At 42.7% G+C, this 288,358-nt stretch overlaps 1 protein-coding gene and 1 pseudogene across 1 annotated transcript; both read right to left on the reverse strand.

Annotated features, from left to right (window-relative positions):
* Positions 1-24,055: 24,055 nt before the first annotated feature.
* On the reverse strand, positions 24,056-213,711 carry LOC126456186 (sperm flagellar protein 2-like). The gene is made up of 5 exons (XM_050091940.1): positions 213,505-213,711; positions 158,089-162,672; positions 157,586-157,890; positions 48,691-48,800; positions 24,056-24,210 (listed from the first exon to the last, which is right to left on the reverse strand). The coding sequence occupies exons 1-5, from the start codon at positions 213,709-213,711 to the stop codon at positions 24,056-24,058; spliced, it is 5,361 nt and encodes a 1,786-aa protein (XP_049947897.1).
* LOC126459430 (5S ribosomal RNA) lies at positions 174,062-174,179 on the reverse strand (annotated as a pseudogene).
* Positions 213,712-288,358: the final 74,647 nt, after the last annotated feature.

Consider the following 288,358-nt stretch of genomic DNA (forward strand, 5'->3'; position numbering starts at 1 on the left):
AAATACAGTGCTGACAAGACTTTCTCTATTGCAATCCTTTTAAATTTCAATAGATTTTTTTTCCTAGGTACATGACCATGGAACATTTTTTCACATTTTGAAAGATGTTAATTTCCCACAGTAATTTTTGTAATTTCAAAAAAAGACTGCAGGACATAAAAGGTGCATGTCATGAAAGTGAATGGAATAAGAAAATATATTAACCTTCTGTTACAGAACTGGCTAGAGGCGAAAGTCTGAAAATTCTCGCAAGCACAACACTCTCCCCTGCTTAGGGTGTGCATAGGAAATTCCTTCGCTACACACGTAGTACTAGTATAGCGTACCTAACGGGCAGTCAGATCGCAAAAGACGAATAGGGGAATTGACTTACTGCCCAAGAAATAGTTGTTCAGTCATAAAGCATTATCAAACATAGACGAGTTTTATCATTAGTAACTGCTGTGAAAGACTAATTTCTAGGATAATGTTCATAATTATCGAATAACGAAATGACTACAATTCCTCAAAATCAGGATAAAAATGTGTATCAGCTTTACTTTCTGTTAATCGTGGAGTCCTCTTTACGCACCCTGAAAATTAGGAGGGCTCTATAACAACTGTACGCTGACCGAACTAAGGTGGGCCGGCCGCCTGCAGTCTCACTCGGGACGTCCTCTGTTGTCTGAAGGCGGCGAAGAATTCCACCGCGACGGCGCAGAACGGAAACCAACATCCGTTTCCGACAGGAATCCAAGACGTTTCCTCGAGTCTCATCAGGTTTAAGTAACAACCAATGCTTGGTCTGTATTCTTCACCAGCACCTGAAATGTCTGCTTCCATTCGTATTATGCGTGACTAGCAATTTTTCCCAAACATAGAATTCTTAAAGTCACGCTCTCAGGTCCTTATTCTGGTTGAAACCAAAAGAAAGTTTCAGAAATAAAAATCTAGTCGCAGAAATGAAATGGATTTTCAGAATTTACTTAATCCTCTGGCGAAATTTCTATATGTAACGGAAGGAACCTTCTGGATAAACGATAACGGGACATAAAACGCGAAACGACTTGTCTTTACCAAGAGAACACGAAAGAGGATGTTTGTACAAAATCTAGTTATATTTCGCATTTTTTCCGTTCTAGTGTAAAAATATTGTGAATTTTAAGACAAAAGTTAAATAAATTTGGTAAGTGATAATTATTCAGTGTTGAAATTGGATCTTGATTTTTTTGGTGAAAACTGAGGTGCATGCATAACCGTAAAATGCCGTTCATTTCCCACGGTAAGAACTGATGCCTAGATTTGGCGTCACCTGGTAGCACTTTTATGTGCAGACGTCGTAATCCCCACACTTTTGTCCAACGAATCATAGCAAAAAACCTTATTTTGGAGAGATCTTCATTGTGGTGCATCAACTGAAGTGCATATTTCGTAGCACGCAAGTGTGAATATCAACATGGCGCAAGTGAGATACGAATTTCTTGTGCAAAAATGTCGGGAAATGTGACGTCGGCGGATAAAACTATTACCCCTAGCCGAAATTAAAACGGCTTGGGAGGTAGATTCATTATTATGGGAGAAGGAATTATTTTTAATAATGAAATTGCTCACTTTTGAAAATACTTCAGGCAGAGGTGAAGGTAACACTAAGGCACTGGGATACTCTTTCAAACTCCGCTGCCTAATGTTACGACACAGACCCATGCAAGTGTGTTTCCACACTTCTAGGTTCACGTTTCAACCCTACAATGATGATAACGAAGTCTGTCAGTGATGCCGCAGCAAAGATTATGTTAAATATATATCGAATGACAGGTATCTGCCGCGCGGAGTCGCCGCGCTGTTTAAGGCGCCATGTCACAGATTGCGCGGTCCCTCCCGCCGAAGGTTCGAGTCCTCCTTCGAGCATGGGCGTTTGTGTTGTTCTTAATGTAAGTTAGTTTATGTAGTGTGTAAGTCTAGGGACCGATGACCTCAGCTGTTTGGTCCCTTAGGAATTCACACACATATTCTGAAGGGATGCAATTCCCTTCAGAATTCAGTGTGAAAGCATCTTTCTGAGCCAGCGGAAAATACTGACACTGCTAAATATGAAACTTCCTGGTAGATTAAAACTGTTTTCGGGACCGAGACTCGAATTCGCGACCTTTGCCTTTCGCGTGCAAGTGCTCTACAACTGGACTATCCAAGCACGGCTGCGGACCCCTCACCACAGCCTTAATTCCGTCAATACCTCGTCTCCTACTTTCCAAACTTCACAGGAACTCTCCTGTGAACCTTCCAAGACTGGCGCTTCTGGAAGAAAGGATATTGCGGAGACATGGCTTAGCCACGGCCTGGAGGATGTTTCCAAAATGAAATTTTCACTCTGCAGCGGAGTGTGCGTTGATACCAAACTTCCTGACTGTGAGGACGGGTCGTGAGTCGCGCTTCGGTAGCTCTGTTGGTAGAGCATTTGCCCGCAAAAGGCATATGTCCCGAGTTCGAGTCTGTGTCCAGCAAACAGTTTTAATCTAACCGGAAGTTTCATATCAGCGCACACTCCGCTGCAGAGCGAAAATTTCACACTGCTAAATACCCAGTGCGGTGCTGTAGTTAGTTTGTCTCCCACGTTCAGATGTAGACTCTGACCGGCAGAAGTGTTGATTCTTCAGTAGTATAGTCTCTCATAAGAGAAGAATTTATGGTAATTCTTTAAAAAAATAACAAAATTGTTTAGCTGCAAAGTTATTTGTTCTTTAATTGATTAGATTTAATACACTCCCGGAAATTGAAATAAGAACACCGTGAATTCATTGTCCCAGGAAGGGGAAACTTTATTGACACATTCCTGGGGTCAGATACATCACATGATCACACTGACAGAACCACAGGCACATAGACACAGGCAACAGAGCATGCACAATGTCGGCACTAGTACAGTGTATATCCACCTTTCGCAGCAATGCAGGCTGCTATTCTCCCATGGAGACGATCGTAGAGATGCTGGATGTAGTCCTGTGGAACGGCTTGCCATGCCATTTCCACCTGGCGCCTCAGTTGGACCAGCGTTCGTGCAGGACGTGCAGACCGCGTGAGACGACGCTTCATCCAGTCCCAAACATGCTCAATGGGGGACAGATCCGGAGATCTTGCTAGCCAGGGTAGTTGACTTACACCTTCTAGAGCACGTTGGGTGGCACGGGATACATGCGGACGTGCATTGTCCTGTTGGAACAGCAAGTTCCCTTGCCAGTCTAGGAATGGTAGAACGATGGGTTCGATGACGGTTTGGATGTACCGTGCACTATTCAGTGTACCCTCGACGATCACCAGTGGTGTACGGCCAATGTAGGAGATCGCTCCCCACACCATGATGCTGGGTGTTGGCCCTGTGTGCCTCGGTCGTATGCAGTCCTGATTGTGGCGCTCACCTGCACGGCGCCAAACACGCATACGACCATCATTGGCACCAAGGCAGAAGCGACTCTCATCGCTGAAGACGACACGTCTCCATTCGTCCCTCCATTCACGCCTGTCGCGACACCACTGGAGGCGGGCTGCACGATGTTGGGGCGTGAGCGGAAGACGGCCTAACGGTGTGCGGGACCATAGCCCAGCTTCATGGAGACGGTTGCGAATGTTCCTCGCCGATACCCCAGGAGCAACAGTGTCCCTAATTTGCTGGGAAGTGGCGGTGCGGTCCCCTACGGCACTGCGTAGGATCCTACGGTCTTGGCGTGCATCCGTGCGTCGCTGCGGTCCGGTCCCAGGTCGACGGGCACGTGCACCTTCCGCCGACCACTGGCGACAACATCGATGTACTGTGGAGACCTCACGCCCCACGTGTTGAGCAATTCGGCGGTACGTCCACCCGGCCTCCCGCATGACCACTATACGCCCTCGCTCAAAGTCCGTCAACTGCACATACGGTTCACGTCCACGCTGTCGCGGCATGCTACCAGTGTTAAAGACTGCGATGGAGCTCCGTATGCCACGGCAAACTGGCTGACACTGACGGCGGCGGTGCACAAATGCTGCGCAGCTAGCGCCATTCGACGGCCAACATCGCGGTTCCTGGTGTGTCCGCTGTGCCGTGCGTGTGATCATTGCTTGTACAGCCCTCTCGCAGTGTCCGGAGCAAGTATGGTGGGTCTGACACACCGGTGTCAATGTGTTCTTTTTTCCATTTCCAGGAGTGTAGATTGAATGTAAAGATATCACTTTTACAGTAATGTAGATAAATGATGTCAGAATAATAGATATATTTTCTTTTTCGACATCATACTGAAAAACGGAGCAATATGACAAAATAAATAAAATGCTTGAAAAATAAGTCTTCAGACAACAACACCAAAACACACGAGAATATCAAATTTACGACGAAAGTGGAAAAGGGCGGCTGTCTGCCTTTCCTGGATGTCTCGGTCAGAGGGAAAGTGGATGGGTCATTGGGGCATTCCGTTTACCGTAAACTCACACGTACAAACCCGTATTTGCAGGCGTCTACCTGCGACCAACCATCAGAAACTATGGGCGTGCTTCGAACGTTGGTGCGCCGGGCACATGTTTTGTCTGATACAGTCAGCCCAGCAAAGGAAGCTAAACACCTACAATCTGTGTTCAAAGATAATGGATATTCTCCGTATCAATCAGCTAATATTTACACACTTGACCAGAGATCAGGAGGAGAAGTGCGTTCCTATTACATGCCGCCAATATTTCGTCTACGTTAGGCAGAATCCTAAGGAAACATCAAGTGGAAGAAATCTTGAGCCCATCTACAAAGACTTGCGTTGTTCTCGGTTCGGCAAAGGACGATCTGAGGTTGCAGAGGGCTGGAATTTATAGAATACCTTGCCACTGCGGCAAAGCCTACACGGAAATCTTGGCCTCGACGTGATCCTTCTGGGATTCAGTTATTAAGGAATCAGTGGAAATATTAGGCTGGTGCACAACTTCGTAGCGTTTTTGTTTTGCATGTTGATCTTCCGGTTGCTATGTGTTTATTTATCGATTGTTATAGCTTTTTGTAGTTCAATGTTGCTATTTACATATTGTCACTTTGTCATTAGAGATAGTGAGTGGAGCTGTGGATGCCAGAAAATTTAGTGCTAAGTGGAGAAATCAGAACATTTCAGTTATATTCTTCTGTTCGTATTCAGTAGAGGGATGACAGCAGCGGAGGCAGCCAGAAAAATTTGCGCCATGTATAGAGATAATGCTATTGGACACATCAAGGCTAGAAAATGGTTTTCTTCTTTTAAGGAGGACCGTTTCGACATTAGTGTCTCGCCACGTACAGATAGACCTTCGTCGTTTGATGCTCTTTTAAACGCATTAATCCACAATGATCCACGTCAGTGTACTCGAGAACTGACAAATGCGATGTGAAAGGTTCAAAAATCTGGTGTATGGGTACTGCATTATCTATGCCAAAGTCACAGAAATCAGTGGGTAGCTGTATGTGCATCTCTGCTTGCTCGTCATCAACTGGCACGTGAACAACACTGATCATTCTTATCCTGTATCGTTACTGGTAATGAGAAATGCTGTCTTTATGCTAACATGAGGAAAAGAAAGGAATAGTTGAGTCCAAACGAAGCAACAACTCCGAGTACAAAGACCTGCACTAATCCACAAAAAAGATAATGTTACGCATCTGATGGAACAGCACAGTGTGGTGTACAATGAATTGCTTTCTCGATTGTATGGTGGATCTATCATATGAGTAGTCAAGTAATAATACTTCTTTCTCTATCAATACCATATTACTGATATTTTAACCATATAATTATTCCTGTTGATTTATGGTAATTCACTCTTTAAGTCATTGTGATTGGGCCTGAGGTTCAAGGGATGTTGTTTTCTGTTTGTAAATAAGAGCAAGGATACAGAATAATATTTTTTTTTTATTTCATAACAGATACCAAAGCTGCTTTATGCTCAGTCTGTATTAAAATCCAGTCCACATTAATAATTAACAGTTAAAAGCTGACAATTAACAATTACAGTCATTACAGGTAGAAACTTTCTCTAGATGCATACAGTCTCTTTCTGTTATTCACATTTGAGGTGAGATGCAATTAAAACTAACTGGCTTATTCTCAAGGCCAGCAGCAGGAAAAAACTTAACATGCAATGTATGTATTACAAATTAAGATAAACCTATTCCACTATAATATCTATCATGGCAAGGCATGAACTTTCAACATTTCTCTTCTACACAATCCCTAAATCTGTACATCATGCCGCCATATATTTCACTTTCTTAAGCTGGCACTGTGCGCTCGTAGAGTTCATTTATAGCCATCCAGCCATTGTCTGTATTATCCAATAATGTGCACATGCGTCACTGGAACATTTTCATATGCTAACCTTTATTCACCCACCACTACAAAAGAGGAGAATACATGCACATTTAGAGTACCACAAAAGTATATAAACTTTAACACAATGATAAACGAGACATACTATTCCACATACATTACACACACTTTTTATACACTCCTGGAAATTGAAATAAGAACACCGTGAATTCATTGTCCCAGGAAGGGGAAACTTTATTGACACATTCCTGGGGTCAGATACATCACATGATCACACTGACAGAACCACAGGCACATAGACATAGGCAACAGAGCATGCACAATGTTGGCACTAGTACAGTGTATATCCACCTTTCGCAGCAATGCAGGCTGCTATTCTCCCATGGAGACGATCGTAGAGATGCTGGATGTAGACCTGTGGAACGGCTTGCCATGCCATTTCCACCTGGCGCCTCAGTTGGACCAGCGTTCGTGCTGGACGTGCAGACCGCGTGAGACGACGCTTCATCCAGTCCCAAACATGCTCAATGGGGGACAGATCCGGAGATCTTGCTGGCCAGGGTAGTTGACTTACACCTTCTAGAGCACGTTGGGTGGCACGGGATACATGCGGACGTGCATTGTCCTGTTGGAACAGCAAGTTCCCTTGCCGGTCTAGGAATGGTAGAACGATGGGTTCGATGACGGTTTGGATGTACCATGCACTATTCAGTGTCCCCTCGACGATCACCAGTGGTGTACGGCCAGTGTAGGAGATCGCTCCCCACACCATGATGCCGGGTGTTGGCCCTGTGTGCCTCGGTCGTATGCAGTCCTGATTGTGGCGCTCACCTGCACGGCGCCAAACACGCATACGACCATCATTGGCACCAAGGCAGAAGCGACTCTCATCGCTGAAGACGACACGTCTCCATTCGTCCCTCCATTCACGCCTGTCGCGACACCACTGGAGGCGGGCTGCACGATGTTGGGGCGTGAGCGGAAGACGGCCTAACGGTGTGCGGGACCGTAGCCCAGCTTCATGGAGACGGTTGCGAATGGTCCTCGCCGATACCCCAGGAGCAACAGTGTCCCTAATTTGCTGGGAAGTGGCGGTGCGGTCCCCTACGGCACTGCGTAGGATCCTACGGTCTTGGCGTGCATCCGTGCGTCGCTGCGGTCCGGTCCCAGGTCGACGGGCACGTGCACCTTCCGCCGACCACTGGCGACAACATCGATGTACTGTGGAGACCTCACGCCCCACGTGTTGAGCAATTCGGCGGTACGTCCACCCGGCCTCCCGCATGCCCACTATATGCCCTCGCTCAAAGTCCGTCAACTGCACATACGGTTCACGTCCACGCTGTCGCGGCATGCTATCAGTGTTAAAGACTGCGATGGAGCTCCGTATGCCACGGCAAACTGGCTGACACTGACGGCGGCGGTGCACAAATGCTGCACAGCTAGCGCCATTCGACGGCCAACACTGCGGTTCCTGGTGTGTCCGCTGTGCTGTGCGTGTGATCATTGCTTGTACAGCCCTCTCGCAGTGTCCGGAGCAAGTATGGTGGGTCTGACACACCAGTGTCAATGTGTTCTTTTTTCCATTTCCAGGAGTGTATAGTGCATACATTCACTTTTTCTCTCTCGCTCTACTGAATAGCGTGAGCTTGACGAGGTTTCAATTCCATCATTGCAAATGACCAGCTAATCATCTTAATGAGATAGACCGATTTTCATTTGCATTACAGTATGGTCACATGTCCATTAGACTGAAAATTAATCTGGCACACCACATGCGGATCCTCATCATCTGCACCGCCATGCAGGCATACCAGATAATCATTAACCTTAAACGTCCATGCGGTGGCACATCACACTCCTTTAGCCTGCCTTAAAGTGGCACCTAATTCCATGCCACATATATACGTTTTGGATCCTACACATACTGACTCCACCGTCTGTGTCCCATACACCTCGTCTTTTATCAAACTGAACACCTTATTATTGGCTGGCTTTATACACTACGAACTGGGTTATCGACTTTATATCCAGACATGTTTTTGCACATTGGGTTGACACATTATAACCTCATAAGGATCACAGTCCTTCACCCAGTAAATGACGCTGTCTTTACCCATATAAAACAACTTTGCTTCTTCAGAATGAGTTCTCGCAAACTCAGAATGAAAATGGTATATGTACATCTACATCTACATCTACATGGATACTCTGCAAATCACATTCAAGTGCCTGGCAGAGGGTTCATCGAACCACCTCCACAATTCTCTATTATTCCAATCTCGTACAGCGCGCGGAAAGAATGGACACCTATATCTTTCCGTACAAGCTCTGATTTCCCTCATTTTATTGTGGTGATAGTTCCTCCCTAAGTAGGTCGGTGTCAATAAAATATTTTCGCATTCGGAGGAGAAAGTTGGTGTTTGGAATTTCGTGAGAAGATTCCGTCGCGACGAAAAGCGCCTCTCTTTTAATGAAGTCAGCCCAAATCTTGTATCATTTCTGTGACAGTCTGTCCCATATGTCGCGATAATACAAAACGTGCTGCCTTTCTCTGAACTTTTTCGATGTACTCCGTCAGTCCTATCTGGTAATGATCCCACACCGCGCAGCAGTATTCTAATAGAGGAGCTTTGATAGATGCAATACACGCATACCAACATACACATATTATATGAACTGTACCACAACCTTCGCCATAACAAGAGACAAATTCTTCGTGGAAGACGGTAGTACATTCAAAATTTAGCATGGCAATTAATTGTCTCATCTCTCAATACCTATCCTCGTAACCGTCGTGGTGTTTGCCAGCATTCTCCATTGTCATGCCAAAAATTGTGTTGTTTCTTAAATGAATGTGACATGGCTAATCAGCTTGCGGTGGGAACCATGTCGTGGAACTTGATGCTCTGGCCACAGTGGCAAACCACTGGGCTCATTATGCAAACCATTCGAATACTCCAAGACTACCTCCAAGACATATCCTACAAGAGAGTCATCTGTCACAGTCCAAAAATCCATTCCATCGCTTTCAGCATGAATTGGCCACCAAAACCCTCCAATAGGTAGAAATTGTTGCATGGTGAACCTGTAAAATTTTTTAAAGTCCAAGTATAAGATGTAACGTGAACCGATGGTGTTGTTGTACAGTTCACTCAAACATGGGTTATTTGTACTGGCACGCCTGTAAATACATTGGAAAACTCCTCCTTGAATCCTATGCTCAAAGAACAACATGTCGACGTCGGTTAAAAACTCGAATACGACATGTGTGGCAGAGTCCCTTATGAATTCCGCACTCAAAGAACAATAACATGCTGACATTGATTACAAGATCGAATTAAAAAAACTGGTACAATGGGACGTACCCTTTGCCATGCACTTCCAATGTTTGGAGAGTACAGATGTAGATGGAGATGTAGATGTAGTTTGCAGGACCAGACTGTATTTCTCCATGCATAACCTTCAGAACTGCTCAAATACATCTGCAAGGAAGCATACATCTGCGCTCCTGAGAAGCCTTCCTAAGTTACAGAGATTAAACTTCTGCCAAATACGCCATGTACTCATATTCTGCTCCTATTATGCCATCACCTGTAAGTTTAGTGCAGGCTGCAGTTATATGAGGTACCACATTCTCATTGAGTCTCTCCACCAAATCGAAATGTTCGTATGGGAAAATCCTCTCCTTCGTAACAAGCTGGGACATAGCGTCAAAGGGATGTGCGACATGTGAAAGGTGCATATCTTCATAACATAGAGTTTCAGCAAGTTGTTGAGACTTTGCCTACATAAATTTTAATGAAACCAATAACCCTCTTAGAAAATAAAAACATATTTCTCCCTCCTCTCTGGTAGGAGACCAAAAAGAATCAAGTGGTCAATAATGAAGTGAGCACTGTATCTGCACAAACTTTGGAGAAACGTTGGTATGTGATGGAGGAGTTTGTTATTCAAGATACACTCATTATGTGCTGCACCACTACATTTACCAGTTAGATGATAGTAACCCATACAAAACCGCTGATATTTGGTAATGGAAGCTCACATGTAACACAGTTTCTATATTTCAACTGAACTCCCTACACAATAGCTAGAGGTATGATGGTACTGTAGATCTGATCGACTTCCTCTGCAAGCGCTTGGTTCTCAGAGAAAAACTATTTTGCAAAATTTTCACCATCATAGGATTAAAAACATTACAGTTTGAGTAATATGAACGTACAACCTTATACGATGCAGCAAATGCTGTGTTATTCTCCTCTGTTTCATGTGAGGCAGTGAAGTCATCCTTACATTCACCACAGGAATCAGAAGATATTCAAAGTCTGCATACACTACAGATGGTATTTGTTCCTTGTGCGAAAAATACTTAAACCTTAAGAACTTTTGTGCCTCAGTAAGGCATCTCTAAACACACTGGCTCCTGGGTAGAGCACTATCTCTTGTGCTTTGTCAGTCGACAAATTTTTTATAAAAGAAATTCAGACACTGAGAACAAATATATCGTGAATTGTTATTTAAGGTGAAACGTGAGGAAGTAAGGGGAGACAAGTTTTTGATCCAGCTTAGCACCATCAAATTTGAAACGTCCTGAAATCTGACAGTGAATTCAATTACATTATGTTTATAATGTCTGAGACTAACATACCTGTACATGTGGTACTTACTTGTACACTTTACATATTTGTCAAACTTTTCCTCACAACCCAGAAGAAAGACTCCTGTTTTAGATTTTTCAAACCACTCTGCAAGTGAAGTGGCAAAGCAAAACATAAACTGATTGGCGTTGTACAGCGCAGCCAGCTGGGCGCGGTATAACAACAGCTGGCGTTGCAATACGCTGCCACCACTGAAGCGTTTAGAGTACGTGCCTTAAGCCATAAACGAACTTAATCTGGAGCATATAAGTACTCAGCCATTCGTGTGGTAAATCATTCCTCGTCTCAAAATCATAGCCTACACCACAAGCCTTTGACACCCGGATGGCATCGCAGAAAGCATATAGGGTCCACTGTTCGAGCATGAGACAGGGTAGTCTTCCCTGAGTCACGAGGGAGCCCCCCGCTCGCTGGAGAAAGTTCACAGCCATCTTTAGCTGCACCACTGCGCTGTCATCACGGTCGCAAATGGAAACGTTGCTGAAAGTGACATTTGAGTGACGTCATGTTCGGCCTCATGTTTGCACTGTCACATTGCCGGACAACTATTGTTTATTATGAGAAGCAACTGGACGCGCTCCACAAAGCTGTTACGCTGTTCCTGATGTAATACGGCCGAGGGCCAGAATAAAGAAATTAGCTGAACAAATCCACTGTCTATATAAGAATATACAGCCTACAGTTGCAGGTTAACTTTATCGTTTACCTAGGTTTCAACGTTAGTAATAACGTCTTCTTCAGAACCTGCAAAAAGTTAATATTATAATGTGCTAGTAAATTATATTAGATATGCTCATCCTACAGGATGCAACGTGTAGTACTTACATAAAATATTATTTAAATGTTTGCCTAAACCAAGCCATTTCCTAAGTCAACTTTATAAAACTTGATGCATAACCATAAGGTTTTGTCACTTCTATTAAACAAGCTGTAGCATATTCACTTTAAGCCCGTTGCATGGGCCTCGTCGTGTGACTAGAAACTGTGGACCGGAGGGTTTCGCGGGCTGCCTCACGGAGGGCGGCGCGCATTCGCGAGACGTATAGAATCAAACTCTTATTACGCAGATAAAATTTTTGCTATGAATTAATTTTATACTTTACTATTGTAAGTTAATTACAGTATCCAGCATGACTACGTTTTACATTCTACTACAGAGCCTTATAAACTGACCAACAAATCTCGTATGAACATCTGTAGGAAAGGTTCTCTAATTACAGAAACTGCGATGGTCACTTGCATTATGAATTATTGTAAACCTAATACAGACTGGAAGCGTTTTTCTATTCTAGTATGTAAGTAGGCTGTTTCTGTTTTCTTATTGGTAACGCCACGTAGCGCTCTGTATGAAAATCACTGGCTGTGCTGTGTGCAGTCTGTGGCTAGTTTGCATTGTTGTCTGCCATTGTAGTGTTGGGCAGCTGGATGTTAACAGCGCGTAGCGTTGCGCAGTTGGAGGTGAGCCGCCAGCAGTGGTGGATGTGGGGAGAGAAATGGCGGAGTTTTGAAATTTGTAAGACTGGATGTCATGAACTGCTATGTATATTATGATTTTTCAACACTATTAAGGTAAATACATTGTTTGTTCTCTATTAAAATCTTTCATTTGCTAACTATGCCTATCAGTAGTTAGTGCCTTCAGTAGTTTGAATCTTTTATTTAGCTGACAGTAGTGGCGCTCGCTATATTGCAGTAGCTTGAGTAACGAAGATTTTTGTGAGGTAAGTGATTTGTGAAAAGTATAGGTTAATGTTAGTCAGGGCCATTCTTTTGTAGGGATTTCTGAAAGTAAGATTGCGTTGCGCTAAAAAAATATTGTGTGTCAGTTTAAGCACAGACATGTATAATTTTTCTAAGGGGACGTTTCATATGTCGACCCTTAGTCGAGGATACCTCAATGGAATCTTCTGATTTTTTTCTTGTAGTTTGTGTAATTAGTGTAGCTTTTGTTTATTGCTAGCGCGTAATTATAGAGAGAATTTCCTTTGTAGTTTTGGTTTTTCATTGTTGTACAGTAAAACAGTTGTGGCATGCATGTAGATTTGCAGCAAGTATTTCGCAGCTGCACTTGCAATTAACGAGATATTATTTTCAGTGCTACGTTAATGTGTTCTCTTATTTTTGCTCTTCAAAGTGTGCTTTTCTGTGTTGTCGTGTGAAATATTGTGACAATAATGGCGTGTGAAAAACGTAATACTAGGCTCCAAAGTAAGCTGAGAAATAATAGTGACGATGAGCGTAGCTTATCAGCGCCGCCGAGTAATGAATTAACTAATGTTCAAAGTAGTAATTTGGTAATTGTGCATAGGGAAATGGAGCGGGTTGCAAATAATGCTGCAGGCAGTGAAACAATTAGTGAACAGGGAAGCATTATAGATCGATTGGTCGGAAGAGCTCGCCGCAGGAATCCGAAATGACAGGACACAATCTTGCAAATACTGTAGATTCAGGTTTTGCGTCCTCACCGTTTTCTCAAATAAGTCAAGACACATTTTCTGCTTGTCAAAATGTGAATGTTGCCGGTGCAAATTCTCTGCCGAAAAGCATAGAGGAACAGATTCCAGACACTAATACATTATTATTGCAATTAATGCAACAAATGGAACAAAATCAGAGACAAACACAGCAAAAGCTTCAAAAGTTAGACGCAATGGAACAAAATCTTCAAAAGTTAGACACAATGGAACAAAATCTTCGGAAGTTAGACACCACACTTGAACAAACACGTGAAGATTTAACTACTGAGTTACATAACATTGAATCGAAATGTCAAAAAGTCTGTAATGACGTAAAAACACAAATTTGTGAGCATTTTCAACCTATTTTTTCGCGGCATGAAAATGCATTACAGAATCACGAAGCAGCCATAAAAGAACTGCAAACCATTGTTCATGAAAATCATGAAACCTTGTGGGCTAAAATCGACTCAGTTGCATCTACCGATTCGGTTACGCAACTTGCAAAAACTCAGGAAAACTTAAAGGACACAGTAGATTCGATTTCAACACTCTGAAACTTGGTTCAGAAAAACACACTGAGGAAATGCGTTCACTATCGGAGAAAGTAGCCGAACTTTCGGATCAGTTCACTAACTTATCTACAAAGGTAGATGATGATCTGAATGACACAAGACCCGTAGCCTTCACTGACACAGAAGAGTATGAACAAATTAGAAAATTCAAACAAAATCAAATCAATACACAGTACAAAAGAGAAATCCGGGAAGTACAAGATCAGTTGATGCAGGTAATACAAGAATTACATATTTCAGAGGACACTCGCGCTCCAGTACGGGAAGAGGGACATAGAAATGCAGAACAACCACAAAATAATAACACAGGACACTTCGGAAATTATGAAAGAAATTGGCAAGGTACACCGAATTTTGAGATGGAACCGCCGAAACTACGTAACAATGACCGACATGCGACTCGCCGACATGATGATATTGACTATAAGCTGTTCATTACTACACGTAAATTCAAAACATTTAAGAATTCTGGCAACGACATTCATCCACAAGCATGGCTCCATCAATTCTCTCATTGTTTTCCTCCCAACTGGTCGTTAGAGCACAGATTAGAATTTATGTGTGGCTACTTAGAGAATGTATGTGATCGGTCATTCACGATTGTCACAGTGAAGGAGAATTTTACCATGCCTTCCTCTCAGCATATTGGTCTCGAGCTACACAAGACCGAATAAAACATAGCATCATGATGATGAAACACTTTGAACAATCTGAATTTTCCAGTCTTGTCAAATATTTTGAGGACATGTTGCATAAGAATCAATATCTTTCAAACCCATACAGCCCTTCAGAACTCATCCGCATTTGCTTAATGAAATTGCCTGAACATTTAAGAAATATTATTTTGGCAGGACGTTGCAAAGACGACATTGAAGCTTTCCAGGGACTCTTACAAGAATTAGAAATTGACACAGACAGTCGCGGGGTGCGAAAACAGGAAAACAATCATTACAGGTCACATGCGTCACAATTCCGTGACGACAGAAATAATAACTGGACACGACAAGGCTATTCTCACAACACAAATCGTGACCAAAACAGACATCACCCGTATGACAACCACTGGCAGAGCAATAGTTACAGAGAAAGATCGCATTTCCATAGTAATGAATATGACAGAGACAATCATAGAAACAGACAATATGGCAACCAGAACAATTATTATCAAGGGAGACAGAATAACTTCAGACGCAATGGTCCACCGCGCAGTTACGATTCCGGGAGAAATTCTCCACCACATGACCGACAAAAAAGAAACTATTTAAACTACCGACAAAACGACAGACCTGAATTCCATCAGAACTGGCGAGCTTCAAACAGGGCAGGGCCTTCTCGTCAAGGTGAATTTGTATAAGTTAGGTCTCCTAATCCCAATAACGACGCGCGCCAACAAAGAGACAGACAATGACCCGCATCGCAGGCAGCCACGTGTGCCGGCTGGCTCAGAGAAAAATAACATAGGCGCTAACCTTGAGAAAAATTCCAGTTTTCTTTACCGACGTATACCACATGATAATTGCGTTCAAGTTGAAACACTGAGTACTATGAAGAGTAAAGGATTGCACCACATTTCACATGTAAAACCGTTTATTGAGAGATAATCTGCATTTTAACTTAGTCTTTGCTATAAAATTTTTCACTTCACGTTACTAGTATGCTTTGTCACATGTAGAAACTGTTGACATGCAACAATGATTTAAAGTTAACTATCCAGTCAAGAAACTGGGCAACTTATTTGGACGAGTATTACAAATGCATTATTATAGGGAACAGACGACACAGTGTTGTTATTTGTACATTCCTGCTTGTTAGTTGCACGATCACGTAACGACTATAAGGCTCACATACTTAGAACATATACCGGCACTGCTAATGAGATTTTCATGCAACATTTTGGTTTACTTGAAAAGACATTCTTTATTTGAAGTACTTTCTGTGGGATTAAAGATGAGTTAGCACTTGGTTTCTTTGACAGCTACACAATTATATCACGATGCTACTAATCTGTGACACAATTTACATTGTTGCTTTTGTGCTGTATCTGCTTTATATCTGCACAGTTTTTCTGAATTCTTCTGGAAAGTAAAACATGTTTAATAGTAACTTTGTGGTATAGCTACAATAAGACAGCCTTTTTTTTTATTAGCACAACAATACGTTACAGTGTAGTACTTTCTTGATCACGGTACTGTACGTAATAACTAAGATATCTATACGCAAAGCATTTCACTTTTGTGTATCATGAGGCAAGTACATTGACTTCTGCAGAACTTAGCTTTGGGAGGACGATACCTACGACACTTCCATAGAGATTATCTTACAACAAGACGCACAGTTTAGCGCTACAGTACACATATTTGAGTGATTAATTTTGTACTTAAAACATTTATTTTTAAAGATATTTGAAGTACAATGATACAAAGGTTTTCCGTGATACATTTCATTCCGTTGCTGTAATCTGTAACACCTGAGGGTATAATTACATTAATCCTCAAGGGGGTACACGCCTACTTTGTGTACCATGTGTTTGGCAAGCACAAGAAGCTCTAGCTAATATGGTATTTGCTTATACAACTTTACACATCGGTACCATATTTCTCTAACACATAAATTACACAGCTATCTGATCATTTAACAGAGAAATAAACATCTTTTTACTACGTCAGTGACACATGTTTACGCAATTACACAGTTGGATAACTTCACACTTATGAAATTGTATTTTGTCTGCACTATCTGAACTGTTCATACTTTTTCGGAACCATTGTGATACTATGAGAGCTTTGAATGATATATTTGGTATGGGATCACGATTTTTAAAGTACGTTTGAGGCAGATGACACTTTTTGACATGAGCAGAGAATTTTTTTAGGTTTTGACATTATTGCAGAAACCTACGACGTTTTTGAGATTTGACTGAGGTGTTATGATGTTATTTTTACGACGACGATGTGTATTATGCTGTTGAGGTATGTTTATGATCAATAAGATGATGCTACAGTAAATGCTACGTATTTATTTTGATGAAATATTGAAGAAGTGTCGACGAATACGTATATGAATAGTGAGTAGTGGTTAGGGACTCTGATTTGTGGAAAAGGATGTTGGAAACCAAGAATCGTACTTTAAGAGTTATGAAATGTGTGTAAATGTGCGAATGTATCACAATGCCATTGAAAACTTTTTGAACACTGTTATATTCATAGGACTTTGTTTCTACACATTTGCAACGCAAATTCTCGACCTGTGAAATTTTTTATATGAGACTGTCACTGTAATGCAAACTGGTGTCGTAAATATTTCAGTAAGAAAGTTAAGTGACCACCTTCATGTAATGAGTCATGGGCACCCAGCTGCGCGACAGTCACCTGAAAAAAAGCCATTAGTGTGTGCCTTTCAGAGGCACAGGTGAAAAAAAAAGGGAGGCCATTATCCTCGCTATTTACATTCCTTTGTAGAAAGCATCGCAAATACAACGCGCTCAAACTTGAAAACATATGATTATACTGTGGAGCTCTTAATTTATGATATTTACTAAAATGCCTAATGAAACGATGAGAAACATTTGACGGCTATTGTCTTGCTAGTTGAGAGAAATGCCATATGGCTTGCTTATGTATTTATTTTCTCATTTTTTTTAATATCTAGTTTCTAGCTGCACTGCGGCATTGGTTAAAATAAAATTTAATAGATGTACTAATATAGTTATTTTATGCCTACGATCCAGTCAATAAGAAATTTATGATCTAAATCCAAGAAAACGAGGGCACATAAATAGACATTTCCCTTCACAGGAATTGCATAAATAATTTTTTTTACGATTTGGTAACTTATCTGCTAGTGTCAGTTCTTGTGATGCATCACTCTAGTGTTAAGATGTCACATAGGTATTAAACATGGCCATTTTTAGTGTAATATTTTTTCTGCTTGAGCTTTCTCATGTTTAGATATAAGTTATTGCATTTGCTGCGGCTTTTTGCCAGGCATAGTACTACTAAATTTCACTTTGTATTACCCTGTTATGCTAGTTTTACTACTGATTTATTTTTCTTGTTGCTGCACATTGGCTCATATTAGTTGTAATGTTGCATTGCTTGGTAATTTAGATTTACTGCAGCTTGCTTTGACAATTTCCATTTTTTTCATTGCAGTTTGTATTAATTGTTTTATGCTGCTGCATTGCCTCATCCCATAGTTTAGCATCTGAGCTCAGTAGATTTAAGTTAGCTTAAGAGGGGGTAGACTATATTAGAGAATGAGTTGCGATGAATTGGAAGAAATGCATTGAGAAGCTATAAGAAAACGGTTTGGCAAAAAAAAAAGTACTGTACAGTGGAGAAAAACTATTTTTTAAAGAGGATGTGAACAAAATACACAAAGCATGTTTATTTATTTATTTATTGTTCCATGGGACCACATTTAGGAGAAGTCTCCATGGTCATGGAACGAGTCAATACATGAAATTATAACACGATTGTAGAAACAGATAAAATGAAATATAAGAAACATATTCAGGCGACAAGTCGTTAGTTTAAATAAAGAAAATCAAGAATGTAACACTGGAATTTGCTTAATTTTTTAGCTCTTCCAGGAGCTCCTCGACAGAATAGAAGGAGTGAGCCATGAGGAAACTCTTCAGTTTAGACTTAAAAGTGTTTGGGCTACTGCTAAGATTTTTGAGTTCTTGTGGTAGCTTATTGAAAATGGATGCAGCAGAATACTGCACTCCTTTCTGCACAAGAGTCAAGGAAGTGCATTCCACATGCAGATTTGATTTCTGCCTAGTATTAATTGAGTGAAAGCTGCTAACTCTTGGGAATAAGCTAATATTGCTAACAACAAACGACATTAAAGAAAATACATACTGTGAGGGCAATGTCAAAATTCCCAGACTATTGAATAGGGGTCGACAAGAGGTTTTCGAACTTACACCATACATAGCTCGAACAGCCCGTTTTTGAGCCAAAAATACCCTTTTTGAATCAGAAGAATTACCCCAAAAAATAATACCATATGACATAAGCGTATGCAAATATGCGAAGTATACTACTTTTCGTGTTGAAATGTCACTTATTTCAGATACTGTTCTAATGGTAAATAAAGCGGCATTTAGTTTCTGAACAAGATCCTGAACATGGGCTTTCCACAACAGCTTACTATCTAGGACTTTTTGGAAATAATGAAGAACAAAGGGAGATCTCCAAGAAGTAAAGAAAGTTTTGTTTGCAAAATACTGCAGTAAAACATACCCTGTCCTTTCCTTGTGTTATCCCACTATGTGTTTGTGTGCCCTTGGGTACTTGTGTTCTTCCTGTCTGTATGTGTTTATCTGATGAGAGTTATGTTGTATAATTTTTCTGATAATATGTTATTTACTTTGTAAAGATGTTTAGACATTATTTATTCTGTTTTGTTTTAATGCTCATGTGTGAAGTTGATGTTTCAAAAGTTATTCTGATCTTTATGTATTTACTTATGACATATTTCCTGTAACACTGATGTATATGTCATTTCGATTCTTCAGCAAAGCCTGCATTACCACAAATGTTATCTGTATTGTTATGTTCTTTAATGATGTATTTTGTACCTTTGTAATTGTATTCTTATGTTATAAAATTGTAATTGACACCAGTTCATCAGATTAAGTACCTTGTAAGTTACATTTCACTGCACACGTTTCTGTTGGTCATAGTATATGGACAATATGTGAGAAGTAGGGACTGTTAGTGTTTGCACGTGTGTTGATAATTCAGCAAGGGACTGGATAACAGTATTGCTGGTTCTGAGGACAGTTCCAAAAACTTTGTGAGTGCACAAGTGGTGGTTATGGACTTGCTGTATTGTCCGCAAGACTCTTTGATGGTGATTGTGCACCTGCACAGTCGCAGCAGATGGCTGCTGGCCATCTCTACAAGGACTACAGTGGTTCTGCATCTTTGATGACCCACTAATACCATTATTTCTACAAGGACAGCAGTGGGTCTGCACCTCTGGTGGCCCACCAATACCGTAATCTCTACCAGGACTACAGTGGGTCTGTTATGTGATGACCTACCTACCAATATTCTTCAAAACGTCGAATGACTCTGCTGTGGGTTTGCTCTGTTGTGACCCATTACCTGTCTGCATGTCAAGAGTCAGCATTGTCTTTCTGTTGGAAGGACGACACTACTTCTTCAAGACTGCATGGAAATCCACTACTTCCGTGTGCATTGTCTTTTACTGCTCAGACTTTGAGAAAAGAAACGGCAGTTTTACTGTGATGAATGATCAGGACTGTCTTTATGGACTGTGAGAAAATTTTAGCTTTTGACCAACATTGTATTAATAAGTGAGTGATTTGATATCTTTCTTATTGTAATTATGAAAAAATTTTTCAAATCAGTATTGGCCACTGCCCAAAACAATTTGTAAAATTTTTAGTGGGGAGCATGGGGGCTATGTAAGTAGGCTGTTTCTGTTTTCTTATTGGTAACGCCACGTAGCGCTCTGTATGAAAATCACTGGCTGTGCTGTGTGCAGTCTGTGGCTAGTTTGCATTGTTGTCTGCCATTGTAGTGTTGGGCAGCTGGATGTTAACAGCGCGTAGCGTTGCGCAGTTCGAGATGAGCCGCCAGCAGTGGTGGATGTGGGGAGAGAAATGGCGGAGTTTTGAAATTTGTAAGACTGGATGTCATGAACTGCTATGTATATTATGATTTTTCAACACTATTAAGGTAAATACATTGTTTGTTCTCTATTAAAATCTTTCATTTGCTAACTATGCCTATCAGTAGTTAGTGCCTTCAGTAGTTTGAATCTTTTATTTAGCTGACAGTAGTGGCGCTCGCTGTATTGCAGTAGCTTGAGTAACGAAGATTTTTGTGAGGTAAGTGGTTTGTGAAAGGTATAGGTTAATGTTAGTCAGGGCCATTCTTTTGTAGGGATTTCTGAAAGTCAGATTGCGTTGCGCTAAAAAAATATTGTGTGTCAGTTTAAGTACAGTCATGTATAATTTTTCTAAGGGGACGTTTCAAGTATCCATGGGGCGATTTCTATTCCGTTGTCAGATGTCAACCTCGAAAAAGAATTACAAATTCTCGAGGGTATTGCACAGAATAATGGCAACGATCCAAAGATAGTGAGGAAGTTATATCATAAGGAAACGCGAAAAAGGACAACGACTTTAGTAAACACAAATACTCAAACCCAAGATCAGAACAAGAAATGGTTGTCGGTTCCTTATATAGGTAATGTCTCCTACAAGATAGGGCGCCTGTTGAAAAATTCAGGTTTTAAAATTTCCTTCCCGACGAGTAACAGTTTAAAGCAAAAATTGGTTCATTCCCTTGAGAAAGACTGTGATAAGTCAGCGAAATCAGGCGTATATAAGATTATGTGTGATTATTGCCCACGTTATTACATAGGTCAAACAGGCAGAGCTATAGCAGTAAGGTTTAAAGAACATCTTCCAATAAAGGGCGTAGGAACACGGAGGTCAGCCTTTGTGGAACATCTGGTGCAAATGGCTCATACACCTAAACCTTTACGTGACATAGAGCTACTACATCATGAAGTTAAGGGATATAGACTCGACACGCTTGAGGAACTACAAATTTATGCACACCCAATTACAGATATAGGTAATTTACTGAATGATCAACTGTATCTAAAACATAGGGCATACTTCGAAGGCTTCCAGTCTGTATTAGGTTTACAATAATTCATAATGCACGTGACCATCGCAGTTTCTGTAATTAGAGAACCTTTCCTACAGATGTTCATACGAGATTTGTTGGTCAGTTTATAAGGCTCTGTAGTAGAATGTAAAACGTAGTCATGCTGGATACTGTAATTAACTTACAATAGTAAAGTATAAAATTAATTCATAGCAAAAATTTTATCTGCGTAATAAGAGTTTGATTCTATACGTCTCGCGAATGCGCGCCGCCCTCCGTGAGGCAGCCCGCGAAACCCTCCGGTCCACAGTTTCTAGTCACACGACGAGGCCCATGCAACGGGCTTAAAGTGAATATGCTACAGCTTGTTTAATAGAAGTGACAAAACCTTATGGTTATGCATCAAGTTTTATAACGTTGACTTAGGACACGGCTTGTTTTAGGCAAACATTTAAATAATATTTTATGTAAGTACTACACGTTGCATCCTGTAGGATGACCAAATTTAATATAATTTACTAGCACATTATAATATTAACTTTTTGCAGGTTCTGAAGAACACGTTATTACTAATGTTGAAACCCAGGTAAACGATAAAGTTAACCTGCAACTGTAGGCTGTATATTCTTATATAAACAATACCAGTTGCTGTCGCTGCATAAAAATGTTAAAAATTATGAAATCCACTGTCGTCCTGATGTCTCATTTCACTCTCCACGGGCGACAATCCAAAGCACATTTAACACTTTGTGATGACGAAGTTGCGATATAATATGGAATTGCACTTTATGGTGGGATATCACAGACCATCAAAGATCTTGGGAATTTCTCCATTTCTAAATTTGGCATGCATTAAGAAACGTTACTGGATCTCAATACCGAGACTAATTACTAATACGGACATATACACTACTGGCCATTAAAATTGCTACACCAAGAAGAAATGCAGATGATAAATGGGTATTAATTGGACAAATATATTATACTAGAACTGACATGTGATTACATTATCACGCAATTTGGGTGCATAGATCCTGAGAAATCAGTACCCAGAACAACAACCTCTGGCCGTAATAATGGCCTTGATACGCCTGGGCATTGAGTCAAACAGAGCTTGGATGGCGTGTACAGGTACAGCTGCCCATGCAGCTTCAACACGATACCACAGTTCATCAAGAGTAGTGACTGGCTTATTGTGAGGAACCAGTTGCTCGGCCACCATTGACCACACGTTTTCAATTGGTGAGCGATCTGGAGAATGTGCTGGCTAGGGCAGCAGTCGTACATTCTCTGTATCCAGAAAGGCCCGTACAGGACCTGCAACATGCGGTCGTGCATTCTCGTGCTGAAATGTAGGGTTTCGCAGGGATCGAATGAAGGGTAGAGACACGGGTGGTAACACATCTGAAATGTAACGTCCACTGTTCAAAGTGCCGTCATGCGAACAAGAGGTGACCGAGACGTTGAACCAATGGCACCCCATACCATCACGCCGGGTGATACGCCAGTATGGCAATGTGCGTTCACCGCGATGTCGCCAGACACCGGTGATGCTGTAAACAGAACCTGGATTCATCCGAAAAAATGACGTTTTGCCATTCGTGCGCCCAGGTTCGTCGTTGAGTACACCATCGCAGGCGTTCCTTTCTGTGATGCAGCGTCAAGGGTAACCGCAGCCATGGCCTCCGAGCTGATAGTTCATGCTGCTGCAAACGTCGTAGAACTGTTCGCGCAGATGGTTGTTGTCTTGCAAACGTCCCCATCTGTTGACTCAGGGATCGAGACGTGGCTGCACGATCCGTTACAGCCATGTGGATAAGATGCCTGTCATCTCGACTGCTAGTGATATGAGGCCGTTGGGATCCAGCACGGCGTTCCGTATTACCCTCCTGAACCCACCGATTCCATATTCTGCTAACAGTCAGTGGATCTCGACCAACGCGAGGAGCAATGTCGCGATACGATAAACCGCAATCGCGATAGGCTACAATCCGACCTTTATCAAAGTCGGAAACGTGATGGTACGCATTTCTCCTCTTTATACGAGGCATCACAACAGCGTTTCACCAGGCAACGCCGGTCAGCTGATGTTTGTGTATGAGAAATCGGTTGGAAACTTTCCTCATGTCAGCACGTTGTAGGTGTCGCCACCGGCGCCAACCTTGTGTGAATGCTCTGAAAAGCTAATCATTTGCATATCACAGCATCTTCTTCCTGTTGGTTAAATTTCGCGTCTGTAGCACGTCATCTTCGTGGTGTAGGAATTTTAATGGCCAGTAGTGTAAAATCGTATGTCTAGTTGCATTCCAAATAACTGTAATACATAATTCTGTGCTCTCACATGCTTTTTGCACTCGACTGGCGCTGTTAGGATGGGCTGAGGAGCTGTTACTGGCCAATAATGATGCATTACACTCCTCAAGAGGTGGTGGACGTCAGTTCTGCCAGGCTCTGGCATTCTTGTTGAGCTGCTGGGTGAGACTTACGAAGCAAACGATGGTCCAGGTATGGGCTCTGGTGTCCGTGATGAGCTGGTTCTGGAGCCCACAGCAACAACTTATCATTCACAGTTCCTGAAAAGAAAAAAAAAGGATAACCATTGTGTAAATAAGGCGCTACTGCAACGGCTGCAGCTATTGATCCCACAGAGGTCTTGCAGCGAGCGTTGGGATCGACGAGGAGCCCTTTGACCAACGGCTAAGTGAAGAGTGCGCTGTCAGCAGAGGCCCAACAAGGAAGCAACACTGTGGAGGGAAATGACAAACAGTTATCGCGTGCCTGCTATACGGTACTCTCTCTCTCTCTCTCTCTTTCTCTCTCGCTCTCTTTCTGTCTCTGCCGCTGGTCTTTGTACCACAGACAGAATGCTGACATGAGCTATGTCGGTCACTTTCAGTAACGTTACATGTGGAAGTGACAGTTACGCGTCAGTTGGAATGGCAGTGGGTTGAAGGGGACATAGCCAGTAGCAGAGGTCGAAGTGAGCTTTCTTGTGAATGAACGGCTGTGCGGACTCCAAAGCTTGGTACAAGCCATTTTACACGATTTCCTTTTTGCTGTGGTGAGGCACAGGAGTGCGTTGAAACAGTGTTTGAATGGCGTTGTTCTGCAAATATTTTGGTTTGGTCATAATGGTGAGTTTCTTAGTTGCAGTTTCGGCCCAAATTCCTTGTTGATTCATGTGGTAATAGGTTACGATCTGGAATAGAATATTGTCTTCCCACAAATTCACATCATTAAGTTTGAGTTTAGTGTAAGTTGACAGACTCTCTGGTTTCTAAAGAGTAACAGGTTTTGCCCTATTCTGATTGCTGGTTTTACAGCATTAAGACTTAATTAATTGGTTATGTATATTCATACCGTACAAATTTTAGTGTAATATTTAATTCAGTGCATAGTATTATTTAACGCAGCGACATAAAACTAAGAACATTAGGCATGTAACTGAAGAATGTGTTACTCAGGCTTAACCTCTGTGTATTGAACCCATCTTACACATGTGGAAACGCCTCTAGTTTTTTGAGCAGGATTAGGTGAACTGTCATTTCTGTGCTTAATTACTCCAGTTTGTTATCTTGTAGTATCTTGGTTATTGTAAAGTGGCTCTTCGAGCGAGGTGTAAAACTCTAGAACTGGTTGATATTAATAATAAAATTAAAGTGTTGCTTGTCCATGCTAACTCCAGCACGTTCGACATTCCATCCATATGTTCATTACTATTTTAGTAAGTATAATTTTCGGCTTTCCGGGCGGGAAGAAGCGCCTGGTCCCCGGCACGAATCCGCCCGGCGTTTTGTGTCGAGGTCCGGCGAACCGGCCAGTCTGTGGATGGTTTTAATGCGGTTTTCCATCTGCCTCGGCGAATGCGGGCTGGTTCCCCGTATTCCGCCTCAGTTACACTATGTCGGCGATCGGCGATTGCTGCGCAAGCAACTTCTCCACGTACGCGTTTTTTCCTCCACGAATTCCTTTCCTGTGCTAACCTCTTCATCTCAGAGTAGCACTTGCAACCTACGTCCTCAATTATTTGCTTGACGTATTCCAATCTCTGTCTTCCTCTACAGTTTTTGCCCTCTACAGCTCCGTCTAGTACCATGGAAGTCATTCCCTCATGTCTTAGCAGATGTCCTATCATCCTGTCCCTTCTCCTTATCAGTGTTTTCCACATATTCCTTTCCTCTCCGATTCTGCGTAGAACCTCCTCATTCCTTACCTTATCAGTCCACCTAATTTTCAACATTCGTCTATAGCACCACATCTCAAATGCTTCGATTCTCTTCTGTTCCGGTTTTCCCACAGTCCATGTTTCACTACCATACAATGCTGTACTCAAGACGTACATCCTCAGAAATTTCTTGCTCAAATTAAGGCCGGTATTTGATATTAGTAGACTTCTCTTGGCCAGAAATGCCTTTTTTGCCATACCGAGTCTGCTTTTGATGTCCTCCTTGCTCCGTCCGTCATTGGTTATTTTACTGCCTAGGTAGCAGAATTCCTTAACTTCATTGGCTTCGTGACCATCAATCCTGATGTTAAGTTTCTCGCTGTTCTCATTTCTACTACTTCTCATTACCTTCGTCTTTCTCCGATTTACTCTCAAACCATACTGTGTACTCATTAGACTGTTCATTCCGTCTAGCAGATCATTTAATTCTTCTTCACTTTCACTCAGGATAGCAATGGCATCAGCGAATCGTGTCATTGATATCCTTTTACCTTGTATTTTAATTCCACTCCTGAACCTTTCTTTTATTTCCATCATTGCTTCCTCGATGTACAGATTGAAGAGTAGGGGCGAAAGGCTACAGCCTTGTCTTACACCCTTCTTAATACGAGCACTTCGTTCTTGATCGTCCACTCTTATTATTCCCTCTTGGTTGTTGTACATATTGTATATGACCCGTCTCTCCCTTTAGCTTACCCCTACTTTTTTCAGAATCTCGAACGGCTTGCACCATTTTATATCGTCGAACGCTTTTTCCAGGTCGACAAATCCTATGAAAGTGTCTTGATTGTTCTTTAGCCTTGCTTCCATTATTAGCCGTAACGTCAGAATTGCCTCTCTCGTCCCTTTACTTTTCCTAAAGCCAAACTGATCGTCACCTAGCGCATTCTCAATTTTCTTTTCCATTCTTCTGTATATTATTCTTGTAAGCAGCTTCGATGCATGAGCTGTTAAGTTGATTGTGCGATAATTCTCGCACTTGTCAGCTCTTGCCGTCTTCGGAATTGTGTGGATGATGCTTTTCCGAAAGTCAGATGGTATATCGCCAGACTCATATATTCTACACACCAACGTGAATAGTCGTTTTGTTGCCACTTCCCCCAATGATTTTAGAAATTCTGATGGAATGTTATCTATCCCTTCTGCCTTATTTGACCGTAAGTCCTCCAAAGCTCTTTTAAATTCCGATTCTAATACTGGATCCCCTATCTCTTCTAAATCGACTCCTGTTTCTTCTTCTATCACATCAGACAAATCTTCACCCTCATGGAGGCTTTCAATGTATTCTTTCCACCTATCTGCTCTCTCCTCTGCATTTAACAGTGGAATTCCCGTTGCACTCTTAATGTTACCACCGTTGCTTTTAATGTCACCAAAGGTTGTTTTGACTTTCCTGTATGCTGAGTCTGTCCTTGCGACAATCATATCTTTTTCGATATCTTCACATTTTTCCTGCAGCCATTTCGTCTTAGCTTCCCTGCACTTCCTATTTATTTCATTCCTCAGCGACTTGTATTTCTGTATTCCTGATTTTCCCGGAACATGTTTGTACTTCCTCCTTTCATCAATCAACTGAAGTATTTCTTCTGTTACCCATGGTTTCTTCGCAGCTACCTTCTTTGTACCTATGTTTTCCTTTCCAACTTCTGTGATGGCCCTTTTTAGAGATGTCCATTCCTCTTCAACTGTACTGCCTACTGCGCTATTCCTTATTGCCGTATCTATAGCGTTAGAGAACTTCAAACGTATCTCGTCATTCCTTAGTACTTTCGTATCCCACTTCTTTGCGTATTGATTCTTCCTGACTAATGTCTTGAACTTCAGCCTACTCTTCATCACTACTATATTGTGATCTGAGTCTATATCTGCTCCTGGGTACGCGTTACAATCCAGTATCTGATTTCGGAATCTCTGTCTGACCATGATGTAATCTAATTGAAATCTTCCCGTATCTCCCGGCCTTTTCCAAGTATACCTCCTCCTCTTGTGATTCTTGAACAGGGTATTCGCTATTACTAGCTGAAACTTGTTACAGAACTCAATTAGTCTTTCTCCTCTTTCATTCCTTGTCCCAAGCCCATATTCTCCTGTAACCTTTTCTTCTACTTCCCTGGGGGGGGGGGGGGGGGGGGTCCACCGGGGGCCGAACCGCACAATAACCCTGGGTTCGGTGTGGGGCGGCGGAGGGGTGAAGTGGACTGCGGTAATCGTCGTGGGGTTGTGGACCACTGCGGCTGCGGCGGGGACGGAGCCTCTCCGTCGTTTCTAGATCCCCGGTTAACATACAATACAATTCATACAAGTATAATTTTATGACATAGCAACAACAGCACTTGTATAAAATATGGACTCATACTTACGGAGACATTCTTCAGCACCAGTGATGTTGATCCTAAGCCCTCATTCACTCTCCTGCTGTTATCGGGTGTGGCAAATCTCCATCATTTAATTATGTGTCAGCTCAAAGCCTCTGACTGCAGCTCTAGTTTTATGTATGGTGACAGGTGCACACTGACTGCTGCTGCTGCCAGCTTCGTTCTCATCATTGCTGCGGTTCTTTTGCTTCGTTTTAGGTCACTGTGAGAGAACTGTGAAACCCACACCTTCGATAGGTTCAACAGCTAGGGAGTGTGGTGGGGGATACGCACTCTGCAGTCGCACGGAAACTCCCTCTGGGGAGTCAGCCAGATTAACAGTAGTATTCAGTAGCAACAGCACACTTAAAGTTTGAATCAGAATTACTATAATTCTTCTTCTTAAGCTGGAGAGAAAGACATCCATACTCCTCCGAATTTAATACTGCTTCACATGTGTAAATATCATATTTCCAGGAAGCTGTCTCACAACCTTTTACTTAAGCAGTTATCGTCGAAGATACTGAACATTGTCATAATAACCATATTGCTCGTGCTCACACGTAGTGGGTCAGGTTAATTTTCAGTCTATGAGACTTGCGAGTCATACTGCAGCCCAAGTTAAAATCCGTCTATCTCGACTTGACGATGGTGACTAATTTGCTATTCTGGTATTGAAAACCTGCTGCACTTGCACTTGAGTGAGAGTTAATGAATGTAATATATGAAATGTATTTAATGTATGTGGAATAGTGTGGCTCTCATTTATCATATTGAAAAGTGTATATACATATACTATGAGTTAACACAAAGTATTCCATATTTTGAGATGCGGCAGTACGGAACAAAACAAGAAAAAAATGTCCAGTAAACATGGGCTCTAAAATGCATACCTAAGGCGCTATGAGCACATGTACAGCTTCGCTATTCTGAAACATACCTTCGGTATTCTGAAACGAATCTCTTCTAATGAACAAGTGCTCATAGCTCTTAAGGTATGCATTTTAGAGCCCATGTTTACTGGACCTTCTTTGTTGTTTTGATCCATATTACACCTTTCAAAATACGGAATACTTTTTTTCAGTACCCTCTATATATACTGGGTATCCCTCCTAAGAATCATCGGGCGCATTTTGTGTGATGTTTCGGCCAATGTCTGCAATTTCGTTTTTGCAATGTGTAACTGGAGTCAGCCCAAACAAATACCGCGCATCACGTCTTTCATGTGACGTCCACGTCGACGCAAAGTGTCAGTATGTTTCCCGTTATAAACAAAACGATTTTAAAAGGGCAATTTTACGTGCACATTTAATAGGCTTGTCCCAGATTAGTCAAGTGCAGTATTCGTTTCATCGATATCTATTAATATGGACATCTCAACCTACACAAAACTGTACAACGTATAAAACTTAACAATATTTGGATATCCAACAATATTGTATCTAAATATATTAATATATAAATTACGAACAGTTTTGCCAGTTCACAAAAAGCGAAATAAATAGCTCTAATCAATTAACAGCTAAATGTAGGAACGTATTATGCACAGTGTACTTACAGAATGACCACTGATGATGCTTTATAAATAAAAGCGAAGAGCGTCGGGTGAACAAGAGTCCTGAATTTCAGTAATCTTAAGACGAAAAAATAACAGGCACAACTGACATGATGGCTCCTTCTGTGACCGCAAATAAAACATGTCTCTAAAATTCGTTGATGGCGAGTAAAACACCCATATACGACTGATATAATCTTTCAAGCGACTAAAAATCGTTCTCAGCCAGATTTTTCCTTAAATGTGGAAATAGGTGGAGCTTAGAGGACACCAATACGAAAAATAGGGGATAATTTACACTTCATACTGTTTTCCGTTGTTCAAAGCACGTTGTCCCTGTGAAAGCCTTTTTATGTGTTGTGTTTCATGCCTCTTGTCTCGTATTTTTCGTTCATTTGATAATTTGATGGCGTATTCGCTAGTTATATCATTCCCCAAATGTTCAAATGTGTGTGAATTCCTAAGGATCCAAACCGCTTAGGTCATCGGTTCCTAGACTTACACACTACTTAAACTAACTTAAGTTAAGAACAACACACATACTCATGTCCGAAGGAGGACTCGAACCTCCGGCGGGAGGGGCCGCGCAATCCGTGACATGGCGCCTCAAACCGCGGGCTAATCCGCGCACTAACATTCCCCTTCTAAGAAGATATGAAGCTTTTTATTTCAGTCACAGCCGTGACGTAATTATGTGGTAGCATTCCAGTGTTTCTGATCTTGCATATTAAAATGCAGGGTGTTTGTTTTAACTTGAGACAACTAAATATTCGAAAACGACACATCGTCCGAAAAATGTTCTCGGTGAAAAATTAATATTTATAAAAGGGATATCTGTCTTTGCTTCAACTGGCCACATCCTGTTTTCAAAAGGGAAATGCAGAATCAAATTCGTCTGGTCTTAATTGCAAAAACAGGCACTTGAGATCTGTGGACCAAAACGCCATCTAATACGAATGGGAAACAATGGTTTGAGTAAATCGTGCGTATTTTTTGGCCCAGAATCGGAATATGCAAGGAAAATGGGGCAGGGGGTGTTCCTGTTTGAAAATACAAAACTGACGCTGCCCACACAGCAAGGGTGGGTAGAAGGTAGCCAGTTGTAGCACAGACATACGTCCTCTTTACTGATATTAGCTTTTCATCTAGAACATTTTTTTGAACGATGCGTCGTTTTGGTTGTCTCACCCTATCTGTATATTTGGCGTCAACGAAAGCTGGACTAGTACGTTACCCGAATAATTACATCTATAACATATCTGTCTGCTTCTATTGGTTACCGCCGTCTCACATAGTAGTCAATAAAGCTGTAAACCCATTACTAAATAATCGGTGTGATGAAGATTCAAATGAACCTGACACAGAGAGATGAGAGAGCGTTATCATACTTGTGACAACAACAGTCATTCGGGTAGAAGTGTGCGTACTTACACGGTCATAGAAAATTGCTTACAAAACACTCATGCGATCCATAGAATACTGCTCACGCGTGGAACCAGTACCAAATGGGGCTAATGGAAGATACTGAACCTGTCCTTTTAGTCACAGAGTTGTTTGATCTTTGGCAAAGTAGGACAGAAATACTGAGAAGCCCGAAATGGCAGACGCTTGAAGAGAGATGGCAATAGTCCGGCAAAGCCTACTTACATGGCATCAGGGATCAATTTTGGCGGAAGCATCTAGGGATGTGGTACAGGTGCATAGGTATACCTCTCGTAGGGACCGCAGAGACGGAAATTAGGCTAATTGCAGCACGCAAAGTCATTCCTCCCGCGCTCCTTACGCGAATGAAATGGGAAGAAGCCGTAATAAATGGTACATTCGGAAGCATCTTCTGACATTGGCTTCACTGTGGTTTGCAGCGTATAGAAATTGATGTAGATGTAGGTGTTGAACAAGTAGAGAGAGAGCGAGCGAGAGAAAAGACGTGTGTGTGTGTGTGTGTGTGTGTGTGTGTGTGTGTGTGTGTGTGTGTGTGTGTGTGTGTCTGAGACAGAGAGAGAAAATACAGGATTGTAAGCTGAGTGCTTGCCAATATGAAACGTGTTGTTCCGGGAAGGCTGACGTAATTCGCTGCACTGCGATTTTTCGCTGGCGAGTCTTCCACGAACATTAACTACGTTGACAGCGATTCATGTGCAAATACTTACAGGGCCTGATTATGATCGCTTCTTTGTGTGTTAGTTACATATTCCATAGAGCATTTGAGCGGTCCTTTTACTGAAATGATGTGGAACGATCCAGTTTACAGGATATGTATACATGATTACTGTTAACATTAATGAACACGTTATGATTTTATTTCTTCTCATGCAAGTACACTTGCAAACACTTCTTTTTGTCTTTTTTTTACTGGCTACCAGTTTTTAAGCAGAAATTCGGCAATGCAGTAGAAGAAGTTGTCCAGGAGAAATGATTTTACATTAGATTTAAAACTTGCTTCGCTACCTGTCAGACATTTAATGTTTTTGGGCAACTGATCGAAAAATTTTACTGCTGCATATTAAACTCCTCCCTGAGCCAGTGACAGCTTCAACAATGGGTATTTTTCTCTCTAGTGTTGTAGGTGTGTACATCACTGTTCTCAAATTGTGATGGATTATTTACGACGAATTTCATTAGCGGAAATATGTATTGTGACGGCGTAGTAAAATGCCCAGTTCCTTGAGGAGATACGTGAATGACGTCTGTGGGCTAACACCACGCTTTTTCTTACTGCTCACTTTTGTGCAGTCAATATTTTCTTTTGACGAGTTACTCCATAAAATTATTCCGTACGACGTTATTGTGGGGAAATATGCAAAATATGTCAGGAGTTGATACTTTTGTTTCCAAGATTAGCAAATGTGTAGTATTAAGCGAGTCATAACAATATTTGAATATCTAAAAACGTTTTATTTTATTCCCTTGTATCTCCAGTTTAGGAATACTCCGTCTGTAAAGACTGACACTAAGACACCTGGAGATAATGATTTTCTGCGAAATTTCGAAGTTACTGATATCATTACAGCGTTCCCGCCGTATCCAGTAACCCTATTAGCAGAATTATGGTGCAGTGTTCCCAAGATTGTTTTTCTCAAAATATGTTATTTGCTAACCGTGGCTACATATTTCCAATCCTTTCTGACATCATACATGGAGCTAAGCAGCTCAACGACTGAAGTGCAACAACGAGATCTCTGCTTATGCTGTTGCACTGCTTCGCTGTTTCTGAGTATGGACCTTTGCTGCAGTTATTGTGCATAGACGAAGAGATTTACTTGGGCTGGACTGGTCTGGACACCTGATACCTGTGTGGAGGTACTGCTAGACGGGGCCACCTGGCTGACTGTCTCAGCAGTGCATGCAACAATGCTACCGAAATATGCAATAAATATTCAGTCACAGTACTATCAGTACTAAACATATTTGACTGAATGCAAACAGTGGTATACCTGAGACTGATACAACATAAAAGATACTGGAATTGTAATAATCTTCATGGTAGCTATACAGGTGGTGTACAAAAACACGGAAACACTAAAAACACACAAAACATTAACATGTCTGATACCGTGTAGGGAGCCATTGGCATTCAGACCAGCTTCTAGTCGTCTCGGAATCCATGAATGGAGGTCCTGTACGATTTTCAAGGGAATCTTATACCACTCTTTCTGCAAAATATTGGCAAGTTCAGGTAATGATAAAGGAGGTGGATGGTGATCACGCACTCTTCTCTCCAAAGTAGGCCACAAGAGCTCAATAATATAGACATTTGGTGGCCAGTGGATAAGAGACAAAGCCTCGGCCTTGTCGTCTTGCAACAGAGCATTCCCATTGGGTAACAAACATTGTAGCATGGGCTGGACACGATCAGACAAAACCCTTACATAATTCTTGGCGGAAATGCGACGTTACAGAATAATCATGGGGCCCGTTGACTACCAGCATATGGCTGCCTAAACCATCACCGAACCCCTGCCATACTTCACTCTTAGCCAGAAGTTGGAAACAATGGGTAGTAAGACTCATCCGACGATATGACCTTTTCCCATTGTCCATAGTCTAGGTTTTATGCCTTCGGTACCACGTTTTCTTGATACGGGCATTTGAATCTTGATGAGTGGTTTTTGTATTTCAGCTCGCCCTGCAGTTCCGGAGGTCCCTTCATGTTATTTCGGTGCTGACACAGTTCGCGAGTGCTACATTCAGTTCCGCAATGACTTTTTCAGCTTTCGTCCTCTTATTTTTCGTCATAATCCTTTACAATGACCGACCGTCATGATCACTCCACTCACGCTTTCGTCCACGTTGTGACTTAGCATATGTTGTTTTTCCACTTTCTCTACATGCGATATAAATCTCCACATGGCGCCTTTTGAATCACCAGAACTTTGGCTACCTTTACGCACTGATGCTCCTAGTAATTTCTGATTCATCACTGAATGCACTTTAATCTTTGCGTCATGTTTCTTAATTTCCAATGAATTGTATGACATCAGCAGCGTCAGCGATTCTATGAAAACTACTCAGTTTATTCAAGTACACATTCCGTCATCAGCGAATAACGCTCGTGATTCTATCGTTAATTACAATATGTCATTACGACCTATATGGCGGAAAAGTAAGATTAGGGCCTGGCCTTTCGTTGACAACGAGTTCGGTAGAGATAGAGCATAACCTCGAATGGGGAATGATGCCGAACGGAATCGATCTTGTCCCTTTTATAGCAACCGTCCTTTCAGTGACCTTAATCGATCTATTGAAATCAATAAAGTCCAAGTCAGGATGGTCGGACGGGGATTTGAATCCTGCTACTTTCAAATGCGAGTCCCCAGCCCTAAGCACTGAGCCCCTTCCCTAGCTTCATCTATCTGGAGCAGTTACCTGCTTACCGAGGATTCTCCGATACCCAAAGTGATCTTCTCTCGGGACGATTTTTACCTACTTTCCCATTCTTCTTTAAATAATTCGTGTCAGTGTTTTGGCAGACATGATTTATGAAACTGATAGTTCGGCAATATTCACAGCTCTCAACACGTATCCTCTTTGGCAATGAGATTATTACATTGATTTTCTGAGGGTATTTCGCCTGTGTCATATATCTTGAACATGAAGTGGAACAGATTCGTCGTGGCTGGCTCTCCCATGGAACTTAATAATTCTGAGGGAGTGTCGTCTACTTCAGGAACTTGTTCCCACTTACGTCTTTCAGTGGTCAGTCAAATTTTTTTCATACTGTCGTATTTCCCATCTCATCTCATCTGCCTCCTCTTCCCTTTTCATAACACTGTCTGCAAGTTAGCGTCTTTTGCATAGTCTTTCTATGTATTCCTTCCAACATTCAGCTTCCCCTTCTTTGCTTATACCGCTTGCCATCTGAACTCTTAATCATACTCGAGTTTCGAGTTCAAATTCCCGTGCTTGCAGAAAATAATAATGTATTGAGGACGGATTCGCATATTTGCAGGTACACAAATTATTGTTTTGCTTTAACATGCAAGCATGTTTCACCACAGTTGTGGCATCCTCAGTGGCTTTTTTCTTTCTTTTATTTTTCTGATACAACTACACTCTAAGCATAGCTACATGTCGTCGCCGAAGGTTGACTCCAAAATTTCGACTACTTATGACTTATGCGTTACCCGCAGTTCCTATACGACTTCTGAAGATGCCTCAAAAAGGCGAAACGCTGTTCCTGCAACTTAGACTGTTTTTTCCTGCTGAAAATCTATCACCTTTATTTACCATGACCATAGAATGGGAGGATTTAAATAACAAACGGAACACCTTTGGGATGAGTTGAGGACGTCGACTTCGCACCGGACTCCAGCGTCACACTTCACTATTTTCTCTGGTTTCTGCTCTTGAGGAAGAATGAGCTGCATTTCCTCCGCAGACATTCAGTCACCTCATAGAAATTGTACCCAGTACAGATCAAGCCGCCATAAATGCGAAGGGCGGACACAGCCTTGTCCACTAATTGGTGTCCGGATACTTTTTATCAGATAGTGTATAAAGCATACTTTGGAACATCGGAGTCTGCAGTACTTTAGATTTTTCCATGAAAATTTAGCTGTGAAGAAGATTTGTTGCCGATGGAATCCTCACAATATGAAATGCCAAAAAGTACGACCAAGGAAATGCGAAATACGTGTAAAACATCTTAACAGTAAGTGAAATTTGGATATATTCATACGAGCCGGAAATTAAGCTTCAATCAGCTGTTTGGGTCCCAAAATGATTCGTAGCCAACAAAAGTTTCAAGAATATGATCGCTTGTCTCTTTGCTTGCAGTGAGCATACCGCAACCGTAGCTTTAGAGGATCGAAGAACAGTTAATACTGAATGCTATACAGACTTTTGTTTGCTACTACAAGTAATCGCAGAAGTAAGGAGGTGCAACTAAAAAGTCACGTCATTCGTCATCATCACAGTGTCAAATGACATCAAACGATTGTTAATTTCAAGAAGAAAGACGAAAACGTCAAATTAATGCCTTATTGCCAGTATTTCCCTTATTTATTACCTAAAAACTTCCTTTATTCTGTAATGTCACACAAAATCGTACGGGTAGCGATTCTTATCTGTTCAAGAAAATACTGATACCCTCGAGGCCATCTTTTTGAGGAACCAACATCAAAGTGCAAAAATAGTTCCTAACTTGGTTTGAGAGCCTAAAAAACTATACAAATTTTAATGACGGATACTTTGAGGAACAATGAAATAGTTTGCTCTCAAAATACTTTAATTTCATTGTCTGCGTAGAAATTTTAAAGTCACCCTCATACCAGGGTTATCAGCCAGCTAAGTACAGAGTCGGTAGAGGGCAATGTGGAGTGAAAGGCCCCAGATTACAGTGGCTGAGAAAATACTGAACAATCTAAAATAACGTTCTTTGGCATTCCTAGAACTTTAGGGACACGTGATCTTCCTGTTACAGTGTCCATAGGCCCACATATAATATTTTCCAATACATTCTCTAACATGTTGGTCAAATCTCATTGCCCACGTCACCACCACAGGTTCGACCTTACTATTACCTGGTGACAGTGGCGATGGCATCTGGCCAGGACTGCATGACCGACTAGATCGACGATCAGCTTCGCTGAATTTGAACTCGGGACGACGGTGGTTCAAACCATCGTTCGGCCATCTCGAACGTTTTTTCATGTTTCCCTAAATCACTTAATGCAAGTGCCAAGAAGGGCCATTGGAAAAGGATAAGACTGAGCTCCTTCCCAATTTCTCCTCGAGCTTGTGCTCCGTCTCTAAAGCTCTCTTCGTCGATAGGATACTAAACTACTATCCTCCTTCCTTGGGTACCCAATTCGACAACTGAAGGAAGTTATGTGAGCATTCCATTGGTTTTCTACTCAACTACCAGGTAGTTGCTACCTTCGTGTCTAGGTTTCGACTTAATTCTTTCTCAGCTCTCTGTACTGTAAACTTCCTTCAAATTCTTTGCTTTCCTGCTTTCACTTCCATTCTACGAATCCTTCGAAAATTATTTATCTGAGATCATTTCCCCGCAGAGCTTGCCCAATCCAATTTATCATTCTTGCTTTTATTACGATCAGTAATTGCCTGTCTACTCTCATTCCTCTTAGCACTTCTTCATTTTTATTTTAACCCATTTACCTATTCTACAGCATTCTATTCAGAAGCATCCAGCCCTTCCTTCCTCCCCCATCAGAGTCCAAGTTTTTGCACCGCAAAAAAGAACTCGCCATATAACATAGTTTATTAGAAGATTCCTCAGGCTAAGATCAAAATTACTACAAAATATCCACTTCCTACAAATGATAATTTTCCCATTGATATTCATGTTTTTACTCCCCCTACACACCCTCATTGATTCTCCATTCTATTCCAAAGATATTTTTATTCTTATACTCGTCATAGTTTCTTTCTGTTCAGCATTATTTTCACGTGTTTTGCCTCTCCTATTTAGTTAGCAAGAAGACGAGAAGTGAGGACACCACATATTGCGCTGTTGTCCTGGATTAAATTCCAAACTTCTCTGCAGAGTCTCATGAAATGAGGGCACGTAACACTGTTGATGGTTATTTAGAGGTAAAGCACGGCACTTATATTGATGCTACTCGAGAGGAATAGGTGACGTGTCGGCACTGGGGCCACCTTCTCCTTCTGTCATTATCATACAAAACGAACATGATACTATACTACACACAGCCATTGCAGATACCTACACCCGGCAGATACATTCACCAATCAGCTCCCACACAGCAAGAAAAAAAAAATCTCACTTATTAAACGGCTGAGCCTACCTCTCGCCGTCTACCGGCCAACATTTGTATCTGCACCAGTACTCCGCAGGCCATCCGACAGCATGTGGCGGAGGGTACTTGTAGTAGCACCAACTGATCCCTCCCGAACAGTAGGCATGGATCATTCCAGAGGAATTACACCACGAGGAGATCATAGCATTGCTTTACTGGATCTGACGAATAACCAGAGGTTGGACTGAAATCTCGAATTGCCATAAGACGTTTACCGCTGTCACCATTCCACAGACAGCAGAGTTCGGTGCGACACAAGACAGCGTTCAGTGGTGTTCAGCAATGAGTATTGCTTCTGTTTGTGGTGTTCAGATCGACGCGAAAGAGTCCGTAAAAGACCTGTTAAAAAGTCACAGGAAGCACCGATTCTTCTGAAAGCATAGCGAGGGGAGATATTGGGTATTAAAACAGGATTGCCTCGATAATTGTTGAAGGTAGGCTGAATGCTTGCCTGTATGTGGGAAGATTGGTAAACCCTGTTGTCACGCCGGCCGCGGTGGTCTAGCGGTTCTAGGCGCTACAGTCTGGAACCGCGCGACCGCTACGGTCGCAGGTTCGAATCCTGCCTCGGGCATGGATGTGTGTGATGTCCTTAGGTTACTTAGGTTTAAGTAGTTCTAAGTTCTAGGGGACTGATGATCTCAGAAGCTAAGTCCTATAGTGCTCAGAGCCACTTTTAACCTGTTGTCACATCCTTCAGGCCAGGGTACTGAATGGTATATTCCAGCAGGATGATGCAAGATCCAAATTATAATTCATACTACCAACGGCTGGAGGAATGTACTGATCCGTGGCTTAAATGCACTGACATACGATGTTAAGCACGATACAGACGACCATAGTATACCATATGAAGTTACAGTAATGGGATACACTGATGGAAAAAAGTGACAACACCAAAAAATAATTAATGTAGAGTAAGGAGATTTCTGGAATACATTTGTCTAGGTAACATACAGGTTGACAATTATGGAACTATATGAAAGAAACGTAAATTAGTTACATACTACGGCGTGCACACACTTTGGCTCTGGCTCTGAGCACCATGGAACTTAACATCTATGGTCATCAGTCCCCTAGAACTTAGAACTACTTAAACCTAACTAACCTAAGGACATCACACACCACCCAGTCATCACGAGGCAGAGAAAATCCCTGACCTCGCCGGGAATCGAACCCGGGAACCCGTGCGTGGGAAGCGAGAACGCTACGGCACGACCACGAGCTGCGGACTGCACACACTTTGCTTAATATGTAAACGTCACTACAGATATTTGGATTATGTTATGGAATGTTCGATACGCCTGCCATCATTGGCGATGATGTGGTGCAGACGAATGGCAAAACTCTGCATGACCCCTGAAGTGTCGGAACATCGATGCTTTCGATGACCTCCTGAATGGCTGTTTTGAGCTCAGCATACGTTTTGGGGTTATTTCTGTACACGTCGTCTTTAATATAGCCTCACAAGAAGGAGTCGCATGTGCTCAGATCCGTAGAATACGACGCCAATCGAGGCTATACCAGTGGCCTCTGGGTACCCCAGAGCCAGAATCCGGTCCCCAGAGTGCTCCTCCACGACATCAAACACTCCGCTGCTTCGATGGGGTCGAGTTCCGTCTTGCATGAACCACATCTTGTCGAAATCAGGGTCACTTTGTATAATGGGGATGAAATTATATTCCAAAACGTTCACGTAGCGTTCAGTGGTTACCGTGGCATCAAGGAATATCAGATCGATTATTCCGTGACTGGACATTGTACACCACATAGCCACCCATTGAATGTGAAGACACTTCTCGATTGCGAAATGCGCATTCTCAGTCCCCAAACTGCCCCAATTTTGTTTATTGGCGAACCCATCCAATTGAAGTGGGCTTAGTCGTTAAACCAAACAACAAAGCGCATACTAATTCCCATCATGCCCCGCGGCCAGTCGTGCAGTTTGAGCGTTGTAACACAAACCAGCCGGCCGCTGTGACCGAGCGGTTCTAGGCGCTTCAGTCCGGTACCGCGCTGCTGCTACGGTCGCAGATTCGAATCCTGCCTCGGGGATGGATGTGTGTGATGTCCTTAGGTTAGTTAGGTTTAAGTAGTTCTAAGTCTAGGGGACTGATGACCTCAGGTGTTAAGTCCCATAGCGCTTAGAGCCATTTGAACCATTTTTTAACGCAAACCGTTCAGAAGTTATGATGATTTTATTTCATACAGTTCAATCATTGTCACCCTGTATGTAAAAGATTAACATTGCAAGATCACAGGTTAACGTCAGCGCGAGATACGCCAGTGCAAATGTGAAATGCTGATGCAGTAATAACCGGTGTACTGCTAGGCTGTGAAATGCAAGTGTTCAAACGTGCATGCATTGTGTTGCACAGTGCCTGATGTCAGTTTGTGGGATGGATTTCCGTGCCTCTTCACTTGATCGGTCAATACAATGACGGTTAATGCTGTTTGTGGATGACGCTGGAGTTGTCGTCCGATGACGTTCAATATATTATCTATTGGAGAGAGAGCTGGTTATCGAGTAGGCCAAGGCATCATTACAACACTCTGTTGAGCATGTAGGCTTACAGGCTTACAAAAGCGGTATGTCGGTGAGTGTTATCCTGTTGGAAAACGGTCTATGAAATGGTGTTCATGAATAGCAGCACAACAGGTCGAATCACCAGATGGACGTACAGATTTGCAGTCAGGGTGCGCGGGATAACCAGGAGAGTGCTCCTGCTGTCATGCGAAATTTCCCCCGAGACCATAATGCCAGACGCAGTTCCAGTAGGCCTTGCTCACAGAAAGGATGGTTGCAGGTCCTCAAATGGCCTCCTTCTAACCAACACACGTCCATTACTGGCACTTAGGCAGAATCAGCTTTCATCAGAAAACACAACAGGCCCCACCCTGCCCTCCAATGAGCTCTCGCCTGACACACAGCAGTGGTTTGGCCTCAGTGGAGTGAACGCCACAGGGCATCTGACTCGGAACTGGTTTTGAAGTAACAGATTTGTAACAGTTTTTTGTGATACTGTGGTGCCAAGTGCTGCTTAAATTGCTGCTGCAGGTGCATCACGACGCTACAGAGCCATTTGCCGAACATAATCGTCATACCTCTCAGTAGTGTCTTGCGACTGTCCGGAGCCCGGTCCTCTTGCGACTATATTTTCTCATGACCACCACCGCCAGCGATCATGTAGAATGGCTACATTCCCGCCAAGAATTCCTGCAATATCACAAAGAAACACCCAGCTTCTCGTAGTTATATTACTTGTCCTCCTTCAAACGCAGTGAGCTGTTGACAATGACGTCTCGTCGCCTTAAAGGCATTTTTGACTAACGTCAACTCACCACGTCCACTCTCAAAGGTGCCTGTTGCTCACGACAGTTACAGTGTGAATTTAAAGCAAACCTGATATGTATCCTCACGGTGGCTTTCAGTTTGTTAACGTCAATAGGTATTGTTCCATTTAAAAAAGTGTATGTTTGCACAAAAAATACACTTTCTAAGAATTATTACAATCGGTTTATTTGCTAATAATACAAGCCATATATATATAAAATTAAACTTTCAAACCGCTGTAGAAATAACACCAATGGTAAGAATGACGCCAAATTGCAACGGAATGTTATCGGAGAAGGGGAAAAACATATGGCAGAACAAAAATAAATAGTTACTAAGTGTAGCAATAGATGGCGCTATAAGCATCATAATTTAATGGTGGTCGACTGTTGTTGTTGTGGTCTTCAGTCCTGAGACTGGTTTGATGCAGCTCTCCATGCTACTCTATCCTGTGCAAGCTTCTTCATCTCCAAGTACTTACTGCAACCTGCATCCTCCTGAATCTGCTTGGTGTATTCATCTCTTGGTCTCCCTCTACGATTTTTACCCTCCACGCTGCCCTCCAATGCTAAATTGGTGATCCCTTGATGCCTCAGAACATTTCCTACCAATCGACCCCTTCTTCTAGTCAAGTTGTGCCACAAACTCCTCTTCTCCCCAATCCTATTCAATACTTCCTCATTAGTTACGTGATCTACCCATCGAATCTTCAGCATTCTTCTGTAACACCACATTTCAAAGGCTTCTATTCTCTTCTTGTCCAAACTATTTATCATCCATGTTTCACTTCCATACATGGCTACACTCCATACAAATACTTTCAGAAACGACTTCCTGACACTTAAATCTATACTCGATGTTAACAAATTTCTCTTCTTCAGAAGCGCTTTCCTTGCCATTGCCAGTCTACATTTTATATCCTCTCTACTTCGACCATCATCAGTTATTTTGCTCCCCAAATAGCAAAACTTCTTTACTACTTTAAGTGTCTCATTTCCTAATCTAATACCCTCAGCATCTCCCGAATTAATTCCACTACATTCCATTATCCTCGTTTTGCCTTTGTTGATGTTCATCTTATATCCTCCTTTCAAGACGCTATCCATTCCGTTCAACTGCTCTTCCAAGTCCTTTGCTGACTCTGACAAAATTACAATGTCATCGGCGAACCTCAAGGTTTTTATTTCTTCTCCATGGATTTTAATACCTACTCCGAACTTTTCTTTTGTTTCCTTCACTGCTTGCTCAATATACAGATTGAACAACATCGGGGAGAGGCTACAACCTTGTCTCACTCCCTTCCCAACCACTGCTTCCCTTTCATGCCCCTCAACTATTATAACTGCCATTTGGTTTCTGTACAAATTGTAAATAGCCTTTTGCTCCCTGTATTTTACCCCTGCCACCTTCAGAATCTGAAAGAGAGTATTCCAGTCAACATTGCCAAAAGCTTTCTCTAAGTCTACAAATGCTAGAAACGTAGGTTTGCCTTTCCTTAATCTAGCTTCCAAGATAAGTCGTAAGGTCAGTATTGTCTCACGTGTTCCAATATTTCTACGGAATCCAAACTGATCTTCCCCGAGGTTGGCTTCTACTAGTTCTTCCATTCGTCTGTAAAGAATTCGCATTAGTATTTTGCAGCTGTGACTTATTAAACTGATAGTTCGGTAATTTTCACATCTGTCAACATCTGCTTTCTTTTGGATTGGAATTATTATATTCTTCTTGAAGTCTGGGGGTATTTCGCCTGTCTCATACATCTTGATCACCAGATAGTAGAGTTTTGTCAGGACTGGCTCTCCCAAGGCCGTCAGTAGTTCTAATCGAATGTTATCTACTCCCGGGGCCTTGTTTCGACTCAGGTCTTTCAGTGCTCAGTCAAACTCTTCACGCAGTATTATATCTCCCATTTCATCTTCATCTACATCCTCTTCCATTTCCATAATATTGTCCTCAAATACATCGCCCTTGTATAGACTCTCTATATACTCCTTCCACCTTTCTGCTTTCCCTTCTTTGCTTAGTACTGGGTTTCCATCTGAGCTCTTGATGTTCATACAAGTGGTTCTCTTATCTCCAAAGGTCTCTTAAATTTTCCTGTAGGCAGTATCTATCTTACTCCTAGTGAGATAAGCCTCTACATCCTTACATTTGTCCTCTAGCCATCCCTGCTTAACCATTTTGCACTTCCTGTCGATCTCATTTTTGAGACGTTTGTATTCCTTTTTGCCTGCTTCATTTACTGCATTTTTATATTTTCTCCTTTCATCAATTAAATTCAATATTTCTTCTGTTACCCAAGGATTTCTACTAGCCCTCGTCTTTTTACCTACTTGATCCTCTGCTGCCTTCACTATTTCATCCCTCAAAGCTACCCGTTCTTCTTCTACTGTATTTCTTTCCCCCATTACTGTCAATTGTTCCCTTATACTCTCCCTGAAACTCTGTACAACCTCTGGTTTAGTCAGTTTATTCAGGTCCGATCTCCTTAAATTCCCACCTTTTTGCAATTTCTTCAGTTTTAATCTACAGTTCATAACCAATAGATTGTGGTCAGAGTCCACATCTGCCCCTGGAAATGTCTTACAATTTAAAACCTGGTTCCTAAATCTCTGTCTTACCATTATATAATCTATCTGAAACCTGTCAGTATCTCCAGGCTTCTTCCATGTATACAACTTTCTTTTATGATTCTTGAACCAAGTGTTAGCTACAAATGACAAATGAATCATACAACAATGCCTAAAACGTACGTTTAACGTTAAAGAAACTGTACTACTAACGTCAGTGTGCATGGGTGCACAGGTGTGATACTGTTAGTTACGTAAGCCCATCAACCACGGCAAGGTCATATCACATCGCATGGGAAAAATCGGTTGTTAATTGTCCTGAGGCCAAAAACCGCATAACAAGCCTCATTCACAATGGTTTTTAATTGTCCTGAGGCCAAAAACCGCATAAAAAGCATCAATCAAAATCAAATCGGATTATTAATTTCCGTGTGACTTGCGCAAAACATGTTCATTACACTCATCACTGTTTTCTGCAACAAATTGAAATCGAGAAACAGCATGTTCCACAACTGATCGAAGTGTTTCCAGGGTCACGTTCAGAATGTATTGCGCAATGTGCGCCTTCAATGCAGCTAAGTTTGCAATCGGAACATTTTTCAGATAGCCCCACAATCAGAAGTCACAGATTAAGACAGCCAGGCTGTAGGCAAATGGCAGCTGACAATTTTCGCGTTTCCGAAATGGCGCTTCAGCAGCTGCTTAACTGGATTTCCAATGTGCGGAGGTGTGCCATCTTGCATAAAAATGATCTCGTCCAAACATCGACGCTGTTGCAGAGCGATAATGACGTGGTTTATGCAAAAGACACTCATAGCTCTTACCAGTAACGATACAGGTAACAGGACCGGAAGCACCTGTCTCTTTGAAAAAAATATGGCCCTTTGATAAATGATGCCGTAAACCCACACCACACAGTGGCCTTTTCAGGATGAAGTGGTACTGGTTGATTTGCATGTGGATTTTCCGTTGCCCATATTCGACAATTCTGTGTATTGACTTATAATTTCAGATGGAAGTGGGCTTCGTCTGTCCTCAAAATCTTCCACGGCCAATCATTGTCCACCTCCGTGCGAGCAAGAAATCTAAAGCAAAGGTCCCTCTTGCTGGCTGGTCAACAGGAAGCAATTCGTGCACATGGGTAATTTTACTTGGATAGCAAAGATGGATGTTTTGTAGGATTTTACGCACCGTGCTCACGGGTATGTCCAGTGTTAGGGCAATTCGTCGTGCACTACACGTTTGCACACCACTACTCGTCTCCTCGTGCATTGCTGTGGCCACTGCTTTCACTGACGTCGAAACAATTCGTTTCCTCCCACTATCACGTTGCACACCAAAAGAATCCGTCTTTTCGAATTTCCGTATAATTTTCTCTAGACCCACGGCAGTCATCGATGCAACGCCTTTTTTCAAACCCTTAAGTGTCCGGAACTTATGCACAGCGAAGCGTGCATAGTCATCATTCTTGTAATACGGCTTTTCAAACAGAGCGCAATCCTGCATTGATTCAGTCATGGCGAACGTCGCAGACGCGAAAGGAGGGAAAGCCGTGTACCCGGCGTGTTAATACCAGCATCAGTGGGTCGTGCCAAGTCGTCGAAGTGGTGTCAAATCAAGACATGCACCCGACATCGAAATGGCGTCAAATCGAAGGACTTGCACCCGGCGAACGTTCCACCCTGACGGGAGGCCATAGTCACACGACATTTACATTTTAATGGGTCTAGCGCATGACAGGTGTTTTCATTTACGTATTCTGACACATTCAGCACCATCTATTGATCAATTTTCGCAATATTTTTTTTCTTCTGCGATACGTTTTCTCTCTTCTCCAATAATATTCCGTTGCAATTTGACGTCATTCTGACCAGTGGGGAATTTCTACAGCGGTTTGAAAGTTTAATTATATATATGAGACAGAAAGAGGAAACGTTGTTAGCAAAAATCTCGAAAATTTATTAACCGACTAACTTGAAATTTTTACACGATACCTAATAAACATGCAGTTTTTTTAAACGACAATGTACAAGTTTTCTATTAAGACACTGTGAGAAAGAATGCTGTCCTGTGAAAATGCGCGCTTTCGTTTTCTTTCTCGCTGTGAGTTATTAAAATACTATAACACAGCGTTTAAAACCATTAGTCAAATTGTTTTTCCCACATATGTTCTTTCTCTTTATATATAAGTTGAACAAAAATTGGATAACTATGTGCTGCTTTGTTTTCTTCCTAGCAAGGGTCTTTTGGGTTATTAAAATAGTACTACAGAATCAGAACTTGGTACTCCTACCAGTTTGCAGACCAAAACTGTCACTGAAGCTACTATCCTCACAATTCTAGTAGCTGGAGAGGTCTCCCATCCCCTGATACCAATGACCTAACCTTTTTAGCATACCCATTTATTTTTAGTGAGTTCAGTTCCCGATCAATGTTTCGTTGGCTACAGTTATAAGAAAGACTCAAGGTCAGAGAGAGATGGGGAAAGAGGAAATGGACAAAGAAGGTGGGGTGGGGTCGACCCATCTTACAGCGATGATTCCATGCAATCGACTAGCAAATACACTGATCAGCCAGAACATTATGACCACCTAAATAATAGCCGGTATGTCCACCTTTGGCACGGATAACAGCGGCAACGAGTAGTGGCATGGGGGGAACTGGCACCACATCTGCACACACAAGTCACCTAATTCCATAAATTCCCGGGAGAGAGCGGTGAGCTCTGATGCCACGTTCAATCGCATCCCAGATGTGTTAGGTCGGGTTCAGCTCCGGCAAGTTGGTGGGGGTGGGGGGGGGGGGGGGCAGCACATCATTTGGAATTCGCTACTGTGTTCCTCGAACCAATCCATCACACTCCTGGCTTATGACATGGTGCATTATCTTGTTGAAAAATGCCACTTCCGTCGGGAAACGTGATCGTCGTGAAAGAGTGTACGTGGTCTACAACCAGTGTACGGTGTTGTTCATCATGGTGCCTTGCACGAACTCCACTGGACCCATGGATGCCACGTGAATGTTTCCCAGAGCATAATGGAGCCGCCACCAGTTTGTCTCTGTCCCGCTGTACAGGAGTCAAGGGGCTGTTGCTCTGGAAGACGACGGATTCGCGCCCTACCATCCGCATTATGAAGAAGACATCAGGATTCAACAGACCATGAAACGCTCTGCGACTGCGCCAACGTCCAGTGTCGAAGGTCACGTGCCCATTTCAGTCGTAGTTGCCGATGTCGTAGTGTTAACACTGACACACGTACGTTTTGTCGACTGCGGAGGCCCAATAGTTAGGAGTGTTCAGTGCACTGTGTGTTCATACACACTTGTTCTCCGCTCAGTATTGAAGCCCGATGTTAGTTCCGACACAGATCGCCGCCGGTCCTGTTTTACCAGTCTGTCAAGCCTACCACGACCGCCATCTGTAATGAGGGGTGGCCGCCCAACGGTACTACGGCTGGACGTAGTTTCACCATGGTTTCCCTACGTGTTGAAGACACTCACCACAGCACCCATCGGACACCCGACAAGTCGTTCCGTTTCCGAAATGCTCGTGCCGAGCCTCCGGGCCATCACAAATGACAATCTGCCCTCGGTCAAACTCATTGTCAGACAGATCGCGTGCCTTTCCCATTCTACACAAGGACAATACACTGACTGATACTACAAGCAGCATGGGCGTATCTGAATAGCAGTCTTTGCCAGATGTCGGTGCTATCGCGTGGATGGGTTCATACCGATAGTAGGTAAGTGAACATTATGTCTTGGTTGATCGGTGTAGAAACCACTACATTTCCATGACTTATATCAATAATGGAGGGTCACTTGACCACCCAGTACCAGTTGTAAGGCATCTGCAGAGCTCTAAAGGTACTCTTTTAAGGGGGTCACTAATATTTTGTGTGGCGACCGCACATGCAAAAACAACACGTGGTAGTTTTACACTTCGTGTTCTTATAACACGTGACTGATTTCCGTCTGTAGCCAACATTCGATAATAGATTCTAGCAGTATTATCTACAATCTGGTAACTTAATGACACATTTTCAAAAGGTTCATAATAATTATTCCATTAACTAATGCACATTGCAGTACTGAATTTTAAATTTATGCTTACGAATTCTTTCGTCGCTTATTAACGGAACTAGACTGCATGACCAAAAAGGTGAAGCATCCAGAATGGAAAGAGGTAACGAAATGAAACTTCGCGGGTTGTAGGGTATGTGATCTTATTTCAATGACTACAAAATCGAGTAACATTTACAAAAAAATTTTAAGTGTGAACCTATTCACCAGTATGACGTTGCATACCCTTTGCCCGGATGCAAGTACTGATTGCATTGGGAAGTGTATCATAAAACTGTTGTATCCACTCCTGACGCCAGATGGCCCACAACTGTTGTAAACGGCACTTGGGCGGAACTGACGTACGAGTTTTCCCGACGCATATTCTATCGGAGACGTACCTAGCTCAACATCACACAGTCTTAGAGTTACGGGCAATGTGTGGATAGTATTGTCCTCTTGAAAAATGACACAACGACACTGTTGCATGAGACGTAACGTATGAGGACCGTTGTGCTGTCACTGCCAGTCGTGACCTGAAGTTAGACCCGACGGTTCCCCAGACCGTGTCGTCAGGAGTAAGACTGCTCTCTAATGGGAACTGGCTGCTGGTGTCGCACGCCAGTGTTACGCCCAGTCACAGACGCGTACACGAGCACGGACGGACGCACCTTGGGTCAGCCCGCCCGCAGCCGCGTACCCGCACTCTCGTATCAGAGCGACACGCGGGCGCCTGCCCTGGCCTTCTCTGTTTACAACCGGCCTCACCGACGGCGGCCTCCTGCCAAACTTATCATTGTTGATGCAGAGAACAGAACAAGCGGGTTGTAACGGGCGCCACTAGACGCACACACTGAAATTTCAACGTAGACATCTCCAGCGTACTGGGCTGGTGACCATTAAAGGTTTACCTTGACCCACTTCCCATGAAAAGGAAAAACCTTGACCCACTTCCCATGAAAAGGAACTATAAACAGTGTTCAGTTCCTGTTTCCAACGGGCAACACTACATGCAACCGAATCGAGTGACACATTGGTTAAGACGCTGGACTAATATTCAGTAAGACCAACAATTCCGCCCATTTGGGCTCCTAATCCCAGTGCATTTTGCGAAAGAAGAGTTTGAGAGGCAACCTCGTTTTGTATTCGGGTGCAGGTGTTAGTTCAGTTTGATAATGATGGGGAAGCGACTCTGCTGTGGGTTCTTTAGAAGAACCACCCTCGCATTCAGCCGATTTGGAAAGACCACGAAAAGCATGGGCGGATGGTGATGAGAGAACCTTGCTGCCCCACATTTCCAGACTCTGGCACATCGCTCGCGCGGAATGGATTACAATTAACTTTCATCCTATTTGGAACACTTTACGACTGAAATCTCATCCGCCTCTGCACCCGAGGTCGTTAGTACTTGCTCGACCCGTATGTAGCGGTTTCAAACCTGATAGTAGATGATATTTTCGCTGTCAGTATTTCGCTGTCAAGAGGAAGAGATCGTGTCGTGAAGTTCCCTAACATAGGACCATGTGCAAATGTATGGGATGAAATACGGGAGTTGCCCGTATGTACCTCAACAGCAGGTAGGGACGCGTCCCTCACATTGGACCTACAGCGAACAGGAAACGGGAGTAACGACGCAAGAAAATCCACTGTGTTGTTATAGGGCGTTCTATAAAAACTGTAGTAGTAGAAAAAGTTGCTGAAGTAACTATTCTTATAACAGCACCACGAGTTGGAGTAATCGAGGGAAAGTAAAAGTAGTGCAAACAGATACACCTTAACGGAGACAGAGGGAAATGGTAAGTTGCTGGACTCGCATTCGGGAAAAGCGGTTCAGGTTCCCATTAGGCCATCCATATATCCCAAAAAGTTTTCCATGGTTTCTCTAAATCGATTAAGGCAAATGCTGGGATTGTTCTTTCGGAAAGGACACAGCCGTGTTCCTTATCCATCTTTTCTCCAATCCGAGCTTATGCTCCTGTAATGACCTAGTCGTCGATACGACAAACTCCGATCTTCCTTCCCTCCTTCAAAACGCTAATCCACGGTTCGTTTCCTGGAACAGGAGAAAAACACACATACGAGAACAAAAACCAATGTCACAGAAAAAAATTGGAGTATTTCCCCTTCAGACGCAAATGGAAAATGGAGCAGTGGGTATTATTCTCCTTCTGCGAGAAGGAATACAGATGTATAAGGAACAAAGGCGGCTGGACGTCATTGAAAACAACTGATAAATTTAACTTACTGGCAATATACGCCCGTGCAATAATATCACAGTCTAACACATACTGGCTCCGCACTCATGCTCATTTTTGTTTCACGCTACGACAGCAGTGTGCCATGCTATACTGTTGAATATGATATATGATGAATGCGAATAGTAATGTTTATATAGATTTGTAAGATGGTTTGTAAAAAAGCGGACTTACGTAGCGCAATGAACTGTAGCAATAAAAGAGCGAAAACAGTTTCGCAAGGACAACAACAGATATGAAACAGCATATAACACGACTGTTTAGTTGCAACATTCTCGTAACCTACAGACATTTACTGAATAATAATATTTATTTTGATGAACATAAAACAGATAGCACACAGTAGAAGACAAGAAGACATTATGAGTTGCAGAAACACATCGTATATCTACATAGGAATGTGAACTTTTGTTTACCAAACTTCGAACTAAATCAGTTTTTGAATGCGTAAAATTGGAAACTACAAGGCGTATGGGATTCAGTACCCACATTATGTGGTGTACCGGGTAAGCGACAATAGCTGTAGCTGAAGAGAAAGCGCCGAGACCAATAAAACGGTTTTCCGACTTAGAAGAAACCAATTCCGAAATCGTTGTTACATCAGAGCCACAAATTTTTCAACGTATTCGTTCTTTGAAGAAGAAGTAATTGTAAGGTGTAACTGAATTCACTTAACCGACTCTGAGGATAGGCCCCTTACGCCAAAACAAGAAAAAAATATTTGGTAAAAACTGGCACACTTGAGAGCTCTGAGCACTTGTTCATCTTCGATACTGCAAAACATATCTCTTCTACTGCAAGTTCTTTGCTATCCATATTTTTGGATGACGTAGTTCCTGTACGGACCAAACCAAGAAAAAATGTCCAGTGAACATGGTTTCTAAAATGCAAACCTTACGAGTTATGAGCACTTTGAGATCTTCGCTACTGTGAAACACATTTCTTCTACTGAACAAGTGATCATGGCTCTTAAGATTGTCATTTTTCATATAAGGGACTTGTTCTCAAAGTCTGTGAAAAAAATGTAGTTACACCCTGTATATTAGCCAATTTTCGGAATTGGAGTCGACTGAAGTTGCTACAATGCGCAAATCTTTAGACGTCAAGGAAGATCGTTACGTGTCAGAGAAAGTGCCCATCATAAGAACAGTTAGCAACACAAATACAGGCTTCTTATGGATGACATCCAGTGTTTATGTTATCTGCTTTAAGTGAGACAGGTTACAGTTTTCTAGAATACTGTTTCATGAAGACATTGTAGCTTATATAATTTCATTCATGAGTTTTGCCTGAGTCTACACTTATTTCGCGATAATTCAGGTCTCTTGATATTTTACTAAAGCTTAGGACACAAAAATATAATAGCTAATTCGAAAATTTAGTTGGAAAAGAATAATTATTTAAATAAAAATCAAGTTTTGATATACCACGTTCTTCAGTCGGACTTAAAAGTATGGAATAATTCCTCATAGCCGCATACAGAATCCCAACCCCGTACAGGTAGCCGTGAAGATTTATGATTAATAGCTATGAAAATATTTGTAATATTTAAAACGAAAAGCGACGGATGCTTGCAACAGATAATAGTAAAAAGGTGATCTGTTCATGCATCAATTGTGTACCGCATACGCGCCACGTTTTTTGTTTTAAGCCTTACAAGTATTTTCATGGCTATTACAAAGCCACAACCCCAAATCTTCAGGACAATCTGTATGACGTAGGGATTTATAAGAGCCTATGAAAAATTATGTTATACTTTTTAGTCCGATTTCTAACGGGGTGTATTAAAAATGAATTTTGATTTAAATAATTGTTTTCTGCTTTTTAGTCTTATGTGCGTGAAATTTTTCAGTCGATTTTAAGCATTCTTATGAGATTACACCAGAGACATGTAGCAAATATCAGGTTTATTTCAGTTTCTCTTCACCTGAGTCAGTTGCTTCCCTCTACGTATATCTCGCCGAAAGACCGTGAAGGTAAAAAAGTAGGGAGAATCGAGAACACATGAAGGCTTACCAGCAATCGTTCTTCTCGCAAATCATTCGTGAATGGAACAGGAAACACACACCACATAAAAAAGTGAGTTAATATTGCAATATCAATCTATTGTGAGCTATATTAAAAGGGAAATAACAGTAATCTATTGAGAGCTATATTAAAAGGGAAATAACAGCAATTTGTTGTGAGCTATATGAAAAGGGAAATAACAGTGGCAAAGGAAGTACCCACCACCACACAGCAAACAAGCTATGTTGAAGTATCGCGTCTCTAGCTCAGCGGGAAGTTAGTTTAAAATCAATTGCAAAATTTGTACCGAACAGACCAACAGACAAGAAAGTAACTTAACAAATACACGTTAATTAAAAATAATCATTAATCTTGTGGTGCACTTGACGTTAAGTGACGAATGACTTTCTTGTCGCTAGGGGGCTAGTGGATCTGCAACTGTCAGATAGTAAGAACTTTTCACAGCAGTGACAGTCGTGACTGCACCATGTCTGATCAAAAGCATCTGGACACCTATTAGTGGGCATTAATATGGTGTGTGTCCACCCTCCGCCTTGATGATGGCTTGACACTGCTGCAGAGTAAATTAAATTAGATTAGATTAGTACTTGTTCCATAGATCATGAATACGACACTTCGTAATGATGTGGAACATGTTAGGATAATAAAAGGTGTCTCTACAAGATATTACATTACACAAATTATTACATGACACTTGATATTTTAAATTTTTTTTGGTGGGGGTTGGGGAAATTACCCACTTACTATATCCGAAAATTTATCTAATGAGCAGCAGGAGTTCCCATTAAGAAATTCTTTTAATTTCCTTTTAAATGCTATTTGGCTATCTGTCAGACTTTTGATGCTATTAGGTAATTGACCTAAGACTTCTGTGGCAGCATAATTTACCCCCTTCTGAGCCAAAGTTAGATTTAACCTTGAGAACAAATTTCATAAGTGAATATATATATATATATATATATATATATATATATATATATATATTTATTTATTTATTTATTTATTTATTGTGAGGCTACAGTGAAGATCTCTAGTTCTTCAAATAAGTGTCTGCAGGATGATCTTGTATGAGCTCCAGCAATTATTCTGATTACACACTTTTGTGCAATGAACACTCTTTTACTCAATGATGAGCTACCCCAGAATATGATGCCACACGAAAGAAGAGAATGAAAATAGGCGTGGTAAGCTAATTTACTGAGATGTATATCGCCAAAATTTGCAATGACCCTAATAGCATAAGTATCTAAACTCAAACGTTTCAGCAGATCTTCAATGTGTTTTTTTTTTTTCAGTTCAACTCCTCATCAATGCATACACCAAGAAATTTTGAATATTCTACCTTAGCTACCGATTTCTGATCGAAGTCTATATTTATTAATGGTGTCATTCCATTTACTGTGTGGAACTGTATGTACTGTGTTTTGTCAAAGTTTAATGAGAGCCCATTTGCAGAGAACCACTTAATGATTTTCTGAAAAACATCGTTTACAATTTCACCAATTAATTCTTGCCTGTCGGGTGTGATAGCTATACTTGTATCATCGGCAAAAAGTACCAGCTTTGTATCTTCTTGAATATAGAATGACAAGTCATTAATATATATTAAGAACAGCAGAGGACCCAAGACCGAACCTTGTGGCACCCCATTCTTGAATGTTCCCCAGTTTGAGAAATCAGCAGTTTTTTGCATATTATGTGAACTGCTTATTTCAACTTTCTGCACTCTTACAGTTAGGTATGATTTAAACCATTTGAGCGCTGTCCCATTCACACCACAGTACTTGAGCTTATCTAGAAGTATTCCATGATTTACACAACCAAAAGCCTTTGAGAGATCACAAAAAATCTCAATGGGTGACTTCCGGTTACTCAGAGCGTTTAATATTTCATTAGTGAAAGTATATATAGCATTTTCCGTTGAAAAACCTTTCTGGGAACCAAACTGACATTTTGTTAAAACTTTATTTTTACAAAGTGTGGAGCTACTCTACAATACATTACTTTTTCAAAAATTTGGGTAATGCAGTCAGAAGAGAGATTGGGCTGTAGTTGCAGTGGTTTAACAATGGCATACTTCAGTCTATCTGGGAAATTACCCTGCTTCAGAGAGCTATTACATATGTGGATAAGAATTCCACTTATCTCTTCGGAACATGCTTTTATTATCCTGCTGGAAATGCCATTAATTCCATGTGAGCTTTTATTGTTGAGAGAGTTTATTATCTTCCTAATTTCAGGAAGGGTGGGTGGAATTTCAATTATATCAAATGGCGTGGGTAAGGCCTCTTCCATTAACTGCCTTGCTTCTTCTGATGAACATTTAGATCCTATTTTCTCTACAACATTTAAAAAATGATTATTCAAAATGTTTACAACTTCCGGCTTGTTGTTCATAAAGTTTCCATTCGCTTTGATGGTATTGCCGTCATCCTGTACTCTTGGTTGTCCTGTCTCCCTTGTAATAATATTTCAAACTGTTTTGATTTTGTTACCAGAGGTCTTAATCTCAGACACGATGCACATGCTTCTGGACGTTTTAATAACCTTTCTTAATGTAGCACAGTAGTTTTTATAATATTTGGCTGTTTCTGGGTCATTACTATTTCTTGTTGTTAGATACAGTTCCCTTTTGTGGTTACAAGATATTTTTATTCCTTTAGTAAGCCAAGGTTTTTTGCATGGTTTCTTATAATTAGATTTAACTACTTTCTTGGGGAAACAGTTTTCAAATTCTCTTTCAAGTGTAGCATGAAATAAGTTTTATTTTAAATTAGCATCGGGTTCCTTGTACACCTCATCCCAATCTAACTGCTGAAGATTTTCTCTGAAATTTCTAGTTGTTGAGTCATTAACTGAACGCACAGCTTTGGAAGGTAGTTTTGAATTACTGAATGGAGCTATGTCATATACTGTAACTAGCTGAGTACCATGATCAGAAAGGTCATTCTCAACAGGAAAAGAATTTATGTTTTTAAACTTATCTTGGTCTATAAAAGTGTTATCTATCACTGTGCTGCTGTCCTTTACTACCCGAGTAGGAAAATTAATGACAGATGTCAAATTGAAAGAACCGAGCAGAACTTCCAGGTCATTCTCCATATTACACTCTTTCAGTGAATCAACATTGAAGTCCCCACTTTCAGTGGGGTTCCAGGACGTCTGTAGAGAAATGGTAGCCCGTTCTTCCTCCTAAGCCGAGACTGAAAGACATAGTGATGTTGGACTCGGGTCTGGGGCTAAGTCCACATTCTAACAATCTAACTGATCCCAGGGGTGTTCAGTGGATTGAGGAGGCGACACTGGTCAGGTCAGTTCGTTTCAGGAATGTAATTGTCTTCAAACCATTGTGTCACAGATATTGCTTTACGTCACCGTTCATTTTCATGTTGATAAAAACAATTATCGTCTCCGAACTGCCCCTATGCTGAATGCAGTGCACAATGCTGTTAAAAGTCTTGACATCCGTCCTCATTCAGCGTTTCCTTGAGCGCAATAAAGGGACCACGTCCTATAACTAACGAAGTGGGTCTAAAATGTGGAACATTACTAACGGGAGATGAGTAGGATTAGGGGCGGGATAACGGTGGGTTGAATCCTTCATGCGATAAGGGTCAGGCAGGGTTGATAGGATGACTAGATTTCAGAGACATTTTAAGGGTCTGCGGGAGGAAGGCGATTAAAATTACTCTGAGAGAGAAGGGGGGAATCCAGAAGGCAGTGGTTTCAGGGTTTACCAATTCTAGTGGAGTGATCCAATTCTAGTTCATGGGACGTGTAATACTGGTTAAGACATATTCGTGCAAATGTGAGAACTTTAAAAGCTATTAACGGATGCGCGTAGGAGGGGTAGAGTTACCATAATTTCTGTCTCGCAAACCAGGATATTTCTCTCAAACTGACTAAAAATGGACGTAATTTGGGAAGCAAAACTAGGACACTTCTCTTAAGCTTAAAAAAGTGACTTTAATTAATGGAAATATTTTCTCGGCTTTGTGATGGACCTTCGGAAGAACATCGCATATTTGTTTGATAGTGTCGCGCTCTAACACTGAATTCACAACTGCTGTTGATTTCGTTCTGCCCAAAGTCACATTTATTGTTGCTTCAGAATGCCGTATTTACTCGAATCTAAGCCGCCCTTTTTTTCCGGTTTTTGTAATCCAAAAAACCACCTGCGGCTTAGAATCGAGTGCAAAGCCAGCGAAAATTCGGAAAAAAATTGGTGGGTGCCGCCACAACTTACTTCTGCCGTCGAATATATGTAGCGCTACACAGGCATGCTATGTACGCACAAAGATAAATACTGGCGCCAAAACCTGTGCGTCAGTAAATAAATTAAAAGAAAAGGTGGAAGACGAGCTATTTTCTCCGCCCCGAGTTTCGACCACTGCATTTTCATACATTATCCAACGAAGTAAATACAAATTCCGCATGGTTCATCTTCGAACGTAGCAGCATTTCAATGTACTACGAAAATCCGACTGGAAAGACCGTTTGGGATGTTTGTCAATATGGCCAACTCGTTCTGAATTTTTTCCTATCTGTGAGAAGAGATGGTTGCTATAATAGGAACTTTTATAAATTGCGAATCATATGCAGTATTCTCGTCACCATAAGAATAATACGCAAATAAACATTTTGCCATGTATTGTTTCACGTTTGCTGCTATCTCATTTAAATCCGGTCTGCCTAATAAACTACGAAACTAGAGTGAGACAACAGCAAACGCGGAAGAATATACATATCATGTCATGTTTATATTCGTAATATTCTTGTGCTTAATAGTGATACAGTCAGAAATGAAGCACGGCAATTGACTTGATTTTTAAATCTAAGATGACTCTAATTTCTGTGTAGAATGTAATGTACTAAAGAGGCGCCTGCAAAGATTTTCAAACGGAGAAAAATTTTCGCTAAACTCTCGTTCAGAACATCTTCTATCATACGCAGTCTATTATTTGGTTCTTGTTGATCATTATCAAAGAAGGCAGCAGTGTAAGTAACAACAAATAGCAGTTTCTTGCCACTGTTTCGCCAATGAGACGATTCCTCTTTTTTTTAAAAAAAAAAAAAAAAAAAAAAAAAGCGGCGGTAGCGCGCACAAAAGCAAGCCATGCCGCGAGCGGCGACAGGCCGTGAACACGCACTATCAGAATGCGGCAAACAATGCATGACACAGTACAGTAACGCATTTTCAGCTTAGAGTGACGTAAACACCTTTAACAAAGAAAACTGCGCTTATCAGATCAAAGAAAAATAAGCTATCAATTCAAACCAGACGAAGCACGTGGAAAAGGAAGGGTACCAGTATAAATACGGACGGAGCGCCTGACGCATAGCAATGGCTACCTGGTAAAGCTCAACGGCAAACTTACGACTCGAACCAAACTACTGTGGCTGTATCGTCATGCATTCGACCTAAATTGTCTCTCATATTACAATGGACCAACTTTGTTTCGATTTGGAGATGCGGCCTATAATTTTTCTCTCCCCTTGAATTTCGAGTTTTAAATTTCAGGTGCGGCTTAGATTCGGGAAAATATTTTTTCCTTGATTTCGAGTCTCATTTTTCAGGTGCGGCTTAGATTCGAGTGCGGCTTAGATTCGAGTAAATACGGTAATTAAAAAGTTTGGAGCCTAGCGTAGACGTAGACACATGATGTTTGATGGTACGACAGCACATTATTAATTCCGCTGCTGTTACTATTTTTCCCTTTTTAAATGAAATTGAAACAAAATAACTGTCCATTTTTTTTAACGCTCGCAGAGTACAAGTTTGATTCATGCTTTACCCTAACTAAATGACCCTTAACACCACTGTGTGCTGTAATTATCGTATGGCAGCGAAACTTGGTAGATATTCTATTACATTAGTACAGAACCGATTTACGATGAAAAAAAAATAGTTCCAATTTTGGCCACCAGGTGCAAATATGGCGCTTTGAATGCATGAAAGATGTTTAGAAATGTTTCCATATGTAATGGACTGGGAACGGGACGTGGGCAGTAAAAGTCAAACAAGTGAGAAGCGCATAATGTTGATTTTGTTATTAACTGCCCCTTGCACTATTTTCTCAGTACGAGACGTCGACGAGATTCTGGACAGCTCCAGATATGCGCCTGGTGGCCAAAATTGGAACTAATTTTTCCCATCATAAATCGGTTCCGTATTAACGCATTATTACATCTATTAAGTTTCGCTGCAGCCCACACTGGACCTCCGTGAGTAGCTGCACATCAATTTGACCACCCGGTATTTGTCCTTCCCCCATGTGCACAAATCACACATTCTACTTCATACTTACTTCTCCTTTGCTTTATGAAGAAACGTTTTTCTGAAAAATTTTCTTGGAATGAACACTTCCTCTGTGGCATTTTGAGTTACTTGAAACAACGAAACATTATAATAACAAGTTAACCGCTATACGAATCAGACAGAGAAACAGAGAACCAAGTTGATGGAAAACTTAAATTGAAATGAGATAAGGGGCAATAATGGAAACTCAGCAGGGTTACCGCGCAATAATACTCCTTAACGGAGTCAGCTAAGATAATACATAGGGGGTGACTTCAACTTGCCACGTACAGATTGGGAGTGTCATGCCGTCAAAACTGGTGCCAGAGACAGGGAACCGTGTGGCATTGTTCTGGATGTCTTGTCCGAAAATTACCTTGAGCAGATAGTAAGAGAACCAACTTGTGAGAGTAATGTCTTTGACCTCCTGGCAACAAACAGATCTGAACTTCGAGTCAGTTAATGTAGAGGAAGGTATCAGTGATCATAAGGCTGTGACAGCATATATGACGACGGATCCTACAAGGAGTGTTAAGAAAGATGGGAAGATATATTTGCTCAGCAACGGCGACAGCATACAAATTTCAGAATATCTCAGCAGTCAGCATCAGATATTCGGTGATGAGGACGAGGATATGGAGAACAAATGGAAAGAATTCAAAGGCATCGTTCAATATGCCCTAGACAAGTATGTTTCGATTAAGGTTTTAAGGGATGGGAAAGATCCACTATGGTTTAATAGCCGTCTTAGAAAAGCGCTACGTGAACAAAGAGCACTTCATCTCCGATTCAAGAGAAGTAAAAACCTAGCTGACAAACAAAAGCTGAACGAATCGAAAATGGGCGCAAGGAGAGCAATAAGAGAAGCGTTCAATGATTTGGAAAGTAAGGCGTTGTCATCCGACCTGAGTAAAAACCTTAAGAGATTTTGGTCGTATGTAAAATTAGTAGGGGATTAAAATCATCTATTCATTCTCTCAGCAATCACACCGGCACCGAAAGGGAAGATAACAGAGAGAAGGCCGAAATACTGAATTCGGTCTTCCGAAGCTGTTTCATTGTGGAAGATCATAATACTGTCCCTCCTTTCAATCGTCGTGTGAACGTCGAAATGGCAGATATTGAGATAACCGATTGCAGAATTGAAAAGTAGCTACAATCGCTTAGTAGTGTAAAGGCTTCAGGACCGGGTGAGATACCTATAAGATTCTCTAAAGATTATGCGAAATAACTTGCTCCCCTTCTAACAGTAATTTATCGTAGATCGCTTGAGCGACGAATGGTACCTAATGTCTGGAAAAAAAGAGCAGGTCATTCTCGTTTTAAAGAAAAGCCGTAAGACAGATCCCCACGATTATAGACCTATATTCTTTAAGTCAATCTGTTGTAGAATTATGGAACATGTTTTATGCTCAAGAATTGGAAAATGAACATCTTCTCTATAAAAATCAACAAGGGTTCCGCAAACAGAGATCCTGCGAAACTCAGCTCGCTCTGTTCCTCCATGAGATCCACAGCGCAGTGGACAACGGCGCACAGGTTGATGCCGTGTTCCTTGATTTCAGTAAGGCATTTGGCACCGTCCCGCATTGCCGTTTAATTAAAAAAAAAAAACGAGTTTATGGAGTATCGGAGCAGACCTGGGATTGGATTCAAGACTTTCTTGGAGATTCAACATGTCGCTCTTAACGGAACTAAATCGACAGGTGTAAAGGTAATATCCGGGGTACCACAGGGAAATGTGACAGGACCGTTGCTGTTTACAATATATATAAATGATCTGGTAGAAAGCGTCGGATACTCTTTAAGGCTATTCGCAGATGATGCAGTTGTTTATACCAAAGTAGCAACGCCAGAAGATAGTAAGAATTTGCAGAACGACCTGCACAGAATTGATGAATGGTGCAGACTCTGGCAGTTGACCCTGAACGTAAATAAATTTAACATAATGCGCATACATAGGAAAAGAAGACCACTACCGTACAGCTACACTATTGATGACAAACAGCTGGAGACAGCGTCTGCCGTAAAATATCTACGCGTAACTATCCAGAGCGATCTTATGTGGAATGACCACATAACACAGACAGTGGGAAAAGCAGACACCAGACTCAGATACATCAGAAGAATCTTACGGAAATGTAAGTTCGTCCGATTCTTGAGTATTGTTCATCTATCTGGGATCCCTATCAGGTAGGAAACAGAGGAGACAGAGAAGATCCAACGAAGAGCGGCGCGTTTCGTCACGGGATCGTTTAGCTGGCGAGAGAGCGTTACGGAGATGCTAAACAAACTCCACTAGCAGACGGTACAAGGGAGGTGTTGTGCCTCACGGAGAGATTTACTATTGAAATTTCGGGACAGCACTTTTCAAGAGGGGTCAGACAACGTATTACTTCCCCCACATTCATCTCGCTTATTGACCACGAGGAGAAAATTCGAGAAATTAGAGCCAATACAGAGTCTTACCGACAATCATTCTTCCCACGCACAATTCGCGAGTGGAACAGGGTTGGAGGGATCAGACAGTGGTACCGAAAGTACCCTCCAACACACACCATTAGGTGGCTTGCGGAGTATGATGTAGTTGTTGATGAATAAAAACTTTCGATATTTAGCTTAACAGCTGGAGATGCACGCAAGAATGTGGAGAAAAATAGATAGTAGAGGAATATTTCTCTGAAATCCGAAATCCAGGACAAATTGCCGTCCCGAAAGTGTTGTTCGGGACATGGATATCTTTCATCTGAACCGGGACTGTCCCGGGAAACCGGGACATCTGGCAACCATACGCAGGAGAAAGGTGATACGGGACACAGAGGGCTTGTTAATCAAGGTTTACAACGTAACGGTATCGTTTTGGAGGAATGGAGGTTCATTCAGCGTCTCCATACATGAGAATGCGGCTGGTGAAAACTTTGTATTGTGAATAATGCGGGAATGTGTGAACGTAAATGTCGGCACATTACGTCACTCCCGTGTGCCAGTGCAATACTGAGGCAGCACACCGCAACGCTATCACCAGACGGTTAGAGAGAGAGAGAGAGAGAGAGAGAGAGAGAGAGAGATTGTTTACGTGCGTGAAATTACTTTCTGCGGTATGGCGAAACTTTGTGCTGTTGCATCGTTTGGAACTGACAGCCGTCGCATCGTTATCGTTGGGCAGTTATTTCCGATCCGCTAGGTCTCTAAGAAGTGGCATGCATGAGTCATGGTGACGTCTTTCAGAATGTTATGAGCCGTTTTATTAGTTGATTCTGCAAACGTTACAGTTCCAGAAAGAAGTTGCCGTTGCCATTTACGCGAGACAGGCGACCATTACGAGTGGGATGCTTTAAATCACCACCGCAGCACAGGAAAATGCGATAGCCAGGACCGGTTTACGGCCCACGCGACCAAGCGCGGGCAAGAGCAAGATTTTTGAATGCCAGACATCTGCCACGCCAGACATTTGCCACGCCGGATATTTGCCACACTTGCCCCTTCGCCAGGTAGCTTGATCAGCAATCCCTCAGGTAAGGGACGCCCTTCCTCGTACTTCTTCTGTCCGCTTTCAAACCGCCGTCTCCACATCTTACTCGATACAACCGGTACGTAAGGGATCTTCTTCTTCGACATCTTGGCGAAATACAGAGCTTCTTTTCCGAAATCGAAATATTTATAACTTTTGGGAAATGAAAGCAATAGCGACGATTATGTCAGTATGTAATTAGTTCTGCCAAGTATAAATATAGATCTCTCAGTCTGTACGGTAGCTTTCTTTCAAGCTTACTGATTGCGATAGAAATAGTCCATCGGCAGGGGAGCAACAAGAAAGGAACTATGTAAAGAGAATGCGAATGTACGCTAATTCATTTCTTATTGATCACTGCATTTGTGACTACTTTAATTACAGCAACTGCATGTCCAGAAGACAATAAGGAAAGAAGAAATGGAAATGTGAATGTTTGAAAAGAAGAACGATATACTCCATATTAATTTACTCTCTAAAATCCGATATCCTTTGCGGCGAAACACTAGTTAATATAGGGTAACGGGACAATGTTCAAAACATTACTGAAAATACGTTCACTAAATAGAGATAAGAACAACTATGATTGGCATGTCATCTAAAGTCGACGTACAATTTTAAAATGTTAGAAATAAGGAAATGAAGTAATACAGAATGCTATGCTTGTAACATACGTTGTTGTTCTGCGTTGTTTATATCTGCTGCCGGCCGAAGTGGCCGTGCGGTTAAAGGCGCTGCAATCTGGAACCGCAAGACCGCTACGGTCGCAGGTTCGAATCCTGCCTCGGGCATGGATGTTTGTGATGTCCTTAGGTTAGTTAGGTTTAACTAGTTCTAAGTTCTAGGGGACTAATGACCTCAGCAGTTGAGTCCCATAGTGCTCAGAGCCATTTGAACCATTTATATCTGCTATTTACAGGGTCACAGAGATAGCATCCTAGGTTTTGGAGGGAAAAGCCGTAATTGTAATGATCTGAACTACAACAGAAACAAGAAGCACAACTTAAGGAAAAATAATGTAACATGTATTTCAGCTCACAAGTGACATTGAAGCAGATAGTTCCTGTGACTTACAAGGGAACCTCCCCATCGCAACCCCCTCAGATGTAGTTATAAGTTGGCACAGTGGATAGGCCTTGAAAAACTGAACACAGATCAATCGAGAAAACAGGAAGAAGTTGTGTGGAAGTATGAAAAAAATAAGCAAAATACACAAACTGAGTGGTCTATGCACATGATATGCAATATTCGGAGAATATCAGCTTATGAGCCCCGTGGTCCCGTGGTTAGTGTGAGCAACTGCAGTGCAAGAGGTCCTTGGATCAAGTCTTCCCTCGAGTGAAATTTTTAATTTTTTTATTTTCAGACAATTATTATCTGTCCGGTCGTTCATTGACGTCTCTGTTCACTGTAATAATTTTAGTGCCTGTGTTTTGCGACCGCACCGCTAAACCGTGCGATTAGTAGACGAAAGGACGTGCCTATCCAATGGGAACCGAAAAAGTTTGATCGCAAGGTCATAGGTCAACCGATTCCTCCACAGGAAAACACGTCTGATATATTCTATACGGCACTGGCGACGGCATATGTTGTCGACCCGCCTAACTTGTACACTTGGCGAATGGGTAAAAAGATTCTTCTACCTTGCACGATTTAGGTTTTCTTGTGGATGTGATAATCACTCCCAAAAAAGTGATCGCATCGGACGGACGGACGGACAGATAATAATTGTCTGAAAATAAAAAATTAAAATTTTCACTCGAGGGAAGACTTGAACCAAGGACCTCTCGTATTGCAGCTGCTCACGCTAACCACGGGACCACGGCGCTCGTGAGCTCAAGCTGCCCTTGATGTGGCATATCATGTGCGTAGACTACTCAGTTCGTATATTTTGCTTATTACTTTCATACTTCCAAACATCTTCTTCCTGTTTTCTCGATTGGTCTGTGTTCAGTTTTTCAAGGCCTACCCACTGTGCCAGCTTATAACTAAATCTGAGGGGGGTGCGATGGGGAGGTTCCCTTGTTAGTATGGGCAGAGGTTATATTCGACAACCAGAATAAATTAATAACTGGCTCCTTTTACCGACCCCCGGTCTCAGATGAAACGGTTGCTGAACAGTTCAAAGAAAACTTGAGTCTCATCACAAGTAGGTACGCTACTCATACAATTATAGTTGGCAGTGACTTCAATCTACCTTTCGTATGTTGACAAAAATACATTTTCAGACCCTATTGTAGACAGAAAACAACTTCCGTAATTGTTCAAAATGCTTTTTTTAAAATGATTTTGGACAATTAGTTCACGAGGCCATTCAGATTGTAAATGGTTACGAAAACACACTTGACCTCTTAGCCACAAATAATCCTGAGCATCACGACGGATACAGGGATTAGTGAACACACAGTCGCAGCGAGGCTCAATTCCGTAACAAAGAAATTCACCAAAACTAAACGCGAAATATATCTGTTTATAAAAGCAGCTAAAAATTCGGTTGACGTCTTTCTATGAGACAGTCTCCAATCCTTCCAAACTATGTAAGTGAAGACCATATGTGGCTTAAGTTCAAAGAAATAGTACCAACAGCACTCGAGAGATTCATACCAAATAAATAAATAAGAGACGTAACTGATCCCCCATGGTACACAAAACACGACAGAAAGCTGTCGCAGGAGCACCGAAAAAGGCACGTATAATTTAGGCGAACGCAAAATTTCCAAGATTGGCGAAGTTTTACTAAGGCTCGAAATTTGGTGCAGATTTCAATGCGAGATGCATTTAATAGCTTGCACAACGAAAGTCTCTCTAGAAATGTGACGGAAAATCCAAAGAGATTCTGGCCCTATGTTAAGCAAACCAGCGGAAAGGCTCAGTAAGTACCTTTACTGCGCGACAGCGATCAGCGATGAGGAGGAGGAAGGGGAGACAAGGGACCTAACCCTGCAGAGCAGGTAAAATCATGGCAAATGTCCGGCGTGGCAAATGTCCGCACACCAGATTTTTACCCAAGGCGTATCATAATTAGTAGCGAAAATTGACACGGGTGAAGGTATCCGGTAACAAAAGCAGCAGTATACGTGAGTTGGCAAAATAGCATTTGCGAGATATTTCCAAATGCATGGTCACGAACTGCCACTGAATTCGGTATGAAATATTGTTCTAGTTAATATAACCCCTCTGCTGTATCCTTAATCCTAGATTACCATACCCCACAACTGGTACCAATTCGCGGTTCACGCCACTCTGGTATTGTCAGTATAGTACCAATTCGCTGTTCCGTCCAATCTGATACTGTCAGTATAGGGTGTAAAACAAGACATTTTGTACTTATTTTGTTTGTGGCATACCACTGGAGATAGTTCAAATGGCTCTAAGCACTATGGGACCTAACATCTGAGGTCACCAGTCTCCTAGACTTAGAACTACTTAAACCTAACTAACCTAAGGACATCACACACATCCATGCCCGAGGCAGGATTCGAACCTGCGACCATAGCAGCAGCGCGGTTCCGGACTAAAGCGCCTAGAACCGCTCGGCCACAGAGGCCGGCTCATACCACTGGAGACCGTATAATTGTGATTAACTAGTGCATAAACAATAAATTACGACTTCTTTTGATGGAAATGTGCAGAAGTAAAATTAATGTTAGTTTTGTGAAAACGTAACATTTTCCCCTCCTTTAGTGTTCCAGAGTTAAGGAGCTTGCGTCACAGTTCTCAGGCCGTGGCAATCGGTCCTGTCTGTTGAGCGGACATTTGCAAACGGTCAGAAATTTTAATGGAGATGTAACTCACTCCCTTCGTGGAACGCTATCAGCGCCATTACTACTTCCAGAGGATCCCAATTAATTAGGAAAGTGCACAGAGGACGAATGTTAAGCAGTAGGACACGTTCTTCTGGAATCTACAAACATATAGCCGAGATCAGCTTTCACTGGCTGGACAAACTAGTGACATACAGAGATAGTAATTAGTCAATGCAGGAATCACCATACGTAACTATCAAATGAACTGTTGAATTCACGAGAGGATCGTAGAAAATTACAAAGAGACCTGGAAACATGTAGCAATCGAGGTGGCGAAAAGGGGGTGATGGCGCCACATGTCGGAGTGTGTACTCCCACTGCCGCAGCGCGACATTGTCGCTCTCGCCGACTGGAAAACGGTGGCGCCTATACGCGATCATTTGCTTTCATAAATAAAATCGTTTCACTGAAGCGAACACTTTAATTGTCAATTAAATATTCGCTTACTTCTGACACAGGATAAATATAAACTGGTAGTTGCAACCCTACCAAAAAGACACGTGATTTTTATTTCTTCCGGAGCTACTTTAAGATCATCTTCGTGGTGAGGCATCAAATGTAGGAAAGTTTTGTTGATGTATTAACCAGTAGACAGTTTCTAGCCAGCGCTTACATACTTAGGCAAGGACATGTGTCGCCAACATGCAGGACAGGTGAGAAATACCAGCCAACGGAAACGTGTGTCGCCATCATTTGAACCCGAAGAAAGAAGTCTATCACGACAGCATAAAACACAGGCCCATAGAAAACAGTTTAAAAAATAATGTTAGATAAGCAGCAATTGGCTTTAACAATGGAACATTGTACTGAAATGCAGGAGGATCTGCAACGAATTGACGCATGGTGCAGGGAATGGCAATTGAATCTCAATGTAGACAAGTGTAATGTGCTGCGAATACATAGAAAGAAAGATCCTTTCTTATTTAGCTACAATATAGCAGGTCAGCAGCTGGAAGCAGTTAATTCCATAAATTATCTGGGAGTAGACATTAGGAATGATTTAAAATGGAATGATCATATAAAGTTGATCGTCGGTAAAGCAGAAGCGTGACTGAGATTCATTGGAAGAATCCTAAGGAAATGTAATCCGAAAACAAAGGGAGTAGGTTACAGTACGTTTGTTCGCCCACTGCTTGAATATTGCTCACCAGTGTGGGATCCGTACCAGATAGGGTTGATGGAAGAGATAAAGAAGATCCAACGGAGAGCAGTGCGCTTCGTTACAGGATCATTTAGTAATCGCGAAAGCGTTACGGAAATGATAAACTCCAGTGGAAGACTCTGTAGGAGAGGCGCTCAGTAGCTCGGCACGGGCTTTTGTTGAAGTTTCGAGAACATATACCAAAGAAAGCAGGTGTTGACAGATGTGAAAATTACCGAACTGTCAGCTTAATAAGTCACAGCTGCAAAATACTAATGCGAATTCTTTACAGAGGAATGGAAAAACTGGTAGAAGCGGACCTCGGGGAAGATCAGTTTGGATTCCGTAGAAATGTTGGAACACGTGAGGCAATACTAACCTTACGACTTATCTTAGAAGAAAGATTAAGAAAAGGCAAACCTACGTTTCTAGCATTTGTAGACTTAGAGAAAGCTTTTGACAACGTTAACTGGAATACTCTCTTTCAAATTCTGAAGGTGGCAGGGGTAAAATACAGGGAGCGAAAGGCTATTTACAATTTGTACACAAACCAGATGGCAGTTATAAGAGTCGAGGGGCATGAAAGGGAAGCAGTGGTTGGGAAAGGAGTGAGACAGGGTTGTAGCCTCTCCCCGATGTTATTCAATCTGTATATTGAGCAAGCAGTAAAGGAAACAAAAGAAAAATTCGGAGTAGGTATTAAAATCCATGGAGAAGAAATAAAAACTTTGAGGTTCGCCGATGACATTGTAATTCTGTCAGAGACAGCAAAGGACTTGGAAGAGCAGTTGAACGGAATGGACAGTGTCTTGAAAGGAGGATATAAGATGAACATCAACAAAAGCAAAACCAGGATAATGGAATGTAGTCAAATTAAATCGGGTGATGCTGAGGGGATTAGATTAGGAAATGAGACACTTAAAGTAGTAAAGGAGTTTTGCTATTTAGGGAGTAAAATAACTGATGATGGTCGAAGTAGAGAGGATATAAAATGTAGACTGGCAATGGCAAGGAAATCGTTTCTGAAGAAGAGAAATTTGTTGACATCGAGTATAGATTTAAGTGTCAGGAAGTGTTTCTGAAAGTATTTGTATGGAGTGTAGCCATGTTTGGAAGTGAAACATGGACGATAACCAGTTTGGACAAGAAGAGAATAGAAGCTTTCGAAATGTGGTGCTACAGAAGAATGCTGAAGATAAGGTGGGTAGATCACGTAACTAATGAGGAGGTATTGAATAGGATTGGGGAGAAGAGAAGTTTGTGGCACAACTTGACTAGAAGAAGGGATCGGTTGGTAGGACATGTTTTGAGGCATCAAGGGATCACAAATTTAGCATTGGAGGACAGCGTGGAGGGTAAAAATCGTAGAGGGAGACCAAGAGATCAATACACTAAGCAGATTCAGAAGGATGTAGGTTGCAGTAGGGAGATGAAGAAGCTTGCACAGGATAGAGTAGCATGGAGAGCTGCATCAAACCAATCTCAGGACTGAAGACCACAACAACAACAACAACCTTCATCGAGGAGTCAAGCAGTATATTGCTACGTATATCTAGCGAAGAGACCATGAGGATAAAATCAGAGAGATTAGCGCCCACACAGAGGCATACCGACAATCTTTCTTTCCACGAACAATACGAGACTGGAATAGAAGGGAGAACCGATAGAGGTACTCAAAGTACCCTCCGCCACACACCGTCAGGTGGCTTGCGGAGTATGGATGTAGATGTAGATGTAGAGTGTGTTTAAATATGTCGCGAATTATACAGACCTTACAACTTTTGCAAATTATTATGTTCAACACACAAAATGTTAACAAAATGAAATGAGCTAAGCCTTGTTAATTTGGTGCCACTGTAGTTAAATTTCGCATATTTGGGTCTAGACTTGAATTATAATTGTTTTTGGTAATTACGCTTTTTTCACTAAATATCGGGTGCCACGCACTTAAAATGCGACTGCGTGACACACTGCACTGCCGTGCTCGTAGATGTCATCATGCTGAGGGAAAAAACAAATTGCATACAGGAGTGGACATGGACCCCAAGAATAGATGCATACTTGTGTTGATGTATTGCATCGTACCTTCCAAAATGACGAGATGGCCCAGAGAATATCACGAAAACATACCACGGATCATAACACTCACTCCTCTGGCCTGGACCCTTCCGACGATTGCTGCAGGGCCGTGCACGCCAATAGCCGCCTGCTGATGGAACATAAAACGTGTCTCATCTGAAAAAGCCCCCTGTCGCAACTCAGTGGATGTCCGGTTGCGATACTGACATGCAAATTCCAGCCTTCGTCACCGATGAACGGCTCATCTTGGCGGTACTGTCACTTACGGCCCTTGGTGCACCACAATTGTCTTGGTGCCGGTTTTGGGTAGGGCCATTTTGCCATTCACTGCACACACTGACCGCGGTGGCATGTGTACAGTTTACAAACTCAGCCGTTTCGAAAACGCTTCCACTCTTGGCCCGAAAGCCAATGATCATGCAATGTTGAGCGTCAGATAAATGGCTCCGTTTCCGCAACGACTACACTGTTTACGGCATCCTCAATCGCTCCCCCTCCCACCCCCCCTCACCTCCCACCCACAAGCTTTATACACTGCCGTAAAAAATTAGTACACCCTTTTAGAGGTTTCCAATTCACTGAAGATTTATTGTTGCAACAGTGCGTGTGCAGTACATGATATTATTGCATTTACAGATGAGTAGCACAAGTGGTTCTCAGTTACCAGGTATCGACCCATGCTGAAACACCCACATTAGTACGTGGTACAGCTTCCACAGGCGGCAATCGGGGCGCTGACTCTGGTATCTAGTCTATCGTCAGATGACTAATACTGTCTTGGTATACGTTAAGCCACGCCTGCTCGAACTGTTCAAGTAGATCTGCAAGAGTTGTTGGGTGAAGAGTCGTACAAGTCACTTCTCGTCCCATCACATGCCGTACGAGCTCGATTGGAGACAAGTCTGGAGATAGTGCTGGCCTGGGAATTTGCTGCACGTATTGCAGAGCACGTTGAGTTACGCGGGCAGCGTGGGGGCGAGCATTATCCTGTTGGAATAACACATCACCTTCCTACATCTACATCTACATATATACTCCGCTAGCCACCAAGCGGTGTGTGACGGGGGGCACAATTCGCTCCAAAGTCATATTTCCCCGTCTGTTTCACTCGCGGATCGCCCGAGGGAAAAACGACTGTCTGAACGCCTCAGTACGAGCAGTAATTTCCCTTATCTTTGAAGGGTGATCACTGTGCGATTTGAAAGTTGGTGGTAGTAATATATGCTCTACGTCCTCGGCGAAGATCGGATTGCCGGCCGTAGTGGCCATGCGGTTCTAGGCGCTTCAGTTTGGAACCGCGCGACCGCTACGGTCGCAGGTTCGAATCCTGCCTCAGGAATGGATGTGTGTGATGTCCTTAGGTTAGTTAGGTTTAATTAGTTCTAAGTTCTAGGGGAGTGATGACCTGAGATGTTAAGTCCCATAGTGCTCAGAGCCATTTGAACCATTTTTTTCGAAGATCGGATTTCGGAATTTAGTGAGCAGCCCCTTCCGCTTAGTGCGCCGTCTATCTGCAAGTGTGTCCCACGTCAGACTTTCTGTGAAATTTGTAACGCTCTAGCGGTGGCTAAATATACCAGTCACGAATCTTGCCGCACGTCTTTGCATCTTCTCAATCTCTTGAATCAGACCCAACTGGTAAGGGTCCCATACATACGAACAATGCTCTAAGACTGGCCGAACTAACGTATTGTAAGCTATTTCTTTTGTTGAAGGACTGCATCGCTTCAGGATTCTACCGATAAACCGCAATCAACAATTCGTATTGCCAGTTACTTGTGTAATCTGATCATTCCATTTGAGATCATTTCGAATAGTCACACCCAGATACTTGACGGATGTTACCACTTGCAAAAGACTGGGCATTTATTTTGTACTCGTACATTGACGGGGATTTTCGCGTTGTTTTACGCAGTAGGTTACACTTACTAATATTGAGAAATAACTGCCAGTCATTACACCACGCATTTATTTTCTGCAAATCCTCACTAATTTGTTCACAACTTTCGTGTGATACTGCTTCCCTGTAGACTACAGCATCACTGGCAAACAGTCTAATGTCGCTGTCAATACCATCAACCAGATCGTTTGTGTAAATCGTAAGAAGCAGCGGACCTTTGACGCTGCCCTGGGGCACACCTGAAGTTACGCTTGTTTCTGCTGAAGGAAACAAAGAAAGCTTCATCATAGGTTTAAGAGTAGTCGAATCATAGCTGATAAGGAAAAGCTGAACGAAGCGAAAAAGAGCGTAAAGAGAGCAATGAGTGAAGCATTCAACGAATTCGAACATAAAACATTGGCAAACAATCTAAACAAGAACCCTAAAAAGTTTTGGTCATATGTAAAATCGGTAAGCGGATCTAAATCCCCTATTCAGTCACTCGTTGACCACGATGGCACCGAAACAGAGGACGACCGAAGAAAGGCAGAAATACTGAATTCAGTGTTCCGAAACTGTTTCACTGCGGAAAATCGTAACACGGTCCCTGACTTCAGCCGTCGCACGGACGCCAAAATGGAAAATATTGAAATAAACGATATCGGAATTGAAAAACAACTGCTATCACTTAGTAGCGGAAAAGCATCCGGACCAGACGAGATACCCTTAAGATTCTACAGTGATTATGCTAAAGAACTTGCCCCCTTTCTATCAGCAATTTATCGTAGATCGCTGGAAGAACGTAAAGTACCTAGCGACTGGAAGAAAGCGCAGGTCGTTCCCATTTTTAAGAAGGGTCATAAATCAGATGCGAATAATTATAGGCCTATTTCGCTTACGTCAATCTGTTGTAGAATAATGGAACATGTTTTGTGTTCTCGTATTATGACGTTCTTAGATAATACAAATCTCCTTCATCATAACCAACATGGATTCCGCAAACAGAGATCATGTGAAACTCAGCTCGCCCTATTTGCCCAAGAAATTCACAGTGCCGTAGACACTGGCGAGCAGATTGATGCCGTATTCCTGGACTTCAGGAAGGCATTTGATACGGTTCCGCACTTACGTTTAGTGAAAAAAATACGAGCTTACGGAATATCGGACCAGGTTTGTGATTGGATTCAGGATTTCCTAGAAGAAAGAACACAACATGTCATTCTTAACGGTTCAAAATCTGCAGATGTAGAGGTAATTTCGGGAGTACCGCAGGGAAGCGTGATAGGACCTTTATTGTTTACAATATACATAAATGACTTAGTTGACAACATCGGTAGCTCCGTGAGGCTATTTGCAGATGACACGGTTGTCTACAAGAAAGTAGCAACATCAGAAGACTCGTACGTACTCCAGGAGGACCTGCAGAGGATTAATGCATGGTGCGACAGCTGGCAGCTTTCCCTAAACGTAGATAAATGTAATATAATGCGCATACATAGGGGCAGAAATCCATTCCAGTACGATTATGCCATAGGTGGTAAATCATTGGAAGCGGTAACGACCGTAAAATACTTAGGAGTTACTATCCGGAGCGATCTGAAGTGGAATGACCACATAAAACAAATAGTGGGAAAAGCAGGCGCCAGGTTGAGATTCATAGGAAGAATTCTAAGAAAATGTGACTCATCAACGAAATAAGTAGCTTACAAAACGCTTGTTCGTCCGATTCTTGAGTATTGCTCATCAGTATGGGACCCTTACCAGGTTGGATTAATAGAAGAGATAGACATGATCCAGCGAAAAGCAGCGCGATTCGTCATGGGGACATTTAGTCAGCGCGAGAGCGTTACGGAGATGCTGAACAAGCTCCAGTGGCGGACACTTCAAGAAAGGCGTTACGCAATACGGAGAGGTTTATTATCGAAATTACGAGAGAGCACATTCCGGGAAGAGATGGGCAACATATTACTACCGCCCACATATATCTCGCGTAATGATCACAACGAAAAGATCCGAGAAATTAGAGCAAATACGGAGACTTACAAGCAGTCGTTCTTCCCACGCACAATTCGTGAATGGAACAGGGAAGGGGGGATCAGATAGTGGTACAATAAGTACCCTCCGCCACACACCGTAAGGTGGCTCGCGGAGTATAGATGTAGATAGATGTAGAAGTCATCCCGTTCAGGACGACATACTGCTCCCTGTCTGTTAGAAAACTATCTATCCTACCGCATATGTCATCGGATAGGCCGTAAGCGCGCACTTTTTGGATCAAGCGACAGTGCGGAACTGAGTCGAACGCCTTTCGAAAGTCGAGAAATATGGCATCAACCTGGGAGCCGGTATCTAGAGCCTGTTGTGTATCGTGCACAAAGAGGGCCAGCTGTGTCTCGCATGACCGCTGTTTCCTAAAACCGTGTTGGTTTCTGCAGATGAGCTTCTCAGAGTCTAGAAAGGTCTTATGTCTGAACACAAAATATAATCCATGATTCTATAACAAATCGACCTCAGTGAAATTGGTTGGTAATTATGTGCATCCAATTTTCTACCCTTTTTATAGATTGCTATGACCTGGGCCTTCTTCCAGTCCCGTGGAACTTTCCGCTGTTTGAATGCTCTCTGATAAATGATGGATAAGAATGATGCCATATTTGTTGCATAGTCAACATAAAATCTTACGCGGATACCGTCTGGGCCAGATGCCTTCCTGGCGTCTGTTGCAAGAACGAAAAAGAAAAGGCCTAACAACATTCTGCACGTAACGAGCGAGGCTTAGCGTCTCCTCCAGAAACATCAAAGATAAACGAGAGTTGTAGCTTATCGCACCCCAGACTATAATGCCTGGGATGGGGCCAGTTTGTCTTGGACGAATGCGCTCTACGAGTCAGCGCTCAGTAGGCCTACGTTGTACAGGCAAACGATCATCACTTACATGCAGGCAAAATCTGCTTTCATCGCTGAAGACCACGGCGAGCTCTACCACCTTCCAAGTGATCTTCTGACGGCACCAGTTGAGGCGTGCAGTCGATGCTGTGGCGTGAATGGAAGACGGGCTAGAGGTGTGCGCGCTCATAGGCCCACTGATAATAACCGGTTCGCAAGCAGTTCGTTTTGACACGTCTGCGCTGTGGTAGGTGTACGATCTGCCCTTACAATACGACGATCCTGGCGGGCGTCTGTGCTGCTTCGATGTCCCGAACCTCGTCCACGGGTGTGAGAATGTTCACGTGGCCACTGATCGTTGCACTACTGACGCAGCACTTCCGACATGTGTGGTGATGCTCCGGAAGAATTCATTTGAAAGGCCCCACAATTTCACCCCTTTCATACTCGCTCAGTTGGCTGTGGGAAGCACGAGTGCATGTCCGTGTCATGGCTGCCTGCTTGCCTCACACGTCTGCACCTCACTAGCCTTCTGGTTGTGAGCATTCCGTATCATAGGGTAGATACAGATGGCGTTCTATAGGCGTTGGCATTATCTGTTGGCGGACGACTTCGAAACCATTATCAATACATCTACTAACCCCCAGGTGCCCCATGCCGTCATCGGATCAAAATCACCGTCGTCTTTCCAGGTGTATTGACCTTTTTTGTTCAGTCGTGTGTACCTTTCGCTGCTAGTGCTACCACCTGCAATCTGTGAGAGGCTATTGTACGTTGGCGTCGAACATAGGCTGTGGTCACATTAATGTTACTGGACCGTGTATATTCTTGCTTTTCACACATAGCTGGTTTTTTTCTGATTATGTCTTGATTTCCGAGGCTTCATCCACACAACTTACTTCCGTAAAAGTCGATGTGACCACGATAATCCGTAGCAGTCGATAAATGCGCTGAATAAATACATGCCATTCTTACGGCACTTTCCTATGGGCTTCGAGTGAATCTAGCTTCTCCCATCATCATGCGACTGATTATATGCTGTGCACATGTTCATCAATAGCGTTATGGCGAGGTAAGTGCTTCAGTGCTTAAAGAATTGCTAGAATAAAGTTGCCATATTTCGACATTTCTCGAATTCTTTTCACAAAAATTGCGTTGTGATATACTTCCAGCTGGCAATCTATTATTAACATGCAGGTGCAACAATATTCCTTAAATGTGTTGATAATGGAGATAATTTTTGCTATATTCGCGATGGAGTGGCATGTGCTCCGAGAAAGTGTTAATTTTCAGACTCTGATAGAAAAAAAAGGCATATTTCTTATCTTTTGGCTATAACATAGCAGGGTGGGTGGGTGGAGGGGCTGCAGGTAAAAATAATGAAAATAATGGGCACAACACATGTGCTTTACTACATATTCAGTAACATTCAATGTGTAGATGAATCTAAATGGAAGTCATGTGCCATTTGGATTCCTGATGATTTGGACAGAGCCTTTCGATCATGTTGTCTCACAATGGTCCCCTCTTACCAAAGGAAACCCCATGAATAATTAAAAGAAGATTCATATACCCTAATATGTGCTTTGTAATTCGCCCCGTACCTAATGAAAAAAAGGTTCCTAAAGCTCCGGAAACGGTTTCTGTGAGCTCTGACTGATCTTCAACTGTAGATGAAAAACTGTCCAGTTCGGGAGATGTAGACCTCTCTCCAGAGCCCGTCCTCCTAGACTCGCAAGGTGCCATAATGGATCTCTAAAAATCAGGTATAACTTTTGCTGTCATGTTTAGAACAGTGAAAGTACCCACATTTCAGAACAAAAATAAAGAATTCAAGCAGTGCTTTAAAATGAAAGATAACCTTGTACACTGAATAGTCATAGATACTACGAAGTGTTCAGTGAATGATGCACGGCCCTGTTCAGTGGCGACTGTTTACTGACACTTCGAAAACAAGTCTTAAAGCTGCACTTTTACACAATGTTAACAACTTTCCATTTTTACCTGTGGCATGTGCTACCATTGGCAACCAAAGATACTCAAACACGAGAATCATCCTGGTAATAGAAGATTATGCAAGCTACCAGTGGGAAGTTAAAGAGGACTTTAAAATGATTCACATTATTAGGACTGCAGTTGGCTACACCAAGTGAAGATTTTTCTGTGTGAGCAGGATAGCCATGCTAGGGATATCACTATTCGCAGAAAAGTTGGCCAGAGAGAGTGATTACCATCTAAAATGAAAAATGTTCGTTCACTTACTTACGTCAAAAGCTACTCAGGCTCAATTTTGCAAAAGTGAAAGCAGGCGTGTTTATTGGTTCGCAGACCAGAGAGTTTTTTACGGACACTCAAACTGAATTAACGTTAAAGGAAACGGGGAGAAAACAGCGAGACAAGTTGCCATACTGCTTTGAAGAGTTTCCTAAGAAAATTCGAAGCAGAAAGTAAAAGTGCATAACCCTAGGTACACATGTAAAGAACTGCAAATGTAATATGGCATTAAATATGCACTTTTTCTAACTCCACCTGGATTTCTTCACGAAAAATTATGCTGATGTGGGCGATGAAAACGGAGAGCACTTTCGCCAGGATATTTTACTGACAGAGCAAATAAAATCAGAGTGCTTCCCCGTTAAGTATTATTGCGAAGTGGTGAAAAGTGACGTCCCTCCAACACAGGTCCAGAGGCAGGTCAGAAAGAGATGCGTTGCAGTATTTGTCGGCTTTTTTAGTCTTTTCTGGTAAAGATTTTTATCTAAGGAATGGGAATCAGCTTTTAGGTTTACAAATTATGTGACTCAAAACACACAGAGAAATAAATTTATGTTGACCACAACATGCGACAATGAAATCCACCAGGACAACTGCAGGCGTTAGCATGCTGCTTCCGTGATTGGGAAGGCATGCCGGCACTGGATCGAATCCTCCCGACGGACGAGGCCGGTGTGCCGTTCAGCCTGAACGTGGTTTTTAGGCGGTTTCCCACATCAGAGAAGGTGAATAACGCGCTGGTACCTGTGGCCGCCTCGGTTAAATGATTCGTAGACATTTCGAACATGGCCTCACACGTTCACACGAGGTAACACTAGACGCAGACAGGTCGGGTACGTTAATTCTGTCCAGGGTGGGACGGGAGGGGGGGGACAGGGTGACGACAGGAGGGGCAACCGGACACCCTCTACCATCAACATTGCCAAATCCAATAATTAACATTCTGATCCGGGGAAAAGAAGAAAAGGAAGATGATAACATTCGGGAGTGAGGAATTCAAAGGGTTGGGTGTCAAGGGACGTGGTTCGCTGGACTCACCTGTTCTCGTAAGATCACAGAAGTTAAGGAACGTCAGGTGTGGCCAGTACGTGGAAGGGTAACCGCCTGATTACGCAACGTGCTGTTGGCTGTTTTCCCTTTGCCTTTATGGCAGAGGGATGGTGGTGTAAAGTTTCTGGTCACTGGATTTTGCTCGAGTCTTCTCGATTAAATTCCAAACCTCTCTGCAGTGAGGGTATGTGGCACTGTTGATTGTCGTCCGTCCGTTGGATGGAGAAGTTAAGCTTGGCGGCCACCCGATACTACTCGGGTAGAGTAGGCTATATGATGCCACCAGGTTTCAAGCTCTCTCTTATCTCATTATCATTCAACTCAAACATGGCGCCACAGTACATACACCAATTACAAGGAGGTACAACTTCAAAAAGGCTGATTGACAGAAATTTTCGAAATTATTATATGAGAAAATGGTTCAAATGGCTCTGAGCACTATGGGACTCAACTTCTGAGGTCATTAGTCCCCTAGAACTTAGAACTAGTTAAACCTAACTAACCTAAGGACATCACACACATCCATGCCCGAGGCAGGATTCGAACCTGCGACCATAGCGGTCTCGCGGTTCCAGACTGCAGCGACTAGAACCGCACGGCCACTTCGGCTGGCTATTATATGAGAAAATTGTAACTATAAATCCTGTGATAGATCAATATGAGAATTTTGTTAACATCGTTAATGCCTCCTCCCGAGCATCAATTCCAAGGGGATGCAGAATGAACTATTCTTTCTTTCTTTCTTTTGCTTATACCCTTTGTCCCGTGGATACACAGGGTCAGCATAGTTGATCGGATGTGGCAATGTTAGTTGAAGGGGTGGACGGATACCCTTCCTGCCGCCACCCCATACCCCCCGGGAAGGAATTAGTGTACCCTAACTGTCTGCGACTAGTGTAATCCATGGAATAGTGCGAAAGTGTTCAGATGTCTGCGAGCCGTGTAACTGAGGCGGGACGTGGGGACCAGCTCGGTATTCACCTAGGGGGATGTGGAAAACCGCCTAGAAACCACATCCAGGCTGGCCGGCACACCGGCCCTCGTCGTTAATCCGTCGGGCGAATTCGATCCGGCGCCGGCGCGCCTACCCGAGTCCAGGAAGCAGCGCATTAGCGTGCTTAGCTAACCTGGCGGGTTGGATGCAGAATGAACTATATCAAGGGTATAACACTTGAAATGGCCACGCTTATTGAGGAATACTACAGGAAGTTTGAAGAAGATCCTTTCAGTGAAGCCACATCAAGCCTTGCACAAAATGTCCTCTCTACAATATCTGGGGCCAAGAGAGAAGAATGGATACAATTAGTGGCTGACTGGGACGTGAGTAAAAGTAGCCAAAAGGCATGGAGGCTATTACGTCGCTTGAGTAATGATAACACTAAGCACATATGTCAATATTAAAAAAGACCAAATTGCTCACCAACTCCACATTAATGGCAAATCAACTAAACCCAGATATATAGACAAGAAACAATTAATCAGGCAAACGGGTCAAGAGAATAGTATTTTATCTCCTTCTTTCTCTCTTGAAGAATTGAATTCAGCCCTGAATAAATGTAAATTGGGAAAAGCAGCAGGATTGGATGACATTAGAGCTGAACAAATCAAGAATTTTGGTCCTGCTACAATGCTTTGGTTACTGGAGTTTATTAACAACTATATTCGAGAATCCAAGATCCCTAAAGCATGGCGAAAAGCAAGAGTAGTTGCCATATCGAAACCAGAAAAGGATAGGAAAGATCCCAAAAATTATAGACCTATCTCCTTACTCTGTCAACTCTACAAAATACTGGAGAGGCTCATTCTTCAGAGAATGAGTAGAAAGGTGGAGTCTCTTCTAATACCACAGCAAGCAGGTTTCAGAGAAGGGAAAAGTTGCACGTCTCAAATATTAAACTTAACACAACATATCGAAGATGGATATGAGAAATGGCTCATTACAGGTGCTGTCTTTATCGGTCTATCCGCGGCTTACGATACAATCAACCATCGGCTCCTTTTGAATAAAGTTTATGATATACCTAAAGACTTCACACTCATTTGACTCATTTTCAATTTTAGAAACCTTCTCCAGAAACGTAGATTTTTTTGTGGAACTTCAGGGTAAGAAAAGTAGATGGAAAACTTAGAAAAATGGCCTACCACAAGGTAGCGTGCTTGCACCGCTATTATTCAACATATATACCAACGATCAAAGAACTCGAAGCTTTTTTTATGCTATCACTACTCAGGCTTACTGTTTCGAGACTGTAGCAGATACGTTATCAAAATCTTTGGAAGAATTCACTGTTTACTATCGTAGGAATCACTTGAAACCTAATCCTGCCAAGACTCAGACCTGCGCTTTCCACCTGAGGAATAAACAGGCAAATAGATCCTTAAATATATCTATATTCTCGAACATAATCCTACTCCCAAATATCTTAGAGTAACTCTGGATCGCGCGCTAACATATAAAAAGCATTGCCTAAACAACAAACAGAAAGTGGCAGCCAGAAATAACACAGAGCGAAATTTGACAGGTACATCATGGGGTGCTAATCCATGCACTGTACGCTCAAGCGCGCTTGCTCTATGTTATTCCACTGCTCAATATGCATGTTGGGTATGGTACAAGTCCATTCGTGCCAGGAACGTAGATGTGGCTCTAAATGAGTCTTGCCGGATTATCACGGGTTGCTTAAGACCTACTCCTGTGGACAAACTCCATTGCCTCGCTGGCATAGCTCCTGAAATCAGACGTGAGGTAGCTGCGAGATATGAGAAAAGTAAGGCCACAACGAAGGAAGCCCATCCACTATATGGTCGTCAGACCGCACATCCTAGGCTGAAATCAAGAAAGAGCTTCTTGACAACTACTGAGGCTCGTCGAGAATTCACATGCGGCAAGGATCTCGCGATGGCGGGAGAATTGTCGGTATTTGGGAGAATGGATTGGTCCAAAGGAAGAACTTCCCCCGGACATTCGGAGAAGTGGTCAGTATGGAGGTCTCTCAATAGATTACGATCAAATGCAACGAGATGCAAGTTCAGTCTGCGGACTTGGTGTTTCTCTGTGGACTCAGTTCTTTGCCAGTGTGGCGTTGAGCAGACTAACAACCATTTCCTTCAGTGTTCTCATCACCAACCACCTGCACCACGCAAGACCTTATGAGAGCTACACCAAATGCACTTGAAGTGTCCAATTTTTGGTCTTCTTTTGTGGAAAATTATGTCAACACACACACACACACACACACACACACACATATATATATATATATATATATATATATATATATATATATATATATATATATATATATATATATATATTTCTGTCCCTAGCCGAGCCTCAGGTACATGGCGGGTCGCAGGTGGCGGATAGCGAACGATCCATCAGATATGGTGGACAGCTGCGAATAAGGGGAAACCCAAATAAGCAGTCCCGGACCGAGGCGGCAGCATCACGAGGGTGTGGGAGGGTGACTTTTGGCAAGGGTCACACTCATTCAAAAACCACAGAACCCGAAGACGTTGCTGTGTCATGGCGAGTAAGTGCCGCCATTACAATAAGCACTGTCAACACCCAAATCCAGGACGCGTCTGAAGTGGGAACCATCGGCATCCTGGTCAGCGTCTGTTCACACAATGTGCGGCTGGTCATAATGCGCCAGGAACTAACAATCCCTGGTTCTAAACACCCAGTGGAAACACTGGACCAACTTGATTACAAGCAAGTACGACTCGTGCAAGTAATAACAACATTACCCCAGGTGGTAACCAATCCACCCATCAACAGACGGCAACCAGGAATTCGGATTCTGGGGAACCTGGACTTACACGATTACATCAGAGAAAGTCGGAGCTCTCTGGCAAACTTCCACTTAAAACACCTACATACATTGGAACCTTTAACATAAATACATTAATCCAACCAGGAAAACTTCTAAACCTTACAACAGAACTTGAAAAGCAAAAGATAGTAATACTAGCTTTACAGGAGACACGTTTTACAGATGAAGAAACATCAGATTATGGCAACTATCGCATCTTTAAGAGCAAGACGGATAAACGAATCGGAAGAGGAGCCCCCCATCTCGGGATGGCGTTACTCCCGTAAATAATAGGATAATGACGATGCGCTTACAATGTGCCAACAAAACATACACAATGGTTAATGTTCATGCTCCCACAAACGGAGACAACAAGAAAAACCCCATAGAAACAGAAAAGTTCTGGGAAAATTTGGAGAATATAATGGCCAAGATTCCAAAAGATGATACAAAAGTTCTACTCGGCGATTTTAATGCCCAAATTGGTAGAGAGAAAATCCACCAAAAAACCGTAGGCAAATATCCTGCACATAAATTTACCAATAAAAATGGTGCAAGGCTCGTCGAACTATGTAAGCAGAATAACCTGAAGATAATGTCAACATCTCTAAGAAAATGTCCAAGAAAACAAAAGACATGGAGATCTCCTATACAACAAATTGGCGAGTTTCAAATAGATCATGTGGCGATTTCATACCCAGTACAAAAAGAAATTTACGACGTCAAAGTACGCAGAGGAGCAAACATTGATTCAGACCATTACCTAACTAGAATTAAAATCAAGTTTACAGCACGAAGAAGTCATCAGAAGAAAACAGAAATATGACACCAAGAAGATTAAAGAATCTAAAGTAAAAGAAGAATGGGAGAAGGAAAAGGCAAACACATGGGAAGAATTTCATTCTAAAATCACGCGAATAGCTAAGGAAACTATTCCCTTGAAAAAGATATTCAAACACACTTGGTGGGATTCAGACTGTGAAAATGCATTGGAAAGGAGAAAAAAGGCATTTCAAGAATATAACAGTAAAAAATCACAAGAAAGTCTACATTTATTTAACGAGGTTAGAAAACAGGTTTCAAAATCTATTAGGCAAGCAAAAAGGAAGTACACAAAGGCACAACTGGAGGCCATAGAAGAAAATTTCCAAAACTATAATACAAGAGACTTCTACAGAACTTTCGCAGATAAAATACGAGGATATATCCCTCAAAATTTATGTTTCAGAAAACCAGATGGTAAATTAGCCCTAACAAACCAGGAAAACTGTCAAGTATTGGCTCAATATTTTTCTAACCTACTAAATTGCCCAGAACCTAGTTTAAGGTTTCCCAAAGAAATCAGTGCCAACGCTCAACCGGATTCATTACCACCAACACAGGAAGAAATCAAATGTCACATTAAAAACTTAAAAAATAATAGAACATCTGGCGAAGATGGCATTGTTGCAGAGCTATAAAAAACCTAGGACCAAAGACGTTGCAAGAGCTCACAAAAATAATAACAAAAATATGGGAAACAGAAAAATTACCAGAGGATTGGAAATGTGCCCTTATTCACCCGTTACATAAAAAAGGAGACAGAACAAATGTCAATAACTACAGGGGAATCTCACTTTTACAAGTCACCTACAAAATTCTCTCAACATGGCTGCTGAAAAGAACACAAGAGCAGCTGGAACGCCAAATTGGTGATTACAAGCAGGCTTCCGCCCCGGTCGCTCATGCATAGAACAAATATTTAATTTAAAGACAATATTAAAACACAAAGCAATTAGAAATGCCCCCATCATTTGTACATTTGTAGATTTTAAGAAAGCCTATGACTCAATTGACCGGCAATCTTTGTTTAACATTTTAGAGGAACTTGGACTTGACTCCAAAACACTAAGGCTTATCAAAGAATCACTGACAGACACTGTATCTAAAGTTAAATTCAGGGGAGAAATCTCTGAACCTTTTCTCATAAAAACTGGAGTACGTCAAGGTGACGGGCTATCTCCGCTTCTGTTTAATATAGTCCTGGATAAAGTCATTAAGGAATGGGAAAAAGAATTAAAAAATCAATCCTACTGGAAACCAATCCATCTTGGTAGAACCAAAGACAACGTGGAGATATCTTGTTTAGCATTCGCGGACGACTTGGCCATACTTGCAGATGATGAAGAAATCGCCACCAAACAAATAGAGATCCTTAAGGAATGCGCGGATAAAGTAGGTTTACAAATTTCGTTTCAAAAGACAGAATTTTTCTGTACGAAATTCCATATACACAGTTTGAACACAAAATATGGAAAAATAAATAGAGTAAAACATTTTAAATACCTAGGTGAAATTTTGGAGCCAAACGGAGGAGAGAAAGTTGCACAGAAGATCAGACAACAGAAAATGAAGAGAGCATATGGTATGACACATGAAATATGCAATAAAAAATGTATCTCCTCGAACACAAAAATCAGACACTACTGCGCAGTAATTAAGCCAGCAGCACTATATGCTAGTGAAACGCTCACACTCCACACAAAATGTGATTTAGAAAAAATACTAAAAGAAGAACGCAAAATTATGAGAAAGATTTTAGGTCCAAAATTAACAGAAGAAGGATACCGGATACAATCAAGAAGAACCACAGAAACTATATCAAACCTGGCAGCAGACATAAGAAGGCGAAGATTATAATTTTATGGACATGTCACTAGACTTCCCCCCACACGACTCGCCAACAGAATTCTCACTTACATAGAAAAAGTCAAATCAACAACACCATGGATTAGCCAAGTAAAATTAGATTTACAAAAAGCAAATATTGAACTTAAAGATGTCAAAGATAGAAAAACTTTTAGAAATAAGGTGGAAAAGTGGATTGTATTGTCGGAGAAGGAAGCACTAAAGAGACCAGGAACAAAATGGACAGAAGAAAGAAAAAGAAAATATGGAGAATGAATGAAAGAAGTATGGAAGAAACGACGTCAGAAAGCTTTGCGTGATCCTTCTGGGTCCATTCGCGATAAGTAAGTAAGTAAGTATATATTTCTGTACTTTTGACACGATAGATAAATGACCAATTACAATCACCTACACTTATCAGATACACTTAAAACACACACCACTCACAGTTCGGGAAGGAAAGGTGTCATTGTACGCGACGGAGAGTAAAAGCTTTCCAGTTAGGCAGCTGAGCATGCCCTTCGGCTCTCCCAGCCAACAATCCCATATGACTTTACTTTTTTTCGAGTTCAGGAAAGTTATTTTGCATATAGGGAAAGCTTATAAGTAATCGAGGTGCGTTCCCGTCTTGTTGCATGGGTCTCTTATCTGACACTTTGCTTTTTTTTTTTTTTTTTGTGGAATTGTTGTTGCTTAGCGAGTGAACGCATGATCACCAGGCAGTGGTCTCTGAAGGGGAAGGACTTCATTAGGTCCAATGAAGCCAATAAACTGCATTTGTTTCTGTGAAAACTTGAATATTTTCATTTTGGTGTGACTTTTGAGCTATTTAGATGTGCAGATTCGCCAGAAATGACACGAGGTTCAGATTTTACGTCAAACTGTAGTCTCTTTTCTCAGGTTGGAAAATTGTGTTAGGTTAAGGACACGCAAGCCGCCAAAGTGGCGCCCAATTTAAACACTTGCACCAGGCCATCGAAATAATATTATTAATAATAATAATAACAATAATAATTATTATTATCTATTCTGGAGATTAGTACGAAATGATCTGATACTATATCTTGTCCACTATGAACTCTTGTATCCCTTGCTTGGCCCGCTAGCTTATCATTTACTAAGATGTAGTCAATTATTGATCTAAGACCTGTTTTTACAAAATGGAAGAAAATAACTAAACAAATAACAGACCAACAAGATCAAAGCGTTTATAAGGTATACTTGCTTGAAGAGGACAGCATCAGACACCTGTACCAAACGAGATTAAATGAAGAACTAGCAAACTTACAAACTATAGACAATATAGAAGAAGAATGGCAAACTCTGAAGAATACTGTATTCAGAGTAGCTGGAGAAGGTCTCGGTAAAAAGAAAAGAATAAGAAAAGAAAAAGCCTAAAAATTTGGAATGAGGATGTAACGAAAGCTGTCAAACAGGATGCATGTATAAAATACTTAAGTAACCCCACCATTGAGAATAAACAATACTATAAGGAGAAAAGAAATAACGATAAATGCGCAGTAAGGAAAGCACATCAGGAACAATGCGATAGGTTCATCTCTGATATCGAAAATGATATCCACGGAAGACAACAAATGGCATATAAGGTTTTAAAAATCTTAAACACAACAGAAAGAGAGAAGATACCAATAAATAGTATAGAAGAAGAACAGTGGATAAATCGTTACAGCAAACTATGGTATGATCATACAGCACAAGAAACTGAAATTGAACAACTAGACGAGAAAAGGTTCAATGAAATGTAGTCTGACGAATTAACATCTGCATTCACATCACTTAAGAACACAAAAGCAACAGGAAAAGACGGCATTATTGCTGAATTATTAAAATATGGAGGAATGATGCTACACCAAAGACTGCTAAACCTCTTCAACGAATGTTGGAAGAAGAAGAGTATTCCCAAAGACTGGAAAACAGCTAGAGTGATATCAATTTTTAAAAAAGGAGATAAAAGCCTATGCATTAATTACAGACGAATAAGTTTACTGGACTCAGCATATAAGGTGTATGCTAAGATTTTAAATACAAGACTTAAAAACATAGCTGAAGCAGTACTGCATGAGGTACAAATGGGTTTTAGGAAAGGACGCTCCACAATAGATGCAGTTTTTATTCTACAGGAAATAATAGAAAAACGGAGAGAGTATAATAAAGAAACACACATAGCTTTTATTGACTTTAAAAAAGCTTTTGACAGTATCAATAGACAGAAACTTTGGGAAATAATGACGAATGGTGGAATCCAAAACATCTAGTAAATGCGATAAAAAGTTTATATCAAGACACAAATATCACTCTAGATCTCAATGGCAAAACAACTAATGAGGTACCAACTAACAAAGGGGTACGACAAGACTGCTGCATCTCTCCAATTTTGTTCAACATCTACATTAATGAAATAATACATATATGGGAATCAGAATTTCAGACAGGCATCTACCTAGACAGGAACATTCTTTTAAATAATTTACTATATGCCGACGATGCAGTGATCCTAGCAGATAAGGAAGATGACCTTCAGAAATGAATCTACTTGCTAAAACAAATAAGTGTAAAATTTAACATGGGAATTTCAAAAGTAAAAACTAAGACAATGGCCTTCATGGGGAAAGAAAAAATCAGAACCAAAACAGTGATAGACCAGAAGATTTTAGAGCAAGTAAACCATTTCAGTTACCCCGGATGTGAAATGACATACGGCTACAGCAGGGATATTGAATTTAAGCTTAGTAAATTCGTCTAGGTATGTAGAACAATTAACAGAAAACTACAAAACAAAACCAGGAATTGTTGTTGTGGTCTTCAGTCCTGAGACTGGTTTGATGCAGCTCTCCATGCTACTCTATCCTGTGCAAGCTCTTTCATCTCCCAGTACCTACTGCAACCTACATCCTTCTGAATCTGCTTAGTGTATTCATATCTTGGTCTCCCTCTACGATTTTTACCCTCCATGCTGCCCTCCAATACTAAATTGGTGATCCCTTGATGCCTCAGAACATGTCTTACCAACCGATCCCTTCTTCTGGTCAAGTTGTGCCACAAACTTCTCTTCTCCCCAATCCTATTCAATACTTCCTCATTAGTTATGTGATCTACCCATCTAATCTTCAGCATTCTTCTGTAGCACCACATTTCGAAAGCTTCTATTCTCTTCTTGTCCAAACTATTTATCGTCCATGTTTCACTTCCATACATGGCTACACTCCATACAAATACTTTCAGAAATGACTTCCTGACTCTTAAATCTATACTCGAAGTTAACAAATTTCTCTTCTTCACAAACACTTTCCTTGCCATTGCCAGCCTACATTTTATATCCTCTCTACTTCGACCATCATCAGTTATTTTGCTCCCCAAATAGCAAAACTCCTTTACTACTTTAAGTGCCTCATTTCCTAATCTAATTCCCTCAGCATCACCCGACTTAATTAGACTACATTCCATTATCCTTGTTTTGCTTTTGTTGATGCTCATCTTATATCCTCCTTTCAAGACACTGTCCATTCCATTCAACTGCTCTTCCAAGTCCTTTGCTGTCTCTGACAGGATTACAATGTCATCGGCGAACCTCAAAGTTTTTATTTCTTCTCCATGAATTTTAATACCTACTCCGAATTTTTCTTTTGTTTCCTTTACTGCTTGCTCAATATACAGATTGAACAACATCGGGGAGAGGCTACAACCCTGTCTTACTCCCTTCCCAACCACTGCTTCCCTTTCATGTCCCTCGACTCTTATAACTGCCATCTGGTTTCTGTACAAATTGTAAATAGCCTTTCGCTCCCTGTATTTTACCCCTGCCACCTTTAGAATTAACCAGGAAAGACACTCAAATTAAATTTTACAAAACTGTTGCAGTTCCCACACTGCTCTGTGGAATTGAGACATGGGTGATTACCAAGAAGGAAGAAAGCCGAATTCAGGCACAAGAAATGAAATTCCTTAGGGGTGTTAAAGGTTGCACAAAAGAAGACAGGCTAAGAAATCAAGATATCTGAGAAGATATCTTCAGCCTCAATGATAAAATTCGCGTCTACAGAAGAAAATGGAACGAACATTTACAAAGAATGGAGAGAGAGAGACTTCCCCTAAGGGAAAGAAATTATAAGTGCCGTGGGAGAAGAGACAGAGGAAGATCCCGGCAGAGATGGGTACCGTAAGAAACAATTCCAGCCTCATACCTGAAAAGAAGATGAAAAATGGTTCAAATTGCTCTGAGCACTACAGGACTTAACTTCTGAGGTCATCAGTCCCCTAGAACTTAGAACTACTTAAACCTAACTAAGCTAAGGACATCACACACATCCATGCCCGAGGCAGGATTCGAACCTGCGACCGTAGCGGTCGCGCGGTTCCAGACTGTAGCGCCTAGAACCGCTCGGCCACTCCGGCCGGCAGAGAAGATGAAGATGATGAGGATTATTATTATTATTCTCTACGTTTTTTGTTCTTTCTGTCTACTGGCTCTGCACAGCAGTTTTTTTCGCTCTTCTACCTTGGAATCTTTCCATACTCAAAACTTTTTCCCTAAATACTTCTCTGTCAGTGACATTTATATTATTTTTTTCTGAATCCCAATTAATTCACGGATCTAGCTACTTGTTGACTTCTTATTCCACCAATATTGGAAGATCTTTTTGGTTAATCTACTGTCTTGCATTTTATATAAATGTCAAAAACATGCCACACTTTTTTCCCATTACTTTCGATATCTTTTCTATGTTTCGATAAATTTCGTGATTACTCAGTAATTTCCAACATTCCGCAGTTTTTCGTGGGCCTAATACTTTCCTAACGATCCGTCTTTCTATTATTTCTAGTTTACCTATATTATAGTTTAATGCTAGGGTCTCACTTGCACATAGACTTTGTGGCTTCACTGCTGTATAGCATTTTTAGACAGACATTTTTCTTGTAAAAGTCTTTGGTTACACCACATGTCGTTCCCATTTTCTACATACTTTCCTTTATAGCAGCTTTTTCCAAACCATTTTTTTTGGATTACCTCGGCAGAATACTTAAATTTTTTATCCTCCTGAATTTGCCAAATATCTGTTATCAGACATTTCGATGCATTTTTAATATTTTTAAACTAGTCGGTTTCCTCTGCAGAATTTTTTAAGCCGGTTCTACTGGCCATTTCTCATAACATTGATTGGTATTACAGTAGATGTCATATTTTGAGAAAGTTATTATTATTAGCTGTGAATTGCTGCCCTGCCTTTCCTCATGGGGAGATTCTTGAGGAAATAATAAGATGTGAATACCCTTTACTATGTGGTCGGATCTCGGAATACTCTTCAATGTGTTTGTCAGTGGTTTGGGAGCAGTGAAAATTTTAACACTGCTTCACAGGTGAAAACGAGGACGACCATCTTTATTAAAGTTATTTCATACGTGTACCATAGCATAAAAATGATCCGCTTCCACAAAGAAACGCTTCCTATTTAATCAATGGAGCAGGACGTATCATTTGTTCATTTGTCTCGCCCGCCGCTCCGAACAAAGAGTGCGTGGACTGTGGTTGTGGACCGTTTGGAACTTGGTGCGACGCCGTGACATCTCCGTAGACAGATCGAAGGAAAATCTTAGTATAGGTTATTAAATTCTAAGATGCACGTTAGCTCTTCGATTGATTTTTGCTACATTGATTGCGTCATGTTTAGCTTTTTGTTTGCTACTTACGAAATAACTATACTATCAGCAAAGTTCTAAAGTATTAACAATATATTTTATAAGGACTACATCTTTAATCTTTATCATAACGAACGTCTTACTCCATGTCAGAGACTGCCGCACACCGCCACTTTCATCTCAGCAACCCAGAAAATAAGGTCATATCTTGGACGCAGCAGACACTACTACACACTGGACACGGCGCAACGTTACTCCGGAGAGATTCTCTTATCGAAGCTGGAATGTCAACGGCGCTACGTGGGTGGCCTGACACCCACGCTCTATGAGGCCGCAGTGGAAAGCGCGGGTTGTCTCGGCAGACGTATAAAAAACTAAGTGCCCTCAGCTTGCGGAAACTGATTAATGAACACTTCAAATGACCTCGAACGCAGTGCTACCAACATTGACACATCCACCAACCGAGATGGAGGTTAGTAATTATATTTTTAGCACTCATTCTAAATTCCCGCCGAAACTAAATGTATCACGCTGGTGTATGTTGCGCAAATACGCGCATTGAACTTCCCACCCACAATGTACCAAGAGTCCTTGTCGCGTTATGCCTAGCATAGGAAAAACCATTGATTCTAGCATCGATCCCTATGGTTTGTGCCGGGCGCCGTAGCACAGTGGCAGGCGGGACACTGGGCTCGTATTCAAGAGCACGAGGCTGAAATATGTGTTCACTTCAGCGTGGAAGATATCACAGCGGCTCTTCAAGCAAATGAAATTTAAAAAAGCTCCTTATTTCGAAGGCAGCCGGCACAGTTCGATAATTAGTCAAGCAAAAGGCTTGTCAGGTTTTTCGCGGATATCTTACAGACAGGCAATGTCCCCCATCAATTCGAGAGGCTAAGATCATGGCCATTTTAAAACCGGGGAAAACAAATGATTGTCTGCAGAACTATAGATCAATGGCACTGCTCAGCATGATTCACAAAGTTTTGGAAAGGTACTTAACATCATTTGTCTCGCGCGCCGCACAACGAAGAATGCGTGGATTGCGGTCGTGACACGTTTGGAACTTCGTGTGGCGCCACGGCATCTCCGTGAGCAGGTCGTAGAAAAATCTTAGTATATGTTATTAAGGACTAAGTCGGCACCCGTGGTCTAGGGACCGCCGGCACGGTAGCTCAGCGTGTTCAGTCAGAGGGTTAGTTGCCCTCTGTAATAATCAAAAAAAAACTTAGTTAATGGATCAACGATGGACTTGAACAAGCGTCATGGGACGTCCGTCCCGAAAAAAATAGAACGAACAATAACGAAAAAAATGAGATAAAAAAGGGGTAGATCCTTGATAAGTAATCAAACGTCCTGGGCCCAGGTTCGAACCCCGCACTACTTACATTCTGAATAAAAATCAGCATTGGTGGCCCACGACTTCCGGCACAAGACGATACGGTACGATATTTACGATATTGCACTTAGAACTACTTAAACCTAACTAACCTAAGGACATCACACACATCCAAGCTCGAGGCAGGATTCGAACCTGCGACAGTAGCAGTCGCGGGGTTCCAAACTGAAGCGCCTAGAACCGCTCGGCCACCGCGGCCGGCAGGTTCGTGGCACTCTCTTGCCCTTTTGGAGTAAGAAACTGCCCCTAAAGGCGGAAGAATCTGCGATGATCAACGGCACGAAGATGCAGAACGTAATCGAAACCACTACATTAAAGACACATAATGTGTATCCACAGGACATGTGGCCTGTAATAGGAAAGTGTCATGGTGGTCTCTCCATTGGCAAAAGATTCCGGAATAGTCCCCTAATCGGATGTCCAGGAGGGAACTGCCAAGGAGGAGGTGATCGTGAGAAAAAGATTGAATAACCAGCGAAAGGACAACGCTCTAAGAGTCGGGACGTGGAATGTCAGAAGCCTGAGCGTGGTAGGGTAGACAGAAAATCTGAAAAGGGAACTCCAGTCCGGAGCCGCGCTGTTGCTACGGTCGCAGGTTCGAATCCTGCCTCGGGCATGGGTGTATGTGATGTCCTTAGGTTAGTTAGGTTTAAGTAGTTCTAAGTTCTAGGGGACTGATAACCACAGCAGTTGAGTCCCATAGTGCTCAGAGTCATTTGAACCATTTTTTTTTTTTAAGGGAAATGCTAAGGCTCAATCTCGATATAATGGGGGTCAGTGAAGTGAAATGGAAAGAAGATAAGAATTTCTGGTCAGATGAGTATAGGATAATATCAACAGCAGCAGAAAATGGTATAACTGGTGTAGGATTCATTTTGAATAGGAAGGTAGGGTCGTTCTCATCAGGATCGACAGCAAATTAACAACGACAACGCTAGTTCGGGTACATAAGCTGAAGAGGAGCAGATAGAGAACGTATATGACGATATTGAACGGATAGTTCAGTACGTAACCGGAGATGAAAAGCTAATAGTCATGGGGGACTGGAATGCGGTTCTAGGGGAAGGGGCAAAAGAAAGAGTTACGGAAGAATATGGGCTTGGTATTAGGAATGAGAGAGGAAAAAGACTAATTGAGTTCTGTAATAAATTTCATCTAGTAATAGCGATCACTCTTTTCAAGAATCGCAAGAAGAGGAGCTGTACTTGGAAAATGCCGGGAGATACGGGAAGATTTCAGTAAGATTACATTATGTCAGGCAGAGATTCCGAAAACAGATACTGGATTGTAAGGCGTACCCGGGAGCAGATAAAGATTCGGATCACAATATAGTAGTGATGAAGAATAATGTGAAGTTAATGAGACTAGTCAGAACGTATCAATACGCAAAGAAGTGGAATACGGAAGCATTAAGGAATGAAGAGATAGTCTTGAAGTTCTCTAACGCTATAGATACAGCAATAAGGAACAGCTCAGTAGGCAGTACAGTTGAAGAGGAATGGACATCTCTAAAAAGAGCAATCACGGAAGTTGGAAAGAAAACCATAGATACAAATAAGGTAACTGCGAATAAATCATGAGTAACACTTCAGTTGATCAATGAAGGAAGGAAGTACAAACAAGTTCATGAAAATTCAGGAATTCAGAAATACAAGACGCTGAGAAATGAAATAAACAGCAAGCGCAGGGAAGTTAGTGCGAAACCGCTGTATGAGAAATGTGAAGAAGGAGGAAAACTTGTTTGGTGCGATAGAAGAAGAAACGGAAGTCGATGCAGAAGAGATAGGGGATCCAGTATTAGAATCAGAATTTAAAAGAACTTTGGAAGATTTAATATCATATAAGGCAGAAGGGATTGACAACATTCCGTCAGAATTTCTAAAATCATTGGGGGAAGTGGCAACAAAACGACTATTCACCTTGGTGTGTAGAATATTTGAGTCTGACGATACACCATCTGACTTTCGGGAAAATATCATCCACACTCCGAAGACTGCAAGAGCTGACAAGTGTGGGAATTATCGCACAATCGGCTTAACAGCTCATACATCCAAGTTGCTGACAAGAATAATACACAGACGAATGGAAAAGAAAATTGTAGGTGTGTTAGATGACGATCAGTTTGGCTTCAGAGAGGTAAAGGCATCAGAGAATCAATTCTGACGTTGCAGTTGATACTTGAAGCAAGACTAAAGAAAAATCAAGACACGTTCATAGGCTTTGTCGACATGGAAAAGGCGTTCGACAATGTCAAATGGTGCAAGATGTTCGAAATTCTGAGAAAAATAGGAGTAAGCCATAGGAAGAGCAGGGTAATATAAAACATGTACAAGAGCCAATAGGGAATAATACGATTGGAAGACCAAGAACGATCGGCTCGGATTAGAAAGGGTGTAAGATAGGGATACTGTTTTTCGCCCCTACTGTTCAATCTGTACATCGAAGATGCAATGATGAAAATGAAAAAAAAGTTCGAGAGTGAAATTAAAATTCAAGATTAAAGGATATCAATGATAAGATTCGCTGATGACATTGTCATCCGCTGTGATAATGAAGAAGAATTACAGGATCTGCTGGTTGAAATGAACAGTCTAATGAGTGTAGAATTTGGATTGTAAGTAAATTGAAGAAAGACGAAGGTAATGAGAAGTGGCAGAAATGGGAACAGCGAGAAAGTTAACATCAGGGTTGATGGTCACCAAGTGGATATAGTTAAGCAATTCTGCTACCTACGCAGCAAAATAACCAATGACGGACGGAGCAAGGACGACACAAAAGCAGACTAGCACTGGCAAAAAGGGCATTCCTGGCCAAGAGAACTCTATTAGTACCCAAGCAGGCCTCAATTTGAGGTAGAAGATTCTGAGAATGTACGTTTGACGCACAGCATTGTATGGTACTGAAACACGAACTGTGATAAAACCGGAACAGAGGAGAATCGAAGAATTTGAGATGTGGTGCTACAGACGAATGTTGTAAACTGGGTGGACCGATAAGATAAGGAACGACGAGGCTCTCCACAGAATCGGTAAGGAAACAAATATACGGTAAACACTGACAAGCCAGCATTCTCAAAAATTTTAGAAAAAGTAATGTACAGGCAACTTCTCAACCATCTGACCACAAATAACATATTATAAAGAACACAGTTTGGATTTCTGAAGGGTTATGATATCGAGAAGGCTATTTACACCTACAGTGAAAATGTACTTAATTAATAAAATAACAAGTTACAAGCAGCAGGTATTTTCTGTGATTTGTCAAAGGTATTCGATTGTGTGAACCACGGCATCCTTTTAAATAAATTAGAATTCTATGGTGTCTCAGGCAGTGCTGCAAAATGGCTCAAGTCATACCTCGCTAACAGGAAACAAAGGGTGTCAGTGCAAGGGACTAGTGAATTAAGTCATCATCAAAATGGGAAGAAATCACATGTGGTGTCCCACAAGGATCCATCTTAAGGCCATTTCTTTTTTTTGTGTACATTAATGATCTCTCATCAGTTACACTGCCAGAAGCTGAGTTCGTTTTGTTTGCCTATGACACAAGTATTGCAATAAATAGTATGTCGAGTGTAGTTCTAGAAAGATCTGCTAATGATATTTTCATGGGTATTAATAACTGGTTTAAAGCCAACTCACTGACATTAAACTTCGAAAAGACTCACTATATGCAATAGAGAACCTGTAAGAGGTTTCCACCCAGCATATGCATAAAGTATGATGAAGAGCAGATAGAAGCGGTTGACAGTCTTAAATTCCTGGGATTACAACTTGATAATAAATTCAGTTGGGAGGAGCACACCACAGAACTGCAGAAACACCTTAACAAATATGTATTTGCAATTCGAGTGTTAGCAGACATAGGCGACATAAAAATGAAAAAGCTTGCATACTTTGCCTACTTTCATTCCATAATGTCATATGGTATAATATTTTGGCGTAGCTCTTCAAGTCAAACAAAAGTTTTCAGAGTCCAAAACGTGTAATACGTATTATTTGTGGAGTAAATTCACGGACGTCCTGTAGAAACCTCTTCAAAGAACTGGGTACGCTAACTACTGCCTCTCAGTATATTTACTCCTTAATGAAATTTGTCCTAAATAATATATCTCTTTTTCCAACAAACAGCTCAGTTCATACATACAATACCAGGAACAAAAATGATCTGCACAAGGTTTTAAAAGCACTCACTTTAGTTCAAAAAGGGGTCCACTACTCAGGAACACTCATCTTCAATAATTTTCCAGCAAACATAAAAAATTTAGTTACAAATAAAGATCAGTTTAAAAGGAACCTGAAAGACTTACTAGTGGCCAACTCCTTCTACTCCATTGACGAATTTTTTAATAGAAACAAATGATGTATTGCATATATTCATACTGTTAGTGTTGTTATTTAATCTTAAAAAAAATTGACATGTTCCACATCCACGAGGATTTCCTCAGCACGGATCTACGGAACGAAAAAATAATCTAATCTAATCTAATCTAAGAAGAAGGGACACGATGGTAGGATATCTGTTAAGACATCTGGAAATAGCTTTCGTGGTACTAGAGGGAGCTGTAGAGGGTAAAAACTGTAGACGAAGACAGATTAGAATACATCCAACAAATAACAGAGGACGTAGATTGCAAATGCTACTCTGAGATGAAGAGGTTGACACAGGAGAGAAATTCGTAGCGACTTTCATCAAACCAGTCAGGAGACTGATGAACAAAAAAAAAAATTGAACGTCATACATGATGCAGCAGTTTTTCACGCTTCTCATGATTTGATATCATATATAATCAACTACGTGTTGTACAATGACATTTTTGTAGGTACATTCAGCAGCATATGTGGATACTGGCAGCTTTTCGACCGCTCCGAACTCCTGCGCACCACCGAAAAGGCGATATCTCAATTGAACAGGCTGAATTTCGCTCTCATGGAAGTTGCTCGTAGAAGCAGGCTACCAAAAACAATCAAAAACCTCATTCACTTTTATCGATCTTACAACAGCATACAACAGTTTGCAGACAGGTCATAATATTAAAACTCATGATTGTGACCCACTGCAAAACTACGCATCATCAACTTGATGAATATTTATTTAAGAACAAACTACTGTCCCACAGTGGCTCTCCAAAATATTTAGGTGTCAGCCGGTATGGACCACTGAGCTCAGGAAACATCTGTCAGACACATCAGTCAATCTTTGAACGCGGAACGATATAACAAAGGTGTCGAGCGGATGACACCTCTGCATGATGTCAGAAATTGTCTGTAAACTCTCGTGGCGCTAATAAAAGATGATTATTCAGTGAATCATTTATTTTGACAACTTTTACAAAGGGTGGTGCACTGTTGGCCGTAGTTGGCTCCTGCCCTGGCCACGGACAGATTCTCAGCGTCGGACGGTGCGCCAGTCCTTGCGCCTGCGTCCTAGCGAGACCTTGTCCCTCTTGCGTCGATACGGATGCTTAGCCCACCCTGGTACAGCATGGACAGCTGCTACCGTCTGAGGGAGTGTACTCGATCCCTCTCCGTGTCTCTTCTTCCTTGGACCATCCCATCCGCGGTGTGGTGTAGGCGGCAGGCGTTAAATCCAGCACTGCCAGCCTGGTAGGCCCCGCACCCAGATGCACTTAGGCGTACCGGACGGTGGTCCGCCAGGAAACCTGTCCGTCGTCTCCCGTCCCACACTCAGAGTACAGCAGCTGGTACTGCACTGCTGCTGGTCTGCTGGTAGCTCATCAGCTCTCCCATCGGTAGTGGTTGGTGTGACACAGCATGAAGTTCGTAATGGAGTTCAGCTCTGCGGCACTCCACGGCTGGATGGTGCTGCGCTGGTTGATCTGACACAGGACTTACTAAAACAATGTGGTCATGGAACGGAATGTCATCGACACGGACTCAATCGTTTTCATTGACCCGAACTGTTCTCCTCTACTTGGAGCTGGGGCTTCGGTATTTAAGGAGCTCTCCGTAGTTCTGTGACGTGCGGTTCACTAGCGATGACCGCATGTGGCTTCGTTATTCTGCCACCCTTGCTCTAATTCTCTCTTAGCAGCTAGTTAAATTGGTCTATGAATATTTTCCCTAGCCGTGTCTATTGCTTCTTGTGGCATCCCGCCGCGCGAGTATGCGTGCGTGTTAGCTCAGTCGCTGTCCTTTTCTGTTTTCCCGCTGCATGTAGTCTCTCTCACTCAGCTACTACAGAGTTGCAGACTGCTGCCCGTCTGTCTTGCGTCACCGTGCTTCCTGGTCCGCCGCTAATCGTGGCGTTACAAGCCTATCTTATGTCAAGATGGTTGAAATCCGTTAAATATTTTATAACTTGGAACCCGTATTACTCTGCGCCATAACAATATCTTGGAGAAACTTACTGGCACCCCATGAGGGTCCTCAAGCACCACGCTACGTACTTCAACTTCAGATCTTGTCTATTCGGTAACGGAATATTGTGGACAGGTTTGGCACAACAGTACTCACACTAGTCGTATCGATGTCCAACTAAATCAAACTATGCGTCTTATAACAGGCACAATAAAGGTGACCCAAACCCAATGGCTACCCACACTAAGCAATATACACTCCTGGAAATGGAAAAAAGAACACATTGACACCGGTGTGTCAGACCCACCATACTTGCTCCGGACACTGCGAGAGGGCTGTACAAGCAATGATCACACGCACGGCACAGCGGACACACCAGGAACCGCGGTGTTGGCCGTCGAATGGCGCTAGTTGCGCAGCATTTGTGCACCGCCGCCGTCAGTGTCAGCCAGTTTGCCGTGGCATACGGAGCTCCATCGCAGTCTTTAACACTGGTAGCATGCCGCGACAGCGTGTACGTGAACCGTATGTGCAGTTGACGGACATTGAGCGAGGGCGTATAGTGGGCATGCGGGAGGCCGGGTGGACGTACCGCCGAATTGCTCAACACGTGGGGCGTGAGGTCTCCACAGTACATCGATGTTGTCGCCAGTGGTCGGCGGAAGGTGCACGTGCCCGTCGACCTGGGACCGGACCGCAGCGACGCACGGATGCACGCCAAGACCGTAGGTTCCTACACAGTGCCGTAGGGGACCGCACCGCCACTTCCCAGCAAATTAGGGACACTGTTGCTCCTGGGGTATCGGCGAGGACCATTCGCAACCGTCTCCATGAAGCTGGGCTACGGTCCCGCACACCGTTAGGCCGTCTTCCGCTCACGCCCTAACATCGTGCAGCCCGCCTCCAGTGGTGTCGCGACAGGCGTGAGTGGAGGGACGAATGGAGACGTGTCGTCTTCAGCGATGAGAGTCGCTTCTGCCTTGGTGCCAATGATGGACTTATGCGTGTTTGGCGCCGTGCAGGTGAGCGCCACAATCAGGACTGCATGCGACCGAGGCACACAGGGCCAACACCCAGCATCATGGTGTGGGGAGCGATCTCCTACACTGGCCGTACACCACTGGTGATCGTCGAGGGGACACTGAATAGTGCACGGTACATCCAAACCGTCATCGAACCCATCGTTCTACCATTCCTAGACCGGCAAGGGAACTTGCTGTTCCAACAGGACAATGCACGTCCGCATGTATCCCGTGCCACCCAACGTGCTCTAGAAGGTGTAAGTCAACTACCCTGGCCAGCAAGATCTCCGGATCTGTCCCCCATTGAGCATGTTTGGGACTGGATGAAGCGTCGTCTCACGCGGTCTGCACGTCCAGCACGAACGCTGGTCCAACTGAGGCGCCAGGTGGAAATGGCATGGCAAGCCGTTCCACAGGACTACATCCAGCATCTCTACGATCGTCTCCATGGGAGGATAGCAGCCTGCATTGCTGCGAAAGGTGGATATACACTGTACTAGTGCCGACATTGTGCATGCTCTGTTGCCTGTGTCTTTGTGCCTGTGGTTCTGTCAGTGTGATCATGTGATGTATCTGACCCAAGGAATGTGTCAATAAAGTTTCCCCTTCCTGGGACAATGAATTCACGGTGTTCTTATTTCAATTTCCAGGAGTGTAGTTCCTCCCCATGTCCAACGAGAGAGATCACTCACAAGAGAACTCAAAAAGATCAGTGGCAGTCCTCTTCTACATATCCCTCAAGACGTTCAAAATGGCTCTGAGCACTATGGGACTCAACTTCTGAGGTCATCAGTCCCCTAGAACTTAAAACTACTTAAACCTAACTAACCTAAGGACATCACACACATCCATGCCCGAGGCAGGAGTCGAACCTGCGACAGTAGCGGTCGCGCGGTTCCAGACTGTAGCGCCTACAACCGCTAGGCCACTCTGGCCGGCGGTAATTATAAAGGAGGTGGATGGTGATCACGCAGCCTTCTCGCCAAAGTAGGCCACATGAGCTCAATAATATAGACATCTGGTGGCCATTGGATAAGAGACAAAGCCTCCTTGCGCTGAAGGCGGACCCGACAGTGAGAGAACCAGACTGAGCCCTAGATATCCATCCTGAAGGAGTGATATAGCTGTAGATGAAAATGACTTCAGCCTGGGAAGTGGAGTGGGTCAAATAGGACACCCCCTGTCTTTCACAATATGCCTTGCCTCATCACCACATCACTTGGATTCGACAAGCCTCGCAAAATTAGATCTACTAAATAGAATACGAACAAGCTGTGGTCGATGTGCTGACTCGTTGTATAGATGGGAGAAAAGAAGCTTCTCCCAAGTGCGATTGTGGAGCTGCTAGGCAAAATGTAAATATAGTTCATCATTTCCCATTGACAGCCTTCACTGATGACCGCTCCAAATACCTACATACGAACGAAAAAGCGGCAGAATACATTTAAAAAAATGGACAATCAGCTGTAGCTGTGTTTCTGTATATTTTGTGGTTTTATTTGTTTACGTATTCTGAGATCAACACTTTTTTCGTTTTATATGACCTGTAAGTTTTATATGCATTCTTAATGTCTGAATGGTAGACTACTGATGTTTCATTAATTCGTGTGATTTACTACACCATACGCAAAATATATAAGACCATCCACTTTCGCTAAAGGGTTGAATCTATCCATTGAAAGACCTCGAAGTTCAGAGACTACGTAATTCGTAACTACATAGCCCGAAAATCGATTCACATTTGTGAATGGTCCCACAGATATAATGCAACTAAAATTATCCTGAGTCCAGAACGACCTGGTCACCACCTCGAACTTTCCGTCGAGTTGTTTCGAGCCTTCTTCTTCTACAGTTTCTCATCCATTGCGCCACCCTCCATCCGCTCGATGAAACAGAGAACGTAGCATCGTAAAAGGGGACCACACCCTAACCAGCAGAGGTCCACTAGCGGCATTGTCGACTAAATCAAAGACTTCTCCGGCGACTAAATCCTGTTTCTTTCGGAATTTTAAAAAACTGCAGGGTACACTAAATCCTGGTTTGAAATACAGACCTAATTCAGTTCGATGATGGTACTCAGCTCTTCAATGTGGCTCTACAAACGATTACCATACCTTCAGTCAGTCGCACTCGCTAACACATAGTAATCGCATCTCACCAAACCCCATCAGAATACGAAGAAATCGCAGAATATTCTGTTCCAGAAATACTGCCGCTATGAGGCTGAAATCTGATTGGAATCTCCCTTTTCCAATACTTTTTAGGTCAAAAATGGATTATGTCGAGATGCTTTGTTCAACGTTTTTTCAATGAATAGACTCAATCCGGGAAGCGCGCTACGGGAAAGAGTTTCGATCTCACACGGAGGCTTGTCGTTATTCTTCACGTGTACCTTTCGTGGCTGGAAATGGAACGGGCGATGTGGCACACAAAGTGCCCTACGCCACACACACAGATAAGTGTCTGCCGGAGTACGGATTCAAAATTTCATTCCTGTGTCAGACCGAGAACTTTTTCAGTTCCCTCATAAACCTGTGCAGCCAAATATCGAGTCAAAACACATGTCGTACATCAAGGACTACACTCAAATGTGTCTCGTGACGTGACTAGACAGCGCACAGTGTGAGCTCTGGAACGGCCCTTTATCTGAGCGGCCGCTACGTGCAGCAGAGCAGATTACGTCACCGACAAGAGGAGGCACACCTCTTGTGCAATGTGCCAAGCATCCGCTGCAAGGGAGAATCGTATTTCTGTTTTTTTTTTTTTTTTTTTCCTTAAGAACTCGTTCAACAGAGATGGCGTGCGCTTTGGAGATGAGCATAAGCGAACGGGAACGCAATTGTGGTTTCAGCAGAGAACTGTTTATAGGTTTTTAGTAGACTTTTCGCCAACGGCGTTGCCGCAGTGGTAACACGGTTCCCGCAGGTCACCGAAGTTACCGCTGCTAGGCTTGGCTAGCACTTGTATCGGTGACCCTCCGGTCTGCCGAGCGCTGTTGGCAAGAGGAATGCACTCAGCCCTTGTGAAGCAAACTGAGGAGCTACTTGATTGAGAAGTAGCGGCTGCGGTCACGAAAACTGACAACGGACGAGAGAGCAGTGTGCTGACAACATGCCTTTCCATATCCGCATCCAGTGACGCTAATAGGCTGAGAATGACATGGCGGTCGGTCAGTACCGTTGGGCCCTTCGAGGCCTGTTTGGAGGGGGAGAGAGAGAGAGAGAGAGAGAGAGAGAGAGAGAGAGAGAGAGAAGTGACATTTTTTAATTTACTGTCTGATTTAACCATTACGGGTGCAGCACCTCACCAGAAACGTTTTGTGGTGGACATAGTAGCTAAAGCGTAGTATTATCAGATCTTTTGCACAAATCCAAAGCAAATCCCATAGAATTATATGACATAATCTATGCCGCTGAAATGTGTGCAGAACAGAATTACTTCCAGTTGCAGAATAAGTATTACTGTCAGTTTTATGCCCTAGCTATGGGTTCAGTTCTCAGTCCTATACTATTCGAAATTTTCATGGGCAATTTAGAACAAATTTTCTTACAGAAAGAGCCATTGAATTGCAAAATTAAGTACTGGTTCAAATATGTTGATGATGTGTCGTGTCTGTGGACTGGTACCATTAGACAATTAGATACATTACTTCAGCAGTTATACTCACAACATAAGAAAATTCAGTTTGCGAAGGAGCTGGGAGGCTCTTCTATAGATCTTTTTGACCTTAATATAGATATCAATATGACAAAACACGTATTTGGCTTTTACAGGAAAAACACAGCTATGGTAATCCCTGCAAGCTCCCAACATCCACACAGCCACAAAAAAGCAGTTTTCCATTCACTGGTGTGTCACCTTATATCTGTTCCATTACACGAATCAGCTTTTCTAACAGAACTACAAACCATCAAACAAATCGCCTCCGGCTGCTTGAAAATATTCTGCGAAAAAAGAGAATGAATAAAATTACACCACTTCTGTACACTGGCTAACAGCAGTCACTAAGTCATTACAAAACTGGTGCCTATTTCCATATATTGGCAATATTTAAGATAATCTTGGAAAAAAATTAGTCTCACCACTGCACACCTGCAGTTTACAATACCAATAACATATCAAAATTTTTATTCACTAATAAAGAGAAATTGCAACCCTTGCCAGAGAGCGGTTTATATAAAATCACTTGCAAGCAGTGTGAAGAAGTGCATATTGACCAGTCAGACAGGGCTGTGATAATTAGGTTATGTGAACATGAGAGAAGCTGGCGATTGAGGAAAAACGATTCGACCTTTTCTGATCATCTTTTAGTAGAAAACCATCCACATGCTGTAGAATGTGTAGTTTTACATTTGTGAAGAAAAGCAGAAAGATGACTGGAAATCCTGGAAACAAACAAACACATGCGACAGAATAACAGTCTAATATTAAATGATCCAGACTCAGTTTCATTCTTTCCTTTGTTAAATTAAATTTTCGTTACAAATACCGGATTCAAAATGTAAATTCATCATGTCTATTATTATTTGTTAAAAGTACATCTACATCTACATCTACATTCATACTCCTCAAGCCACCTGACGGTGTGTGGCGGAGGGTACCTTGAGTACCTCTGTCGGTTCTTCCTTCTATTCCAGTCTCGTATGGTTCGTGGAATATCTCCACATAAGAACTTTGTTTACGTCTCCTTTTAGTTAATGTAATTACTGTAATGTTTTCCTATGTAAACAATTTGTAATTTCTAGGTCCACTGTACAAATACTATATGTGTAAGTCGCACATTATGTTTGCTACATTCAGTTGTTACCCGACGATGGCCTGAGAAGGCGAAAGCAGGTTTGTGAGCAAATAAATATAATCTTGTAGAACTTTAGGAAGTATTTTCTTTTTTTAAATATTAAAACGCAGTTCTCACATTTCTCACCAGATGGCAAGGGCTTATTGTCATCGTGGGAAAAAACCCAACCTCAAAGCGTTCCAGAAGTCTGATGTGTTTAGGACTTTCGTTAGTTTGTGGGCAAGCATATTGTTATCGTTGTCATAAAATTTGCCTATTTTTCCCGACATCCGAAGCTTTCTCGTTAGGAATGTATAAACACTATATCGAAATCCTAAGCTGACGGACATGAAATGAATTTCAGTCGCACTGTACTACGATTGCCGTATTAACGCCATTCTGTCGAAATCCAGGCCTGTCAGTTTTTAAGATGTACAATGAAGTAAGGTGTTCTTGTTTACGTACATACTTTTTGATAAGTGTAATATCCAAAGTATATCACACTGCATAATACACTGTCATTAACTTTTCAGCTGAGATGTTCAAGTAATACGTGCATTTTCTGTGCTGCATTACGTAGTCGGACACAGTACTCCATTTGCATCCTCTTTGTGTGGTGGTTCTAACGAAAGCAAAAACGAGTGCGCCTCATTATATCTCCTGTCAGGTAGCACTGTGCAGACAATGCCTTGCGTCGGTTCACGGTAAGAACTGACTGAAAATTTCGTGCCTTGAGGTTGCCTGATTATGTAAAAAATGTTCAAAAATGGATACATGCTTTTATAACACATTTCAGACAGATAACATTTTTGTCACCAATTAAAAAAAACCTTGAAAAGTTGCAAATTTGATCTAAATATTTTTTTGTGTTTATTGTTAACTAAACAGTATAACTGATACATTAACTTGAGCGACAGTGACTTGACAACGGCTGCTGCCGAATATAAATGCATGTGCATCTAAATGCACCATGACTTTTGAATATGTATCAGCTGAGGAAGATAAAAATGTTGTTGCACCAAAAGGTACATAATGTCGCTTTATGCATATTTTATTGGTCCTGGTTTCGTGTTTGCAACTGCTACAAGTCGTTAACCTTCAGCACGGAGTCCAGAGTGTTAATGCTACTCTTTTGAGTCGAATAGTTGTTACGTTAGTTACAGTATCGAAGAAGAAATAACGAAACAGAGACCAATTATATAGATGCAACACGAAATTCCTCATATTGTCGATCTCTGCTTTCCTGTGAAGATCATGAACAGTGTTAAAGTCTTTGATAACGTTTCCAAGAGACATAAATGATCAGAAGATATTAAACGTTTACAAGCGAGGTCGAGTGCTATTTTCCTTGAGAAAGTGTACTATACCACAGATGAGTTTTTGTGGAGGAATAAAATACTGAATCCAGTCTAGTAACTCCTGGCACTAAGTCATCGCGACATTATACGGCCACCGAAATTATGCTCATAATATTTTACTAACTAACTTGTTTTGATGTTTTCTTCTTTAAACCTGTGAAGGACACGTGGGTGTATAACGGGAAGATTTATTTGAGTTTATTGTCTCATAGCTTTAGCGTCCATTACAGTTCAAGCTTAAGCACAGTTTGAACATGAATGAGATATCATCTTACGAATCCTCAATTAAAGAGAGTATTCAAACACACTTATTTAAAAAAGCTGTTAAAAAGTACTCGACTAGCGATAACAAAGCAGAGGTTTGACAATAGAGTAACACAAGTAAAAAAATAAAATATCTGGCATTTTACAATACTCTTTCACATTATTTTTTTCTGGAAATCCTTACACCAAAGCTCTACAATGGAACATACTAACATTATATACTTTCTCTCAGCTCAGGCTTTCACTTATGCTGAATACAAGCTGCTCCGGTTTTGAGGCAACTAAATACGAAGTTGTGGTACGCAAGATTTTTTACATGGTGCTGATGTTAACTTTCAGTGTGTCTAGCGTCTGCAGTGTTTCAAGTTGACATGTAAATGAAGACTGTACCTCTAGCTTTATACATTTTGTAAGTAACTTGTAAAGTAATATGTAAAGAACCAACAATGTACACCATAGATAAACCGAACGAGTTTGCGCTGTTGTAACAGACTGCACCTTACGCAGTCCGTTTAGAGGCTCTAAACCCCCATACATTCATGCTGATTTAGATTTTTCATAATTTCCTTAAATTGATGATGATGATGATGATGATGATGAGGTCCCATACTCCGAGGAGCGTAGGGGACGATGCGGGAGACCCGCAAGGTCCTAGTGGAGGTGGTTTGCCATTGCCTTCCTCCGACCGTAATGGGGATGAAATGATGATGATGATGATGAAGACGACACAACAACACCCAGTCATCTCGAGGCAGGAAAAATCCCTGACCCCGCCGGGAAACGAAACCGGGACGCCGTGCGCGAGAAGCGAGAACACTACCGCAAGACCACGAGCTGCGGACTTTTCTTAAATTACCAAAGGTAAAAATACCAGTATGGTTCCTATTTTTATCGTCAACAGTCGGCTCTCTGTCCTATTATTGTAGAACAAGGCCTGTAAGTCTGTAAATACCTGTATAAGCAAAATAATTTTCGTTTTTTGGAAAAAAAAATTTATATACTTCAGTGTTGTCTCCTTAAAAAACTCCCCATTGCATATTATACACATACGCCAGCTCTTTCTACACCACCTCAGATGCTACTGTAACTCGACCATGGGACAGCTTTGAGCTTTTTCAGAGATGCCTATTTAATTTCATTTATGCTTCTCAAACGTCAGCCCTTTAAGATTTTTTTTTCTTTTTTTTTTTTTTTTTGGTACAGAAAGAAGTCACAGGGGCTATGTTTGTTGAATATGGAGGCTAGGGCATGATTTCGGTGTTATTTTTCGCCAAATATTCACGAACGTGCAACGAAGTTATAGCAGGTGCATTATCATTGTGTAATGGCCATGAATTGTTTCGCCACAAATCCGGACGTTTGTTTTGGATTTTTGCACGCAAACGGCATTGAACTAACAAGTAGTTCTCCTTATTTATTTTTCGCCTTTTTGGCAAAAGCACTCGTGGTGCAACATGCCGTTAAAATTGAAGAACACAGTGAACAAAACTTACATATTTGACTGCACTTGGCGATCTTTTTTCGGTCTTGCCGATCCTGAATGTTTTCACTGGGATGACTGAGCCTTATTTTGGACGTCATACCCGTAAGTAGTTCTGCATCGTTGTTGACTTCATTTAGCTGTCCCTGAGCAATCTGCATTCACAGCTGTTTCCTTTCTGTTTTTTCGAAATTCAGCAGTTTTAGAACAAATTTTGCTGTCAGATGTTTTGTAACATCTCGTGTCCTGGCCGCCCACGTGTGTTAGCCCTGATCGTTATTGTAGTCGCCTTACTTAGTTTCCAGTGCAGGGGAGAGGGGGTTTTGTTCAGCCTGAAGAAGATGGGCCGAACTTCCCCTAATCCTCATAAATGCGTGGCAGTCGGAGTTGACTGGGCGAATTTTAAGAGGCAGTAATTTCCCCACGACGACCGATATTTGCCTACATCCGTGGCACTGAAAAGTTCTTGAAGTCCTGTGAGGTAGCAGCACGTTACTGAAGCTTTGTTAGCGGAAGCACGAAAGGCCAGTGTAAATGCCTACACTCTGTTCCCAATTCGGATTGTCTGGAAGTGTGGAACGCTCTGGAGCTGGGGGAAATAGAGAAGTCGGTCGGTAGACCACGTGGGCTGTTTAAGTCGTGCATCCTCTGGGGTGCAGGTGGCGTTTCGTTGTGTATTCTTATTTCGGGCGTAGGTGAATCTTCATGGTCAACCAATTTACTTAGTACGCAACGGAGGACAGAGGGAACCTCAAGTGTGATCCCGTGAACAGATGGTCAATTCTGTTCACGCAGTTTGCTGTTTTTCTTTGCGATTGCCTGCGGCCGATAAGTGATCGTGAACGTGTTCAGTAAACGGAAATACCTCAGAGGCGAGTATGGGGCCATTAGCTAAGTGGAAGTAATATTAATTCAGGCCCGTCAATTTCACTTGTTTCTGTGCAAGTGTGAGAGTGACGTTTTTATGTAGCTCTTCCCATTCGTTTTCAAGTGTTCTCCTGTTTTGTTGTTGAGGTGATTATCGGCGAGAGTGGCTAGCAGCCAGTTGGAGGCGGTGTACTGAACTGTTAGTGATGAACGTGTTCCATTCCGGCGGTCAGATCTCGGAGTCTTTCCTAAAAGATTTACCTATTGGGCTTTTATTTGTAGCATTTGAGTAGCGAGGAGTCTGGCCCCTATCTCGCGAGTCAGAGGGCGGCTGGTGTCCCTCATTTACCCTGACTTTACACGTGTGTAGCAGTGCAGAGGGATAATCCGGCTCCGCCAGTAAACGTTTCGAATTAAATCTGTGGAACAGGACGTCACGTAATTTGTGTCGTGCGCCGAGTATCGTCGACAGTGCCTCAGTACTGGCCGCGATTACAAAGGTGACCGACTCACTGCTGCGCCACGGAAGCTCCGACGCACGGACTAAACAGACGTTTTGAGTCTCAAACCCAAAATTTCTGAAAGAATTTCATGTCGTGAGCCAGTTGATATGCCATCATAATCGACGACTTCTCTGATTGTGATTCGACTTTCATTCTGAATCATTTATTTCACTTTTTCAACGATTTCGAATGCTGGCGATGTGCTCAGGTGCGTCGTGTCCTCACATCTTTAAGGCTTCTTATACCAGTCGTAAACCCTCATTTTATTCGTAGCAGGCTCACCACAAGCAACATTTAACATTTTATAAAACTGTGCTGCATTTTATCCGTTCTCACATCAGAATTTCATCCACTTCTTTGATGCATTTTATATTAAATAAATAATCGCTGATACTATCGAAATACATGTAAACTTTTTGACAGGTGCCAACAAACTAAGTATCCAATGTGGACATGTTTATCAATACAACGCAAAAAATCGCTCGAATCGGATTAATACAAAACGCAAAATTACAGTATTTCCGTTACTTTTTGAGTTCATCTTGTATATGAAATACAGTTTTTATTCTTAATGTTATTAAAGTCCACAACTTCTTTGCTTAGTAGAACTACTAGTAATACATCTGAACTGGTTCAGTCAAGAAGTCTGAGCACGCATTTTGACCACTGTCCTCACGGATATGAATCCAGTGTCTTCACCACATGCTGATCATTGCAACTGCGATGCCTTCTTTTGCACTCTAGTACGACTATTGTATTGTAAAAGGATCGTAACTAAGATATGTCAAAAGAGAGTCCACCGGCTAATGGTAAATACTGTACTCCCAGGAAAAAGAACGAACGGCAGCGTGTCCTCTCAAACTGTACTCTCTGTTAATGAGTTTTTTGCGACTAGGAGCATTCCCGTTGTTAGCAAATATCTCGAAAAGTTCTTAAACCAATTTACTTCAAATTATTACATGATGCTCTAAGAAACGATCGGACGGACGCAGGCTACATATTTTTAACATACATGTTGTATAATATATATATATATATATATATGTAGTACATGATGAGGAAAACTTTTAATCAAAAATCTTTAAAGTTTCTTAACCTATTTACGTCAGATTTATGCATGATACTCTAATAAACATATGGACAGACATAGGCTATAGACATCTTTAATGTGTATAAACATAGGGAGAACATTAATGAAACCGACAAACTGCAGGAACGGATTCATAACTGGAAATGGAGAAAAAAATGTCCTGTGACTTCTGTCCAGGAAAGAATCGTTGCCGCAGTAGATGGCGCTGATGAATGAAAGTTCCTCTGAACACATGCCACCTGTCCCTTGTGTGTTGCAGGCTGTGTGATTGACGCAGCGTATTGTAAGCAGCGGAATGGTCTTGTATTCATGTAGGGAACAAGCCGAAATGGTGTACGCCGAAGCAGATGAAAACTGTCGAGAGGCAGTGCGATTATACCAAAACAAGTATTCTCTCAGACACAAACCACATTACACAACATTTCGAGCTCTTTTTGGGCGTCTGTGTAATCACAAGTCCTTTCAGACAGACGATCGTGCAGGGAGGTGGGCGGACTGTGCGTACACTAGATTTGGGGGACTGTGTTCTACAGGATATTGAGACGAACCCGAGAGCAAGCTCCAGGCACATGGTCCGCCAATATGGTGTAAACCGAGGTACGATTATGGGTATCCTGCATTACAACCGCTGTAATACCTATCACTTGCAAAGAGTGCAAGAGTTATTAGCAGCGGATTTCCCTATATGGGAAGGATTCTGTCGACGGTTTTTGCACCAAACCATTATGATGATGGGATTTCTATCAGCAGTCCTCTTTACCAACAAATCAGTCTTTGCCACAACTGGCATCATCAATCTGCATAGCATCACCTGTGGCCTGCTAACAATCCTCTGGTAATTGTTGAGTCGTCTCATTCCACAACACCTCGACGGAGGAACCTACCTGGACTTCTTGCGGAATACTCTGCCTGGGCTTCTTCGGAATGTGCCTTTGGTAATACGACAAATTATATGGTTTGAGTATGACGGAGCACCACATAACTTCTGCATCACAGTTTGCCGACACCTCAACATCTTCCCCAGACCTTGGATAGTATGGGGAGGGCCAGTACGATGGGCTGCTAGATCACCGGACTTAAACCAAATGGATTTTTACCTCTGGGGACATCTGAAAAGCGTTATATATCCTGAACCATTTTCTGATATTCATATCCTTCAACAGCGTGTTGACAATGCCTGTGACGCTATTCACAGAGAGGCCAGAACGTGCGAAAGAGTGCAGCGATACTTGATGCGACGAATGAACACACGCATTTCATCTCATGGAGGCTACCTTTAGCATTTTTTGTTACGTGGATGCGACGCTGCTCTGTACTTGTGCTTTGGGACGATTTTTTGTTGTTGCATGCACACTGTATATTTGTGAACATCCGCTCATAGGACCTTTCTTTCCTCCATTTCCAGTCACGAATCTGCCCCTGTAGTTTGTCGGTTTTATTAACGTTCACCCTGTATACAGGGTGGTCCATTGATAGTGACCGGGCCAAATATCTCACGAAATAAGTGTCAAACGAAAAAACTACAAAGAACGAAACTCGTCTAGCTTGAAGGAGGAAACCATATGGCGCTATGGTTGGCCCGCTAGATTGCGCTGCCATAGGTCAAACGGATATCAACTCGTTTTTTTTTAAATTGGAACCCCCAATTTTTATTACATATTCGTGTAGTACGTAAAGAAATATGAATGTTTTAGTTGGACCACTTTTTTCGCTTTGTGATAGATGTCGCTGTAATAGTCACAAACGTATAAGTAAGTGGTATGACGTAACATTCAGCCAGTGCGGACGGTATTTGCTTCGTGATACAGTACCCGTGTTAAAACGGACCGTTTACCAATTGCGGAAAAGGTCGATATCATGTTGATGTATGGCTATTGTGATCAAAATGCCCAACGGGCGTGTGCTATGTACGCTGCTCGGTATCCTGGACGACATCATCAAAGTGTCCGGACCGTTCACCGGATAGTTACGTTATTTAAGGAAACAGGAAGTGTTCAGTCACATGTGAAACGTCAGCCACGACCTTCAACGAATGATGATGCCCAGGTAGGTGTTTTAGCTGCTGTTGCGGCTAATCCGCACATCAGTAGCAGACAAACTGCGTAAGAATCGGGAACCTCAAAAACGTCGGCGCTGAGAATGCTACATCAACATCGATTGCACCCGTACCATATTTCTATGCACCAGGAATTGCATGGCGACGACTCTGAACGTCGTGTACAGTTCTGCCACTGGGCACAAGAGAAATTACTGGACGATGACAGATTTTCTGTACGCATTCTATTTAGCGACGAAGCGTCATTCACCAACAGCGGTAACGTAAACCGGCATAATATGCACAATTGGGTAACGGAAAATCCACGATGGCTGCGACAAGTGGAACATCAGCGACCTTGGCGGGTTAGTGTATGGTGCGTCATTATGGGAGGAAGGATAACTGGCCCCCATTTTATCGATGGCAATCTAAATGGTGCAGTGTATACTGATTTCCTACGTAATGTTCTATCGATGTTACTACAAGATGTTGCACTGCATGACAGAATGGCGATGTGCTTTCAACATGATGGATGTCCGGCACATAGCTCGCGTGCGATTGAAGCGGTACTGAATAGCATATTTCATGACAGGTGGATTGGTCGTCGAAGCTCCATACCATGGCCCGCACGTTCACCGGATCTGACGTCCCCGGATTTCTTTCTGTGGGGAAAGTTGAAGGATATTTGCTACCGTGATCCACCGACAACGCTTGACAACATGCGTCAGCGCATTGTCTATGCATGTGCGAACATTACGGAAGGCGAACTACTCGCTGATGAGAGGAATGTCGTTACATGTATTGCCAAATGCATTGAGGTTGACGGACATCATTTTGAGCATTTATTGCATTAATGTGGCATTTACAGGTAATCACGCTGTAACAGCATGCGTGCTCAGAAATGATAAGTTCACAAAGGTACATGTATCACATTGGAACAACCAAAATAAAATGTTCAAACGTACCTACGTCCTGTATTTTAATTTAAAAAACCTACGTGTTACGAACTGTTCGTCTAAAACTGTGAGCCATATGTTTGTGGCTATTACAGATCCATCTATCACAAAGCGAAAAAAGTGGTCCAACTAAAACATTCATATTTCTTTACGTACTACACGCATATGTAATAAAAAATGGGAGTTCCTATTTTTAAAAAACGCTGTTGATATCCGTTTGACCTATGGCAGCGCCATCTAGCGGGCCAACCATACTGTCATCTGGTTTCCCCCTTCAAGCTAGACAAGTTTCGTTCTTTGTAGTTTTTTCATTTGACGCTTATTTCGTGAGATATTTGACCCGGTCACGATCAATGGACCACCCTGAATACCATATAAAGGGGAAATGTTTTTGCAAAAGTCTCGAAAAGTTCTTGATAGATTTTTACACGACGCTCTAATAAACGTTCAGAGGGATATACATAAGAAGATGATACGTTGTTAGCAAAAGCCTCTAAAAGTTCTTGACCTGTTTACTTATAATTATTACACGATGCTCTAATAAGTGTATGGACACAAATAGGCTAACACTTGTGTAATCTATGTAATAGATGAATATGCATGTAGTATATAAATGGGAGAGGGTGTAAGCAAAATATCTAAAAGTCTTGGCCAAATTACTTCATACTTTTAGACGATGTTTTAATAAATATTTGGACAGATATAGGTTATATATATACACCACATATATTAAAATATATAATCTATATCTGTCCTTATATATATATATATATATATATATATATATATATATATATATATATATATATATATATATATATATATAAAATATTTTAACAGGAAACGTCGTTAGAATTCTTGAGGGATGTACTTGAAATTTTTACACAATACTGTTATAAGTATTCAGACAGGCATAGGCTGCATATGTTTTAAACAGCAATGTACATGAGACCGAGCGAGGTGGCGCAGTGGTTAGACACTGGACTCGCATTCGGGAGGACGACAGTTCAATCCCGCGTCCGGCCATCCTGATTTAGGTTTTCCGTGATTTCCCTAAATCGCTCCAGGCAAATGCCGGGATGGTTCCTTTCAAAGGGCACGGCCGACTTCCTTCCCCGTCCTTCCCTAATCCGATGAGACCGATGACCTCGCTGTCTGGTCTCCTTCCCCAAAAACAACCAACCAACCAACCAAGCAATGTACATGTTTTCTATTAAATCTATTACAAGAGTGAAAATGTGTTATGCCATGCTGTGAAAATGTTCAAGCTCATAATATTTTTATCATTTATAGGTATGTCATGTCAGAAAAAATTGTGGTATGTCAACACTCACACCAGCTGGGTGTGGTTTTGCACGGCCTAACATAGCTTCCCATTAGCAAAACCCTCCTGCCCCATCGCCATTATCACATATTCGTCATCAAGTGAGGTGGCGCAGTGGTTAGGATACTGGTCTCGCATTCGGGAGGACGACGGTTCCAACCCATGTCCGACCATCTTGATTTATGTTTTCCGTGATTTCCGTAAATTGCTTCACGCAAATGCTGGGATGGTTCCTTTGAAAAGGCATGACTGACTTCCTTCCCCATCCTTCCCTAATCCGATGCGACTGATGACCTCGCTGTTTGGTTCCCTCCACCAAAGCAACCAGCCAGTCACACATTTGTCGAGGAATAAAGGCTATAATTACCATTAAAATCCCTTCGCATCTTTTATTTATGTTACGTACGTGCTTGCATGATAGTCAGCGCCTGCCAGAGCAGGAGGAACTGATGCCTAAAGCCTGCTAATTCTCTCGAAATCCCACGATGGTCCGGCAGCATTGCTCCATTGGTACAAGACTGACAGGTACAGAGCTATCACGAGAAGAGTAGCACACTAACTTACAGGAGGAAATACAAAACCGTGGTGAGTATATGAGGAGTGCACAAAGAAATTCAGAAGCATAACACCTACAATTCATTGACACCAAATAACAGTCTATAAATATCCCCCTGTACATCATCTAATCCTCTTTATTGTATTCCCGTGACGACCATCCTCGAAATATGACAGTGTAATGGTATCAATGTCCTTAGTGCCAGCACATTGTCTCTCTCTCTTTCTGTCTGTATGTCCCTCTCTCTCTCTCTCTCTTCGTTATTTTTATTACATCCAATGGAGTAAAACTACGAACTATAAAACTCCGCTAACATCATCTGGCAGAAAACTCAATAATATTTAACTGCATCTCTCTCTTCTAATATATCAGAAACAAATACCATTTACCGAGCGAAGTGGCGCAGTGGTTAGCACACTGGACTCGCATTCGGGAGGACGACGGTTCAATCCCGTCTCCAGCCATCCTGATTTAGGTTTTCCGTGATTTCCCTAAATCGTTTCAGGCAAATGCCGGGATGGTTCCTTTCAAAGGGCACGGCCGATTTCCTTCCCCATCCTTCCCTAACCCGAGCTCACTCTCCGTCTCTAATGACCTCGTTGTCGACGGGACGTTAAACAACACTAACCTAACCCCTAACCTAAATACCATTCGTTTCTTTACATCGACCATAATTGGTGATCCCTTAAATATACACATATTGATCCACTGGAGCAGGTGGCTAATGAGTGAAGTCACTTACCCTCACCTGTGTAAAGTTTCGTCCCCTTTACTGGTGGAAGACTATACCACACAGACTATCAGTTTGATACATTGTTTTTTCCTGTAATGCATTGGAGGAGTGTATGACTACAGCTGTGTACACAGCCATACATTTTGTTCTTTCACCATGACTTCGAGGTCTGTGTTAGGGGCTAAATCTACATTAACACATTTCGATCCACTGGTATTCACAGAAAGCTGGGCATTACGTGGTGTAAACTATGCTGCCCCCCACAGCACACAGGATGGTTGAAAATAAAAGATATAGGTGGTGTTTCTTAACAATAAAAATGTGGAGATCATTACAACATATGGCAAACTGGAAGAGTTTGCAGCATTGTGGAGCATTTCCAAACCGCTCTCCGAAGGTGATGACGTCTACATTTAATCTCATCTTCCACAGTGATGCGGTAGCAGACATCACGGTGTTCTTTTTCAGAGAGGCCCAGAGCACTGATTTCTCATATTGATGGTGCGTATTGTTCCCAGATATGTGATCGCTGTTTTGGTGTCCTAGGTGGTAGTCAACCTGACTCCTTCATCTTTGGACACTGTGTCTTTCTTTTCTGTAATTTTCAGTTCACAACCGCATGTGAAACATGGGGGTATTCTCTGGACTTAAACCCATATAGCATAGACAGTATTTACCATCAGCTGTCAACCCCAGCCTGGCGAGCATGTAGGTATCCTCGTCCATCCACATCTTTGTCGTATTTTCATCAGTTTTATGTATTTTCCATCAGTTTTCATAATTTTACCAGGTATTCCACAATTTCAACATGTTTTACTCAATTAAACCGTCACTCTCGACGAGTTGCCAGGTCAAGAAAATGTCTCATCACGTCGATCCAGTGATGCTATCAGCCAGTGACCTTGCAACACGGTTCTCAGTTCCTGTATCATTCCCTTCATTACTTTTCGAGGGTCATACACATGTGGGCATATTGTAAATCATGTTACAATTCCCACATCACATGACGCAAATACTGTTTGCTAGTGTAGGAAATAGCCATCAGCAGGGATGAGGTACAAAAACTACGTTCCTTAGCTGAAACACTGTAAATTCGGTAAGATTATATTACGATGTGCCATCTCCCCCTATGCTAATGGGAGTCACAAAGTATTCTCACATTCGTAGTGTAAAGTCCGTGACTGCGCTCTATTTGAAAACAAGCTACCCCTTTTGTTGAACCCATGAGCTAAGGATCCTGAGCAAAATTCTAGACACTCTTTCTTTATATTTGCGTAATTCTTCCTCCGTCCTTAGCCAACCCTCCATTCTACATTGTGCCCAATTTAATTTGGAACTGACCAGAGGTAGGTGGGTACTACACCCGCTACGTCCGACGTCTCAAGAAGGAACAGAACGATCTGAATTCCACGTGTCATACACTGCAATATTTTGCTTTCGCAAAGAGTATAGCACATGTTTCAAACCTGTACCTAACGACGCTAGTGATATAGACCGGTGTTCTCATTCCAATACTGTAACTGCCGTTCTGCGATGACTGTCCTGTACCAGTCATACGTCACACGTCTAATTATACACGACCTCTCTAGATGCTTGCATGCTGAGGAGTTTAGCACTCTTTGTTGGTGTATAGTAGACACAAGCTTGATACATTTGAGAGTATTGTGGTGGTATAAGAAAAGATTAAGAAGCAGAAAAAACGTATGATTTTCCTATAATGGAGCTCCACATGGAAGGAGTTTCAAACATTTTCCATAAATCACTTGTGCTATCAATTCTACAGAATAGTTGTGGTGTTTGGATCCCACACCAAGGAGGTACGGGGAAGAGAGAAATGATCATAGAACATAAACACACTCTTAAGGCTACACGGTTCTGCACTTAAGCATCCTATAATGTTAAAGCAGTGTGGTTCCGATGTATTAGTCTTGTGGAATGAAATGCTGTTAACACTCCATTGCAGGATATATATTTCCAACACATTACATATATTCACCTTGCCAACTTTCTATCCCATTCACTACGATGAGAAACTTTAAGATGATAAAACTTCTACCTTCCACACCAAAGGAAAAAAAAGATTCTTTGGATCTATTTCCAAAGGTATATAACGCCCACTATCCACATTTTATTATGGTCCGGAAATTATGCTATGCTCGCATCAGTCCTATAAAATGATTGTCAGTAACGGAAAATGCATGAAACACCGACGTCTTATGAGGAAATAGCAAATGCACAGCAGTGGTACTTGTCGTGTGAAATTACATGCAAGCTGCTCTAACTCCATGAACAGGACACAGTCCCTTCCATAGACGCCATCTGTCAAGAAATTGTATAAAATAAAGAAAATTGATGGAAAATACGTGTAACTGAGGGAAAATATGCCAAAATCCGGGGAGAATGAGGGAGCACTTACATGACTGCTACATGCAGAAAAATTCTTGTATATGGTAGTGAGGATGTGATGGCAAGAGGAATACGGGGAAAGTTGACATGGAAGCACCGGGAACCAGGAAAACAGTCATTTTTCCTGGACAGCGATAAGACGATTGGAATAGTTTAATGTGGATAAGCACCAAATGTACAGTAATAAATTCATGTATGTCCGATCACAAGCACAGGTGAGACCCCAAAGTTGTTTTCGAACCACCTAGTAGATTTTTATAACGTGTTCTTACCGTAAGAGCATTGTACTACCATCTTGGTGGCTGCAATATACAACTACAGAGTGTATCACATGTTTTACCCTGTGCAATACTATTTACGTATTTTAAACTCTAACAAACAGTATTTACAATGTGCTTCTCTCTACTCTCCACTAATCACAACCATGCACTGTCAGCTAACAAATACCTTACAGAACAGTTGCTGGATGGCTTTTAACAACATTCTGCTGTGTGTCTATTGAGATAATAGGGATACATATAAGTTTAGTTCCGTTTTTGATACTTTCCTGGAAAATTTAACCATCTGCCGCTAAATTGACATGTGTCTGCGTTAAAGGAGAGGAAGAGGGAGACGTTGCGGCAAGTCATTCCTCACATATTTAACCACTTTATTCCTTTCTTCTCTTGGGGTGTAGCAGTTATATGGTATAACCTGCGTTCTATTTTATACAGTTGTGTGTTCTGTGTGTGACTTCGAGCGCTATCTACCTGTGATCGTTAACAGCGAACCTCTCCATACCGCAGTCATCAGAGGACTTCCAAAGCATGTGTGATGAATCATGTCCAAAAAACCGATGGAAAACCTAATTTGGCATCTTCCTCTCGAGGAACGAGGATGTAGGAGAAGTACTCTACTCCCCTGCCACATCTTGGACATAGATCGAGTCTTCAGTCACACAACTGTAGTGGTTCTAAGTTAGTGGCAAGGGTTTGGCTCTGAGCACTATGGGACTTAACATCTATGGTCATCAGTCCCCTAGAACTTAGAACTACTTAAACCTAACTAATCTAACGACATCACACAACACCCAGTCATCACGAGGCAGAGAAAATCCCTCACCCCGCCGGGAATCGAACCCAGGAACCCGAGAGCGGGAAGCGAGAACGCTACCACACGACCACGAGCTGCGGACGGCAAGGGTTTGTCAGGTACTGCAATCACTCTATATATATATTTGCTTAACAGATAGCGTGTGTGGAAGAGACTGTGTTCTATTCATGGAGTTAGAGTAGCATAGCGTGTGTGTAATTTTACGTGACAAACACCACTGCTATGCGTTTCTCTAAGACGTCGGTGTTTCATGCATTTTCCGTTGCTTATGATCATTTTATAGGACTAATGCGAGCATAGCATAATTTCTGAACCATAATCAGATGTGAGTAGTGGGCGCTATATACTTGTCGAAAGCTATATAGTGCCTGGATCACAAAGAATCTTCTTTTTCTATGGTGTAGAAGGCAGGTAAAAGTTTCTCACCATAGTGAATGGGATAGGAAAGTTGCAGAGTGCATGTATGTCATGTGTTGGAAATATATTTCTTGCAATGGAGTATTAACAGTGCTTCATTCCACGCGACTTATATACCGGAAACTACACTGCTTTAACATTGTAGCATACTTAAATGCAGAACCGTGTAGCCTTAACAGCGTGTGTTTATGTTCTACAATCATTTCTCTCTTCCCAAAACTTCCTTGGTACGGAATCCAAACACTACAACTATTCTACATAACTGATAGTACAAGTAACTTACGTAAAATGTTTCAAACTCCTTCCGTGTGGAGCTCGTTTATGGATAAGTCATATGTTATACCACCACAATACTCTCAAATGTATCATGATTGTATCTACCATACACCAATAAGGAGTGCTAAACTCTCCAGCACGCAAGCATCTAGCGAGATCGTGTGTAATTAGACGTGTAACGTGAGTATGATTGGTACAGGATAGTCTTCGCAGAATGGCTGTTACAGTATTGGAATGAGATTACCGGTCTATATCACTAGCGTCGTTAGGTACAAGTTTGGAACACGTATTATACTCTTTGCAAAAGCAAAATATCGACGTGTACTGATTACGTGGAACTCAGCTCACACTTTTGTTTCTCGAGACGTCGAATGTATCGGGTATATTACCCTCCTACTTCTGGTAACTTCCAAATAAAATCGGACACAATGTTCCAGGAAGGGTTTGTTAAAGACAGAGGAAGAGTTACGAGATGCATAGAGAAAGATCATCTAGAATTTTGCTCAGGGTCCTTACCCAATAGGCTCAACAAAGGGTAGCTCGTTTCAAAATAGAGGGCAGAGCGCTAGATCTTTGAATCGTCGACTATATCCTACGAATGTGAGGACACTTTGCAATTCCCATCCGCACTGGGGGAATGGCACATCGTAATAAAATCTTACCGAATTTATAAAGTGTTTCGGCTAAGGAACGTAGTTTTTGCAACTCCTCTCTGCTGATGGCTATTTCCTACACTAACAAACAGTATCTGCGTCATGTGATGTAGGCGGTGTAACATGGTTTGCAATATTTCCACATGTTTATGACTCTCACAGAGTAATGGTGGGAGTAGTTTAGTAATGATACAGAAACTGAGAACCATGCTGCAAGGTCATTGGCTGATAGCATCAGCGGATCGATGCGATGAGATTTTTTGTTGACAGGACGGCTCGTCGGAGTGGTTGTTTGGACCTCGAGTAACTGAGTAAAATTCGTTGAAATTACGGAAAACCTGGCAAAATTACGAAAATTGATGTAAAATACGTAAAACTGGTGAAAATACGCCAAAAGATGTAGAGCAATGAGGATACCTACATCCTCGCTTGGGTAGGATTGACAACTGATGGTGCTTACTATCCATGCTCTATGGATTTAAGTCCTGAAGAATACCCCCTTGTTCTACATCAGTTATTCATTGTAAGTCATAAAAATGAAAGACGCAGTGTCCAAAGATTTAGGGTCAGGTTCACTACCACCTAGGACACCAAAACAGGATCACACGCTTGCTGCAATATGCTCCACCAATATGAGGAATCAACGCTCAGGGTCTCTTCAAAAACGGAACACTGAGGCATCTACAACACCATCACTGAGGAAGGTGAGATTAAATATAGAAGTCGTCACCTTGACACAGCTGTTTGGAAACGCTCCACAATGCCGCACACACTTCCAGTGTTCATAAGTTGCGATGTCTTACACATTTTTGTCGATAGGAAACACCGCCTATATCTTTTATTTGCAACCATTATCTGTGTTGTGGGAGCAGCACAGTTTACACCATGCGATATCCAGCTTTCTGTGAGAGTCAATGAATCGAAACGTGTTACTGTAGATTTAGCACCTAACACAGACCTCAAAGTCATCGTAAAAAAATCAACATGTATGGCTGTGTACACAGCTATAGTCATACACTGCTTTGATGCGTTACAGCAAAAAACAATGTGTCAAACTGCTTATGAAACAACAACACAAAAACCCTCTCCTTGTGATTGATTGTCTGAGGGAAATTGTCTTCCACCAGTGCAGGTGACAAGAGTTTCCACAGGTCCATGGAAGCAACTTCACTCACTGACCACCTGCTCCTATGGACCAATACATGTATACACTCCTGGAAATTGAAATAAGAACACCGTGAATTCATTGTCCCAGGAAGGGGAAACTTTATTGACACATTCCTGGGGTCAGATACATCACATGATCACACTGACAGAACCACAGGCACATAGACACAGGCAACAGAGCATGCACAATGTCGGCACTAGTACAGTGTATATCCACCTTTCGCAGCAATGCAGGCTGCTATTCTCCCATGGAGACGATCATAGAGATGCTGGATGTAGTCCTGTGGAACGGCTTGCCATGCCATTTCCACCTGGCGCCTCAGTTGGACCAGCGTTCGTGCTGGACGTGCAGACCGCATGAGACGACGCTTCATCCAGTCCCAAACATGCTCAATGGGGGACAGATCCGGAGATCTTGCTGGCCAGGGTTGTTGACTTACACCTTCTAGAGCACGTTGGGTGGCACGGGATACATGCGGACGTGCATTGTCCTGTTGGAACAGCAAGTTCCCTTGCCGGTCTAGGAATGGTAGAACGATGGGTTCGATGACGGTTTGGATGTACCGTGCACTATTCAGTGTCCCCTCGACGATCACCAGTGGTGTACGGCCAGTGTAGGAGATCGCTCCCCACACCATGATGCCGGGTGTTGGCCCTGTGTGCCTCGGTCGTATGCAGTCCTGATTGTGGCGCTCACCTGCACGGCGCCAAACACGCATACGACCATCATTGGCACCAAGGCAGAAGCGACTCTCATCGCTGAAGACGACACGTCTCCATTCGTCCCTCCATTCACGCCTGTCGCGACACCACTGGAGGCGGGCTGCACGATGTTGGGGCGTGAGCGGAAGACGGCCTAATGGTGTGCGGGACCGTAGCCCAGCTTCATGGAGACGGTTGCGAATGGTCCTCGCCGATACCCCAGGAGCAACAGTGTCCCTAATTTGCTGGGAAATGGCGGTGCGGTCCCCTACGGCACTGCGTAGGATCCTACGGTCTTGGCGTGCATCCGTGCGTCGCTGCGGTCCGGTCCCAGGTCGACGGGCACGTGCACCTTCCGCCGACCACTGGCGACAACATCGATGTACTGTGGAGACATCACGCCCCACGTGTTGAGCAATTCGGCGGTACGTCCACCCGGCCTCCCGCATGCCCACTCTACGCCCTCGCTCAAAGTCCGTCAACTGCACATACGGTTCACGTCCACGCTGTCGCGGCATGCTACCAGTGTTAAAGACTGCGATGGAGCTCCGTATGCCACGGCAAACTGGCTGACACTGACGGCGGCGGTGCACAAATGCTGCGCAGCTAGCGCCATTCGACGGCCAACACCGCGGTTCCTGGTGTGTCCGCTGTGCCGTGCGTGTGATCATTGCTTGTACAGCCCTCTCGCAGTGTCCGGAGCAAGTATGGTGGGTCTGACACACCGGTGTCAATGTGTTCTTTTTTCCATTTCCAGGAGTGTATTTAAAGGGATCACCACATATAGTCGACACAAACATGCAGATGGTATTTGTTCCCCATATATCATAAGAAAGGGACATGGATGGTAAAATTTTATTGAATTCTCTACTAGATGACATTGACGAAGTTTTTATGATTCGTAATTTTACTCCATTGAATGTAACCAAAGTAATGAAGAAAGAGAGAGAGAGAGAGAGAGAGAGAGAGAGAGAGAGAGAGAGAGAGAGTGAGAGAGACTGTGCTGGCAACGATGACTCTGACACGATTACACTGTCGTATTTCTAGCGTGGTCATCTCAGTAATACAATAAAGGGTATTATGTCATGTGCAGACTGTCTTGTCTAGACTGTCATTAAGTATCAATGAATTGAATGTTTTATGCTTCTGAATTTCTTTTTGCATGGTTGTGAATTTCCTCCTGTAAATTAGTGTGCATCATTTTTCGTTGTGATAGCCCTGTACTTATCAATCTTGTACCTAATGGAACAGCGCTGTCTGAACGTCATGGGATTTCGAGAGAATTAGCAGGGGTTTGTGACGTGGCTTGAGGCATCAGTTCTTCCTGCTCCTGCAAGAACGTCCTTGACATAAATAAAAGACGTGAAGACTTTTTGATTCAAGCTATGGTAGGCCATGTAAAACGACATCCAGTTGGTGTTAGTGTGGGCATACCATAATTATTTAGGACGCTAAACCCCTACAAATGATAGAAATGTTACGATGCTTGAATGAAAAGGTATGGTGGTTTATGTTCCGTCACATCATCTGACGTTAGTAGGAAGTGATCAGACTACTGTTCATGTATAAAATTACATATGTCTAGTCGTAAGGGAAATATAAATTTGACGTCAGGGATTTTGATTTCTAGACATTGACGAGAATATCCGACCGTAAGGACTGATAGATTCGTTTCGTAAACCCCTGCACAATACACCACTGCAAGGATTTAACTAGATCTTCTATACTTAACAAACAGAGCGTTCAATACAGCTGTAACAAAATGGATACACAGAATGTCCTTTCATCGACTTCCCTAAGCAGATCCTCACATGTTCCAACCCTGTCGTCCGCAGAAGCACTGTTGCTTATCCCCTAGTGCCAGACGCCTGTGCTATACAACACTTGTTTGAGAGAGTCTTGGAGGGATGCAGCGTCTTCCGGAAGTGCTGACTGAAAATACCTGCAATCTATTCTTGAATCTAATTGGCTGGATTACTTAAATTCTAAATGATTTCCTAGACATGAGCTGAATCGAGGCATCTAGCCGGCGTGAGTGTGGACATATCACATTTTCTCCGAATGCTATACACATACAAACGATAATCGGAAATGTGTAGGTGTTAGAGTATAAAGTTATGGTGGTCAGTGTTGTGGCATGTACCCAGAAAACGATTATGTCGGGTCTTATGGGAGGTATAGATTTGATATGCAAAACTGACATTTCAACACATCGATAGCCGTAAGAAAAATTATGTCCAATCATAAGAATGGCATGTTTGTTGCTGTTCCGGTCCTCAGTCCAAAGATTGGTTTGATGCAGCTCTCCTTGTAACTCTATCCTGTACAGGCCTCTCCATCTCTGAGTAACTACTGCAACCTACACTCTTCTGAATCTACTTACTGTGTTCATCTCTTGGTCTTCCTCTACGATTTTTACCCCCCACACTTCCCTCCAGCACTAAATTGGTGATCCCTTGATGTCTCAGAATATGTCCTATCAACCGATCCCTTCTTCTAGTCAGGTTGTGCCACAAATTTCTTTTCTCCCCAGTTCTATTCAGTACCTCCTCAATAGTTTCGTGACCTACCCATCTAATCTTCAGCAATTTTCTGCAGCACCACATTTCAAAAGGGTCTATTGTCTTCTTGTCTAAACTGTTTACCGTCCATGTTTCACTTCCATACATGGCTACACTCCATACAAATACTTTCAGAATGGACTTCCTGACACTTAAATCTATATTCGATGTTGACAAATTTCTCTTCTTCAGAAATGCCTTTCTTGCCATTGCCAGTATACACTCCTGGAAATGGAAAAAAGAACACATTGACACCGTTGTGTCAGACCCACCATACTTGCTCCGGACACTGCGAGAGGGCTGTACAAGCAATGATCACACGCACGGCACGGCGGACACACCAGGAACCGCGGTGTTGGCCGTCGAATGGCGCTAGCTGCGCAGCATTTGTGCACCGCCGCCGTCAGTGTCAGCCAGTTTGCCGTGGCATACGGAGCTCCATCGCAGTCTTTAACACTGGTAGCATGCCGCGACAGCGTGGACGTGAACCGTATGTGCAGTTGATGGACTTTGAGCGAGGGCGTAGAGTGGGCATGCGGGAGGCCGGGTGGACGTACCGCCGAATTGCTCAACACGTGGGGCGTGAGGTCTCCACAGTACATCGATGTTGTCGCCAGTGGTCGGCGGAAGGTGCACGTGCCCGTCGACCTGGGACCGGACCGCAGCGACGCACGGATGCACGCCAAGACCGTAGGATCCTACGCAGTGCCGTAGGGGACCGCACTGCCACTTCCCAGCAAATTAGGGACACTGTTGCTCCTGGGGTATCGGCGAGGACCATTCACAACCGTCTCCATGAAGCTGGGCTACGGTCCCGCACACCGTTAGGCCGTCTTCTGCTCACGCCCCAACATCGTGCAGCCCGCCTCCAGTGGTGTCGCGACAGGCGTGAATGGAGGGACGAATGGAGATGTGTCGTCTTCAGCGATGAGAGTCGCTTCTGCCTTGGTGCCAATGATGGTCGTATGCGTGTTTGGCGCCGTGCAGGTGAACGCCACAATCAGGACTGCATACGACCGAGGCACACAGGGCCAACACCCGGCATCATGGTGTGGGGAGCGATCTCCTACACTGGCCGTACACCACTGGTGATCGTCGAGGGGACACTGAATAGTGCACGGTACATCCAAACCGTCATCGAACCCATCGTTCTACCATTCCTAGACCGGCAAGGGAACTTGCTGTTCCAACAGGACAATGCACGTCCGCATGTATCCCGTGCCACCCAACGTGCTCTAGAAGGTGTAAGTCAACTACCCTGGCCAGCAAGATCTCCGGATCTGTCCCCCATTGAGCATGTTTGGGACTGGATGAAGCGTCGTCTCACGCGGTCTGCATGTCCAGCACGAACGCTGGTCCAACTGAGGCGCCAGGTGGAAATGGCATGGCAAGCCGTTCCACAGGACTACATCCAGCATCTCTACGATCGTCTCCATGGGAGAATAGCAGCCTGCATTGCTGCGAAAGGTGGATATATACTGTACTAGTGCCGACATTGTGCATGCTCTGTTGCCTGTGTCTATGTGCCTGTGGTTCTGTCAGTGTGATCATGTGATGTATCTGACCCCAGGAATGTGTCAACAAAGTTTCCCCTTCCTGGGACAATGAATTCACGGTGTTCTTATTTCAATTTCCAGGAGTGTACATTTTATATCATCTCTACTTCGATCATCATCAGTCATTTTGCTGCCCAAATAGCAAAACTCATCTACCACTTTGAGTGTCTGATTTCCTTATCTAATTCCTCCAGCATCATCTGATTTAATTCGACTATATTCCATTACCATCGTTTTGCTTTTGTTGATGTTCATCTCATATCCTGCTTCCAAAACACTGTCCATTCCGTTCAAGTGCTCTTCCAAGTCTTTGTTGTCTCTGACAGAATTACAAATGTCATCAGAAAACCTCAAAGTTTTTATATCTCCTCCGTGGACTTTAATTTCTACGCCAAGTTTTTCTTTTGTTTCTTATACTGCTTGCTCAATGTACAATAGACTGAATAACATATGGAATAGGTTACAACCCTGTCTCACTCCCTTGTCATTCACTGCTTTCCTTTCATTCACTCCGACTCTTATGTCTACTGTCTGGTTTCAGTACAGGTCGTAAATAGCTTTTCGCTCCCGGCATTTTATCCCTGCCACCTTTAGAATTTGAAAGAGAGTATTCCAGTCAACACTGTCAAAAGCTTTCGTTAAGTCTGTAAATGCTATAAATGTAAGTTTGCCTTTTCTTACGCTATCTCCTACGCGAAGTCGCAGGATCAGCATTGCTGCGGGTGTTTCTACATTTCTCTGGAATCGAAATTGATCTCCCCCGAGGTTCGCTTCTACCAGTTTTTCCATTCTTCTCTAAAGAATTTGTGTTAGGATTTAGCAACCCTGACTTATTAAATTGACAGTTAGGTAATTTTCACATCTTTCAGCTCCTGCTGTCTTTGGAACTGGTATTACTATATTCTTCTTGAAGTCTGAGGGTATTTCGCATGTCTATACATCTTGTTCACCAGAAGGAAGAGTTTTGTCATGGCTACCTCTCCCAAGGCTGTCAGTAGCTCTAACGGAATGTTATCTACCCCTAGGGACCTTATTTCGACATAGATCTTTCAGTGCTCTGTCAAATTCTTTACGCAGTATCATATCTCCCATCTCATGTTCACCTGTGTTTTCTTTCGTTTCCATAACATTGAGGTATTTCCGATACTTTGCTCATTGTCAAATGCCACCAGACTGGCGTTACGGTCGTTGTATTTAATTGTAATTACACTGATAAACGTGTGGCTGGTTTCCTAGGACGACTGTGCCTGGCGTCTGGGTGTGTGGTGGAGGTAGTTGGTGATTGAAACAAATGGACATTTCCAGCTTGAGGTGCGAGCAGCTGCTGACGCACATGAAACGGTCAGGCGTGATACAAGCGTGCAGCTGGCCTAGCCGTGTCGCCCTCTGGGCGGGTGAATAGCGAATGAATACTTAGCATGTGTTGGGCAGCCTTTATGATCGTGTGTGCTGCGAGCATTCTCCGATTTTTACGTGGGTATTTGAGAAGATTGAATATCGATCACTGACAACTACTGGCGCTGGACGTATTGATAACACCCAAATTCCTATCACTGGTCATCCTGGACACCCTCCATGGCCAAGCGGTCCTCTCTGATTGGCCGAGTCCGGCTACAGCCCTGGCGCAATTGCTGAGACACACGTCCATGTTGGCATGTGAACAGCGATCTCCGACATTTAACTGCAACAACTGCTACTATGGAATGGAATGTTGTTTAAGTGTGTGATGTTTACTGCTTCTCAACACAGTCCAATGGACCCCTGTCTTGCAACGGAAAGTTGGGAGTGGTATTCGTTGTTGTTACTATCCTGTCATGTAGTAGACCCCCCCCCCTATGTCCTGGTATATCTAAGAGAATCAACTTAGGGATTATATAGTGTTTTGAAAACCAACCATGATGTCAAATTCCATTTACTGTTTATGGTTGTGATACTGTAACAACACACATCAATCCGATCCCTCCACAGATTCTTTAAGGACATCGCATACAACTGAGCTGAAATCTGCAACTTTCAGCTATTTCCAACGTAAAGGATTTCCTACCAAACTCACTACCTGTACCAGTATCCACCAACAGGGTCCCGAAAAAAATATGTAAGGAGGAAGAGTAGAGATAGGAAACTGGGTGGTTGCGAGATCGAATCCTCCCAAATATTCCAATCCTAGTATCCACCAGTTGGAGGCAAGGAAAAACTGCCCCACACAGAGGGTACTGATTTAATTAATTAGTCAATCAATCTGATAGCAGAATCAATATTTCCAAGACATCCATGGCCTTGCATCTTCGGAAGGGCTGGGGATTTCCCAAGTATCTGCTACTTTGTTCAGAACAAAGAAGGAGTTAGTGTGGCACAAGCCAGACGCTACCTAATTCTTCTTGAATGTTTTTGTTTCTTCTGCTACAGGTTTCCATAGCAGAAGAAGTGTGAGAACAGATAGATATACCGACTATCAGCGCCACGTCTGCATGAGGGGCGATGGGGACATGGAAGGAGGATGGAAAGGAGGAGGTGTGGGGAGGACATCTTGGCGTTTGTGTGTTTGCATTTGTTTTTGATTCACACCAACAGGAAGTAACCACATAAAATAGAGGGAGGAAGAGAGAGAAGCAGGAAGTGCATCTGGTATCAAATTTCAAAGGGATGCCGCTACCTAGTGCTTTGTTTGCGGATGATTAGCGCGGTCCAGCAGCTACGGCAGTCTTTTTTTTATCCGGGTACGTTTAGCGCGATCTGTGACAGTGTAATTACATGTGGTGAGTGTTTCATGACGGTATTTCTTGTGCGATCGTAATAAAGAAGTGCTGCAATTGTTTAAATATTCCATATGCCTTTTCATCCACAAGTTGCCTAACTAAACAGTATTCCACAAAAGATTGTAGTCAATTTCTCCACAAATTCCTTGCATAAATAAATAAACTGTATTCCATACACTGCCTTGTATCCCATAAATTGTTTAAATAAACAATATTCCACACATTGCATTGTCTACCATAAATTGTTTGAACAATATTCCATACACTGCAATCGATTTTCCACCAAATAGCCAATCAATCAATATTTCCAGAAGGGGGCAGTATCCGCCATGGAAAACAGTCCCACACAACAGGTTATTGATTTAAATAGTAAATCAAATTGATAGAGTAGGAGGGGGCTATTAGAATAACTCAGGCCCGACTTGAAGCAGCTCATGTTCAATGACAGAATGCTGGGACAGGAAAGGTGACATAGAACTAAGCAATAGATTAAGGGGAGGGGAAAAGAGAGGGGGAAGGGGAAGGGAGGGGTGGGAATTTCCCAGAGGGGAGGGTGGCAAAGGAAAGTGGCTCAGAACTGGTCTCCAAAAGCACACACAATTCAAAAAGTGGCATAACTGCTGTGGGAGGGACGAGGGGGGGAGGGGGGCTGGAAGGGCCACATGCTGGTTGGGGAAAACCCATGACGTCAACAGGGCGTGGGGGTAATTAATTGATCAATTTTCGTAATGAATTTGATAACAGTTTGATATAAAGTGGCGTAGAAGACCAATTGGTTTAAGGTCGACAGGGATCAGAACAATAGATTAAGGCAAAACATCATCATTGCCCCTGAATGTATGTTTGCCCCTGATGTATGCAACCTGCAGTAGGGCGTGACACCACCCTTGGCCCACTACTGTCTTTTGCCCCTACTATTCAGTCTGTACAGCGAAAAAGCAATAATGAAAATAAAGGAAAGGTTCAGGAATGGAATTAAAATTCAGTGTGAAAGGATATTAATGATACAATTCACTTATGACGTTCTTAGTGAAAGCGAATGGCATGAACAGTCTAATGAGCCAGAATTTGGATTTTAAGTATATCGAAGAAATGTGAAAGTAATGAGAAGTATTAGAAGTGAGAAAGTGAGAAACTTAACATCAGGGTTGATGGTCATGAAGTAGATGAAGGCAGTAAAATAACCAATGATGGACGGAGCGAGGAGGACAAAAAAAAGCAGACAAGCACTGGCAAAAAGGGCACTCCTGTCCAAGAGAAGTCTAGTAGCATCACACATAGGTTTTCATTTGAGGAAGAAATTTTTGAGAATATACCGTATGTTTGGAGCACAGCATTGTATGGTAGTGAAACATGGATTGTGGGCAAACCGGAACGGAAGAGAATCGACGAATATGAGATGTGGTACTACAGATGAATGTTGAAAATTAGCTGGACTGATAAAGTAATAAATGAGGAGGTTGTGTGCAGAATTGGAAAACACTGACAAGAGGAAGGGACAGGATAATAGAACGCCTGTTAAGGCAAAATACATCCAGCAAATAACTGAGGAAATAGGTTGTAAGCGCTACTCAGTGACGAGGATGTTGGCACAAGAGAGGAACTCGTGGCGGGCTATGTCAAACCAGTCAGAACACTGATAACAAAGGGAAACAAAATTAATAGGTTGTACATGATGACGCAGTCTTTCACGTTTCTCAGTATTTGACATCATATATCCTGGACTATGTGTCATACCATGATATAATTTTGCTGGTACATACAGTGATAATGTGAATAATGCCTGCACAATGTGTCGCGAATACAGTTAGTAGTAAAGAGGTAGTAAATTAAAACGTCGTGCATCATGGGATGGTTTTATTGTATGAACAGCGAAAATCTAGTAAGCGATCAACTTTTCCAGTTTCGTCATTTTGTGGAGGTTATCAGCGAAAAAAAAATTCGTTAAGTGACTGTAGGCTTTCCCGGCGTATACTGCTGATGAAGGTTTTTGGGTCTCCTGCCGGGTGGTAGCGTTGATATATCGCGACGTTTCGGGAAGTGTCATTCCCTTCCCTGAGGGAGAAGGGCGGGCTGTTCGAGGGCTTGCTATATGCCCTTTTCAGCCAAAGGGTTTCACATTTTATTTTAATTTTACATTACTTTATTTGACGCGATTCAGTGCATATTTCATATTGATAATACAATTTTCTGTAACATAATAGTATGCTTTAAACATTTGCTAAATGCATTGATATTTCTTAAAGTACTATTGCTTCATTAATATTGTACATTTCCTACAATTTAATAGCTTGTATTTTGAGATATGTTTTTAGAAGATATACATCAGGTCAATTTAATTTTATGAGCGATATTTGTATAAGATATGCATATGGGTCTTATATACTATTTACTATTTTAGTTTATAGCTCCTTGAGACGTTCTTGGTTGAATTAGAAATATATTTGTACAATATATACGTAGGATCATATTTTCTGTTTACAATATATATATATTTCATAGTTTAGTATGTCCTGGAGGGGTTTTTGGTCTTGTTTGTAGTGTTGTGTGTGCCTGTGTGTGTGTGTGTGTGTGTGTGTGTGTGTGTGTGTGTGTGATTTGTTGTGTGTTTCAGTTGTCTGTTCTCTCATCTAGGTGGGGATGGGTAGTGGAATTGGCTATGAGTGGTTTCAGGATTGGCGCTAAGTCTGGGAATGTTTTTGCGGTGCTTAGGGCTATTGACTGAAAGGGGTGATGTATTTGTATTTCTGTTTTCGACGGGTTCTGTGGTTGGTGGAGATGAGGTCTTCCATGTCAGGTCTTTTGTTTAGTATATGTCTGCCGTACCGTGCTCGAAGCTTGACCAGCCTGGTTTGGAGTGGTTCAATTTGTATTGTTTGGTAGACTTCGTTGCTGGGGGCGGTGCTTGGGAGTTTGCCGATACTGCGTAGGAGTCTCCTCTCTGTGCTGTATAGCCTATTTGCTACTTGAGCGTGTATTCCACCCAGGGAGGCTGCTCCCCCCTCCACTAGCCCTCGGGAGGCTGCGGTAGTCAGGTCGCGGGTGAGCGGTGGTGGGGCAGCGGCCGGGTTCAGCTCTCGGTGTGGGCATTCTGTCTGCGTCTGCGGCGGAACATGTTGGCGGGCGTGCTCCCGACGGATTGCTGCTACCGCAGGGCTCCACGCTTCGTTTAGTTGATATCCTTCATCCCTGTTGACCAGGTTGTCGTGAATCCAGGTTGTCGTCGCGATATATCAAGTGCTGCCACCCGGCTGGAGACCCGTGAGACCTTCATCAATTTCGTTAAGGTTTGAAGTTATGTGTAAAGTTTGTTGCAAGTTACTAAGTGCTCTCATTCTCAAATACTGGATCACTAAAGTACAGCTATTCCAGCGTTGTGGGCTGCACGCTTTTTCACACCAACCCACTTTGATAGGTAGGTGGTTCTTAGCTTCATACCCCCACACCGATCTTTTCCAAACAGTGATTGATATGTCTACCAAGTTTGGTCGAAATCGGCCAAGTGGTTTAGAAGGAGATAGGAGATGTGGAGCCATATATACGTACATCAGTTTTTATGAGATGTTTGTATTCAGTAATAACATCTCAATTGACCAGTCAATCAGTTCGTTCCACATAAAAATCGGACAGTGAAAGTCAATGTAGTAATCTGAATAAAAGTACCATTAAAGCAATAACAAAATAATTTAAACGCAATAACTCTGACAAGCTAAAAATATAGTTTGAAGATTCATAACGTGATTGGTTTTGAGAAAGTGTTTTCTCTGTTGCTTCTTTGATGGTTCGCGTTTCGGCGTTGCAACTGCTTCGAATTTGATTACTTTTATTTCATGCAAAGACTTTCAAATCATTAAGACAGTAAAATTCGTTACTCGTGAAGTTGATAAGCATTTCCCTGTACAAGTCAACTTTATTACGAGGAAACGGAAAAAAATGGCTCTGAGCACTATGGGACTTAACTTCTGAGGTCATCAGTCCCCTAGAACTTAGAACTACTTAAACGTAACTAACCTAAGGACATCACGCACATCCATGCCCGAGGCAGGATTCGAACCTGCGACCGTAGCGGTTGCGCGGTTCCAGACTGTAGCGCCTAGAACCGCTCGGCCACACCGGACGGCGAGGGAACGGAGTTTTATTTGTTTTCAAGCACAGGTCACCACTGAACCATTTATTTAACACCTATTTATTTATTTGTTCAAATTAATACATATGATTTTCTGTAGCAATTAAAACTGTAGCTAACATGTCTCCTTCTTATTTCGTCAGGTATCTTCTGTCTGTTTCGTAGCGAACCATTTTGTCAGTACACGTTTCTTTAGATAAGTTACGTAATAATTACTGTTCCAACAGCATAATGGTTAATGAACAATTTCTGCAATTGGACTGGCGACTGAATTTAGAAATGGTTCAAATGGCTCTGAGCACTATGGGACTTAACATCTATGGTCATCAGTCCCTAGAACTTGGAACTACTTAAACCTTACTAACATAAGGACAGCACACAACACCCAGTCATTACGAGGCAGAGAAAATCCCTGACCCCGCCGGGAATTTAGAAATAACTTCATAGATTTTCTGTGGATTACTCAGTACTACGTGGAAGGTCCACTTGTCATTGCCTTTATTGGGTGTACTTTACACTCCTTTATGACCATCATTCAAAAATCGCGTAAGAATAAAGTGGAGTAAATTATTTACAAAAATAACTTATTGTGTATTTTTCCCAATAATCAGTTATTACTACGAAAGCGATTGCCTTAATTTTCTGATCCAATTAGGCTCGCGCGATCACAGTCACTTACATATCCAATTAGAGAGGGAAAAATTTCGCACTGATGGGCCAGAACATTATGACCACTGCCCGTAGTGTAATTCATTTCCGTCTGGTGGTGCTGCGGACACGTAACGCGGGAAGGGCAGTATATAAATGGAGCAAATACCAATGGAGAATCATTCTAGGGACTATATGGGACATAAGCGGGAAAATCCACTGACATAAGCTACTTTGACAAAGGGAGGTTCTGGGAACGGGCGTCTCGAAAATGCGAAACTGGATGGCTGTTCGCGTGTATCTGTCGTGATCCCCTATGGAAAGTGGTTGAATGACGGTGAAACCACGAGTGAATGTCGGAGACTTGCCCGCTCTGTAGCACATGATAGGCAGTGATCTGTGACAGATCTGACGACAGAGTATAATGCTAGTGCAGACACAAGTGTTTCAGAGCACGCCATTCAGAGCACTTCATTGAGCAGGTGTCTCTGTAGCAGACGACCCCTATATCGTCTCATATTGACCCAACGACATCGTCAATTACGATTGTAGTGGCAACGGGATCATCGAGACTGGACCAATACCTGTATCGCATCATGCCTGATGTCTTCCCCAATGGCTGTGCCATCTTCCAGCAAGTCTGTAACACAAGGCCAGAATCTTGAAACTCATGATGGCATCTTTGCTACTAAATTCGGCTAATCTGCGCCCAATGGAACACATCTGAGACGCTATCAAGCGCCAGTTCCATGCCAACAAAACCACCGATCACTAATCTACAGGAATTACCTGTGCGTAGACAATTAGTGCAACACATTTCCGAAAATCTTTATAGGTTTTTTCGAACCCGTGACACGCAAAATCGCTGCTGTTTTGTATGCCACAGGTGGACTGATGTGGTACTAAGCAAGTGGCCACAATATTCTCTAAGACAAAAGAACGATACACCACGACGGAATTTTCTGTCAGGACAATGCAACACACCACAGCTACCTCCACTAACCTAAGAAAATGGTGGGAAAAAGGGCACTTTGCCTACCTCCACTAACCTAAGTAATCCAACTGCCACCTCTTCCTAGGAATTGGCTGGAAAAGGACTCAGCCTGTGCTGGACATAAGTCTTTATTTTCAGTCTTTATTTAAACAATTAGAGGCAGTACCGCCATCAAGTGTGTTCACCCTGACATCTGGAGACCAACTGACCTAGTGCACAGTACTGCCACTAGAGGGCGTGTCGTCCCTTCCGTGATGTAATCCAAGATAGAGATCTGGTGGTGGTGGAGAGGAAGGATCTCATAACAGAAAATTCAGTGGTATATTCTTTATTTATAGAGAATTCAGTTTGTGGGGTTGGATTTCTCTTGCTCATCATTCTCTGCTATTTTCAAACATATAGGTCTTGTAAGAAGCAATTACAGTGGGCAAACATGTTGCCTAACCTAATGTTCGGCACTGGGTGTCTAAACCTAATGTTTGGGTCTTTATCGGCACATAACCCATTGTTCTGTTAAGTGGTTTTCCATGTCACCCCCATTTGCTTAAGCTATTGTACCGCCTTTGATACCAAATTAAGTAATTAGTTATGTCCTCCTACCATTTTCTGGTACACTTTTCGAATTACACATGCTTTTGAACGCCATTTCTGGCGCATTCTTCTTTGTCCCCCACCCCCTTAAATTATTGTACTGCATTCTACATAAAAATTATGCAAATTAACCTATTGTTCTGCACTTAACCTGCTGTTCTGGTCCATGTCACCCGCTCACACACACCCTCCCCTTAACTACTGTACTGCTGACACCAGGTTGATATAAAAAATTTATGCAAATTAATTGAATCGGTATTCTTCACAAGTATGGGGCAGTTTTTCTTAATTCACAGCATCCTATTGGTCAGTGAAATCGATGAAATATAGTTTAAACAAAATATCGCTAATAAAAAACACATCTGGTCATCCAAAACCCGACACCGAAGTCTGAGTCAATTGACGGGCCCCGTACAGTGGCGACACGGCCATCAGCTGCCCAATCATGCACAGGTGTCTGTTCGGGACACACAAGCGTGAGGCAACGACATCCCTTTCGTACTTGACACCCAAGAAAATTCCTGTCGAAATACACTCCTGGAAATTGAAATAAGAACACCGTGAATTCATTGTCTCAGGAAGGGGAAACTTTATTGACACATTCCTGGGGTCAGATACATCACATGATCACACTGACAGAACCACAGGCACATAGACACAGGCAACAGAGCATGCACAATGTCGGCACTAGTACAGTGTATATCCACCTTTCGCAGCAATGCAGGCTGCTATTCTCCCACGGAGACGATCGTAGAGATGCTGGATGTAGTCCTGTGGAACGGCTTGCCATGCCATTTCCACCTGGCGCCTCAGTTGGACCAGCGTTCGTGCTGGACATGCAGACCGCGTGAGACGACGCTTCATCCAGTCCCAAACATGCTCAATGGGGGACAGATCCCGAGATCTTGCTGGCCAGGGTAGTTGATTTACACCTTCTAGAGCACGTTGGGTGGCACGGGATACATGCGGACGTGCATTGTCCTGTTGGAACAGCAAGTTCCCTTGCCAGTCTAGGAATAGTAGAACGATGGGTTTGATGACGGTTTGGATGTACCGTGCACTATTCAGTGTCCCCTCGACGATCACCAGTGGTGTACGGCCAGTGTAGGAGATCGCTCTCCACACCATGATGCCGGGTGTTGGCCCTGTGTGCCTCGGTCGTATGCAGTCCTGATTGTGGCGCTCACCTGCACGGCGCCAAACATGCATACGACCATCATTGGCACCAAGGCAGAAGCGACTCTCATCGCTGAAGACGACACGTCTCCATTCGTCCCTCCATTCACACCTGTCGCGACACCACTGGAGGCGGGCTGCACGATGTTGGGGCGTGAGCGGAAGACGGCCTAACGGTGTGCGGGACCGTAGCCCAGCTTCATGGAGACGGTTGCAAATGGTCCTCGCCGATACCCCAGGAGCAACAGTGTCCCTAATTTGCTGGGAAGTGGCGGTGCGGTCCCCTACGGCACTGCGTAGGATCCTACGGTCTTGGCGTGCATCCGTGCATCGCTGCGGTCCGGTCCCAGGTCAACAGCCACGTGCACCTTCCGCCAACCACTGGCGACAACATCGATGTACTGTGGAGACCTCACGCCCCATGTGTTGACCAATTTGGCGGTACGTCCACCTGGCCTCCTGCATGCCCACTATACGCCCTCACTCAAAGTCCGTCAACTGCACATACGGTTCACGTCCACGCTGTCGCGGCATGCTACCAGTGTTAAAGACTGCGATGGAGCTCCATATGCCACGGCAAACTGGCTGACACTGACGGCGGCGGTGCACAAATGCTGCGCAGCTAGCGCCATTCGACGGCCAACACCGCGGTTCCTGGTGTGTCCGCTGTGCCGTGCGTGTGATCATTGATTGTACAGCCCTCTCGCAGTGTCCAGAGCAAATATGGTGGGTCTGACACACCGGTGTCAATGTGTTCTTTTTTCCATTTCCAGGAGTGTACGTGTTCACTTAGGCACCGTTTCTGTCGCGATGACACATAGCTGAGGTGCGGGTCCACACTGAGAGATGTTGCAGTGCTTCCCAGAATAGCACAGGGTGCATTGTTCCCAGCAATCCTAACAGGACAGCTCGTTCGTCACTTAATTTACCTGTCAAACTGCTGCTGCTGCCGGTGTGAGAGCACCATTCGCTATTGTTTTCTGCAGACAAGACTTTCAGCGGTAAAATTATTTTGCACAGATCGTTAAAATGCACTGACAGTTAAACCCCACAAAAGTTGTGTACAGATCATCAAATACATACAAGACTCACAAGAATATTGGAAGTCAGGAACATATTTGCCCGTGTAACTACAATTAAATATTATGATTGCTTCTACAGTCTGACACCAGACGACGTACAGGTAATGTCTCCTCCTGACGTCTGTGGTACTGGAATGAATCGCAGTATCTATAGCGCACATAATTTTCCACATATAAAATCTCTCTCATAGCCTTGTGGTTATTGATGCGCTGAATCTCTATGCATCCCTCACGATAGGACACACACTCACCTTCTCTGGTCATGCCAGAACATAAGCCACAGTAACTTTTCACTGCAATATATACACATTTTACACAAACAGTGCAGTTATCTTTTATATCTGTACAGTGCACGAAAAAATTATGGTATGCCTACACTCACACCAGCTATATGTCTCGATTCTCCTCTGTCCTAGGAAATTATCTGACAAAGTCTTACAATCAACGCCTCTGGAAGCTGCTGCATCCTGCCAAGATTCTCTCAAACAAGTGTTATGAAGGACAGGTGTCCAGCACTACGTGTGATAATGAATACCACATCTGCGGACATAATGCTTGGAAAGACATGACCAACGTGGGTTGGTGTACTGTAATCATCATCACTATCGACAAAACAACAAGGAAAATGCGAATTCATTCTTCCTCGCAGTCCTAATGTGGCACCCCATCCATCACGTGTTACCCTTCCTGCTTTCAACATACACAAACGTTCTCACAGCTGTGTAGAGACTCCATATCCCAGCATAAAGGATGTCTTCTTTTTTTTGTAGAGTAGACTTTCAGCGGCAAAAACTATTTTACACTAATCGCCATATTGGGACCGACAACTAAACCTTGGAAAGTGCACTACATATCATCAAATACGGAAAGACTCTTACTCAATTACACTTCTCTCCCACTGAGGACAGTCCGCAGCTCGTGGTCATGTGGTAGCGTTCTCACTTCCCACGCCCAGGTTCCCGGGTTCGATTCCCAGTGGGGTCAGGGATTTTCTCTGACTCGTGATGACTGGGTGTTGTGTGATGTCCTTAGGTTAGTTAGGTTTAAGTAGTTCTGAGTTCTAGGGGACTGATGACCACAGATGTTAAGTCCCATAGTGCTCAGAGCCATTTGAACCATTTTTGAACCCACTGAGGACAGGAGATTGAATATTAGAGCGTGAAACCAATCTCAAATAGTAAACATACAATTCATATCCTGCTCCATAGAAAATCAGCCTTCTTACATCATTCGTACACATACCACGAAGACACACAGCACTGTATACACCCCTCGCAGTACTAGATATTTCCTTGCGAGGTTGGCAATCATCCTCTCCCAACTGGTGACCAGAGTGCCCTCAGTTGACCGAAGTCACCCTGAGAACTATTCTACAAATTTGGGCTCGTTCCCCCTTGGCACAAACACATTATTGTTTCTGGTCCAGACCTGCTTGTTTGCTTGCTCACTTTTCTACACCCATCTTCAGACTCTGGGATTACAAGAACACATGTATTTTTGCATGATTTGCCATAATATTGTACCATTTTCGCGGTACTTCTCGACATCAAGCACGCAGCAGCATCCTACCGATTGCTTGTGGAACATAATTCCGAAGGTACAGACTGGAAATTATTTCTCTACAAACCCCAAACTTTAGCGAGGTGGAGTGTGCTCTAGACCACTGGGTAACTACACTCATGCTCATAGATTAAGGATAATTGCAGAATGTGGTGCCACACAATGTGGCACTACACAAAACTGGCGCTAATAGTATAGGCACAAAGGGAACACACATGACTCAGATCTGTAAGTCCACAGTATTGGTGATAAGTTGAGAAAACTGTCCCGAAACACACTACAAAACGTCACTGTTTCCTGCACATGTAACCCGACATCAATATGGGCTGCGTAATGGGTTGGCATACTCTAGATCAGGTGGTCGAGCAGCTGCTGGGGTATAGCCTCCATTCTTGCACCAGTCCCTGTTGGAGCTCCTGAAGTGTCATAGGGGTTTGAAGACGTACAGCGATACATCAACCGAGAGCATCCCAGACGTGCTCGATGGGGTTTAAGTCTGGAGAACAGGCAGGCCACTCCATTCACCTGATATCTTCTGTTTCAAGGTACTCCTCCATGATGGCAGCTCAGTGGGGCCGTGCGATATCATCCATCAGGAGGAAGGTGGGACCCACTGCACCCATGAAAAGGCGGATATACTGGTACAAAATGACGTCCCAATACACCTGACCATTTACAGTTCCTCTGTCAAAGCCATGCAGGGGTGTACACGCACCAATCATAATCTCACCTCACACCATCAGACCATGACCTCCATACACGCCCCTTTCAAGGACATTAAGGGGCTTGTATTTGGTTCCTGGTTCACGCCAGATGAAAACCTGGCGAGAATCACTGTTCAGACTGTACCTGGACTCATCTGTGAACATAACCTGGATCACTGTTCCAATGAGCATGTACTGTGTTCTTGAGAGCAGGCTTTAAGGACTCTCCTGTGACCAGGCGCCAGTGGAATGCCCCTTGCAGGTCTCCGGGCGAATAAACCATGTCTGTTCAGTCGTCTGCAGACTGTGTGTCTGAAGACAACTGTTCCAGAAGCTACGGTAAGGTCCCAAGCAAGGCTACCTGCAGTACTCCGTGGCCATCTGCAGGCACTGATGGTGAGATATTGTTCTTCTTGTGGTGTGGTACACTGTGGATGTCCCGTACAGTAGCTCCTGGACACGTTTCCTGTCTGCTGGAATCGTTGCCATAATCTTGAGATCACACTTTGTGGCACAAGGACGGCCCATGCTACGACCTACTGTATTTGACCAGCCTCCAGTTGCCCTAGTATTCTACCCCTCATAACGTCATCAATGTGTGTTCTTTGAGCCATTTTCAACACACAGTCCCCAATAGCACGTCTAAAAACGCCTGCACATTTACTCGCTTCATCGTACTCTGGCATGCACCAACACAACTCTGTGTATGTGGACTGCTGCCAGTGCCACCATGCGACGACTGCAGGTCAAATGCACTGCATGGTCAATACTCTGAGGTTATTTAAACCCGCAAACCGCCCACCAGAGCGTTGTTTCAACACGTATCAGCATTATCCTTAATTTATGGGCATGAGTGTAGAAACTCATCCCGTCCACGAAGACCTTTACGTGAGAACTAGAAACAAACAGAGGAAAATGATATTTCCACTCACGAATACCGATGTCCAAATCATCCCTATAATTTACAAAGTTAACCAACGTGTTTCTCATGTCTAGACAACTGACAAATGTGTCTTCCACCTGCTAGATGCACACACCACAATCGATCTTCTCTCAACTAAATAAAGAAGTCAAATATGAAGAAGCAGTCAACCGAACAATTTACGTGGGAGAGAATAATGGCCCAGCGCAAACACATGTCCATATTGAATCTTGTCAAATTTCCACTGAATATGAAAGCCACCCAACACATGCTAGGTATTAGTTCGCTATTCAACAGTCCAGAGGACAATACGGTTAAGTCAGCTACTTTCCTACATTCCAACAGGCCTCTCCATTCGGACGGCTTCTACCGTTAATGGGAAATGTGAATCATTCCCGTCACCGGCGCTGCATGCCAAGCATGCACAGGCAGAATCGTCCTAGGAAACCGGTCACATGTATGTTCTCTCATTGTACTTACAACTAAATGTTATGATTATGGTCTCAGTTGAACGAAATTCGACATTGAGAGATCCGAAATTCATCCTGCTGATGGCTGTGGCTCTAGAAATAGAAATATATGTACCATTCTTATGACATGACATACTCTTCCCTTTGCTGTCGCAGTACTCCACGCGAAATCCATACCTTCCTTACAAATGGACATAGTTATTTCCTTTGCACGTGTCGGAACACAAACACATACTTTATAAGCTTGACGCTCAAGGCAAACCTATCACACACCGCCTACTACTAAGTATAATACTTTGCCAATAAATGATTGCAGACGATACAAAATAATACTGACTGAAAATCAACGATGGGTGGACATGTCTTATACGTTTTTCTTGCGAGTGCTACCACCATGTCTTAGAAAGAGAGACGTCATCGCCTTACAATCCGCTACATGTCAAAAAAAAAAAAGCACAGCCATATTACCATCACAAGCGGTCTTGGTTCTACAGGTGCACACAAGTATCCATGTTACTGTTTTCGGACAAATATCGAGACCGTGATCGCGCGGAGTGTATATTATCAGACCAGCAGTTCGGTTACACGTCTCCTATGGTGCACTCTGATAATAAAATCATCGAATTTTGAAAGTGATTCGTCTAAGGAGCGTGGTATGAAACAAGTATCTGCAACCCCCTCACGCCGCCGCCATTAGATATTTCTCCAGTAATTATAACGCATTCTGTCTCGATGCCATATCACATTTCTGGCACTCTCATATCTCGAAACGAGCCACCCTTTTCGAACCTATCTGCTACAGTAAAATTTCAACATGGTTTTAAGTAGCCCCTATGTATCTTGCAACTAGCCCTCAGACTATGCGCTACCACCTGTACAACTTTGCACATGTGATTGTTCCAATGTAAGTCGGAACTGAGCAGAAGTCAGAGAAAACTATATCTTCCACCTTCTGCAACCCCTGTAGAAACAGATGAAGCTGAGTTAGTTTAGTTTAGTTTTAGTTATGTCATGATCCGTAGATCGTTTTCCCGATTATTTTATCGATATGATGTGGAACAAGCCAGATTACAAGATATATAGACAAATATGAATAGTGCTGATATTAATATTACTGAAATTTTTAGTTCTACACATGCAACTACATTTAGAGGTAAAAAATTTTTTTTACTATTTCTGAAAGAAAAACTCGTTCATGGAGTAAAGGAGTTGTTCAAAAGAAACGATTTTAAGCTAGATTTAAAACTTGATCTGCTACCTGCCAGACACTTTATGTTGTTGGGCAAATGATCAAAGATTTTTGTTGCTGAATAATGTACTCCTTTTTGAGCAACTGACAGCTTCAGTAATAGATAGGAAAGGTCATTTTCCCCTCTAGTGTTGAACGTATGAACATCACTGTTCTTCGCTAATTGAGATGGATTATTTGTAACGAATTTCATTAGTGAATATATGTACTCCGATGGTGCAGTTAAAATACCTAACTCCTTGAAAGGGTGCCTACATGACGTCCTTGGGTGAACACCACTAATTATTCTCACTGCTCTCTTTTGTGCAATCAATACTTTATTTTTAAGTGGTGAGTTACCCCAGAAAACTATTCCATAAGACATTATTGAGTGGAAATATGCTAAGTACGTTAGGAGGCTGATCTGTTTATTACCAAAACTCGAGATAATACGAAGAGCGAACTTCGTTGTTTGAGAAGCTCAGTAATATGCTTCTTCAAATTCAAGATGTCATCCCTGTGAACACTCAAAAATTTGGGGAAATCTACCCTGTTAACTGAATCCTGTTCATTCGCTACATCAACTGTCGATATGACTCTATTTAGTGTACAGAACTGGATATAGCGTTTTTTTTTTTTCAGAATTAAGAGAGAGTCCATTTTCTGACAACCACTTAATAATTCAAATGATTCAAATGGCTCTGAGCACTATGGGACTTCACATCTGAGGTCATCAGGCCCCTAGAACACAGAACTGTTTAAACCTAACTAACTTAAGGACATCACACACATCCATGCCCGAGACAGGATTCGAACCTGCGACTGTAGTGGTCGCGCGGTTCCTGACAATGGCCGACCCTTAATAATTCTTTGGAAAACATCCTTAACAATATCTTCAGCTGCTTTTTCTGGAATGGGATTTATTATAACACTCGTGTCATCTGCAAAAAGTACTAGTTCCGCTTGCTGAACGTTAAGTGGGAGGTCATTCAAATGAATAAGGAACAGCAGAAGACCTAAAAGTGAACCTTGTGGGACTCCCTTTGTGATAACTCCCCATTCACTAGAATTTACCACCCTCCCAACATTATTTGTACTATTCAGCACAACTTTTTTCTTTCTGTTCATTAAGTAAGATTGAAACCAGCTGTGTGTATAGCCTTCAATTACATAAAAACTGAGTTTTCTAAGAGTGTGACATGATCCACACAGTCAAATGTCTTGGAGAGTTCACAAAAAATACCAACTGGCGATAATTTGTTATTTAGGGCTTGTACTATTTGATGGGTAAATGTGTAGATAGCATTCTCAGTCTAGTAACCCTTCCGGAATCCGGACTGTGACATGCTGAGTAAATTACTTTCACTTAAGTTTGAGGCTATTCTTGAATACATAACTTTTTCGAATATTTTAGAAAATGAAGTCAGCAATGAGATTGGTCTATAATTATTTGAGTCACTCTTGTCCCCTTTCTTATTAAGAGGTTTGAAAATTGCGTTTTTCAATCTGTCTCGAAAAATTCCCTGTGCCAGCGAAGCATTACATATATCGCTAAAGACTCCACTTATTAAATTAGAACAATACTTCAAAATTATTTTAGAGACTCCATCAACGCCACATGAGCTCTTGTTTTTCAGTATATTTATAATTCTCTTAATTTCAGTGGGGGATGTTGGTGCTATTTCTAAATGCCTAAAGTCCTGCGGAATGACATATTTAACACATTTTTTTGCTTCTTTAACTGAACCCTTTAACCCTATTTTTCCTGCTACATTCAGAAAGTGATTGTTAAAAATACTTGCAACTTGTGAATTATCACTCACAACATCATCATTTAGCTTTATTGCTATGGTATGCTATGCACTGTCAGGTTGCCCTGTCTCCCATTTGACAATATTACATAAAGTTTTAATCTTATTATCCACGTTATTAATTTCTGTCAGAACACATAAGCTTCTCGACACCTGACTGTGTTTGGACCATTCGACGGAAACGAAGCCTGCTCCTGCAACACAAGGAAGTATAAAAGACTGTACTGGAACTGGGGGAAGGGTGTGGATTTTGCTACTGCATTGTGGTGCTTCTCCAAACTACAAGCTGGTACTACAGATCCACGTCCCTCAGGGCCCATTCACGTCCATCACCCAACATTCTATCATCGTTATTCTGTTCCATCCACCAGAGAAAAATTACGAACTATAAAAGCTCCACTAACTTCATCCAATAGAGAACTCGATCAGATTTTTACTGCATCTCTCTCCTCCCGTATATATAGAAAACAAATACGGCATGCATGCCGGCATCCAGCACGTGTGACAATCCTATTAAATATACAGGTATTGATCCACTGCACAGACCAGTTTAAAGTTTCATCACCTGTACTGTAGGAGGATGACTGTATCCCACACACTATACTGTAAGTTGCAAGAGATGCTCTCTGTTTCCCCGTCATTGTTTGAAGCACTGTTTTTTTTCTGCTGTAACATGCTCTATACACTGCCATATATTTTATTTGTCCCCACAACTTCGAGGTCTGTGTTGGGTTCTAAACTGACATTAACACATTCTGATCCTTTGCCTCTTGCAGAAAACTAGCAGTCGAATGGTGTAAATCATCTTGTTACTGCAGCTACCATAACACGCCACACACACTGGTTGATTTTAAATAAAATACAGTTACGACGTAAGGAAACTGGAAGAGTTTCACGACGTTGTGGAGAGGTTCCAAACTGCTGTCCGAAAGTGATTGACAACCTCTACATTTAAACCCATCTGTCACATTGACAGAACAGCTGATGGCTCTGCATTCCATTTTGAATGATTCCTCACATTGCAGTCATGTACGCAATCACTGTTTCGGTGCTTTCCATCCCCAGAAGGTGTTGTCCCCCCACCAAAACTCTTTCTCCATCTCAAACAAGCGATGTCAGTCAATCATTATGTGGTAACCAACAGCAAACCACTGAACAAATGGGGTGGAAAAGACACCATCAATGTATTCTAATAATAAGCATCACAGTTGATGGTGAGAACAATTTTAGCAATTTTACAGCAATTTCAATACCGAGCAATGCTGCAACAGCATGTTACGCAATTTCAGTATCATAGCTAAACCGTAACCCTCTCTACTTTGCCAGTATCACTGCGAATGTAGATAGATGACTGTGCAGTACGTGCATTCATTGTTAATTGTTAATTGTTAAACACATACATCATCAAAGTATACCAGACAGCATTCTATATACACTCCTGGAAATGGAAAAAAGAACACATTGACACCGGTGCGTCAGATCCACCATACTTGCTCCGGACACTGCGAGAGGGCTGTACAATCAATGATCACACGCACGGCACAGCGGACACACCAGGAACCGCGGTGTTGGCCGTCGAATGGCGCTAGCTGCGCAGCATTTGTGCACCGCCGCCGTCAGTGTCAGCCAGTTTGCCGTGGCATACGGAGCTGCATCGCAGTCTTTAACACTGGTAGCATGCCGCGACAGCGTGGACGTGAACCGTATGTGCAGTTGACGGACTTTGAGCGAGGGCGTATAGTGGGCATGCGAGAGGCCGGGTGGACGTACCGCCGAATTGCTCAACACGTGGGGCGTGAGGTCTCCACAGTACATCGATGTTGTCGCCAGTGGTCGACAGAAGGTGCACGTGCCCGTCGACCTGGGACCGGACCGCAGCGACGCACGGATGCACGCCAAGACCGTAGGATCCTACGCAGTGCCGTAGGGGACCGCACCGCCACTTCCCAGCAAATTAGGGACACTGTTGCTCCTGGGGTATCGGCGCGGACCATTCGCAACCGTCTCCATGAAGCTGGGCTACGGTCCCGCACACCGTTAGGCCGTCTTCCGCTCACGCCCCAACATCGTGCAGCCCGCCTCCAGTGCTGTCGCGACAGGCGTGAATGGAGGGACGAATGGAGACGTGTCGTCTTCAGCGATGAGAGTCGCTTCTGCCTTGGTGCCAATGATGGTCGTATGCGTGTTTGGCGCCGCGCAGGTGAGCGCCACAATCAGGACTGCATACGACCGAGGCACACAGGGTCAACACCCGGCATCATGGTGTGGGGAGCGATCTCCTACACTGGCCGTACACCACTGGTGATCGTCGAGGGGACACTGAATAGTGCACGGTACATCCAAACCGTCATCGAACCCATCGTTCTACCATTCCTAGACCGGCAAGGGAACTTGCTGTTCCAACAGGACACTGCACGTCCGCATGTATCCCATGCCACCCAACGTGCTCTATAAGGTGTAAGTCAACTACCCTGGCCAGCAAGATCTCCGGATCTGTCCCCCATTGAGCATGTTTGGGACTGGATGAAGCGTCGTCTCATGCGGTCTGCACGTCCAGCACGAACGCTGGTCCAACTGAGGCGCCAGGTGGAAATGGCATGGCAAGCCGTTCCACAGGACTACATCCAGCATCTCTACGATCGTCTCCATGGGAGAATAGCAGCCTGCATTGCTGCGAAAGGTGGATATACACTGTACTAGTGCCGACATTGTGCATGCTCTGTTGCCTGTGTCTATGTGCCTGTGGTTCTGTCAGTGTGATCATGTGATGTATCTGACCCCAGGAATGTGTCAATAAAGTTTCCCCTTCCTGGGACAATGAATTCACGGTGTTCTTATTTCAATTTCCAGGAGTGTATTTCTAACACCTCAAGCATTGTTCTCAATTTACGATCATCTCTATGCTGATGGGGGGGTCACAGAGCATTCTCACAGTCTTAGGGTAAAATTAGAGACTGAAAGACTCCTCACACTGTCATTGACCAACCCGCCCTTCAGCATCGTTACTGATTTAATCTGCAACCGACCAGAAGTAGACCACTATATTCCACGTCTCATGAATGATTGGAGCCAGCCAAGTCCTTGCCCATCCAAGAACACAAGATTTCTCCAGATACAACCATGTCAAGGAGGTTAGCACCCCTTATCGGTAGTAACAGATTTGAAAGTGTTATGATGTAATAGCAGACGGTAATGAAGAACAAGAAATGGGTGATTTTTATGCATGATGGAGCTCCAGGCGGATGGAGTTCGAAGCATTTTACGTAAATCAACTACGCTATCAACTCTAAAGTATTGTTCTAGAGCCTAGGATCAGTACCTGGAAGGTATTGGTAAGAGAGAACATAAACACATGCATTCCTAAGGCTGCAACGTCCCGCAATTAAAACAGGCTATAATGTTAGATTGCTTGAGTTTCCAATCTATCAGTCGTGTGAAGTGCAGCGTGATTAATATTCCAATGTAAGAAATATATTTCCAGCGCATGAGATTCATCCTTCTTCCAGGTTTCTCTATGATAAACTATGGTATCGTACCATAAAACGAGAAAACTACTTCCTTAAAACAGTGGCTCTGTGTGATACATGCACAATATAGCTTTACAGAGATGTATAGCGTCCATTGTCCACATCTGATCATGGTTCAGAAATTATACTATGTCGACAACAGTCCTATATGAAATGATCCCTGGTAACGGAGAATACCTCTTACAAGGAAACAGATAAACGCATAGCAGCGGCTAACTTTGTAAACAGCACACCTGTGAAGCAGGTGTATACACAGGGGATGCAGTATCTCACAAACACTTATCGCTAACTTATTTGATCAGGATTATTTGTTGCTAAGAGTGCAAACGGTTTTCGCAACCATTTACACTTCGCGTAGGATCCTGAACTAGTTGCTCAAAATAATTTTCTCAGAAGGCATTCAGTACGATTTCGGACGATGTATCATGCCTACCAACGACTTTAAACATGTATTTTCGCCAACATATCGAAGGTAGCTTGAAGTCACTACCAACTATAACTGAAATGACACTTAAGTTTTCTATGGACTATATCGTCTGAGTCGGTGGTAAGTAAAAGGAACCAGTTATTAATTTATTCCTGTTTTCAAGTATAACCTCTACTCATACTAACTCACAGGAACTATCTACTTCAATTTCACTACAAGGTAAACTACTTCTGACAGCAATAAACACCCCACCACTAACTGTATTTAATCTATCCTTTCCGAACACTGTTAGGTCCTTTCTAAAAGTTTCAGCTGAACTTATTTCCGGCTTTAGCCAGCTTTCCATAGCTATCACGATTTGAGGAAATTTTTGAAATTTGTGGTAAGATCTTATGGGACCAAACTGTTGAGGTCATCGGTCCCTAAGCTTACACAGTACTTAATCTAACTTAAACTAACTTACGCTACGGACAACACACATACCCATGACCGAGGGAGGACTCGAATCACCGATGGGAGGAGCCGCGCGACCCGCGACCAGACGCCTTAGATCGAGCGGCTGCCCCTCGCGGCAATGATTTCAGATTCAATGTTTTGAATTAACGCTTGGAGCCCTGGTTCTTTTCCAATACATTTATGACAGTTTACAACTACAACATTGATTGTTCCTGTGCCTACCCTCTTCCTGTGTTTGTCCTGCACACTATGAAACTGAAGCCCTTTCCGCACGAACCCGAGACCTTCTAATCTAAAAAACCACCCTGTTCACTCCATACAGCCCTCACTACCTGTGTATCCGCTTCCTGCGTGTAGTGGACTCCTGACTTATTTAGTGGAACGCGGAAACCCACCATCCCATTGCGCAATTCTAGGACTCTGCAGCTTACATGGTCGCAGAACCGCCTGAGTCTCTCATTCAGTCCCTCCACTCGGCTCTGTACCGAAGGACCAAGTCGGTTCAGTCGACGATACTACAGGTGGTCAGTTCTGCCTTCATCTCGCAAGCAAGACGGGTAGGCTTTGCTACTTCAGCAAGCCGCCCGCAACCAGAGAGAATCTCTTCTGATCCAAAGAGATACACATCGTTAATACCTATCTAAGCCACAACACCAGCAGTTCGCTGCACCCTGTGCTCTTCGTGGCATCCGGAAGCACCCGTCCCACATGTAGAACGACTCCTCCAGGTATGCACACAGAGTGCACATTGGATTCCTTCCTCTCCTTGGCTGCCACATCCCTAAGGGGCCCCATTTCACGTCTAGCGTTGCAGCTCCCATCTACCAGTAGTCCCACTCTCTGTGAATGCACAGACTTTGCAGGTTAAGATGATTCTTCTGGAACGGAGCGAACGACTTCAGCTGGTTCAGGAACTTCGTCAGCCACAGATAGCACCCGAAACCTGTTCGTCGGACAAACTGGTGCAGCCCTTCCATCAGCCCCTCAGAAAGTGTTTCATTGATGGCCACACCTCGGGACGACCTCTCACTTAACCTGAGGTGAGTGATCAAACCGATGCGAGAAGTACCCGGCGAAATCACAGTGGACTGATAGGGGACACTTGAGTCGTGCTGGAAGTCCTCGGTTCGCCCCATCCTGCCTCCCACAGTGATGGCCACTGGCAACAGCCACAAGCTGCATAACCAGAACCAACGCCGCCTGGTGCTGTGAGCGAAGGCTCGCCAACTCGGCTCGCACTGAATGCAGCAGTCACAATTCCTATCCGTACTAAAGACTGTCTCCTAAATACACAGACAAGCACGAAATATTGGAGTTCAAGCTAAAGAACACTGACGAAATATAAAGTAAGTCGCTTTTTATGAGCAGCTGTGTCAACTCACAGTACACTAATGCGCTACTTCTGTTGCTAGCAGAGCTATCACCTCGGCTGTGGGAGCTATCTACAACAAGTGGCTCTTGAAACACAAAAACAAGTGCCTGGCGCTATGCAAACAGCTGTTCTATGCACTGCACAGTTAACAAAGCACTGATCTGAGCCTGATAAATAAATGAACAAACACGCACGAAATGTAGAAGTTGAATCTCAGAAACACTGGTGAAACTTAAAGCCGGCCGCGGTGGCCATGCGGTTCTAGGCGCTGTAGTCCGGAACCGCGCGACTGCTATGGTCGCAGGTTCGCATCCTGGCTCGGGCATGGATGTGTGTGATGTCCTTAGGTTCGTTAGGTTTAAGTAGTTCTAAGTTCTAGGGGACTGATGACCTCAGCTGTTAAGTCCCATAGTGCTCAGATCCATTTGAACCATTTTTTTGAAACTTAAAATAAGTCATTTCTTATGAGAACCTGTGTCAACTCACAGTACTCGTCAATAAAATTTGCAAACGAACGGTTTCTCGCCTTTATCTGCAGCAGGAAGGCAGGTTCTCTCTCGCTGATGGTCTACCCGCCGCTGACCTTATCTAAAATCACTCCGTCTTCAGGCCACGAGTGGCCTACCGGGACCATCTGACAGCCGTTTCATCCTCAGTGGTGGATGCGGATAGGAGGGGCGTGGGGTCAGCACACCACTCTCCCGGTCGTGATGATGGTATTCTTGATCGAAGCCGCTACTATTCGGTCGAGTAGCTCCTCAATTGGCATCACGAGGCTGAGTGCATCCTGAAAAATGGCAACAGCGCATGGCGGCCTGGATGGTCACCCATCCAAGTGCCGACCTCGCCCGACAGCGCTTAACTTCGGTGATCTCACGGGAGTCGATGGATCCACTGCGGCAAGGCCGTTGCCTGACCTTATCCAAACAAAACAAATGAACAAAAATCTGTACAATACAAGGGTCGATACAAGCGTCCATATGTTACACTACATTGTTATAAAAACGAAAGACTGTGTCTAGCGAGCACACAAACACGCAAGAAAATAAAATAAAACTAAACTACTATTCACACCGTTAACTGCAAACATGTCGCTCCAGTTTAAAACCCGTAAATATAATTCGCAAGCGAACAGTGTACTCGCCTTTATCTGGAGCAGAAAAACAGGTCCTCTCTCACTGACAATCTAACCGACACTGACCAACATCCGTAAGATTACAATGGCACCTTCTTTTGAATGACAAAATCTCGACCAACGAGAAATTGAACAAAATCCTTATCTGGCCCACGTCAGCAGGCGAGTTTTGGAGGTAGATGGACACGCTCATTTACAGGTTTGCGGGCGGGAACGCTGCCACAACATTTCCAAATCTGCGTCGTGAACAGGCAGTTATAGACCGAAAAAACCAAATTATATCGAAATGAAAGAACCTATTCATCACGAGAAACTCCAATATCCACGCACTACAGTCAGTTCAGCAATATGAGTTACAGCAAACAGACTGACTTAACGTAATACGTAACTGCTACGCTTACTTTGACTATTATCACTCCTACACTGGTATATGAGCATCACAAAATAAACACCGAAGAAAAATATTAAGAAAGGGACGGTAATATGCTATAAATTATGATTAATCTTAACGATGTCGCTACCGTAACACAGAAACTTTGTGACGAAAGTATTACTTTGTACCAACAGCGCATTCCAGCTTTTTATTGTTACACTACAGGCCATTAAAATTGCTACACCAAGAAGAAATGCAGATGATAAACGGGTATTCATTGGACAAATATATTATACTAGAACTGACATGTGATTACATTTTCACGCAATTTGGATGCACAGATCCTAAGAAATCAGTACCCGAACAACCACCTCTGGCCGTAATAACGGCCTTGATACGCTTGGGCATTGAGTCAAACAGAGCTTGGATGGCGTGTACAGGTACAGCTGCCCACGCAGCTTCAACACGATCCCACAGTTCCTAAAGAGTAGTGAATGCCGTATTGTGACGAGCCAGTTGTTCGGCCACCATTTTCAATTTGTGACCGATCTGGAGAATTTGCTGGCCAGGGCAGCAGTCGTACATTATCTGTATACAGAAAGGCCCGTACAGGACCTGCAAAATTCGGTCGTGCATTATCCTGCTGAAATGTAGGGTTTCGCAGGGATCAAATTAAGGGTAGAACCACGGGTCGCAACACATCTGAAATGTAACGTCCACTGTTCAAAGTGCCGTCAATGCGAACAAGAGGTGACCGAGACGTGTAACCAATGGTACCTCATACCATCGCGCCGGGTGATACGCCAGTATGGCGATGACGAATACACGCTTCCAATGTGCCCCCGTTCACCGCAATGTCGCCAAACACGGATGCGACCAACATGATGCTGTAAACAGAATCTGGATTCATCCGAAAAAATGACGTTTTGCCATTCGTGCACCCAGGTTCGTCGTTGAGTGCACCATCGCAGGCGCTCCTGTCCGTGATGCAGCGTCAAGGATAACCGCAGCCATGGTCTCCGAGCTGATAGTCCATGCTGCTGCAAACGTCGTCCAACTGTTCGTGCAGATGTTTGTTGTCTTGCAAACGTCCCCATCTGTTGACTCAGGGATCGAGACGTGGCTGCACGATCCGTTACAGCCATGCGGATAAGATGCCTGTCAACTCGACTGCTAGTGATACGAGGCCGTTGGGATCCAGCACGGCGTTCCGTGTTACCCTCATGAACCCACAGATTCCATAATCTACTAGCACTCATTGGATCTCGACCAACGCGAGCAGCAATGTCGCGATACAATAAACCGCAATCGCGACAGGCTACAATCCGCCATTTATCAAAGTCGGAAACGTGATGGTACGCATTTCTCCTCCTTATACGAGGCATCACAACAACGTTTCACCAGGCAACGTCGGTCAACTGCTGTTTGAGTGTGAGAAATCGGTTGGAAACTTTCCTCATGCCAGCACGTTGTAGGTGTCGCCACCGGCGCCAACCTTGTGTGAATGCTCTGAAAAGCTAATCATTTGCATATCACAGCATCTTCTTCCTGTCGGTTAAATTTCACGTTTGTAGCACGTCATCTTCGTGGTGTAGCAATTTTTATGGCCAGTAGTGTAAATTCTGTAACTCCGGTCAATAGTTCTGTTGCAGTGTGTTCTTGCATAGGGCTGCCACTATTGATTGGACCTGCAAGTACATGCTTTACACTTGAGATGGTAACAAAGTCAGTTTGTTACAAACGTGCTTTTATACTTCTTGTTAACTTTCTGCTACTGCCGATAACTTTGAAGGGCTGACTAACTGAAGGTATGTTGATATAAAAGACCTGTACCTGTAGACCATTCTGTATAAGATGTAAGTTTTATAAAAATTTTCTTCAGCCAATGGAAAGCGTGAAAAGTTATTTCTGAAGATTATAGATAGCAACTTTGTGACAGCATACATACAAGTAAAAATAAGTGTGACAATTGAAATTCTAGAAAACATGCCCTGTTAATGAAATTAAGGATATTTGTGAGTGACACAGTAAAAAGACGAAGCTTTATTTTGCTTTATAACTTTTTTTCTAAATATAACTTGGAGTTGCTCAGAATATTGTATTAAAAGTGTCACGTACTTTTGTTTTTTCTCATACCACCGAATTTGTAAGTAAGTGTCTAACAGTTTGAAGTAATTACCTTGCTTAGGCGATATAGTGTTAAATGTTTAAATGCAGGCTAAGGCTTCTGACCCGATTTCGCTCATTGGATCCCACAGAACAGATATGTAAATAAATCTTTAAAAGTTTTGTTAAATTATCTTGCTTAACGGAGTTTAGTTTTTTCGTTCTTATTTTATTTTAATAAGGATAGGCCTACGATTTTAAGAAAATTAGAAACTGAATCTAACCAAATTGGCATACTTTTTGGCAATTGTTTTTCGGTGTGTGAATGAATGAAAACCCACAAAACTGGGAAAATTTGTAACAAAGTTACAAACATGTGTCATAAAGAAACACTAGGTACCCATCTTTGTGACTGGTCAATTTAATTCTACTCTCCCTGTCTTAAACTTCACATCACAAAGTAATACTGAACTAGGGATGGAGGTGGTGGTGGTGGTGGTGGTGGTAGTGGGGTGGGGTGGGGGGGGGGGGGGGGGGTGGGGAGGTAACTTTGTGTCAATTAACCTTCCAGTTATAAAACTCAAATGTGGAAATTAAACGTTGCAGTACATGTTCGTATGAGATTGTGCTACAAAAAGGGCTAAAATTGTCACCGAGTTGACCAATTTCACGATGTATTTTTAAAAAAATTTAAAAACATAACAAGCACATCAGGAAGGACAGCGCTTTAATACCATGCACATTGTAATCGACAGTCTTCATAAGCCTCGGATGATAATGGTTTAATCCTTTCCAGTCACCACAAATGTCGTCAGTTGAATTTGCACCTAGAAACTGTTGTGTCTAAATGAATCCGGAATCTTCTCCAGTCAGTACTGTGTCACTTATAAGCAGCTGTTACTAGGCATCTCGGCTTATTTCCTCAAGAAAATATTATTATGTACTGCTGAGAAAAAAGTCAGGAGGTATCCGTTGTATTATATACATAAATGTATTGAGGCGACAAAAGGCATGCAGTACCTCCTAATATCACATCGGACATCCTTTTGCCCGGCGTAGTGCAGCAACTCGACGTGACATGGACTCAACAAGTCGTTGGAAATCCCCTGCAGAAATAATGAGCCATGCTGCCTCTACGGCCGTCCGTAATTACGAAAGTGTTGCCGGTGCAGGATTTTGTGCACGTACTGACCTCTCGATTATGACCCATCAACGTTTGTTAGGATTCATGTCGGGCGATCAGGGTGACCAAATCGTTAGCTCGAATTGTCCAGAATGTTCCTCAAACCAATCGCGAACAGTTGTGGACCGGTGAGATGGCGCATTGTCATCCATAAAAATTCCGTCGTTGTTTGGGAACAAGTTCAAAATGGTTCAAATGGCTCTGAGCACTATGGGACTTAACATCTGAGGTCATCAGTCCCCTAGACTTAGAACTACTTAAACCTAACTAACCTAAAGACATCACACACATCCATGCCCGAGGCAGGATTCTAACCTGCGACAGCAGCAGCTGCGCGGTTCGGGACTGAAGCGCCTAGAAACGCTCGACCACCGCGGCCGGCTGGGAACAAGTAGCTGAATATAACCATTTCAAGTCAATAATCGGTTCATTTGGACCACAGAACCCAGTCCATTCTATGTAAACACAGCCCACGTCATTATGGAGCCATCACCAGCTTGCACAGTGCCTTGTTGACAACTTGGGTTCATTGATTCGTGGGATATGTGCCACACTCGAACCCTACAATAAGTTTTTATCAACTTAAATCGGGACTCATCTGATCAGGCCAGGCGCTGCAGGCGATGTCGTGTTGTTAGCGAAGGCACTCGCGTCGGTCGTCTGCTGCCATAGCCTATTAACGCCAACTTTCGCCACACTGTCCAAACGGAGGCGTTCGTCTTGGGTCCTAGTTTGATTTCTGTAGTTTTTTCAAGCAGTGTTGCTTGTCTGTTAGCACTGACAACTCTACGCGAACCCTGCTCTCGGTTGTTAAGTGCAGACAGTCGGCCACTGTGGTGCGAGTGGTGAGAGGTTGTTGTTGTTGTTGTTGTTGTTGTAGTCTTCAGTCCTCAGACTGGTTTGATGCAGCTCTCCATGCTATACTATCCTGTGCAAGCTTCTTCATCTCCCAGTACCTCCTGCAGCCTACATCCTTCTGAATCTGCTTAGTGTATTCATCTCTTGGTCTCCCTCTACGATTTTTACCCTCCACGCTGCCATCCAATGCTAAATTTGTGATCCCTTGATGCCTCAGAACATGTCCTACCAACCGGTCCCTTCTTCTTGTCAAGTTGTGCCACAAACTGCTCCCCAATTATATTCAATACCTCCTCATTAGTTATGTGATCTACCCATCTAATCTTCAGCATTCTTCTGTAGCACCACATTTCGAAAGCTTCTATTCTCTCCTTGTCCAAACTATTTATCGTCCATGTTTCACTTCCATACATGGCTACACTCCATACAAATACTTTAAAAAACGACTTCCTGACTCTTAAATCTATATTCGATGTTAACAGATTTCTCTTCTTCAGAAACGCTTTCCTTGCTATTACCAGTCTACATTTTATATCATCTCTACTTCGACCATCATCAGTTACTTTGCTCCCCAAATAGCAAAACTCCTTTACTACTTTAAGTGTCTCATTTCCTAATCTAATTCCCTCAGCATCACCTGACTTAATTCGACTACATTCCACCATCCTCGTTTTGCTTTTGTTGATGTTCATCTTATAACCTCCTTTGAAAACAGTGTCCATTCCATTCAACTGCTCTTCCAAGTCCTTTGCTGTCTCTGAAAGAATTACAATGTCATCGGCGAACCTCAAAGTTTTTATTTCTTCTCCATGGATTTTAATACCTACTCCGAAATTTTCTTTAGTTTCCATTACTGCTTGCTCAATATACAGATTGAATGACATCGGGAAGAGGCTACAACCCTGTCTCACTCCCTTACCAACCACTGCTTCCCTTTCATGTCCCTCGACTCATGTAACTGCCATCTGGTTTCTGTACAAATTGTAAATAGCCTTTCGCTCCCTGTATTTTACCCCTGCCACCTTTAGAATTTGAAAGAGAGTATTCCAGTCAACATTGTCAAAAGCTTTCTCTAAGTCTACAAATGCTAGAAATGTAGGTTTGCCTTTCCTTAATCTTTCTTCTAAGATAAGTAGTAAGGTCAGTATTGCCTCACGTGTTCCGACATTTCTACGGAATCCAAACTGATCTTCCCCGAGGTGGCTTCTACCAGTTTTTCCATTCGTGTGTAAAGAATTCGTGTTAGTATTTTGCAGCTGTGACTTATTAAACTGATAGTTCGGTAATTTTCACACCTATCAACACTTGGTTTCTTTGGGATTGGAATTATTATATTCTTCTTGAAGTCTGAGGGTATTTCGCCTGCCTCTTACATCTTGCTCACTAGATGGTAGAGTTCTGCCAGGACTGGCTCTCCCAAAGCCGTTGGTGGGGAGGCTTGCGTGCCTCAGCGATACAGATGGCCGTACCGTAGGTGCAACCACAACGGAGGGGTCTGTTGAGAGGCCACACAAACGTGTGGTTCCTGAAGAGGGGCAGCAGCCTTTTCAGTAGTTGCAGGGCCAACAGTCTGGATGATTGCCTGATCTGGCCTTGTAACACTAACCAAAACGGCCTTGCTGTGCTGGTACTGCGAACGGCTGAAAGCAAGGGGAAACTACAGCCGTAATATTTCCCTAGGGCATGCCTGAAATTGGGAATACTCGACACACTCTTGACAATGTGGAATGTTGATTTCCCTAAGGATTTCCGAAATGGAAGGTCCCATGCACCTAGCTCCAACTACCGTGCCGGCCGGAGTGGCCGAGCGGTTTTAGGCGCTTCAGTCTGGAACTGCGCGACCGCTACGGTCGCAGTTTCGAATCCTGCCTCGGGCATGGATGTGTGTGTCGTCCTTAGGTTAGTTAGGTTTAAGTAGTTCTATGGGACTGATGACCTCAGATGTTTAGTCTCATAGTGCTCAGGGACATATGAACCAACTACCGTTTCATTTTCAAAGTCTCTTAGTTCCCGTCGTGCGGCCATTATCGTGTCGGAAGCCTTCACACGAATTACCTGAGAACGAATGACAGCTCCGCCAATGCATTGTCGTTTTGTAGACTGTGTACTCGATACTACCGCCAGCTGTATACAGCGTGTTACAAAAAGGTACGGCCAAACTTTCAGGAAACATTCCTCACACACAAATAAAGAAAAGATGTTATGTGGACATGTGTCCGGAAACGCTTAATTTCCATGTTAGAGCTCATTTTAGTTTGTTCTTCCACCTACGCTCAATAGAGCACGTTATCATGATTTCATACGGGATACTCTACCTGTGCTGCTAGAACATGTACCTTTACAAGTACGACACAACATTCATGCACGATGGAGCTCCTGCACATTTCAGTCGAAGCGTTCGTACGCTTCTCAACAACAGATTCGGTGACCGATGGGTTGGTAGAGGCGGACCAATTCCATGGCCTCCACGCTCTCCTGACCTCAACCCTCTTGACTTTCATTTATGGGGGCATTTGAAAGCTCTTGTCTACGCAACCCCGGTACCAAATGTAGAGACTCTTCGTGCTCGTATTGTGGACGGCTGTGATACAATACGCCATTCTCCAGGGCTGCATCAGCGCATCAGGGATTCCATGCACGGAGGGTGGATGCATGTATCCTCGCTAATGGAGGACATTTTGAACACTTCCTGTAACAAAGTGTTTGAAGTCATTCTGGTACGTTCTGTTGCTGTGTGTTTCCATTCCATGATTAATGTGATTTGAAGAGAAGTAATAAAATGAGCTCTAACATGGAAAGTAAGCGTTTCCGGACACATGTCCACATATCATATTTTCTTTCTTTGTATGTGAGGAATGTTTTGAAAGTTTGGCCGTACCTTTTTGTAACACCCTGTATGCGTATCGCTATCCCATGACTTTTGTCACCTCTCTGTATTGTTAAAAATGGCTATTGTGTAAAAAAAATAAAAATAAAAAAAAACAGGAAAAACATCGACTTTGTCGGAGTAAACAGATGATGGCAATTTAGTTTATTAACCAGAGACGCAACTGGGCCGCACCACAGTTGGACTCGTCACAGAGAATCAAGTAAACTGCGAAGAAGGCTAGAAAAATTAAACAGGGTTTAGGCTCATTGAAACTGGAAGTGCGACGTCTCGAGGTCCCTCCACCGACTTCCGCCGCAGCGACAGGGACGCTCACGCTTGCACGGAGCCCGTGCGCGCCGGAGCGCGGGCCTCGGCCGCCCGCGCGAGCAGCGGCGCCAGCTTGCAGGCGCGGAACTTGGAGGTGAGCGAGAGCAGGCGGCGCAGCTGCGGGTGCGCCAGCAGCGCGGACGCGGGCAGCGAGCGCGCCGGCCCGTACACGCGCTCCACGCTCTCCCGCAGCGACGGCAGGCCCTGCCGCAGCCGCGGCAGGCGCGCCAGCCACGGCAGCGCCGCGGCCAGCACGCACAGCGTCGTCCGCATCGGCACCTCCGTCAGCCACGACTGGTCGGGCGGCAGCACCTGCTCCGACAGCAGCCGCTGCTCTTCCGCCTCTGCCTCCTGCTCTTCCTCCTCTTCCTCTTCCGCCTCTTCCGCAACCACACTCTTGCCACTCTTCGACTCCACTGCGTGTCTGCTCTTATCGCTCTTCGACACCGACAGCACTACCTCTCTACTCTTACCACTCTTCGACGCCGATGCCACTATCTCCTCACTAACCTCCTCTATGACCACCCCCTCCGTAAACTGGATAGTGTCGTCGAGGATAATGCCGGCTACAGTGCTCGCCGCCTTCCTGGCGCGTCGTTTCGATTCTGCGAGCCTCATCAACTCCGCCTCCGTGAGGAAACCTTCTTTCGTAAGATCGTTGGGGTCCAGCACTATCCTCTTCCCCGTCGACAGAGCCAGAGCTTTCCTGAAGCCTTCCGTTTCGTCCTCGTCCTTACAGAAACACAGCAGCAGTGACGTGTAACTTACTTTGTTGTAGCCTGCGGTGAAAATGTCGGACAATAAGTCTTTCGCCGAGAACTTCCGCAGCCGCAGCTGCGAGTCTTCTTCCAGTTCCTTCTCGAACCAAAACACCACCCTCTGGTAGTCTCTGAACGACACCGTTTCCGTACCGTCAACGTCCATTACTCTGAACTGACGGCGCACGTCTAGGATATCCTCTTCAGTAGGGTACTCCAAATCTAATCCGTAGATGAGGAAGTCTCTCCAATCGACGCATTCTTGACTGCCGAACACCTTGTGCACTATATTCTGAAGGTCTGCGGCTTGAAGCTCCATCCACATCGGCGGAAGTATAGGTTCTTCGCCTTCCACAGTCGCACTGAACAAACAGTCGTCCAAAAGGGAAACGAAAGCTCTCTCGGGCATGTTGCCGCTCGGTGCTAAGCGGTGCAACCTCTTCCTTAGATTCTGCAACTGGGAGATACGGAACTCGTCAACAGCCCGACGCTCTTCTAGAGGCTGGGGAGTGGGAGGTGGCGGCTCCGGCAGCAGCACAACGTTCGGCTTCACGACGAAGATGTCCTGCTCCAACACGAGCTGTTCCCTTATCGGCTGCTCTTCCTCTATGGCTGTGAAAAGCACCTGACACAAATTATCCACACTCTCCACCTCGCGCTTGTATCGGTCTCCGATTTCCTCGTAGAGAGAATAAAACATCGACTGAACTGCATTCAGAATTTCAGTCAGATCGTTTAGGCCTCTGGCCAACAAGATATTCAGACGATATATCACTCTCGACATCTCTTCGTTTGCGCAGTACGTCCACTCTGAGACGAGATTATCGAGAGGAGTAGTTTCACCTGCCGCGCTTCTCGCAGTGTCCTCCTTTTTCGTGGACTTTTTGCTCTTCTTATCATCTGCAGTTCCTTCTGCAGTAACCATCTCTCGGAGTTGCAGTGCAACTCTCTCCACAGATGTAACAGCGGAAGACACGGCCGCGGTGAGCGCCTTGTGGTAAGGGGTCTGCACGGAGAAACTTGTGTCTGAGTTTATCAAGATCCTGGCAACTGCCCCCTTTCTCGTGCCTGCTGTCGATGACATACTTCTGTAAACAGAAACTCCAGTTACTATACTACTCCTGCGGGCACTTCTGGTGACAGAACTGCCTCTGCTTACTCCCTTCGTCAAGACGTCTCTGGTACTGCTTCTGGGAAGAGAGCCCGATGAGTCGACCTTTGATTTTCGTATTAAGTCGTCAAGTTCTTGCGCCTCTCCCGGTTCTGGGTCACTCGACAGTGGTAGAATAGCTATTTTATCAAACCTTTTTTCGCTCGGTAGTTTCGACATCATGTTCGTGTAATAGTCGTTTATCAACTGAAGTGTGTCGATGTAACGATCCAATTCAACTTCCGCAGCTGCGATGAACAGATTTACAAAAGCCACCATCTCTCCCGCGATCCAGCTCTCGCAAATGATCTTCCTCCTTTCGGTTTCGGCTTGTTTCATTCTCCTGTCGCATATTTCCCATAGACAATGACGCAGTTCGGTGACTCTACAATGAAGCTCGCTCTTTATCTCATCGTCTTGGCGAAGATCTTCGTCCATTTCGTTGTATCTCGTCTGGAACTCGTGGACCGCATCCTGCTTTAGATCAGGACGCCTGATATATTTTTGTAACAGCTCAGTGACGTAATTTACGTAGGGAACGATGTGAGAATAATGGATTCGTTTGCTGAAGAAGATTTCCTTAAGGGCTCGCGTGTACATCCACTCAGTTTTCTCCCAGATTGTGGCGAGCGTACACTGCAGGTCTAGTGGCTGGGGGAGGTCAACGTAGTGCCAACCTTCCTCGCCAGGTTTCGCTGGCTCTTCCGTAGGTTCTCCCTCTTTCGCCAGAAAACTTTCCTCCTTCGACGTCATGTCAGATGCAAGAAGTTCCTCCAGTTCGTCCTTCCCTTCCTCTGTTTTACTTTTAACCTCCTTGGCCCCCACTTTTTTCGGCGGTTTCTTCGCTGATTTTCCTTTCTTTCCTTTTTCGGCCAGATCTTCATAACCCTCACCAAACAGCTCGACTGAAGGTTTTAAAGGCATTTCCATGTCCCCTATAACTGTCTTCGCCAACTGTTTCAGGGTAGGGAAGTCAAAACTCTCGTAGTAGAATGCGTAATTCATGCCCTGTTCCGTATATAGCTTTTCAAGTGGGGAGAGATTCTCATTAAACACGTCAAGTTGCTCGTCATTTTCCTCCTCAAAAGCCGAGGGTGTCTCTAGTTTCTCGACGTGAATATAAGCGGTTAGATACGTCGAGAAAGGAGGCGGAGGTTCTGCTGGAGTCGGGTTGGGTAATAGCCTCGAAACCCTCTGCTCACGAAACGGATCTTTGTCTTCATCGTCTTCAGATGACTCGGGCGGCATTTGTTGCCCAGATAACTTTTCTTCGAGGACAGAGGCCTGCGAGTAAGTTTTGGGGAAATTTATGAGCACCCATCCATTGATTTCCATCTGATTTTTTAGGTATTCGATCAGCATTGATGCCAGAAGCTCATCGTTAATCTCTTCCCCGACGCCTAGAATCTCGAAAGCTCTCTGGCCGAGTTTTGACTGCGGAGACATTTCACGTGGCTTTTCTTCCCCTTCGAATACCTCCTCTTCACCATCTTCAGGAATTTTAACAGGTGTCTGCGTAAACTTATCTGTCGGGGCAACCTCAGGCTCTTCTTTTGTGGCTTTCGTCGAAGGCGTGCTGGCAGGTTGTTTCGCTTTCTTCTTACTCAATTTGTTCTCCGTTTCTGCTTTGGAGTCTGGCGTACACTCCTCTTTAAACGCAGCCACGCAGAAGTTGATTACATTCTCCATTTTCACGACGTGCACAGCTTTGTGTTTGAGGAGGCCCTCCAGGATAGCCAACTTGTCGTCTTCTAGTTCTGCTATCAGGGCCGCGGCCACTGGATACCGCGGGATGTCTGCCGGCATCGGCCGAAGAGGGTACGGGTATTTTGCTGCCAGTAACCGGTGGATCACGTGGCCCAGCACATTGAGTGAACTTTCGGTGCCTGCGAGGTGTGGAGCGAGTACAGCCAGCTCCCAGGTTTCCTCCAGTGCCAGGTACGCTTGCAGGTCGTGTTCGTCCAGTATGATTTGCCTGTCGGTCTCCAGCTCCACTTCCTCAATGAGCTCGTTAACAATCTCCTCCGCTAGAAGCCTTTCCCCGCCTCCTTCCAGAACGTCGAATATAGGGAGACCTTTGAAGAAGAGCGCCTTCCATTGATCCACTAGTTCTTGCGGCACAATGCCTCTGTTGGTCTTTTTGAATTCGGAAACTCTCAGGCCGAAGTCGACGGCGGATTTAACAACGTCCATGCAGATTCCGAAGTGCTTCGCGTAGCGTTTCCTCTGTTTATCGTCGCCCAACCTCTTCTGAAGTTCCTGAAAGCGGTCCCTCTCGAACAACGACATGCTCTCTCGAAAGCACTGTTCGTCGTACACCTCCATAAGAGCGCTATCGAGCTCCTGCTGTTGCTGATCCAGTAGCATCTTTTCCACGCGTAGTCGATTCTCCACCATCTTCCGCTTGTGGCTACGTACCGAGAAGAGTTTGGAAACCGCTTTCTTCTCGTACTGAGACTGTTTGATGAGCTTCTCGGTCACCATGCGATCGAACTGCTTCTCCTGTTCTTGGAGCAACGCCTCCCACAGTTCACCGAGGACTACCTTTTGCATCCGTTTCTTAAACGTGGCGTAAGCGATTTCTTTCCGGGACGGTTCCTCCAGGACGTCCGCGGTCGGCTTCTTGGGCTTCGCTTCACCGCTGCTCAATTTTCGTGCTTGCTGCCGGATGCACTCTAGCTCACTCTGGGTGTATTCGCGATCGAGTACCGAAGACGTCGAGGGTGTCTGTGTCGTTGAGGACGGTGGTACGTGCACGGCCCACAAGCTGGTCTTGCCCACTTCGAGGCACGGCTTGCGGGGTGGGGACTGCGCCTCGGCCTCCCTGTCCTCGACGTCGACGTGCGAGTCGCGGCACTCGCGCAGCAGGGCGTGGTACTGCTCGCTGTACAGCTTGGCCAGCTCCTCCTTGCTGATGCACGGCTCTTCGCGTTCCACCGTCGCCGGTTCCTCGGCCGCCTCCTGCGTTTCCGGCACGGGCTCCACGGTGAAGCGGGACGGCCGTTTCTGGCGCATCCTGTAGTACTCCACCTCCTGTTCCGCGAGGAAGTGCAACCTGTCCTTGCCCTCGAGGCAGAAGAAGACCTGGTAGAAGAGCGACACCGCGGCCGACCCCTTTCCCGTCGCCGCCGCCATCGCCCGCAACGTCGCGTCCTCGCACCGCACGCCCACCTCCTCCAGCCATACCTGCACCGACGGAAATTTATCGGAGAGGAGGCAACATTTTGGAGTAGCCTTTTTTATACATAAAATAGGAATCATAGGCCAACCAGTTGCACGTCAAAAGTTTATTCAACCCTTTATCCAGGTTTCGGAAATGGAAGAGGATGTAGATGAAGATGAAGATGAAATGGGATATATGACATTGCGTGAAGAGTTTGACAGAGCACTGAAAGACCTGAATCGAAACAAGGCCCAGGGAGTAGACAACATTCCATTGGAATTACTGTCAGCCTTGGGAGAGCCACTCCTGACAAAACTATACCATCTGCTGAGCAAGACGTATGAGACAGGCGAAATACCCTCAGACTTCAAGAAGAATATAATAATTCCAATCCCAAAGAAAGCAGGTGTTGACTGATGTGAAAATTACCGAACTATCAGTTTAATAAGTCACAGATGCAAAATACTAACGCGAATTCTTTACAGACGAATGGAAAAACTGATAGAAGCTGACCTCGGGCAAGACCAGTTTGGATTTCGTAGAAATGTTGGAACACGTGAGGTAATACTGATCCTACGACTTATCGTAGAAGAAAGATTAAGGAAAGGCAAACCTACGTTTCTAGCATTTGTAGACTTAGAGAAAGCTTTTGACAATGTTGATTGGAATACTCTCTTTCAAATTCTGAAGGTGGCAGGGGTAAAATACAGGGAGTGAAAGGCTATTTACAATTTGTACAGAAACCAGATGCCAGTTATAAGAGTTGAGGGGTATGAAAGGGAAGCAATGGTTGGGAAGGGAGTGAGACAGGGTTGTAGCCTCTCCCCGATGTTATTCAATCTGTATATTGAGCAAGCAATAAAGGTAACAAAAGAAAAGTTCGCAGTAGGTATTAAAATCCATGGAGAAGAAATAAAAACTTTGAGGTTCGCCAATGACATTGTAATTCTGTCAGAGACAGCAAAGGGCTTGGAACAGCAGTTGAACGGAATGGACAGTGTCTTGAAAGGAGGGTATAACATGAACATCAACAAAAGCAAAACGAGGATAATGGAATGTAGTCGAATTAAGTCGGGTGATGCTGAGGGAATTAGATTAGGAAATGAGACACTTAAAAGTAGTAAAGGAGTTTTGCTTTTTGGGGAGCAAAGTAACCGATGATGGTCGAAGTAGAGAGGATATGAAATGTAGACTGGCAATGGCAAGGAAAGCGTTTCTGAAGAAGAGAAATTTGCTAACATCGAGTATTGATTTAAGTGTCAGGAAGTCGTTTCTGAAAGTATTTGTATGGAGTGTGGCCATGTATGGAAGTGAAACATGGACGATAAATAGTCTGGACAAGGAGAGAATAGAAGCTTTCGAAATGTGGTGCTACAGAAGAATGCTGAAGTTTAGATGGGTAGATCACATAACTAATGAGGAGGTATTGAATAGAATCGGGGAGAAGAGGAGTTTGTGGCACAACTTGACTAGAAGAAGGGATCGGTTGGTAGGACATGTTCTGAGGCATCAAGGGATCACCAATTTAGTAATGCAGGGCAGCGTGGAGGGTAAAAATCGTAGAGGGAGACCAAGAGATGAATACACTAAGCAGATTCAGAAGGATGTAGGCTGCAGGAGGTACTGGGAGATGAAGAAGCTTGCACATGATAGAGTAGCATGGAGAGCTGCATCACGCCAGTCTCAGGACTGAAGACCACAACAACAACAATATCTAGGTTTCGAAAGATATAAATCTGACTTGCGCAGAAGAAGTAATAACACCTAGTGAAGAGCCAAAGAAACTGGTACTCCTGCTTAATGTCGCATAGAGTCCCCGCGATCACGGAGAAGTGCTGCAACACTACATTGCATGGACTCGACTAATATCTGAAGTAGTGCTGGAGGGAACTGACACCACGAATCCTGCAGGGCTGTTAGTAAACCCGTAAGAGTACGAGGGGGTGGAGATCTCTTCTGAACAGCACTTTGAAAGGCATCCCTGATATGCTCAATAATGTTCATGTCTGGGGAGTTTGGTGGCCAGCGGAAGTGCTTAAACTCAAAAGAGTGTTCCTGGAGCCACTCTGTAGCAATACTGGACGTGTAGGGTATCGCATTGTCCTGCGGAATGCACAATGGACAAGAATGGATGCAGGTGATAAGATGAGATGCTTAAGCACGTATCATCTGTCAGAGTCGTATCTAGGCGTATCAGCGGTCCCATATCACTCCGAATGCACACGCCCCACACCATTACATAGCCTCCACCAGCTTGACCAGTCCCCTGCTGACATGCAGGGTCCATGTATCCATAAGGTTGTCTCCATGCCCGTACACGTCCATCTGCTCCATACAATTTGAAACGAGACTTGTCCGACAAGGCAACATTTTTTTTTTTATTTACACGTCAAGTTCCGTAGGACCAAATTGAGGAGCAAATATCCAAGGTCATGGAACGTGTCAGTACATGAACTTACAACATAAAAGTAATAACAGATAAAAATAAATGTTCATGAACCTGAAAAAAAGTCAGTCCATAAGTATAAGTAAACGCTATCAGCAATACAATAAGAATCAACTTAATTTTTCAAGGAACTCCTCGATAGAATAGAAGGAGTGACCCATGAGGAAACTCTTCAGTTTCGATTTGAAAGCGCGTGGATTACTGCTAAGATTTTTGAATTCGAGTGGCAGCTTACTGAAAATGGATGCAGCAGTATACTGCACACCTTTTTGCACAAGAGTTAAGAAAGTCCGATCCAGATGGAGGTTTGATTTCTGCCGAGTATTAACCGAGTGAAAGCTGCTTATTATTGGGAATAAACTAATATTGGTAACAAGAAACGACAATAAGGAATATACATATTGAGGGGCCAATGTCAAAATACCCAGACTCGTTAACAGAGGTCGACAAGAGGTTCGTGAACTCACACCACTTATTGCCCGAACCGCCCGTTTATGAGCCAAAAATATCCTTCTAGAATGGGAAGAGTTACCCCAAAACATAATACCATACGACATAAGTGAATGAAAATAAGCAAAGTAGACTAATTTACGTGTCGAAGTATCACTCACTTTTGATACCGTTCGAATAGTAAAAATGGCAGTATTAAGTCTTTGAACAAGATCCTGAACGTGGGCTTTCCACCACAGCTTACTATCTATCTGAACACCTAGAAATTTGAACTATTCAGTTCCACAAATCATATGCCCGTTCTGTGAGATTAAAATGTCAGGTTTTGTTGAATTGTGTGTTAGAAACTGTAAAAACTGAGTCTTACTGTGACATGTTTCTAGTCATCAACAGTCCAATGTCGGTGTTGACGGGCCCAGGCGAGGCGTAAAGTTTTGTGTCGTGCAGTCATCAAGGGTACACGAGTGGGCCTTCGGCTCCGAAAGCCCATATCGAAGATGTTTCGTTGAATGGTTCGCACGCTGACACTTGTTGATGATCCAACATCGAAATCCGCAGCAATTTGCGGAAGGATTACATTTCTGTCACGATGAACGATTCTCTTCAGTCATCGTTGGTCCCGTTCTTGCAGGATCTTTTTCCGGCCGCAGCGATGTCGGAGATTTGATGTTTTACCGGATTCCTGATATTCACGGTACACCCGTGAAATGGTCGTACGGGAATATCCCCACTTCATCGCTACCTCGGAGATGCTGTGTCCTGTCGCTCGTGCGGCGACTATAATACCGGTTCAACCTCACTTAAATCTTGATAACCTGCCACTGTAGCCGCAGTAACCGATCTAACAACTGCCCGAGACATTTCTTGCCTTATATAGGCGTTGCCGACCGCAGAGCCGTATTCTGCCTGTTTGCATATCTCTGTATTTGAGTACGCATGTCTATAATAGTTTCTTTGGCACACCAGTGTATTACAACCAGTACATGGAAGTCATAAGTGCATCAGAAAAAAATCAAAAATTAAATACAGTAGAAACATAAAATAAATTTACGTGTTACATATTGTATGGAAAGAGACAAGAAATCACAAGGCTTCGCCAACAGTAAAATAATTCATATATGATCCACATAAATGCTACAGCATAGCCATATGGCTTAATCAAAAGTAAAAATGATCCATGTAAAATATAAGGCTACGTGCATCATACACACGAACAGACAACTAACAGAACAGAACGGAAAAGGCAGCAGAAAACTTATGCCCAAGTGGCGCTCACGCAAGAAGCGGTGCCAATCACAAAAGACACCTGACACCAATAAAATCGTATCGATTAACAAGCCGCGTCATTTAGAATAAAACACTCGTGCTTTCGATAGGTGTCTGTCGGAGTCTATAGCGTTTCATTCGAAATGACAAGGCTTGTAAACCCATAACATTTTATTGGAGCATGGCACCGCGAAAGACTCCGAGTACCCAGACACCTGAAATATTAATAAAATTTCGCTAAAATAACGTTACAGAAAGAAGAACTTAACAAAACTTATAAAAAAACCTTTTTGAACTTTGCCAATGATAAAAAAAACTACGACGCACATTACAGTAGGATGATGACAGACTGTGTCTTTGAGAAAAATAACACCTTGAAACAGCGCGTGAAACCAAATACAGCTGCTGTGTCAATTTAAAAACTGGCCGAAAGCCACCGAAACAGTTTCTGTTTTTAAGCTATAATTGATGATTAAGAATAATGTCCCTCCAAATGAAATTGTGTTTAAAAATCTGAAATTCCTACAGCAAGTCCAATATAAAACCCTTCTCTACCCCACGCAAAATAATCGTGTCTTCCACATTTCATAGGCGAGTGCGCCAATGCATGAGATGATCGGCACACGTACAGCCACCGTCCCATTTACCCAGTAAATGTTCTTTGAGTGTCGCCCTGATAGCTCTTCCTGTCTGCGCTATACAGTCGCAGGGACAATCATTAAACCTTATTTTATGGACGCCAGAATGAGAAAATTTTTCGTCATCAAGCTTTAAGGCGTGAATTAAATTTTTCCCAGGATTGCTGTTAGTCAAACACGAAACTGTATAGCCATATTCGTTAGTAAGAAGAGGCTTATCTTAAATGAAATATTTCCTTTCTGTAATGTTATTTTAAGGTAATTTTATTAAAATGTCAGGTCTCCTTTGTGGTTGGCACCGCTTCCTATGTGAGCGCGACCTGGGCGTAAGTTTCCTGCCGGCTTGTCCCTTATGTCGTGTTAGTTGTCTGTTTGTCTGTACGATGCACGTAGCCTCAGATTTTACATGGATCATTTTTAATATTGACTAAGCCTTATGGTTATGCCATAGCATTTGTATGGAACATTTTACTGCTGACTAAGCCTTATGATTTCGTTTCTCTTCTTACATAATATGTAACACAAAGTTCATTTTATATTTCCATTGTACGTAATTTTTTATGTTTGTTTTTGCTGCACATATGACTTCCATGTATGGTTGTAATATATCCTACTTTTAGGTGTTATTACTTTTTCTGAGGAAGACCGATTTATATCTTTCTGACCTAGATAAAGGATTGAATAAACTTTTGACGTGCAACTGGTTGGCTGTATGGTTCTCATTGTATCGATAATTCTACACTAGTTGACTGCTGGCATGTTCAAGATTTTTTTTTCCTTTGTACACTGATGAAACAAAACGTTAAGACGGCCTTTGCTCAGTTGTATGTTGATCCACCTCTGGAACGTAATACAAAAACGAAACGATTCTGCATGGCACGGATTAGACAAGCCCTTGGTAGGTTTCTGGAGGTATGTACCACCAGATGACTACACGCAGGTCACGCAGTCCCTGTAAATTACTGGCCAGTGGTTTCTTGGCGCCGTGTTAGCGCCCGATAACGGCCGAGATGTGTTCCATCAGGTTCGGATCAGGCGAATTTGTTGGCCAAGACAACTACGTGAGGTCTCTATCATGTTCTTAAAACTAGTGTAGCACTATTCTGGCGCGGACAAGTATCCCGCTGCAAGATGACAGTGCCGTCGGGGATGACATCAAGCATGAAAGGAGGCATGTGGTCTGTTACAATATTCACAGAGTCAACAGCTGTCATGGTGTCTTCGATTAGTGCCACAGCTTCCACGGATCCACATCTACATCTACCTCTATTCTGCTACTCACAATAAAGTGCCTGACAGAGGGTGCAATGAACCACCTTCAAGCTGTCTCTCTACGTTCCACCCTCGAACGGCGCGCGGGAAAAACGAGAACTTAAATTTCTCTTACTTTATCGTGATGATCAATGCTCCCTTTTTGCAATCGGAGGAGAAGACTGGTGATTGAAATTTCGTGAGAAGATCTCGTCGCGACGAAAAATGCCTTTGTTTTAATGATTGCCATTCCAATTCACGTATCACGTATGTGGCACTATCTCCCCTATTTCGCGATAGTACAAAACGAGCCGCCCTTCTTTGAACTTTTTCGATGTCATTCGTCAGTCCCACATGATGCGGATCCCAAACTGCACAGCAATACTCCAGAATAGGGCGGACAAGCGTGGAGTAAGCAGTCACTTTAGTAGACCTGTTGCACCTTCAAAGTGTTCTGCCAATGAATCGCAGTCTTTGGTTTGCTCTGCCCACAACATTATCTATGTGGTCATTCCAATTTAGGTTATCTGTTATTGTAATCCCTAAGTACTTAGTTAAATTTATAGCCTTAAGATTTGTGTGACTTATCACGTAACCGAAATTTAGCGGATCTTTTAATGCTCATGTGAATAACTTCACACTTTTCCTTATTCAGGGTCAATTGCCACTTTTCGCACCATACAAATATCGTATCTAAATCATTTTGCAATTCGTTTTAGTCATCTGATGACTTTACAAGACGGTAAATGACAGCATCATCTGCAAACAATCTAAGACGGCTACTCAGATTTTTTCCTATGTCGTTAATACAGATCAGGAACAATAGAGGGCCTATAACACTTCCTTGGAGAACGCCGGATATTACTTCTGTTTTACTCGATGACTTTCCGTCTATTACTACGAATTGTGACCTTTCTGACATGAAATCACAAATCCAGTCGCACAACTGGCGCGATATTCTATAACCACGCAATTTCACTACACGTCGCTTGTGTGGTACCGTGTCAATAGCCTTTTGGAAATCTACAAATACGGAATCAATTTGAAATCCCTTGTCAATAGCACTCAACACTTCGTGTGTGTAAATAGCTAGTTGTGTTTCACAAGAACTATCTTTTCTGGATTCGTGTTGACTATGTGTCAGTAAATCGTTTTCTTCGAGGTAATTCATGATGCTCGAACACACCTGCAGATCGACGTTAGTGCTTTGGCCTGTAATTCAGCGGATTAGTCCTATTTCCCTTTTTGGGTATTGGTGTATCTTGAGCAATTTTCCAGTCTTTAGGTACGGAACTTTCTGTGAACGAGCGGTTGTATATAATTGCTAAATATGGAGCTATTGTATCAGTATAATCTGGAAGGAACCTGACTGGTATACAATCTGGACCGGAGGCCTTGGGTTTATTAATTGATTTAAGCTGCTTTGCTACTCCGAGAATATCTACTTCTATGTTTATCTTGGCAGTTGTTCTTGATTGGAATTCAGGAATATTTACTTCGTCGTCTTTGGTGAAGGAGTTTCGGAAAACAGTGCTTAATAACTCTGCTTTAGTAACACTGTCATCAGTAACTGCATCGTTGTCATCGCTCAGTGAAGGTATTGATTGCGTCTTGCCCAGGTGCATGTCCTCCACAGCATAATACTGCCCCCATCCGGCCTGCGTCCATAACAGTGCACGTTTCGAGCAGTCATTCGCCTGGGTGGCAGTGTGTCTGGACACGACCATGAACGATGTGTAATTACAAACATGACAGGCGACACGTTTCCATCGATCGATGGACCAGTCACGATGACCCCATGTCCATTGAAATCGTAACTGACGACGTCGTTTGATCAACATGGGAACACAATCGGATTTGCTGTGAACAGTGTGTCCTGCCTGAGTGCTGTACTCCTTTGTCAGATCTGCGGCAGATCGCCGCCTATTCTGCTTTAGCAAGAAGGTAAGTCCCCTACCTCCAAGTCCAGTGATGAGGGGTGGACGTCGAAAACCTCGTCCACTCTTGGTTTCCCCATCCTCAACCACGACAGCAGCAAGCGAAAAGCCCTTTCCCAGATGCTCGTTCCCAGGCGCTAGGTCATAACAATATGCCCTTTATCAATGCCGCTTACGTTAGTGATTTTCCACATTTGCGCCTCGTAGCGTCAGTAGAATGACGCCCCATTCATCTGTAGTCCTCTTATACAGGATATCCCAGAAGGAATGGTTAATATTCAGGGATGTGACAGGAACGATCATTCGAAGCGAAAATGTCTAGTAAACATGGGCTCTGAACTGCATACCTTAACAACTATGAGAACTTCTCCATCTTCGATTCCGTGAAACAAATCTCCTCTAGTGCAAGCTCTTAGCTTTCCATATTTTGCGAAGTGGTAGTATGGTCCAAAACAAGAAAAAACCTCTAGTAAACATGGAGCACTTGTTCTCTTCGCTACTGTGTAGCCAATCTCTTCTACAGAACATGTGCTCATAGTTCTTAAGGTGTGTATATTAGAGCCAATGTTTACTAGACTTTTTTGCTGGGAATGATCTTTCCTGTCAAATTCCGGAGTACTGACAATTCCTCCTGGGATAACCTGTATGCTTCTTTAGAAGATCATGTGTCCGCAAGGCCACCAGGCTGCATTCAGTCTCGCGGTGGTCGGTGGTCATAAGTTTTGACTCATCAGTGTATAGCTGATTCGGCAAGTTTAAGAATATGTCGAACCCCAGAAGTTACATATTAGTCAGGAAGTACAAAAATCTTATTATATCTGAAACTACTGACTGTTATCCACTCAAAATTTTTTGTAGGCAGATTATTTTGATATGAAAATGGTAAGAACTTTTCAGTAATATACCTAAAGCACAATTTTATACTACTATTTCACATACTTATGAGGAAAGTGCCCCCCCCCCCCTCCCCCTAAAGTAGGCGTTCTAGTCTCCTGGCTCTGCATTCGCCTGACCGCTAGTTGCTACTTATCACTTCGACGTTATATGTTTTGACAGTTTATATAGTTTTTATTGTGCTGTATTTTTCGTTACTTCTCCCAGATATCAGCATGTAAGTCTTTCAACCCACATCTGTTCTTGAAACGTAATATTCAAGGTTAATGTTTATGTCTAAAACGTTTCATTTAGATATTTGGTTAAAAATTTAATTACTTAACAAAACGTAGGGTGTAGCTGCCTAAACGAGACTTCCTTAAGCTGACGAAACCGAACCGCTTACTTTTTCGTGTTTAAAGTCTGCCTGTCTTATTGGCTAGGAGTTCTACTGCAGATTCGAAGAAGATAATGGGGAGATCTTCTAAAATGACTAAAGCTATTGATGCAGTTCAGTAAAAGATGAGTTGGAAGAAGGTCGACAAACAGTTTAATGTAAAAAAGAAAATGAAAAAAAGGAACAAAGCTTGTGAGGTTGTCCGACATGAAGGTCGGTACACTTGAGGAAACAGCAAAACCAAAGAGGCAGACCTGTAATTTTGGGCAAAGATCTTAAAGAAGAGTTGATTTAATACTGTCTTGCTATGGAATCTCCTTTCTTAGATCTTACTCATAATAACTTGTACAGAATGGCCCTACAATTTGCAGAGAAAAATAGCACTGAAAGTTCTTTCATAGGCCAAATTGAGGGAAAAAAGTAAGTTTGACTTTTTCTTACGCGCCACAAAACCGCACTGTCAGAATGAAAGCCTACAAAAACGTACTTCACCAGGGGTCTTGGGTTCAGCGAATAAAACAAAGAGAAATTTTATAACCTTCTGGGTGATGTTATATTATACCTAGTATGAAACTAGATTATGTTTTCTCTGATATAATACATTTTCCAGTTTTGTTTAGTGCTATTTCGATTATTTTTAGGAGGAATCTGATTTTGTCAAATATTTTTCAAACTCGCTAGGTATAATGTTTTTGAAAATAATTTTTTCCATATGAACTTTTAATTAGATTTTCTAAGAGCAAAATGTAAATGGTGACAAAAATGTAAAGTAAATAATACATGCTTTTAAAACATAATTTGTTATTATTTTCTTTTTTTAAAACAAAAGAGGGTCCGCTTTTGAGCACTTTGCTCTATTTTATGTCTTCTTTACAATAATACCATACTGTTATATTTGATTAAACGCATTACATCTTCATATGAATCCTGGCCAAAATAAGTTTTCTAGTATCAAACACAGGTCTTACCTTGAGAAAGAACTTCTTGAAAATATACGATTGGAGTACAGCATTGTATCGAAGTCGATCACGGACGATAGGGAAACCAAAAGAGGAAAATCGAATCGTTTGAGGTTTGGTGATTTACAAGAAACTGAAAATTAAGTGGACTGGTAACACAAAAAATAAGTACGATATGATATTGCAGTGCTTGTGTTATTCCAAATTACGATGCAAAGTTCCTTCAGACAAGCATGCATGTCTGAAGAAACAGGCACAGCGACGACTGCAGCCGTTATTAAATACATTAAATGCAATCGCAGTTGTGAATATGGATAACCATCGGCTTTATAATGGAATGACGACAGTGAAAATTTTTGCCGGACCGGTTCTCGAATAATTTGAAATGTGTGGTAAGTTCCTATGGGACCAAACTGCTAATGTCATCAGTCCCTAGGCTTAGACACTACTTAATATAACTTGAACTAACTTACGCTAAGGACAACTCACACACCCATGCCCGAGGGAGGACTCGAATCTCCGGCGGGGGCAGCCGCGCAAACCGTGTCAAGGCGCCCAAGACCGCACGGCTAGCCCGCGCGGCCTCGAATGATTATCGCGAGCGGTCGCCATATCATATGGCCATTCGAGCACGACTGAAGTCCAGTCTCAAACTTCCATATATTGTCAACTGTTTGTCTACAATCTGTACTTGTACATCCATTATGTATATTCCCATACAGAGGAGACATTTTACTCGAAAGTCGCTTGCCCGTTGTGGCGGATAAATATGATATTGCAGTGCCTGTGTTATTCCGAATTACGATGAGGCTCTAACAAGGTCAGAGAGGTAGGATACACGTCAAATGACATCAGCCAATCTGACGTAAGATTACCCCATCATAACTACCCTGTTGCAAACCTTCCCAGCAAACATGTTTTCAGACATAATGATTGAAGCAGAAGAAATGAACTAAAATTTGTGCTTCAGTCATTAACGTAGATAAAAAAAAAGCACTACGTCTTCAGGCCACAAATGGCCCATCGGGACCATCCGACTGCCGTGTCATCCTCAGCTGAGGATGCGGATAGGAGGGGCGTGTGGTCAGCACACCGCTCTCCCAGTCGTTATGATAGTTTTCTTTGACCGGAGCCGCTACTATTCGGTCGAGTAGCTCCTCAATTCGCATCACGAGGCTGAGTGCACCCCGAAAAATGGCAACAGCGCATGACAGCCCGGATGGTCACCCATCAAAGTGCCGGCCACGCCCGACAGCGCTTAACTTCGGTGATCTGACGGGAACCGGTGTATCCACTGCGGCAAGGCCGTTGCCCTATCTTAGATAAAGAAGAGACTTAAATGTCTCAGGGAAAAATATAATTATATGATGTTTTCAGACAACTGAAGCACGGAAATGATACGTTTCCGGACACAGATTTGTATTCAAAATAGTATGTACTCACTCCCCTCTCCAATTCCTAGAAGTCTGTAACGGGAAATTCTCAACACCCTATATACAGAGTGAGTCACTAACTACTGCCACCTTGAACAACTCCGAAAGTATGATAGTAGCTTGGAATGTTTGTGGGATAAATGTTGCATGGCACAACGGGGGCCATAATATGACGTTGGATTTTTGTTGCTAGGTGGGTGAAAATGGCTCTGAGCACTATGGGACTTAACTTCTGAGGTCATCAGTCCCCTAGAACTTAGAACTACTTAAATCTAACTAACCTAAGGACATCACACACATCCATGCCCGAGGCAGGATTCGAAGCTGCCACCGTAGCAGTCGCGCGGTTCCAGACTGTAGCACCTAGAACCGCTCGGTTGCTAGTCGGGGTCGTGTCAGATCTATGAAGGTCAACCTTTTTTTTTTAATGGGATGCTATAGTTTGGTATTTATTTTGTGATAGCTGTTATCGAGACGAACCCAATGCTGTGTGAACAGTAAGGTCTTTTAAGGTCAACGACGGTCGAAATGGTGGCATGAACGACCAAGTACAGAAGGTGTTCGAAATGAAGGCCTTTGGTATCAATGCAGTGCTGCAATCTGCTTACCATGGATTGAGCAGTATTCCTTATCACTTCGGCACTTATCGAAGAACATGCTCTGACAATTCTCGCTCGTATATCGTGTAAATAGTAAATATTTGCCGAATACGGCGTATCCATCTAACTTGACTTTGACACGTAAACAACATTCGACAGTTTCGCAATACAACACTAATAGGAACGGTAAGACTACTATCGTCGAATCATGCGAATGTGAATTATGTATTCCTTCAAAGAACAAGTCGATATGCTTCTCATTTACGGAGACTGCCAACGAAATTCAGTGAGAGCTATAGACTTATATGCTGAAAGATATCCTCAACGTACTCACCCTACACGTTATACATTTAAATATGTGTATGATAAACTGAGAATAACTGGGTCTTTAACGCATCGGAAACATATCCGGCAAAGGAAAGTTACAAACGAGGAAACGGAAATTGGTACTCTTGCCACTGTGGTCCGAGATCCTTCTGGTAGTTCGCGTTAAATTGCAAGGGTATCTGCCATTAGCCAGAGTAGTGTTGTTCGTGTTCTGCATCGCCATAAATATCATCCTTAACAAATCAGTGTCCACCAAGAATTACCTGGTACGGATTGCATGCGTCGCATTGAATTCTGCCGATGAGCTCAACTTAAGATTCAGAGGGATGACACATTAATTAATTTGATTTTATTTACTGACGAGGCTACTTTCACGAACCATGGAAATGTTAATTTGCATAACACGCATTACTGGGCAACTGAAAATTCATATTGCCTTCGGCAAGTTGCAAACCAAAACCCGTGGTCGGTGAATGTATGGTGTGGGATTCTGGAGGACAGGATTATAGGCTTCAATTTCATCGAAGCAAATCTTAATGGTAGGAAGTACACCTCATTCCTGCAAGAAACATTAGGTTTGTTATTGGAAGAAATAACTTTAAGAATAAGGAACAGATTGAACTATCAACACGATGGGTGACCGACACATTTTTCGCTGATGGCTAGAAATGAGTTGCAGAGACAATTCCCAAATCGTTAGATTGAACGCGGAGGAGATGTGTCGTGGCCAGCTCGTTCGCCAGACTTGACGCGTCTGGATTTTTTCTTGTAGGGATTGGTAAAAGACATTGTTTATAAAGACGTTCCAACTACACCTGAAGATACACAAGAAAGAATCGTCGGAGCATGAGCTTCGATAAGAGCCGATGTGATAAGAAATACGACTCAATCCATGATAAGAAGATTGCAGCACTGCATTGATACCAATGATCATCACTTCGAACACCTTCTGTAAATGAACGTTCATGCCATCTTTTTGACCTTCGTTGACCTTAGAAGACCTTACTGTTTCACATCATAGGATTAGTCTCGATAGCTGCTATCAGCAAATAAGTACCAAACTATAGCATCCCATAAAAAAAAACAAAGCTGACCTTCATATTTCTGAAGCGACCCCACCTAGTGACAAAAAACCAACGTCATTTTATGGCCCCCATTGTCCCATGCAACTTTCGTCCCACAAACTTTTCAGCTTGTATCATACTTTCGGAGTTATTCTTGGTGGCAATAGTTAGTGACTCACCCTATATACGGAGTGATTAAACTTTCAAACCTCTGTAGAAATAACACCACTGGTCAGAATGACGTCAAATTGCTACGGAATATTATCGGGGAAGGGGGAAAACGTATGGCAGAACAAAAATAAATATTTACAAAATGGAGCAATTGATAGCGCAATAATCATCATAATTTAACAATGGTCGACTACAAATGAATCATGCAGCAATGCCCAAGGTGTACGTTTGACGTTAAACAAACTACACTACTCAGTGTGCATGGGGGTACAGATGTGATACTGTTAGTTACGTAAGCCCATCCACCACGGCAAGGTCATATCACATCGGATGGGAAAAATCGGTTTTTAATTGTCCTGAGGCCACAAACCGCATAAAAAGCATCAATCATAATCAAATCGGATTATTAATTTCCGTGTGACTGGCGCAAAACATGTTCAATATGCTGTCCACCGTTTTCTGCAACAAGTTGAAATCGAGATACAGCATGTTCCACAGCTGATCGAAGTGTTTCCAGGGTCACGTTCAGAATGTGTTCCATAGCGCGTGCCTTCAGTGAAAAAAGTTTGCAATCGGGACGCTGAACACAACATCTTTCAGATAGCCCCAAAGCCAGATGTCACACAGATTAAGGTCAGGTGATCGGGACTGACAGGGTGTAGGAAAATGGCGGCTGGTAATTCCAGCATTTACGAAATTGCGCTTCAGCAACTACTTAACTGGGTTTGCAATGCGTAGAGGTGCGCAGTCTTGTATAAAAATGATCCAATCCACACATCCACGCTGTTGGATAGCTGGAATGACGTGGTTGCGCAAATGACACTTAGAGCGCTTGCCAGTGAGGGCACAGGTAACAGGACCGGAAGCAATTGTTTCTTCGAAAAAAGATGGCCCTATGATAAATGATGCCGTAAACCCGCACCACACAGTGACACTTTCAGGATGATGTGGTACTGGTTGATACGCGTGTGGATTTTCCGTTGCCCATATTCGACAATTCTGTGTATTGACATATCTTATCAGATGGAAGTGGGCTTCACCTGTCCACAAAATCTTCCACGGAAAATCATTGTCCACTTCTATGCGAGCAAGAAATTCCAAAACAAAGGTCTCTTTTGCTGGCAGGTCAACAGGAAGCAATTCGTGCGCATGGGTAATTTTGAATGGATAGCAAAGAAGGATGTTTCGTAGGATTTTACGCACCGTGCTCACGGGTATGTCCAGTGTTAGGGCAATTCTCCGTGCACTACACGTTTGCGCACCACTACTTTACTCCTCCTGCATTACTGTGGCCACTGCTTCCACTGACGTCGAATCAATTCGATTCCTCCCTCCATCAGGTTGCACACCAAAAGAATCCGTCTTTTCAAATTTCCGAATCATTCCACTGACGTCGAATCAATTCTGATGTGTTGGCAAATGTGCCAACACCTTGTAGATAGAGGAGGCCGAAATGCACGCTATCTAACGCAGACGGGCGTGAATTCTCGAACAGGATAAGTAGTGAATGCTAATAAGGAAAGTATGCAGCTCCTCGAATACTTAACTTTTATTCCTTCACGTGAATACAGCATTCTTGATGAGACATTTCATACGATAACTATCAAACTATGTAAGGCTAATGGCGCCTTGCTAGGTCGTAGCCATGGACTTAGCTGAAGGCTATTCTAACTATCTCTCGGCAAATGAGAGAAAGGCTTCGTCAGTGTAGTCGCTAGCAAAGTCGTCGTACAACTGGGACGAGTCCTATTCCGTATCTCGAGACCTGCCTTGTGGTGGCGCTCGGTCTGCGATCACACACTGGCGACACGCAGGTCCGACATGTACTAAATGGACCGCGGCCGATTTAAGCTACCACCTAGCAAGTGTGGTGTCTGGCGGTGACACCACAAATTCGTTTCCTCCCTCCATCAGGTTGCACACCAACAGAATCCGTCTTTTCAAATTTCCGAATCATTTTCTCCAGACCCAAGGCACTCATCGGACCAACGCCGATGGACCATCTGCCGAGCGATGTGTGCACGGTCGCCATTCTTGTAATACGGCTTTAGAAGCAGAGCGCGATCCTGCAATGAGACAGTCATGGCGAACGTCGCAGACGCGAAAGGAGGAAAAGCCGTGTATCCGGCGTGTTTATACCAAGTTCAATGGGACATGCGCATGACAGGTGTTTTCATTTACGTATTCTGCCACATAAAGCGCCATCTGTTGATCAATCTTCACACTATTTTTTTCTGTTGCCATACGTTTTCTCCCTTCTCCGATAATATTCCGTAGAAATTTGACTTCTACATCTACATCTACATCCATACTCCGCAAGCCACCTGACGGTGTGTGGCGGAGGGTACCTTGAGTACCTCTATCGGTTCTCCCTTCTATTCCAGTCTCGTATTGTTCGTGGAAAGAAAGATTGTCGGCATGCCTCTGTGTGGTCTCTAACTTCTCTGATTTTACCCTCATGGTTCCTTCGCGAGATATACGTCGGAGGGAGCAATATACTGCTTGACTCCTCGGTGACGGTATGTTCTCGAAACTTCAACAAAAGCCCGTACCGAGCAACTAAGCGTCTCACTTGCAGAGTCTTCCACTGGAGTTATCTATCATTTCCGTAACGCTTTCACGATTACTAAATGATCCTGTAACGAAGCGCGCTGATCTCCGTTGGATCTTCTCTATCTCTTCTATCAACCCTATCTGGTACGGATCCCACACCGGTGAGTAGTATTCAAGCAGTGGACAAACAAACGTACTGTAACCTACTTCCTTTGTCTTGGGATTACATTTACTTAGGATTCTTGCAATAAATCTCAGACTGGCATCTGCTTTACCGACGATTAATTTTATATGGTCATTCCATTTTAAATCACTTGAAAGGTCTCTGTTGGATTCCTTTCATGTTAATTTCTTAAATATGTTGTCATTTACGGCATAAATTCCTCTTCTAAATTTACTGTGGTGTTTCTGACTATCTGGGAGGAGACTGAGCAGTGAAACGTGTTACTTTTACACATAAACAAGAACGATCTGTCACACTACTACGCTTTAAAACACAGTTTATATGTAATTCATGTCACACAGTCTCATACGGAACCTACATCCGCTTTCTTTTATATACTGTATATGATAAGATACTGTCATCCCCCTTCCCTTCTATGTGAAAGGATGAATGAGCAAATGTATTTCTAGTTGCATGCTGGATGGTAGCAGACAAGCCTGTCTGCTAGAGAACAGTAGGACCAACGTCGGAACAGGTAGCTACGCTTTCTAAAAGCAAAGAGGTTTCCATCCTTAGTATGGTCCTGTCCGTCCCTTGTCATGTTGGTATAGGAAGCTGCCTCTCTGGCCACTTCCGCTTGTATTTGTGAGCCACCCTCAGGAAGGGACCACGTCAGTCTGTCCGCGGCGAACGTAAGAAGTGGTAAGATCTCCGGCTAAGCGCGTGTCTGCTAAGTCCGTAGGACAATGGATTTCTTAAGTTCAGCCTAACTGAAAATTTAATCACCTTTATTTCAGGTTTAGCTCTAAAATATCTAATATTATCTTAAATTGCAGCGCAGTGTAATTCGAGTGTGAAGTTCTGAATATATTCCAGTAGTTGCTTTGTCGCTACTTTGCGAGTAAAGTGGAACCACGTGTTGATCAGTAACTCTAACTAAGATCATCAATCTTAAATGCGAATGTGCGTGAGATTCTTTGACAATATTTTTCAATATAGCAACTTTTCTTTATGTTCAACCCACGTGGGGTGTACTTTGTGAGACCAGTACCATGTGCTCATACAATGGTTTGACCCACCAGGTTAATAGTAAGATGATAGTAACCAGTTTGAGGCTTTTCTTTTGTAAATTGCTTTTCGATCTAATTTATTTTAATTATCAAAATTATTGTGGAGTTACACTCTTTGTGTAAACCAAGTTGACCACGTGAAGCATGTGGTGTAATCATCAAAGTAACCCTCAGCTACTCTTTTCGGGAAGGTTTCACAGGGAGTTAGTATGAATTTAGTATACCAGTGTGTGGTAATTATATGATGGACAGGATTGTGCTACGAACGTAACTTCTTTGGGTGAAAATAGAATCGGTTGGTTGTCGTTAATTTCCTCTTGCATATGTTTCAACATACTTCGTGTGTTATTTTATGAATGCAGTGTTGTATGCAGTCTTCCAGTCTTGGCTCCATATTTGATGTGTTCCATAAGATTAAAATCTCACATTTTCACAATCCTAAATACGGCACCAGTTTAGCTATGAATCAAGTTTAATATGCTGAAATTTCAATGATCAATGTTAAAATAAATTTCCAAATATAAACTAGTTTATTTCTTTTTATTTAAATTCTCTTTTTTTTATATATATCACCGGTTGTCGTATGACTATTAAAAGATTATAATTAATGTTAGTCTGGTTGGGAATTTGGTAAGCTAGACTGGATACCTGGTGAAATAGTTGTGCAGTAATGCAAGGTTAACTTCCCCAGACAGCTCACAGCTTTTAACCCGCTTTTATTGTCTATCAGCACCGCTTTCATAGCAAATTAAACCAACAACGTTACACATGGCGACCCTGTTCTGTGATTCCGCTAGACTCTGGAATCTCTGAAACATTAGATTGCGAGAATTGTATAATCTTAATTCTTTTCCCTGCAGCGCTCAAACAACTTCTGCGTTGTTTCTGAGCCGACTTTCAAAAGATTCACGGCGTTGTTGAGCGGCGTTGTGTTGTTTGTCTTGATTTGTTTTCTATATTTGTGTGTTTTATATGTATGTGTTTTTTTTCTCGCTTGTAAATTGCACTGACTTCGATCAAAGATATAAATTTGATGTGCGTGTGAAAAAGTGCGTACTAAGTTGGGTACCTTTCGTGTGACTGTCGTAATTTTTGCGGGATACATTTATTCTGATTAGTGTGTTGCGTACCGGGCATAAATTGAACTAATGCAAACTCGTAACCAAGCTAAAAGTAGGCGGTCCAACAACTTAAGCAACATGGACCATGGGCATAATTTGATTTCGAATATTAACACGCCAGACGGTTCCGAAAATGCAGTGGGGAATACTTCAGAGGAAATGCAAAACAGGATGAACGGGCGCACATCAGAGCCAGAAATTAGTTTGCCTCCAACTAAACAAATTGATTTGGCACAACTCATGAAAGCCTAATTGCAACAAAATAAAGAACGCAGAGAAATCTGAAAAATCAATCCAAGAGCTAGGCGAACAAATGACGCACAAATCTGAAAAATCGATCCGTGAGCTAGGCGAACAAATGACGCAGAAATCAGAAAAATCGTTCCGGGAACAAAAATAATCATCCGAAAAATCTATCCGAGAGCTAGGCGAACAAATAGACGAAAAACTACTCCAGCAGACAAATAAAGTCGACAAGTCGATGCAGAGAGTTTCCGATGATATCACACAAAGAATAAACAATCTGGCAAGTGAAATAAAAAGTGATATTATGAAAGAATTAGGCCATGCATTTGAACAAATCGATGATCGTCTGCAAGCCTTAGAACAGGGCAAGCAGAGTTGTGATGCGGAATCGAAAGAGAGCGAAGAACAGCTACTTAGGATTTTCCAAGCGCTGAGAGAAGAATGCCAAAGGGAACGCCATCAGGTACTCTCGAGGGTCCAGGAGGCGGACACGCATTGTCCCACGTCCGTTAGCAACATAGTAGCGGACAGCAGTCAAGCGATTCACGCACTCGAACAGCAAGTAGAACAATTGAAGCAGACTGGGGTGGGACAACAGACAAATACATGCTAAGATTGCGGCATTAGCGGACATCGTAGGCACGATGAAGGTGACGGAGAGCAATAACAATACTACACCGGCAGCGGTCGTAGAGACCGAAGAAGTGCGTTCGCTTCTTAGATTTCAGAAGGGACAGTTCGAAGTGAACAGGCGGCACAAAGCTGTAACAGGTGAGTTACAAGAACGCGTGGCGCATCTGGAAAGCCGCATGGGGTGTGATTCCAAACTCGCCAATAGCACCAAAAATAGCTGTACGAACAGTGCAGAGAGGGACTCCGGCCACGAGGGAGATTTTGACGACCGAGAAGAATGTATTGAGGGGCAGACATGAGAGAAATAGAAACATTCACGGGCCTCGCCGGGAGGAAAGGCGGGGATTTGATTCCAAACATTTCCTTACGGGGAGAAAGTTTGAGATATTTCGAAATTCGCAAAAAGGAATACATCCACGAGCATGGCTTGAGCAATTTGAATTCTGTCTTCCTCCCGACTGGGCAAGTTCACATAAGATAGAATATATGTGTGGCTATTTGGAAGGCGAACCGGCGATTCGCATGAGGTCGGCAGCGCGTCACTGCAATTCCACTCGGGAGTTTCGACAAGCCTCTCTGTCCGCCTATTGGTCGGAAGCGGCACAAGATAGGGTCAAGCATGGCATAATTATGCTGCCAAATTTGAACCAGTCTGGTTTCGGCAGCCCAGCACGCCTATTCGATCACATGCTGCAGGCAAATCAATTTCTATACGACCCATACGGGCCTGCGGAATTAATTAGGATATGCATCACCAAATTGCCGATGCACTTGCGCCACGTCATTCTTGCGGGACGATGCAAAGAGGACGTGGAAACGTTTAAGACACTTCTCCAAGAGTTGGAATATAATACAGCAGAATGCCTGCCTAATCAGGCACAACGTTATTATGGGGCACAGAAGCGCGATCGCAGTCGTGGCCGTAGTACTAATCAACGGCGTGACTGGTCGTCGCGACGCGAACGGAACAATAATCGGGACCGGCCGTATAGAAACTGGGGTAACAGTCGCGAACACAGGTGGAACAACAGAAATGATCGAGGACGTGGACAGGATCGTGAACGCAACAGTTACGGCAACCAGAATCGATACTACGGTGAACACGGTGGGAATACGACTGTAGGCAGGGCACCTCATGATGTTGAAATTCGGCCGGCTAACCCTAGACATAATCCAGCAAATGGAAATGAAGAAAACCGGCAATGACAAACGATCAGCGCAGAAGGCGCCCAATCGGAACAAATGAGCGAATATCAAATGAGTAGAAAGGACAGTGAGAAGTGGTGAGGAGAAAGAATTGATTAGTTTACATTTGTGATAAATGCATTTTGAATAATATGTTGGTAAAAATAATGATAAAGATGTTTCTATGTGATTGATTGAAGTGATGTTTTTAGTTTTTTTTTCTTTCCTTGTGCAATTAAGATTTATGTTGGTTCAAATGTGAAGACAAAAGGTTTCTTTGTGAACGAGTGAAATGCTGTTTATGGTTTTTTTATGTAAATTGAAAAGAGTCGCTCCTGAGAGAAGCAAGATCTGTGTTGAATTAATGCAAAACTCAGGGGAATATCCGATCTGTGGGTATTATGGGACTGGCAAACCCAGGTCCCCAGCTGTTAATAGTCTTGTTTCCGATTTTCTGCTTTCAGTACTACTATCTATCTATTACTATTCTATATCTGTCAGTATAAATGAGGATCTCTTACTATAGTATGAGTCCTGTATGAATATTTTAAGACAGGAAAACTCTGAGAAAGGAAAGAGTAAGTTTGGAATCTTGAAAACAGGTTGCGATAATACGATTGTTTAACCAATGGCTTACAATATGCGCTAATATGTTAATATTGATGATATATCTTTTTTGTTCCTTATAGCTGAGTACGTAAAGTGCTGTCTGTGGATTTCATCAGTAGATTGATTCCCTTCAAGGTGGAAGAAGAATTGTGGTTTGTGTCATTTACGTGGCCCTGAAATAGTATTATGGCAGTCAAATGACGAGCAGTTTTTCAGCAAATGGAGAATGGAACAGAAATATGGATCCTTTCTGTAGTCTTGATTGATGTTGAGCCAAAGCCTGAAAAATTATTCTGCGTTAATACGTGTCCTAGAAAAGCGACGTTTATGTGTTTTGCTGATGCTGTGAGCATTACAGCTTACTGTTTTCGCTGGTGCGGGATGCACTGCAGCCTACATGATTTGTACTGAGGAAATTTCCCTCTTGAAGGTAGAGGAAGATTATATAATTTTGATAATGGGATCGAAGGAAAGCTTGGTTTAAGGTAATAAGGATGAAGCAAAACATTTGTCATTTAAACTACAGGAGGATTCGGATCTTTTGTGTCTGTTGTAAATTCAATATGTTAAGATGAAACTGTTTTACACAATAGAGGAGACCACAATTTTGCCATTCATGAGAAATGAATCCAGAATAACCACCACAGGCGAAATAACTGATTTGGAAGCGAAAGGTAACTTAACGAAGGAACGAAATGGGTAAGAAAATGTAGTATAACCTGTATAAGGAAAATATTTTTACCCTGCTCAGAGTCATCTATGTGATTAATTCTTGTGATAACGTAATTTTAGATGAAATTTTCTTACTGTTTTATGTGTGAATATATGAGTATGATAAATGTATAATTGCGAGTCTCTTATCAGGTGTGTCAACTGGTATAAATGTTTTGGCGTGTAAATAACCATTGTTCTTTTTACTGTGTATGTTTAAGGAAAGTTCTCCATATTTATCATGTGACAAGACATATGCGGCGAGCGTCAGGAAGAGGACGAATTAGAAAAATGTTGTGGTGGTGTAAACACTTTGCTGAAGTAGCATTGAAGTAGCTTGTTGGATTAACTAGTAGTGGTGGTAGTGGATAGAAGTAGAATTTTGAGTAATGCATGTTTATGGGTAGTTAGTTTGTAGTATAGACAACAGGTGTGCGTGTGTGTGTGTGTGTGTGTGTGTGTGTGTGTGTGTAAATAACATGTGAACCCTATGCTGCCCTGACCTATACTTGCACAAGGCATAATCCTATTGATTTTAGTGAATTAATAAGTAGCATTTGATTTATTAAAACAGAAGTGAACCACATTAGTGATGTGGATTTAGATATTATATTGTCAGTTCATTTAATTTTTATTTTTATACTGTCAACTCATTTCACTTTTATTTTTTATATTGTCAAGTAATTTAACTTTTATTTTTATATTGTCAATTCATTTAACTTTTTTATTAAAAAAATTAAGTCTCACTTTTGTTCTTAAAAATTGTGAAAGACAATACTAAGTGGTATTATGTATGACATTTTGTAATCACATAACTATGATGAACAATTTCTGTGAATGCAGTTGAGAACGTGAAAACGATCCGGCTAAACTCTTACGAGACAGTGGGAGCAGCGAGGAGGAGGACTAGTTGTAAACTGGCGGGTTTCCCAGCAGGACACACTGTCAACCGGGCCACTTCGGGAGCGTGGTGGACAACAAAAGAAGGGCACGAGGAAAACACTTTCCCTTGCACCCGGAGTTAATAGTCGGCCGCACCAGTGCGACCCTTCGTGGAGGCGATGACCTGAGATGGCCGAGCGGTCCCCCGCGGGGAAATCCATCTGCTGGCAAAGCACCACACGCAAGCGACGTGACAAGACGGCCACGGTGAAACGACAGAAGAAAGGGGATAAAGGGGCGTGGAGACTTTTGACACGTACTGTCGAGAGAAATTGGCAGACTTCAACGACGCCTATCAACATTTCCTGACGGATGCCCACAGTCAAGCGACAGTAAGTCATGGTTCGATGTTCTCTCGTCTCTAAGGGTGGCACAAAGAAGAGCCATTAAGTGTCATCCTTGCCCAGGAATATCAAATCGGCGAGCCAATTCAGGATAACTCAAGAATGTAACAACACAAGAGGCATGGAGCCTTTTGACACATACTGTCGAGAGAAACTGGCAGACTTCAACGACGCCTATCAACATTTTCTGGCGGATGACCACTGTCAAGCGACATTAAATCATGGTTCGGTGTTCTCTGGTTGATAAGGCTGGCACAAAGAAGAGCCATTAAGTGTCATCCTTGCCCAGGAATATCAACCTGGCGTGTCAAACGAGGATACCGCACGAATTTGACAACACAAACATGGAACCAAATCGAGATGTACGTGACACGGGCCACCAAGAGAAACTTCATGAGAGGGCAGAGACGGCGGGATTGTACGCAACAGATGGACAAAAATCCCTACTGACAGCTGTGGCGACGAACCCCCCCTCCCCTTATATTGTGCCTCGGAACAGTGGAACTACTGAGTGTGTCAGTGAACAGTGATTATACGGTTCTTAGTCCAATGCATATACGTGTGTTTCTGTCAGAGAAACTTTGACTCGTGTGTTTCTGTCAGAGAAACTTTGACTCGTGTGTTTTGCAGGTGTTCTATTTATTGTTTTTTTTAGACTTTGACTCTTGTATTTTGCGGGTGTTTTATTTATTGGTGTTTTTTTTAGACGTTGACTATTGTACTTTCAGACCAGTTTTATGATCAATGTTTGTTCTTGTGTGATGTATTAGATTTGTGATATTTTGTTTCGTAAATTCATTCCTGTGGCATTGCTTCGTTTATCAGTCAGATAGCTATTCATTCTCATTGGACTGTGATCGATTAGCCTTTGCATGGGGCATATTTATAGTGAGGAACCCCATAAGGGTAACAATCACATAATTAATTGTAGTTTCAGTATAATGACACAGTGATCATTGTTTGCTAACTAACTGAAATAGAGTGATTAAATTAGTGTCACAAAGTTTTTTTAGTTCTACAAATTATTAGTTTTTGCGATAACCACTTCGTAAAACATGTTTTTTCTCTTATCTTTTTTTTGCCTTTGCGGATTGTGCATTGCAATGTTCTGCTGTATAATACTGAATTATTTTCATGTTTTTTTTAATTGCTGTGGCACCTTTGCTATTTTCATAAATTTCACTTGTTAATAAACAGTCCTAAATTTTCCTGTGATCAGTTGGCTCTTGCAATGAGCAAATACTGGTGAACTCCATAAGGGTAGCAACCAGAAATTGTTTTCATATTAATGACACAGGAACCATTGTTTTTATTTGCTGGCCGAATTAGGTCTACACCACCTTTTAAATAGGTGTCACAGATTGTTTTTTTCTCTTTGAAATTGGTAGATTCTAAAGATGTGTTGAAATTATTGTGTTTTAGCAAATAGCTGGTGACCTTTTGCTTTTTCTTTATATTTTTGGTTGAAGTTGGGTGTGACAAGCCTGCTTGGGAATGTTCTGGCAAGGCCAGAAAATTCCCTGCACAGTCTTTTCCCAGAGCGTTGGGGTTATGAAAGGTCTATGTTGGATTCCTTTCATGTTAATTTCTTAAATATGTTGTCATTTACGGCATAAATTCCTCTTCTAAATTTACTGTGGTGTTTCTGACTATCTGGGAGGAGACTGAGCAGTGAAACCTGTTACTTTTACACATAAACAAGAACGATCTGTCACACTACTACACTTTAAAACACAGTTTATATGTAAGTCATGTCACACAGTCTCATACGGAACCTACATCCGCTTTCTTTTATATACTGTATATGATAAGATACTGTCATCCCCCTTCCCTTCTGTGTGAGAGGATGAATGAGCAAATGTATTTCTAGTTGCATGCTGGATGTTAGCAGACAAGCCTGTCTGCTAGAGAACAGTAGGACCAACGTCGGAACAGGTAGCTACGCTTTCTAAAAGCGAAGAGGTTTCTATCCTTAGTATGGTCCTGTCCGTCCCTTGTCATGTTGGTATAGGAAGCTGCCTCTCTGGCCACTTCCGCTTGTATTTGTGAGCCACCCTCTGGAAGGGACCACGTCAGTCTGTCCGCGGCGAACGTCAGAAGTGGTAAGATCTCCGGCTAAGCGCGTGTCTGCTAAGTCCATAGGACAATGGATTTCTTAAGTTCAGCCTAACTGAAAATTTAATCACCTTTATTTCAGGTTTAGCTCTAAAATATCTAATGTTATCTTAAATTGCAGCACAGTGTAATTCGAGGGTGAAGTTCAGAATATATTTCGGTAGTTGCTTTGTCACTACTTTGTGAGTAAAGTGGAACCACGTTTTGATCAGTCAATCTAACTAAGATCATCAATCTTAAATGCGAATGTGCGTGAGATTCTTTGACAATATTTTTCAATATAGCAACTTTTCTTTATGTTCAACCCACATGGGGTGTACTTTGTGAGACCAGTACCATGTGCTCATACAATGGTTTAACCCATCAGGTTAATAGTAAGACGATAGTAACCAGTTTGAGGCTTTTCTTTTGTAAATTGCTTTTCGATCTAATTTATTTTAATTATTGTGGAGTTACACTCTTTATGTAAACCAAGTTGACCACGTGAAGCATGTGGTGTAATCATCAAAGTAACCCTCAGCTACTCTTTTCGGGAAGATTTCACAGGGAGTTAGTATGAATTTAGTATACCAGTGTGTGGTAATTATATGACGGACAGGATTGTGCTACGAACGTAACTTCTTTGGGTGAAAATTGAATCGGTTGGTTGTGGTTAATTTCATCTTGCATATGTTTCAACATTCTTCGTGTGTTATTTTATGAATGCAGTGTTGTATGCAGTCTTCCAGTCTTGGCTCCATATTTGATGTGTTCCATAAGATTAAAATCTCACATTTTCACAATCCTAAATAAGGCACCAGTTTAGTTATGAATCAAGTTTAATATGCTGAAATTTCAATGATCAATGTTAAAATAAATTTCCAAATATAAACTGATTTATTTCTTTTTATTTAAATTCTCTTCTATATATATATATCACCGGTTGTCGTATGACTATTAAAAGATTATAATTAATGTTAGTCTGGTTGGGAATTTGGTAAGCTAGACTGAATACCTGGTGAAACAATTGCGCAGTAATGCAAGGTTAACTTCCCCAGACAGCTCACAGGTTTTAATCCACTTTTATGGTCTTGAATAACAGCACTGCTAGCAGAACATAATAAAGCAACAACATTACACACTCCTAATGCCTACTCCCAGATAATTTATGGAATTAACTGCTTCCAGTTGCTGACCTGCTATATTGTAGCTAAATGATAAAGGATCTTTCTTTCTATGTAATCGCAGCACATTACACTTGTCTACATTGAGATTCAATTGCCATTCCCCGCACCATGCATCAATTCGTTGCAGATCCTCCTGCATTTCAGTACAATTTTCCATTGTTACAACCTCTCGATATACCACAGCATCATCCGCAAAAAGCCTCAGTGAACTTCCGATTATTTATATGCATTGTGAATAGCAACGGTCCTACGACACTCCCCTGCAGCACACCTGAAATCATTCTCACTTCGTAAGACTTCTCTCCATTGAGAATGACGTGCTGCGTTCTGTTATCCAGGAACTCTTCAATCCAATCACACAATTGGTCTGATAGTCCATATGCTTTTACTTTGTTCATTAAACGACTGTGGGGAACTGTATCAAACGTTCTGCGGAAATCAAGAAACACGGCATCTACCTGGGAACCCGTGTCTATGGCCCTCTGAGTCTCGTGGATGAATAGCGCGAGATGAGTTTCACACGATCGTCTTTTTCGAAACCCATGCTGATTCCTACAGAGTATATTTATAGTCTCCAGAAAAGTCATTATACTCGAACATAATACGTGTTCCAAAATTCTATAACTGATCGACGTTAGAGATATAGGTCTATAGTTCTGCACATCTGTTCGACGACCCCTCTTGAAAATGGGGATGACCTGCACCCTTTTCCAATCTTTTGGAACGCTACGCTCTTCTAGAGGCCTATGGTACACCGCTGCAAGAAGGGGGGCAAGTATCTTCGCGTACTCTGTGTATCCCATCAAGTCCAGCGGCCTTTCCTCTTTAGAGCGTTTTTAATTGTTTTCTATCCCTCTGTTATCTATTTCAATACCTACCATTTTGTCATCTGTGCGACAATCTAGAGAAGGAACTACAGTGCAGTCTTCTTCTGTGAGACAGCATTGGAAAAAGACATTTAGTATTTCGGCCTTTAGTCTGTCATTCTCTGTTTCAGTACCATTTTGGTCACAGAGTGTCTGGACATTTTGTTTTTATCCACCTATCGCTTTGACATAAGACCAAAATTTCTTAGGATTTTCTGCCAAGTCAATACACAGAACTTTACTTTCGAATTCATTGAACGCTTCTCGCATAGCCCTCCTCATTTCGATTCGTGTAATTTTTGTTTGTCTGCAAGGCTTTGGCTATGTTTATGTTTGCTGTGAAGTTCCCTTTGCTTCCGTAGCAGGTTTCTAACTCTGTTGTTGTACCACGGTGGCTCTTTTCCATCTCTTACAATCTTGCTTGGCACATACTCATCTAATGCATATTGTACGATGGTTTTCAACTTTGCCCACTGATCCTCAACACTATCTGTACTTGAGACAAAACTTTTGTGTTGAGCCGTTAAGTACTCTGAAATCTGCTTTTTGGCATTTTTGCTAAATAGAAACCAGTGTTCTTATTTCTACAGCGTTTTGAAAGTTTAACTTTAATTATAATCACGCTGTATTATATCTGTGTATCGGAGTCTCGATATTTTTAAAATTAAGACTGTTGATATTTCTTAAATATCGGGAGTCCGGTTTATCGATATTTAATAAATCATATCTGCACCTGCCTCGATATATCGACTGCAGTATCGATACAAAGACGGTGAGAGTACCTACACACGGCCTTATAAAATAACGGCTCCACATTGTAAATATTCTGCCGGTCTTAGAGCTGAATATTTAAGTACTGATTTATTATTAGATATTCTGTACATCAATAAGTTATCAACCTGCTTATTCCCCTTAATGAAAGAACTGAAAGGTAAACGATGCACGATCACGCTTGGTGAGACTTCGTTGCTAATAATGGTATAACTGTATGTAAGTGGCACAAAAAAGGTGTCCGATGGGTGTGTCGGTCGGTTTCGTCACGTATCCGATTTGTCCGGAACATTTCATGTCGACTTCCCCGGTTTTTCATTTCTGCAAACGCCATTAACCTGCATTGTGGCGTCAAGAATCCGTAGTGAAGTTAAACATCACAGTTCCTGTTGGTGACGCTGCGCGCCAGTCACGTCAGCATTTCCCCTCACACGTATCTGTCCATCGCAAAGATCTTGTCATTTTCAACAACTGTTATTGAAGAATGCCGATGTGAAGAATTGGAACACTAGTTGCGTTAAAAATTATTTTTAACGAAACTTGTGCGCATCAGAAATCTTGTCATTCCAATCACACCGCTACCCCCCCCCCCCCCCCCCCAAACGCAATCGGACTTCTTCTTTGTGCAACCTACTGCATATTTGCTTCACACAGACTCAGAGAAAGACTGGACGCGATGGAAGACCAAAAAGTAGTAAGATTCCTCCACACAGTGAAAGTAAATTTATGGTTTACTACAAGAACAGTTTCAAATAGTCACAGGAAATTAAGAAAAAATATAATATAAAACAAAAATATCGGCACTCGTCATTGCCGTTCCGATAGCCGTATATCGATATATTCGATGAAAAAATATCGCCGATATACGTCGAAAGTTCTGGGAAAAAATATAGATGTGTCATTATTTTATCAACATCCCATATACGAGGGGGGACCCAAAAATAACCGGAATTTCTTTCTAGAAAGCATATACTTTATTGTTTTCAAATACAACCTTAATCTTCTTCGAAGTACTCTCCATTAGCATTAATACACTTGTTCAAACGCTCATTCCAGTGTTCGAAACACCTTTTAACTTCGTCCTCTTTGATAGCTGCTAGCACTTTCATGACATTGCGTTTAACGTCTTCCACATCCGCAAAACGCTTCCCTCTCAAGTCTCTTTTCATCCCCGGGAATAGGAAGAAGTCCGAGGGTGCTAAATTCGGCGAATAGGGAGCGTGGGTCAAGGTAGTCGTTTTCGTTGAGGCCAAAAACTGGCGAACGCTGTGAGTCATTGGCGCGGCAGCATTCTCGTGATGCAGGAACCACACGCCAGACTCCCACAACGCCGGACGTTTTCGCGACAAACTTCTGCGAAGCCGTTTTATAACCTCCAAATAGAATTGTTGATTTACTGTCTGGTTTTCAGGGACAAATTCAGAGTGTACGATCCCTTTGATGTCAAAAAAACAGATCAACATCGTTTTCACATTCGATTTCACTTGTCGAGCTTTTTTTGGTCAAGGTGAGCCAGGTGATTTCCATTGTGATGACTGTTGTTTACTTTCTGGATCGTACCCATAGCACCATGACTCATCACCTGTAATGATTTTGTTGAAAAAATGTGGATCATCTTTGAACGCGTCCTTCATTTCGAGACAGTCTTGAACGCGACAATCTCCTTGATCTCCGGTAAGAAGCTTCGGCACGAATTTTGCTGCCACTCTTCGCATCCCCAAATCGATGGTCAAGATGCACTGAATTGAGCTCCAGGACAACCCGGAGAAGTTCTCGAGTTGGTCGATTGTCCTGCGTTGATCATCACTGATGAGATCACGGATTTTGTCGATGTTGTCTTCGCTTCGAGCAGTTGAAGATCGACTGGAACGGGGCTGATCTTCAACGACCATTTCTCCCTTTTTAAACCAAGAAAACCATTCGTTCACTTGAGTTTTACTAAGAACATGGTCTTTGTAGGTTGTCTGAATCACTGCAACAGTTTCTGCTGCGTTCTTGCCGAGCAAGAAACAAAACTTCACTGCCGCACATTGTTCATAAGAACTAGCCACTTCCTCGTGTCACATCTGCACTGTACGCACACTCAAAGAACCGCCAAAGAAACCACACTTGTCACTGTTGGGTGACGCAGCGTGGCAGAATGACTCAGCAGAGCTCCTACTGCAACCCTCTGGCGGCGCAACCTGCCACTACAAGTACACGATGTGCAGCATTACGATTCTGGTTACTTTTGGGTCCCCCCTCGTATATATCCAATATGTGCGTAAGGTTGACATATTGCGTATTTTATGCGTGTTCTCGAACAAGATTTTAAAACACGTTCAGCAGACATGTTGCCCACCCTCTAGTTTGACCTCGCCTTCAACATCCCGTGAATAGGAGAGCGGTAGTTGTAAGTCCTCTGTACAGTACTTGCAGTCGGTGTCTAATCTGCGGGAGTGTGTCGGAGCAAGGGACCAACAAGCGGTGCACGCGAAGGTTTAAAATCTGCACATTCAGGAGGTCATAACTGCTTACTACCGGAATTATGGCCCAACTTTTCACGTGAGATCGATAGCTGGGTCTGTTATTTTTCTAGTGTATTTTTTCTCCTTAAAATGTGAGCTCAAGTTTGTGGTGTCTCCTTGTTGCGCTAATCCAGAGGACTGCTACGTCTCAGCACTTAGAGCCACCTACTTCCTTCTCTGAAAGTTATATAACACAAACATGACACCACACTTTACACACAGCCATTACAGTCATATACAATTACACACAAATACACTTAAGGCACAACACTCATTAAGGGACCACATAGCAATCTGATTTATGTAATTTTTAATGTTTATGGTGTGTGAAGTTCAGAACTCAAATCTTTATTCCCCAAAACAGTGCGTTGCAACTCTAAAAAATTCTCGACAAAATGGACTGACAAATTTTCCAACCGTATTTAATACGTGAAAGCAAGACCGATTTTTCTCAACAGACCGGGTGGCTGTGTAGTAGAACGATCGCGTGCCACGTATGAGTTACAGGTTCGATTCTCGGCTGATACAAATTTTTAAACAGATGTGCATGTTCTACTAGCAATTCCGTGAAGCTTAACTTAAAGATGAAAAAAAGTCAGTATTGATCGGGACTGCTAATCGCTGGTTCGAATGTCGTTTCAGTTGTAATTTTTTTCGTTTCCTCCCGTTCATTTTGAATTCATACGTCATTTAAACATAAAATTCATCAAATATATGTAAATTAACAGATATATAACTGCTGTTTTTTTAAATAAATAATTACTGATTTTTCGTAAAAGATCGTTTGAACAAAAAAAGCATTATAAATTAAATTTCTGTACATCCTTATGTAGTTTACGCTTCATGGAAATATTCATGGAACATGCAACTTTGTTTAAAACTTTGGCAGGACTAGGAATCCATGTCCCACACATGGTGGGCGATCATTCTGTCATACAGTCACACGACCTGTCGAGAAATGTCGACCCTGCTTTAGCATGTTAAAGACAATCAGAAAACTTCAAAGTTGATTTTATCCAGAATTTTTTAGAGTTGCATCGAGCTGCTTTTGTGGATTCATGTTTGATTTCTGAACTTCACCAACCATATATGAGCCATTTTGCGCGGCGAAAGAAAACACTTTCGGATTAAGTGGCCGAACTTGTAGTGTCCCAGCTAACAATATCATATGCTCCAATACCAGTGTTCTCCGTCCATGCAACAGAAATCGCAGGGCAGATCATAAGGTCACTCGACAAAATATCAATCAACACCGTAAAAAAGCACAACGGCCGCTATGGAGAGCTCTAGATGGCGTATAACTGGTACCAGGCGCTCCCGTGACCTTCTGTTGCTAACGGACGTCATACCAGTGACAAAATTTGGAAATTTGTGGTAAGATCCTCTGCGACCAAACTGCTGAGGTCAGCGGTCCCTACGCTTACTCACTACTTAATCTAACTTACGCTAAGAACAACACAGACACCCATGCCCGAGGGAGAACTCGGACCTCCGGCGGGGGAGCAGGGCGGACCGTGATAAGCCCCCCCCCCCCCCAGCCCACGTAGCTACCCAGGGCGACAAACCAGTGAAGAGAGTGTATGTGTATGACCGTTGTACACTCAGGTGACAAAAGTGATGGGAAAGCGATAGGTACATAAACAGGTGGCGGTAGTATCGCGTACACAAGGTATAAAAGGGCAGCGCATTGACCGGGCTGTAATTTGCACTCAGGTGATGCACGAGAAAAGGTTTCCGACGTGATTACGGCCATACGACGGGAATTGACAGGCTTTGATTGCGGTGTGGTAGTTGGAGCTAGACGCAAGGGACATTGCATTTCGGAAATCGTTATGGAATTCAGTATCTCGCGATCCGCAGTGTCAATAGTGTGCCGAGAACACAAAATTTCAGGCATTACGAGGTGCATTCAAGTTCTAAGGCCTCCGATTTTTTTTCTAATTAACTACTCACCCGAAATCGATGAAACTGGCGGTACTTCTCGACGTAATCGCCCTGCTGACGTACACATTTTTCACAACGCTGACGCCAGGATTCCATGGCAGCGGCGAAGGCTTCTTTAGGAGTCTGCTTTGACCACTGGAAAATCGCTGAGGCAATAGCAGCACGGCTGGTGAATGTGCGGCCACAGAGAGTGTCTTTCATTGTTGGAAAAAGCCAAAAGTCACTAGGAGCCAGGTCAGGTGAGTAGGGAGCATGAGGAATCACTTCAAAGTTGTTATCACGAAGAAACTGTTGCGTAACGTTAGCTCGATGTGCGGGTGCGTTGTCTTGGTGAAACAGCACACGCGCAGCCCTTCCCAGACGTTTTTGTTGCAGTGCAGGAAGGAATTTGTTCTTCAAAACATTTTCGTAGGATGCACCTGTTACCGTAGTGCCCTTTGGAAAGCAATGGGTAAGGATTACGCTCTGGCTGTCCCAGAACATGGACACCATCATTTTTTCAGCACTGGCGGTTACCCGAAATTTTTTTGGTGGCGGTGAATCTGTGTGCTTCCATTGAGCTGACTGGCGCTTTGTTTCTGGATTGAAAAATGGCATCCACGTCTCATCCATTGTCACAACCGACGAAAAGAAAGTCCCATTCATGCTGTTGTGGCGCGTCAACATTGCTTGGCAACTGCCACACGGGCAGCCGTGTGGTCGTCCGTCAGCATTCGTGGCACCCACCTGGATGACACTTTTCGCATTTTCAGGTCATCATGCGGGATTGTGTGCACAGAACCCACAGAAATGCCAACTCTGGAGGCGATCTGTTCAACAGTCATTCGGCGATCCCCCAAAACAATTCTCTCCACTTTCTCGATCATGTCGTCAGACCGGCTTGTGCGAGCCCGAGGTTGTGTCGGTTTGTTGTCACATGATGTTCTGCCTTCATTAAACTGTCGCACCCACGAACGCGCTTTCGACACATCCATAACTCCATCACCACATGTCTCCTTCAACTGTCGATGAATTTTAATTGGTTTCACACCACGCAAATTCAGAAAACGAATGATTGCACGCTGTTCAAGTAGGGAAAACGTCGCCATTTTAAGTATTTAAAACAGTTCTCATTCCTGCCACTGGCGGTAAAATTCCATCTGCCGTACGGTGCTGCCATCTCTGGGACATATTGACAATGAACGCGGCCTCATTTTAAAATAATGTGCATGTTTCTATCTCTTTCCAGTCCGGAGAAAAAAAATCGGAGGCCTTAGAACTTGAATGCATCTCGTAAATCTCACCACGGCCAATGCAGTAACCTACGGCCTTCACTTAACGACCGAGAGCAGCGGTGTTTGCATAGACTTGTCAGTGTTAACAGACAAGCAACAGTGCATGAAATAACAGCAGAAATTGGTGTGGGAAGTATGACGAACATATCCGTTAGGATAGTGCGGCGAAATCTGGCATAATGGGCTATGGCAGTAGATGATCGACGCGTGTGCCTTTGTTAACAGCATGACACCACCTGCAGCGCCTCTGCTGGGCTCGTGACCATACCGGTTGTACCATACACGACTGGAAAACAGTCGCCTTCAGACGAGTCCCGATCTGAGTTCATAAATGATGACGGTACGGTTCGAATGTGGCGCAGACCCCCCCGAAGCTGTGGACCTAAGTTGTGAACAAGGCACTGTTGCAAGCTGGTAGTGGCTCCATAACGGTGTAGGCTGTGTTTAAATGGAATGGGCTGGGTCCTCTGGTCCAACTGAACTGATTATTGACTTGAAATGGTAATGTTCGGCTACATTCACGGCCATTCACTGACTTCATGTTCACAAACAGTGATGGAATTTTTACGGATGACAATGCGCCATGTCATTGGGCCACAATTGTACGTGATTGTTTTGAAGAACATTCTGGACTAATCGAGAGGTCAATTCGTGCACAAAATCCTGCACCGACGACACTTTCGCAATTGTGGAAGGGTACGAAGGCAGCATCCCTCAGTATTTCTGCAGGGGACTCCTTCGACTTGCTGAGTCGATGCTACACTACTCGCCATTAAAATTGCTACACCACAAATATGACGTGCTACAGACGCGAAATTTAACTGACAGGAAGAAGATGCCATGATATGCAAACGATTAGCTTTTCAGAGCATTCACACAAGGTTGGCGCCGGTGGCGACACCTACAACGTGCTGACATGAGGAAAGTTTCCATCCGATTTCTCATACACAAACAGCAGTTGATCGGCGTTGCCTGGAGAAACGTTGTGATGCCTCGTGTAAGGAGGCCAATGCGTACCATCACGTTTCCGACTTTGATAAAGGTCGGATTGTAGCCTGTCGCGATTGCGGTTTATCGTATCGCAACATTGCTGCTCGCGTTGATCGAGATCCGATGACAGCAGAATATGGAATCGGTGGGTTCAGGAGGGTAATACGGAACGCCGTGCTGGTTCCCAACGGCCTCGTATCACTAGCAGTGGAGACGAAAGGCATCTTATCTGCATGGCTGTAACGGATCGTGCAGCCACGTCTCGATCCCTGAGTCAACAGATGGGGACGTTTGCAAGACAACAACCATCTGCACGAACAGTTCAACGATGTTTGAAGAAGCATGGACTATCAGCTCGGAGAGCATAGCTGCGGTTACCTTTGACACTGCATTACACACAGCAGCGCCTGCGATGGTGTACTCAGCGACGAACCTGGGTGCACGAATGGCAAAACGTCATTTTTTCGGATGAATCCAGGTTCTGTTTACAGCATCATGATGATCACATCCGTGTTTGGCGACATCGCGGTAAACGCGCATTGGAAGCATGTATTCGTCATCGCCATACTGTTGTATCACCCGGCGTGATGGTATGGGGTGCCATTGGTTACAGGTCTCAGTCATCTCTTCTTCACATTGACGGCACTTTGAACAGTGGACGTTACATTTCAGGTGTGTTACGACCCGTGGCTCTACCTCTCATTCGATCCCTGCGAAACCCTACATTTCAGCAGGATAATGCACGACCGCATGGCGCAGGTCCTGTACGGGCCTTTCTGGATACAGAAAATGTTCGACTGCTGCCCTGGCCAGCACATTCTCCAGATCTCTCACCAATTGAAAACGTTTGGTCAATGGTGGCCGAGCAACTGGCTTGTCACAATACGCCAGTCACTACTCTTGATGAACTGTGGTATCGTGTTGAAGCTGCATGGGCAGCTGTACCTGTACACGCCATCCAAGCTCTGTTTGACTCAATGCCCAGGCGTGTCAAGGCCGTTTTACGGCCAGAGGTGGTTGTTCTGGGTACTGATTTCTCAGGATCTATGCACCCAAACTGCGTGAAAATGTAATCACATGTCAGTTCTAGTATATTTGTCCAACAAATGCCCGTTTATCATCTGCATTTCTTCCTGGTGTAGCAATTTTAATGGCCAGTAGTGTACTTCGAGTGGCTGCTCTGCGCCGGGAAAAATGAGGCCCGACACGATATTAGGAGGGAGCCTATGACTTTTGTCACCTGAGTGTATAGTGTCAGTGCAGTACACTGGGTCGACGTGGAGACGTGACAGAAGTGCGCAATCATGTCTGAATACGTTAATGAGCGCACGTGAACGAAGAAGCCTAGTTAATTGGAGTATCAACGCAGATTTTGCAGTCTGTCTACAAGAAACAGTATATCAATCGCAGCGATGTAACACGGCGTAGGAATAGTGGTCGTCAGAAGATCGTAAGCGACAGAGACCGGAGATGAGTGCTGTGGCTTGTCAGTAACAGTCACTTTCAAACCCGACTGAAATTCCTGCTGTCACTGTATGTAGGTCCATCTCCAGTTTTCGAGTGAACATTGCGAATGGAACGTTATGCAATGCACTTGGAATCGGGTACCTCAGAGAAGACCATTGCACAGAGCAGTACATAGACCTGCACGTCCTCATTGGTCCAATCAACATAGAAACTGGACAGCAGTAATTGGGGGCGTGTAGCGTGGTCCGAAGAGTCGCGATTTTGTGTCTTTTTCAAATAATACGAGGCATCGAGCGTCACGACAGCAGAATGAGAGCAATGTGTGAAGAGTACAGTTCAGGCGGAAAATGTCTCTGTGATGTTCTGAGGATTTTTTTTCGTATCACGATTTGACATCACTCAATCAGGTTACCATGAACAGGAACCAGCATGTAATATTAAGCGGTATTGTCGAGATGTCTTCTAGAGATAATTAATTTTTTGTCCTGTGTTCTTCTACCCCCAGTCTCCATATTGCTGGAATGACAGAATGTTAGAAAAGGGATATTTTAATCCATCCAGTATCATCTAGTGTGGCAGACTGTTATCATTCAGACAAATGACGAGTGGAAATGCAAAGGGCCAGACCTCATACACGCCAGGAGAATTAAAAAAACTATCTACCTCATTTGGACATAACTTACTTGTATCCAAAACCTAAACTAAACTTAACTCCTCCCGAAAAGGCGTCACTGGATGCGGATACGGAGGGGCATGTGGTCAGCACACCGCTCTCCCGGCTGTATATCAGTTTCCGAGACCGGAGCCGCTACTTCTCAATCAGTAGCTCATAAGTTTGCCTCAAAAGGGCTGATTGCATCCCGCTTGCCAACAGCGCTCGATAGACAGGATGGTCACCCATCCAAGTGCTAGCCCAGCCCCACGGCGCTTAACTTTCGTGATCTGACGGGAACCGGTGTTACCACTGCGGCAAGGCCGTTGGCTTTATATATATATATATATATACACTCCTGGAAATGGAAAAAAGAACACATTGACACCGGTGTGTCAGACCCACCATACATGCTCCGGACACTGCGAGAGGGCTGTACAAGCAATGATCACACGCACGGCACAGCGGACACACCAGGAACCGCGGTGTTGGCCGTCGAATGGCGCTAGCTGCGCAGCATTTGTGCACCGCCGCCGACAGTGTCAGCCAGTTTGCCGTGGCATACGGACCTCCATCGCAGTCTTTAACTCTGGTAGCATGCCGCGACAGCGTGGACGTGAACCGGATGTGCAGTTGACGGACTTTGAGCGAGGGCGTATAGTGGGCATGCGGGAGGCCAGGTGGACATACCGCCGAATTGCTCAACACGTGGGGCGTGAGGTCTCCACAGTACATCGATGTTGTCGCCAGTGGTCGGCGGAAGGTGCACGTGCCCGTCGACCTGGGACCGGACCGCAGCGACGCACGGATGCACACCAAGACCATAGGATCCTACGCAGTGCCGTAGGGGACCGCACCGCCACTTCCCAGCAAATTAGGGACACTGTTGCTCCTGGGGTATCGGCGAGGACCATTCGCAACCGTCTCCATGAAGCTGGGCTACGGTCCCGCACACCGTTAGGCCGTCTTCCCCTCACGCCCCAACATCGTGCAGCCCGCCTCCAGTGGTGTCGCGACAGGCGTGAATGGAGGGACGAATGGAGACGTGTCGTCTTCAGCGATGAGAGTCGCTTCTGCCTTGGTGCCAATGATGGTCGTATGCGTGTTTGGCGCTGTGCAGGTGAGTGCCACAATCAGGACTGCATACGACCGAGGCACACAGGGCCAACACCCGGCATCATGGTGTGGGGAGCGATCTCCTACACTGGCCGTACACCACTGGTGATCGTCGAGGGGACACTGAATAGTGCACGGTACATCCAAACCGTCATCGAACCCATCGTTCTACCATTCCTAGACCGGCAAGGGAACTTGCTGTTCCAACAGGACAAAGCACGTCCGCATGTATCCCGTGCCACCCAACGTGCTCTAGAAGGTGTAAGTCAACTACCCTGGCCAGCAAGATCTCCGGATCTGTCCCCCATTGAGCATGTTTGGGACTGGATGAAGCGTCGTCTCACGCGGTCTGCACGTCCAGCACGAACGGTGGTCCAACTGAGGCGCCAGGTGGAAATGGCATGGCAAGCCGTTCCACAGGACTACATCCAGCATCTCTACGATCGTCTCCATGGGAGAATAGCAGCCTGCATTGCTGCGAAAGGTGGATATACACTGTACTAGTGCCGACATTGTGCATGCTCTGTTGCCTGTGTCTATGTGCCTGTGGTTCTGTCAGTGTGATCATGTGATGTATCTGACCCCAGGAATGTGTCAATAAAGTTTCCCCTTCCTGGGACAATGAATTCACGGTGTTCTCATTTCAATTTCCAGGAGTGTATATATATATAATGCCAGACCAGGAAGCCGACTGGTTCTAAGTAAAGATAAACAAATTTTTATTTCAGATGCCATTAATACAGAGGCATTACGTTTATTTTTCACAATACAACTGCCAAACCATACTAGCAATATTTTAGCTACAAGAACTGTACTCAACAAAAACCGTTTCATGTTTCTATTCAATTTTTTTTTTCAATTCAGGGAAAAAATCTCTCAGTATTGGCATCTGTTTCTTACGCAACACCATTCTTGGGTTCAGATGTTGGAAAGTTTACTGTAAAACATCCTGTGCAGCTGAGGAAGAATGGCAACATCGTCATCAGGCATTTCAATATGCCTGGTCTTTCACATGAAGCGCTTCATGGCATGCATCTGCCATGTTCTTTCCTCTCTTGAGTACATTGACATTTGTCCATTCTTATGTTTGAGCATGAGAATTTTTATGTAGCTATTTGAGGTTGTTGTGGTCTTCAGTCTAGAGACTGGTTTGATGCAGCTCTCCATGCTACTCTATCCTGTGCAAGCTTCTTCATCTCCCAGTACCTACTGCAACCTACATCCTTCTGAATCTGTTTAGTGTATTCATCTCTTGGTCTCCCTCTACGATTTTTACCCTCCACGCTGCCCTCCAATACTAATCTGGTGATCCCTTGATGCCTCAAAATATGTCCTACCAAGCGATCCCTTCTTCTAGTCAAGTTGTGCCACAAATTTCTCTTCTCTCCAATTTTATTCAATACCTCCTCATTAGTTATGTGATCTACCCATCTACCTTCAGCATTCTTCTGTAGCGCCACATTTCGAAAGCTTCTATTCTCTTCTTGTCTAAACTATTTATCGTCCATCTTTCACTTCCATACATGGCCACACTCCATACAAATACTTTCAGAAACACTTCCTGACACTTAAATTTGTACTCGATCTTAACAAATTTCTCTTCTTCAGAAACGCTTTCCTTGCCATTGCCAGTCTACATTTTATATCCTCTCTACTTCGACCATCATCAATTAATTTGCTCCCCAAAAAGCAAAACTCCTTTACTACTTTAAGCGTCTCATTTCCTAATCTAATACCCTCAGCATCACCCGACTTAATTCGACTACATTCCATTATCCTCGTTTTGCTTTTGTTGATGTTCATCTTATATCCTCCTTTCAAGACACTGTCCATTCCGTTCAGCTGCTCTTCCTGGTCCTTTGCTGTCTCTGACAGAATTACAGTGTCATCGGCAAACCTCAAAGTTTTTATTTCTTCTCCATGGATTTTAATTCGTACTCCGAATTTTTCTTTTGTTTCCTTTAGTGCTTGCTCAATATACAGATTGAATAACATTGGTCATAGGCTACAACTCTGTCTCACTCCCTTCCCAACCACTGCTTCCCTTTCATGCCCCTCGACTCTTATGACTGTCATCTGGTTTCTGTCCAAATTGTAAAGAGCCTTTTGCTCCCTGTATTTGACCCCAATTACCTTCAGAATATGAAAGAAAGTATTCCAGTCAACATCGTCAAAAGCTTTCTCTAAATCTACAAATGCTAGGAACGTAAGTTTGCCTTTCCTAAATCTATTTTCTAAGATAAGTCGTAGGGTTAGTATTGCCTCACGTGTTCCAACATTTCTACGGAATCCAAACTGATCTTCCCCGAGGTCGGCTTGTACCAGTTTTTCCATTCGTCTGTAACGAATTCGTGTTAGCATTTTGCAGCCGTGGCTTATTAAACTATTTTGAGGTAGATGGGTATAAGACACTATATTTGGGGATCTTACAAGCCTGCATTGGCAACAACGTTTCAGCAGCATCTTTAGAATCAAACAAGTCGGCTGCCATGCATTGAAATTACACGGAAAGTGTTTATAACTTTAACTGATTCAATAGCCTTGTGTAAACCTTGCTCAGACAAAGCCTTTCTTACCTTTCCTCTTTTCTCTATCACTGCAAAATCTCTGTCGCAGCTCAAAAAGCTGTGCCCAATCATCTAAAACTTTTATTGTCTCTTCAAACCATCCCAGGCTAAATGGTAGAGATCCTGATGCATGGCACTTGGAACTCTACTGGTAATCACTGCTTAGCACAAAGTCCATGTGCCCTCTAGTAATCCATGTTTCACACATTTTCTCCATGATTTGAAGCTTAGAACATGGACGTGGAGCATAATACAGAGAAAACAATGGTCTCAAAACACGTTTTATAAAAAAAATGGCACTTGGGAAGTTTTTCGTTCCACTCTTCAAATGTGCTAGGTGTAGTTGGCATTTCTGTTAATATAGTGACCAGCCTCAAGTGTGTTACTAATAAGAGAAGCGATAAGCTTGTAGGAGCCGTAAAGATTTAACCAGTTCAGTTTGCTACACCCTCGGGGGAGCCTGTAACCCCTAGATGGAGAGTCCACGCGTGGTGGATAGGGGAATGCCTCCCAGATATGGGTGGTAGGTGGGAAATCAAATACTTCTGGCGGACCAACAGGCTCAGTTGCGTCTGATCCACAGTGGGCGGCTGCTAATAGCATCTGTCTGCATGTTAGGAGCGGCTACCATTTTGAGGGAAGGCAACGGGATACCACCCCGACATAATTCCTAGTGAACAACATGGATGGATGCATTCATTTCTAAATGTTCTGGAGTTTTAAATAGTTCCCCAGTTGGATCTCCAGGGGGAACAGTTCTAAATGGACCCACGTTAAGGATGAACACAAGGAAGAAAATTAATACTGGGACATGGAATGTTCGAAGTACACTCCTGGAAATGGAAAAAGAACACATTGACACCGGTGTGTCAGACCCACCATACTTGCTCCGGACACTGCGAGAGGGCTGTACAAGCAATGATCACACGCACGGCACAGCGGACACACCAGGAACCGCGGTGTTGGTCGTCGAATGGCGCTAGCTGCGCAGTATATGTGCACCACCTCCGTCAGTGTCAGCCAGTTTGCCGTGGCATACAGAGCTCCATCGCAGTCTTTAACACTGGTAGCATGCCGCGACAGCGTGGACGTGAACCGTATGTGCAGTTGACGGACTTTGAGCGAGGGCGTATAGTGGGCATGCGGGACGCCGGGTGGACGTACCGCCGAATTGCTCAACACGTGGGGCGTGAGGTCTCCACAGTACATCAATGTTGTCGCCAGTGGTCGGCGGAAGGTGCACGTGCCCGTCGACCTGGGACCGGACCGCAGCGACGCACGGATGCACGCCAAGACCGTAGGATCCTACGCAGTGCCGTAGGGGACCGCACCGCCACTTCCCAGCAAATTAGGGACACTGTTGCTCCTGGAGTATCGGCGAGGACCATTCGCAACCGTCTCCATGAAGCTGGGCTACGGTCCCGCACACCGTTACGCCGTCTTCCGCTCACGCCCCAACATCGTGCAGCCCGCCTCCAGTGGTGTCGCGACAGGCGTGAATGGAGGGACGAATGGAGATGTGTCGTCTTCAGCGATGAGAGTCGCTTCTGCCTTGGTGCCAATGATGGTCGTATGCGTGTTTGGCGCCGTGCAGGTGAGCGCCACAATCAGGACTGCATACGACCGAGGCACACAGGGCCAACACCCAGCATCATGGTGTGGGGAGCGATCTCCTACACTGGCCGTACACCACTGGTGATCGTCGAGGGGACACTGAATAGTGCACGGTACATCCAAACCGTCATCGAACCCATCGTTCTACCATTCCTAGACCGGCAAGGGAACTTGCTGTTCCAACAGGACAATGCACGTCCGCATGTATCCCGTGCCACCCAACGTGCTCTAGAAGGTGTAAGTCAACTACCCTGGCCAGCAAGATCTCCGGATCTGTCCCCCATTGAGCATGTTTGGGACTGGATGAAGCGTCGTCTCACGCGGTCTGCACGTCCAGCACGAACGCTGGTCCAACTGAGGCGCCAGGTGGAAATGGCATGGCAAGCCGTTCCACAGGACTACATCCAGCATCTCTACGATCGTCTCCATGGGAGAATAGCAGCCTGCATTGCTGCGAAAGGTGGATATACACTGTACTAGAGCCGACATTGTGCATGCTCTGTTGCCTGTGTCTATGTGCCTGTGGTTCTGTCAGTGTGATCATGTGATGTATCTGACCCCAGGAATGTGTCAATAAAGTTTCCCCTTCCTGGGACAATGAATTCACGGTGTTCTTATTTCAATTTCCAGGAGTGTATATATGAAGCAGAAAAATTAGCAAATGTTATCCAAGAAATGACACAACTAAGTATTGATGTACTTCGTATAGCAGAAACATGGTGGCCTGACAGTGGAATGTGTTCTACAGCTGGATGTTCACTGTTTTATTCTGGGAATCAGGACCGAAACCATAGAAGAGTAGCGTGCGTTATTGTCTCAGAGCGCTATTCCAAGAGCTTTACGGATTTTTTGTCACTTTACGATAGGGTTGCCTTGTTGAAAATCAGTGCCAAACCAGTTAACCTCAACATTATTCAAGTATATGCACCAACTGCAGATGCAGATGAACAAGAAGTGGACGCTTTCTATGTCCAAGTCAAAGAAGTCTTTGCCCTTACAAAACATTACGAAATTAATATAATAATGGGAGATTTAAATGCCAAGCTAGGAAATGAGGACCTCGTAGGTCCTTTTGGTTTAGGAACACGAAACGAGAGAGGTGATCGTCTGTTACAATTCTGCCAAGAAGAAAACATGAATGTCACTAATACATCGTTCAGATTACCACAACGACGACGTTATACATGGAAATCTCCAGCTGACAACAAAGACAATATAGTCCGTAACCATATTGGCTATAGTTTAATTAATAAGCGTTTTGGAACTTCAGTTACAAGAGCATCCCCTTATCCTTGAGCAGATGTTCCATCTCACCATATGCTACTAGTAGTTTCTCTAAAAACAAAACCTGTAAAACACAAAAAACGAACTCAACAAAGGAAGATTGTTTACGAGAAACTCAAACAGTCTGAACTAAGAAGTGAAGTTAGCAAGGACATCATCAATATAATAGTGACAATGAAACCTCTGATTGGCCAAGAAAACAGTACCAGAGTATGGGAAGAGCTGAAAAATATTATGCTAACCACTGCTCGAGAAAAAATAGGCTATAAAACAAGAGATCTAAAATAGAAATAGAAATGAATGACTGATGAAATTCTTTCATTGATGGATGAACGGTGAAGATATAAAGCCCAGTTAGATCAAACTAAGTACAATAATACCCAGAAACTCATACAATCAAAGATTAGAGCAGCGAATGGCTACAACATGAATGTGAAGAAATTGACAGCTTGCTAGCTTCACATGACGATTTTAACTTACATAAAAAGTTAAAAGAAACTGCTAGGATATATAGAAGCAAAAACATCTCCTTATTAACCAACAAAAATAATAAAATAGTTCTAGATACCACTGAGAAGGAAGAGATATGGGAAGACTACCCTAAGAACCTCTTTTCAGATGTTAGACTAAATGTTGAGATTTCTAGGAACAACATTTTAACAGGACATCCAACTATGAAAGAAGAAATCGAGAAAGCTATCAAACACTCAAAAACAAATAAAATCACACGGTCTGATGAAATTCAATCGAACTTATTAAACTCCTTGATGAAGAAGGCATCAAAGTCTTACACAAACTGTTTAACAAAATTTACGACACTGGTCATTATCCTTCCGAAAGGCTATTATCAACTTTCATGCGAGAAATCACAGACTCATTAGTCTTATGAATCATTCTCTGAAAATATTTCTGAGAGTCGTCCATCAAAGGCTATAGGAAAAATGTGAGAAATTCATTAGTGAGACACAGTTTGGATTTAGAAAAGGTTTAGGTACAAGAGAAGTAATGGCCGCACTACAAGTTCTAGAACAAAACTGCTATGATCTGGGTAAAAATGTAGGCCTATGTTTCATTGACTACGAGAAAGCACTCGATAGAGTACATCATAAACTCATGGAAATTCTGAAAAGAATTGATATAGATCAGAAAAATATCCACTGTATAGAGAATTTATACTGGAATCAGACAGCGCAGGTTAAATTTGATAATGAGGTCACAGATTTGGTCAATATATGTAGAGGAGTCCGACGAGGATGCATACTGTCACCCCTGTTATTTAACTTATACTCTGAGAGTATTTTCCAGGAGGCACTTGATGATGTAGAAAATGGCATAAAGGCTAACGGAGTGTATATCAACAACATTCGATATGCTGATGACGCTGTACTGATAGCTGATAATTTAGATGTTCTTCAACAACTCGTCAACATAGTAGGAGATTAAAGCAGTACTCTAGGTCTGAATATTAACATCAAAAAGACTAATTTTATGATTGTCACACGAAAGTCCGACTCATTTAAAGATGCAAATCTACGATTTCAAGGGTCTGTGATACAAAGAGTCAACAAGTTTAAATACCTCGGAACCTGGCTTTGTGAAGACTGTCGAACAGACTTGGAAATACAACGTCGCATAGAGAACGCTCGAAACGCCTTCATAAAATTTAAGAATATTCTTACAAGCACAGCCCTAGACCTAAACCTTAGAGTCCGATTTGTAAAATGCTACATCTGGTCCGAGCTTCTATATGGTTCCGAAGGATGGACACTAAAATGACAACAACGAAGAAGTTAGAGGTCTTTGAAATGTGGATTTATTGCAGAATGCTTAAAATACCGTGGACTGCAAGAATAACCAGCACAGAAATACTGGAACGAATGAACGTGCAGCGAGAAATGTTGACAGTGCTTAAAAGAAGAAAGACTGCATACCTAGGACATATAGTACGGAACACCAAATATATGCTTCTGCAGTTAATAGTAGAAGGGAAGATTGAAGGAAAAAGAAGGTAAGGGCGAAGAAGAACATCCTGGTTGGACAATATGAGATGCGACAATAAAGTAATGAGACTGATGTGCAAAAAAAATGTTGCTTACTGTCATAGTCAAGTTTAGTGCTGTCTCCTTCAAAGTAGTTCCCTTCTGATTGCACACACTTTTTCCAGCGTTTCTGCCACTGATGGTAACATTTCTGGAACTCATCTTCCGTAATATCCTCCAAGACCATCGTCACAGCTTTTTGGACGTCTTGTGTTGTTTGAAAATGGCGTCCCTTGACCGCCGTTTTGACTCTTGGAAATAGAAAAATGTCGCACGGAGCGATATCCGGTGAACAAGGTGGCTGTGGTAGTACTGAAATTTGTTTGGAGGTTAATAATTGCTGTACTGACGGAGCAGTATGGGATGTCGCATTATTGTGATGCAGAATCCCATTATCAGCAATGTTGGGACAGACACAAAGAACTCTTAGTATGAAGGCTTTCACGACCGGATGACATATCTTCTGGTAAACCTTCCGGGATGTAAGGTCGTGGTCCATGAAACTCTTACCAGAAGGAGCTGAAGAGTTTCATGGACCACGACCTTACATCCCGGAAGGTTTACCAGAAGACAAAGAACTCTTTTAGGAAGTCTTTCTAAAATTTCTTTGTAGTAATATTGGTTAACTGTTTGTCCATGAGACACCCACTCTTTATGAACAATTTCCTTGGAATCAAAGACGCACACAAGCATGCATTTCACTTTTGACTTTGACATGTGAGCGTTTTTTGGTCTGGGTGATCCCTCTGAGCACCATTGCGAACTTTGGCGTTTTGTCTCTGGATTGTATTGAAAAAACCGACTTTCATCACCAGTGATAACACGGCTCATCAATTCTGGATTGATTTCCGTTTGCTCTAACAGATTGGCTGCATTTTATGCGAGGGAAAAACTTGAGCTCTTGACATAACCTCCTCTCCAAAAGCCTTCTGAAGCTGACTGTAAGTTGTCATCACGTTTTCACCCAATTTAACGCAAAAAGAAATGGAATACAGTTGTGCAATATTATGCGGTTCCATTTCTGTGACGAGAGACACAAACACTTTTTAACTTTTACAGCACAACTCACGACTGAGCTGTTGCATCGATGCACTGCTTGGACTAGAAGCAGCTTATAGACCAAGGTCAAAGATATTGTGCCTACGCAAGCCTGAAGGGTTGCCACATCTTGCAAAGAAAATCAGTCTCATTACTTTATTGTCGCATCTCGTATAAAGCAGTGGACAGGACTATGACGTGTAGACCAGCTATTACATCTGCGGTTCACGGAAGAAAGATTTAACATGTGGTCGCCAACATCCATTAATGGATATGCAGCAGAAGAAAAAGTTTGTTACGAGAGAAGCGACCATGATCCCACAATTGTTAGGTTTGGCAATGAGAATCAATCAAATTGTGGCGTGCTTTTTGTCGCGTCTGTTATGATTCCATGTGTGGGTCACTGCATTTACATGCGACATATCTTTCGAAAGACAAAAACCGAGTTTCGGAAACCGTTTTTCGCTGTCATGTTTACATGTTTAGGTCTGAAGCGGGTTTGCTAGCCCAGTTAAATACGGCGCCTGGAAAACAGCTATTACGTTTATGATTTAGTCAGGACACTCTGTATTTCCCTATAATTAGACGAGATATAAACAGCTTCAGTCTAATATTTCTTCTTATTCTCCACTGTACAAAAAGCCACTCCGTCCTTATTAGCTGAATTTTTTTAGAAACAAGACGAAACCTGATAGCCCAAGCACATTTCACAACCCGTTGCGTTTACATGGGAGCGAAAATCGATTGCGGAATTGGAACAGGCAACCACAAGAGTATTTCCAGAATTGATTTTGAAGTGTTTACATGACCACCCAGAAGCGGTATTGGGGAATTTATTTATGAAATGCGGCTTTGGGAGCCCAATGTAAACAGGGTATATGAACTGTTTGTGACGATTAAGGTGGCTGCCTCCAAACTATGCTTCAAATGGCTTTAAGCACTATGGGACTTAACATCTGAGGTCATCGGTCCCCCAGATGTAGAACTATTTAAACCTAACTAACCTAAGGACCTCATACACATCCATGGCCCAGGCAGAATTCTAACCTGCGACCGTAGCAGCCGCGTAGTTTCGGACTGAAGCGCCTAGAATCACTCGACCAAACTGTGCTACTACTCTGTTCATCATAAGAATAAACCTATGTAAATAAACATAAACGCGAAGATTGGCCAAAAGCCGTAGCACACGTACACAGGTGTTGCGCCCTTGGAAGTAGGTCTTACTTTTGAATTAAACATATTATTACTAAGTTACGCTAAACGAAACTATAAGATATTCAAATGTATTAGCAGCCACCAACGTTTTTCTTAATCACGCTTTAGTTATGTAGTTTGTATTCCAAAAATCGTGTATAGTCACAGCCTCTGCACTGTTGTGCTCTGATTGTCGCGCTGTGAAATACGCAGTATGAAAATGACTGAGGCTACTTCCTGTTCCGTAGTGGAACACGGTTAAAAAGTGCCGAGAAATTGGTTGTTCTTAATGTTTGTCATAAATTTACAGAGATAATCGGCTCTGAATTTTTCCGATGGAATGTATTAAATACAGTTTAGACGCCAGTGCATATTCGTGTATAGCGGAATGGGTAGCGTAGCAGTTTGATACACAAATCAGTAAATGCTTCGCTGATTCGTCTCACCCGAGTCAATTTTTTTGTCGTTCAATTTAAATTACCTACATCTCGTAATTGTAACTTTCATCATCGTTTTTTATGAATAATGCACGTCTTCTTGTTTATAATCACATGTTGTTGTTGTGTTCTCCAGTCCAGAGACTGGTTTGATGCAGCTCTCCATGCTACTCTATCCTGTGCAATCTTCTTCATCTCCAAATACATACTGCAACCTACATCCCTCTAAATCTGCTTAGTGTATTTTCTCTTGGTCTCCCTCTACGATTTTTACCCTCCATGCTGCCCTCCAATACTAAATTGGTGATTCTTGATGCCTTAGAACGTGTCCTACCAACCGATCCCTTCTTCTAGTCAAGTTATGTAATTACATATTGCACGCGAAATTCCTGTTTTTATTTGAAATATAATGTCTCAGTTATTGATATTTTATGAAAGACTTTTTATTAAAAGTTGCTAAAATTAAGAAAACATAACAATTAAATTTTTAAGGCAAAAATTAAAACTAAATACTCTGTATTTGGACTATGTCCATTGTTTTATACCACGAATGTAGATATATTTCGTAGAAACATGAAAAACAATCATTTCCACAGCATCGAGCGCACCATAAAAGTGCTGCATTTTTACGTTTGCCACTGTACCATTACAATATAAACCCAACAGAACTGATCTGGAGTCAAGTTAAGGGGATTTGGCCCTAGAAATAACAAGGCTGTTAATAGAAATAACAAGGCTGTTAAGCTGCCAGACGTACTGGAACTAACCCACCCAGCTTTTTCCCATGTCCGAACGTTGGCAGGATATAGGATGCCACGTCATAAAAGAAGAGGAGAAAATGCGGCCGATGGGTGGCTTTGTGGATTCTGTTGTTGATCGACTCGTTATCAACGTAGCAGATGACAGTTCCAGTACTGAAATGTATTTCTCGGATTCTGATAAGGAAGGAGCAAAGAGGTTACCAGACCACTGACTGTAATTAATAGCTTCAGTGGCATCAGTATTCAACAGTGCGGTGAAATCCCTGCTTATGCTTTTGCGTCACACATAGCTCGATCAGAAAAATTGCCCTGTGTTTGTAAACAGAATACTATGTCAGGTGAGAACGCGAGTATTTTATACTTTCCGTCTGGTCATCTAAGAAGCACGCGGCAGTGCTGCAGTTTTGCCAAATATTATTTATATATGAAGGTGGTATCTGTTCTTTCGGACATGAAATTACAATGAAATGAATACCCCAAGCTGCATACAGGAGTTGATATAAGTCAATGGGGACAGTTGAAAATGTGTACCCCGACCGGGACTCGAACCCGGGATCTCCTGCTTACATGGCAGACGCACTATCCATCTGAGCCACCGAAGAGACAGAGTATAGTGCGCCTGCAGGGACTTATCTCTGGCACGCCTCCCGTGGGACCCACATTCCCAACTTACTGTCAGCACTATATCCATAGTGCCCCTGCCCATTATACCCATTACTCCCTTACTCCCGGCGTTTTACCGATTCCCGTAAGAGTTCGGGCACTGTTTGTGCATCCGCATATATATATGAAGATGGTATCTGTTCTTTCTTTAACTATATATAGTTAAAGCTCACCGGCCATTTGACCATCTTCTTCTCTGCGGATATACAAACAGTGCCCGAACACTTACGGGAATCGCAAAAAGCCACTAGTGATGAGTATAATGGGCACAGTAGCTAGTGTTCGGTCAGAGGGCTGCGTGCTCTCTGTAATAAAAAACTGAGTCAAAGAATCTTGAACGGATGTCTTGTGACGTCCGCCCAAACCAAACTCAACGAACTATGAACTATAACGAACAAAAAAAACCAGATGGATAGAGCGTGGATGGATTTCATTGTAATTTCAAATATTATTTCATCCTTTGTTTCTTTGCCCGTCTCTTTTTCCGTCTGAACTGCAACGCTCACGTCAGTGCAGGCTAGTTGGACCTCTGGCTGGCCAGTGCAGTCCAAGTTTAACGCGCCGGCAAAGCTGTTCAAATGGTTCAAATGGCTGAGCACTATGGGACTTAATATCTGAGGTCATCAGTCCCCTAGAACTTATAACTACTTAAACCTAACTAACCTAAGGACATCACACACATCCGTGCCCGAGGCAGGATTCGAACCTGCGACGTAGCGGTCGCGCGGTTCCAGACTATAGAGCCTAGAACCGCTCGGCCACACCGGTCGGCAGTAAAGCTGTTGTCCCGCACATTATCGCTCAATCTATGTGGCTGTAACACAGTATAAAACGTACCCCTATGATCGTACTTGACTGTACTGGTCACAACTCGGCTTCCGCTCCACGTGAAACGAAATCCAATGAGATTCAAGCAAACGCGGAAGAATACACGGCGTAATGTTTTCATTCGGGTTTGTTCTTATGATGAACGGAGTACAGTGGTGGTGGAAGTGAGCCGACCTTGAGGAAGCGCAGGTTGCTGAGGCGCAGCCGCGGGTCAGTGACTGGGGAGACGCAGGAGTGCGCCTCGTGGCCCAGCACGCCGTAAGCCTGCAGCAGGTCCGCGAGCAGCACGCCGTCGGCCACCTGGCGCGCGAACAGCGCCGGATCCTTGTCCACAGCCACGCCCAGCCGCCGCCACACCCACCGCTGCAGTATCTCGCCCATCGCCGCTCCTGCCACCGACACCAGAGGACTCTATCGGCCCCTCCCGGAACGCTACTCAAACACAGGCATCTTCACAATACTGGTCTAGCTCTTTACCCGCGTCAGAAGGGGTGATATCTTCACTTTTGGCGTTACCGAAGACAAGTCGAATAGAACTCTTAGCAACAAATAATCCTGAGGTAATAACGAGCATCAAAACGTATCGGGGATTAGTGAATACAGGGTTGTCGCAGGGAGACTGAATATTGTAACCCCCAAATCCTCCAAAAATAAACGAAAAATATAGAGGTAGGGGTGTAAATGTGGAAACCCAGTTTGTTTTTGTTGTATAAAAGAAATGTTTACTTCTCTTTCAGCTTCAAAATTTAGCCACAACTAATTCATAATGTTTTGGCAGTGAATGTAATATTATGACACACAAAAACTCAATATGTTAAAGATTAAAAAAATATTTTCTGCTTGCACAACAACTCATTAACTTTTCAAGAAGTGCGGGTGATGTGGAAACGCCTTAAAATTGTCGGAAACTGACTACTTCAAACGAAAACTATTAAAAATATTAGAAACTATTTTATTTTATATTAAATTTACATCACACAAAAATACTTTTAAACGCAACTTTAATAGAAAAATGCGTCATAAGGGAAGTTCACTTGCAAAAATCGCATATGTAAATATCTCCTTCATTTCCGGCACACAAAGAGTGACTCCACTCCTCACACACTTTACACATAAGCCACAATTCCCCCCGTACGTCTTTGGAAAATGCGCTTCCACAAAAAGTACAAATGGCGTCTTCTTCAGTAGGTTTTTCTTCCCAAACTGGGAGATCCAAATCTGACTCGCCTGAAGAGACAGTTGGTGCATTAGGCTCTTCACCTGAATCCTCAGATAAGCCTTTTTTTTGCATGGTTTTGTAGGAGAAGCTTCACGTTTTTTCTTGCTTTTGGCGGGTGCCTTAGGAAGCTTCTGTTTACCCTTTAGTAAGGAGTCTTCAAGGCGTGTTTTATAAGGCGAAGATGTCAAAACAGCTGGCTTACGACCTCTGTTGGAAACCTTCTTCTTTAGAAGAGGGATCGGCACGATATCTTGTGGAGACACACAGGTGTTTGATGAGGTATTTGACAACGATGTTGACCTTCTGCTTTCTCTTTGGCCATCTTCACTTGGGCTGTCAGTTGTCACAAGCCTGAATGCGTTCTGAGTGTCTTCTTGTATGAGGTCATTACTTCCACCTGGAGATGCTGGATTCTCATGTTCCTCTCACACTTTTGGCCTCATCTAAAGCCGACGTGGCAGCTATAAAGTCGATTTCTGCGAAAACAGTCCCGTCACATGGGAAAATTCCAGTCTACAAAAATCCTTTTGTAGCAATAGAGCCAGTCTGGGGGCACTTTAGGTAGGCTATCCCAAACAACTCAGATATAAGTGCCGGCTGCTGTGTCGCAACCATTGGCGAACATACTCAGCGTTAGGTTTTTAGATGCCCATAAAGGTCTTATCAAGTGGCTGAATTTTATGAGAGGTGTGAGGCGGGATGCTCAAGATTGTAACATGGTTCTCCCTTTGCACGTTCTATAACTTGAAGGTTTCTGGCATGACCGTTATGCCCATCAAGAATTAACAACACAGGAGATTCTTTTGAGTGCCTTAGAAATGAAGTGGTCACACCACGCAGAGAAGAGCTCAGTTTGAATCCAGCGTGAAGGATGGCATTTACCAATTGTTCCAGGTGGTGCTCCTTTCGGTAGAGTATCAGTCCAGTTCTTCCTGGGGAAGATCGTCATTGGTGGTATAAAAGTACCGCCAGCACTCATACAGCATATGACAGTCACCAGGGATCCTCGCTCGGCTGATGTGAGGGCACCTACTTGACGTTTACCTTTCAGTCCAATTACATGTGGTATTCTGCTCTGGGCGACAGAGAGCCAAGTCTCGTCCACATTGTACACACGATCAGCACTATAGGAGTGTTTACTATACACAACTTCCAAAATGTCAAAAAACGTGTCTACAGCTTCTTTGTTGAACCCGTTTGCTCTCGAGAATGAGATCCCCATACGTTTGTGGGTTGTTAGTTTATTTCTGTGTCGTCTAAGAAAAAGGACAAACCAAGCTCTACCTGCAGCATTTGAAGTAAAAGGATGATTAATATTATTTCTTTCCGCCAGCTGGTGTGTCATTCTCTTGACATCTAATGTGTTAAGGCCATAGAAGCGATTATCCATTTCAATGAGATACTGTACCAACTGTTTCTCAATAGCATCAGGTAGTACAGGTGTGGTGTGCGTACTGTAAGACCTTCGGTACACACACCATCAGATTATTTGACTTGTCGCTCTAACGAAGTAGACGAGTGTCAGCAATATGTCTCATGGTCTTATCATGGTGTGTTTATCTTCTGCCGTTAGGTCAGACGATAGAAATGCCACTTGCACGCTTAGAGTAGAAGATTGACGGTGACCAACTTTAAACAGAACTTGATTAATTTTCACACACATTTATTAAAATAATAGCAAGCATAAAAATAACTTAACTTGGCTCTGGATGCTATTTACAATTGAAAATCTGAAGTTCCTTTGGTCTTGGTACGTTAATCTTATTCTCACATATATCTGATACTTGGCAAAGTGTCTGTACATTTCTCTTCATGGCTATGTACAGGAATATGATAATCTTATTAGGCGCAGACTGAAACTTGACTATAGACTAATGCAGACTAACCCAGACTGACTAATCGGAGGTCTGTACACTCGTTATAATCAGGTATCACTGCGCGAGTGTGATCCGCAAGGAGAAAAAGTTCTACATTAGCAGCAATCTCATTGGCTGTGTTACATATTAATACGCGGATCGGCGGAAGCAGAATTTGGTCCGTCTCTAAGACAGCGCCATCTCGTAGTGCGGAGACGGACGACCGCTGTGCCTGCGCTTTTGTGCTTAGTGGGGCGCGCTCTAGTGGGAAAGTTGTGTACGCGCTGACTACGCGGAACTATGAACACAACAGGCCTTCGTCAAAGTCTCAAAGGACCACATTCTTCAGGTGACATATCACTATGCACAAACCTTTGAAGTGTCGTCTGAGGTACACTGAAAACTTTTACTGCTCTTCTTAGCCCCATCTGCTTTGCTCTTAAGGCTACTATAGCCTTAATCATGTTTTCTGCATCCGACTTCTTTACAATAGCTCTTGATTTCCGATCAGTTAGCTTTTGTGGTATCTAGAAACATACGTAAAACGTATTAGAAGTAATGTACTTGATGTCGGTATTGTGGACACGTTTCCACAATGCCAGCTTATGTATGCTTCCACATTACCTACACAATGTCCGTTTTACATTTCGGTAGATTAAATTAAACAACTATCCATTTAAGGTTGACAAAGGACTGCTAACACCTTCTAAGCACCTCCCTTTATAAGCTAGCAGACGTAAAGAAAAATAACTACAAAGTATGTAGATAAATATAATACCACAACTTACCTCGAAAAAGGTTTAGAAAATGCGCGAACGTGAATTCCATCACTGTCACGGCGTCTGTTGCTCAGCTGACTCCTAACCCTCTACCGTGACAAATAGGAAAACATTGCAACAATTTCTGGCTGCCCCGCTACAGTACAGTACTCAGCAGGTCAGATACTATACGTTTCCACATTACCCACACGTTTCCATATTTACACCCCTACCTCTACATATTAAAAAAAGCAGATAAAAATTCACTTGAAGCATTCCTGAGAGACAATCTCCACTCATTCCAAATTAACAATGTAAGTACAGACCGGATGTGGCTTGAATTCGAAGAAATAATATCTGCAGCAACTAAGAGGTTAATACCAAATAAATCAACACACGACGCTGATCCCCCTTGGTACACAAAACGGTTCAGAACACCGTTGCAGAAACAACTAAAAAAGCATATCAGATTTAAACGGACGCAAAACCTCCAAGACATGCGATCTTTTACAGAAGTTCGAAATTTAGCGTAGACATGCATTAATCCTTATAATTAGATCTCGGATTTTAGGTAAAAACCTATTTTGTTCCTCTTTAAAGGCAACAAAAGTTGTAGATACACTAATTACGCCAACTTACCCGATTGAAAACGCCAGTGTTATAGCTCCTAATAATACCTAATTTCAAGTTAGTACCTGATTGCACCTAAATTTTTGAAATCCGATTAAATAAAAATTTTTATGACTAACATTCACTCATAGTCTTCCCAGCTAAGAATTACGCAAATATTTTATCGAAAATTGTAATTTTATAGTACCTAAAATACCTAATTTCATGTTAGAACCTGATTGTACCTCATTTTTAAAAATCCTAAAAATACCTAATTTCGTGATAGAAACTGACTGTGTCTAATTTTTAAAAATCCAGTCAGATAAAACTTGTATCACTAAAACTACTCTTCTGGTCTTTCCGTCTACTTACAAATCAGTAATTGAATGATAACAGGTTTGTTTGCAGGCGTGAAGTGAACGGTCAAACGGGCCGGCAAGCCACAGAGGAGCCTTGTGATATGCCTCGGGCGCCTTCCTGCCCTATCGGAACAGCCTGTTTAAAAAACCTGCACTGTCTTCATTCAGTCGGTCAGCGTGCTGCTTGGATGTGTATTTGCGGAAAGTCAAGCATACCGAAAGCAGCCAGCTCCAAATGATCTCTGATTCTTTTTATCTGCTACGCCCACTCAGAGAACAGTGATGCCACTTTTTTCCCCCGAGTTAAATTGGACCACACACGTGAGAATGCAAAAATATTGGTTCTAAACGCTTAATGTAGGTTAATTTTGCCAAGTAGATCTCATACGTAAATTATTCCACAAAGTATTTCTCATTTCTTTTCGTTTTTAGGTACGTTCTGAACAGAGGTCACATTTAAGTCAGCATGTTGCAGGGATTAAACACCAGGCAAATTTAAAAAAATAAATCAGAGTTGAAACAAACGTTTGTAACTAAATCAAATGCAACAAACAAGAACGAATTTCATCTTGACATGTGTTGAGCCATTGTTGCGTGCCTCAGCGATACAGATAGCCGTACCGTAGGTGTAACCACAACGGAGGGGTATCTGTTGAGAGGCCAGACAAACGTGTGGTTCCTGAAGAGGGGCAGCAGCCTTTTCAGTAGTTGCAAGGGCAACAGTCTGGATGATTGACTGATCTGGCCTTGTAACAATAACCAAAACGGCCTTGCTGTGCTGGTACTGCGAACGGCTGAAAGCAAGGGGAAACTACAGCCGTAATTTTTCCCGAGGGCATGCAGCTTTACTGTATGATTACATGATGATGGCGTCCTCTTGGGTAAAATATTCCGGAGGTAAAATAGTCCCCCATTCGGATCTCCGGGCGGGGACTACTCAAGAGGATGTCGTTATCAGGAGAAAGAAAACTGGCGTTCTACGGATCGGAGCGTGGAATGTCAGATCCCTTAATCGGGCAGGTAGGTTAAAAAATTTAAAAAGGGAAATGGATAGGTTGAAGTTAGATATAGTGGGAATTAGTCAAGTTCGGTGGCAGGAGGAACAAGACTTCTGGTCAGGTGACTACAGGGTTATAAACACAAAATCAAATAGGGGGAATGCAGGAGTAGGTTTAATAATGAGTAGGAAAATAGGAATGCGGGTAAGCTACTACAAACAGCATAGTGAACGCATTATTGTGGCCAAGATAGATACGAAGCCCACACCTACTACAGTAGCACAAGTTTATATGCCAACTAGCTCTGCAGATGACGAAGAAATTGAAGAAATGTATGATGAAATAAAAGAAATCATTCAGATTGTGAAGGGAGACGAAAATTTAATAGTCATGGGTGACTGGAATTCGAGTGCAGGAAAAGGGAGAGAAGGAAACATAGTAGGTGAATATGGATTGGGGGACAGAAATGAAAGAGGAAGCCGCCTGGTAGAATTTTGCACAGAGCACAACATAATCATAACTAACACTTGGTTTAAGAATCATGAAAGAAGGTTGTATACATGGAAGAACCCTGGAGATACTAAAAGGTATCAGATAGATTATATAATGGTAAGACAGAGATTTAGGAACCAGGTTTTAAATTGTAAGACATTTCCAGGGGCAGATGTGGACTCTGACCACAATCTATTGGTTATGACCTGTAGATTAAAACTGAAGAAACTGCAAAAAGGTGGGAATTTAAGGAGATGGGACCTGGATAAACTAAAACAACCAGAGGTTGTACAGAGATTCAGGGAGAGCATAAGGGAGCAATTGACAGGAATGGGGGAAATAAATACAGTAGAAGAAGAATGGGTAGCTTTGAGGGATGAAGTAGTGAAGGCAGCAGAGGATCAAGTAGGTAAAAATATGAGGGCTAGTAGAAATCCTTGGGTAACAGAAGAAATATTGAATTTAATTGATGAAAGGAGAAAATATAAAAATGCAGTAAGTGAAACAGGCAAAATGGAATACAAACGTCTCAAAAATGAGATCGACAGGAAGTGCAAAATGGCTAAGCAGGGATGGCTAGAGGACAAATGTAAGGATGTAGAGGCCTATCTCACTAGGGGTAAGATAGATACCGCCTACAGGAAAATTAAAGAGACCTTTGGAGATAAGAGAACGACTTGTATGAATATCAAGAGCTCAGATGAAAACCCAGTTCTAAGCAAAGAAGGGAAAGCAGAAAGGTGGAAGGAGTATATAGAGGGTCTATACAAGGGCGATGTACTTGAGGACAATATTATGGAAAAGGAAGAGGATGTAGATGAAGATGAAATGGGAGATATGATACTGCGTGAAGAGTTTGACAGAGCACTGAAAGACCTGAGTCGAAACAAGGCCCCCGGAGTAGACAACATTCCATTGGAACTACTGACGGCCTTGGGAGAACCAGTCCTGACAAAACTCTACCATCTGGTGAGCAAGATGTATGAAACAGGCGAAATACCCTCAGACTTCAAGAAGAATATAATAATTCCAATCCCAAAGAAAGCAGGTGTTGACAGATGTGAAAATTACCGAACTATCAGCTTAATAAGTCACAGCTGCAAAATACTAACACGAATTCTTTACAGACGAATGGAAAAACTAGTAGAAGCCAACCTCGGGGAAGATCAGTTTGGATTCCGTAGAAACAATGGAACACGTGAGGCAATACTGACCTTACGACTTATCTTAGAAGAAAGATTAAGGAAAGGCAAACCTATGTTTCTGGCATTTGTAGACTTAGAGAAAGCTTTGACAATGTTGACTGGAATACTCTCTTTCAAATTCTAAAGGTGGCAGGGGTAAAATACAGGGAGCGAAAGGCTATTTACAATTTGTACAGAAACCAGATGGCAGTTATAAGAGTCGAGGGACATGAAAGGGAAGCAGTGGTTGGGAAGGGAGTAAGACAGGGTTGTAGCCTCTCCCCGATGTTGTTCAATCTGTATATTGAGCAAGCAGTAAAGGAAACAAAAGAAAAATTCGGAGTAGGTATTAAAATTCATGGAGAAGAAATAAAAACTTTGAGGTTCGCCGATGACACTGTAATTCTGTCAGAGACAGCAAAGGACTTGGAAGAGCAGTTGAATGGAATGGACAGTGTCTTGAAAGGAGGATATAAGATGAACATCAACAAAAGCAAAACAAGGATAATGGAATGTAGTCTAATTAAGTCGGGTGATGCTGAGGGAATTAGATTAGGAAATGAGGCACTTAAAGTAGTAAAGGAGTTTTGCTATTTGGGGAGCAAAAAACTGATGATGGTCGAAGTAGAGAGGATATAAAATGTAGGCTGGCAATGGCAAGGAAAGCGTTTCTGAAGAAGAGAAATTTGTTAACATCCAGTATTGATTTAAGTATCAGGAAGTCATTTCTGAAAGTATTCGTATGGAGTGTAGCCATGTATGGAAGTGAAACATGGACGATAAATACACTCCTGGAAATTGAAATAAGAACACCGTGAATTCATTGTCCCAGGAAGGGGAAACTTTATTGACACATTCCTGGGGTCAGATACATCACGTGATCACACTGACAGAACCACAGGCACATAGACATAGGCAACAGAGCATGCACAATGTCGGCACTAGTACAGTGTATATCCACCTTTCGCAGCAATGCAGGCTGCTATTCTCCCATGGAGACGATCGTAGAGATGCTGGATGTAGTCCTGTGGAACGGCTTGCCATGCCATTTCCACCTGGCGCCTCAGTTGGACCAGCGTTCGTGCTGGACGTGCAGACCGCGTGAGACGACGCTTCATCCAGTCCCAAACATGCTCAATGGGGGACAGATCCGGAGATCTTGCTGGCCAGGGTAGTTGACTTACACCTTCTAGAGCACGTTGGGTGGCACGGGATACATGCGGACGTGCATTGTCCTGTTGGAACAGCAAGTTCCCTTGCCGGTCTAGGAATGGTAGAACGATGGGTTCGATGACGGTTTGGATGTACCGTGCACTATTCACTGTCCCCTCGATGATCACCAGTGGTGTACGGCCAGTGTAGGAGATCGCTCCCCACACCATGATGCTGGGTGTTGGCCCTGTGTGCCTCGGTCGTATGCAGTCCTGATTGTGGCGCTCACCTGCACGGCGCCAAACACGCATACGACCATCATTGGCACCAAGGCAGAAGCGACTCTCATCGCTGAAGACGACACGTCTCCATTCGTCCCTCCATTCACGCCTGTCGCGACACCACTGGAGGCGGGCTGCACGATGTTGGGGCGTGAGCGGAAGACGGCCTAACGGTGTGCGGGACCGTAGGCCAGCTTCATGGAGACGGTTGCGAATGGTCCTCGCCGATACCCCAGGAGCAACAGTGTCCCTAATTTGCTGGGAAGTGGCGGTGCGGTCCCCTACGGCACTGCGTAGGATCCTACGGTCTTGGCGTGCATCCGTGCGTCGCTGCGGTCCGGTCCCAGGTCGACGGGCACGTGCACATTCCGCCGACCACTGGCGACAACATCGATGTACTGTGGAGACCTCACGCCCCACGTGTTGAGCAATTCGGCGGTACGTCCACCCGGCGTCCCGCATGCCCACTATACGCCCTCGCTCAAAGTCCGTCAACTGCACATACGGTTCACGTCCACGCTGTCGCGGCATGCTACCAGTGTTAAAGACTGCGATGGAGCTCCGTATGCCACGGCCAACTGGCTGACACTGACGGCGGCGGTGCACAAATGCTGCGCAGCTAGCACCATTCGACGGCCAACACCGCGATTCCTGGTGTGTCCGCTGTGCCGTGCGTGTGATCATTGCTTGTACAGCCCTCTCGCAGTGTCCGGAGCAAGTATGGTGGGTCTGACACACCGGTGTCAAGGTGTTCTTTTTTCCATTTCCAGGAGTGTAGTTTGGACAAGAAGAGAATAGAAGCTTTCGAGATGTGGTGCTACAGAAGAATGCTGAAGATTAGATGGGTAGATCACGTAACTAATGAGGAAGTATTGAATAGGATTGGGGAGAAGAGAAGTTTGTGGCACAACTTGACCAGAAGAAGGGATCGGTTGGTGGGACATGTTCTGAGGCATCAAGGGATGACCAATTTAGTATTGGAGGGCAGCGTGGAGGGTAAAAATCGTAGAGGGAGACCAAGAGATGAATACACTAAGCAGATTCAGAAGGATGTAGGTTGCAGTAGGTACTGGGAGATGAAAAAGCTTGCACAGGATAGAGTAGCATGGAGAGCTGCATCAAACCAGTCTCAAGACTGAAGACCACAACAACAACAACATGTGTTGAGCCATTGTTGTGGCAAACATACCATTCAATGCATTTGAAAATAGCCAGTTCAAAAGTTTTCTGGGGGAATACTGTCACTGCAGCATTCTATCACAATCCACACTGAGAAAGATCTATTTAGATAGTTTATCTAAAAATACTTTGAACAGGATAAGGGAAGATCTAGGCGATTCATACATGTGGATCACTGTCGGTGAGACAACTGACAGACAAGGTCGATATGTGGCTAATTTGACTGCTGGAAAGTTAGGTACTGACACTCGCTCCGTACCTCATCGGAACTGCAGCAGGGAGCTAAAAAAGACTAACTGGGAAACAACTGCTCACTTTGTTGATAAAGCCCTTAAATTATTTTTTCCCAACAGTCTATATGAAAAGAAAGTATTTGCAATCTACATGATGCTGTCGCATACATGATTGCTGCTGTTAAGTTGTTGAAAGTATTTTATCCAGCCTTGTTCCAGATCACATGAATTGCCCATGCCCTGAATCGTGTAGCTGAGACGGTACATCTCGATTTTCCACAGGTAAATAAGCTAGTTTCAGTCGTCAAAAGGGCTTTTTTATTAAAGCACCTACAAGAATCCAGTTATTTCGAGAGGAACTTCCCACCGTACCACTTCCACCAGAACCCGTACTTAGTCGCTGGGGAACGTGGAATACTACAGCGAGCATTTGGAAGACTTTAAGAACATTTTCTTAAATTGCGGGAGAAGGCAGTTAGCATTACTTCAGCTAAAGATCTTCTAAAGGACACAACAATTTCCAAATACACTGCATACATAAAATCCCATTATGCATTTTTGGTCGCTATTATTAAAGCTCTAGAGTGTTCAGGGAAACCAGTCTACAGGCAACTGCGATTGATACAAGAGGTGATAGAAAAAAATCAACTTGGTCCCAGGGTCTATTGGTATGAAAGATAGAGAGAAACTAAAGACAGCAGCGGGAAAAAAAAAAAAAAAAAAAAAAAAAACAGGACTGACCACCCTCTGCACAGTGGCTGACATCAGGTAAATCAACAGAACGTGAGTGTGCGGTCCAATTGGGCCTAATACCGTCATTTCGTCATTTAAATACTCCCCGGTGACATCTGTTGACGTGGAACGCTCATTCTCGGCATATAAGATGCTATTAATAAACAAAGGTTGTAGTTTCTCAACTGAAAATCTGGAGAAAGTGTTAGTTATTTACTGTGACTGTAGTTATGGACATGGACAATAATATAATGTGGATTTTTGTCAAACTATTTATCTTTCTAGACACTAAATGTCAGATTTTGGTCACCTAATTTCTGATTTTTGTAACCTGTTTCTATAAGTGATAGAACCTATTTTAGGTACCTAATTTAAGATTTTAAGAAGCTAAAAGTCCGAGGTCTACTTATAATAGTTTCCACAACGGAACTTTATCTCGAAACCTGGCAGGAAATCCAAAGAGATTCTGGTCGTATGTAAAGTATGCTAGCGGCAAGACACAATCAATGCCTTCTCTGCGCGATAGCAATGGAAATACCATCGACGACAGTGCTGCCAAAGCAGAGTTACAAAACAGAGCCTTCCGAAATTCCTTCACCAACAAAGACAAAGTAAATATTCCAGAATTCCAATCAAGAACAGCTGCCAACAAGAGTAACTTGGACGTAGATAGAAGTAGTGAAGCAACTTAAATCACTTAATAAAAGCAAGTCTTCGGGTACAAGTTCTCAGAAGATCAAAATAAACTGCAAAGCGATTTAGAAAATTTATCTGTGTGGTGCGAAAATTGGCAGCTGATCCTAAATAATGAAAAGTGTGAGGTCATCCACGTGAGTGCTTAAAGGAATCTGTTAAACTTCAGTTACGCCATAAATCAGTCAAATCTGAAGGCCGTCAATTCGACTAAATACTTAGGAATTACAATTACGAACGATTTAAATTGGAAAGAACACGCAGAAAGTGTTGTGGGGAAGGCAAACCAAAGACTGCGTTTTATTGGCATAACACTTAGAAAATGTAACAAATCTACTTAAGACACTGCCTACACTATGGTTGTTCGTCCTTTTGTCCGTCCTTTTTTGGAGTACTGCTACGCAGTTTGGGATCCTTACCGATAGGATTAACGGGGTACATCGAGAAAGTTCAAATAAGGGCAGCACGTTTTGTATTATCGATAAATAGGAGAGATTCACTGACATAATACAGGATTTGCAGTGGGCATCGTTAAAACAAAGGCGTTTTTCGTCGCGGTGGAATCTTCTCACGAAATTTATCACCAGATTTCTCCTCCGAATGCGAAAATATTTTGTTGACACCGACCTACACATAGAGAAACGATCATCATAATAAAATAGGGGAAATCAGATCTCGCACGGAAAGACACAGGCGTCTTTTTTCGCGCACAGTTGGAGATTGGAATAATAGATAATTGGTGAAGATGGTTCGATGAACCCTCTGCTAGGCACTTAAGTGTAATTTGCACAGCCATGTTCATGTAGATGTAGACAAATCCAAAGGACTGAGGTCAAATAATCTTGGAGGACTTACTTGACTCGCCCGACTTAGACCATATTGCCGCGTTAGATGTCTTTGAAGAATTGGAGCAAAATTCAAAAATGATTCAAATGGCTCTGAGCACTACGGGACTTAACATCTACGGTCATCAGTCCCCTAGACCTTAGAACTACTTAAACCTAACTAACCTAAGGACATCACACAACACCCAGTCATCACGAGGCAGAGAAAATCCCTGACCCTGCCGGGAATCGAACCCGGGAACCCGGGCCGTGGGAAGCGAGAACGCTACCGCACGACCATGAGCTGCGGACAGAACTGGAGCAGCGAACCGTAGTTTTGTCAAGCTTTACGAGACGATGGGGGGGCCGTTTGAACGAAGGTAACAAGGAAGAATAGTGTTTAATGTACCATCGACGTTGAGTTTATTAGAGATGCTACACACGATCAGATTACGAGTGGATGAGGAACGAAATCGGCTGTGCCCTTTCGAAGGAACAACCCCGACATTTACTTGAAGCTATTTAGGGAAACGTAAATCAGGATGGCTCGACGGGGATTTGAACCGACGTTGCCCGAAATGTGACTCCAGTGTGCTAACCACAGCGCCAACTCGCTCGGCGGGTCTTTAATGGAATTTGTTACTCACTGTAGAGTCGACTACAGTACTGCATTCAAATGCAACGACCTTCCTTAACAGGCACGAGTGGTCAGTAAATTGTAATACGTGATGCGTTGAAGTAGCTTTGTTATTTCTTGTAAAGGTAGGCCATCGCTGAAATTGGAGTCTCCTTACACTGCCCAGTCACATCAATGTGACCACCTGTCACAAGTATGAATAAATTATCTTTGCAGTGCGGACTGCTGTGAGATGTGCAGCAAGGACGTAGCCAAAGCGGTGAAGGGGCGGGGGGTACCCCCTATCACCTACATGAAATTACACACGACACAGTTGCCGTATATTGAAATTGAAAGATATTTTGATTTTCAATCCTACGACGGAAAATGGATATGCACTACCGATAGTAAATATCGCTATTGATAAATTTAAACCATCGATATATCACTAGCACTGTCGACTATCGCCCATCCCTACTTTAGCCAAGACAAAGAACTGTACATTTTTGGCCTTCCTTGAGCTCAGCTTTTGTTTTGCTAAGCAGTCGGTTCTTACTTGCAATCGAATTTAATATAAATGCTGCCGTTTACTGTTTTCGTGCTGTCTGCTGTTGTGATATTGTCTAATTATGAATAAGTTTGGTAACAGGAAAGAAGTGAAAAACGGATTTTGATTCGTCCTAAAGCGTTATGTTAGGTTAAAAATATGTACGCACTTCTATAACAGACAAATTACCCATCTATAGCAATTTAATGTTAGCACTGCACCCGTTATTTGGGAACTGGTAGATCTTTGGTGTAGAAATATTTCACTATTTCACAACGCAGCGGAGCGGTAAACATAATTACAAATAACATTAAATTTAATTGAGTGCATAAAAGTACTTTTGGATTTTCCAGTGTCACACAAAAATCGAATTGAGCAACAGAAATATCGCCCAAATGGCGATAGTTGCATTTGAGGAGCATCTTTTCAAATCACATTAAATGCGCAGATCATAATTTTACAGAAAGCGAAAAAAACGTTTCCCTCTTAACCAAATAAATATGTCAAAATTCTCAACAGTAGGACCTAAGTATATAGATCATGTTCCATAATCAGTCATGATCTAAATCATTTCTCACTGCATGAAGGCGCTATTTAAATTTTTAAATTGCAGTTTAAAACGTTTTGATTCGATCTACGTAACGAAATATATTTTGATTCAATCATGTTTTCACGTAATATTATCTGAAACGTTCAGTTCATATTTTAATCGATTTTATTGTTGGACACAGCCCATCACATAAGAAAGTTATTAACAGGTTTTAGACGGTAGATAGCTGTGTTACAGTCTTGCATTTCGTCCTTCCTCTTGCAAGCAGTCACCATCATCGGCCTCATGAGTCGGCCTATCAATTTCATCTGATGTCAAGTCGATGTTTAGCAGCGAAACATACAACTGCAAACTATCGACCTCTTCACAGTCATCTACAAATCTGGTTTTCAACAGTTTATCGACTTCTCGTTTCTTAGGTCACGTAATCCGGTTTATCAATGGAATTTAGAATGCACTTCCCTGCTTAACGCTTTCCAGTTTTTCATCATGTAACTTGAGTCTGCGATCTTGTTCCATTTTGTTGCATACGCTGCAAACTTTATTTATTTATTTATTGTTTCTGCCAGATAGAATACTGGGATGCTTCCACACTTGAATCTGCCTTCTTTGTGATTACAAGGCGGCTCAAAATTACTAAACGTGGATCTCAGATGAAGTGTCTAAAACGAAATACTTCTCGTCAGGTCCTAACTACTGACAGTAAAGCTCAATGGAAGACTAAAAACACGGATTTATGCAATCTTTCCCATGCGAATAAGACATCAATGCACCGACATTACAAATTTCACTGAAACTGATCATTCGTAAAATATATCAGGAGTTACTATGTGCGAGTTTCCTTTTCACGATGTCTTTTAGTTTTCTCATTCTACTTCCTTTCAGTTGCTCTCCCACAGATATATATCCCTCCATGGTGATCTGGATTGCAAAGTCATGTAATCAGCACCACAATGTGAGCTGCAAGATGAAAATTGAGGCAAGCAATACGGCGGGCTAATAACGTAGGCTGGAAAACTTCCCGTGAACACAAGTTTTGAACTGTCGGCTTTAATGTACATAATACTCTTTGATCCGATTCATGAAACCGCATCAGCTGCATTTAATGCGTTTTGAAACAATGATACTCATTCCTTTAATAGAATCGCCCAAAATTCTATCTTTAATAGCCCAAATGGCAAAATACCGCCCACTCTGGTGACCCGGGCAGTACTCAAATTTTCCTCCTGAGGTCGGAAAGTGTTTTTCTCTCATTTTATCTCAAATACTCTCTTAACGGTCCGAAATATACCTAAAGTACATACTAAAACTAGAAAAAAGAATTTTTCAGTATTATTTTCCCAGAATAAATACCACAGTATACTGCACATCAGGTCTCAAACATTTCTTCTACAAGTAAAATATAAAATTACATTTTAAACATTTTTTTATTTATTAAAATTATTTTTGTGATCAGAAATGCTGATAGTTACATTTATATAAACATACGCATAAGTATCACATTTTTTAAACACATTCCATATTAGAACGTAAATTAATCCAAACTATGCAAATATTACACAAACAAATGCTGTCAGAGAAAAAATGATTACAATGTAAAATATTGAAATTGCAGTTCAAATCATACTCAGTTATCCCGGTGGAATTCGGCAAAACAGTTTCGATTCAGAACCATGCACAGAAAAACGTTATACCTTTGGCACGAAGTTCTGGTTCTTCCTTTGCTGCCTGGTTTCCTGAATTTTTTTCCAGTCCTTTATGTCAGCTATTTGTGGCAAATGATCCACATCGCTTCTCCTTTTGATGTCACAGGGCATGGGAATTAGATTACATCTCTTTTAGCCTGATGGTTCTCGAAATCTGTTTTCATTTTCTGGATCATCATTTGGCTCAAGGGAGTTATCATCATTACTTGGGATAATCATTTCTCTCAAAGGAAGCTGGTAGTTTCCGATTTGAGGAATCTTCTTTCTAGGAACTCCTTGATGCCATTTATCTTGCCCAAATTGCAGCCAAGAATTGGCAACACTTAGATCTAGAAGATGTAAAATGGTCATAATTGTTCATTTTTTATTTCTCACTCGTATAGGACAATAAGACATCATTCTGTCAGCAAGATCCACTCCGCCCATGTTTGTATTAGTATTGGGACAAGGCGGATTCTACCCTAAGCACCGTTATCCAAGATGGTGGCGATGACGTCATCCAAGATGGCGTCGAGTAGATTTGGCAACAGTGCATGACATTATCCAATATGGTGTCTGTCACATCATTGAAGAGGGCGGATTTTGGCGGAAAGTTTGAATTTTGCCGGGAAAGTGCCATGCCGCCCCTCCCCACAATAATGGCAGGAAGTTCAAATTCCAACAGGATAATGCGTCACACCCCCAGTTATCTCTACTAAGCAAAGAAAATCGCGGGAAGATAGCTCACTTGGCCTACCTGCACTAATCTAAGTCAACCGACTGCCACTTCCTCCTACGAACTGGCACCAAGTTTGAATTTTTGCAGTAAACATAGGTCACTTGGGGTTTAGCTACCAACTTAAGAACTCTGTGGGAAGATAGGTCACATGTACTAACGTAAGTCATCCGACCGCCACCTCATCATACAAACTGGCGCCAAGTTTGAATTCCAACAGGATAATGCATCATACCCCAGTTATCTCTACTGAGCAAAGAAAATCGCGGGAAGATAGGTCACTTGGGCTACCTCCACTAACCTAAGTCACCTGAGCGCCACCTTTTCCTACGAACTGGCACCAACTTTGAATTTTGGCCATAAACAAAGGTCAATTTGCATATCTCTACTAAGCTAAGAAAATGGCGCGAAAGCAAGGACACTTGTACTAACCTCAGTCGCCTGGCCGCCACCTCCTCCTAAGGATTCTTGGGAAAAAAGAACTTGGAAATAAGTCTTTATTATTTAACCAATTTCATGCAAGTGTGTTCACCACAAGGTCAGGACTCCAACTGACCTAGTGCACAGCATTGCCACCAGGTGGTGCTGTCTTCCCTCATGCGACGTAATCCAAGATGGATGCACCCAGTGTGTTTACCATGAGATCCGGACTCCAACTGATTTAGTACATATCGCCACTGCCAGAGGGTGCTGTCGTGACGTCAGGTGGTGATGCAAGTACCATTATTCAAGATGGCGGCATACAATGTGTTCACCACGAGGCCTACTACTCAGTACCACCAGCAGAGGGTGCTGTTGTCCGTTTTGTGGAGTAATCCAACATGGTGCAGGGGGTGGGGGGGAATAGCGGGAAAAAGACTCTTTATTTTGAAGGCAGATTCCCTACCATGAGGTCAGGACTCCAACTGACCTAGTGCACAGCATTATCACCAGGTGGTGCTGTCTTCCCTCATTTGACGTAACCCATGATGGTGGTGTGGAGGGGAAAAATGGCGCGAAAATGACTCAGCCTGCTCTGGGTTGCTGTATAGCATAAGGAAGGACTGCACTCTATTTATTTTGAAACAATTTGTTTAGGGATGGAGTATATTTATCACACTGACACAAAACACACGCTATGACATGCTTGGGGACATATCACTCGCACCACAGACCTGTAAACTACTTCTAAATAACGCTCTCCAGAAACGCAAACAACTCCTAATTTTCCGAAATAATTTCAGTACAGACCTGTAAACTACTCCTAATTAATGCAGCATAGTGATGTGTAGACACACTCAGTTCTCGTAAACTATCCAAATAGCGCATCGTATAGCCTTCAGTCCTACTCGCAAAATGATTCAATCAATGAGCGAAGCACCCCCCCCCCCTCACACACACACACACACACACACACACACACACACACACACACATATACACCCTGTCAACTAGAGCACGAAGTGACACAGCCGTCAGCTGTCAAACTACACACAGGCCCCCGCCAGGGTCCCACAAGCATGAAGCGGCGACATCTCATACATACTGCATTTCTGAGAAATTCCTATCTAAATACATGTTCACCTAGATACACGTGCTGACGTAATCGGGCGGGAGCGCAGATGCGAGCCGCCGCCGAACACGGGGGAAAGTTGGATGTAGGCGCCATTGATGACACGATCGGACGGGGGGCGAAGACTTTTTTACAGAGCGCAGATGATTCAAGGCGGGCCGCGCGCGTGGGTTCGTCGCTACCCTAACTCTTAACTGCGATCCGGTGAAGACGTTGCAGAAATCCACAAGCTGCTTTCCCCTTAGCGATTCTAATGGACCATGCGTGACGTTTGACTGACGCTTCACTGCGCGTAGCTACTTACCATCGCAAGCGTATGTAGCAACGTTCTCAATGTTATATTGAAGCCACATTGTTGTCTAAAATAATAACCAAGTCGAACTCTAGTAAATTGTATAGTCCCCCAGAAATACTTAATGTGCACTTTTGTAGGAGTTTTCTTGTTGTCTCAGCTTGTATGCACGGAAATTCTTGCCCTAACAGAACCTGTTTACGAAAATAACGCACAATAACGTCGAATGCAGTCTTCCTCGCGGACCTAACGTGGTACACACTCCCCTACCCTTCTTGCTCTCAACATACGCAAATGTTCTCATAGCTATGTAGAGGCTCCTATATCCCAGCTCAAAGGATATGAATGAATAAAGCATTATGATTGGCTCTTATCGAATTTACTCGCCGAATTACTGATGCCGCCGATATCCAAGCACCATCCACCTCTTCCTTCTGGGACTTTCAGCAGTACAATAATTTTCCACAGATTGCTAAAGTGCATTGTTGTCTATAGATCATCAAATACATACCACACTCACAAGGATATTGGAAGCCAGGAACATATCTACCAGTGTAACTACAATTAAATATTACCATTGCTGCGACAACCTGACGCCGATCGTTGCACAGTAAAAGTCTCCTCTTGACGGCTGTGCATCTTGAACGAATCTCACTATCTATAGCACACATAATTTTCAACATACAAAATTTCTCGCCGTTATCCATGTGCTGAATCTATACGTCCCTCACGATAGGACATACAGTCATCCTCTCTAGTCATACCACAACATACCACTCTAACTTTACAATGTAATATATACATATTTTACACGACATAAGCCACAGTAAATTTACAATGCAATATATACACATGTTACACAAACAGTGCAGTTATCTTTTATATCCCGAAAAAATTATCATATCCCTACACCCACACCGACTTTATGTCACGCTACTCCTCAGTCCTAGGGAAGCACCATCCACCTTTTCTCTTTCTACAGACGTGACCTCCAGCTGCAATAAACTGAAATGGTTCAAATGGCTCTGAGCACTATGGGACTGAACATCTGTGGTCATCAGTCCCCTAGAACTTTGAACTACTTAAACCTAACTAACCTAAGGACATCACACACATCCATGCCCGAGGCAGGATTCGAACCTGCGACCGTAGCAGTCGCGCGGTTCCGGACTGAGCGCCTAGAACCGCTAGACCACCGCGGCCGGCACTGCTGCAATAAACTGTTTTACACTGATCGCCATATTGCACCGACAACTAAACCTCGCAAAGTGCCATACATATCGTCAAATACGTAAAGACAACTACTCATTTACGCTCTCCTCCCACTGGGGCCACGAGCTTGAATATCAGTGCGTGAAACGAGTCTCCAACTCAGCAGTATGTCAACGCGTACCGTGTCGATGTAGTAAACATGAAATTCGTATCCTACGCTATACAAAATCACTACTTCTACATCAGAACGCGATCAGTGAATCGAAATCACTCTCAGAACTGATGTGCAAAGACAGGCTGGTTTCCCCCTTGGTACAAATGCACTACTGTTTCTGGTCTGTACATGCCTGTTTGCTTGCGTTTCTACAGACATCTCCAGACTCGGGGATTACAAGACGATACGTATTTCCGCATCGTCTGCCATAATATTATATCATTATCGCGGTACTTCTCGATATCAAGCACACAGCAATAGCCTCCCGATCGCTCACGCGACATAATTCCGAATATATCGACTGGAAATTATTTCTCTACAAACCCGAAACTTTGGCTAGGTGGAGTGTGCCATTGAGTAACTACAAACAAATACACGAAAAATCATATTTCCACCCGCGAATACCGATCTCGCTAATTTAAGATTCTAAATCATCCTTATAATTTACAAGCCAACTAAGGTCTTTCCCATGTCTACAGAAGAGGCAACCATGTCTTCCACATGCCAGATGCACACACCACAATCGATCTTCACTCAACTAAATAAAGATGCGAAATGTGCAGAAGCAATGAACTGAACAATTTACATGAGTGGGAATAACGGTCCAGCGCAAACCCACCTCCACACACAATCTTCTCAAATTTCCGCTTGATCACGAAAGCCACCCATCTTTCGATCGCAGTCTCAATTGAACGTCATTCAACAATGAGCCATGTATCGGAAATACTTCCCTTTGCTATCACAGTATTCTAAGTCAAATCCATACCCTCCTTACAACTAGACATAGTCATTTCCATTCCACAAACACATACTTTATAAACCTGAGTCTCAAATACGAGCATATCACTCATCCCCTACTACTAAGTATAATACTTCGTCAAAATAACATTGCCTACGATACGAAATAATACTGACTGAAAATCAACGACGCGTGATCATGTCTCTTATGTTTTTCTTGCAAGTGCTACCACTGTGTCTTAGAAAGAGACGCGTAATCGGCCAGATGTTAAAGAAAAACCTAATCCAACAACTTCTGCATGTTACTGTCACAAGCGATCTTGGTTCTACAGGTGCACACAAGTATCCAGGTTAAAAGCTATACCCCATTTACAAATCCAGATGCGACATTACCTCTCAATGAGGTTTTTTCTGGACAAATACTGTGACGGTGACCGTAGGAGTGTGTAAGCTCACGGTGCACCCTTGGGATAAAATTACAGCATTTTGAAAGTGATTTGGCTCAGGAACATAGTATGTAAGCGGTATTTGCGACTCCCTCATACCGCCCCAACTAGATAATTCTGTAGTATTTCTAGCGCATTCTGTCTCAAGACCATATCAGAGGTTGAGTGATATATCCACTGAGTTGTAAGCGATGACTGATTGAGGAGGAACACAAACAGTAGTAGTATTAGATGATGTGGCGATTGATGTCGTATGAAATGTACACTAACTTTTTCAGATCTAGTGTTACGCTACCCACTAGAAATGATGCCCATCATTTCGAATCATGTCGTTCCATTCAAGCACATACCTGCGTTGGATCCTACTGACAATTCCTTTAATCATTACAACCACCATTCAATCAAATTTCTGGCACTTCCATATCTCGAAACGAGTCTCCTTTCCCGAACCTAGCTGCTGCTGTAAAATTCCACCGTGGTTTTAGTCACACCCTACGCATCTCGCAACTGCTTCCATTTCTACAGCTTTCCCCATGTGATCGTTCCAATGTAAGTCAGAACTGAGCAGAAGTCAGAGAAAGACATATCCACCACCTTTTGCAACCCATGTAGTAACAGAACGAGTTGAGTTAGTGCAACAGGACTGTGTTTTGACAATTCGGTGGAAATGCGCGCAATGTTGTACGTGTCCAAACTACATGCAGGTACTGCACATCCGCGCTCATTCAAATCAGTCAGTCCAACATGCTATCATCGTTATTCTCTACCCCGCAACAGAGAAAAATTACGAACGATAAAAGCTCATCCTATTTAGAAGTCAGCTAGGCACCGATGATGGCACAACAATGCAAAGCTGCGGTGGCAGTCCAGCAACGAGAAAGAGATTTCACAATGCTCCCCAGAATAGCGTAGCGTGCAGCCATCCAAGCATTCCTAACGATATACACAGGACCTCCCCGAATTTAAACCTCAAACTGCTGCTGCTACTGCCTCCTGTGTCTTACAGGGGATACCATAACACACCACACATCGGCTGATTTTAAATAAAAGACACTTACAACATAAGTAAATCGGAAGAGTTTGCTCGCTTTGTGCGGAATCCCTAAACTACAATCCGAAGATCATTCATGAGCTCTAAATTTAGGCTTATCTCTCACACTGATGGAATAGCTGATAACTGTACGTTCCTCATATTGCAGTCATGTACACGAGCACTGTTTCGCTGCTAGCAGCCTCAGAATGTCACCCATCGCAAAACTCATTCTCCAACTGAGACAAGCGCTGTCAGTCAATGATTATGTGGTAACCAACAGCGCGCCAATGCACGGATGGGATGGAAAAGATACTGCTGGCGTACCGTAATAATAAGCATTACAGTTGATAGAGTGAACAATTTTAGCAATTTTAAAGTAACTTCAATAACGGCCAATGATGTGACAGCATGTCTCCCCAATTTCAATCATAACTAAACCAACCCTTCACCACTCTGTGAGTATCATTGCGAATGTAGATAGATGACTGCTCAGTACGTCCATTCAGTCTTAATTCTGGAACACATGAATCATCAAAGTATACCAGACAGTGCTCTACATAATTCTAACTCCTCGAGCATAGTGATTAATGAACATTCTATCTCTATGTGTATGGGACACACAGAGCATTCTCGCTGTCTTAGAGCAAAAGACCCTTCTCACACTGTCATTGACCAACCCGCCCCGCAGCACCGTTACCATATTAATCTTCAACCAACCAGAAGCAGACTGCTACACTCCACCTCTCGTGAATGAATGAAGCTTTCCGAGTCCTCACCCATCTCGAGATGTGTCTATGTCGAGGAGCTTTGCACTCCTTATCGATATATAGTAACAGATTTCAAAATACGCCGTCATGTAATAGCAGACAGTTAAGAACAACAATAAAGGACTGATTTTTATGCATGATGGAGATCAAGGAGGATAGAGTTCGACCTATTTTTACGTAAATCAACTACACTGTCAACTCTAAAGTACTGTTCTAGAAGTCTAGTATCGGTACCTGGAGGGTACTGATAAGAGAGATCATAAACACACACTCCTAAGGCTACAATGTTCTGCACTTAAAACGGGCCTATAATGATAGATCACCTGCGTTTCCGACCTATCAGACGTATGGAATGTAGCCTTGTTAACAATCCTTTGTGAGAAATATATTTCAAGCGCATGACATACATCCTCCGTCCCGGTTTCTCTGCGAAAAACTATGTCATCTAACCGTAAAACATTTGCTATGTGTGATACAAGCACAATATAGCTTTCCTGAGACATATAGTATCCACTGTTCACATACAGACACCGTTCAGAAATTATACCATGCCTGCATCAGGCGTATATAAAATGATCGTTAGTAGCGGTGAATACATCCTACAAGGAAACAGATAAACGCATAGCAGCAGCGTCCAACACGTGAAAATTACAATTCATTCCATCACTACCTCTGTAAACAGTACATCTGTTGGGCAAATGTGTACACGGGGATTGCAGTGCCTCACAAGCTCCTATAGCTAACTTAGTAATGACCCTGAAGTCTCCATTTTACACCCAAGATGCGACAGGGGTGATCGCATAAATCAAAGTTCTTTTGGATGAATGTGTCAAGTTTAATCAAAAATGAGATGGAAGTCCTCTGATGACCGACAGGGTTACCGTTAACGATCGCAAGTAGACAGTGCTTTAAACCACATACAGAACATGTGGCTGTATGCGAGTAGAACGCAGGCTATGTCATGCGACTGATGCATCCGGACAGAACAATGGAAAAAAATTGACCTCCAGCAGCTCCTCCTCCTCTACAATGCATCAGTCAAGCATTAAATCGTACCTCATTAACAGCTCTATCTCTATCGATCACCCCGTCCACTATCTGTTATCCTTTAATTCACATGCAAGTAAGGTTAAAACTGAATTGTTCTCTGTCGTCCTCAAAAGCATCAAATACAATAGTCAACTTCGCGTGTATCACTGGTACGTCAATAGTCATACGGTATAATACCGCCTCGACGGAAAAAATCTGACTTCCTCCCCGATTCCCTTCGTTTCGACGTCGACGTTTTTCCGGATTCCTTCTGTTGCCGCGTACTTGTTCCCACGTACAAATTTTTCGGCGCGATATGCAAGTACTTCCTCAAATTCACAGAATTTCGGTGTATATTCTGTCAATTTATACCTATTACGTCGTCATTTCTCGTAATTCTATCGATTTTAGGTCAGATCTGTCAATGAATTCTTATTGCTTAAAATTTGGTCTGGCAATACATTTTCTTACGCCATAACGCCCATCCCAATCGGTTCTAATAAAAATTTCACGGCGACCCCTCAAAGTCTCCATAGTTTTACCGAAAACTGATTTATTGATTAATTTATAAAAATCTTTCTCAAAGTCACACGCTGTGGAAGCTCTCCACACCTTTATGCTGAAAGTCTACACCCTCACCAAAATTGAATTATTGATTAATTTATAAAAATCTTTCTCATAGTCACACGCTGTGGAAGCTCTCCACACCTTTATGCTGAAAGTCTACACCCTCACCAATTCTTTTAGGTTGCCCATTCTGTAAAGGTTGTATAATGATTGTGTATTTAGAGTTTTGAGGGTTTCTCAGCATTCCGTCAGGATTTTTATATAGCTCAGTTAATTTTAATATTTCACCATACACTTTGCGAACCTGGTGGAGTGTTTTAAGTTTTTTGAGGGCCTTAGGAAGATTAGATTCATTAAGCCAGGTGTTCTTTTAAACTCTGTATCCCCAGTGCGTATTGTGCTATCGCATAAATTTATAGTTTGAGAGCCTAGCATGTATGGTCTCTCCCGGCTGACACCAAATGTTCTATCTATCTTACCCGCCCCATACTGGTTGGTGAATTCTGCGATTGGATCATTATCACGCGAAGCCATCAAACTGATAGATTCGGTAACAGGTTTAAAAGTTTCTATTAGTGTTTGCTCGTGATCCATATGTCCCAACCTCTCAGCAAACGTAATTTCTCTCGAACTGATTTTGCGTGCCTGAATGACTTTAGGCTTTGTTGACATCTCGGAACATACTAATCAGAGCTCTACGTATCACATGGTTTTATATATGCTTTGTTGTTCTTCTTATTATTCTTGTTTCCTACACCTCCTTCTTCAATAACGACAACCTCAGCTTCTAACTTCCCCTCAATTACGCTGATTCTATTCTCTAGCCGATTTTGGTTAAGCGCAAGAAGTTTCTGAGTGTCCTTTAATTCCCTTACAACCTTACCCAGTCTTTCCTCAAGATTCTTAAATTTCATATCGGTGTACATGCAAGCATTCTGTCTATGCACACCTAACTTCTCAGACTGAGCATCTGCCATGCGTGCGAATTTGTCCATGGTGTAGTGTCTACTGACGCACTCAGCTATTTTGTACATTTATATATGGAGGAACTCCTGGAAGTTCCGGCTATAACTACCGTCATTCAGTTTCCGGCTTTTATGAATAACGAGAAACCGTATTGTGAGTGGTTTCAACGATCAGCACAAATCTTTACAAATTCATTGTATGAGATGTTGGTCCCTACATGAGCCTGGTAAATGTGTTTTAAATTGAGATTATCTTGTTTGAAGGCTATAATGAGGTTGGCATTATCACTCACCAACTGTTTTGGGATCCTGGAATATGTCTGACTCAGATAAAATACGTCAACACCCATATGACGACCAAAGCAGAAATATCTACGAATTTGATCCTGCTTTCCAACAGCCACATCGTCAAATATGAAGACAGTGTTAGGCTTTACCTCTTTAGGTGGGGGTATGTCGTCGCTTTCACCGAATGCCCTGTACGTTACACCATCTACCCCATCTAATATTTTCTGAAGTAACTGGTACTTAGGTTGAAAGAGTGTTTTGGATAAGACGAACAGGTGCTCGAAGCGGACTCCGTCTATGTGCGTTAACAGAGCCATGAGGACATTTGTCTTACCACAGTTGGAAGGACCTACAATTATCGCTCGTATGCTGTCAGGAAGGAGTGCTCCATTCTTCTTATTGGTCTTCTGGTCTGTGTCACCATCACAGGACCAGTCACCTACAACAAAGTCCTTGCAGCGAGGGTGCTTCAACCAGCCTGCCATGATGCCTACTGTGCTAGGTACAGGCATGCAATAGGTTTTTATATGATAAATAATATGTGTGTGTAGCCACTATAGTGCAATCACCTTACCAACTGAGCTACAACGGCTACACGATAGAATGAACTCCAAGTGGTATATTTAAAGGAAGTGTGCCACATACATTAACATACATAAACGTATACTAACGTGCATTAACATATGTGACATTTTTGTCTAGAGAAATATAAAAGACAAACAGAAATTTAATATTATAAATATATTTATTTACTCAAGATATACAATTATGATCAGCATGGAAAACAATAAGTTCATTCTTTCTTAAGGGGAGCCGGAGGTGGTCAAATCCAAAAAATTACGATTTTTTTTTTTTTTGCTACGGAAAATTAATTGGAACATTCCGCTTTAATGTAAACTTTGAATTATTGTTCTACTCGCCCTAGAAGTGGAGTTATTACCATTTTCCCCCACGCCTGCAGAGGAAATGGGCGGCCGCTGAATGCATCTAACACCCTCTCGTGACTTCCTGGCGAACTGCTTGGGATTTTCTCGGCCTCTTACGCATATGAGGTGCGGCTAGAAAAAAACCGGACTGATGCTGGAAAAAACATTTATTTACAATTTCATGTTATCTCCTTCAATGTACTCTCCTCCTCGGTCTCTACACCGCTCCATACGAATTTTCCACTGTTCATAGCAATGCTGCAGATCATTTTCGGTAAGTCCATACATTACTTCCGTCGCTTTTTCTTTTACTGCTTCAACAGTCTCAAATCTAGTTCCTTTCAAAGCTGACTTGACTTTAGGGAAAAGAAAAAAGTCACAGGGGGCCAAATAAGGTGAGTAGGGTGGATGATCTAAGATGGGAATGTTGTGTTTTGCCAAAAACGTCTTCACTGACAACGCACTGTGAGCTGGGGCATTGTCTTGGTGAAGTATCCATGACTTTTTTCTCCACAAATCGTTCCGTTTTCTCCGTACTCGCTCACGTAGGGTAGCCAGGACGCTAATGTAGTAATGCTGATTCACTGTTTGTCCCTCTGGTACCCAATCAATGTGCACAATCCCTTTGATGTCAAAAAAAACAATCATCATTGCCTTGAATTTCGATTTTGACATTCGTGCTTTTTTTTTGTCGTGGAGAACCAGGAGTTTTCCAATGCATTGATTTTGTAAGAAGGTGGGATCACTTTCAATGTTTTCCAGGATGTCAGAACAAATCATTCTTCGGCGTTCCTTCTGTTCAATTGTGAGACACTTTGGAACCATTTTTGAACACACTTTGTTCATGTTGAAACTTTCATGAAGAATCTGCCTAACACTTTCCTTGTCAACTCCTGTTAACTCAGACACTGCTCTGATTGTTAAACGGCGATCTTGTCGAACAAGTTTACCGATTTTTTCAACGTTTGCATCAGTTTTTGCTGACAATGGTCTGCCAGTGCGAGTGTCATCACTGGTGTCTTCGCGGCCATCTTTAAATCGTTTAAACCACTCAAACACTTGTGTTCGCGATAAACAATCATCGCCGTACACTTGTTGTAACATTACAAACGTTTCACTTGCAGATTTTCCTAGTTTGAAACAAAATTTGATGTTAACACGCTGTTCTTTCTGTACACTCAACATTTTCCGACGCACAGACAAAACGCCAACTACTTAAAACAGACGCCACGGGCAGACTGAGTGCAGGAGGCAGATGAAACTCGAGCAGTAGGCGGAGCGAGAGTCACGTGACAGGCCACGCGACTTTCAGCCTTATTGCATTCGTTTTATTGTTTCACCAATACTAGTCCGGTTTTTTTTCTAGCCACACCTCGTACAGCGCCTTATGTTACGCATACAGCGAGTGTGCAAGGGTTGGCTACATTGTTTTCTGTGACAAATGAAGCGCTAAGAGCGTATGGGTGCACGGCTTCGAAGGCTCAAACAAACGTTGGGTTCAAGTAAGCTCAGTGATGGAAAGACAATAGGAGGGATAGGTAGGCTTACTGATGAGGTGATTGAACGTCTACAGAGATACTATGGGTATGCTATAAGGCAAAATACTAGTAATGTTAGTGACATGCGAAAAGCAGTGTGGGCATTGTCCCTTCATACTGCCTCACTGCCTCTTCCAATGAATACCCTCAACACAGCCTGTGCCCAAAAGATTCCTGGTGCAAATATAATGCAAAAAAGGACTATGATCACAAACATGGTTTGCCAGCAGCTGTGATAAATGCAATAAAACCAATTTTTCATGACTTAGCACAGCCAGAATTGTTACACAAATGTCTACACGGAAAGACGCAGAATCCTAATGAGAGTGTAAACAAATTGATTTGGAAAGTGATTCCTAAAAGGGTGTTTGTAAGCATAAATACACTGCACTTTGGCATTTATGATGCAATAGCAACCTACAACCAAGGGAACAGTGTGAAGTTCTGAAGGCATTAGGATTTACAGCTGGGGTGAACACTGTACGAGCACTAAGAAATATTGACAGAGAAAGGATAAGAGGAGCAGAAAGAAGAGAAAGGCATATGAAATATGATGGAACAACAGGCCAGAAGAGAAGACAGAAGAGGAAGCTTTTGGAGGATGAAGAAGAAGACCCTGATAATCCATCCTATAGTGCAGGAATGAATTGAGAAACTTTGATAGCCATTTCCCGTAAATTAGAATTTTTCGAATACAAGGAACATTTTCTCAAAATCCACTCAAGCTAGAGAGATTAAATTTTTATACAGCACTCCTAGTGGTCAAACTTACATTGTAACACAGCCATTTGGCAATATGTTCAGAAGTTTCATTTCAGTTTAATTATAAAGCAATCATTTGTAAAAAAAAAAATTGGGTCATTAATAAAAAAAATAATTGGAAGGAAACTAGAAAAGATACTCCAAAATCCGTCTGTCATAACTGCAATACTAAACCACTCTATATGTAAAAAAATTTTTTTCTATTTGGTAGTTTATTCATAAATGTTCCTCAAACTTAGTGATTTTAACATGGGCAGCATAGGCACCTCCGGCTCCCATTAAACGGTGCAGCAGAAGTATATTATTTCGAAAATAGCTGTTTCTTATATGCCTCAAATTCAGCACGTATATCTCATAATGCTATAGGCACATTGCAATAGTCTGGTATTCCATCAGTAAATTTGAGTTCAACATTTTCAACACCTATTCGAGGAATAACACAAGACTTCGGCACTGCAGTTATACAGGTACTAAAACAGTGATCTATATCTTCTATGTGAATGCTACATGTGCGAAGCCAGCTAATGATGTCACTGTATACAGCTTGAACATAAGGACGCCATCTATTTAGTTTCTCTATTGTACTAGTTACTGCCATGTCTAGATTGAATAAGTTATCAATAGTCGAGTGCTGCATGAAAATACTATGACCCCCAGCACTTTTAATTCTTAGTGTAGCATAGTCATACATTGATAGAATACTCACAGTTAGACTGCCGCAGTACATGTCCTGGTAGGAGTGGGAAGGTGCGTATTCGGTAGACATATGCTTCTTGATGTATGTTTTTACGCGACAGAGTTCATCCCACTCGTATGTCATCATGATGCCGTGTTCAAATTGGCTGAATCATGTGATCACATGACCTATCGAAGCGCCCTCTAGCAGTGAGCTCATGAACTAGATCAGTTCTTCGGTCTGCTGGAGCAAAGGCAGTAGTCTCTTATGGGCTGGGAGCTTATATGGTGCTTTTAGAAAATGCAGACAGTTCCAGCAATAGCAGATGTTTCCATGAGATGGGTAATACATCTTTAAAGCATCTCGCTGCAATACATTTATTTGCAGGATCGTATTCTTCCTCTTCGTATGTTCGAACATTAATGCGCGCTTCCATTCTGCATGTAGGAGGCTATGGGGGCAATCCTCGACTGTACGCTTACAAACAACATAGCTGTTAAACTCATTCCACTCAAACACCAATAACTCATCGATAGAACACATTCAGCATGGCCATGAGGATGGGGGAGTGAGCAGCTGATCTTCAATGGTATATATGGAGTATACGAATGTGCTTAGACCGAAGCGAATTGACATCAACTGGACGTCTCTTCCATTTTGGGAGAGTGAATACTTCATGATGAATATATCTCAGCAGTTTGCGCACGCACATGAGCATGTGCTGGTTACGATATGCATCCTGGCTCCATCCCTCTGCATTGCCGAAATCCACTGAACGGAATTCTTGTACTTATTCCTCTTACACTCCTCCATTATCATACTCTTCCATAAGTGATGTAGTGTACTGTGGCTAGTCCTCCCTCGAAAGTCTACATGTAATGCAGCTATTGAAAGCTGCTCTATCCTTCATATTCAACTCGATGATCGAACACATGACGATGGTTTGACAACGACAACTCAGCAAAGACTGAATGTGCACTGCCAATTCAGGTCATCTGAGTGGCGAAAAAAAAAACGTCGCCATCTTAGATAACGGTAGTTGAGTGGACGTGTCCCAGTTGGCCTTCTTCATGTCAAAATTCAAACTTCCCGCCAAAATCCGACATCTTGAATGACGTCCTCTGCTGGTGGCTATGTGTACTAAGCCAGTTAGACTCCGAACCTTGTGACGAACACACCTGCATGGTATTGTTTAAATAATAATAAAGACAAGTCCGGTTTTCCCGCCATTATCGTGCTGGAATTTGAACTTGGCACCATTTTCTCGGGGAGAGGAGTTAGGTTAGTGGACATAGCCCAATTGGTCTATTTTCCCGCCATTTTCGTGGTGTGATGCGTTATCCTACTGGAATTTTAATTTCCCTCCAATTTTTTTCTGGAAGGTTAGGTTAGTGGAGGTAGCCCAATTGACCTACCTTCCCACCAAAATTCAAACTTCCCGTCAAAATCCGCCATTTGGATGACGTCATGTGCTGTTGCCAAGTCTATGCGACGCCATCTTGAATAACGTCATCGCCACCATCTTGAATAAATTTGGCAACAATGGAATGTGGGGCTGCATCAATGTAGCCCCACTACTCACATGTACCGCACGCATCTCTGAAAGAAACGAATGCCACACTAATACCCTGCCTACACGTCGGTGCTTATACACCAGAATCAGAGATGCATTACTTTGCATATACATTGCAGCAACGTCCTCAAACTGAAATTTTTTTATCACCTCTTATACTACAGCTGCCTGCGTATTGGGCCCGTAATGACTGCAAAGACAAAATTAGACTGATTACATCACACGTAGAGGTATCCAAGCAGCCATTTCTCCATTGTTTCATATGCGAATAGAGCGGGAAGAGACCGGTAACACGTGGTACAATGCTAAGTGCTCTTTACCGGAAACTTCACAGTGGTTTGAAGAGTATGTACGTAGATGTAACTGCACAACAGAATTGATGAATCACTTTCCGAGAAGCCCGTAATTGCCTCCCATTGCAACGCATACGTTTGGAATTTGACTCAAACGTACCTATAACCTTCTTCTCTAATACTGCAAAAGCGAGGCGCCCTGCGACATCACCCTCTGGCTCGGCTAGGCTTCTAACAGTAAGGTGCCGACACTTGCAAAGCTCCGAAATTCATGTGAGCGGCAAGGTAGGTTCATGATATCACATTGGCGCCAAATTTCACTACAATTCTGCCCAATGCCGCCATGGATGTGTTAGAGATGACGATATGGTCGTCACAGCCCCTTTTCTTTTGATGTCTCTGTGATGGACATCAGACATGCGACACCCAGAGTTGAACTCACGGGGTTTTCTTATGGCTGGCCGAGGAAAACTTTTCAGACACACCGCCATTCAGAATCGACACGAAAAGGCCTTAGGGAGTGGCATAAAGGGCATCAATGAAACCACCTCTTTCCTGGGGAGTTGATTCTCAGATATTTTTCTGTTAGGAAGATGTTCTTGATAACCCTTGACACTGCTGACAACCTCAGACGTTCCAACTCTTCTCTCAGGACATTTTGGGCTGCATCCCCATTGAATGTGATCACACTCCTTTGGAGTGCAGCGCGATCACAATGTTTGCTTTCATGTACAGGTTGGAACCACCAGGGACTTCAGAAACAATCGACGAAATTTGAACGTGTTGAATATGATCCGAAGCAGCAAAGCATTCTTATGGTTTTACACCCCTCCTATTTTCCACTCTTTTGTGGAGCGAATAAAACTGCAAAGGGTCCCTGTAAGACCCTACAGTTCGGCAACACCCTCGGTGCCACCACACACATTTGTTGGGCATGTTAGAAATGTACCTTCAGAAATTTCGGCACCAACTCAGGCTGGCAATGCTTTCGACACCCCTTGGGTGGGTTTGCCTACCTTCAGTCACTAGAGCAGCCACCTCGCTGAATTGGTATCGAAGTTTCTGACTGGTACATTTGTGACATGCTCAAAAGAGTTGCATATATGGCACTGAGGGTGTTGACAAATTGGAGGTTCTTAGAGGGACCCTTTGCCGTTTTATTCACACACATGTTAATGTTGCACTCCGACTTGATCACGCCACAGGAGGGCGGAAAATAGGACGACTGTAAACCTACAAGCACCCTTTGCTGATTCAGATCACATTCAAATTTCGTTGAATGGTTTTGAGCAGCACCTGGTGGCTCCAACCTGTACACGGGGTGTGATTGCAATAAGTGGTGGTGCTGCCTGACAATGTCCTTAGAGAAGGGTTTTAACATTTTAGGATGTCAGTAGTGTCAAAGGTTGTCAAGAACATCTTCCCATTACCCATTGCGCTGCAAACTGTCGTTTTCAACAGCAAACCGCAACAGCAACCGCTCACCCAAAAGTAAACCGCGTGATTTTAAGGCTGGGCGTCGCGGTTCTGACCTCGCATGAACTTCTGAGCTGTTTGAACTGTAGCCGACCCTGAGGGTGACGCTGCAGGGTGCCACGCTTTTGCAACATTACAGAAGGAGGTCGTAGGCACCTTTAAGGCAAACTTCGAACTTATGCGTCGCAACGGGACATAATTACGGGGTTTCTAAAAAGTGACCTTTAATTTTGATGGGCAGTGAACGTAAAGACCGAGACACACATTTTCGGAGAATAAAATTCTATTGTGACACTACAGTATTTCCAAACTAAGCTGTGTTTGCATCGTAATTATGAAGTGCAGTGTATAAGATTCTGCACTCACATAGGGAGGAAATCCTCTACAGACTGTTTACTTGTGTTCTGTTTCTAATGAGTTTATCATCAGTGGGATTTTGAACCGTTTTTTGTTAAGCGAACCAGCATGGATTCCGAAAGCATCGGTCATGAGAAACCTAACTCACGCTTTTCTCAAATGACAGCCTTAAAACCATTGCTCAATATAATCCTATCAATTTAAAAGACAATGTGTGACAGACTCACTGACTGACTCATAATCGCCCAGCCCAAACCGCTACAGATAGAAACTTGAAATTTGGAGAAGGTGGGGATCTTATAGTGTAGGCGTCGTTTAAGAAAGGATTTTTCGAAATTCCAACCCTAAGGGGGTGAAATAGGAAATGAAGAATTGTTTTAAAAAAATGTCGCTTTAAGGCAATTTTGACGCTAGACCTACGGAAATTGGTATTTGGTTTGTCGATCAGAAATAAATAAATACGTATTTCATCATTTTTGGAAATTTAACCCTATGGGGGAGAAAAAATGGGTGAAAGCTTCTTTTGAAAAGATATCGTTAGCAAAGAACTACTATAATATTTTTAAAGCTGCATCTATGAACATTGGTATTTGACTGTCGATAAGTAAAAACTATCAATATACCGTAATTGGTATTTGAATTCTCGAATACAAATAAAAAAATACGTGTTTCAGAGTTTTTGGGAGTAAATATTTGTTAGAGGAAGAAAGTTGCTCTGGAAATATCTTCACAACAACACAAAAGGCATGATTAACAAAAACTTTGGAATCCAGCTACAAGAACCGCATTTCGGTCAGAAGACCACGCTTTTGTGGCCTTAATTAGCACGAAAAGTTTAGAAGGTATTGCAGTTTGTGAATAACATAAAAATTCTATTAAATAAAAACATAAAAATCTCTGCAGGCCACGCAGTCTACGCCAGCGAAGCAGCTGGCGTTAAGTTACTCCTACCAATATGCAATAAAACACCATGCTTAAGGGCATCATGGACACACCATTTATTTAATTTGGGAGTGGCTCCTGAGAAAACACGAAGAAAGCATTTGATATCTTTTTTTTCGCCTTCGGTAGCAGATATCTAAATAACTAACCGCAGGAAATTGATAAAATTTTGATGGTATATTCTCCAGGCCTGTAGCTAGAAGTTCTGTCTTCCCGTTTTCAACACTCCCAAAACCGAGTCGCGGATTCAAAAACAGCTAAGCACAGCAAGTGGCTGATATTTTTGCTATATATTCTTAATATCCCGATCTCGAACGAACTTGAAAATTCTCTTGATATCCTTATCCGTTTCGGAGACACAGATGATCAAAGTTAGCCTACTTCTACACGTAAAACCGTACGTAAAATCCTGTGTGAGGCGAAAACGTAGTTTATGGAATTTTTTGTGAACGTACAGTCCAATCTCAGGTGTAAAATTAAATTGCGTTATTTCAGTTACGCATAAGCAAACTGTAGAATCTTAACTTTACCGACCAAGAAAGGTTTTTTTTCTGGAGGAGGAGGAGACATTGGCAGTAGGAATGAGGCAGAAAAGTAATCAATACTGGAAGATGGTAGGCAGTGGTTGTCGTATAGAAGGAGCGAAGGAGACAGTGGCAGTGTGAGAGAAAGAGAGGGACACACTGGCAGTGGAACATAGTTGACAATGAAAGGACAATGCTAGGTAAAGAGTGAGGGAGACAATGCCAGAGGGGGGGGGGGGGGGGGAATAAAGAGGAGGAGAAAGTGGAAGTGAGTGAGAGCCAGTGATAAAGAGAGACTGAGGCTATGAAAATGACAAAGAGAACGAGAGAGATAGTAACCGTGAGAAGAGACAGCAGCAGTGGGAAGGAATGAACGAGACAGAAGCAGTAAGGGAGAGCAACAGGGAGACAGTGACAATGAGAGGAGGCAGCGGGAGGAGAACAGAACGACAGAGACTGTGACTGTGAGAGAGGAGATCGTGACAGTTGGAGAGACACAAAGAGATAACAAACTCCGCTGAATGAGTGAGCGAGAATGGGCAGATGGTAGTGGATGGGTATGAGAGACTTAAAGCAGTTGACTAGTGGGTGTGAGTGTATTACTTTAACGAGAGCTTGTAGCACTGATCGGTGAGTTGCATCTTAAAAACAGCGCGAATATGTTTGCATGCCAAAATTTTTGGGAAAATTTTTCAAGGTGCTGAGGAAGGTAGAATGAGGCAGCTGGTAACCCACTTTGCAGAGTCTTTTATACAGGAGTAAAAGTGCTCCGATATGAGCACTTTTCCACTGGTCGAGTAGATTTAGTATTCAGAATGAGATTTTCATTCTGCAGCGGAGTGTGCGCTGATATGAAACTTCCTGGCACATTAAAACTGTGTGCCGGACCGAGACTCAAACTCGGGACCTTTGCCTTTCGCGAACCAGGAGAGCTTCTGTAAGGTTTGGAAGGTAGGTGATGAAATACTGGCAGAAGTAAGGCTGTGAGGACGAGGCGTGAATCGTGGTTGGGTAGCTCAGTTGGTAGAGCACTTGCCCGCGAAAGGCAAAGGTCCCGAGTTTTTCAGCCTCGGTCCGGCACACACTTTTAATCTGCAGGAAGTTTCAAATTTAGTACTTCTTAAGTTCAAAAAAGCATGTGATTCAGTACCATACTGAAGGATATAATGAAACTAAAATTATATGAGGTACCAAATGAAATTTGGGCAGGAATGAGCACTCCTTGGTAGAAAGTACGCAGCAAGTTATTCTGGATGGAGAGTCATCGACCGATTTGGATGTAACTTAGGGCGTGTCGCAGGAAAGTGTATTGGGATTCCTGCTATTCATGCTGTATATTAGCGATCTAGTACAGAACACCATCCTGAGACTTTGCGCAGATGAAGCAGACATCTACAGGGGAGTACTGCCTCAAAAAGGTTGCACAAAGATTCAGTCAGATCTTGATAAGATTTCGAAGAGGTGCAAAAATAGATAACTTACTTTAAATGTTCAGTTATGTAAAATTTTGCACTTCACAAATTTAGGACGGTACCATACGACAACAGCATCGATGAGTTGTCGCTAGCCAACTCGTGCAAATACGCAGGTTTAACGATCTGTAGGTATATGAAATGGCACGACCTCATAGGCTCAATCGTAGTTAAAGCTGGTGGTAGATTTCCGTTCACTGTTAGCATACTGTGAAACTGCAGCGAATCTACAAAGGACGTTGTTTCAAAGAAAAAAAAAGTTCTTGGGACCCGTCCCAGTATGTTGTTAAGATCGTGTGCGACACATTCGGAAGAGTGTTGCACCTGGAGGACAGCCTACCTGAGAACATATGATGTTTCCTAGTTGTTGCTTCAATATAGTGACCGATTCTAGAATCACGTTAAGGAAAGCACACTACAGACCGCCATAAAGCAGTTTCCGGCCTTCTCTACTGTGTCTATTGTTACGAGACACGGAGTCTGTGTTGTGCGCAGCGTTTGTAACTATTACGAGTTCTACATATTTAAGAAATGTATAATATATTAAAGTTATTTTGAGGATTATCTTAATTCTTCACTTACAGACTTTTAAGGTGAGTAAAATTCAATATATTGTTAAAACTAGTTATATAACGTACGGCTGGTTAAGCCATACTCCGTCAGCCATGCACTATCTTCTGTCTTGAAGCTGAAGGTCTTTTTACCATCAGACGTCAAATGCACCACGAAACACCAAAGCCTACTGGCAAACACTTATTTTTAACAATGTCTGAAGAAGAAACAGACATTGGTGATGATCTTGCAGCTGTACTAAATTTATGAAATCTATTCGCAGTTGCGGAATCTTTCTGCCATTAGCTGCAATGGATATGAAGATATTACCTATTGGTAACACATGAAAATATGTGCTCGACCGCGACTCGAACCAGAATTTCTCGCTTGTTGCGAGTGGCCACCTTAAGCACTTTTTTTTTTCAAAACGTTATTTAACAAAATAACGTTGCACATGTACGTCAGAGTTACACATTAAAAAAAAAAAGATCCAGTTTATCCTGTTGTGGCCGGCCGGTGTGGCCGTGCGGTTCTAGGCGCTTCAGTCTGGAACCGCGTGACCTCTACGGTCGCAGGTTCGAATCCTGCCTGGGGCATGGATGTGTGTGATGTCCTTACGTTACTTAAGTTTAAGTAGTTCTAAGTCCTAGGGGACTGATGACCTCAGATGTTAAGTCCCATAGTGCTCTCAGAGCCATTTGAACAATTTATCCTGTTGTGCACATTGTAACGTATTCACACTTGACTCTTAAGTACAGATAGTTGGGGTAATAAGCTTTCTGTTGGTCTCATCAGGTCCTGTGCGGCCATGTGAGTACACTTCCCCGAACGACCCTATCTTCCTGCGTCGTACTAGTTACGGCCCTAACGGCCGCAACTTTACTTGGATTCCTACCAAAGATTTTCAAGGAGACAAAAGTATCATCTTCATACCTTAAGTAGCTAACGTCAGAAAGATTTCGCAACTGCAAATGAATTTCATAAATTTAGTTCAGTTGAAAGATCGTTACCAATGTCTGTTTCTTCAGACATCGTTAAAATAAGTATCACAAGCCTCCACGAGCAAAATGACGATCGTAATACTAAAGTTGAATACGTCTGGCTGTTTGAAACCCTGTGGCGGGACTTCACATGGAGTCGTAGACATTATGACATAAGGAAGTTTTTGTTGGTCCTGTAGCGCGCTCGGATGTCCGAAGTTGTTAAGACGACCACTCGCGAAAAGCAATTCGAGTCCCGGTCCGGCACAAATTTTCGCGTATCACCAGCAGGTAATATCTTCATACCTCATGCAACTAGTGTCAAAAAGTTTGCGCATCTCAGACTAAATTTCTGCTTACAGATTTTCAAGGTCCAATACTAAGTGAGGAATCCAGGAATTTTCTGTAACTCCCTACATAACGCTCCCGTAGGAAACGCGAAGACAGTATTAGACTATTTACAGCGCACACGGAGCCATTTAGGCAGTAATTCCTCCGGCGAGCAACACGGGAATGGAACTGGAAGAAACCCTAAGATGTTGTACACCGAAATTACGTTAGCCGTAAGTTTCACAGTGTATTTGAGCGCTTACATGGAGGGGTATTTGTAAGGATCAGTTTCAGATTCCCGTCCGGCCATCTTGATACAGAATTTTCGATAAAATGGATAAATGCAGGGGTAGTTAGTTCTATAGGAGCACTAGCTATCTTCTGGTCTGTCCCTTCCCCACCCAGTCAACGCTCTGTCACTGATTATGTCGCTGTTGAAAGAGTTGTTTGGTCAGTATCTTCTTTATAGAGCGACAATCCCGAATCTGAAAACTTCTTTGTCGACGAGACTTTACATCATAATCTTTCACTGATGAAATCTTTTCGTTTTATCAGTCAAGTAATTGTGTCGTCTTGAAGCAGGTTCAAGATAACTCAGTTGCTCGGTTGACAACCCGAGAAAATTTCGTGCGTCAAAGCCTTAATCTCTTCGTTAGGCATCGATAGTCAATAGAGCATACAGTAAACACTATCCAGTCCCAGTTTGCCGTCTCGCCTAACATTACGTTAGATTTTTTGCCCTGTCAATTTTGTGGGTATCTCACCTACAAAACATTATGTTTGATACGATGTTATACTAGAAATCACTGCAAGCTACACAACTAATTGTCAGACGCATGACATTATATGGAAACATTTTATGCCCAGGAGTCGTGCAGTAAGGCTGAAAAATCCTGAAACACAGAAATGACAATGGATCCAAAAGGTAACGTTAATCTCCATTGTCATATCGCACACACAATTCCATAGGCCTCGTTAATGGGCGTGCTAGAGGTCAACTCGAAATACTAAGCACTACCATATCCTTTTGCTATGCATAAAGAATACAGAGACAAATGCAAATTATCTAACGGTGGAGAAAACAAAGTCAGCGTCAGCTGAGATGTTTTTAGAAAACTGCAGATCATCAGAACAAGCAGCTATGCCGACACTTTGTTTCATAAACACGTTAAAAGCAGTTAGGGAATGCATATTTACTACTATTTCAAAGCTATTCTGGCGAACGCATTAACATTGCTCTACATGACGATAATACAAATTTCTGAACTTACTGCCGGTGGTCGATGAGCATGAATTTAATTAACACATCTTTTAGCGTTACGAAATTCTAAGACACAGTTGAAACCGCGATTCACTTTGTGTCTTGTCACAGTTTCACTGCTGATTTCAATATCTCTGCAACTGGTAAGATACATTTTAAATCAAAGATATTACATCTCCCCACATGTGCGCGGTGTTAATCAGAGAAGTCGTACATCCTAACACAGTTTTATAGAAAGCAAATTAACTGTAATAAATCAGTTGTCGCATCAAAGAAAACTTTCACTCATAATATACACACAGAAATGCCTCATCTAATATTAGGCAGTTAATGTCACTAAGGAATTATGATTGTTAATCGAGTCAGTGCAGACTCGGCAAAAAAAAAAAAAAGCAGGCTATAATCTGTTCAGCATAAGAATAAATCAGATATAAATAAACACAAACGCTATGATTGGTCAGAAGCCGCAACACGTTCACTGATGTTGTTACGCTCTTGGAAGTAGGTCCTACTGATGTATTAGATACATTATTATTTATTACTTTAAATGACATTGTACGATATTCTAATGTATTAACAGCCATCAATTTCCTCGTAATTACGCTTTATCTGTGTAGTTTTTATTTCAAAAATCATGTACAGTCACAGTTGCTGTACTGTTGCGCTCTGATTGTCTATCTATTCCGGACCCCGCTCCAGCTACTGCCGGGTCTGGGTGCTGACGAGTCCTCTCCATTTGGCTCGATCCTCCCACCACTTTTCTTCCACTTGCCGCCAGGTCACACCTCTCCTTTCCACAGATAGTCTCACTCCCATTTTCCATCGTGTTTTTGGGCGCCCTCTAGGGTCTTTTCCTACCCATCTTTAGTTCTTCCATAATTTTAGGGATTCTCTGCCCATGCATCCTCTTAACATGCCCATACCATCTTAATCTCTTTTTTTCAGTTTCTTCTCTCATACTTTCTTGTTTAAGGTCCTTTCTAATCTCTACATTCCTTACTCTGTCCATTCTTGTTTTACCCTTAACTGCTCTGAGAAATTTCATTTCCCCTGCTTGCAGTCTGCTCCAGTCCCTTTCTGTCATTGTCCATGTTTCCCCACCATAGGTGACAATAGGGAAGTAATAATTCTTATACGTAAGGAGTTTTGCTTTTTCTGAAACTTCCTTATTCCAAATCAGGTGTTTTATTGTTTGGTAGACATTGCCTCCCTTCTGTAACCGCCGGCCGAAGTAGCCGTGCGGTTAAAGGCGCTGCAGTCTGGAACCGCAAGACCGCTACGGTCGCAAGTTCGAATCCTGCCTCGGGCATGGATGTTTGTGATGTCCTTAGGTTAGTTAGGTTTAACTAGTTCTAAGTTCTAGGGGACTAATGACCTCAGCAGTTGAGTCCCATAGTGCTCAGAGCCATTTGAACCATTCATTTTTGAACCTTCTGTAACCTCCTGTTAATTTCGTTAGTTATTCTTCCATCCCTAGATATTTCACTCCCTAAATAAGTGAAACTTTCTACCACTTTGAGGGGTTTTCCATTCAAGGTAATACTTCCGTTGATCCCTTTCTCTCTTCCAAATACCATTACTTCACTCTTATCTTTATTAGTTTTAATCCACACCTTTTCATTATTTCCTTCCACGCATCAAGTTGTAACTGTACATCTACCTCTTTATCACCCCATATTACCATATCATCTGCAAAAATCATCTTTTTGTCTTTTTCTTTTACTATATCTTTAGCTGCCCTATTCATTCCCTCCATCACAACATTAAAAAGTGCGGGAGACAGAATACTTCCTTGCTTAAGTCCTTGTCTTATTTAGAAGTATTCAGAGTTCCCCAATGGTGTTCTAATTCTACAATTGTGTCCTCTGTACATTGTCTTTATTACATTAATGTATCCAATAAATATATATATATATATATATATATATATATATATATATATATATATATATATATTGGATACATTAATGTAATAAAGACGCTTTTTGTCTGCTTCTAACTTGTGAACAAGCCTATATTTTGGTTTATCCTGACTAGGAGACCTCACTGGACGTGAGGCCATTTTCTAGGATGGCCTACGGCTGTGCGTCTGAGCAGGACTCTGAGGTTCCAATTATTGTGGTTCTAATACAGATACCATAGAGGCCTATATCTTCCCTGCCGAAAATCAAAATATCTGTTAGCACACCTTATACCATTTGGCATGAACACATATTCTCTATATGCAAGACGAAACTGTTCGACCAGTTCTTCTAAATTAGGTTTATAATACCATAGCTCTTCAAGTACAATTACAGCTGCAGAATAATTAATTTTATTTCCGTAGAACGTAATGGCCAGGTCGTCGATGCGCTGCTGCATATATAGTAAAACTGAGACGATACGCCTCTTAGATAACCAGATGGGAACATGCTCTCGATCTTAGCTAATAAAGTATTGTAATTAAAGGCAAGAATGATGAAAATTACTGATTTTAACAAGGATAATTTTGCAGCATGAGGTGTGTGCGGTGTAAAAGCGCACTGCTGGGATTTCACCATGTACTTAAATACTGAAAGTATTACAGTCAGTCGTTTGGAATCTCTGAACTCCTTCCATATGGGACGCCGAGGAATACATTTCAATATTGCTATGTTGATCACGAAGCGATCAGCAACAGAATCCCAAGCCACTAATAACACGTTTCTTCCTCCTCTTTTGTGACGTACTGTTGTGTCACGAAGCTTCGTGCATTAGTTCCAGGACGTTTGGCAGCTTAAATGCCTTGTTATTTCTCGCGACGAATTCCTTGACTTGGCTCCAGATCAATTCTATTGGGTTCAGATTGTAGTTTTAAGGTGAAAAAAATGCAGCATTTGTACAGTGTGCTCGACGTGAAAATTTTCCGTGTTTCTACGACGCGTATCACACTCTGGCTCGTGTTATGACAGCCGCGCGGTCTAGAGCGGCTCGCCCCGTCGGAGGTTCGAGTCGTCCCTAGTGTGTGTGTGTGTGTGTGTGTGTGTGTGTGTGTGTGTGTGTGTGTGTGTGTGTGTGTGTGTTTTTGTCCTTGGCGTAAGTTGGTTTAAGTTAGATTAAGTAGTGTCTAAGCCTAGGGACCAATGACCTCGGCAGTTTGGTCCCACAGGAACTTACCACAAATTTTCAAAATATCGTGTAGGACATCTGTCCTAGCATGCCCTCTGCTCCATATATATATATATATATATATATTCTTCATTTCTTCCCAGAGTCTTTCCCTGTTAACTGAGTCGTATGCCTTTTCTATGTCTATAAAAACCATTATCGCTCTTTTGTTATACTCCCAACTTCTTCCTATTAGTTGACGGATAGAAAATATCAGCTCGACCGTGCTTCTTCCTTTCCGAAACCCATGCTGTTCTTGAGCTCCTTCTCTATCTTTTCACTTATTCGATTTAGTAAAATTCTTTCAAAAATCTTGGCTGTATGACTCATAAGTGTGCTCTGATCGTCGCGCTGTTAATATGCAGTATGAAAATGGCCGAGGCTGCTTCCTGTTCCGTAGTGAAACACGCATGTAGAACACGGTTAAAAAGTACCGAGAAATAGGTTGGTCTTAGTGTTTTTCGTAAATTTACAAAAAAATCGGCTTTGAAGTTTTCCGATGGCCTGTTTTTGATACAGTTGACATACACATTGGACGTAGAGCGGAATCGGTGGACGTAGAGCGGAATCGGTAGCGTAGTAGATTGATAACCTATCTTGAACTAAATTATCTCAGCAAAAATATTTTAAACTCCAAAAACGTTACAGCAAAGGCGATTTTAGCTGAAAGACTGAAACATGAAAGGGAAAATAACATAGAAACCAAATATGCTGGAATAGCATGGAATGTGGTCTGGAAAAACATCAGTAGTGATGTTCTTTCGTCTGACGTGAGAACAGCGTGGTACAAGGTAGTCAATAACATCATCAGCATTAATGAGCGTCTCGTTGCCATCGGTGTAAGTGACACAAACCTCTGCAGCAAATGCAACCTCGTTGATAGTGTGCCTCATCGTTACACTTGTCGAGATCGGATTATCAACTGGAGGTGGACCAGGGAAAAAATTACTCAAATAACAAGAACTTCAGCAAACAATGTACCGACTAACATTTTCTTCAGACTAGAGGAAAGTTACTACCCTCAGGCAAAAAATAACGCAGTGATTTGGTTAATGGGCAAATATACAAGTTATGTTTTTAACAATATTGGGAGCGATGAACATATTGAATACAAGATGTATATGGAAAATGAATTCGAGAAAATACTCAAATATCAGAATCACAATAAGAAATATGGTAACATGCTCTGAATTGTCTTCAACCGAATGGGTATAGGTTAGGAACTGGATTCCTAGTAAAGAGGGAATGGATTGGGTCACGTTCCCGACCCTAACCTCACCTGCAAGTCACACATGAAAAATAAATCAGCAGTACAGCAGATACAAGAATATGGCGAGAAACATCTGGTGTCTGATATAAAGGAAGATCTTGAACTCCCTATAGATGCGTTTAGAAGGCTGGAACTGACAAAAATACCAAGGCAGTGAAATATTTTGCGATGTCGCAGTTCCGGACTTCTCTTCTGTCCACGTAATTTACCCTGGAAGGAACACACATCAAGGATTTACTGAATGATTAATTTGGGACTGGGAAATGATGATGAGGAACCTCAGGCTGCAGAAGAAGAAAATATGCCATGCTCAACTGCCACCAGTTGAAGGTGACAGTGAAGATGCTACTGCTAAAGACTCATTCTTTGAATGCTGTAATTTATGACTGCAATTATCTGTCACCTTATTTATGTCACTTCATTGTAGCCGTTTTTGTTACTGTCTTTGGTGAATAAAAAAAATTAAATTAAAAAAAAATGCAGTTCTAGTCTCGCGCGGGTCTTTTTTTTTCGTTCAAGTTTAAATACCTACATCTCGTAATTGTAAAATTCATTATATTTTTTATGAATAATGCACGTCTTCTTGTTTCAAATAACATATTGCAAGCGAAATTCTTGTTTCATTTTAAATATAAATCCTTAATTATCGCTATTTTATGAAAGATTAATAATAAAGGTTGCTTAAATCAAACATAAGTTTAATTTTTAGGGCAAAAATGAAAAACCGAATTCTCTTTATTTGGACTGTCCACTGTTTTATACTTCAGATGATGTCTCACACGAACCAGAGTGGTAAGTGTCGCATAAGCACGAAAATCATTTTCACAGTATCGAGCACACCATATGAATGCTGCATTTTTACATTTTCCGCTGTACCATTACAATATTAACATAACAGAACCGATCTGGAGCCAAATTAAGGGACTGGCCCTAGAAATAACAAGACTATTGAACTGCCGGACGTACTGGAACTGACGCACGCAATTTTTTCATTTGTCATTACCGAACGCTGGATACGGAACGGCACGCCATAAAAGTAGAGAAGAAAATGGGGCGCCTGAGTGCCTTCATGGATTGCGTTCTTGATCGACTCGTTATCAACGTAGCGGATGACAGTTCCAGAACTGAAATGTATTTCTCGGAGCTAAGAGATTACCAGACGAATGGCTGTAATTAATACCTGAAGTGGCTTCAGTAGTCAATAGTACGGTGAAATCCCTGCAGTATGCTCGCATCACACAAAGCTCGCTCAGAAAAATTGTCCTGTATTTAAGTTAGGAATTGTCATCACTCTTGTTAGGTGTTAGCTGAGAACGAGAGCATCTGATGCTTTTAGTCTGGTCAGCTAAGAAGCGTCCGATAGAGCAGAAGTTTTGCCGAATATTATTTCATTCCCTTTAAAAATTCAATGATATTCGAAGCTATATTGTTTCTTTGCTCGTCTCTTTTTACGTCTGAACTGCAACTGCTCACATCATTGCAGGTTAGTTGTACAAGCGAGCTGGCCAGTGCTGTCCAAGTTTAATGTGCCGGCAGAGTTGTTTTCCCGCATTATCGTTCAGTCTATGTGCGTGTAACAGCATAAAACGCATCCTTATGATCGTACTTGACTGTAGTGGACACAGCTTGGCTTCCGCTCCACATGATACAAAATAAAATGAGATACAAGCAGACGAGGAAGAATACATGGCGTAATGTTTACCTCAGGTTTATTCTTATGATAAACAGAGTATGCGGAAGATCGTGTATGTATTTCAACAAGGTGCTAAGCACACTTGGTGTTTTATGTTGTTCAAATCTGAATTTTTTTTCTGGTGTGATGACAGAGTCAGGCCAAGTTTCATCCATGACTTCTACGCGATGTCTGTAAAAATACATATAAAAAAATCCCAACTAAACAGGGGAGAGTGTTGTACCTCGGAACGCTTTTCATACTTTCGCCTATGGCCAGTCCTGTAATGGAAGTTCAATATATTTTCTTGTGCCATTTTGAAATTATTATGGCATTCAATTTATGTCTGCTGCAGTCTTTTTCTGAAATTACAAAAATTTGTGAACTTACGAAAGATTATATTGAATCCTTTCCACTGAAAGAAACACGCTATTGTGGCTTACATAGGAAATATCTTGATGCAAACTCTCACAACAATGCACGAACTATTTTTGTCACAAGATGAAGATACAAGAGTAACTTACGCCTTCTACTACAAGTATTTCAAAGATAACTGTGGATACTGATCTGGGAGACCAAAACCGACGTTTGTTCAGACAGTGAAGAAATAAATGTAAGACTGAAGAATACTTCATTGAATGAAAGGACTAGGATGGCCAGTATGGCTGAACTACAAGTTCATAAGAAGCTTGCTCAGAAGTTCCATGCCAAAATCAAAGAAACTGAAGGACTCTATTCCACTGTCGACGATGCGTGTGGGAACTGGGATTGTTGTGGATTACATACATATTGCGATTCTGGAAATATTTTATTATCACCAAATGTGGATCGAATGTGTTTGCAATACATGACCTCAAGACGGGAAAGACTGGAATATTTGTGTATTATGGAAAGAAAGGAAGTGTGTACTTTCATTCACACAGTATATAAATGATTACGTTCCGAACGAAATAAGACGTCTTAAGATTTGTTTTTTTTTTTTTTTTCAGAGTTCGGGACCAATCCGTAATCACACCTTCATATGTTTCTTTTCTGCTCAAACAGTTACTGGCAAATTCGAATCTGTGAACTAGTTTTTTCCAGATAGGAAACGCACTTTCCTTCCTTGTGATCGAGATATTGGTACTTGAAGAAATCGACCAAGTCTACACATTAGAAGAGTATCCTAGAAAGATTTCAGAATAAAGAAGATCTGGTAAATTAATTGTAATACTGATGAAAACTGAAGACATCAAAGGTTATAAACGATGGTGTGCAAAACACTATAAGGAAGATGCATTTGCTGTAGGGTCTTTGAAGAAAAGTGTTACTAAAGAACAAAAACAATTTTTTGCAGTCAGCCAGTTTTCGCACTTTGTGAACCAGCGAAAAGCACCAAGATCCATAGTGTCAGTGGGGTTGTAAGGAACATTTTCAGACTGCTAAAGATCTCTGAAGGGGTATGGCTGAACTACATTTGCCAACCTCGAAAGCTTACACTCAGCACACGCCTAATGACGTGCCTGTTGTTTCTTATATATAATTAAGGCAAAGACGGCCAATGATCTCTTCCTGTGGATGCACAGAACTCTTATGGGAATGCTGCGAGTTGGGCTCTGACGGGAGGCAAGCTAGTGTAATCTGCGCTGTTGTGGTGACCACAGTGTCCGCATGGCTTAGTGGTTAGCCGGCATAGTAGCTCGGCGTGTTCGGTCAGAGGGTTAGCTGCCCTCTGCAATACAAAATTGTGTTAATGTATCAACGATGAACTTTAACAAGCGTCATGGGACGTCTGCCCCGAACGATTAGATCGAACAATGACTAATAAAATTAGATCAACAAAAAAACAGAGGGTTGGCTGCCTCCGCAAATAAATACCTGCGTGACTGATCGATGAACTTGAACGGGTGTCGTGGGACATCCGCCCCGAAGAAATGCAACAAATAGTATCGAACAAAATGAGATTTAAAGAAAAAAAGTAGTCAGAGCAACTGCCTAATAGGCAGGGGACCTGAGTTCGAGTCCCAGTCGAGCACATATTTTCAACTTTCTTCACCGATTTACATCAGTGCCCATTCGCAGTCAATCTCTGTAATTTACTTGTGTCTTAAACATTTACTGATTCAAAGAAACTGCAAGACATCAGCAGTGTGATGCAGTATATCCTGCATAAGCACGATTAATTTTGCAAGTACATTCTGACATGGCCAAAACCTGATTGTGAACATGATGAACATTGATCCCATTAGCTAGTAGCTCTATATTGTTCCTATATAAAAAATAATTTTTAAAAGATTACATGTCCACTGACTTAAACAGCCTTGATTTGAAAAAAAAAGTTTTTATTTTTATACATAACATTGTGAACAGTCTTATGTACCATACACTTAATGGGAAGACTCAAATGTAACATAAAAATAATTATATGTGAAGTGTACTCAGTTTTTGTTTCTCATGAAAAGTTGATTCCTTGGGACACATGCCTCTTTAAAAACAAACTATTCCACCAGATCGGTTTTTCTATGTGAGTGGCTGTCGAACAGACAAATCCTACCGTAAGACTTTTGTATCATTTCTGAAGAAAGCATATCAACTATACTTCGATTTAAAGGCGGATACTGGCAAATCGTGGACAACTTGCGTGGTTGTGTAAGGAAGTCGAAGAAAAATAACCATTTAGCATTCGTAATTCCTATGATATGGTGTGCGTCAAGCAACAACACCACGAACAGTTGTTTCTCTTTGGCAGATGTCACCCAATTTCGTGCAGCTATGAAGTATCCACATGTTCCCCCAGTTTCTAAACCAATTCTACATGATCCCGTCTCTTGTCCAGTGCCAATAACACTTACAGAATATACAGTCGATGAAAAAACGAAAGACGAAAGTTCTTTTTCAGCTTCCAGTAACGTATTATACCCTGACCTCTAATTGGGAGAAAGTCCACATGTACTCAGTGGAATTTACGTCGGGGCAACGGCCAGATCAATCTATTCGCCGAATATCCTTCTGTTCCAAGAGCTTCTCCATCTTGGCTGTTAGATGCGGTCCCTCACTGCCATCCATAAAAATGAAGTCAGGGTCGAATGACCTCCTGGAACGACGCACTTGAGGATGGAGTACAGTTCACAACAACGCTGACCTGTGAGTGTACAGTGTTCAGAGATTTGAAGGTTAATACACCCATGCAACATTATGGTTTCCAACACAATAACACCTACCACCAAAATAATCAGGTTCGACAATGCTGGACGTACCTTCATATAGCGAAAGATGGAAATGTGTAATGCACCCAGAAACACTGTCGAAAATAATGGTTTTGTTGGTCCAGGTGTTATGCTGTGAAAAGGCTTAATGCTGCATGGGTGTACTGACCTCCATATCTTTGAACGCGGTACCCTTACCAGTCAATGTTATTGTGACACAGCAGTCCTTCCCAATGTGTGTCTTTTCAGGGGTGTATTCGGCCGTGACTTTATATTTATGGAAGACAACGCGTGACCGCCTCGAATAACGCAGATGGAATAGCTCTTGGAATGACGGGATAAACTGGCATGTTCGTTCCGCTGACTTAAATCCTGTAGAGTACGCATCGGATGCGTTGGAGAAACGTATTGCAGCACGTCCACATGCACCATCCGGCATTTGACAACCGCGCTTGCGGAGGAGTGGAACGTTCTACTACAAGAGCTCCACACCAACCTTGTGGCCAGCGTGGGAGCACATCGCATAGCATGCATTGTTGTCCGTGATGATCATACATTCTAATACGAGCCACATCCTGCCTTTTGTAATGTCGAGGGGACCATCACGAATCGCATTGACTTCAGTGTAGTTGCTATCTTTCGCTAAAAGTGTCATTCCTGTTCGTCTCATTGCATATTTCTTACAGTTACCATTTGTACTATACTGTAGCAGTTCTTTATATGTATGCACCAAGTTTCATCGAACTATGTTTCTTGTAGTGACGTATCATGCGAATGTTACCTTCATCTTTAAATTTTGCATACCAGTCTATTTTAGTATGTCAACCATATGTTTAAAGAAAACCCGAGAAGGTGTGGATAGTTGAAGAAAAGAGCCATTTACTTCAAACTGGCTCGAGGCTTTGTTGTCGTGGAGGAAAGCCTTTTTTCACGCGATGTCCAAGTGGCGCCACTAAAGAATGATCAACCTAAGAGGCCTCCACTTCATCCCCTAAAAAGCAGTGAGAGAAGTCAGAGCAGTGTCATCAGTAAGGTTGGATGCAGAAATTGCTTTTTAACCATGAAGATACACAGCTGAGGCAATAACACTAATGAAGACATTCTCTACAGCCCATTCTGCTGCAAGTTCTCGTTGATGCCATTTGGTTCTTAGATCACTCGTAAGAATTAGAGTGGAAGTTTGCCACTGTGTTTGCTTAACATGTACTGGCCTCCTTTACTTTGAAATCAATTATGTTTAGACTCATAGCAGTAAGAATCAGAGTGTGTCTTAAGACGATGCGCACGACTATCATGACCGTCGAAGTTATTAGCGCATGCAATCTGCTCTGCAAACCGACTGCACACCACATGCCAATAATACTTTGGTAAAAGTTGTTGCATTTGGGTCCCTTTGCATTCAAATCTAGCTTCTCTCATGGACAATAATATGTCCCATTGTTCTCCCAGTGTTGTTACTAGGACTGTTGATATTTTTAAAAATATCGGGAATCCGATACATCGATATTTACAAAATATCATAATCGGTCATCGAAACGACGATAAAATATTTTGATATATCAAAGGAAAAAATAACGAAGTAATTGCCTATGAAAATATCGACTGTACATCCTAAATGTACTGCCGGCTTCAGAGTTGTATATTTAACCTTTGATTTATTATTCTGTACATCAACAAGCTCTCACCCTGACCTTACCCCTCAAAGCAAGAAGTGAAAGAAAAACACTTAATTTGAAAATTTGTAGGTTAATAATGGGACTTTGTGCAGATGAAAAGTTTGTATTACAATACTTTTTTGATTAGCTGTTGTGTTGTTATTTAACAACTTGTACAGGGTGCATTGTCATGCAGTATTTCATTCCAGTTAATTAGGGTTGCCAACTTTTTTTGTCGAAACAAGGGAGACTTTCGACCTGACAAAAATAATCGGCCTAACACAATTTATTTAAGTCTTAAAACATGTGTATTTCATGGAACAACCAAAAAAACTACTTCTTAACAAATATAAGCTGAAGGTCTACAGGAATTTTTACTTAAAACTGTATTTGTTTACACTTTTGGCAGCAGTATGAAGTTTGCGATCGTTCTTTATAAATTGGACAAATTCATGATATATTTAATAAAAATTTACACATATTTGTTGTTCAGCTTTCATTAAGGGGAGGTTTACTATCTTTTGGTTCAAAAAATCGATTTTTAATTGCATTTTTGGTTCCATAAAAGTGTTTAGAATCCACCCCTGAAACGGTTTTTCCGAATATGGAACGGAAATGATAGTTATTCGCGGTTGAACAAAAAATTTCACATGCCTGAAATCGGCCTTTTTCACGCACCAGTTTTTTCTTTCGAAGGACGAGTTATTGTACCGATGCTTGGGAGGAAACAAACAAAATTAAAATGAAAGTTTGAATGCGTGTGTTTGGAAGTTAGCCCCCAAGCATTTGCATTCTGGTGCGACTTTCCTGGCAGTGAGCAGTTTCAACAAAGGGAATTCAGCAATTCTGAAGACCATGACAACGATCGACGTCACCCTGGGACTCTATTCGACGCAGTTCGCCAAGCATTCGGACGACCACCGGATTCAAGCGGCCGAAAACCGCTTGTCACCAGCCGTACTACGAGCGGCTCTGGAGCAGCGCAGGATGGCCCAGATCGAGCAGAACGTCCTTTATGAGGAAGAGGAAGGACTAGTTTATGGACCCGGAATAGCAGATGGAACGTACGTTGCATAATATTGCATTTATATGTAGTCAAAACTTCGAACGCGTTTTTCTCGAAATGTCTTTTTTTTTCGCTCGGTATGTTAACTTCAAATCTACTGAAGCGTTTGGCATGATTGTTTGTTTCCGACGAAGCTAACTAAATTGTCTAGGAGTTGTACCACTTTTATTCCGATCCATCAACTATAAATACTTTTACTTGGCCGACGCAGTCGAAAAATCGATGAAAAAACCCTATTTTTTCAAATGGCCGCCATTTTGTTTCCTATTGTCCAAATAATTTAAGTGAGGTACAACTTCTAAAAAATCTTATATACTTCGCTAACGTCAACTCAATTTTGATTTCAGACGAGCCGGCTGACCTGTGACATACCGCGTGTGGAGGTCTACACAGAAATTTTGTTTCGATCCGACGGCACTTCCGCCTTTGCTCCTCGGCATTTCCGGTCGAAAAATTTCCAGTTTGTAGAGGAAATATCAATAAACATTTTGAGCAAATTTAACATTGATATCTATAACACATCCGAGAAAAAAATTCTCAAAGAACATGCTTTTTTTGGACCAAAGATAGTAAACCTCCCCTTAAATCTAGATTGCAACGGTCTAGATTGCAACGGTCTAGATTGCAACGGTCTAGATTGCAACGGTCATCAGACCATTTGCAGCTCAACAAAGAAAATATTCTTTAAGTTTGAGCATTAGATGCTGGTATCTTCTTCTGCTTCGTTAGGACCCTTTAGGAACAAGTACCGCTTGTTTTGCACGTCTTCTTCCTTCCCAATACCTCTTCATTCTCTCGCTTTTTCTGTTTCTTCCTTCTTCTGTTAAGACAACTTTGATTTTGGTGTCTGGGCACCTGTGACCATCCAACAACACTTTATACTTCTCCCTGTCCTGTACTACTGCCTGCAGATTCCTTTCTTTTATTCCTACAGCCTTCCAGTCATCTCTGACTTCCTTCACCCAATTGTTTCCCGTATGACATGTTGCATTCCATAGCTTCTTAGTCAACCTCTGCTCGTCCATCCTCATGATGTGCCCAACAAATCGTTACCTTCCTCTTCCGTATCTCGCTCGACGTCGGTTCAATATTTTCATACTGTTCCTGTCGTGTTCTGTGTATCCAGATATTCCCATGTTTTCTATCAAAGCATGAATACCACTACCACTCTCATCTGCTTGTTCCACAAAACCTAATAGTTTATTTCTGATGCTAATATAAGGTTCAAAGTACCTGATTACTACAGGAAACTTTTTCCAGTTCTTGAAATTCGACCCATCTGAAGCCACAGAAAAATGATGCTACACTTCTCTGGATCATTAGTCACATCTAGAAAATCACTTACACTTCCTGGCGCTAATACGATTTTTTGCAATAGACTCTGCTTTCATCCTACCACAAGGCATTTTTCGGCCACATCCGAATCCACAAATACGTTCTTTGCAAGTTTATTTGCAAGTCTATGCTAACGTAACTCAGGTTCTGTTTCACTGTATGATGTAGTGGGACTATCACTCAGGCACTGCAGATAACTGGATATCTTAGATGTGTTACTTCCCCTAATTCTGCTTTTGTCGCCGGTGTTGCTGGCAGTGCTAAAATGAATTTATGCTTGCCAAGGCTGCAATACGCTTTAGTACTGTTTCCTTTTACAGGATTAACCCATATGAGTTTCTTCCCAGTTCTTCTGATACGTACAGAAGTACTTTCCTCTCTTTTTATGCGGAGTTTTGGATATTCTTCCATTTCGCGTAGTTTGGATTAGGCGGAACGACAAAGATACAAGATAATCGCAACGTTACTCGCGACACCGTGTCATGTTTTGTGTGCCCTACATACCGATGACGTAACTACATCAATAATTCTATGCCGTATCGATTAATCGATGTCGTAACGATCGTCCAGCAATGAGATTTAAAAAATATGGGCAGGTGTCATCTTCTCAAATACGGGAGATTGTATCTCCCATGTAAAATAAAAACGGGAGACGGGAGCAGGCTTCAAAATTCAGAAGAAAACGGGAGTTCCCTTATAACACAGGAGAGTTGGCAACCCTGTGTGAGTTAATCTCTCATACCTTATTATCGTAATTTGTTATTGGCTACATGTTGAAATAAATCTTTTTTCACGCTGATGTAGGAAAATCGCCTGGTGAAGCTAAATGTTGCAGTTCCTGTTGGTAGCACCGAGCACCAATTACATCAGCCTTTCCCCTCACACGTTTACATCTGCCCCAAAGACCAATCTTGTAATTTAGATTTTTGTTCATCATTTTCAGCATTCATTTCAGCAACTGTTTTTGAAAAATATCAATGTGAAGAAACAGCATACCAATTGCATTAAAAATTGTTTTTTTTAACGCTACTGGTGGGCTCTTTCCTCACATTGGAAATCATGTTATTCACCGCCACCCCCACCCTCCCAGTGCAACTTGTCTTCTTCTTGAACTTGGTTCACACTGTCAAAGAGAAAAAGTAGTCATGCTGAAAGCTCAAAAAGTGGCAAGACTCCTTCATACAATGAAAGTAAAATGGTGTTCTACAAAAAACTGCACTTACTATGTAGCTACATGTTTAGTTCGACGTTGATACTACATCAGAATATTTTATGATCGGAAGATGGTAGTTGCCGAAACTGGTCATAGTGAAATGTAAAAATTTATATGATCAAGATGGACCTGTAAAATAAAGTGCCAAAAATATGATCACAGACTCATTTTCAGACTTCATGTCTTCAATTGATAAGATTGTAGATTAGTGTTGTCTCATCCTGTAAAGGATGTATTGTGCCCTTTCCACGGCCCCTTATTCTATGATATTTTCTGGCTGAAAGACCTGTAGGTTCGATCTTGTTGCAGGAAGAAATTCTGGCTAGCTATCATTTAACTAGGGATGGGGGAAGTAGTTACACTAGGGCAGTAGGCCTGTTAGTCATCCAAAACTGTGTTCTATCATTTAATTTGAGTCCCTCTTTGGTATTATTCTGTTGAGACTAACGTGACTACCACTCGTTAACTCATATACATAGCCCAACAAAAACGTAAAGCACTGAGAACGTATGGTCGGATGGCAATGTAACTTCGTATGTGTACACGCCTTTGATGGGTATGTAAATGATTCTCTCTGACAAATATAGAAGCCAGCAGAGTGCATTGCTATCGTCCCTCTTTAATTTTATTACTAGACCTGGCAGGGTATATAAGGGATGTGAACAGCGTTGGATGTTGAGAGGCGACTTTGGAGGACACAGAGTAACCGCTTACTCATTTGAGACAGCATTATCAGCACCTTTCACGAGTTAGAAAGGGGCCTCATTGTGAGTCTCTATTTGGAAGGCTGGTCGAATCGCACAATTTCCGTTTTGTAGGGCAATTGTATGTGACATTGGCCCGATGTTGGACTGCATGGGAACATGACAGCAGGCATACTCGTTGTCGAGGTATCGGTCGACCACGTCTGACCACCACAAGAAGGGATCATTATATTGTCCACTTAGCACATCATAACCCTTTTACATCTGCACCTGCGATCCAAGAACACATAATGGAATCTCTGCAACATACCACACCATTGGTTGGAGACTAGCAGCAGCCAGACTAGGGAATTATCGTCCCAGGCTTAGAGTGCCATTAACATCACAACAGAAATGGCTGCGTTTGGGGTGGAGCCATGATGGGGAAGTAAGGACTACTGACGAATGGCTTTACATGTTGTTGATTGATGAATGGCGTTTCTTCACATCCGTGGTTGACCGTCGTTAGTGAGTGTGCCAATGACCTGGGGAGGGGTCCCATTCTTCCAATGTTTTGGTGAGGCACAGCAATGGTACTCCTGCCATCATGGTGTGGGGAGCTATTGCGTATGGCTTCTTGTGATCAGTTCACGGTAAGATACTGTGAGTAAGACCTGCTTGTGCTCCTTGGGCAAGACTAGCAGTCTTTGCCACCTCTGCCAGACGCCCTTATGAACTGAGGATGACCTCAGAACTCAAGTGACGTAGACCCTGAAACTACAATAATAGTACGGCCCCTTTCACATCTCAAAAGAGCCCCCCAATCTTACAGACATACCGACCGCACATTAAGACTTCTGCCCCTTTCACATCTCAAAAGACTCCGATCTCGCAGACGTACTGACTGCACATTAGACTACTATCCAACCTTGGACACTATTCTCTTAAGGCTCCATAACACGTCCAACATTGGAGCTCTCAATAACTGGCAAACCCTCCCCACCTGAGTCTTGTGGAAGGAGCGACCACTTGTCCACTTGTAGGGCAGATGGACAAGGCCAGACTCCCTATCCCCACATTCAAGTTTCAGCTCCACATTGCTGTTTCTGATAATCTTGTTCCCAGGCACAGAGGCATAACAATCTGCCCTTTTTCTTGGTCACTTATGTCGGCAGACTTACTCATTTGCAGCCTGTAACATCACTAGAACAGTTCTTTTGTTTAACTTTCCATTCCCACTTTTTATGTAGGAGACTGGGCTGGTTGAAGGCTTTCAGCGTGCCCTTTGCAGCCAGAAGAGGTTTCACACTTTTTGTTCGATTTTGTTACATTTTTAGTTTGATTAAATTGAAAGTTAATTTTTCGATAATTTTCATTCACTGTCTATTTGGCAATGTTACATTTACATTTTTGTCATTAATTAGAATTAACCTATTACTTGATTGTGACAGTCAAGTTTAGATATGTTAGTTAATTCGGATGTATTATGCATACATAACTTTAGGTATTAGTAATTTCAATAGTTGATATGGAAGTATTATATATTATACAAATTAAGATTCTGATCATCTTCTAATGGGAGAGTGTGGTGGGTCACAGTGATACAGATGTGGGTATGAATGATGTTACATACAGACATAGGAACTGGTTGATTAATAGGCAAGACAAATAAGGTGATATAGATGAAAGCATACACTTGGGTAATTTTACATGCATTCATTAGCACTAGTGGATTTATGGGGCAAACAGGAGCAGGACAAACTAGACTATGGCATTCAACTGTGGGAGATGTTAGTGGGCATATTCCGGGCGTTTCCTCTATGGGTCATTTTCTCTGGTGTTTCAACAGATCTATGCAACTTCGTTTTTGCAACGTGTAGCTGGAGTCAGCACAAGCAAATCCTGTTCAACAAGTCTCTCATACGACGCCCAGCGTCGACGAAAGCGTCGGCTTGTTCCCATTACAGACAAAATGATTGTTCAATCAGAATTTTATGTGCCCATTCGCTATAGTGGGCCCAAGTTAGTCTAGAGCGTTATTCGTTTTATCGGTATGTATTAACAGGAACATTAAATACGAAGAATAGTCAATGCTCCAGCAGCAACTGAACAGCGCTTCTGCATTGCAGTAGCATTCAGCACAGGTCAAAGCGGTGGTGTCACTGTGGAGTTATTGTTAATCTTCGTGTTTTACTGCACCTCTTAATACACGTCGATAAAAAGAATATCGCACTAAATTGCTCTGTCGAATGAGCACGCAAAATTCCTCTTTAAAACTCATTTTGTTTGTAATGGGAAAAAACCGTCGCTTTCCATCAGTGCTGGGCGTTGCATGAAAGACATGGTGGGCAGTATTTATTTGGACTGACTCCAGCAAATGTTGCAAAAACAAAATTGCAAATATCTGCCGAAAAACCGGTGAAAATGCACCTGACGACTCTTAGATACCCTGCATATGGAGGGATGTGGGATTTGGATAGTGTAAGGTTAACAGTTCGGTGTTGAACACTTCTTGGAGCATGCATCCACATGCTATGCATGTGGTGCAACAATTTTTGTGGTTCTTGTGCATTTGATGGAGTGTTATACTTACGTCTAATGATGCCTAGCTTTTCCTTGTTGTTTGGATCAACCATGGATGCAATGGATGTTGGGTCGTTCTTGTATGTGTAAGTGTGGTGATTGTGTTTCGTTTTGTGCGAGTCATTGTAATGCTATGTTGACGTTCTTGTGCACATGTGCTGTGTTTTGTGTTACTGTCTTACCTGGATGGGTGTATTTGTGCTTTGAACATCTGCGTGATGATGGTGGTGTGGTGATAACGTCTTCCATATATTCTCTGTATGGAAGGAGGTGGCGTCCATATCTAGCACCCAGTTTAACAAGAAGATTCTATATAAGTTCGATTCTGGTTATTGCATAGACATCACCACTAGGGGTTAGTAGGTGTAGTCTGCTACACAGAAATCGCTGTCCCATGCGTACGGTTTAATTTAGGATTTTGGTATGTCTGCCAGAGGGGCGTTGGCATACTCAAAAATCGGGCATGTGAATGTTTCATGAGTGTGTTGCTGCTCATGTGGAGCAGCAGCGGATGCAGTCCTAGACCTGTCTTATTAGTTTTTCCCAAAGTCTGGCCTTGTTGAGAATCTGTTATATGGGGGTGCATAAGTGCATCTGTATGTGTCTGCCTCGGTAGCTGCACGGCCAGCATAGCAGACTGCTAACTGAAGGGGCTCGGGTTTGATTCCCGTCCAGGTCGGAGTGTGTTTTTCTGCTCGAGGACTGGTTGTTGTGTTGTCCTTACTTTTGTATCATCACTAATGACGCTCCACACTTGAGATGGCTGTATGGGTACGTCCAGAAAGCCAAATTTTGTCTGGATTCGCCCCAAGGTGTGGTGTCTTTGAGCCTGAGTGGTGTAGCCCAAAGGGTTGAGCATATGTCTCTTTTCTCCTACTAGCGCTTTTTGGTTAGTTTCTTGTGGCGGAATAGCACTGTTCCTTGTTTGGCGGAGTTAGGACGAATTCGACATTTAGATTTCCTGTTGGGTATAAAAAGTACAGGAGAATGAACGTAATTGCACCTTGGGGGATATGTGACTCGAACTGAAGGTTTCCAATATTTTACCAGCAACCTGGACACTGCATGTTCGGTCTTTGATACGATTTTGTATTAGGCGTGTCTTTTTAGTGGGAAAGTCGAATTTGAGCTGCTTATGTAGTAGTGAAATAGTTTGTCCAGGAACACTGCTACTGCACAGTGCCCCATGTTGGTGCCTTGTTACATTGTTCATCAATGTAAAAGTTTGCAAAACTAAAAAAAAGTGTGGTAACCTATGACTACAATATCAGTGAGTCGCAGTTGGAATTGGTTGACTCATAGAAGTGCCTGGGTTGGATAAAAACTAGTGATAACACCATTATAATCCACATCCAACTTCACAGAGAGACATTCACTGTACTACACACCCTCAATGTAAATGCCCCATATCTTGACCACTAGTGTGTCCCAAAAATTCGAAGTAGTTTTTATTTGAACGCATACCTTCTTAATTTATTTCTACGATGCCAAAATAACTATGTGTAAAATTTCAGAACCTTAGGATGTTGGCAACCCATGCCGACTTGCATTGAAACATGTCAGGTTGGCTGCACTTGGTAAGAAAGGCGAAGGCACGCGCCCTCGTGTCGGTGTGTCTCTAACAATGTTAGTCTAAATTGTTATCAGTAAGTGAAAATGTCAGTGGAATTACGTAGTAGTTCTAAAACGCGTATATTTTTAACAGTAGCGGTAAAACATCAGATAAAAAGTTCAAAATTGCCTTCTAATGGACAAGTTCTAGAAGTTTTATTTTATAATATCCGGGAAGTGAATTTAACTGTCATTGAAAGCGCAAATCTCACTATTCGGGAATGTATGATCTTTTGGGAAACGGCGCGTGTATCTACCAGATCTGTACATAATTGTGTGAAGAAATTAGTGAACCTGTATCAGGTGTGGAGGGAGTTGCAAAAAAAATGCACAAAAAACCCAAAAGGTATTCGAGCAGCGCCGACAAGAGTTTGTCAACAAGTTGGATGATCTGTTCGACATTGCACACGCCGAATGAAAATAATTTTAATGAAGATAAATGAAGATAAAATCTTGTTACAGTGACAGAGAGAGCCAGGTCGGCCTGGTAACTTGGCTGGAGTGGACAAGAAACGCTAATAAAGAGGAAAGGTCGCCATCAGAACTATTGAGGAAGAAATCCGACGTAGTAAATATTTTTCCACGTTCAAGCTCCTTCGACAGCATCTTATGAAGCATTAAAAAATGACTCATCTTCAGATTGTAATGAAAATGAGATGTGTTTGCAAGAAAATTTCCCAACTGTGATTGAGAACATAAAAGCTGGAAGCAGTAAAACAACTATGCGGAAAAATTTCATTACTCCAAAATTAGTTGAGTGTGAGAGATTCAGTGTGTATTCTTGAAGCTACCACTGAGGCACTTTGATATAATACTGATGAATTTCCTATAAGTAAGTCCTCGATTCAAAGAATTCGTACAGAGAAACGGAAAGAGCGTGTGGAAGCTCTAAAAGTTAATTTTCAAAACGAGGTACCACATGCTGTGTTTGGGATGGCAAACTGTTGCCTGCTACACATGATCGGGAATCAAAAGAAGAACGTCTTCCGATAGTTATTTCATATAGAAATAAAAAGCAACTTATTGCTGTGCCAAGGTTGGAAAACTCTTCAGGATGTGAACAGGCGAAAGCTGTTTGGAACGCGATTGTGGACTCTAATCTCGAAGACGTAGTGCAGTTTCTTTGTTGTGATACTACGGCTTCAAATACAGGTCGTATCAATGGTGCCTGTGTGCTACATGAGCAGACACTTAACAGAAATGTCATTCTTTTTCCTTGCCGCCACCACGTGTGTGAACTAGTGTTAAAAAACGTGTTGCAGGTAAAAATCAGTTCAGTGACAACAAGTCCTTGAATTCCACTCTTCAAAAAGTTCCGAGATAACTGGAAAAGTGTAGATCCAGATAACATACAGTGCTACAAAGAAAAAGTCGCAATGCACCTGACTGTTTGAGAAATTGACAATCTGCTTTAGTTTTACCGCACTGAATTGACTATAGAGATACTCAGAGATGATTACCGAGAGTTGATAGAGCTTTCTGTTATATTTTTAGGTGGCGATACAGACAGAAAATTCAAGATACGGCCTCCAGGTGCCATAGACCAAGCTCGATGGATGGCGAGAGCTATATATTCCCTAAAACTATCATTACCTTGTGCTCAGTTAAAAATTTCGAACAAGGAGAAGGTAGCGCTGTTTGACGTTTGCCTGTTCATCGTGACATCCTACGTCAAGCCATGGCTTCAGTGTATTTTGGCAGTAAAGGCACCCTCCCAAGATTTCTTCTTTTTGAAATCAATGAAGGCATACGGAAAAATAGATAAAGACATCTCAAAAGCAGCTCTACAAGAGATAAGCCAGCATTTATGGTCTTTGACTGATGAAGTTTATGCTAACCGTTACATCCCTTCGAAGGAAGAGCTTTGCGGTCCATTGTATGGCGAGTTAAATAAATGAAGAGAGACGTTGTTTCTTTAGTTTTCTGTTTACATCCCAATTTTGTTAACTGGTTTGCTCTCTTTACAGAGAAAAACATCTACGACTTCATTTCAGTCAGAAGCAAGTCATTGTTCCATCGTCTTAGAATTGATGGCAGTTATCTCCACGAATGTCCTGCCATGTGGTCAAACAATGCTTCCTTTCAAGAAACCAGAAAGAAGGTTTCACAGCACTGAGAGCAGTGAATGATACAGCTGAAAGAGCGGTCAAGTTGATGCAAGACTTTCATGGTTTAATTTCGGTTGAGGAGGAACAAAAACAATTTTTGTTACGTTGCGTACAAGGACACCGAAAGATTTATCCTGACTGCAGAAAACAAACTTCGAAACGAAAATTTCGACACTAATGTTTTTACATGTTAAATAGTGAATAAATTCGATTTGGGCAATTTGGTGTTTTATTTACCAAACAATCATTAAGTTCCACAATCCCTCCACTCCCTTATAACAAAAGTTTTCAAGTCTCATTTTTAGCGTCAAGTCGGCACGTGTTATAATAATTTAACTGTAATAATATTTAGTATATGAGTTATTAAGGTCAAATAGAAAAAAATAGAGGGTATGCGTTTTCGATTTCACGAAAAAAAAATCCCCATTATACCTTGGGACACCCTATTGATCACCTTCCCCCCCACACACGGAAGGCGTCGTATACTGTCAGTGCGTCCATCTCTGTCGATGTCTCACAAGGATCTAGCTATGCCACAGATGATATCGTCTCTTCTGTTGTAGCACATGTGAGAGGAGGTTCCTTCATTTTTGAACAGTTCATAATAATATGAACTCATATCAGGTGAATATGGTAATGTTCTAGTATCTCCCACCCCCATGTTAGCAGGTGCTCCTGCAAAGAATTCACTATGTGCATTGCCTTGAAGCATGGTGGGATGTAGTGCCAGAAGGTGATGTCGCTTTCTTCTCAGTTCGGGACGAAGGTGATGTCACAAGGAAAAGCAGTAGTAGGATGCAGTGACGGTCTGCCCTGTGATGCAGGATTAACCCACGGATATTGTAAGCCACAGTAAGCATCACTTTGGTACCAGATGGTTCAAGGCGCACGTTTTGTGGGTGAGGAGAACCAGGGTATTCACTGAGCTGATCCTGAATGACATCCCTGCCATCCTGAAACACTTTTACCCATTGTGCCGTCATATATGGCAACGCTGCATCACCACACGCCTCATATAGTCCCTGAAAACATTATTGTGCATTCAGACCATGAGCAAGTGCAGTCTTCATTCATGCACATTTTAAATGTTTCCTAAAAATACTGTTAGGGCACCTGAACTAGCCTGCCACACTTTCAGACAGTACGCACTGCAACTGACTCAAACACAGCCATAGCTGCTCACTGCATTTCTTCAATTGACCTCCTGCTATCAGCTACATAATGTGCATGCTGTTGGATGCTCATCCTTCATGTTATGGCAGTGTTGCCACTATTTTTATCCAGTCCTAGTACCTGGCTGTAACAGTTTATAGGGTTATGAAGTGAAATGATCCCATAGCTTCAGGTGTAGGTAAAACAGGTCACAAATTGTAGTTCACTGGTAGAATACTAGCCAAATGCAGTCTACAAAGGAGACTGCATACAGAACACTCCTACAAGCCATCCTACAATATTGCTCAAGTGTTTAGGACCACATACCAAATAGGACAAACAGGGGATACGGGAAGTATACAAAAAAGGGTAACACGAGTGGTCACAAATTCGTTTGACCCATGGGAGAAAGTCACAAAAGTACTGGAAGAACTGAACAGGCAGATGTTTGAAGACAGATGCCAAACTATCTTGTGAAAACCTAATCAGAAAGTTCCTAGAAGCAACTTTAAGTGATGAATCTAGGAAAGTATTACAGCCTCTACATATTGCTCCGACAGGGACCATAAAAACAAGGTTTTAGTGATCACAGCATGGAATGGATGAAAACCTAAGTAATTGGTACAATAGGACCCTCTGCCATGCACTTCACAGTGGTTTGCAAAATATAGATGTGTATCTTGGTCAGCTTAAATGGTGCACCGCTGGTGCTGTTATGGCGCCAGAAACCTATTTAAATGGGAGTAGGGGAGGGAGAGAGGAACAGCTGCTTTCTTTTTCTATGCATACTAGTGTCCAAAAGATAAGCCTAATTGCGAAAACACGGAAATGAAAAGAGAAAAGGCGTTCTATCATCCAACATCACTGAAAATATTTACCAACAAACCTTACTTGTTTGTCCTGAATAGGAAAGGAGTACTCTGTGCTGAAAATAGCAGCACAACTGAAAGGTAAACACAGACAGCCGATACATGTCTCAGTCTTGTTTGTCCAGTCATAGTGAGCAGAGTGTAATCTCTTAGTCAAACAACTAAATGTGACAAAGACGCCGTTTGGACCCTGTTTTGCAGAGTACAATATTCTGCTGCTTGGAAGAAGGCCAAAGTCTCATTATCCTTGCATGTTCTACAAAAAGTCATTTCGAGGTTTTAGCGACGGTTCCGAGAGACAGAAGATGTTCACTGTAGGCCAGTATAATGTCGTCCATGAATAGCTACCCACAGCAGGACTGATATCTGGCCATAACTGTCCAACGAAATCGGAGTACACCTGCAAGACAATTGACTGTATGGCTTGCAACTGCCTCAGAGATTGCTATGTCCCGACAAACAATGTATGAAAGGTTCAGAACAGCAGAGCTGTTTGTCAGACGTCCATCTGTGTGCATTCAACTCACTCTACACAGAAACGGGCCCATGTATTTTGGAGTCGGCAAAATCAAAATTGGACCAAGAATGAATGGAGGATTTCTCTCTTCACAAACGAATCCTGCTTCAGTTTGCAAAATGATTCTCTTCCTATATTACTTCGAAGAGAACCTGGTAGCCGATACAACCCAAAGAACATCAAGAGATGAGACTGGTTTCATGGTTATAAAGTCATGGTGTGGGGAGGCATCATGATGAATGCCTGTATGGAGCTGCACGTCTTCGCTGATGGTTGGAAGAGTACTGTAAACATTCCGAAGTACAGAGATGGTGTACTGCTATCATATGTTTGCCTTTTCATCTGCAGTTTACTCTATAAACAACGCCATTCTGCAACGAGATGATCTGGCGAATGAATTACTCGAAGGTGAAGATATGTGTCGCATGGAATGGCCAGTGACGTCCCCAGATCTGAATTCTGTAGAACAAGCTGGGATACGTTACGGAGACGTCCTGATAAGGCCACATTCCTCTTTTCGTGATTCTACTTAACTTTTGTAAACCTGTGTATATCGTGATTCTGTCTATCAGGATCTTCTCGCAGGTTTTTCCTATTACATCTACCAGGGATATAACGCAGTACTAATTTGGATCCGTTAGCGGTTTGTTGGACTTTGGTACCAGAACTGTATAACTGGCCTCCTTTTCCAGGCGGGTGGGACGGTGTCAGCCGTAAGCGGTACTGCCAAACGGGGCGAAGCTGACCTATTTTGGACTCTGAAACCAATAAAATTTACGTATTGGATTTCCTTTCTGAGTACGGTTATAAAGCTGCAACAATAATTATTTTTGTCTTTATTACCTTTTGCTGTAACAAATCGCAAAATTAAAAAAAAAGCTGTGTATGTCAGCTTCACCCCAAATGGGGTGACTTTGTCCGAATATTTCTTATATGGTAACTGTGACTTTAACTGTCGTCAAAGCTTATCAATAATAGAAAAATAAGTCATGCATATTAATTAAATTTTAGTACTAATTTCAGAGTAACATACAAAGAAGATTTAAGGACAAAAATGTGATCACAAATTTGCTCTATGAAATTCTGAAGCAACAAACAAAAATCGTGTTTACTCTACACTGAACCCCCTGTCAACTTCAAAAAAGTCCCCCCTTCTTCCAGCTAGTGGCTTTGGCAAATTTTTTGCATCTGAAACCTCGATTGTGTTTATATTATCAATTTCAGCCCACACAAAATGAGACTTATTTTTATGAAGGAATGTAACATCCAGCTGTCCTTGGCATTTCATAAGAACTCTGTCCACATAGATTTGCATTGTATTCTTGCAACAGGGATGCAAAAGAAATTTGTACCTTTGCTATACAGGGTGGTCCATTGATCGTGACCAGGCAAAATATCTCACGAAATAAGCGTCAAACGAAGAAACTACAAAGAAAGAAACTTGTCTAGCTTGAACGGGGAAACCAGATGGCGCTATGGTTGGCCCGCTAGATGGCGCTGCCATAGGTCAAACGGATATCAACAGCGTTTTTTTTAAAAAATAGGAACCCCCATTTTTTATTACATATTCGTGTAGTACGTAAAGAAATATGAATGTTTTAGTTGGACCACTTTTCTCGCTTTGTGATAGATGGCGCTGTAATAGTCACAAACATATGCCTCACAACTTTAGACGAACAATTGGTAACAGGTACGTTTTTTAAATTAAAATACAGAACGTAGGTACGTTTGAACATTTTATTTCGGTTGTTCTAATGTGATACATGTACCTTTGTGAACTTATCATTTCTGAGAACGCATGCTGTTACAGCGCGATTGCCTGTAAATACCACATTAATGCTACAAATGCTCAAAATTATGTCCGTCAACCACAATGCATTTGGCAATACGTGGAACGACATTCCTCTCAACAGCAAGTAGATCACCTTCCGTAATGTTCGCACATGCATTGACAATGCGCTGACGCATGTTGTCAGGCGTTGTCGGTGGATCACGATAGCAAATATCCTTCAACTTTCCACAAAGAAAGAAATCCGGGGACATCAGATCTGGTGAACGTACAGGCTTCGACGACCAATCCACCTGTGATGAAATATGCTATTCAATACCGCTTCAACCGCACGCGAGCTTTGTGCCGGACACCCATCATGTGGGAAGTACATCGCCATTCTGTCATGCAGTGAAACATCTTGTAGTAACATCGATAGAACATTACGTAGGAAATCAGCATGCATTGCACCATTTAGATTGCCATCGATAAAATGGGGGCCAGTTATCATTCCTCCCATAATGACGCACCATACATTAACCTGCCAAGGTCGCTGATGTTCCTCTTGTCGCAGCCATCGTGGATTTTCCGTTGCCCAATAGTGCACATTATGCCGGTTTACGTTAACGCTGTTGGTGAATGACGCTTTGTCGCTAAACAGAATCCGTGCAAAAAAAATCTGTCATTGTCCCGTAATTTCTCTTGTACCCAGTGGCACAACTGTACACGACGTTCGAAGTCGTCGCCATGCAATTTCTAGTGCATAGAAATATAGTACGGGTGCAATCGATGTTGATGTAGCATTTTTAACAGCGACGTTTTTGAGATTCCCGATTCTCGCGCAATTTGTCTGCTACTGATGTGCGGATTAGCCGCGACAGCAGCTAAAACACCTACTTGAGCATCACCATTTTTTGAACGTCTTGGTTGACGTTTCACATGTGGCTGAACACTTCCTGTTTCCTCAAATAACGTAACTATCCGGCGAACGGTCTGGACACCTGGATGATGTCCAGGATACCGAGCAGCAGACACAGCACACGCCCGTTGGGCATTTTGATCACAATAGCCATACATTAACACGATATCGACCTTTTCCGCAATTGGTAAACGGTCCATTTTAACGCGGGTAATGTATCACGAAGCAAACACCGTCCGCACAGGTGGTTACGTGATACCACGTACTTTTACGTTTGTGACTACTACAGCGCCATCTATCACAAAGCGAAAAAAGTGGTCCAACTAAAACATTCATATTTTTATGTGCTACACGAATATGTAATAAAAAATAGGGGTTCCTATTTTTAATAAAACGCAGTTGATATCCGTTTGATCTATGGCAGCGCCATCTAGCGGGCCATCTTGTTTCCCCCTTCAAGCTAGACAAATTTCGTTCTTTGTAGTTTTTTCGTTTGACGCTTATTTCGTGTGATATTTGGCCCGATCGTTATCAATGGACCACCCTGTATATCGGAGATCCATAGGAGAGAGCAGAAATTCCCAGTTTACAAAATCTATAAGTCCCGTCATTGGAGCTTTGTTTTCTTTAGCATTAAACTTGGAAGACGACCATGTGTTTTAGCATGAAGACTACGAGTATTGTTTATTAGGGTTGCCTTGGGAATTTTATACAATCACCTACCCTTGTGACGCTTATTTTTCGATTTAAAATTGCTGTGAGACAGTTCTAAAACGTTCTGGCTACCGTTCTTCAACTTACCTGATTTACATTTGTGCACACACAGCGTTTTCACACTGACAACTCTTACGATCTCACCTGTATGGCGCAACAAAAAGAACTGCGACCTACATGATAAATACATAAGTTAGGATACAGACACTTGCAACAATGATTTCCTCACACCACCCTAGAGTGTTGAAGGCAATTGTTACTGTTTCCATTGTGTCACTTTGTAGCTGCGTTCGTTAGGTTACGTTCTTGCCATATTCACGAATGTTTGTTCATAAAAGAACCGCTCAAGGAAAGATGGCCAACTTCACCTCAAGTTTCTCAGATGGTCAGCTTCATCCGGATTGTTCCAAAGCATCTGCAAAGTTTTTTTTATATGCCTATAAATAGGTAAGTATAATAAATTAAGTTTTGTTATTGTTCTAGTTGACGTTGTAAAGGGTTAAAGTACGGCATACATATCACCGAGATAAACGAGCTGTTTTATATGTCAGTCACAAACGTTTTAGTTCATTAAAAAGTTAAAGAAGTCAACCCTTATGAAAACGATTAACATTCGGATATAGTTCGGAATGCTGTACATTTAGCGATTGTCTCGAATTAAGAACTTTTGAAAAGTCATAATGATCAAAAAATTTTATCATCAATATACACTCCTGGAAATTGAAATAAGAACACCGTGAATTCATTGTCCCAGGAAGGGGAAACTTTATTGACACATTCCTGGGGTCAGATACATCACATGATCACACTGACAGAACCACAGGCACATAGACACAGGCAACAGAGCATGCACAATGTCGGCACTAGTACAGTGTGTATCCACTTTTCGCAGCAATGCAGGCTGCTATTCTCCCATGGAGACGATCGTAGAGATGCTGGATGTAGTCCTGTGGAACGGCTTGCCATGCCATTTCCACCTGGCGCCTCAGTTGGACCAGCGTTCGTGCTGGACGTGCAGACCGCGTGAGACGACGCTTCATCCAGTCCTAAACATGCTGAATGGGGGACAGATCCGGAGATCTTGCTGGCCAGGGTAGTTGACGTACACCTTCTAGAGCACGTTGGGTGGCACGGAATACATGCGGACGTGCATTGTCCTGTTGGAACAGCAAGTTCCCTTGCCGGTCTAGCAATGGTAGAACGATGGGTTCGATGACGGTTTGGATGTACCGTGCACTATTCAGTGTCCCCTCGACGATCACCAGTGGTGTACGGCCAGTGTAGGAGATCGCTCCCCACACTATGATGCCGGGTGTTGGCCCTGTGTGCCTCGGTCGTATGCAGTCCTGATTGTGGCGCTCACCTGCACGGCGCCAAACACGCATACGACCATCATTGGCACCAAGGCAGAAGCGACTCTCATCGCTGAAGACGACACGTCTCCATTCGTCCCTCCATTCACGCCTGTCGCGACACCACTGGAGACGGGCTGCACGATGTTGGGGCGTGAGCGGAAGACGGCCTAACGGTGTGCGGGACCGTAGCCCAGCTTCATGGAGACGGTTGCGAATGGTCCTCGCCGATACCCCAGGAGCAACAGTGTCCCTAATTTGCTGGGAAGTGGCGGTGCGGTCCCCTACGGCACTGCGTAGGATCCTACGGTCTTGGCGTGCATCCGTGCGTCGCTGCGGTCCGGTCCCAGGTCGACGGGCACATGCACCTTCCGCCGACCACTGGCGACAACAATCGATGTACTGTGGAGACCTCACACCCCACGTGTTGAGCAATTCGCCGGTACGTCCATCCGGCCTCCCGCATGCCCACTATACGCCCTCGCTCAAAGTCCGTCAACTGCACATACGGTTCACGTCCATGCTGTCGCGGCATGCTACCAGTGTTAAAGACTGCGATGGAGCTCCGTATGCCACGGCAAACTGGCTGACACTGACGGCGGCGGTGCACAAATGCTGCGCAGTTAGCGCCATTTGACGGCCAACACCGCGGTTCCTGGTGTGTCCGCTGTGCCGTGCGTGTGATCATTGCTTGTACAGCCCTCTCGCAGTGTCCGGAGCAAGTATGGTGGGTCTGACACACCGGTGTAAATGTGTTCTTTTTTCCATTTCCAGGAGTGTAGTTATTTAACATGAAAAGTGTTTTTTTTTAATTCTCGGTCAATTTCACTGCAGTGGGCAACTACACTCCATTTCACGGTGAGATGGAGGATACCTTGTGTAGGTGTAGATGTTTAATGTCATTTTCGCTTGGTGTCCAGTTCCAACCAGTGAAGAATGCGACTTTGAATTTGCAGTCTGTTCTTGGACTCATTAGTCAATTTTATCCTCGCTTTCGGCTGTTGTGATTACTGTGGATGTAGCTAGTTCTACTTCTATGTGGCTATTTGAAGGCATTATTAAATACTGCATCTTCTGGGAATATGCTCTCGTTGGATTGCTTCTGCCTGTTCTTTTGGAACTGTGTTTAGTTCCTTTCTTATGAGGAGTCTTTTGTTTGACGCCTGTTTTTGCTTTGTAAGGATTTTGAATGACTACCAGAACTTGCCCCATCTGTGTAGTCGAGTTCCTGACGAGTATCCTTCCGTTGGCGCTGTCTGTTGGCCGAGATAATACGTTTGCATTTAGCTGTTTCCATTCGTGTTTAAAGCCTAGGTTGTTGGTGAGGCGTATTTCTCTGTATAAACGATTCTTTTCCCTAAGGGGTTAGTGCATTGCTTGGGATTACCGGTTTCCAGTGGTATACCATTATTTGTGGGATGGGTTCATAGATTGTGCTTCTCACTGCGGTTTCTGATTTGTTGGCTACTAGATTCTGGTCTTTGTCGCCGGTTATTGTAATTGGAGCTGCAATATCGTCATGTGTTATTTTTCGTACTGGTTCCCGTTTTCATCCGCGTATTTACGCTTACCAGGCTATGATCAATGGTGATGAGATGTATATTATGTTAATGTCCGTCATGATGATGAACTTGCTGAACATTACGTATGGTAGAAATTTAATGAGTGTGATATTTACTGGGGGCGTAGAGGTAGATGACTGTGATTCTGTGGTAGGTCTGACCGTGATTTGTATTACTACTGCCTCCACGTCTGAAATTCCTTGGGGTGTGGAACCTCTCAGAAGCTAATCTGCTTTTTGTATATAATGCTGCACCTCCTTTTCGTCACCCCTGTGTTTTGCGTAGGTATGTAGTGTGGAATGTTGCGTAACTACGTTCAGTGGACCACGATTCTGCTATGCCTGCCGCAAAGGTGTTTTACTTGTGGAAGACGTGACTGAGCTGTAATCTTCTATTGCCTGTACCATTAGCTTTTGCGAAAAGGTTTAGCTGTGATATGTTGTCCATTAGGGTGTGTGCACGTTGTTGCAGATGTTTGTTTCCCTGTCTAATGTCTTTTTAATTCTGTGCTTGTGGGGTAAAGGGCGTTGTTCTTACTCCATACATCCATATAGTTTTGTTTGTGTTCTGCGTTAAGTTTGATGTCTTTTGTCGGTATTTGCTTTGTCACCTGTTGTACTGTTATTTCGATTTCCTGGCACTGTCCAGGGGCCCTATTCTATATCGTTCATACCGTTTGGTGCCGTAGGTTTGACGTCATTTTCGCTTCTTTATCCGAATTTACAATTCAGTAAGCTTCTGAGACCTGTTAGCGAATGGCCCTTCCGCCGATTTTTCGACAACTGTACCGAGAGGTTTTGGATTTCGGTGTGGCCCTGTCGTTCGGTTGGCTGTGGTTTATTTACACCTATAATTTGTTATTTTAAACATATTGAGCGGTTTTAGCTTTGGAATTAGTGATTGTGTTATTGAAGAATCACCACGGCATGCGTTCAGTTGGAAAGTGAGTTCATAATAGATTATTTTTCTTTCTTAGAAATATGGTTAGGTTGTTGCTGTGAATGATTACAACATCCAGAAAAAAACGTTTTCGGTCAATATTCTCTCAAAATACCTGTTATTTTTATGCAATTAAGCGTTTAAAGATCATTAAATATCAAGACATCGGCCTTGCTTACGTATATTACGTAAGTGTTAGCTGAAATTATTAGTGACTTCGTGTACTCTTTTCCGCAAATGGTTTACTTATTAACTGTCGAAACGCGTTTAAAACTTTTGAGTAACAATGCAAAGGAATTTTGTGACGTCTGAGAGGAAACCTTCCAGTATTTTATGCATTTACGGCTTACGCCCGCATCATTCGGCAACGAAGTCAGTCTGCGTCTCTCTCGAGTGCAATTACATAAAATAATGCACCGATAGCATGCGAATTGTGGTAGCGTAGTTGGTAAGGCGACGAAGAAGGAAAAAAAAACCTGTCATGAAGAAGGGCATAAGTAAGTATACTGCAGGATGCAAAAATATTTTTTTCCTCTTCCTGTTTGCAACACATTCTGAGACTTCGTTAATGGTCAAAGTTAAGCATTTTTCTGTAATATTCGTTGTAATTTACACGCAAGAGCGCGCTTTCTCAGTAACGAGTATCTCCGATCTCGTGACTTCTATACGTTTAAGAAATAAAAGATGAAATTACTGTATGTGAAACAACTGACAGTGACATTTATACCACTTCTTGTCACAAACAATTCACCATTTTTCTCGGGATACGTAGCGATTTCCGAGTGTGTGGTCAGACAGGAATCTAAGAGCACAACGTAAATTACTGCAAATGAAACTAGCAGCAATTGTCTTTATACTCTAGCTTGTCACAATTATTTATCTGCGATCGAATCCTTAACTACAGTAGACAGAGATGAAAGGTTCCCACCACAATATTTTCAGACTATACCACTATATATGAAACATTTTGATTCATCAGATGCATGTCATAAACTACAACGAACTTCTGTAGCTGCACTCGCCACGCTCTCTCGAAAAGGCGTTTTTTTTACATTTTATTTTTATGAGATGGTGGTCCTACTTGCCATGTGCCTGAGTGTAAGGGTAGCAGGACATCCTTCTGCTGATACTTGTAATGGTGATGAGAAAGCTGACCCACATGAGTTGGAACTATTATCATACATTTGATGTATTGGGGGAAGGGGGGGGGGGAGTGCATTAGAGGACCATACATTATCATCTTATCAGGGACTTCTACTGCCTTGGAGCCACTCATTTGGTTTCACCAGTCTTGTTCTTGGTTGTCACCTTGAATCAGGGCTACAAGTCACTGCGAAAGTATCCACACAGAATTCTGACCCTAGTGTACATGCATTGAGGTGATGGGGCAGTGCCGCCGGCCCAGATGTGGATGATGACCTACACTAGTGGGCAGGAGACAGAAACTGCTCTCCTGAGCAAGCGCTAGATGTTGGCTAGCAACTATTGTGTGTCATGTTGTGAGTGCATTGACCAAAGGTTCAAGAGGATTTTCACGACAAATTATGGTGTGACAATTTTGCTATTCCAGATTACCTTTCAGCCGCTTTCCAACTAACATTTTTGGGGCACAGAGCTCACTTCTACACTGCTGCACGTAAGTCCTGGTCATAGATGCTGCAGATGGATGCAACGCTGAGCATTCTGTGTCTGTTCTCTTTAGCTGCTGTGGTGTTACTAGCGTGTTGATGCTGCATCACACTGAAGAGTCCTCAGTGGCTTGGTGATGGGGAAAACTGATGCTGCTCCTTGCTTTCGCTCTGCTGACTGTTCCCAAACGCCTCTGCGCCATTTGTATAATTTCATTACCATGTCACTTGCTCGCAGCTCCACCAGGTGACATTCAGTCTCACAGTGGACTGTACTTATTTTGGTATGGTTCATCAGTGTATGTCCAGAAGCAGCAGTTAGTCAACAGTGCATCAAAGTTATAGAGGCTAACACCTGCAACTAGGCTACCCCTTCAGCAACACACTTAAATTTGGACGCTGATGAACCATAAGTGGAACTTCTTACAATGGATATGGCAGCATTTAGCACAGGAGATGGCAATGAATGTGTGCACTCCTGCCACAACCACCCTGTGAGCAAGGAGTTCCTTGTGGGGTGGGGAAGTGGCCAAGTATGTAAAAAAAAATTATTCCATTGAAGTCTATAGATGTATCACAGCACTGCACTAAACATATATTTGAATGTTGTGCAGGGGCAGTTGAATTTAGTGGAACTAAGCGTCTAATTGTTATTTATAGGTCCCCTAAATCTGACTTCAGAGCATTTCGGCTCAAGGTAGAGAGGGTTCTTGATTCACTTTATGTGTGTTGACTTCAATATAAATTTTGTATATGATGGTGCAAGAAAAAAAAAATGTTGTTAGATCTCCTAAATTCATATGATCGGATGCATACTGTGTTTTTTCCAGCTAGAGTGCAGGGGAACAGTAGCACAGTCATAGACAATATTTTCTTTTATTCATCATTACTAAATGGGTATTTTGTTAGTAAAAGGGAGAATGGCCTTTTAGACCATGATCCACAAATTTTAACACTGAAAGGTTTTTGTACTCAAATGTCACATATAATTACAAACTATGTGGGAAAGTTAATCCAACAGCAGTAGAGAGTTTTTTAAACCTCATAAAAGAACAAGATTGGCAGGATGTTTATGATGTAGATAACATAGATGATATATATAATGCTTTTCTTAACACATTTCTCATGCTCTTTGAGTATTGCTTTCTATCAGAACATTCTAAACGGGGTACTAGCAGTAAAAGGCAGTCCAGGTAGCTGACTAGTGGGATAAGGATATTATGTAGAACAAAGCAGGAATTATATCAAATGGTTAGAAGTAGTCACAATCAAGCTACAGTAGCCCGTTACAAACAGTACTGTACGGTGCTTAAAAATGTTATTAGGAAGGCAAAGAGTATGTGGTATGCAAATAGAAGAGCTAATTCACAGGATAAAATTAAAACCATATGGTTAGTTGTGAAGTAAGTAGTTGGTCAACAGCACAAGGTTGATGATATAAAAGTCAGTTCGTAGTGAAAATATTTCTGTTACTGATAAATCAGGTATATGTACAGCACTTAACAATCATTTTCTGAGCATTGCTGCTGAGTGAAATAAAAATTTAGTTTCTACAAGGAATCATATAACTCTCTTGGCAAATGCCTTTCCGAGAATGATGTCTGAAATACTCCTCTGTGATACTAACAAGGGAGAGATTGAGTCAATAATTAAATCAGTGACGACTAAGAACTCTCATGGATATGATGAAGTGCCTAGCAGAATATTAAACTACTGAGCTGCACGTGTTAGCCCTGTATGTAGCCATGTTTGTAACTTTTCCTTTAGGAATGGTCAGTTTCCTGAATGATTAAAGTACTCAGTACTAAAGTCGCCTTATAAAAAGAGAGAAAGGGATAATGTAGACCATTTTAGACCTATTTCTATGCCATCATTGTTTGCTGAAGTTATTGAAAAAGCCGTATATGTAAGGATAACTGATCATTTTATATAACATGATTTGCTATCAAATGTACAGTTCGGCTTTAGATGTCGTTTAACAACTGAAAATGGTATATTCTCTTTTCTCTGTGAGGTACTGGATGGGTTAAACAACATGTTTCGAACGCTAGACATATTTCTTTTTATTTAACTAAGGTGTTTGTTTGTGTTGATCACAAAATATTGCTCCAGAAGTTGGACCATTACGGAATACGGGGAGTACCTCACAACTGGTTCACCTCTTACTTTAGCAACAGAAAGCAGACATCATTATTCACAGTGTTGAGAATGGCTGTGATGTGGAATCTGAGTGCGGTTCAGTCAAGTGGGGAGTGCCCCAGGGATCAGTGTTGGGGCCACTCCTGTTATTTATAAAAATGATATGCCCTCTAGTATTACGGGTAATTCTAAAATATTTCTGTTTGCTGATGACACTAGCTTGGTAGTAAACGATATTGTCTGCAACATTGATTCGGTTCCAAATATTGCAGTTCACGACATAAGTTCATGGCTTGTAGAAAATAAACTAACGCTAAATCACATTAAGACTCAGTTTTTACAGTTTCTAACACACAAATCAACAAAACCTGACGTTTTAATTTCACAGAATGGGCACATGATTAGTGAAACTGAACAGTTCAAATTTCTAGGTGTTCAAGATAGATAGTAAACTGTTGTGGGAAGCCCATGTTCAGGATGCCGTTCGAAGTCTT

The sequence above is a fragment of the Schistocerca serialis genome, chromosome 2, assembly GCF_023864345.2.
Source record: "Schistocerca serialis cubense isolate TAMUIC-IGC-003099 chromosome 2, iqSchSeri2.2, whole genome shotgun sequence".
Lineage (NCBI taxonomy): Eukaryota > Metazoa > Arthropoda > Insecta > Orthoptera > Acrididae > Schistocerca > Schistocerca serialis.

What these genes read in the sequence shown, in the direction of transcription:
- LOC126456186 (XM_050091940.1), bottom strand. Translation starts at nt 213,711, where the DNA reads ATGGGCGAGATACTGCAGCGGTGGGTGTGGCGGCGGCTGGGCGTGGCT. An exon ending in AGGGGGTGGTCATAGAGGAG is followed by an intron (nt 157,891 to 158,088) that starts GTTAGTGAGGAG and finishes CTGTCGGAGCAG; the next exon opens with GTGCTGCCGCCCGACCAGTC. An exon ending in CGCACGGGCTCCGTGCAAGC is followed by an intron (nt 48,801 to 157,585) that starts GTGAGCGTCCCT and finishes TAAGTTTGGCAG; the next exon opens with GAGGCCGCCGTCGGTGAGGC.